General features: G+C 36.4%; 2 protein-coding genes across 5 annotated transcripts in view; both read right to left on the reverse strand.

The window, feature by feature from the left end:
• Nucleotides 1-23,146: 23,146 nt before the first annotated feature.
• Nucleotides 23,147-149,122, reverse strand: LOC149803245 (substance-P receptor-like). Its single transcript, XM_089952893.1, has 3 exons — nucleotides 148,187-149,122; nucleotides 29,890-30,090; nucleotides 23,147-23,687 (listed from the first exon to the last, which is right to left on the reverse strand). The coding sequence occupies exons 1-3, from the start codon at nucleotides 148,919-148,921 to the stop codon at nucleotides 23,415-23,417; spliced, it is 1,209 nt and encodes a 402-aa protein (XP_089809019.1). The 5' UTR covers nucleotides 148,922-149,122; the 3' UTR covers nucleotides 23,147-23,414.
• A 134,254-nt stretch (nucleotides 149,123-283,376) lies between these two features.
• Nucleotides 283,377-288,358, reverse strand: part of LOC149803246 (extracellular serine/threonine protein CG31145-like) — a 244,312-nt gene continuing 239,330 nt past the window's right edge. For all 4 annotated transcript variants that reach the window (XM_089952896.1, XM_089952895.1, XM_089952894.1 and 1 more), the window contains exons 7-9: nucleotides 286,333-286,623; nucleotides 284,914-284,995; nucleotides 283,377-284,201 (exon numbers count right to left, since the gene is read on the reverse strand). In XM_089952896.1, coding sequence (XP_089809022.1) covers nucleotides 283,919-284,201; nucleotides 284,914-284,995; nucleotides 286,333-286,623 — 656 coding nt within the window. In that variant the 3' untranslated portion in view covers nucleotides 283,377-283,918. The remainder of the gene's footprint in view (nucleotides 284,202-284,913; nucleotides 284,996-286,332; nucleotides 286,624-288,358) is intronic.

Consider the following 288,358-nt stretch of genomic DNA (forward strand, 5'->3'; position numbering starts at 1 on the left):
AATTTTGAGGTCGCCAATGATCGTCATGTTCATAATTTTGGTTACTTCGAGATTCACCTAGTGCAACGCATTGAGGAAGACAAGTTAAAGGATTACAAACATATTTTACGTGGAATCTACTTAGCGGAAGAGGAAACTCCTAAACGAAGTTTGAAGTTTAGGTTACAGTTTGGAGCATTTAAATTTCCTACTGGAGAAAGAAGATGTCTGGCTTGAAAGTACGTGTATTGCATCCGAAAAAAAGAGAATATAAAAACAGGCTGTCATGCCGAGGTTTTTATCATATGTGATTGAACAGATTCCGTGGAAGGAACTCAATGACCATATTCAAACCGTGTATCATTACCATCGATTATTACAAGAACTGTATCCATTCAATTTGGGACGACGCATAGTGTGTGTCTTAGTGACTTGTTTTCTGGGATTTCGTTTACCAGCCGATTCCTTGTAGACTCTTTACGAACAGTACTTACCACCCTAATGGCCTTAAATGGTCACGAAAGACTCCTTTTGCTCAAAGCCTTGCGTTTTCATCTGGATACTTCTCGACCTCTACGGGAAAAAAAGATCGTCAACTTTTAGCTACCCAAGACGTGTATGACGATGTGTGTGTAGCTTGTGACTTAACCACTATTGGACAGATGTCCGTGCCTGGAAAAAAGGGGATTTTGAGGCTTGGATCCAAGAAGTGGCCCAGTATGCACGAGAGTTGTTCAAGGAAAAAAGTCACTTTTCAACCAGTGTTAGTGACGGTGCCAGAAGAACCCGTCACCCAGGACAGAACTGTCGTGGACATGCCTGAAAGACCCTTTCGGGAGGACACTTGTGTGACCGTACCCCCTATAGAACTGGTCAGAACATTACCCAAAACATGTTGTACAGACACTTGTGTTTATTCCACGTTGATGGTTATCATGTGCCTTTTATCGTTGTACTTAAGCCTTTGGCTTTTATGTATTTTTGTATTTCGTGTTCATGTTTAAAACATTCAATAAACGTGTCCTGAAAAAAGTATATAAACTCTTGTCTTGTCTGTTTTCGTGTCACAAGTGACATTCCTAACACTATGGCTACCTCTGCTGTCTCTGCTCCCTCTTCCTCTACTGTCAAAGTCATCGACGAACACTTAGATCGTGCCAGTTGAGAGGCTTTGTATCTTCGCCATCCCTTTAACATGCTCATTGCTGGACCTAGCGGTTCAGGCAAAACCGAATTCGTCAAACGCTTGATCGAACATAAACATCATTTGATCGATCGACCACCTCAGCGCATCGTGTGGTGTTACAAAGAGTGGCAATCGGTGTACAGCCTCTTGCGAGAAAGTCAAGGCGATTGCATCGTGTTTGTGGAAGGCATTCCTAAAGAAGACGACGGCATCATCTCTGACTCCCGTCAAACCCATTTGGTCATTTTCGACGACATGTTAGGAGAAGACGAAGAAGAAATTAAACTGTAGTTCACGCGCAAAGGGCATCATCGTAATGCCAGTGTCGTTAACATCACTCAAAATTTGTTTCAACAAAGTAAAGCCCATCGCACCATCAGTCTCAATGCACATTACGTGGTCTTGTTTAAAAGCCCTCGAGATAAATCGCAAGTGCAAGTCTTAGCCAAACAGTTAGGAACGCCTTGGCTGACTCAGGCGTACGACGATGCCACTCAAACTCCACATGCCTATTTACTCGTCGATTTGAAACCTACGACCCCCGATGATTTGCGATTTCGTACCCACTTGTTTCACCACTGGTGCCAGGACGGAGGGCCTGTCCTGTACACGTCTCCGTCCTCGACTTAACTTCACTCCACAAAAAAATCTATAAAAACCTCAGACCCTTTTCGTCTGTCTCACACAGTTTGAACATGACGTCATTTCAGTCGCATCTTCCCGTCAAATTGATTCGTGCCTTGTATGGCATCAGTCGAAAAAAAAATCCACAAATACGGGCTCGTGTCTTAGAAGCTAGTCTCAAAGAAGTCTTACGATGGTTCACGATGACAGCACGTCGGTTACTACAAGGGATCATTCAGATTCCTCATTAAACCAAACGCGTTTTTGATCGAAACAAAGTCGCTTTGACCCAACTGGCCGATCCCCGCATCGACACTCAAGCCAAAAAACAAATCATTTTGAAACCTGGAGGGAGCGGTACTCTAGGAGGGGTCATCATTCGCTCTCTCATAAGATGGGATCCTAATGCCCCCAAAGTTCTCCCCAAGAAAAAAGTCAAACGAAGCTCCAAAAAGAAGAAAAAGACCAGGTCCCCAAGGAGAACTTCTCCAGTGGTGGGACCCTCCTCTTACCAGACACCACCCCGGAAAAAGAAAAGAAGCCCCCAGAAAAAAACAGAGAAAAAGTCCCCAGAAAAAGAAAAGCCCACAGAAGAAAACTAGTCGCAAGAGAGACACTTCGGCCAGGACGCAACCTTACACTCGCAAACCACGACCTGCCACGGCGGTGACCGCGTCTCCGGCAGCCTCACGTTCATCCACTTCCCCGTTGATGACACGAAGAACTGAAGAGTACTTGGAGACGTTGATCACACCAAGAACTTCTCCGTTGATGACCCCAAGAACTTCCCCAGTGGCAGGACCCTCCAATTTAGTGGCAGTGACTGCTGCTCACAAAGTACCTGCTCCCAAAATCAAAGTTCAAGAAAGATCGGGCATGTTACAAAGTTTACTGGATTTGTCCAAGCAAGAACTGGCTCGATTTAGTCCGTTGCGTACCCCTGCACGACGTGTCATGCCTGTCCTGAAGTTGATACGACGTAAAGACAATCAGTGGCGACGCGTTCCAGTATAAAAAAGGCCTGTGACCAAGTCGGGGTATCAGTGTTTTTGGTGCTGAAGACTCAAAGATGTTACCCTCCAGAAAACATCCCTCTTCTAAACACCCCCAAGGAAAGAAGAGGAAAGGACTGCCTCCTCGTTTAGTCAAACATGGGGACATGTTATCTGTCCTGTCCAAAGCTTCTCCACCTCTACGAAAAAAATTCATTCAATCAGCCTCCAAAGAGGTCATCGATACCGTGTGCGAATGTTGTTTGAACGTCTTGAAAGGCACGATCCCTTTGTCGAAACACCAGAAACAATGCTTAGGCAAACATCGTCACGTTCTTCGCCAAATGGTTCAAAAGAAAATTCCCATTCGTCAAAAGAAGAAGATGTTGGTCCAACGTGGAGGCATTTTACCCCTCTTGTTAGGCCCCTTACTGAAAGGAGTCTTGGGAACCATGTTGGGAGGACTGGTGGGAGCAAGATAAAAAGGCCCTCGGAAGTCCCAAGATCTCAGAATCGACCCCTGACAACCCCATGGAAGGACGAAAACTAGCTTTAGTGCCTTACAAACGATGGATGGAATACCATCGTTGGCAAGAACAACGCACCCCGCATTTACCTCCCAATCCCAATTTGAGCGAGATGTCCCAGTTACAACACGAATTGCAGTCCTTGATGGACCGCCAAGATTTGTCCGAAACAGAAAAATCGCAAAAGTACGGTCAACTCTTGCATCGACTACAACTCTTTCACCAGAAAGCTTTAGACGAAACAGCTCTACCCACTCTGAAAGATTTTAAGACCTTGACGAAAAGTTCAGCACCATCATCACTACCACCACCACCACTACTACCATCCCCAGGAGTCACCAGAGATGCTACCCCACGAAGACCTGAGGAAGAAGAGATGCGAGAAGTGTTTCAAACACCGTCAGCAGCTCCCATTTCTAAAAAGATTGCAGCGTCCTTGTTGACCCCGTCCCCCACACCCCAACGAGAAGAAATGAAAGCTTGGGTTAAAAAGATGATGTCCACTCCTCCTTCGACAGAAGTGAAAAAGAAAGAAGGGAAACCAAAAGTGAAAAAAGAAAAGAAGACCAAAGCCATTCCATTGTCACCTACACCACAAGCTTCGACTTCTACTCCCGTAGCCCATCGGACACGTAAATCAGTTTCTAAACCACCCTTTCGTCCCACCCAAAGTAGCATCACGGAAGAGTGGGTGACTTATTAACACACTAAAAAATGGAGAAGGTGTTAGCCAGCATTTACTACGATCCCTCCCATCCTGCAGGTTACGCAGGAGTTCAAAAATTGTATCGTGCTGCCAAAACTCAACTGAAAAGTCTCCGTTTACCTCAAGTGCAACGATGGTTACAAGAACAAGCTACCTACACTTTACACAAACCCATTCGACGCAAGTTTGCCAGAAGTCGCACCCAAGTGGAAGGCATCGATCATCAATGGCAAGCCGATTTAGCCGATGTCTCTCATTTGGCCAGCTACAATCGTGGCTACAAATATTTGTTTTGTGTCATCGACGACTTTTCCAAATTTGCCTGGGTCGTGCCCTTGACTTCCAAATCGAGCAGCGAGTTAGTGCGAGCCCTGCAACGGGTGTTGAAACAAAGCGGTCGTCACCCTCTTCGATGGCAAACGGACAAAGGCACCGAATTTCTGAACCAAGCTTTCCAAAAAGAATTAAAGAAACGTGACATTCATTTTTTACCACCGAGAATCCCGAAACCAAAGCCAGCATCGTGGAACGTTTTCAACGCACTTTGAAAGAACGCATGTGGAAATATTTTACGCATCACCACACTCTGAAGTACATCGACATCTTACCGCACCTGGTGCAAGCGTACAACCAATCTTACCATCGAAGCATTGGACGTGCCCCGCAAGAAGTGACTCCCGACAACGAAGTGCTGATGTTTGAGCGCCTGTTTGGTACGTCCCCGACGAGGGCTGTCCCCAAGAAAAGTGGAGAGTTGACCGTAGGAGATTGGGTGCGCATTGGCAAAACCAAACGCACTTTCGACAAAGGTTACTTACCTAACTGGACGACCGAATTGTTTCGTGTCACTGGACGAGTGCATGGCCGTCATCCTACCGTCTATAAATTGGAAGACATGAACGGAGAAGTGCTCAAAGGAACGTTTTATTTGCCCGAGTTACAACGTGTCACCAAAAAAGAAGACGACGTGTACGACATCGAAAGCATTCTCGAACGCACAACCCGTAAAGTGGGCAAACGACGTGTGAAAGAAGTCAAAGTACGTTGGAAAGGATATCCACCCAGTTTTGATTCTTGGATCGACGCTTCGCAAGTCATCGACTATAAAAAGAAGTGACCATCATGCCCTTTCACACAGACACAGCTACGTCGACCACTCCTTCACCCAGTTCTTCTCTGCAAGATTTACAAAAACAGCCCTTGTGGGTGTGGTGTGGAGAACGTGTGCCTAAAACGCAAATGGTCTTTTTCTGCCAAATCTTCGTAGTGTATTGTGTCATCGGGGCAGCCATTGCCAATTTGAGGTTGCAACAAGGAGACAAACAACTGTGGACCATTTTATTGAGCAGTTGCATCAGTTACCTGCTTCCCAATCCCTCCCTGAAATTCTCCTCGAACGGGAACCACGGGAACCTTTTGTCCAGTGCCAGTGTCAGTCACCACTCCAACCACAACAACAACCCCATTTTGGGCGGAGACACGCCTCTGACGTCCAGTAAGCCCTCGGACAGCCACAGAACTCTGGAATTATGAGTCACCAAAACCAATTTTACTTAACCTTACCCAGTGACAGTTCCATGGAGGTGTTTCCCAAGAACACGTTGTACTGTTACACGGCCAAATTACCTCAGGCCATCCCATTAGATCGCGAAGCCCATTGGGAAGTGGCTTTGGTGGAAATGATTCACCCTACACAAATCCAAAACATCACTGAAAAGCAAAACACTTTTGAGGTCGAAATCCTGAACCAACAATTGCAAGAAACCATAAATGAAATGGGGTTTTCAGGCGACGTAAAACCAGCCAACAATCCACTCTTCAGTATCTACACCTTGAAAATTCCGGCAGGGTTTTATTTTAGTGGCCAACATTTGGTGGATACCATTGCTTCCAGGTTCGAGTTAGCCTTTGGCAAAGCCCTGAACAGAATCAAAAAAAGTGTCACCCTGGAGTACCATAAAGTGGCTCGTCGCTTACTGATGAAATTTCAGGATACCCAAACGTTGTCCATCATTTTTAATCGTGACTTGTTTGATATTTTAGGTGGAGACACAAAAATGGCTCCAAATTTTAAACCTAAGATCAACAGCAATATGGAATTTTACAAGTTTTTTCGATTCCCGGTAGAACTGAACCAAGGAATGAATTTGATCTTTGTGTATTCTGATGTGGTGGAGTATAACGTGGTGGGACACACCTCCGTACCGTTACTGCGTGTCATTCCTTTCAAAGTGGATAGTACCACGACCAGTGACCAGGAAGGTGGAAACACCTATCACGTCCACCGCGAATTTGTACATCCTCACTATTTGCCCGTCAGTAAGTCGTATTTGGACACGGTCAACATTGCTATAAAAGGAGATCTGGGACAAAATATTTCATTCACCAAAGGAAAAGTCACGGTGAAACTCCATTTTCGAAAACGGTTCTCTCACGACTCGTAAGTTATGTATCCAGTGTACCGAGGGGTTGCTTGACAGCGAGGACACGGTTTAGGAGATATGCTAAAATCGGCCTTTCGTTCGGTGGCCCCAGTCTTGAAACCGATAGTGACACGCGGATTGCATGCCTTGAAAGATGCCGCACTGACGCAAGGCAAAGAATTTCTCCAAAATGTCATCATTGACAAACAAAACCCCAAGGAAGCCTTCATGACGGCAGGCAAAAATGTCTTGCTGCAAACGGGCAAAGACCTTTTGGGCCGACGAGAAACACCTATAAATGCCCTGCACGCTACCGAGTCAGGCATTCCTACTTCCCTGACGCCACAGCGAGGACAAGGCAGAAAGAGACGACGAAGAAAACACCCTTTTACCAGACTTCACACGTCTAAAACTAGAAAGACAAAGAAAAGAAGAACCGTTCGAGACTTAGACGTTTTCGATTATTGAGAAACAGCAAGAACAAAAAAATGATGCACCGAGAGTCTTGCGTTTGTTCCAAGTCGGAACTGGATCTGCTTGCCATGCCACCCACCATGATGACGATGCAAGAATCCCAGTGGGTGGAATTTCATCCCGTCTCCTCATTGACCGATTCCGCTCCGATCGAGTTTGAAATCAAAGGACAGCCCGAAGATTACATCGATCTGAATAGCAGTTACTTGTACCTGAAAGTCAAAGTTCTAGATAAGACAGGAGGTGATATAGACACTGAAGCAGTAGCTCCCGTCAACAATTTCATGCATTTCTTGTTCAGTGGAGTGGACTTGTACTTGAATAACAAACTAGTCAGTAGCAGCATGGATACTTACCCTTATCGTGCCTACCTGGAAAATCTCTTGACGTACGGAATAGACGCCAAGAACACTCATCTCAATGCCTGTGTGGTATGGGAAGCTGACGAAGCAGGCCAGTTTGAATTATTGGAAACTGATACAACTGATAAAAAGAAAGAATACAATGAGGGATTTGTAGAACGAAGAAACAAAATCATGGGACTTAACAAAAGTTTAGAACTGATGGATCGTTTGCATTTGGACATGTGGTTGCAAGAGAAATATTTGCTAAACGGTGTGGATGTCCGCCTGAGACTGAATCGTAGCAGTACCGCTTTCCATTTATTGGCTGATACTGACGATTACAAAACCAAAATCCAAGAAGCCAGACTCTACGTACAACACGTGGAAGTGTTACCCAAAGTGGGAAACGACATTAGTCAGACATTGAGCAGAACGACCGCCAAGTATCCGATCCGACGTGTGGAAGTGAAAACTTTCACTATTCCTGCTGGACTGCGATCCATGATCGAAGATCATCTGTTCCAAGGACAGCTACCCAAACGTTTAATCGTTGGTATGGTCGAGAATGAAGCCTTCAACGGAGCTATCGCTAAAAATCCTTTCTACTTTCGACACTTTGGCGTGTCCAAGATCGAAGTCAGTCGCGATGGCAAGACCTTGTGTACCCGACCTTTTGAACCTGACTTTGAGAAGAAGAATTACTTGAGATCGTACTTGTCCCTGTACGAAGCCACCGGACAGTTAGGAACCAACACCAGTCACGGCATTACGTACGAGGATTATGCAGGAGGTTATGCTTTGTGGGCTTTTGATTTCACTCCAGACCAAGGCAGCGACGAGGGACATTTCCACCCTATAAAATCCGGCCAGGTTCGTGTATAAATTCAGTTTGCAAAACGAGAGCCTGATGTAACGTTGAACGTCATCCTGTATGCAGAATTCGATAATACGATAGAAATCAACAGTGTGAGAGAAATCATTCTAGACTATTAGAAGCCATGGAAGACTGTTATCCCTCTTTACCTAGTGGAGAAACTTTGGAGATGGAATGTGAGGAGACCGTGGAAAAAGAAGAAGTTATCATGATGAAGTCAAGATGGCCAGAACAAGAAGCCCATTTAGTCTCCTGTTTTGACAAACACTTGGTCGAAAAAATGACGGAATTGATCAAGAAAGATTGCTATGGATGTCAAAACGATCATCCCAGTCAAATTCAACACGATAAATGCCTGATGTTGAGTCAAGAAGAAAAATTGGACGAGTATCTGGTCGAAGCTCGGAGTCTCATCTCGGACGAAGTCGTGTTGCATCAGTGGTATAAAGACTTGCGTGAACATTCTTGTCCACCATTAACCACTCAAGAGATCCATCGTATCGAAGCTCTCCTGAATCAGAGTGAGGAGACGAAGCGAAGAAACGGTTATTTGTCAGACATTTTCAAGCAAAAAGTCAGGATCGAATTGATGACTTATTATTACCTGTGAAGAAGAAAAAAACAAAACATGGATACCTGGGAACTTTATTACCTTTTGAACCACAGCTCGTATACGGCTTCTTGGAATCCTGTCGTCTGTGCTAAAGATGAACTCCCTCATCGCAAACCTCAAGACCATCTAGCTTATGTGATCAACACGGACGACAGTCATCTCCCAGGAACCCACTGGGTAGCCGTTTACTTTCCTCAAGAAGGATGTGTGGAATATTTCGATTCGTACGGATTGCCCCCTTTGGAAGACGATATCATCGACTTTATGAGAAGAAATGCTCAGACCACCCGATTCAATAATGTGAAATTACAAGGCACATATTCCTTGGTGTGGACAATATTGTGTGTATTTTCTGCATCATCGCAGCCTGGGCTATTCCTTAGAACATTTAGTGACTCATTTTGATCCTCGTTCTTCTTCTAGAAATGATGTGAAAGTAGATCGATGGTTTTGTGACCATTATGCTTATCTTTTGCCTCAAGCTAGGAAACGTAGTGTCCATCAATGGCCTAACGACTTCCAACAATGGAAATCACAATTTCATTCACAACGTTGTCAGCCCTGTTTAAAGTAGAGTGTTAACTGAAAAAATGTTTGTCATTTGAAAAAAAAAATGTTTGATGTTATATTGTTGGATTATTGTTAAAAATGTTAGAGTTGTTGGTTAGTGTTAAGTGATTTTGAATTTTAAAAAATGTTGTGTTTTGAAAAAAAATGCCTTTGTCTTTTGTTTGGCTATAGGAATGTTGATTCATGCTCTTTGACTTCTTACTATCCCTCTCATGACACTCATTGAACGTTGCGGCTCGAAAACCGTAGAGGGATGTTTTCCTTCACGTCCGCGCTTTGACTTTAAAGCCGGGGTAGTTTACAGTCTAACCATCCATTGTCGACTCATCCTCCTACGAAGATGTGCTCCAAACTAGCTAAGCTAAACGAAGCCTACGTGAATTTGCATAGGGTCAGCACAGTCCGATACCGAAGCCAGAAGAGATAGAGAATGTGAGAATGTTAAAAGTCACTGAAGACCTGATAGAAGAGCCCTTCAGAGAAGAAGTGAACAGGGAGAAAGAAGAATGGACAGAGAAGTACAGACTTCAGTAACAGCAGAGAGAGCAGCAACAGCAGCAGCAACCTGAACCTGACAGAGGCTTTGTCGATTGTCGTATCGACACCAAAGAGTTCTTCTTCTCTTTCCGAAGAAGCAGACCTATCGTCAGAGGACATCGCATTCTTAGAAACTAAAAGATTGCCATAGCAAACAAAAAAAACCCCAGCCCTTTTCAGGGCTACCCAATACTCTAGAAAAGAAATAGTAATCCATTTGCCAATGTGTATGTAGAGTAGTGTGAATATAAACACTGACTCTTTTTTATAGTGTGAGTGTATGTGTTTGTGTATATGATTGTGTGTTTGTAAGTGCTCACGTACGCTTGTGTGGATAGTAGATTATGATGATTTTTTTTTTTTTGCTGTTTGACGTGTGGGGAGAGTAGATTCGGGGTTTGATTGGATTGCTTTGCGTATGTGGATAGTATATTGTTTGTTTAATAAAATGTTTTAGAATAGTGATGGGTAGTATAAAAAGTGAGTGAGTGTTTCTTTTAGGTCCGCGCGTTGCTTGGTTATGATCTAGGTAAGATCAATTTTGTTTTAGGGGGATGTTTTCCATCACGTCCGCGCTTTCAGTATAAATTAAAAATCGTTTGGCAGTCTAGCTACCCTTGTTGATTGATCAACACCACCAGAATGAACACCAGACTAGCTAAACTGCTTGAACGTCATGTACACCTGGAATATGCCAGGCGTATTGTGAATGAGCTGGCTGCAGAGGCCATCGTAGAAGAGGGAAGGATGAAAGAGGAGGAGAGAAGAAACAAAGAAGAGGAAGAGGAGAGAAGAAACAAAGAAGAGGAGAGAGGAAATTTCAGAATCCCAGAGACAGAAAATTGGGATTCTGAAGCCACTTATCCCGCCTCTGCTCTCCCCCCAAAAAGAGTGAAAAGAGACTGGGGAAGAAGATGTGTGCGTGGTGCCAGGCCTGGAAGGTGCCATCATTAACCAGGTGTCATGGAGTTCAAAAAAACAAACAGCCCTTTTCAGGGCTACCCAGATCTCTAGAAAAGATATAGTAATCTATTTGCCAATGTGTGTATGTAGAGTAGTGTGAATATAAACACTGACTCTTTTTTCTAATTGCGAGTGTATGTATTAGTGTTTGTAAGTGATCAAGTAGGTTTGTGTGAATGGTTGATTATGGGGTTTTGTAAGCGCTCACGTACGTTTGTGTGGATAGTAGATTATGGATTTCGTTTTTAATGATTTGCGTGTGTAAATAGTAGATTTGGGGTTTGTTTATTGCTGGTTCACGTATGTGGATAGTAGATAATATGAAATGAGAAAAGTAGGGGATTTTTCCTTCACGTCCGCGCGTTTTAAGTGATAATCTAGGTAAGATCAATTTTGTTTTAGGGGGATGTTTTCCATCACGTCCGCGCTTTCACTATAAGAACCCACAGTATTCGTCGTTCAAACCATTCTACAGAGAATAAAAAGAAGATGGCTTCAAACCAACTTGATAAAATGAAAACATTGCAAGACGTCATGGACAATTTGGGTATGATGGAGCAAATGTTAGTGAGGCTAAACGAGGATCACTATTCTTATAGTCCCCATCGTGTGAAGATGGAGATCAACAATTTAAGAAAAGTAAAGGACATGATCAGTGCTCTGATGAAAGAAATAAAGGAGGAGAAGGAGGATGAAGAGGAAAGGATAAGGATGAGAGTATGGAACGAGAAAATTGAAAAGGAAGAAGAAAATGAGAAGAGGAAGAAAGAAGAGGAGGAGAAGCAGAAAGAAGAGAAAAAGAAGGAAGAAAAGAAGAGAAAGAGTGTAGGACAGAAAATAAGAAGCTGGTGGAGAAATAGAAGAAATTAAAAGAAGAAGACGAAACCCAAAGGCCCTTTTCAGGGCCACCCACATCTCTCGAAAAGAGATCGACTTTCAATTGCCTACCCCTTTTTTATTTTTTTTATTTTTAAAAAAAAACAAACAAAAAAATAGAGACCCATCAGGTCGGGACCGTATTAAAATAGGGTCCCGACCCTGTTCCATTTCCCCTAGTCCCTAGACAGGCCCAAACTCTATTCCCATGTTCAATTCCCCTTGTCCCTAGAATTGCTTTTTTCTCCCATGTTAAATTTCCCTTGTCCCTAGACAGTCCCACGATTTATTCCCCATGTTAATTCCCCTTGTCCCTATATCGTCCCACGATTTTTCCCCATGTTAAATTTACATAGTCCCTATATCGTCCCAGGGGTGTTTTAATGATAAGTCCCATTGTCTCTGAATCGTCCCCCTTCACTACTCCCATCGAAGCGTAGGAATTATTAATTTGTCAAATGTCCTGTCTAATATTTGAGGTATTGTGAACTTTTACCTCAGCTCAAAATCTTTTCACTGAAGATCAGCTTTAATCTCAGTTCACATATAATGAAGTATCTTGTGGTTAAAATATTGTGAAAATTAACAACATTTCACAAACTGCGTCATAAAGAAGTTTTACACGTATCAGAAACTTCTTATATCCGTTATGTTTATTTTGTCAAGGCTCCTTTATATAAATCCTTTTTCAAGATCCATCACTATAACAATTATGGATTTCCTATCTAAATAACAGAAATATGAATTGATCTCAATATTACACGTTGAACTTGACAAAATCTAGCTCTATTACGTTTTTTAACGGACTTCAGTGTGTCACGACTCTCTGGTCTTAAACTAAGTAATATAAAATGGTGAAAATCATGTTTTTATAACTCAAAAAATAATTTATTTCACTAAAATACAAAGTGAAAATTTACAATGAAGTTACAGTATTGTGAATTAAATCCAAAATATTCCTAATTATTCTATCACAGGTCCAAAAGCATAGAGTATTCCTAATGAATTCCAGCGGTGTTCTGAATTCATGCCAATATTGAATGTGCTGATGTGCCAGTTGTCTCGAATAAGCTAAAGCGCCAACAGTCTTGATGTATCACAATTCTATATTCCAAAATGTTCTTGACTGAACTTACAATAAGTCCAAATTAGTTATTTAGTCCGAAAGTCGAAGAGCACCTTGTAAATCCAGTGAACATTTTATATAAACAAATCCTCTTAAATTAAAACTGAACCTAACAAGTGTGACTGATTCTACTCTGGATGTTAAGATAGGAATGAATAATTTTTAATTAAACAACATTCATATAAAAAGTAAAGATACAATAACACAGCCAGGATGAAGTACATTTTCCCATCAAACAACTTTGTTCGAGAACATTTCTGTAAACATGTTTACCTACAAGTAATAATGATCTTAATATGTATTTTCGAAAATCATAGAAAATTTTTAGCTATAACATGTTGCTCACAAAATAACAAGACATTAGTCACTTAGGTCATAAACTCAAATGCTGACCAAGGTGTGTGTGTGTGTGATTTGGATTTTTAATGTAGCTTGAACAATTTTTCAATCATACCGCCACGAGGTCTTCAGTGTGGCAGTTTATAGTGATGTCTAGCACTGGGGCATCATGCCGCAGACATGTAGCATCATGTGCCACCCATTCACATTATCCTGCCACCAGGCCGACCAGTCCTAACACTGACCTCTGAATGCTGTGCTCAAGCGATGCAGTTGCTAGTACCATTTTTTTAAGTCTTTGATATGACTCAGCCTGGGGTTCGAACACGCGATCTCCCGCATCTGAAGCGGACGCTCTAACGACTAGACCACCGGAGCTGTCCTGACCAAGGTCAGCCACAGAATATGGATATACATAACATATACTCATGGACAACGGATAACATACAATACAACATAAATATCCATAATATATTTCAGGAATAAAATTGTAGTTGTTATCCTAGCGTCATTATGTTGCTGCTGCTGCTGATGATGATGACTTGATCGTAATCATATTGGTTTTCCTTCATAAGTAGAAAGATAAATAGTTAGTATTGTATGTTTCTTGTACAATGTTTCTTCTTTGTATCATTCCTTACTTTGAAATACAATTATGTTTGCCTGTTCAGTTTTTTATCCATCTAGTTAATTTTTTAGTCCGTGTATATGTCGTTCATAACTACTTCCTTCCTTTATTATTCACTGATCTTTTTGTCTTTGTCTGTCTAAATGGCAAATGCATTATTCTGTATATATTTCTAACGTATATTAATTGACTTTTGCTAAAAATTTTAACATGACTGTATCATCCGAAATGTTTGTCCTTCCGGGGTTGACGGATTTCAAGAGTACACATTCAGTCAATGATGTGTAGACTCTTGGTATGTGGATTATTACCCATTTGTCAAAAAAATGTAGAAGTGCATCGCGCCACGTTGTTACATATTCCAAGGATCGCTCTCTGGGAAGGTTCGCTATCTTTCCATTGTCTTTTTAACGAATTAAATATTTCTGACTGTACAATTATCTATATACTATATTATTCACAACATGTTTCTGCTGTCAGGGTTGTACGCACAAGGCTCTAGAAAATAAGACACAGGTTCATTGTGTTGTGACGGGTTATTATGGCGCCACTGTGGTAGGTGCGTTCTAGTTGGGGTGGGGCGCTCCCAATATTATATTCAAATTATTATAGAAGTCCCACCCAGGCTCGATTTTGGTTGGAAGTTAAATTAGTGAAAGATAGAAGTAAACCTCAGAGCCCCCAGTCAGTAATGCCGACGGTTACATTATAGAATATACAAAAAAGTGAAATTCAACGAATAACAATTTAATAACATTTCAATAGTCAAGTACTTCAAATGTCCCAAGTACTCTCCTCCTGCTCAACCCTGTGATAGCCTATTGCATCATTTGATCAGTAGTGTGAGAGAGCTTTCCACTTTCCTTGAATTCTACTCGTGTGTGTATTCTTCTCTCCTATTCCTCAAATTCCGTCTCCTCTTCCTCCCGACTTTCTCCAAATTCCTTCTCCTCCTCGACTTCTCTATACTCCTCCTCCTCCACTTCTCCTCCTCGACTCATATTCCTCCTCCTCGACTCTCTCCACCGACTAGACTTGTCGATTCCGATTGCTCTGCCAGTCTCACTTCCGTCTCCCCTCTTAGAGACTAGGGACTCAACTGAACCGGAAGTTCTGTCCCCCTAAAAGCTTCCTATGAAAACACAAGGACGGTACAATATTTTCCTTAGCCCCTTCATCTCACACTACATCCAGGTTATCATCAGATAACGGCTATTAAATTTCTTCGATCACGCATTCATTCACATCGAAATACTCATACGTTCTTGTAAAGTAAAACAACATCGTAATAAAATCACGGTATCAATTACTTTTCGTACATACATACATTAATAAATTGCGACACATCATTACATATTCCTAATCCAATCATACAAAACAATCTCACAACAACCATACGCATTTCTTTACAATACAACTCATACAAAGTACATAAATATTCAAATATCCATGCTCTGATATATCCATACATCCATATTAACTAATCTTACACACTTCAACCATTTTCTAAATTCATAACATATCACATGAATAAATGCACTAGTTTACTACGAAGTAATCTAATAGCAAACTGCAAAATTAATTTTGACCACAAGCTAACAATCTACATAATTCTGTACATAAACTCAAGCTCATTTCTCAAATACGCATGTAAATTAAACACTACAAAGGTAATTATACGTACTAAACAATCATATTAATTAAGTATACATACTACACGTAATTACAATTACAATGCCGTAATATTCTGCACAAATCGAGCAAATAACTTACTGACCTTTACGAAGCTATGTCTATCCTTAGAATCTCTTTTCTAAGTTTCACCGCCAAATTACGAGTGACTTCCTCGGAGTAACCCTATATTGCTCAGCAATCTTTCGAGGCGAAACTTAATTTTCGCTTCTAGTTAGAAGGTATAATTCGGATCGAAATTGTTATCACACCCTTTATCTCAGTTCCGATTGGGTGTCGCTTTGACCCTATCCAATCAAGTTAGCGGACAATGTCCTTCTCGCTGTCTGTCCACGTGGTGACTGATTTAGAACACGCCCCGGTCCCTCGCGAGTTCCTCTGATCTTAAGACTAAGCTGCAACACACAGGTGGGAAGTCGATCCAACGCCTATGCCAATTCAAGATGATGGGTCTTCTCTCTGGTCACGGTAACCTTGCGTTAGAGATTAACTCTAGCGTGCGGCAATGTTTAGACATCAAACCATGGCTTGTAATTATACCTTAGTTTATATACACGACTTACTAACTGGTGATGAGCAAACGCGACAACATTTTAGTGTGATTGTAACATATAATGTCTGTTAATACTCCATCAATCAGGGTCGCAAAATAATTTTATAACTTTATACTAACCCCGAAGACGGAGATCGAAATGGCTGATGTTGATTCGCTAGAATCAGTAAGTATTGAATAAGTAGGAGCAGCAAATCTAATTGCTAGAATGAAAACATTAACTTTAGGTTCACCCGGTCAAATGACAATAGTGACAATTTTACTGAGTTACTGTAATGATAGGTGCTCAACTGAAATACGCAATCAGAGACTTTGGGGCTGAACAAATGTGACATTCATCAACAAAAGATGACTCTTCAAATAAACTTCCTTCTTTCCTAGATTCAAAAATGGACTCTTCAAACATACTTTCCTTCTTTTCACGAGAAAAATATTGATGTCTGTTTTGTCTGATTTTTTTTAAGTGTAACTGCCCGACGGATTCCGATCACAAAACGCGCTATCTCTGCAGGAAAGTTTGTTTTGAAAGCGTAACACAAGCAAGTTCCCTAATTTTCCTTTTGACTCATACTCCATGATAAACAGCCTTTCCGTCCTTCCGTTGTAGCTATTGTAACTGTTTTTCATGTGTAATGTGTCTCTCAAGGTGATGGCAAGTTTCAGCGGGTTTTCGAGGTACTATGTGATGGAATGAATTTCGGTTGGACTTGTGAATGTTTCCAAGCAGGGTAGGTACTTTGTACCTCATTATAGTTTACATAGAGGTAGTATACATCTGTATATTTGACATCGTTCTAATTTATTTTTTATCCCGAAATCTTTAGTAGGTTTCTATCCTATATGGTACTTTTTATGGGTCTTTTCTATCGTTAACCATTCTTTTGTAAATTCATGTCGAAAATGATCCCTTTATATTTTCAGCTCCATGATCCTTGTTTAAATCAAACGACTAGCATGCCGACATTTCTATCTTATTGAAAGATTAAAGATCATTTAACATGAAAGATTATTTAACATTAAAGATTATTTACAGATTTTGAAACTAAGAGCACCAAATTTAATCGTTTCAGTTTAGTAAAGACATTTTTGTTTCAGCAGTAAATGGACTGCATTGACGTTGATAAAATATTGCATTGTCATAGAAGAAGTTAAAATAACACCTAATTTGTTTTTCAAACAATTTAAGGGTTTTAACTATCGTTCGTGATAAATGAGTTATTTAGACATACGTTTGAAGAGAAACATGCTCAGTGATAATGGGAGAGCGTTTGTGAATAATATCAATAAAAAATATTCTTTCAAAAAAGAGACTGAATCACACAACTGGCCAGCTTGTATGTCAATTCAAATTGCCGAGTTAAATTCAGACAGATTCCATATATCTTTATTTGATCAATATCAATTATCTCTCTATGTGTGTGTGCGTGTGTGTGTGTGCGTGTGTGTGTGTGCGAGAGAGAGAGAGAGAGAGAGAGAGAGAATGACTGTAAGAGGAGGACCACTTTAATGCTTAAATTTTAAAAATAATTTGTTTTTAAAAATTGCAATTGAAACTGAACACAATGTATTGTTTGAAGAAATTTTGCTGGGGCACAATACGCTACATGAAAATGCGACTTGTATAAACGCGAGGCAAAACCTAACATTTCGGTACCTCTTTAATAGACGTCTCATAATGACCCAGCCAGATATTACTGTTCTTACATGGGGGGGATACTATTAGAATGTTAAGTCTCCTGACCCCTGCTGCCTCTCACGAAATATAAGTAAAATTACCAGAAACCGCTGTCAAGAGAAATGGGATTGGCTATATAATGTCCACAACATCAAATACAAAGAACCTGTAAAATGGAGAAATTAGGTTAAAAGACAAAAATAAAGATAGCTGTTATCATTGTTAAGAAAAAAGCCATTGGGCTTCATTGACAGACAGACAGACACACACACACACGGACACGGACACATATAGACACACACACAGACACACACATAATTGTGCAGGAGAACTTTAGCAATTTTGAGTCATATTTCTTCTTTTTTTTTGAGAAATACGGGTGACCCTTAGAAAGAAAGCTGGATTCGAATGAAATAACCATAGACTATTTTTCAACAACAATTTCTGTTACCTTAAATTACGTCCACATCCAAAACCATTAATGCTCTCTAGCGTTTGCTGCCACTGCTAGCGTTGCAGTGAAAGTCGATGTAGTCGATATCATGGAAGGTTCAGAGTTTTGTTTCTCTCGGATTTCATCAATTGTCTAAGCTCCGAAAGAATATCCAGTGACATATTGACGTACTGACAGTCTCTGAAGTTCTGTTTTCACTCATTCATTTTGTTCACAGCTCATCGTTTTCATGTCTTGTTGCTTTCGCTTTCCTCTTCTTGTTTCTTGTATTAAAAATCGAGTTTTTTGCGTGTACAAAGGTTTATGATTTTCCTTCCTTGACCGTTTTATATCGACATATTCTGGCAGGTATGGTAGTAATGCAGAAGAAGGAGTAGAAGATGGTATCGTAAAAAGTCCTGTTATGATTTTAAAAAGTCGCAGAAATCCAAATCACAGGTCATTCTTTGGAATAGACGATTCCACTGATGAAATAATAACCAGAGCAGCAGTAGTAGTACTGTAACAACGGTTATATAATCAACTGCAGTCGGACAACATCACAATGTCTTTGCGTTGAATTCAGATATGCGTACTGTACTTGCACTGTTTCGCAATTATGAATCGTATAACGCGCTAAAGAACTGCCTGTCAAACAATGCAAAATCTGACAGGTGTAACTGTTGATAGAACAACGACGTCTGTATATATACATAATACGGATCATGGAAAGTAGGTCACACAAAGCTAGTTTTGTTACAGAAAGATGTTATTTCTACACGTGTGTGCACCCGTTGTGTTCCTTGCCAATGCAGAATATCAAGAGTACGTGACAGTCATCTCCTTTTGGGACAAGCAAAATATTTTTTCACATAATGCATGCACATAGTATAAGTGAAAACAGTACATATTAAAGGCTGATAGGCACTGACATACACCTTATATAAACACTCAAAGAGAGAGAGAGAGAGAGAGAGAGAGAGATTTGCTACACCGAGGTAGCATTCCACAGGCTGCACGTGCGAACCATGAGATATGATCCAAAGCAAACTTCAGATCATCCCATAATTACTGGAGCATTTTATATGCATGAATGAACGCCATTTGTTAAGGCTAAACTTCTTTACTACTACTACCACTAACTTTAATAATAATAATAATAATAATAATAATAATAATAATAATAATAATAATGATTATTATTATTATTATTATTATTATTATTATCATTATTATTTGACAAATACATTTTCAGCACTCCAGCACATCATCATAATCGATACATTGTGAGAACTTTGATGGTAATGTTGTAATGACTACGACGACAAGTATGTCAGCTACACATTGTCTAACAATTGGTCAGATTTCCAAGTAGTTTTGTATTTTTAAAAATCTATTAAGCATTTAAGAAATATTAACTTCAAAAGAAGTATCTATTTCAATAGAGGAATACATTTTTCCACAGTCTCTGAACATTCACTCTTCCTAATAAAGGGAATTTGCAGGTACTCCGGAACTACCGAACAATCAGCCTCATCAGTCAGCCAAGCAAAGTTATACTTAAAATCATCCTCAACAGAATGAAGCCCCAATCAGAGCACATCATTACTGAAGAACAGTGAAGTTTCAGAGCAGGGCATAGCACTATAGAACAGATCGTCAATCTGAGAATCATATGAAAAGTATATGCAGCATGAACAGGACCTGTGTCATGTCTTCTTTGACTTTAAGAAGGCTTTCGACAGAATATGACAAGCAGGCGAGTGGGTCATCATGCATATATACAATATGAACGCAAAACTAATCAGCACCAATGAAAAGATGAAAATCTCATTTTTAGACCATGTCTCGAATAAGGAGGTACGCATTATAATCCAAGATGCAACTGGACCATAAAAGATCTGCTCACCACCGTAAAGAAACGCATGCTATGATAGCATGGTCATGCTTAAGGCTATCTCGCTTTTGTGTCAAAGACGATCCAAAAGGGCACACTGAAAGGAAAGAGAAAACAAGGCAGACCCAATAGATGGGAAGATTACATCAAATAGTGGATTTTGCAAAGTTCCAATAGTGCAGCGAAAAACAGGTCAAAATGGAGAGAAATTGTTGTAAAGTCATCAGTGGCGCCACTACGATGTGGCTGATGAATACATTTTCCCATGTCGCAATTTTTAAATAATTTCCAACTTACGATGTCGATCTCGGGGAATATCTAGCCTACGGCAACATTAACAACGTGCCCACATGTACTGACGTTCCAATGTTTTGTCATACTTCGTATTCCTGTCACTCACACAAACACAAAAGGTATCTAGTGTGGTGATAACTGCATCGCACTTCCTGTGGTCGTAAGACCGCAGAGATATATTTACTGACATCTTTAAACAAGATAACGTTAGCTCCTATATTTTGTTTTATCCATTATTCATCGCTGCCAACAATAACTAGTTGAAAGTGACGATCGATGTTTAGGAAAGGTACGTATGTAAAAGTCCCTTGAAAATGTCGAAGTTATCCATACAATAATTATCGTCACCACGCTCTCTTTAGAAACACATTCTATTTTTCTTCTCTTTATGAGACAAAGTCGTATCACACAGAACATCTTAATGCATTAATTTATTTGATGAGGAGGTCAATTGATGAGGCGTCACTCAGTTTAGACTCATATGTTTATTAAATCAAGTATGAACATTGTTTTATTTTTCCAATTTATACGTTAAATTCTTATTTCTGTACAATATATAAGTGAAGTTAATATGATAAATATATGATAAAACATTATAATATGGTTTAAATGTAGGCAATGTGGAGGATGGATTATCCACTTGGCAAGCTTTTCTGATATTAAGTGCTTCATAAACTTATTTCCCTTTAAATGCATACCTTTTTCAAAGAATGCGAATACATCTAAACACACAAAGGTTTCTCCAATACTGATTTTAAATTTTATATATATATATATATATATATATATATATATATATATATATATATATATATATATATATATATATATATATATATATATATATGATTTCCTATTCTGTAAAATGTAAATCATCTTCATTATCAGTATGTTTAGAATCTTTACGTTATTTTTACCCTTAACTTTCTCACTAAATGTCTACCAGATATAATTTGAAATTGATGTGACGATGCTCTTTAACTTATGGATAATGTTTACCAATGCATAAAAACAAAGTTATGGTCAAAAATACATTTGCTATAAAGTGTGCTTGAAAAATGAACATTTGCATACAATTCAGTTTTATAATTTCTTAAGAATTATTTTAGAAAAGTGGGAATAATTTTTGAAAAGTAAATGAAACATCTAACTCAATAAGGAATAGCGTAGGAATTCTTTTTTTCTTCTTGTACTATCAGATGCTTTGATTTATCCCAGCTTTATGAAGCACAGTTTTTTTGATCAGCCTTATTTGCACTCCTATCAGCGCCGCAACACATATCTGACAGCAGTTCATTCATATTTGTTGACTAAAAAGTACTTTCTGAACCGTTCGCTTTAGTACTTGTACTTTATCAGATTCTCACCCCACAAATGGCTTGTTTTTTCATATGAATATTGTCTCTCATACAACAGTCCTAATATATGTTTATCTATTAAAACATAATATATTCACATCGTCTACGAAACAAACAGTTAATGCAGGCTTGTTTATTTTCTTGATAAATTGAGTGTTTACAATGATGGTTTCTAACTGAAATATGTCTCTAAGAAAGCAAGTGGCCATTTAAAGCACATGTATTAGACTTTTGGCTTTTCAGTTCATATTGGATTTATGATTTAGCCATAAAAATAGCATTCGATAATATATATCTATATCTACACCAATATATGTTCATTCATGCATTCATTCATCCATCAGTCTTCAGTCTATCTGTCTACCAATCCGTGTCTATTTCGAATCCCTCAATAATTGTACGTGTAGCCTGGTGTGTGTTCTAAGATGGACATATTAAACTGATAATTAGTATCCACTAATAAAGGTCAAATTCGATAACAAAAGTAATGTTTTCATTCTTACCAAAGTTACTACATAGTATATAGTCTCATGCCATGAATGTGGAAAGGACACATAACTTTACCCTTGTCTATCAATATGGTCTGTTACCTACGCTCTGCTGGCTGCAGAATCCTACAACGACAATGTGGCAGAGGATTGTTGTCTACGAACACAGTTGTGGTTTATATTGTTTTTATTTTTGTGTGCACATGGACATTAATTTTAGTTCCTCCTTCCTAGTTTTAATTAGGCGACCACCTGCTAAATTGCGAATCCAAAATGATAATGCAGTCAATCCCGTATTAAAACCCAGTTTAAAGCAACTGCTGCCTGACAAAGACTTTTGTTTTAGACCCCTTACCCAAAATTATTATAGAAACAAACTTCTGTCAGGTAGTCACCTCTTATAAGAGACCATTTTTTCATCCTTGAGATGGCTACTGAAATTAGGGTTGACAGTTATTACTCATTTGAAACATTATAGTGTTTCCTTACGTTATTATTTCTTTCTAATGAAAACGTTTGAAGTCTACGATTTATAACTCGTTAAAACTAAAACTGAGAGTCGCACAAGAAAGCTTCCGTGATAGCTTACTTGTTTGCGGCTGGAACTGATGTATGTTTTCGCGTTCTGACCAAACATATCTCTGTGCCGACCAAGCATCCGTCAACCTCGAACGTTTTCTTGTTAACGATAGGGACACATACGTCGTCTCCTGTCCACCATCTTAATATAGTTCATACGAAAATCCTAAATATTAGGAGTTCTGTGTCCATTATCTTTCTGTTATCCAACTGAGAGTAACCCAAAGCTAGGACGTTGCATGATCAAACCTATGGTCACCCATATGGCTGACCATTGACCAAAGTGAAACATGCTCCTTGTCACAGCACCAACAATTCACAGATATAAGAGGGAATGACATATTTGCAACTTTAGAAATGGAATTCTCAACAGAAATAATCAAAACAAACAGCCGAAAGCCTGCATTATTTTTTTTGTTTTGATACATTGTAGGTAAATCTCCTTTCTCGATAGTTTCTTCCTTCCAAATGAATCTACATAAGGCTTTACATCTCATAGTTCTGCATTCAGAGACAATAGGTGTTTTGTCAAATCTCACAGTTCTGCATTCAGAGACAATAGGTGTTTTGTCAAATAATAATATAACAAGAGCTTTGCCTAAATTAATAGAGACCAAAGAGACCAAGAGAGTCATGGATTTATCCCAGTTTCTCAGGGAAATCCTTATGTGTGCAGACAGAATGATACAAATGTATTAGATGGTACATTGCCGATACATTCTGATGTGTCCATGATATTGAGTGAGCCATTACTCCTTGATGTATTGTAGATTTTATTGGGTGACAGAAGTTCTTTTGTCATGAAATCCTCACGCCCGGGAAAAGGGCCATCCTTCTTGGGGTCCACGGTGCTCCTTTTCTTCAAGGCACCCTTCCGGCGTCGGTTGGTCTTTACAAACGATGGACAAAGTTTAAGCAGGATCGACTTTAAATCAGCCTGTCAAAATAGAACAATATAAAGGAGAAGTATTCATTCATTAACAAATGACTGACTTATTTATTCATTGCTGCGTTCTCTATTTGATGATGTGTGTGCATGTATGTGTGTCTGATGAATCTATTGACAATAACAATGACTTCAGTATCAGTCCTATACTACAGTACTACCCGTGGTATTCTACAAAACTTTGTTGTGGTTTGACAATGTGTTTCATTGATTCAATTCTTATCCATGTATATTCGGGGAAAGAAGGAAGTAGTAAATAATTGCTGAAGTTTCTTGTATAATTACGAGTAAAAATATTTTATGGATAGTGAAACAGCAAAATACATTCTAACATGATTTAGCCTTTATCTAAAATTTCGTCCCAAGGAGTATAAACTAACTGTTTACAGAGGAAAAGACTGTCCAAATATATTTTATGAATATTTAGGATCAATTTCCAAACTGTTTTTCGAGAACTATGACGAACTAACTCTGCTAAAATGACACTAAGTAATAAGAATAATAAGCATTATAATTTCACCACGGTATGACATTTCTGTGGAAAAAACTTTGACAAAGCCAACTAAAAAGTAAAAGATTACTGGAAATTATTGAGGTCAAGCACATCTACAATGCAAATCAAATTGACGTTGAAAATATCTACACTATATTCCACTATCTATATTAAAAACTCATTGGAATTAGCGCTTAGGATTACCCAAAAATGTATGTTATGAAACATTTGAGATTAAATTCTTTTAAATAAGTCGGGTAGAATTAGAATTTCATATGTATTTGTTATGTGTTAAGACTCTTACGAAACGTAACAAAAAAAAAGTGAGTGTGTGTGTGTGTGATTTGGATTTTTAATGTAGCTTGAACAATTTTTCAGTCATATCGCTACGATGTTTGCAGTGTGGCAGTTTATAGTAATGTCTAGCAGTGGGGCATCATGCCGCAGACACGTAGCATGATGTCCCACCCAGTCACATTATCCTGACACCAGGCCCACCAGTTCTAACACTAACCTCTTAATGCTGAGCGCCAAGCGAAGAAAAAAGTGAAGAAAACAAACTTTGTAAAATTTAACAAATGATTTATTTCCCAATTAAAAAAAGAAGGTAAAAATGAGAAAAAGAACTTACGGTTTAACGAATCAAATCCAAAAATAATCCAAGAATTAATAAAAATAGAAGTCCTAGAAACAAAAAGTTCTAATGAACCTGAGTTCGAGTCCCCATGATATCCAAAATGGAAGGCGATGACGTGTGTTGTGGTCAGCGTCGTACTGATGTGTCAACAGTTTTTTGTTGAATACCAGAAAATATTATTCCAGTTTTTGAATCGTGTATAAATTTCGATAAATGTTTTTGTCCAAGAATAAATTTAGCGCACGAGTATTTCCAGGGAAAATAATAATTTTTCTTTAAAATAAAATAAAATAATTAGCCTTAAAACTAGTCACAACATAAAACACCTGGAAGTCTCCAGTGTTAAGGCAAGTATGACTATTATTTCTCAAAACATCAACAATAAATCTAGCTGCAACGCAAAACATTTGTCCTGATGTGAGTCAGTCCTCTGGAAAAGCTTAATTGATATGTGTTATTTCACACGTATTCCAAGTATGGCCTCGATTCGATTCCAGTTAATGAATCTTACTCTGAGAACGAATTACAAAAATGTTTAAAAAATTGTTTACTACAAACTATCACTGGTTCTGAATCAAGGTCAGGAACTAGGTCAACATTAGATACAGGGTTTCTATAAAGTTTTGTGCTTCACAAATTATAAAAATAGCAGTCAGAACTGAACTCTGTTCCAGTAAAGTTACATGACAGTAGTATGTAATGGAATAAAAACATTTAAAACTAACTAACAAATATTTAAATTAAATATAAATTAAATCATATATACATAACATTTCCCCATTAAGAAAAGAAAGATTTATGTTAAAAAGGTTTCTTTTTATCATAGATTAATTATATATGAGATTTAAAAAAACATAAGAACTCTTATGATTTTTACAAAGTATGCATAAAATAATATATTTCTAAACGCGGGAAAGTGAATCTGCTATTAAACTATCTTTTTTTCTTGATGTGCCTGGTGTCAATATTATATTTCTAGAACAACAAACAAAAAGGGGATCATGCCGATGCAGCAAAATTAATTTATTTAAAGAATTAAAGCATTTAGAATAGACCAGAAGTCTCATGACAGAGAGCTTATATAAAAAAGATTGCAAAGAATAAGATCCGTATAAAAAAAATTGCAAGAACTTTGGAACACAGTGAAGAATACAAATAGTTGAACATGCATCACTTTAGACAGATTATTAACGAAATAAATATTAAAAGTATTATTGAAAAATTACGTTGAGATGGGTTAAAAGAAATATTCAAGGAAAAGATCTTGTAATTCCTATCGTTTTTATAGTTATTCTTACGTTAGTAACAAAACTTGGCTGAAAATTTGCAAATTTTGATTAAAGGATTAACTACAGTTAGTAGTGGTGCTGGCTGTAGAGGCGAATGTTGTGGCGACAGAGGTTATAGAGATAACCCTGATTTAATTCGGTGATAAATTGTTTAAAAACATTAAAAATATTGCAATGTATTTCTTTCACTGAGTTGAAAGAGCAGCAGCAGCATTTCATGGTGCAATTAGTAGTATAATAGTAAGTCAATTAGTAGTATAATAGTAAGTCAATTAGTAGTATAATAGTAAGTCAATTACTAGTATAATAGTAAGTCAATTACTAGTATAATAGTAAGTCAATTAGTAGTATAATAGTAAGTCAATTAGTAGTATAATAGTAAGTCAGTTAGTAGTATTATGGTATGTCAATTAGTAGTATAATACAAAGTCAATTAGTAGTATAATAGTAAGTAATTTCTTTCATAGCTGATAGAGTCATGTTATTCATATTTGCACTGTTCTCTGCAATTGTACTAAGAGGTTTTATGTAGTAACAGAAAAAAAAAACATATCGTTACTATATAACTAGCAAGACAATCTACATCAGAAACAAATGGCACAAGATCATGCTGGTTTATATAATAACAAATGATTGTTTACTTCTTTCCACATCAGTATGCTTTATATCAGACTAGGTAATACCTTCGTGGTCATGAGGTATATTAATTATATGCTTTATATTAGACTTGTTTATAGTTTTGTGATCATGAGGTATATTATATGTTTTAGATTATATTTGGTCATACCTTCGTGATCATGAGGTATATTAATTATATGCTTTATATTAGACTTGTTTATAGTTTTGTGATCATGAGGTATATTATATGTTTTAGATTATATTTGGTCATACCTTCGTGATCATGAGGTATATTAATTATATGCTTTATATTAGACTTGTTTATAGTTTTGTGATCATGAGGTATATTATATGTTTTGGATTATATTTGGTCATACCTTCGTGATCATGAGGTATATTATCTGCTTTATATCATATTTGGTCATACCTTCGTGATCATGAGGTATATTATATGCTTTATATCAGACTTGGTCTTAGCTTCGTGATCATGAGGTATATTATATGCTTTATATCAGACTTGGTCTTAGCTTCGTGATCATGAGGTATATTATATGCTTTATATCAGACTTGGTCTTAGCTTCGTGATCATGAGGTATATTATCTGCTTTATATCAGACTTGGTCTTAGCTTCGTGATCATGAGGTATATTATATGCTTTATATCAGACTTGGTCTTAGCTTCGTGATCATGAGGTATATTATATGCTTTATATTATACTTGGTCATACTTTCGTGATCATGATGTATATTATATGCTTTATATCAGACTTGGTCTTAGCTTCGTGATCATGAGGCATATTATATGCTTTATATTATACTTGGTCATACTTTCGTGATCATGAGGCATATTATATGCTTTATATCATACTTGGTCATACTTTCGTGATCATGATGTATATTATATGCTTTGTATCAGACTTGGTCTTAGCTTCGTGATCATGAGGCATATTATATGCTTTATATTATACTTGGTCATACCTTTGTGATTATGAGGCATATTATATGCTTTATATCATACTTGGTCATACCTTCGTGATCATGAGGCATATTATATGCTTTATATTATACTTGGTCATACCTTTGTGATTATGAGGCATATTATATGCTTTATATCATACTTGGTCATACCTTCGTGATCATGAGGTATATTATATGCTTTATATCATACTTGGTCATACCTTTGTGATTATGAGGCATATTATATGCTTTATATTATACTTGGTCATACCTTTGTATTTATTGAGGCATATTATATGCTTTATATTATACTTGGTCATACCTTTGTGATTATGAGGCATATTATATGCTTTATATCATACTTGGTCATACCTTCGTGATCATGAGGTATATTATATGCTTTATATCATACTTGGTCATACCTTCGTGATCATGAGGCATATTATATGCTTTATATTATACTTGGTCATACCTTTGTGATTATGAGGCATATTATATGCTTTATATTATACTTGGTCATACCTTTGTGATTATGAGGCATATTATATGCTTTATATTATACTTGGTCATACCTTCGTGATCATGAGGCATATTATATGCTTTATATCATACTTGGTCTTAGCTTCGTAATCGTGAGATATATTAGTTGTGGGTAGACAATGTAGGCTTATTTGACTAATTTCTATTAGCCGTGTCATTTTCATAGTCTACCTTTATGCGAATTGTTGAAACCTGTTTATCAGCTTCCTGTTTTATATCTTTTACCAGGTCAGTGTATACATAAGTATTCATTCCTAGTTTAAATGGAGCTGGTGGCTTTATAATTGGTTTTATTATAGCTTACTATACTACCCATGTTCATCACCATATCACTGGGCATTAAAGTACACCATCACCACAAACTACATTGTTTAGCCTAACATTTGGATCTGAAATATATTGTGGATATCTTAATGTAATGTTTTCATCTGAGTTATAACCGTTTTCACGTAAAATTCATTTTTGAAATAACGTTGTCATGGCGCCATGAACAGTTAATATTGTCTATGTTAGTGCTTCAACAACTAAATTATATCTATAATTAAATGCTCTGATTTGGACTCCCTTCAGCTGACATTTTTAAATGCTCTGATTTGGACGCCCTTCAGCTGACAGTTTTAAATGCTCTGATTTGGACGCCCTTCAGCTGACATTTTTATTCAGCTTTCAACTGTTACTGATATTTGGCTTTGTAAGAATTGTCGGTTCTCCAAAACGTTGGTGTACAGCCTTTATGTTCCTCAGATCAGTTAACAATAACGGTAAGAGATGTTTTCCACTTTTATACATCAAATTAGTACTTACAGTAATGGTAAAGTTATTACAAATTATGCAAATGTGTGATATATCTCTGTTGTTGTTTGCTGAATTAAATGCTTTAAACGTAATCGCAGTCGTATTGAACATTCGGACAGGAGTCTTATCATATAGTAGATATGAAATATTTATGTATTTGATTAAGTATAATTTTATCTATTAAATGCCAATACAATATTGTTCATTCTGATGACGCTATACCTACTGCCCAATTTGAATGATTTTGCAAACATTTCACAGCACACGTTGCAGGCTTTTATAGAGTAAAGAATGGATAAAAACACTGGACTGCAAACACTGAAAATGAAGTAGGATTTTGAGACTTATAGCTAGATAAGGGTGAAAATTGTTTATAATGGGTTTTTTTTATATAGTGAAATTGGTTTAAAAATATCAAAATTAGTTAATACGTCTGAAAAATTGGGTAAAAAATTAAGATTTTAATGTAAAAAGTAGAAGTTTATTTCAAATGTTTCAAAGTTTTTAATTAGGCAAAAATTCAAAAATCGATAGAAAAAAATGTTTTTTATTAACAAACTGGTATTGCATGAAGGATTAACTACAACCCACCAACAAATGTAATTATGTTATTCATAAATTGAATGCATTTATGTTTTAGTCATCTGATTTAAGTAATTATCATTAAAGCTTAATTGATATAAGTAAAGAATATTTTACAAAGGAACAAAGCAAATAGACAATCTTTAATAACCAGATTTATGCAATGCGTTACATTTTTTTTAATCTACGAGATTGAGTATAAATGATTCAATAGAAAGAAATTGACTAAATCTGAGAATTACCGTATAGAAGTGTAACCATATTTAGTGGCTTACATACATACCCTAAAATTATCATTAAGAGACCCATAGATAATTGGATTAACAAAGCAATTGGACATGGCTATCCAGTGCACGAAGATATAGGCGGTGTTGAGGTGGTCACTCTTCAATCCGGGGTTAAAGTGATACACCAGGAAGAATGTATGTAGCGGCAACCAGCACATGGCAAATAAAGCAACAACAGTAACCAGCATTTTGACAATCTGTAAGGAAAGTAAAAGTGATGCTAAATGTTTAAAAAAGAAAAGTAAGTCATCATAGTTTCTTAATTCTCTTCAGTTACTGCCGAGCAAATACACTGCAAATGTACTATCAGAAATTGCCCATTTAAGGGAATTTAAGCGATAGAGTAAGATAGAGCATTAGGAGCAATTTTAAAAATAATTACAGATGGTAAGCATCATTATCTAATCGACTGTTACATATTTCTGTTGTTTCTAATAATAGCGTGGGAATGTAAGGCTATTATCACTTCAAATTTTAAAATTTCTTTATTACATTACTAGTGTAGACTGAAAATTGAAAGTATTGGATGATAGGTATGCTTATAGATAGATATAATTAATTGCAAATAATGGTACAACGAAGAAAAGCATGACGGTCCATATGTAACTAAGTTAGATTTTCAATATTTATTCTCCGCATTTGGCTAACGATTTCATGGAGTTATTAACATAGTGGTTGTGATGAGATACTAACAAGACATTGAATTATGTTTTTTTAAAAATATTTTATTCCTTAGTTTTTTTAACTATTTCATCAAAGGTTTTTGTACCTGTATATTTATGAAATATTATGCCAAGTATAAAATTAATCTATATTTTAGAATTTCAAATCGAATGTTTGTTGAAACCACGAAATCAATTTAATGAAATTTTATTCTACTTTGATCAACATCGTGTTCATACGAATTGCAGTTCAGCAATAGACATGGTTAAAATAAAAACTTAAGCCGTGCGTCAAATGCGTATGGCTTTTTAATTGTTGTCGGGGATGCATCAGCAAATGTGCAATAATGTTTTATTCGACATCGCAATTCAGGTAAACAAATAAATAAAATTAGTTTAACAATGAATATTTGTTCATTCTTTTTGCCTGGAACCAAAACATCATCAGAGAATTATCTAGTCCATGCATATTTGTTCTCAAATCTGGCCTAGTCCATATCAATAATTTTAACATGGTTAGACAAGTTTTGAACTCTTCTATCCATATTAAAGTCATAAGGTGGATTAGCCATTATCAAAACCTTTATTAAAGTTGTAATCTGGTCTGTGCCAATTTAGATCAGTTAATATGGAAGTAACAAAATGAAAATCCATGATAATGTAAGAGAATGTGAGAAGTACACGTGTGAATTACTGAAATCTCACTAGATGTAGAGGGGTAATTATTTGAAGTACTGGGAAGTAAACATCACATACGTCAAGTAGATCTTCTGCTGATTCATAAGTACATAGACTAAACAAATGTCAAAAACAGTTTGTATGGTGTTGCTGAGTCTACACGCGCACTGTCAGAATAGAATTGTACTCAGCACTATGAAGTTTAAAAATGAACCCGATTTCAATCAGGCTTGTGATAAATATCGTTCTTGCAGAAACTGCTGGTAACGTACGTGACTAGTTTAACCTTTCTACGGTTTTAGGAAGTGTAATGAAATTATTTATTTGTAAATTCATGTGTAAAATAATAAAATTTACATATCAATATTTACATTTTGATTTGATTTTGAATAGCGTTTCATACAATAATCAACGTTAGGGTCATACATGCATTACTGCAATGAGGTAATTATTGATTCCACTTTTATCATATAGTGGAATTAATACAGATACCTAATAATATAGAATATTCCGTTTTGTGTCCCTTGAGCCGAACTTTGTAGCTCTCCTCCTTTATCTCGTGTATTACCCGTCAAATGCATCTTATGTGAAAAGACATGCTTTGTACCTACTACTTCAATCTATTACATTAATTCATTGATGAATCAGGCATGAATAATATGAAACATTTGAACTGTACATGTGCACCTGAAGAAAATGTCTTGGTTTCTTATTGTTTTCGTTTCCACAGATTTAAATAATTTTGAAGCGAGAAGCTTCAAATCGTATATATTTTGTTGATGATTATAGTCCCTCTGTAAGCAGTGGACATACATTCTTCTAATAATTTAAAACATCCGTGTTACTTCCGGCCAACATCTGTACTCGAGTTGTCATACCTTCGAGCAAACATTTTACCTTCATCCGGACAGTTCATTCACAGACAACAAGAGTAGATTTCATTCAGACACTGCAGTAGCAAAAATAGACCAGTTTTGTGATACCAGATAATCGATGTAATACAGTTAACATAATGATACTTAGAGTGAAATGTCAGGCACCAAAGATAGATTCAAAACAAGCTTTCATGTAAGTTGTTATTTTTTTAAAAAGATGTTTGCTAGTATATTACATTTGTGTTCCGTAGAGTTTTTATGAAAATGGGGGGGGGGGGGGAGGGTGAATAATGGCCAATCGTTTATATTGGATTCCATGAAGCTATAATTAGCGATATGATGAAGAAAGTACAACGCATATCTAAATTTAAACAATAATTTGATAGTATTTTGTGTGTCATACACAATGCAGAGAAACACAAGTTTAATCATTTATGATCATCTATGGTTAAATCACTTAAAAGGATTCTGAAATGACTCTTCCTTTTTAGTAACTAATATGCACTCATGAAACAACAGAAAGCATTCTGCATTATGTTTCTAAACATTTTTCTGACTAAGATATTTAAATTTTAAACTGAATTCGTTCATTAATCACATTAGCATAACTAGGCATTAAGAAAGTTAGATAAAATAACTCATTGAATAAGCTTTGAATGGAAAGCAGTTTTTTAATTTTTGTAAATCTGTCTTTAAACTGTATCATTAGCATCGAAGAAAATTGGTTGGCTTCAGATACCCAATACTTATCTTTGTACGATCAAGTCATGCCACAAAACTAATTTATTATTTCGGTTGTATCTAGAGGATTTTTGTTATCAGTAGGACATAAAATTGATGCCAAGCGATTTGGGTGGATATTGATTCAACTTACAAGTGATGTGAATCACAGGTGTACATCAATACTTTGAGGGAAAATTCACATCACTGACGCTTGACTTATAACCATAACTCCAGATTGGGTTATTGCCAAGTGCCAAGTGCGTAATTGACTCGTTCGAAACAAGATCCCTGGTCAATTTTATGCAAGTTCTGTCCCCGAAACGGGTTAGGTGGACAAAATCATCAAAGTTTTTCGTCCCCATGGAGAGACAAAACAGGAGATCAGATTTTCATTTGCAAACATTTGAAATAAAGGTCAAAGGTCATAAAATATCCGAAATTATGAAATAAAATTGAACAAACGGGATAAATCCATAAAATAAATTTAAAATAAATTTAATGCATTCACCAAAAATAGCGAGATGGTAAAGTAATCTTACTAAGGGGTTGTTCTGGCCCAAGACCCTAAACAACTACAAAAACAACTGTGTTGAGGCAATAACGTCTATTTCATAATCGTTTACTCGCCGAGGACATGCCGTTAAATCGTTGATGTTTGATCCAGAAACACCCCTTTATAAGAATACTGATATATTGCATTCTAATATTTCACACAAAATTACTATACCTAACATTCAAACACAATTCCAGTCCGATATTAAGAACTGGCTGTGACATGCAGGTCAAACTTCTGATCAATAAAATGAATGCGCTATTAATATCTCGCTGAGATTTTAAAAAAATAAATAAATAAAAAAAAATAAAAAAAAATAAAAAAAAAGGTTTGCTTACACGCTCCAAGGAAATTAGTTTCTGCATATCTATAAGAGCTCTGTAGCCGTGAGGGTATGGCGTACGGACAAAAGTTAGATGACTAGTGGAAACTATTTCATGTGCTCTAGTCCAGAAAAATGCGATAGTAATAATGTCTTGCGTTCAGCGACGGAAGCTAATATAATTCGGGGAGCCCCTGCGATGCACTGCAAAGACGTGAGCTACTTGTACGTGTAATTTTAAAATTGTTAAAAATCTAATTCCAGGTGCAACTTGCCTGGCACCTCCGAGCCTCAAAGCGCCCGGGGTTCGCTTAGGGGGTGTAATTTATTGCAAATTCTCGCGCTCAGCGATCCAACAAATGCACAATTGAACATCTCGTTTTCCACTTTGCGATTCACCAGGGTGTGTTTACGCACAATGGAAAAACAAATACACCAATTACCCAAGATAAGAGATATCCAACGTCATCCAACCTGGCCGTCAGGTACTACCTTTTGCCATTTTTTTAATAATATGGTAGCTCGTACTGTGATTTATATTTCACATAAAATGTACTGAGTATCGTTTTTCGTATTTCACAACTCTGTTCGGCATCATATCTACGAGCAAATCGTCTCTGACTCGCAGTTCCTGTATCATATCAAACATTATAAACTTTTCACCCCTCTGATAAGTTCGAAGTTGAATTTTATTGTAAGTCGCTATTGCTATTTTACATGAAGTATTTTTGTTGTCGTATTTTATTGTTGATAAAAATACCTATCCCCGACATAATTAACAATAATGAGTTTGTGGTTTTGCAGGCTGTAGCAATTCCAACTGTTATTAGTAATATTGGAATATAATTCAGCGCGCTTACTATTCTGCTGTAATAGTTTCTGGTTCGTTGACAAAGTAAAGTTTTTTATGGTAACATTTATAGCATTTGATCAGCTCGTCTTTATCGTTGTCTTGAAGACCAGATGAAATCTAATTAAGTCTAATGAAACTGTTTCTGTAATTATTTCAATATCCGTAGTAAAAGCATTTTCAGCTGAAACCTTATCAATCAGAGCACTACATTTTTTATTGACAGGATCGGCAAGAAACCCTCTGTACTCATCATACACTTCCGATGAGATATCATCATATCTTATATCTGGTAAAAAGGGGGCTGTAAATGGAAGGTTAAAATGTGTTGGCATTTCAGTAATATCATTGACTCTATCACGATAAATATCTTCTATTGCGTCGATATAACTAACAACATATGATAACCGATTCAGTTTAAAATTTTTAAGTACTAAATGTTGCCTGAGGATTGCATAAACTGTTTCAAAACTTTAAAGACCGCGAATATCAGCTTGGTGGGTAGATTTAGGTATCCAGCATTCAGCTCTTTAATATTTGTGTATTTTGCTTTTGTCAGTAACTTTACAGCTTCTTTTGTAAAGTTTTTCAACGCAATTTTTTTTTATATAGAACTATTGTGTATTTCATAATCTTCGCCAATTCCAGATTTCACAGTTATAATATCGTCAAGCTCTTGATAAAATATATCTCGTTCGACATCATCATATAACTCAATTCTAGACTAAATTTCTGATACTGCATTTAGTGTAGCATTACTGTGATTAACGTTATAGTATTCGTTACCGCTTGTGAAAGAGTCTATCAAAATTTGATATACTGTTGTTAGTATGTTAGTGTCTGTGCTGTTATCTACTCTTTCTAACAGCTTCTTTTTATCATAAAAGTCTATACCAAGTACACGAAATACTATACGTCCTTGAGCTTACGTGTTTTTTTAGAAACTTGTGTTTCCTTGTTTCAGGTAGTTTTGTCAAGCTCGTCGTGAATCTTCTTTAGTCGCACTAACTCTGGTTTCTTACCACCATGACATTTTATTTTTACAAGGTTACATTAATCATAGTCAAAACATTTTCTCTATTTAGCTCGCGTAGTGTATTTATCAAATAGTTTTTCAACCTTTTATCGCTACTTCTCGCAGTCACTTACAGGACAGTATTACTAATTATATCAAAGTCTCTGATCGCGTACCTCAGTTGAGGGCCTTTCATTCATGAAACCCTAGCAAAATTGTCGCTGTTCTTAGTTAAACCTGGTAACGTAAAAATTATTTTTTTCATTGGAGCAATTCTATCTATTGCTTTTGCATCTTCCATATTCTCTAGGTCTAGCTGATCAAAATCAACTATTTTGACCTCCGTTTTCGGGTTTAGTGTAAAATTATAAAACTCTTCTGCAACCCTGATCGATGGAGGATTAATAAACATTATATACTATGTTACAAGACTATGCTCTTAAAATAAGTAACATTAAAGAGTGAAGACAACAAGCTTTGTAAAATGTAACTAATAATTTTTTTCCCAAGATTGCAAATTAAAAAACATATGAAAAGAGAACTTGCGGCATTGCGAATTAAATCCAAATTTTTAATCCAAGAATAAAAAACACAAGCCATATCAACGAAAAGTTATAAGTAAATCACAGTTCAAATCCCGATGAAAATCCAAAATGGAAGGCGATGTTCTTATTGTTGTAGGTTTTAACGCCATTTTTCAGCAGACGATAGGCTATACATGGCGGCCAGTATTAATGGCGGAGGAAGAACCCGGGAAATCCCTGGAAAGAACCACCGACTCTCGAGAAGCTACTGGCAAGCTTTCTCACATACCCACATTGGCTGAATCCGAGACTCGAACCCACGCAGACAGAGGTGAGATGGCAGTGATCCGTAACGGAAAGCGCTTTAGACCACTCGGCCACAGAAATTCGTATTCCTTTGTTTAATTCTATATAAATTCCGGTAAATATCTTTGTCCAAGAATTATCAGAACACTTTAGTATTTCCAAGAAAAACAATCACTTGAAATTCAATAATTTGAAGAAAATAAAATTTCAGTCCCAATCTGGACACGACATAAAACAGCTTGACTTCTCAAGTGTTAAGGCACGACTCATAGAATTCTTATCATAATATAAGTTAAATGACAAACTAAAAGGTAAAACAGATTCACGGATGGGGGTCAAGAGTTCATCCTTCTGGAAAAAATAGATGTTTGTGTACGAATTAACACGTGCCTCACGTCAAGCAGTCCAGGTATGACCTTGACTCAACTAAATGATTCTTACTCTGAGAAAGAATTAAAAAACGTTGTTTACCAAAACTGTCACTTATTTTAAGGCCACCAACTATACAGAATATTCTATTACTATGTATTTACATTAATGAAATAAAAAAATCAATCAAGTCAAACAGAACTGAACTTAATTCTGAAGAAAAAAACATCTAGTCCAGTAAGCAATATTACATTACAATAACATGTAGTGGAATAAAAATATTTAAAAACTAACAGACAAACAATTAATTTAGATACATAACAATTATAATTATCTTAAAATCACAGCGTAGGATCAAGTGTAAATTGCGGAGAAGCAGTAGTAGCATTATCCTGAGAAATATCATCAAAACAATAACCCAATCATATGTACAGCTATCCCGTGTATTATTGTTAGATCCTTCTAATTTCCAATTATAAATGTATCAGGTATTAGCATTTACTGAAATTTCCATATTGCTACGGCAGCTGGACAATATATTTTAATCCAAAGGTTTTATATTTCTCCGTCTGTGATCCACTCAAACCCGCTAGATATTGGGCTGTTAAAAGCAAACAGATATTACCTATGTTATAACGTTAGGATTAGCTGCAGCGTCAGGTGCAGTATCAGAAGCCGCTATAAAATCCAAATTGTATGTGATCAATAATTATATTGCCGACAACACGAGCACGAAAATCTCCTATGACATAAAAAGAAGAACCACAAGAACGAACCGCAATGTTGTTAGGGGTGGGTTCATAGGCCCGCTGCTAGCAGGGATATCTAGAATTTTTTGAACCAAATCTGTGAGGGATAGGACGCAGAGTGCAGGTATACACAATGCGAAGACGGACTCGTTGAAGTCTCAGCGGATGACTGATGCTACCGGGTACACGAAGATGAAATCGTCCGCGTTAAATAATTTTCAAATTTGAAATTGCTGATAAACCTAAAGATGTCAGCGAATTTATCGGAGTATTTTCCAAGGACGAACTAGCAAATAATTCACCAACTGCTGATCAAAGCTGTGTTTTTTAAATACAAGATTTCAAGGACGGTTCTGGAACTCACTGTGTAGCTCTTTACAACAACACTATCGATTCGTTTGGCCTTCTTTCAAGTGATGTTATCAAACAGTACATCTTAAAAAAAATAAAAAAAAATAAATGAACTATAACTAACTCTAATCAGCTTCAACCGGTTGGAACTACGGCTTGTGGTTATTATTGCGTTATGTTTCTCAACAAATATCTGGATCCGATAACGGATCTAAACACAACAATTTGTTAAAGCTTATTGTGCAATTTGATCCGTTTCCTAGTACAGCAATAACTGTAAATCGGTATTTGGATCGTAATTTTCTCTGACATCAAGTATAAAAATGACAATATAGTGTCTCAAATGCAGAACCAAAACCAATAACCTCAAGGAAACAACAGAAAGAACCGCTAATAACCGAAAATGCTGAAAAGCATTTGTGATATATATGGTAAGAGAAAGAGCACGTTCCTTAAACAAGATAAATCTGGTGATACAATCACTGGTGGTTGTGCGATGCAAACCCAGAATGCTAGTATTCCGACAATAAGGTCCGATGAAAAAGTTATCGACTGAAAGTTAACAACTAAAAACTATATGAAATTTGATTGCGATGATTTGAACAAAGACGTGTGTCTGGAAAAAAATAAGATAGGTGCTTATTACTAGCGTTGTAATCACATAGTTGTCATCGGACCAGGATTAGATACACATAATATTATTGATAAATTACTAAAACCATAGGGAGGTTGGACATTGCCAGGACATACATATACCGGTCTGTGTTATCCAATTGATCAGCAACTCGCCGAAAATGACGATTCGTTACCAGGACAAGAACCTTTCAATCAAGTTGATACGATTGTGATGCGTCATAATATTTGTTATCGACGACAAACTAGGTTGCGATCGGGTTATGCTTGACGAATTACGAGAGATGAAACCAGATGATATGCGAGAACGAGTTGATTCAAAGTTTGTTCAAGGTATCACTGGAGCAAAATATGAACTTGGCGTTGGTGTACCGGATAAACTTGCGTCAAATATCAGTGGAACTCAGAGCGTTCTTGTCATGAGCTTCACAACCCTAAAAAAATATTCTCTTCGACGGAAGGTGGTCGCAAACGCAGTCGAAAACATCCAAACGGTAGATCTCGCAGATATGCAGAGCATTTCCCAGTACAATGATAACAAAAGTTATTTGTTTAACGTCATTGATATCTTTAGCGAATACGCGTTTAGTGTTCATGTTGCTGATAAAACTGGATCGACGATAACAGATGCGTTGAGTGACATTATTGTTTAGACGGAGCGAAAACCATATAAGATTTGGACCGGCCATGGATCAGAGATTTTTAGCAAAAAGTTCGAGCAGTTTCTGAAACAAAACAATAGAAAAAGTATGTTACCGGTAACTTAGGAAAGAGTGTCGTTGTCGAACGAGTTAATCGTACGATAAAAGAAAAGCAGCTTACAGCAAAAAACACTAACAGATACATTGATGATCTACCAGCGATGGTATCATGTTATAATAAGACTAAACCCAGTACAAGAGGCTATAACAAAATCAGGTTCTTTCAAATGAGAACATTTTGTCGCAGACAAAAGTTTAAGGTTTGTGATCGTGTTCGAGTTTTATCAACGAAAAAGATATTTGAAAAAGGTTTTACCCGGAACTGGTCTGAAGAAGATTTTGTCATCGACAAGATTTTAACTTCAATACCGGTAACGGACAAGCTCAAAGATCTTGCAAACGAAGATGTCATAGGAAGTTTATATGAGTAAGAACTTCAAATAACAACACAAGATACATTTATTACACTGGACAACAAATTTTTACAAAAGTCATGTTACTGAAATAAAATTAGTCAATTCTTATCAATTTTTATGTGCTGAACACGAATATGACAGTCAAATTGCAAAATTGGCTCTAGTTTTTTTGTAATCTGCAAGAAATTAATGTTTACATAACGAAATGCATTCCAATAGTAAAAGGTCAACTGTAATAGCCTACCTATAAAAAATCAAGTCATTGACTACATCTTAGATTTCTTCGCCTGTCTCTTGTACAGCTGTTCGGGAGCATCTCTGAGGAGTGTCCAGCAGTAGTCAGCCAGCATTGTAGTGGACCATTTTCCCTGGTATCTTTGTTCCATTGTTGCGATATCTTGATGAAAACGTTCGCCGTGTTCATCACTAACAATACCACAGTTGCTAGGAAAGAAATCCAAATGGGAATGAAGGAAGTGAATCTTTAGAGACATATTGCAGCCAAGTTTCTTATACTTCATCAACATGTCTTCTACTAGTTCCTTATAGTTTTCTGCCCTAACATTTCCGAGGAAGTTTGTAGAAACTAGGCGAAAAGCATTCCATGCTTGTTTCGCGTCACCTTCCAGCAAGTTGTTGAACCGGTCATCTTTGAAAAGCTCTCGAATCTGAGGACCCACAAAAACTCTCTCTTTAATCTTTGCTTCGCTGAGTCGAGGGAATTTTTCATGCAGGTATCGGAATGCTGGCAAAGTCCGGTCAATGGCTTTCACGAAGTTCTTCATCAAACCTAGCTTGATGTGAAGGGGTGGTAGCAAGATTTTCTGAGCCTCAACCAGAGCTGGGTGTTGGATATTCTTCTCTCCAATGGCTACATTCTGCCTGTGAGTCCATTCCTTCCTCATGTAGTGCATTTCCCTTGCTCGGCTATCCCACTCGCATAAGAAACACATGTATTTTGTATATCCTTGCTGCAGTCCCATTAAAAGGGCAACTACCTTCAAATCACCACAGAGGTGCCAGCTGTACTTGTTATACTCAATGGAATTCAGTAGCTGCCTTAAGTTATCGTATGTCTCTTTCATGTGGACAGCATACGCTACTGGAATAGATGGAAGAATGTTTCCATTGTGCAAAAGCACAGCCTTGAGACTCAGTTTCGAAGAGTCCACAAATAGTCTCCATTCTTGTGGGTCATGAGTGATTTTTAAAGCATTCATGAGGCCCTCAATATCGGAACAGAATATCAGATTACTTTCCTTTCTGAAGAAAGGCTCCAATTGCTGGTGGCGCTTTCGATATGCAGTAATTGTGACATCTTCTTCTAGAAGATTCCATTGTTGGAGTCTTGATCCTAGCAATTCTGCCTTGTTCTTTGATAAGTCCAAATCACGAATCAGGTCATTTAGTTCTTCCTGTGTTATTCTGTGTGGGGTTGATGATGCACCACAGTGAAAATCTGGATCACTGCATGCTGATGGACCAGGAGAAGAACAGGTCGACTCACCTTTGTCTTCGTCAGATGAATCAAGAGAATATTCTGCTGGAGGTTCTGGAATAGGAAGTCCCTCACCATGTGGAACTGGTCTCAATGCAGACGGAATGTTTGGGTAGACTATTCTCGACTTCTTTCGCTTCGTTATTCCGCCGGAAAGAGGAGGAACCAAGCAGAAGTAACAGTCATTTAGGTGGTTGCTTGGCTCTCTCCACACCACTGGGACTGCAAACGGCATTGATGACCTTTTGCAATTCAACCACTGTGAAAGCTGTGTTGTACATGTAGCACAGCATATATGCGGAGCCCAAGGCTTGTCTTGGTCACCAACCTTGCATCCGAAGTAAAGATGATATGCCTTCTTCACTTGAGAATTGATACTTTTCTTCTGGTTGGCAAATGTCACTTCCCCACAAATATAGCAAAAATTGTCCGCGGTATTAACACACTTTCGAGGCATTACTGTTCTTTATTGTACGTAAATGGATAAAATAATAAGTTTTATGTAACAGTAGCTTGAACTGTCTCGCACAACGTCTAAAATATTTTAAATGCTGAACCTATCTGATTGGGCTTTATATAGTACACTGCTTACGTCAGCTTCAGCAGCCGCCTGGCATTAGTATAATAGGCCTACACATGTATAGTACACTGCTGACGTCAACTTACTTCAGCAGCCGCATGGCATTAGTATTGCATTGCATCAGAAAATGATGCAATCAACTGTGGATGATGTGAGCATGATGGTATTATGCAATGTTACATCATTATTCCGGATGTTGCTGCAGTCCTACTGGAGAAATTTACACAGTGAAACATAGAAAATGAGGTATATGAATATCTTCAAAACGAGAGCCAATACAAATTTTTCACGGTTATATTCGTGTTCGGCACACCAAAATACTACAGATTAGGGCCTTTTCAAGTCAGTAATGATTTCACTGTTGACCAGTGTTATCGAACGAGTGATAAAAAGACGTGGTAATCGAAGTCGGGTCAAATGGCGCGGTTACGGTGATAGTTTTAACGGACAGTTGGATACCATCCAGTGAAGTAAAATATCTTTGACTAGATCGCTAGCGATCCAATTAGATCACCGTAGATCTTTTCATATTTTAACATTACAGACTTACACTTAACGGGTCTGCAAAACGATATCATATATCGTCTTCGATATTCTATTAAATCTTTCAAAAGGTTCAAGCTCTTTACAAAGATAAAATCAAATTTTATGTTTTTGACGACCATATACTTCGAGTTGTCCAATAAGTATAGACGACTTAAGCATTTCCCAAAATATCTGTTGGTCTGTGACAGTAAAATCAATGTGTGTCTTTTTAGCAAGATATAGCTGACATTATATCGTGATTGTGCTGGAACATAAACTTGTTCTTGTTGAGGTATAATTCTAGGTTCATCGGTAAGTTTATCAAATGGTACAGGAAACAAAATTTGCTTCCAGATCGAACTCAGAGTTTTTGCAACACGGTATGAATCACCATTATTAATCAGTGGACAACTAGCGGTCTGAGGTATACTTTGTGTCATATGATCAAGATCATCTCGAAGATCAGACAGTCGTTGAAACATATCATATTTAATCAGCGACATTATTAATGAAACTGTTATCTAATAGAAGTAATAAAAATGCCAGACGAATAAGGAGTATTGTCAGAGCTAAATTATTGAACATGAAACTGCTGTTTGACGCGGTTAAAGTTGTCATGAGCAACACAAAAACAGATCTCAAACATATTAATCTTACCAATGGATTTGATCCTTACTCTGCGTTTGATGTACTGTTAACAGATTCTGAGGTACTGGAACTTGAAACAGAAAATATTTGTCAGATATGACAGGCAAACTGTCATGAAATGAAATGAGCTCAAGTTGCTTGACCTGATACAATCTTAGGGATATTCTAAAGATTGATTTGTGATCAGCAGTTTTATTTTAAAGAGTCAAATAGCATGGAACGGTTTATTACTCGAGCTAACGTTGTAATCATACATCAAAATGAAGAGGCTATAAGAAACATGTTTCGCGGCGATGTTTACGCGATGACCTACTTCGAAGTAAAACGATAAAAATTATCTTATTTTGCTCAGCAGTACTCAACAAGATCGCATGTTGAAATTTGGTAAGATTTGGAGTACGTCAGAGAAGCTCTAAACAAATATGTCAACTGCTGTTTGACCAACAGCGATATTGACGCTATGTTAAATGGTAAGTGAATATCGAAAGAAGATTCTATCACCGCTCGTTTTTGAGAAGGCAGATTTTGTGGTTCCACAAGCGACATCTTTGACTGAAGTTTGGTGAATATTAAAATGTTTTGCGGCCACGTATATTGCTGAAAATGATTTTCCTCACCTGTGATATATTATGCTAAATAACAGATTTTTTTATAGGATTTTTGAAATTAATACCACCTACTCGTCCACGTCTAGTATTTTCCTCTGGTTTAGCAATGTAAAAATTTTCGAGACGATGATCCGTTTTGATACCGTTGATATGATCAATGACAAAACCAACAGGGATAGCCCCATGAAATACCTCATAACCAAATTTGTGTGATTTATATAAAATTTGATTAGTATCAGCTCTTTATACTGAAACTTGAAAATATCCCATGTGACCAACACTAGCACCAGTGGTAAACCTGTTGTTCAAAAACTAGTACCAAATCTTCTTGACAAATGAAGATATATTTTACATTATAAAATCTCAAACAGGCGCTTTATCATTGTCTAATACTTCAACGTGTGTTTAAGTTTAATCATTCGCGTTCGATGAAAGATTATACCGACTCTAATTCTGGACTAATATCAGCTGCAGCAACAGAATTTGAAGAAAAACAACTTTCTTTAAGCTCGTGAACAACAGCGTCTTCGGAAAGACCGTAGAAAATATCAGAAATTGAGTCAATATTGAAATAGTCAATAACAGTGCACGTCGTAATAAACTTGTAGCATCTGATAATTTTGCTAGTATAAAAGGTTTTAATGAAAATCTTGTCGCTATACATAAGAGAATGACAAACGTAAAGTTGAATAAACCAGTTTATACTGGTATGGCAGTGCTTGAGATATCAAAGACATGAATATACGACTTTCATTAAAATTTGTTAAGGTTGTGAGCGGCCTGATGCAGAGTTGATATATACAGATGCTCACTCGTTGATGTATAAGATAGAGTTTTTTGAACACCGGAATCTGTTTGATCTGTCGGATTATGCAACAAATAGTGGATTTCACTGCGATGACATTAAAAACGTAATAGGAAAGTTTAAAGATGAAGTTTCTATGAAAATTATAAAATGTATTGTTTAAATTATCTGATAATAAAGTTTGAAAACGAGTAAGGTAATAAAAAGAAATGTGGTCGGTAAGGTAATAGGATTTGATAATCAGAATTCGGCGTTAGACGGTTTTCGTGGCCATGTTGCAGTGACTTCAATAAAGTCAAATTGTAATAAAACTGAGACAGATGTTATTTTAAAATCTGGTCTTTGCAATTTCGATGATAAAAAATAATGCTCTGATGGAATTAGTACATTTGTGTTGGGATATAAAATGTCTGATTGTGTTGAGAGTAGCAAGGTGGACTTTTTAGATTGGTTATTGCAGTAAATTGCCAGCGATTTTATTTAAAAAATAAGGATAGCAAATATTTTGTGTGAAATATGAAATGTAAAGGAAGATATTACGGTGGAAGATACCACGTTAAAGATGTAGAGAATTCTCTTCCAGGGTAAACATATGACGATTATATGACGTTTATACTTAACAACGAGAAGTATAGCACGTACTTCACAAATAGAAACAAGATAAAGTTGTCTCTTGTTTTTAACGATTATTCAGAAAATTTGATAAACTTTCTCTGATCACAAAAGAGCTCATTAAAACTATTGACAATCTTTATAATCCAGTATCGCAAAACAAATACACAAAATTACAGTAGATGATGAGCGAAAAAAATGTTATGTTAATAAGACAATAGTTTCGCATGGAAACTTTATCAAAATGTTAAAACCTGATTGTCTTATCAGCGGTAAAATTAATATGTACTTGTTCTGCCATCATCATGAGAGTTATATTAGTGCAGAAGCTGAAACGTTAGACATATCTAAAGAAATCTCTAGCAATTTTGTGTGAAACATCAGATAAAAAAATTTGCTAGCAATTTTGTGTAAAATATATAAGTAGTCTTATGTTAAGGGATGTTCCTGGATCAAACCCTATTTTGTTTGACGACGGCGACGATTCAATGACATGTCCTCGGCGAGTAGACGAGTATGGAATGGTCGCTGCTTTTTCAACAAAGTTGTTTTAGTAGTTGTTTAGACTAACTTGAGGGGGCTTTGGGCGTGGGGAGAATTATGTTGTCGTTAAGTTCACAATAGGGTTTTCGGCCTGAACACCCCCTTTTTACGACTACTGGTAATAATGTAATTACAGGACACTTATATAAAACTAGAACTTTAGCATTTATAATATTGTACATAATTCTGAAGTCCCAGTTCTCCAATAGATTGTTTCAAAGGTATAGATTGCAATTTCTTTCTTCTGAAGTTTAACTTATTAGTGGCAATAAAAAAATAAAGTTTCATATACCCTTTTGATCTGGTTTTTTTCGTGTTAGATTCAAGCTCTATTTTGTCGTGCCGTTGTATAGAGATCAGGCAAAAGTTAAAAGGAATTGAAGCTGTAACATAAAGGTATGTGAAACGTATCTAGAAAACTAATTGTGTCAGTTAAAAAATTAATAACTAAGCTGTATCTAATACATTTTGTGTTTCTTCCCTGAGTAGAATAAAATTTCTACTGATTTCAAGATCAATATGACTGAAAGTTATCTTCATATCTCATGTGTTTCAAAAATTAAAGAGTTAGGTTTTTCTTTTAAATTCTAGAGATGTGAAAGTTACCTCTGTTAAGACAGAAAAATATAATGCACGGAATCGAAAGAATGCTTAATAAACCAACTACAGTCCACATTACACAACCATATGTAAATTGGGTACCGTACAATAGATTGTTGATATGCAGTCACTCAAGGACAATAATGTATATAAAGACGTTTTAACTGTGACGGATGTTTACTTCAAATATGCACTGGCTAAGATCTATATATAAAAGCATTCCAAAAAGCATACGCCTCGATGAAGAAAAGACATTTTACAACCCCATGTTATTGGATAAAGAGAACGTGTAGCAGTTTTCACTTACTCTAATAAGGAAATATCTGTAAAGGAATGATTAACAGGATGTCGGAAACAAGAGTGAGAAAATATTTCACTCAAAACTACCCCACCCCCACCCAAAAAACCAAAAAACCCCCAAACAAACCGCAACAACATGGACAGATGTACCAACTAAGTTAATTGATAGACTTAATAATTCTTGACACAAATCAAAAGATATTATTCCAATTCAAGCATGCAATCCAAGAATAGATTCACCATATCCGTCAACTTATTTCGATATTTGATAGCTGAATACTTCATGACAGACTTAGGACTTAAAATAAAAATATGCATTTGCAAATGGCTTCTCTGCTTAATTTTACTCAAGAAATTTAAAATTTGTTTAGACATGTAATTTTAGATAACCCTGCTCTGTATAAACTGGAAAACATAAATGGAGATAATTTTGAGTGATATTTTTTTTTACAAGGAGGAATATCTGTGTATGAGAAACGAAATGTACTAGTTATCAAAATGTTTTTAAAGACACGATAAATGAAGGATACGAATATGTACTAGCAAAATGGAAATTAAATGATGATCTTTTTATTAGTTGAGAGGACACTGAAAAGATTGTATCACTAATATAAATGACGATCATGTTATTGGTCATCCTAAAATGAAAAGATTTACCAAATAATATAAAATTAAGAACATACTTTGTGGTACATTGAATAATGAATCTTGATTGGTCTCACATCAATGAAAAGAGATATATATATATATATATATATATATATATATATATATATATATATATATATATATATATATATATATATATATATATATATATATATCGAACTATATTTGAAGAAAATAATAAAAGAAACTTAAAGAGGTTGTTCTACATAACTCATGCTAGATTTGACAATTATAATCGTAATTAGAACAGAAGACAGATACAGACATCCAAAAGTATATACCATTCCTTATCTACAATTTTCAGGCTATTATTTTGTGTCTATTTATCATGATGTTGTTGACTAAAAGATAAGATGATAACACGCAATTATAAAGATGCATGTTGTTTGGTATGGATTCTAAAGTGGACTTGAAGTTGTTATTACAGATCCACACCACCTGAGGCAGTTGCCACGATAAGGTGCATCCAGCTTGATTGATTGATTGATTTCTTAAATTATAGAGGCGTTAGCACAAAGTGCATGTGCCTCTGGTTTATTCCTGCACTGCAGGATGCTAATTGTTCCTAGGGGCAGGAATCAGAGCCACATCCCCCAGGAGTTTATACACTCAAAGAGTGCTGTTAATTTAGCCGTCAGATAGCTTGACATAATGTTTCATGCTATCTGAGTGATATGCTGTCGTGAGTGGGAAAGGACCCAGTACGCATGTATTAGTCTGTCTGCACCAATTGTGTGGATGAGGAGGAATAGAACCAGCACTCATAAATAAATTCTTAATTTTTGTTGGTGGGGAATTTATCGCGCAAAGCACGCTGATAATTGTTGTCCGGCCAAGGCATGGGAGGAAGTGGCGGGAAGGCAGGCGCCTATCCACGGTGTGTGTGTGTGTGTGCTGACAAAAAGTAAGATCATTTAACTTGCAATTGCAGAGCACGACTTTGTCATTTTGAATACATGTAATTGATCTTCATTTCCGAAAGGTTCTAATAATTTGCTGAATTTGGAAGAGACTTTGTGCTATTTTGTATTGTTAGTGTGGAGTAAGCATGGAAGTTAGATTGAGAGTGTTAGGAATAGGATAGATAAGAGCGATTTGTTTGTTGGGGGTGGGGTATAGTTATTGTTTAGTTTGAATAGACCGATTCCCATTGCTGAGATTTCAGATCCTGACGGAATTATCAAAGGCGCCCGTCTTCTAGGGACCTAGTTTATGAGGGGGTGTTAGTTTGGTAGTATAATTTTTTATTTATGATCTACTTGCTATGTAATGTTTTCATTTTTGGCATATTTAGTATTTAGGAGATTTAGGTGGTGGGGGTCATTTTTTTGGTGGCGGTGGTATAGTTATTGTTTAATTTGAGAAGACGGGATCCTTTGCTGAGATTTCAGATTCTGATGGACTTATTAAAGGTGCCCGTCTTCTAGGTTGAGACCTAAGTTAAGGGGGTGTGTGTGTGTTAGGTTTAGTAGTGTAATAGATATTAGTTAGAATTGCTTAATGCCTGACAGGGATGGATGGGGAGGTTTATATTTTATCATTGAGCATTGTTGTTTCTAGATAGGTTAGGATGTTACGGAATGTTAAATTTATATTGAAATTGTTATTGCCTAGTATTTCCGGGTAGGTGCGAGTGGATCCAATTGCTTTGTGGGCTTTTTGGAATTTAGCTCTTGCTAGTTGATATTTAGTGCAATTATTTAATAAGTGTTGTAGGTCTTCAATGGTATGACAATGTTAACAGTTTATGTTGGCAGGTTTCGGTCCTCGGTGTTGACCAAAACTGGCTGCTAATTTGTTTTTTCTGTCATTATACGTTTAATGATTTTTTGGTCCACACAGTTAACTTTGGGTGGTTTAATAGACCTGTTGACTGTCAAAGCCAAACAATAATACCCCTAGCAATCAATCTGTATCACCAAAACCAAACAGCAATACAACTCTCAAGACAATAACAAATATGTCGATATATAATGTAAAATATAAATAACGAATATCTAGATATTGGAATGAAAATTCACAACTGAATTTTAAAAGCGGAATGGTTAATGCTATGGATACAACAACAACAAAAAAATGAAAGTTTTTTTTTTACAAAATCGGCGAGAAGATAAAAGAGAACACACAAATGAATTCATGACTTTAATATTTTATACAATAATATGAAAGTGATAAACGATTCAGGTTTTATCATTTATCAAAAAATTAGAAATTTACTTGCAAGAAATGAAAACCTCAAATCAGATACCATGTTGAAAATACTCGATGTTCCATATATTGATTTACAACGAGAATGGTCAATTTGGCAAAGCCTTAAGGTGTAGATCAAACCACTAAGGTGTGGATCAAAGTCTTAAAGTGTGGATCATAGCGATCTCTATATAAATCAGGCTATTTTGTGTGCTTCTTTTGATTGGTCTGACTCAGCGCAGCATAACAATTGTTTCATTGGTCAAAACACTAGAGAAATGAAAGTAATAAAAAGAGGTCTAAACGTGATAAAATGTTATACAAAAGAAAGATCATAGAATACAAGAGAAAATACACAACACACCATTGACTTATGGATGCTGATAGTGAACGTATTCCTTGTTAAATCTCTTCAGTAACTCTAGTTTATGAACGCACAGAGGCGTAGCTATGATAGTTTGCGCCCGGGGACGAACTATAAAGTTGGCGCCCCAGGCCCCTCCCCGTTTAATCACATTTTTGAATATTACTCTTGTTTACTTATTATAATGTAACGTTGTAAGCCTCATTTTGGCGCCCCTGTACCTTGGCGCCCGGGGACATATGTACCCCCCTGCCCCCCCCCCCCCCCCGGCTACGCCTCTGTGAACGACATATATTCTGTATTGCTCATCATTTGTAGTATGTATATAATCGCAACGGATAAACATTCCGGTACCTTTATACGAACGAAGCAATAACATAATTTAAAAATGAAATTTTGTAACAAGTACATTGTGTTTACATCGAAAGCTACTTTGCAACCGTGACAGTTGTGTTCACGTAAAAGTTAATCCCACTGTTACAATGTCTAGGGATAAATAAATGTTGAAATCGAGCTATAACCTGAATATATACGTAGTTATTTTTCTTTAGTTCTCATGGCGACCGCTCCGGTAACCTAAGTGGTTAGAGCGTACGCCTATGATGCTGAGTTATACCAAAGACTTGTATAAATGTTATTAGCAGTTGCGTCACTTGGCGCCCAGCATTAAGAGGGTAGTGTTAGGACTGGCCAGCCTGGGGTTAGGAGAATGTGACTGGCTGAGACATAGTGCTTGATGTCTGCGGCATAAAGGTATAACGGTACCAATTGCGCAAGTCCAGGTGGTCGGAGCTTAAGGTGAAGGGAACATTGGATTCAGACTTAAAGAACAACACTAGCTGTGATTGGTGCATTATGTGAGAGTTGTACCGTCTGTTAGGCTTAAAAAAAAGCTGAGCCTCTTGGCAACAAGTGAGTTTATGTTAATTTCTATCTAGATCATATTTTGTATTTTTTATGATTTTTTAAATATATGGTACACATGGCTGAAAATGTGCTTGTTGTGACTAGATAACTCTTACACCTGTCTAGTTCCAGTAGAGTTATCTCTCTTAAATGCAATGGAGTACCTGGTTATACCATTGTCAAATTGACAATCTAGCATTGTTCTCTACAGCTAGCGTTACCCTTTACGCACATTTGTGCGTCAGGGACGCACGCTGGAGAAATTGACGCACACATTTTGTTGCCGTGCCTTTTTTTGACGCAAGGGATTCGCATAATGCAATCAGGATTTATTTAATATCCATTGCGTTGGTCGAAGGGTTACATCGTGTATACTTCGAGCATAGGCATTGACTGGTTCCCCGCTTTGTTTACTCGCTATGTTGGGCTCCTCTATTCGTATAGCGGAGTGGACTGCAGGGAACATACTAAATAAGGAACCATACTAGCATAGGCAATGTTATGACGGAGTAGCTTCCCCTAATCTCGCGAGCTCTCACGCAATTTCCATTGAGCTCAGCAAGATGTCATCTTGATGTTTAACCACAATACTTGTTGCACTAGAAAGTGATCTCCAGATTAAAACGTCGTGCACTAAAAATCATTAGCGAAGAAAGTGAAAGAAGCAGAACACAAAAGGGTAACTGTGGATCTAACTTTAATGAAAAATGGAGAACATAATTCCCTTGACTGGAATACGGCACATCCATTAGGATTACCGGTATGACTTATGATAGCGTGATGGCAAAGACTGCAGAAGTGAAAAATCCTTTCGTGACAGGGTTTAAGAATTTTAACAAATCTGCCCTCGTTCGCCACAAGATATATGTAGAACACATTATAACCCAAGACATTCTTTCACAACAAAGAAATCAGTAAACTTGCCGAGACAAATGCGTTTATTTGGATTACACAGTCAGGGGATCATTGCAGATTTTGTTGGTTTTTAACTTTGCTGCAATAAAGGAAAGACCGTAAAGTTCAAGTGTAACTTATTAGAAACAAGATGAATCATTAGTCTCCTTGATTTTTGGATGAATTTGTTCTAGGACGAAGTACAATGAAACCGATGATAGTACACATTTTATGACAGGCAGTAAATTGACTGTCATTCGGTTAAAAAGATTTATTAGGCTTTTTGTATTGGCTTGTATGTAATATGTTGGTCTGTAATATTGCTTCAAAATGATTATAAGGAGACTGTTAAAAGTACGATTTTAAAAGAAAAATGAACTAATAAAATTATTCTTTGAATGGACAATGCATTTGTTTGTTAATTGTGCATGTTGTTTTATTGGTATGTTTAGAGAGAGAGAGAGAGAGAGAGAGAGAGAGAGTATGTTGTGCAAGTTGCAATATCCTATTTCAAGCTGAAAAAGTACGAGTTGGATGAAAATTTGTCAGCATATTTTTGACCCCCACATTTTTTTATTTGACTCCCAGTTCTGACACCAAGGTTTTTTTTACCCTCAGTTTTACACCCCTGGGGGATACACTGACTACGACAGTGTGTGACATGCATGCTGAGGTAGGATATAAAGTATATTTATTTCACAAAACATTAGCATTGAGGTTTATGGAAAAACAATTGGTACCGTGATACCTAATACTCTAGTGCTAGACATCACTATAAACTGCCACACTGCAAACATCGTGGCGATATGACTGAAAAATTGTTAAAGCTGCATTAAAAATCCCAGTCACACACACAGACACACACACAGCGAGTTTTCATGGTGAATATTCACCTTTAGTTTACATTTATTTATTCATGATCATTTGTAAATTATATTATTTCTCACCTTTAGTTAAATGTACTTTATATTTTTTGCTGTCATTATATATACCATTGATTGTACTCTTCCGTAGTATACATAATCAATCAATCAATCAATCAATCCATCCATCCATCTATCCATCCATCAACCTAGGCAATTTTACATATTCCATGCGTTTCAATGAAACAAAACTCCGAATATTTCTTCATAATAATTCAAATTTATTATATCCCAAGTAGATTTGTATTTCAAACCTCATCAGATATGCGAATTCAGTTCGTACAAACAGTAAATGCGTTGTATCCGTATTCATAATAATTGTTTACTGTATGCAAATGCTATTGCAGTAATTCGTACAACAATACAATTCAATGTATAACAAACAATATTTTATAAAACGGTAGAAGGGACGAAAATATTGACCAATAAATACACTGAAAAGCGGCCAAGCATTGAAAAATATATATATGAAGGAATGTTTGTAATACGTAGTGTGGCAACGATCATTTCGTCGTACAAGTTTGGGAGCTGCGGGTTAATGAAATGATTAACTCGGGGTTATTATGTTCAGGGAAACAATTGTTTTAGACTCTATAATTTCTCTGACTATTAAGAAAATTATCATTTGGCTCGTTTGTATCCAGTTGCAATGCCGAGCGCGATGTACATAAATCATGTGTAGAGAAAAATTAAACTGGCAGGCGTTTATCATGGCACGTGTTTTCAAGGGCTTGATTCCATTTAAGAAAGAAAAGTGGTAAATAAGTGGTTTGTCTGATGATCCCTCGTCACTTCAAGACAGACACCGTTCCAATACAAAGTGAATCTGTTGCCAAAAGACCACCTTTAATCAGCTACCCAAGCTGCTTTTTTGTTTTCATTTTTAATGGCACGCAGTCTATCCCAGATATCTAAAACCGAAATTCGGCAGCTTACGTTGCGGTCGCCCATTATATACACTGGAATTTTTTTCGGGTTCGGTGAGCCATAAGGGGAGATCTATAATAATAATAATAATATAGTGGATTTAGTATAGTACCTAAGTTTTAGAAGCTCTGAGTGCTTTATAATATTAGATAACGCATGAAAACATATATACAACGAAAATATTACAGTAAAATCCAGCATGAAATTACAGAACAAAAACATGCTGACACCAACAAAGGAAGTACACAGTATTAAGTCCCTACGTCTGCTCTTGCAGTCGAAAAAAGTGAGTTTTAAGAGCACTCTTGTATGAGATCACAGTATCCTTGTGTCTAGGATCTATTGGCAATACGTTCCACTTAGTATGGTTCTTTGGTATGTAAAAGAACGTTGTTCGTTTGAACAGTGGGAACAATGAGAATGCGAGTGTCAGAAGAGAACGTACGTTTCTAAATGGGGTGCACACATGGGTGAAATCTGAAGACTGGAGCCAGTCAACGAAATACAGCATAATGAACAGAATTTGTACTAGATTTCGGATCTAACGGGTTGCCATTGAAGAAATGGTTTCCATTTGCAACATAATTTGTGTCATGTTGGCTAAGTATGACTTGAACGATAGTAATGCGGTATTTTGAATAACAAATTCATGCTGGAGACGATGAAGTAATATATCATGGTATATTATGCCAAATACCAGAGACAACTCAAGGAGGCTGAGGACTAGAATCATTCCACTATATAAAGCAGAGAGAAAGTCTTTAACTACTCTTAGAAGGGCAGTTTAAGTATTATGGTGAGAACGGTATGCAGGCTGTACATTGCTAAAAAGACTATTTGAATTCACATAAAATACAAGGTGGGATAGAACAACTGTTTCTAAGAATTTTGGAAATTACTGAGAGGTTAGAAACAGGGAGATAGCTCCTTAAATCGTTAGAGTCAATTGTCGGTTTCTTCATTAGAATCTTTACAATGGTAGTTTTGAAAACTGATGGCAATCCCTCGAATGAGAGAGAAGTATTGATTACGTCGGTTAAAGAATCCAAGATTGAATCTAAGCACCGAAGCAGCAGTGAAGTCGGAATCGGATCCAGTTCATAAGACTTTATGAAACAGTGATATCGGAATCAGATCACGTGCACCTGACTCTATCACGGGGATAAATCTATATACTGAACAGGGAAAGTGCATACATGCACATATATAGCACTGGTATAACTGCTTTTTTCGTCACATTGATCTTAACTATGCTGGGCGCATACTTCAAACTAATATATTCCCTCTTTTAAGGTACAGAAAAGGAAAAAAGGAATTCGTGAATAATGTGAAAACACAGTCGAATTAGCATGACATCGATTTATAAACGGATATTACAGTTTCCAAAACATGGTTATAAATTTCATCGATATCGTCATACCTTATCCATTTTGTAGCATTCATCCATCAAAAGAAGCCGACTAGCTACAGTTTACATTTACATACTCTGCATCAAGTGGTAACGTCGATGTTCATTCACAATAAAATATATTTCATAAATGTGTTTTGTGTGCTGGTTTCATAATTTGTCATTTTCCTTTTTATTACCATACTATTTCAAATACCGACTTTGAAGAAATTAATGAATTCAATAAAGAATTACAACCGAACACTGTACAATTTATATCAGACTTGTGCGATAAAGAACACTTAAATATTATAACATGCATGTCATAATTCTTTTCAAAGTTTATTCTAATATAACAACATAACATCATACCTTAAAATAAAAGAGATACACGAACTGAACTATGTAAAGGCTTTTCTACACTTTTAATCTTACTCTTCGAAAATAGCATTGGTTATGGAGAGTAAGGCATTTTATTAAAGGTACATTATGATGAACTCTGTATTGGCTAAAAACGTACAGACACACAAATGCACAGTCACTTGTCACTTGAAATTTGACCATTGTTTTATTCTTGCGCACGTTTATTTACGCTATGAGTAAATAATAGACACACCGACTTTTGCTTTGGCGCCCTTTCGAGGAAAGTTTCGGCCCTTTTGAAGTTTTATTTCTACCCCAACACTTGACCAGATCTGACCCTGAATATAATGATTGTTTATTTTCCCAGTTAGAGACTAACCATTTAACTTTAATTAGAAAGAGGGTCTAACGGCCTTGATAAACACATAAACTTGCACAATAGAGATACCTTTATCAGTCGACATAGAAAATGGCTGATTATTTGAGAGTATGATACATTTTTAATGCGTCTAATTCGTCAACGAAGTGATTTTCATGAAAAAGGTAAGTGTCTTCGTAACTTTTTCATGAATATACCAACAAGCACAAGCCGAGAAGCGACATTTTTACTTTGACGTCTGCCGCTCAGCTCGTTAACAATGGCCGGTCTTGAAATTGTTGAGCCTTTCTGTGCAAAAAACAAATTTTGAACTTATAATGTGGACTGAGAAACGTAGGGTGGTTCAGATGTAACATTTTCACGTATTATTGTCCTTTTCTTATTATCTATTGTCAAATCTGCTCGCAATTAACATGTACGAACTTGAATCTCCAGTCATGTAATAGACTGAAAGACGAATGAATAATCATTACTACCCTAATCAAAGCGAATATATTGATGATATTAGCGACTACCTTAGAATTCATATGAACTTATTCGAGGTAAACAGGAAATGATAGAGATTTACAACCTTTGACGCCTAAACCTCCAGTTCGTAGTACACGTAGTTAACGGAATTCTACCTGGGATATCTGTTTAAAGCCGCGAAAAATAAGAAGCCACATTTTAAAGCAATCAGTGCAATTAGATCTAGGTGGTATTACTTATAGATAAAATGTGCTCAACTTATGTCTAATACTGGTACGAACAAGTTTTTAAAAAACGGTGGAGAGAAAATGGGGCCAAAAAGCATGACGAAAAAAGATATTCCAATTAGATAAACAAAATCGACGTACACAATTGGGGGTTGTTTTATACATCAAATGCAATCGTATTTACCGCAGTCACCTATTTCAAAACTAAATTTGCATAATAGTGGGCATTTCTGCTGAACTGCAAAAGATGATAGATATATGGAGAAATGAACTGCTGCTACAGCATGGGGGAAGAGTTCCTTTTTATCGCACATAATCACATACTAACTATCCTCAACCTTTTTCACGTTTATTACTGCTTTTAGTTTTACTAGTCCAAACTGTGTTCGCGCAATATTGTTCAGTTGTGATATTTTCGCGAATTAGTGTTCTTTTCTATGTTTCATATTATCTATTATCGAATCGGTCATAAGTATTATGTACGAAGATAATGCTTCTGGACTTTAACAGACGGAAAGTCGGATGAGTGAGTATTAGTGTAAAAACATTCGCGGCGATCTTAGAGTTAACATAACACTTCAAGATAAACCGGAAAAAAAATCGGGATTTACAGCCTCTGAAGCCCAACCTTTTCTACCTCCAGTATAGAGTGAACGACGTTTTACAATGGACACTTGTTTAAAGCCATGAAGAATAAGAAGGCACATTAATAGCAATAAGTGCAATTAGTTATAGATTTAATATCCTTGGCAAACATGTGGTTTAAATATTTCGGGTGATTTACAAAACATTATTGATATATTGTATTTAGACCACAAGTTAAGCAAGGTTGAAAAAGATGTTTGAACAGGAAGAAATTCAAGTTAGAGAAAGCTTAAAAAACAGACGACCAAACTGGAGGATACTTTTTGTTCTGTAAATAGTATCTACCATTTTTACCCATGTCACAACTGAGTTTGTATAATATTAGGCATTTGCGTTGATGATGATATGATGTACATGTATGTACTGAAGAAACTAACTGTTACTGGAGTAATTGTCATGCAGTTTGAAAGAATGTAACGTACTAAATTTTCATCTGCACTAACTGAAAATAAGACATACAAGTTTATCTCGTAATGAAAATACTTAAGTCATTTCACCTTTTCATCACTTTCACTATTCCAGTTTGTTGTTGTTGTTGTTGTTTTAGAGTTTAACGCCATTTTCAGCAAAATATAGGCTATACATGGCGGTCAGTATAAATGGTGGAGGAAGAACCCGGGAAAAACCACGAAAGAACAACAGACCCACGAGAAGTTACTGGCGAGCTTTCTCACATACCGCATTGGCCGAGCCGGATACTCGAACCCACGCAGACAGAGGTGAGCGTTTTAGATCACTAGGCCACTCGCCCCCGGTCCAGTTTGTAATATTATATGTAAACACATCAGATGACCCAACCATCAGTTCCAAGTATATGTATTAAGCAGTTGGCTATATAATGCGGCATCACGTGGCTCGTAGAATCTAAGTAGCAACAGTAGATATTATTTTTGCCAGATACTATCTGTGATTTTCCATTTACGCTACTGATTATTTTATCCTCGATTGCTCTCGAGTACAATTTATTATTTGTATTGAGGCTGCACTAAGCAGCTGCAAGAAATTCGGAATAGACGCGTATTCGTGAATGTAGTCGCATCGTAATTAATTTGCTCGCACCACCAGAGACACAAGTTAGTATCGATATAGCACCAACATCAATACCGATTGGTGCACCTACAATGGTTGATTTCAGTACCACCAAGACCAACACTTATTGCCGCAGTAAGACCAAAAATAGCATCTAAGACCAAACACAGACATTTGTATTTCAATATCAACGCAGTTCTCTTGGTGATTTCATTCCGCACCTTTGTTCCGCTTAGATTATTATTTTACGTCGGTAAGACTGAGGGACTGTCATAGTTCTTCTATTAATAATACAATCGCTTATTTTAAGTGCACGAAATCCAGACATTATTAGGTCTCATCATCACGTGCAAGCGCAAGAGGTATACACACTTATAACCACTTTTTCTTTTTATACTGGCAAACTGTCATGCAGTTATTAACAAATTAATTTGCCCCTGGAATACTTAAATATCTAGCGAGTTTAATATTACGATCGTTTAAAAACACACCATTTACGCCTGCACCTTTAGCACCTACCTACCGTTTTTGCCCAATAACTGTTACCGAACAAGCGCGTTCTTGTTGAATAACATCAAGATCGTTTTCGTCTTAGCTGAGTAAATGTTGGTGTAAACTATTCGTTTGCAAACGTAACTGGATGAATGCCACTTCGCCATTGTAGAAATAATTCTGGAGAGGTCTTAAATCTGTTGCTGTATTAAACTTTAGGGCGTTTGTCTGGCAATGATTCCAATGTTGTCTCGAGTTGGAAGTGGTACATCAGGGTGATCAAATGACAATTTCTATTTGACGCTTAATAAGATTATATGACAGTTCATTTGAAGGTGTGTTAATATCCTTTGAAGCAGATCTTTATAGACAAGTGGAACAAATTGTTATCAATGTTAGCATGCGCTAAAAGCTGATTCAACAACCCCGTCGGTAAATTCCGCATTCACATCACCGCAGTCAGAATCCATTACTTATACATAATGATAAAGTTTAACATTAAATACAAACAAAAAGAACGGTTAAGTTCCCGTCCGGATAAATATTGATTGCTTTGAACTGAAATTCGCCTCGTGCAACTAGATAGACTGATATTGCAACTGTATTAAATTCGCCATCGTTTTGTTTTGTGATACGTGGTAATGGTGGTACAAGACTAAAACTGAGATGCCACATCGTTTATCAGCATTGCCATTAGACACCATGAAGTTTTAGTTCGAGATATGATAAAAAAGTATGACCCAGACTAGTCAACATTTATACTGTGACTTTTATGTTTATCAACGCCAACATCTGCAAAATCTAAAATAAGTCGATTATTTGTTATGACAGAGATGTCTGCTTTTTCCTCTCCTTCTTGGGTTAATATTCCTACAATTAATGTCCATGAAGTTATTACATGCCGCGGTGCGGACACGTGAGCGATTTCTTCTTGCACGTATTGTCTCTGATTCTACAGGTTTCAGTGAGCTCAACCAGATTCTTTACCACAAAGTCGTCCTTGATCTTGACAGTAATATCTTGAATGTCTACGTTTGACGTTTTTAGTTTGCCAGTTTGGTCTTCAAAAATCACAAGCTGACACGGATAGACACTAACAACAACACTAGTAAACTCAGACAAATTCGCTATTGTGGCAAATCGACTCATATCCACATCAGCACCGCGTCGTTGAGGTGAGTAACGTCATTAAATGTTAATAGACATAATTGTATAATAATACACATACTTTAATGTGAAATCAATAAGTGCTTGCGGTGTTGACGAACTCTCCAGTGCACTGAGCGCTTCAGTGATAAGATGACCGCGCATGGGACCATTCAACCGTGTATGTACTGGTAAATTTGAGTAAAATGGTTCTAGCGCAGCAGTGCTACGTGATAAACAATGAACAACTTCAAGTGGTTGTGCAATTCCATACGAGTCAAAATACAAACCATGTTGAGATGTTACTACATGTGCGACCCAGTGAGTACCAAGGCCTGTTGATGAATCCAGATTGACGAAACACCGCAGATATATTTGATTTATTTTGACGTCGGTAGTAAATCAATATTGGTAAATGGATGCTCGAGAAGCCTCGCTTCCATCAATGGCACAATCTTCTGCGACCAGGTAATCGAAGACTTCCGCCCAAGGGTGTTTGTCAACTCGTGCCAGGCAATCGAAGGTTTCTTCCTTTTTCATATAAACACGATAGCCTCTGCAACCAACCGCATTTTCAAAGCCATTATCTATGCATTTTGGACAGCCCCATAACTCTCCACTTTTGCAACCGCTGGAGCCACTGATGCCAACAAAGCTGGAATGGCTGCAAGGAATGGAAATATTTCACCAGTCATTTGCATTTGTTTCACTTCTGACTTGATAATTTTAATATTAGGGAGGTGTTTTTGTGTTTAGCCGCATTAAACCGAGCGAGCTGTGTTTTGGTCAACCACACGAGGACATTTTCCAAGTTAATTTTGCTGGAGAAAGTTTTAATGTAGCTACATAATTGTTTTTGACGGTGTGGTTTAGTTTTGCAAGTTGATTTTAAGTAATGTCGAACCTCACTTCGTGACAGGACATAATTATTAAACTATTAAACTATTTAACACGTTCAATTATGAATCTTACGAACTTCTTTTACAGGTGCATCGATGACCCTTATTCGACCACAGCACCCACCAACAACAGTGTCATGTCAGAAAGTATTACAGCATAGCATAGATAGCCACCACTAGCGTCACCCACACACGCATGAAAATACATGTCGAAAACGGATTGGATAAACAACTTTAGGTGTTCCAGTGAAAAGTAATAAATTGGGTACATTGTAATGACGTAATGTTGGGTAATCTGCAAGCCAGTGTCAATGTTTTGATGCCGGTCAATATATTACCACAGATTGTTATTTGCATGTGCAATATATTATAGGTTCCAAAGTTAAGCAGAGTTTCTTCAGAAGGTTCTTGATGGCTGATTACTTTTAAGTCATCAACTATCATTTTGCTTTTGAGTTTGGAATTTGCCTCGATTTGTAGGTTGAAACGCCAAAACACATATTTTGGTACAGCAGGTTTCACGAAGCTGTCCTTACCACAGAGCAAATCCACTATTGAAAGTGCCGTTAATACCCACAACTACAGCTTGTACGTCTGCATCATTAGCAGGGTTGGGGTGTGATTTAGCTCACATAATTGAACATTGTTAAAAATCCGCATAATCAGATGTATCCTTGTTAAATATCATTGTTGGACCGACTATTCTCGTGTAACCATCACTGTATCTGACATGCCAAATGATCGTCCTGGCCACGTCAATGTTGTCCACAATTGATTCGATTTCCTTTCCTCAACGGAATAACGTGCACTTTTAAACAACGGTATGTTGCCGTTGCCATCCCACTGTGGTACTGGCGGGATCATCGGTACCGTCATTATATACCAGTTTTCCTTTAATTTCCAAAAATGCTTACATGCAATTCTATTTTTGGCTGATTGGATCATCACGAAGATCAATCACCTGTCCAACTTGATCATCGAGGGAAAAACGAATATCAATATTAGGGCATAGAAGATAAACATGCACTGCGTGCGTAATCGATAACAAATCACTTGGTTCTGCGGTTGGCGAAAGCTAAAACTGTATATAACCCTGAACGACTGCTCCTTTTGTTTTAGGCTAGCTTTCATAAAAACCACTGATGGCGCCATAAGTTGCAATGAAATGCGTGGTTGAAATAATTCTCACAATATCAGGCCCGGATGTTATATCTCACACGTAAAAATCATTAACATCTGAAATTTGCCAGGCCAACATAAAACTCATCTTATTGATGACTGTGCAGTACGAACCGCATACATTTGAGATAATATTGCCATGACAAACTGAATGTGGCTCATGGACACGTATGGACATTTAAGAGTCATTGTTAGTCAACACCGAACATTTCCGTCGAATTTCTTCATTGATCGATTCTGTATAGTATGCCCCAGAGAGAAGTTTAATAGTATGCCAGTTTGCGATAGTGTCTGCTGAAAACACAAATGAATTGTTCGCTGGAAGACCTCCGAATGGTAATGATCGGATATTAGGACAACTGTAATACTCTCGTCGCGCTGCTAACACGATCTCAAGAGTGTGCCTCACCAGCGGTCGCAGATGCAGATTTTTTTTTAAACGATGAGATGGTGATCATCCAGGTCATGTTTTGGACTGTATTTACAATCATCTGTTACATTGAAGCATAGATTTCACACCAAACATGAAGTGTTTTACCTCGAAGAGTCTCCCTACACTCCGTCTCATCTGTGTTTTATGTATCATGAATAGCTTCAATAAGTTCATGCATTAGCGCACAATATGTCTCTGTCCATGAGATATTCAGTTAACAATCGCTGACAAATTAATGTAGCTTCATTAATGACTTCATTAACTGATCCCACGAGTATTTTTTATTCGATTAGCAATTCCGTAAGGGCTACACAGTCCACCAACGCCTTTTCCTTCTTTTACTTCTTTAATAAATATTGCTTGTGCCGCTCTTTTGCATCTTCGTCTGCCCATTAAGTTTGCTCTTTTGGTGTGGGTAAAGGTGTCTCTTTGTGGTTGGCTCCAAAGCAGATACATTTACTACTTTAGGCTTCTGAACATATATTTGGTTCAATGCTGCTATACAATTGTGACGAAAAGTATTTCTGTATGGTCTAGCCTTTTCTGCCCCTATGAGTTTACAGATGTTAACAAATTGATTCTGCTAGATCTTAAGCACGAATGAATACCACTCTTTCCAGTAATGAATACCACTCTTTCCAGTAATGAATACCACTCTTTCCAGTAATGAATACCACTCTTTCCAGTAATGAATACTACTCTTTCCAGTAATGAGATTATATAGTCTTCCACCTAACCTCAGATCGCAAATAACAATTTCTAAAAACAGCCATTACGTAATGGAAAACAAGTTTCTTGAAGATTCATAATGTTTACAAAACAAAATATTGGTTAAAAATATAAGTCTATTACTAAATTACAATATCAGATATGTAGTAAACAACATGCTAACCCGTCAGTTCATAAGGAATTTCCAAAGTATAAGACAAAGATTTAGATAAATATGTTTACTAAAAACCAAAATTAATACTTTAGGCCAGGTAGAAAATGAACTTAATTTTGTACAAGGTCAAATCCAACACACAATGTCACATTATTTTATCATATAATGACATAAAAAATAAATTAATAATACTAACAAACAATACTTATTAAATATACATAACAACTCAGTTAGTTACCTTTCACTGATTACGAAACTTTCAAATCGTATAGCACTGTGATAGATTTCCATCCGTACAGAATCGTTAAATTTGTTATCTTTTGGATCTTTTAACACTGATTTATATTTGGTGTTTTTTCTTGTTGAAGATAATATGAGCCTCTTCATCATTGACTTTAGCCATCATCACCGGCAAGCGTGACATAGACTCTGCAGTTGCTCTTTCAACATCTTTGTTGTGTTTAGCTATTCTGCTAACTGGCCTAGGTTCTTCTTCTATTCCAGTTAGTGATGCCACCTCTTTCACGGTTGCTTTTTAGCTTTTGTTATAGCCATGGTACGTTTGGCTGTCTTACAAACTGGACCGGGTGCTTGTCCTGTCCCCAAAAGCGCTGCCACTGGTTCCACTGTGGCTTTTGTGGCCTTTGTAATATCCTCAGCACGTTCATATCAATTTCCTTCGTGGGTTAGTCAATGACGCAAATATTTGTTCAAACCCTGCTGTGAAATATTATCATGTCGCGGCTGTAGCATATCTTTGACTTTATGCGGCCTTTCACCATAGTTTGAAACAATTCTTGATATAGCTTTCGCTTCTAATACTCTTCTATGGTATCAATTTTTTTTATATATGAGTTAATATATCAATATAGACACATGTACTTTGAGCCTGGTCGATGTGAAGAGCTGATCTAATGTGTTTGAAAACTTAAGTCACAGTAAAGCAAATATATCAAGTCAACGGGTAAAGAAAGTTCAACGTGCACAAGGCACCTCCTGCCTCCTCAAAGTATTTTTTTAAAAAAAATAATTAAATTTTCTGCAGGTCAGAAGGATGTTATTTATTATAACCTTTGGTAAAGAAAAATTCATATAGCCTACAAAGTGCAAGACTAAGTTTTGTAACAATTTTTTATTTCAGGTAGTGTTCAACTACATGTATAGAAAAATCTTTTCGCGGTTTGTGAATTGCAAAAGTAATGGAGGTGACAATAATTTCATGAGAGAAAGAGCCAATATAAATTGTCGAATATTACTGCTGTAGGGTGAAGTTATACGTTTCGTTATGCTATGTATATCTGATTTAATTCATATTTATTTTAATTTAATTGTTTGTCAGTTTTAAAATTTTTATTCTATTATATGCTATTATAATGTAAATTTATTTACTGGAGATGATATTTGTCCAGAAAATTGGTTTACCTGAATCATTCTTTTCATATACACCAGGTGTTGGCCTGCATGCTGACCTTGATTGAAAATTAGTAAACAAAGTTCTTTTTTTATTTTAAAATGATTGGTTGTTGTCAAGGTCATGCTGGTTGGGGTTTAAGATGTAAACAATTTTTGTTTAATTTTTTTTATTTCTTAGGGAAAATTATTGGTCTAATCAAGGCCAGATTATGTATACGTGATATAAACATGATCACGTGACCTCCCTTATGATTTCGCAACTTGGGGGAATTTCGAAACTGTGTCTTATAATACAATATAACCTTTGTTTTAGAGAGAGAGAGAGAGAGAGAGAGAGAGAGAGAGAGAGAGAGAGAGAGATCAGTCTGGGGCTTTTTTACATTGATGTCAAGTTAGTTTGTTGTAGCAAGATTTTGAGCTATAATTTCCTTCAGATCAGTTGGATTTCAAAAAGATTAATTCTTTTCTCTCTGGAAATATTTTGAGGAGTTCTCACACAGAGATGTTGGAAAGACATTGCTTACAAATTTAATTTGGATTTCCAACACCGGAGTGCCATTATTTGTATTTCTACAAGGAACTGTAGATAAGCACAGTGCTGACTACAGCATACGTCATCGTCATCCATCTTGGATTTTCTATCAGGATTCGAACTTGAAATTATTAGAACATTTGTTACTAGGACTTTTGCAAAATAATTCGTGGATTATTCTAAGATTATTTTTGTATTTGATTCTTGAAACCGTAAGTTCTTCTCCTTTTTTCATTTTTACAGAATTTTTCCAGCAAAATAAATTATTTGTTAAATTTTAAAAAGCTCGTAGTTGTCACTCTTTCTGTGTTACTGTTTATTCGAGCTTAAACACGTAACAGTTATTATCGATGCACTGAAACCCCTTGCCCATATTTATCGGTCAGTGTCTGGATTACTGTGATGAAAGTAGATTATAAGCATCTCTCAGAGATAAACTGGAACTTCATTGCTAAATACATTATGCCAAGAATAAAGATAAACTTTCTTTTGAATATGTTTCTACATATTTTCACTCTAAGTATATACTATGCCATTTCATATTTTCAGCAGTGTTCTATCCCGTAACGGTGAGCAAGATGGCTTGTCTTCCCTGATTACATTCTCGTAAACAAGGTACTTGTTTAACTTGGTTGCATGGTAGATGTTTATTTGGTTGCTGCCATCGAAATTAGCCTGAACATTTCCATTGAACTAGGCAGTTTTGGAAATTATCAATTGGTAGTTACAAGTAACTTAAACGGTTGTTTGAAATATATGAATGAGAATTAGCTAACCCTGTCTTTTGGCTAATGTATAACCCTTAATTGTAAGACTTATCCCCAAAATGCCAAACATTTATTCTTTATGAAACCTGACAATAAAGTGAAATGAATGATAACTGCTTCACCGTGTTTTTAAAGACTTATCTAATATTTCACTCAAATATTATGACCTATATTATTAGGTATTTTTATATGGAAGTTTGACACACCACCCAATTCCTATTTATTAAATTGCCAAAGCGTTGCTGAAATTGATTTTCACTCTGTGCCTAATGTTTGACAAACGTTTTCTTCTCCCTCTTAGATAACGCATTGTACCCGACATCCTACCTACAAATACAAATACACGAGCATATTTTGTATAACGATATAATGATATAAGGAATGTCTGTGCAATTCGTACTATTTCCATACCACCTGAGAGAAAATAAAACTAAATGATCCACCAATGCGCCAAGCGCCAATATAACGTGTTCATGCATATAGTCTATGTGAGAAACAAAGTCAGTTTCAGCCGTGCAGCAGAGTAGTTAAGAACAAGAGTGTTGCATTGTGTGAGAAAATTTGCTAGCAATTCATGCTTCATGTTATACATATCTTCTGATATAATTCGTAATTTAAAGTACTTTGGGTTATGTCAATGCGTGTTTTATAATATTACGAATTTTGATCAATTCTGAAACACTGAAACTACCAGTCCGTGAATTAGCCATTGCGTTACGGTCGAATTCGCGTATACTTCAAAGAGAACCTTGCCACGGTGGTGAGAAACTCTAATTGTTTTGCAATCAGCAGTGATGTCACCGGTCGGCGTAGGGTTAGATGCCGGACCCCTGATATTATAACTCATCAGTTATACTACCCAGACAGTTTTCAAAGAGACCACCGGTATCCAATCAGAACTAAGATAGTCAAATTTTAGGGCGGGTTTCTCATGCAGCTTGACATTATTGTATTACATTCATTGTGAACGGATCAATGCATGTATGGACATTGGCGAGATCAGATCACAGGGAAGTTCGAGACGCTAGACTGTACTCTGAGTGTCGAAGTTGTGTGCTCGTTAAAAGGTCCTAAAGAAGTTCTATGAACTTCAGACGAGATCTGGAACTAAAGCTTCTGAGGAAGCTTTCCGGGTGGGATATATGACGCCACCCGAAGATTAGAGGGAAGGAGATGAGGAGAGCAAGTGGAATTAGGCAGTTGTACCAAGGCGCAGGAGGCCGGGAGACGGAAACAAGGATACCCGAAGTACCGACAAGAAGCCGGGAGAACGGAAACAAAGGTACCGGAAATACCGACAAGGAGAGATGAGAGAACGGAAACATTGGTTAAGGAAGTACCGAAAGACATACAAGCGGAAGTTACAGATGAGTAACATAGAAAAGACATGGGAAGGAAACAGTCTTACCTTTAATTTCGCGTGATGAAATAATTGGTAATTTGGATAGGTCTTGTAATGATTGGACGCAATAACATTGAAAAATTGTCATGTAATTGTCCAATACGTGATATAGTTTATTAAATTGTTATACCTTTCACCTTTTTATTTTTATATTTTATACACCTAGACCGTCCTTCTCCGGGGTTAGTAACAAATGGCAATCATTTTAGAGCAACTCACTCATGTAGGGATATACTCAAAAGGAAAATAACAAAATTCTGGCCATCACAAAAAAGACTTTAATTTTTATTCATTAAATAACCGTGCCGGACGGCACTGATGTCCGTGTGTTCTGCACAGTTTAGCACAAGTCCTCTCCGAGTTGAAGACAATAACTTAACTTTTTGCGTAAGTATATAGACTGCTGTAAACTGTATAATACAAAACAGGTACTTGGTGTGAAGCGAGTACATCATACGTTTGCTTTTAGTCTTTTGTTCTCGGACCACTTGTACATAGATAAGGTTCTTGCGGGTAACTTAACGATCTTTCCAAATGTTAATTGTATCGTTAGCTAACTACTGTAAAGCGCTTTGCATTAGAGTGCCACATACAGAACAAATGAATCATTATATGTTTTGTTGTACAAATAAAATGACACAACTCCAATTTTAAAATCAGTGGTCTTTCCTTTCTAATGCGATGGATGAGCCTGTCTTTTAAGCAATGTTCAGATTCTTGATTGTTCCTGATCCTATTTGAAACCACACGAATGCAACTCGCGGATGACCGGAGGTTGGCTTGAGAGCCTTCATTATAGACACATTAATCTGTTCATTCGGCAGTCAAATTACAAAGGACTTTTGAGGATTTCACATTAAAATTAGTGAAAAAGGTACAGCAACATCTGCGTTTTTTTAAAAAAAACAAAATAATTTTGCTTTAACAAACGTAAAAGTTCTGACTCGCATATACTCGTTGAAGACGTTGTCGGCCTGAAGCAGACTGTGTCCAGTAGAGAAAGACGCCCAAGATTATAACTTCTTTGTCTATGACCTTTGTTTCATTGTACCTTCTTTCGGTTAAGGCAATATTTATAATCTGTCTCGCTTTTATAATGAGAATGAAAATAGATGAAAAGTGATTTGTCCACAAAGGCACTGTTGAAAAACACAAACAAAAAACTGTCAATAGAAATTTTAATATTTACGATGAGGAGGAAAGATCTGATTGGACATTGACGCAGTCACACATAAAAACCTGTCTACTTGAAATGTATATTTAGCAAAATCGGCCTGGGGTGGAACTGGCGGAGGAAACTTTGTTCAACATTTTTCTTGGCAATTAAGAGGGTTTTTTTATGCACATCCACGGACGCATAGGGGCAAACCCCACCCTTCCGATTTCAACTCTACACATGTCGTGGCATACATCGATAAAACGTATCAGCTGACAACTACAACGTTTGCTGCCGCCCTTGAAAATAGTTTTGCGGGCGCCCCTGCGCACATCAAGCCTGTATCACATAGGGGAAACATGTTTGTCATGTTTGCTTGACAATGATGAACCAGGGGTGATTTTTCAGATATTCGTCCATCATAATATTTCAGAGTCGAAGTTATTCAACTCTCATCAGAGAGAGAGAGAGAGAGAGAGAGAGAGAGAGAGGATGATGTTCCAATTTTCTCACAGGCCCCGATTTGGCTTTCCATTGCAATTTAATAGCAGGCCGGGAGGCTGATGTTAAGACTCATCAAATCTTGTTTGCCAGCTTTCGACTTAAAGCGGTTGACCCACTGATGTTGCCGGTGAACATCGGATTCATTCGTACAAATGTGGAAAGTGGCAGGGTATCTAAACGCTCGAAGGATGTTTAGGACCAATATTAAGATTCGGTATGATTCAGATGATCTGTTATATACGACTTTTTGCAATGTGGTTTTAAATATTTCAGGTTATTTCGTTATTGATAATATTTACAAAAATAACGTGGTTTTGATTTTGGTCTTGAAATGTCAACTTGCCATGCATAAAGGTAATGTATAGCATAAAGGTAATGGTTGGGAGTTCGAAGTTATTCTGACATTTGCGATAAGGTGTTGAAAATATACATTTTCTAGACGTGGTGTGTGGTGGAATGATGTAGAGTCTTATGTATGACCATATACTTACTACTAGCAAGCAATATAGCGCCGTTGCGCTGATGTCTTACATTAACACTGGTTCACCAAATTCATAGGAACTATACTCCTTTTTAGATATTATATATTTCTTATTCATTTGTTCCTTTCCTTTTCTTTGACCTTTCATTATCCTGGATAGTTTTCGTTGTGCCAAAATGTGAATGTTTATTGTTCTATGCACGTCATTCTTTCTGTCTTTGTGCATTTTATGTATGGTCCACCGTGGATGACGCTTATTTAAGTGGAAGCAAAGGAAAATGTTTTTTCCCCAGAGTTTGTGTCATTTTATCCTTAAAAACAGGCGCATTTATTGAAGAAAGAGAGCTTTTCTAATGGGCCTGTGCTATAACTGTTGTGATATTGAAAGTTTGTTTATATTGTTCAGCCTAATAATTTAAATAATCTGGCTGGATGTCCTATTGGTGCCATTTTCCCGTAAATATACGAATACCAAGCAATGCGAAGTTACCTCCCTTCTGACATTATAAATGAGGCATAGTTACTTTGGTGGCAGGATCCAGTTTCATAAATTGGCCCCTGACAAATTTCTTAACCCAAGGCTATGGTGTGACTTTTCAGCTTTATTCTTTACTATTTAAATATATGGATATATTTGTGAACTAGGTGTTTCGGGCTTGTGTTTTTCTTGAAATTGATGTCAGGCATGTACACCTTCTGTAGTTACTCTGCAGTATGTTGATAGTGAAATACCAATAGTCGGCTAGGAAGAAGAGCTAGCCTCCCATAGCAGTAAACACATGGGTTTGGGGCAAGTAGAATATCTCAAAACCGGTTTGGATGACAATATTTTCAATCGCATCAGCCTGTTTAGTACACACTGGTTTGCAGAACTGCCATCTAGGAAATGGGCATGTGTTTGCACTTTGAGCATCACACGGTGTCAAAAATGACCTTCGGACATGAAAATTGCAGGTAGAAATTTGGGGGTTGGGTTGCATAAACTTCTTCTCCTATGAACTGTCATTGACTTATTTGGTTAAGTGGATAATATTCTTAGGCACTGTTTTATTGTAGGTATCCAAAAAATGACCTTTTTGAGTCCTCACTTTAGTATTTGATTTTATATAATTTTTATACTAGGTCGCTGATTGCGGCATTAAGTTTGTTCATAAAAACTGGTCTCTGCCCTCTTTGCAGTTTCATCCGTTGTAGCACACCGGGATCAGGCAAGTGCGTTTGGCTGCATCACTTTTACTGTAATTTTAATCTGTCGGTTTTAAATGAACGAATTCTAATTCGTGCATTTCTTTACAGTTTGGTTTGAAATTGGTACTGCTGACGTTTTTCTCTTTTGCTTGCAGGGTAGTGCCTGTGCATTATAATATCAAGACTGGATGAACCGTTCTTGGTAAGCAAGTTGATCTTTTAAGGGACCGTTGCTGACCATATATAGTCGATGTATTAACTCTAGCAGGGCCACGGGACAAGTCTGTGTTCCTGCAAGGGCAACTCCGATGATTAAATCTGGTTACGAGAATGTCGTTTTGCGTGACATCAAGTGAAATGAAAAACATTTTCTTATCAACTGACTGTTGTTCTACGGTATCAAATATATGATTTTGACATATTGTTGATTTTGTCTGACTGCTGCATGTAATGTTGATGCTGATATACTTTTGATGTCTGGGTATGTGACATGAAGTCTGGAAAAGATGACCATGCCATCACTGATTTTATTTCTGTAACCACGTGAATGGATGGTAAGGCAAAGTGTGTGAATTGCATGGATATGATGGAAATGCAGCTTGGGGTTTCTGGATCAGCCGAGGACGTGCTTAAGTTCCGAGATTTACTCTGAACGAGCTTCCACAGTTCATAACCTGTAGTTCAAAAATAGATCAGACTACGCCAGGTGGAACGATCTTGTAAGAAATCTTCTCAAGACTTGGGTCAGTGGTGAAGTGATTCAAGCATGACTTGATCGAGTCTTTCAATCGTTTATTGTGACCATCCTTAGATAACCTTTAGCTCTCTCTAGAATACAATCTTTGATAATCGATATTCTGACATCCTGGTAACTTTTCGTGCCATCTCAGAACTGTTTCTATCAGCAGAGAGCATAGGCTTTTCATTTTTGCAACCCTAAGAACCTCAGTGCCTGGGGCCTTGTCCTGTTATCCTGTCCCCATCAATTTCCTCGGTTAGTCAATATACGATTTTTATAGCGTCTTCGCTTGGTGTATGTATACCGTCTAAGCTTTGAATGCAAACTGCAACACAATGGCTTTGTAGATATTTAATTTTTTCACACTGGTGCCTCTGCCATCCCACACATTTGCTCGTAGTCTACTACAATTATTGCATTGGTTTCGTCCGTAATGTGAACTGCACGTGAGAATATACTGCCTGAGTCATTCCACAACATAATCCGTTTGGACATTCACTTTGATGGTAGGCTCTACAAGACGCTTTCCTAGTACAAGCTAGTGTATTAACCGTGTCATTTTCGTACTGACTGTTAGACCAAACCTGTCATAAGCAGAAGAAAATGGTCCATGCAGTCAGAATCAGACTGAGCATTCAGGAAATACCTGTCAGCAAAAAAGATGAGGAACAATCCCTTCAGTTTACTACGTCTTTGTCCTTATTCCCCTCAGATTGAAGAGCTTTCCATGTCATGTAATGTTGATGCTGACTGAACAAATTGATGAGGAAACAAAATGGCCGCTATCGCTTAACCGGCTTGAAGCAGCTGTTCGTTTTTTAGTGCCGTTTTCATGATATTTGTGCTTGTTGCCTGTCTTCATCTACATTATTGTGTATTGGCTGTTCAATTCGTATGTGTTTCTTCATCTCTTAAATTTTGGAAATGAGAACAAAGACTTTTTCTCAGCTGTTTTGCTCCACTGTTTTTGAACAAACCGCCATTGTGTGATACTCGCCAGTCAACCCGTTTATGCTATGATGGATCCTCATTATTTGATTTAAATAATCACTCCTTGGCTCTCCACACTACATTGTACTCTAGACTAAACGAAGTGGAACTACATTCATCATTACCTAAATGTAAACAGAAGCGAAAAAGAAACGTTGTATCAAAGCTGGCCGGCGTAGAACAGGAAGAAGAATTCCAGTTATCTCCCTTATTTCGGCTCAACAATTTAAAAACATTCGACCGTTAATTTAGATAACCTAATTCAACTCCCTATTAATTCCTCAACCTTTGTGTCAACTATCCAAGATATACCTCTGCGAATTGCATTATTCAATGCCCAGTCAGTAGGACCACCGGAAAAGCGCACAGCAATAGTTTATTTTATCTACGACCAGAATATTGACGTCTTTTTCCTGACAGAAACATGGCTTAAAACATCGGGTGATGAGCTCAAGTGTGCGGATCTAACAACTACTGGTTACTGCATCAGGTCGTTACCCCGTAACTCTCGTGGAGGTGGAATTGCTGTCATCACAAAGAACTCCGTGATCAAACGTCGTAACCAAACCACAACATTCAATTTCGACCACACATCATTTGAACTAGTCCAAACCACACTCCCACTGGAGCAAAGGTCAGTCCATTTTTTCTGCCTATACCGCCCTCCTCCTAGTAGAAAAAACAAGGTGGCTGAATCTCTCTTTTTGAAGCAGTTTCCAAATCTCCTGGAGTATGGAACATCGATAGGTGGCAACCTGATTATTCTTGGAGATTTAAACTTTCACTTTGACTGTCTCTGAAACCCAAACACATCAAAACTCATAGATTCCATTAATGTTTTCAACCTTAAACAGTCAGCTAACCAACCCACCCATACACATGGTGACATTTTAGACTGGATTCTTCAGAGACCTGATGATAACATTCTACTGTCCTCCCTGGTATCCCATGACCTTGCATCAGATCACCTCTGCATTATATGCCATCTTGACGTATCAGTCCCTAACCCTCCACATTTATCTGCTACTAAGAGAAACATCCGTATGATAAATAGAACAAAACTAATGCACGACATTCAAGCAAACCTAACAACTTGCCTACCTCCTACAGCAGAACAACTCGATAACTGCCTGCGTTCATTGCTCGACAAACATGCCCCAGCTACCAAGTGCAGAGTATCAATTCATAAGTGTTCTCCATGGTATAGCAGTGTTAGGGACCAGCTTCGCACTGCTAAAAGAGACCGCTGTAACGCTGAGAGGCTTTGGCTTTCCACCAGACTCACTATTCATAAGCAAATCTATGAAGCCGCTAAGAAGAATGTCACAAATATAGTCCATGCAGCGAAATCAGCCCACTACACTACTATGATCATGGAAAGTTCCAGCTGCAAAGAGCTCTTCGAGATTATTAATAAGCTAATGTCAAGGAACAAATCTACACCACTTCCAATTACCTTCTCTCTAGTTGACCTTCTGGACATGTTTGCAAATTTCTTCCGTGACAAAGTACAAACCATTAGAGATAAGCTTGACACCACAATTTCAATTGACTCGTCGTCACCACACAGTTGGGATACAGAATTTGAGCGGCAACCATTAGCAGCATTTGAACCTGTCTCTATGGATTTCGTACATACAATCGTGATGAAGAGTGCACCAAAGTCATGTGAACGTGATCCAATTCCATCATCACTGCTTCTTGAGTGCTTAGATCCAGTATTGCCTTCACTAATTGATGTTATTAATACCTCTCTCTCATCCGGGGAATTCCCATCATTTTTCAAAACTGCCATTGTAAAGCCTTTGCTAAAGAAACCAACACCAGACCATAACGATTTAAAGAACTACCGCCCAGTTTATAATCTCCCATTCATATAAAAAATCTTAGAAAAGTTGTTCTATCTCAGCTTGTATATCATCTGAATTCAAACAGTCTTTTTAGCAATGTACAATCTGCATATCGCCTTTGCCACAGTACTGAAACTAGTCTTCCAAAAGTAGTTAAAGACATTCTCTCTGCGTTGGATAGCGGAAAGATTACAGTCCTCAACCTTCAAGATTTGTCTGCAGCATTTGACACAATAGACCATGATATATTACTTCACTGTCTCCAGTATGTATTTGGCATTCATGATACAGCCTTACTGTGATTCAAGTCCTACTTGGTCAACATGACACAAATTGTATCTGCAAATGGAATACACTCCTGCCCAGTTGATCTATGTTGTGGTGTTCCACAGGGGTCTGTTCTTGGACCTGTTCTCTTCATTCTATACACTCAGTCGCTCTCAAGTGTCATAGATCATCATCCAGTGCCTCACCAATTGTACGCTGATGACACCCAAATACACAAATCTAGCCACCCAACTTATGTTGATGCTACCATCCAAGGTGTAGAGAGGTGCATTTCTGATGTGAAATCATGGATGACATGTAGCAAGTTGCAGATGAACGATGATAAAACTGAGGCCATTCTGATCACAACACAAAGACTTTCTCATTCACATCCTTTACCTCAGACAATAAATAAAAGCAACGCCAACATTAAATTCACACAATCAGTACGAAACTTAGGTGTTACTCTGGACAGTACTCTCACATTGCACCAACATGTCGTGAACATATGCAAGGCTGCATATCTTGAGCTGAGACGCATCAGATCAATTCGCAAATATCTTTCAGTTGGTTGATGCCACTAAAACACTTGTGTGTTCATTAGTACTTTCAAGACTGGACTGTTGTAACTCAATTCTGTCTGGTTCATCTCAATATCTGCTCCAGAAACTTCAAAAAGTTCAAAACACAGCTGCTCGGATCATACTTAGAGTACCAAGATCAGAGCACACCTCCCCGCTGCTCTGTACTCTACACTGGCTATCAATTCGGTCCAGAATCAAACACAAAATTTGTTCTCTGTGCTACGTTTCACTGTCGGACTCTAGTCCAACATACCTATCCAACCTCAGCCATGTGTACACACCAGCAATATTCTTACGCTCCTCTTCTGACAATCGTATACTCATTATTCACACTATGAAAACAAAGTCATATTTACAGCGTTCTTTTGCATACCAGTGCCCAGCAACATGGAATTAATTGCCCACTGAACTTAGACACAAAGACACAATGATCCCATTGAAGAGTTCTCTCTAAACTCACTTATTTCGACTGCAAGAACAAACTTAAAGACCTAATATTGTTTCCTACCTTAAATATTCTCAGCATGTTTTTTTTATGTTTTCTAATTTCATGGTGTTTGTTTTTGTAATCATATCATTATATGTTTTTTTTTTATGTTATAGGTGTTGTCTAATGTTGTAAAGCGCTTAGAGCTTCTAAAGATTAGGCGCTATACGAAGTACTCATTATTATTATTATTATTATGTATCTTATGTTGATTCAAGTGTCACAGTCGAGGAAGGCATTTGTAAGCATGGCTGAGAACATCATACTAATGAAGACCTCGGACAACACTCAGTTTTGCTTCAGTTTTTTGATGACTGGTAATGATTTAGGTTACTCAAAGGATTCCACGACAAGAGTGAACATATTCACTGTGATGAATTTCTTGGCCAACCAGATTTAACCTTGATTATCCAAAGGCCTCACGACTGACTATATCAGACGCTTTTGTGAGGTCAATGAAAGTTGTGTACAAGTTGGTGTTATGTTTCTCACATTTCTGCTAGATGTTTCGAGCTGCAAACATCATGCCTATGGTTATTTGTCCCTCCCTGAAGCCACACTAATTCGCATGCATGCGATCTTCATCCGTGAGATGCACACGGCAAATTAGCAGAATTCTGGAGGGGATTTTGCAGGTCATTGATAGAAAGGAGCTGTCCCGGTGGTTGTCTGTGGGCAATGAATGCACCCTTGTACTACTGGGGTATATAGTTCCTTGATTCCACATTGATTGGAAGAGTTTTGTCAGTTTCTGAGCAATGTGAAAGCCTTCGGAAATGTAGACGCTACTGGTATCGATCTACTCCAGGTCCATTGCCATTTAACAGCCAGTCAGTTGCTTTCTCAGTCGGAGTCAGTGCTACAGTATCAGAAACTGATGTGTTTATTTCCACCTGTGGCTGATGATTAAGGGTGTTGTTGATGTGTTCCGTTCATATTTGTAGTATCCTGTTTTTTGTCTGGGAAACGTGTGATGCCGTCAGTACTCAGACTTATAGATGTTCCTGATGAATTTAGCCTGTGTCTTCAAATCATCATATATGTTTTTCATGTCATTTCTGTCTACGTGGGACAGAATTTAGTGTCAAGTGCATATTTCTTAGTTTGAATTATTGAAGTCGTCTTGATTTTGTTGAAGGCTGGTTTCATAGATGATGAAGTGCTGTCTCCTAAACATTCCATTTGTATATGATGTTTCTCGCTCAGTAGACTCCGTATGCCAGCATCGCTCTCCTCAAACCATTGTTGATGTTTATTTGCGGTGAGACCGAGGGTTTGCTATTCTAGTAAGTTGTGCTTGTAATCCTTGGAACAAATTTATTTACAAAATACATAATTTAAATATACAAACTGACTCGATAATCTATATGAATAACAATTTTAAGATTAATTCATGCAATATACGAAAATAAGCTGCTCTATATTACCTTAACCATTGCGACACACTGGTGCCTGGCAGTGTGATTTTGCATCTTTAGTCACGGTATGGAACCACCGTCAGCAAGGGAAGCAACTCTTGCATAGGATCGTGACAGGCGTATTTACTACTATACATATATATTACTATATGAAAATGCGTCTGATTTTCATCTATTGGTTAATGCATATCTGCCAGAGGTGTTCGTCGGTCCTTGAAACGTATCACATGTTGTGAGGGGGAAATATAGTTTTAGTTTATTTGGTTTACTCGCTCAGATAAATTGAATCTGCGAGGTTAATTGTTATGTGTTATGCATAGGTATTGTCTTTTAAGTAACTTTTTTCTTTCACTTTAATATTTTAGTACTCATTTCATCCTGTACGTTTGGATTGATACCCAATGTATGTGTCCTGTCGATAACAATATTGTCATTTTAGTACTCATTTCATCCTGTACGTTTGGATTGATACCCAATGTATGTGTCCTGTCGATAACGATATTGTCAGTTTAGTACTCATTTCATCCTGTACGTTTTGATTGACACTCAATGTATGTGTCCTGTCGATAACGATATTGTCATTTTAGTACTCATTTCATCCTGTACGTTTTGATTGATACCCAATGTATGTGTCCTGTCGATAACGATATTGTCATTTTAGTACTCATTTCATCCTGTACGTTTTGATTGACACCCAATGTATGTGTCCTGTCGATAACGATATTGTCATTTTAGTACTCATTTCATCCTGTACGTTTTGATTGACACCCAATGTAAGTGTCCTGTCGATAACGATATTGTCATTTTAGTACTCATTTCATCCTGTACGTTTTGATTGATACCCAATGTATGTGTCCTGTCGATAACGATAGTCATTTTAGTACTCATTTCATCCTGTACGTTTTGATTGACACCCAATGTATGTGTCCTGTCGATAACGATATTGTCATTTAATATTTTTAAAATGATTATGATTTTGCAGATTCTCACTGTTGATAAATCTTGAATCCTGATAATGTGTAAAAACTCGAACTTTGAAAGTTGTATGACGCTGTTTTGTTTTCATACACATAAGAATTGTTTTATTGTCTTGCAGACAACACATTCATACAACCAAACTATCACTACAGTTACATCTGTACAGTTTCTATATCCAAAAAGAGAAAAATTAGCAATATAACTAAGTCTACGTCGAAACTGAAAACTTTATCTATTTCGTTGCATTTTGATGACTGCTAGGAGGAATCTCTCAGTAGAAATGAATGTGATAGTTTCATACGACGTACAGTATTATCTTTTGAAAAAGTAGAAATGAATTTGATAGTTTCATACGACGTACAGTATTATCTTTTGAAAAAGTAGAAATGAATTTGATAGTTTCATACGACGTACAGTATTATCTTTTAAAAAAGTAGAAATGAATTTGGTAGTTTCGTATCACGTACAGTATTATCTTTTGAAACTGAGTATAATTTAAGATTTGCATAATTTTGTAACTAAAACCCGAACCATACAACTGATTTTCTATTGCTTTTAATAGAAATATCTGTTCTCAACAAGAACGCATTGCTATTGCAGACTTTAATGGCCGGACCTTGCCTCTTTATTACATGCGTTTGTTCATCGTTATGAAACTCGAAATTACAAGAGCCTTTTCGCAGGTCTGAACAGAGTAGTGGAATGGATCTAATCTTTGGATTAAATTTACATTAATTCCCTTTTTAACCATCATTAAAGCTTCAGATGCAAACAAATCTAAGCCCAGTACGTATCGGAAGAATTTATAATAATAGTGAATTGCCATGTACGTCTTAATAATTAAAAGTTCTATACTTGCACTAAATCTAGACCCATCAAAAAGATGATTTGTAAAGGAGGGTAGGTAGGCCGAACCATACAATCTATCTGTGGCAATATGACAAGCGAGAATTTACACTAGTTTTCTCTGATAGCAGTTTGGATCAGAGAGTACTGTTGAAAGAAGTGAAGTGTGCGTGCTAAGTGATCCCTGGCATCGACTTATTTAACATGATGTGATTATTTTTCCAAGCTAGACGTGGGGATGATGATGACGGTGTTAATTGTGATGATGATGATGATGATGATATTGTTGCTCAAGCATTGGTGCACATGCTTCAAGTCTATTTGCCTAATTTTTCTAATTTGTATGGCTGCAACTTTATATATATATATATATATATATATATATATATATATATATATATATATATATATATATATATATATATATATATATATATATATATACCTGGACTCGACCATTAATAGAACGTTACAGTTAATTTAGTCAGCCAGCTGTAGGACCATGACATTCAGAGCTGCGTGATAAAATTCAAACCCAATTTTTTTGACGTGATAAAAACTTACCAAGAAGGTCTCAACATGACAGGTATTTGGACGTTTCTTGCGGGAGATCTGGGTTAGCACATGTTATATACAAGAAAGATACAGCTACAACTTTATTATTTATATCTTGGCAGGAAGAACTATAGACGATTTGCTGTCTTGTACAATCAATCCACTATTTGAGTTGTAGCAAACAATAAAGATCATACAAGCTCATCAGATTATAACCCTCTGACTAATGTTATTTGCAATAACAAAACAAAAAACAAAAAACAAAAGAATGAAAAATTTGGGAACATATGACATAAGACGACATACAGGAGACCCTATTAACGTGTATTTTCTGTGGATCTTTATCGATGCATATAATTCGTATGTTCATATATTTTTCTATTGCATCCGTTCTAAAATAATGCTTGCTTGTACACTGCATTCTCAGCAAGTGTTATTCCGTTTTCAGTCAATCCATTGATTATGTTTCTCAAAGTTGCAGCATCCATTATGGCAGTACAGACAAAGTATTCGCTCAGCGGATTGTTATAAAAATCCGTTATGGCAGTACAAACAAGGTATTCCCTCAATGGACTATTATAAAAATCCTTTATGGCAGTACAGAAAAGTATTCCCTCAATGGACTGTTATAAAAATCCTTTATGGTAATACAGAAAAGTATTCCCTCAATGGACTGTTATAAAAATCCTTTATGGTAATACAGAAAAGTATTCCCTCAATGGACTGTTATAAAAATCCGTTATGGCAGTACAGACAAAGTATTCCCTCAATGGACTATTATAAAAATCCTTTATGGTAATACAGAAAAGTATTCCCTCAATGGACTGTTATAAAAATCCTTTATGGTAATACAGAAAAGTATTCCCTCAATGGACTGTTATAAAAATCCGTTATGGCAGTACAGAAAAGTATTCCCTCAATGGACTGTTATAAAAATCCTTTATGGTAATACAGAAAAGTATTCCCTCAATGGACTGTTATAAAAATCCTTTATGGTAATACAGAAAAGTATTCCCTCAATGGACTGTTATAAATATCCGTTATGGCAGTACAAAGTATTCCCTCAATGGACTGTTATAAATATCCGTTATGGCAGTACAGAAAAGTATTCCCTCAATGGACTGTTATAAAAATCCTTTATGGTAATACAGAAAAGTATTCCCTCAATGGACTGTTATAAAAATCCTTTATGGTAATACAGAAAAGTATTCCCTCAATGGACTGTTATAAAAATCCGTTATGGCAGTACAGACAAAGTATTCCCTCAATGGACTATTATAAAAATCCGTTATGGCAGTACAGAAAAGTATTCCCTCAATGGACTGTTATAAAAATCCTTTATGGTAATACAGAAAAGTATTCCCTCAATGGACTGTTATAAAAATCCGTTATGGCAGTACAGAAAAGTATTCCCTCAATGGACTGTTAAAAATATGTTATGGCAGTACAGAAAAGTATTCCCTCAATGGACTGTTATAAAAATCCGTTATGACAATACAGAAAAGTATTCCCTCAATGGACTGTTATAAAAATCCGTTATGACAATACAGAAAAGTATTCCCTCAATGGACTGTTATAAAAATCCGTTATGGCAGTACAGAAAAGTATTCCCTCAATGGACTGTTATAAAAATCCGTTATGGCAGTACAGAAAAGTATTCCCTCAATGGACTGTTATAAATATCCGTTATGGCAGTACAGAAAAGTATTCCCTCAATGGACTGTTATAAATATCCGTTATGGCAGTACAGAAAAGTATTCCCTCAATGGACTGTTATAAAAATCCGTTATGGCAGTACAGAAAAGTATTCCCTCAATGGACTGTTATAAAAATCCGTTATGGTAATACAGAAAAGTATTCCCTCAATGGACTGTTATAAAAATCCATTATGGTAATACAGAAAAGTATTCCCTCAATGGACTGTTTTAAAAATCCGTTATGGTAATACAGAAAAGTATTCCCTCAATGGACTGTTATAAAAATCCGTTATGGTAATACAGAAAAGTATTCCCTCAATGGACTGTTTTAAACATCTGTTATGGCAGTACAGACAAAGTATTCCCTCAATGGACTGTTATAAAAAAATCCTTTATGTCAGTACAAAGTATTCCCTCAATGGACTGTTATAAAAATCCGTAATGGCAGTTACGGACAAAGTATTCCCTCAATGCTCTGTTATAATATCCGTTATGGCAGTACAGAAAAGTATTCCCTCAATGGACTGTTATAAAAATCCGTTATGGCAGTACAGAAAAAGCATTTCCCCAAAGGACTGTTATAAAAATCCGTTTAGGCAGTACAGAAAAGTATTCCCTCAGTGGACTGTTACAACAATCCGTTATGGCAGTACAGAAAAGTATTCCCTCAATGGACTGTTATAAACATCTGTTATGGCAGTACATACAAAGTATTCCCTCAATGGTTTGTTATAACATCGGTTATGGCAGTACAGAAAAAGCATTTTCCCCAAAGGACTGTTAAAAAATCCGTTATGTCAGTACATAAAAAGTATTCCCTCAATGGACTGTTAAAAATATGTTATGGCAGTACATACAAAGTATTCCCTCAATGGACTGTTATAAAAATCCGTTATGGCAGTACAGAAAAGTATTCCCTCAATGGACTATTATAAAAATCCGTTATGGCAGTACAGAAAAATATTCCATCAATGGACTGTTATAAACATCTGTTATGGCAGTACATACAAAGTATTCCCTCAATGGACTGTTAATAAATATGTTATGGCAGTACAGACAAAGTATTCCCTCAATGGACTGTTATAATATCCGTTATGGCAGTACAGAAAAAGCATTTCCCCAAAGGACTGATATAAATATCCGTTATGTCAATACAGAAAAAGTATTCCCTCAATGGACTGTTAAAAATATGTTATGGCAGTACAAAGTATTCCCTCAATGGACTGTTATAAAAATCCGTTATGGCAGTACAGAAAAATATTCCCTCAATGGACTGTTATAAAAATCCGTTATGGTAATACAGAAAAGCATTCCCTCAATGGACTGTTATAAAAATCCGTTATGGCAGTACAGAAAAGTATTCCCTCAATGGACTGTTATAAAAATCCGTTATGGTAATACAGAAAAGTATTCCCTCAATGGACTGTTATAAAAATCCATTATGACAATACAGAAAAAGTATTCCCCCAAGGACTGTTATAAAAATTCGTTATTGGAGGTACAGACACAGTATTCCCTCAACGGACTGTTATAAAATCCTTTATGTCAGTACAGAAAAAAGTATTCCCTCAATGGACTGTTATAAAATTCCGTTATGGCAGTACAGACAAAGTATTCCGTCAATAGACGTTTATGTTCATGTTTAGGGGGATACATAATCCGCTATGACAAAAAAAAAAAAAATAGTGTCTTGTGGAATTCATCATACACGCCTCCCCTTTATCCTGGCATTTATTAGAAAAGAATGCTTACAAATCCACTTCATTATTTGCAAATTCTCTTTATATAACTTCCTCTGTAGTTTACTCAATTTTTATCTTGAGGTCAGAAAAATGCCAATACATTAAAAGTTAATTACACATTTAAATAACTGATGTGCACTCCTTGGTATGTTTTCAAATATTTATTTTGTCGGTCATCAAAGAGTTATGTCATCCACACACTAGGTACTGTATCCCTGCATTTAAGTGTGTTCCATGAATGAAATGACTGCATTAGAAACCATTCAGTTTCGAATTTATTCTATAGCCCGTCATACATATTCCTTCAGGGAATCAACTGTCTGTTCAGATAGAATTATTAAAATGCACGTTTATTTGTGGCCATTTATCTCTATCACAATTTAAGTTCGCAATGTTTTTCTATTGCAGATTAAGTCAAGGCTTCAAAAAATATACCTCAAAACTTAAACCTTGAATTATTTAGCTGACATGCTCTTCATCATAGATTTAATGTTTCAAATTAATTCTTAATATGCACTCACCTTCAACACCATAACTACCTTAATCAATGTATGCGTAAAGTATTACCTTCACGTGGCTTTACCTTCAACACCATAACAACCTTCATCAATGTATGCGTAAAGTATTACCTTCACGTGGCTTTAAATTGTCTTCACTTCGATTATGAATGTCCATATCAATATTTACAAGCAGTGTTTATCTAAATGTTGAATTACAAAAGGTAATTTATGGGATTTTAACACGTAACAGCGATAACAGAGAGATGCACGGGAGAAAAGTCACGAAGAACACGTTCTTACCCGAGAATGAATGTATATAGAGCCATACACAGTCTAGATCATATTTTAAAATATCCTGGCTTAGGATATATGAGTTTCAGATACAGACTTTTCAAAGAAATGTTCATGTGAATCCACCCTTGGCTAATGTGGATTTGTAGATGTGGATGGTCAAGGAAATATGTCGGAATTTCGATTTCATCCCTGAATGTATTTTCTTCTTGTTTATGCTGGATATCTTAAATATAATAGGTTGCCAAAACGTTTCCGGTGTATTCACATATTCTAATTTCAGAGTAATAATGGCTAAGATCATTTATGTGCAAATGTCACGTTTAATGGAAGCGAGGTAAGATCTGCCATTTAGAATGATCCACGTCTAAGTACCGACTGGAGAGGAATGTATCTAAATGCACAAATCGGAATCTCAAGCTTGCCCCCCCCCCCCAGCCCACTCATGATACCAAAACGTTACACAAGTTGCCTACTTTAATGGGGTCTTCCTGACTCAGCCCGACTTATCATCGCCAATATTGTTTACAATGTTTTGGCAACTGTATGTAGTTTTCCTCAAGATTGGTAGCTTAATGCATAACTAGCTTAATCAGATTTCGTTTCTTTAAGATATTTCAATTTGTGTGTAATTATAAAATTATGGAATTGACACGGATCAAAACGATTTTGTATATCTATACAATATCGTGTTCGAAAATCACTTGAGAGAATTTATAGAATTTTAAAAAAAGATAAAAATGTAATTGATCTTGTAGAAAAAATTGCTTACTCATCTAAACGAGAAAAGTACCCAATTTAAATAGATAGAATGTGTTTACGTTGTTTTGAGTACTGTATATACTCTTTTACATGTCTAGTAAAACAGCAGGAAACAAGGATACTGATCTGCGTAAGCATAACACAGATCAGGGTCTTTGTCGTTTGTTTTACTGATTATTCCTAACAAACTGTACAAACTCAGATCTGCCGTCGCGTAATGCGAAGGCAAATCTGGATCTGTGCAGTGTGCAGTTAGACCAGGTTTATAAATAATTAAATACGGTAGATATCGGGAAATAACTCAGGAGTGAAATGTTAAACACTGTGGCGAACCACGCCTGACAATACAAAATACTTCCACCTCACGAGTAAAATATGTCCTTCTATCTATTCAAAAACGTATATCGTCTTGCACATTATATATTTTATGGCAACAACAGTCATTTAATTGTATGGATATTTTTTCTATTCTGTTTCGATACGATTAACCAATTGCATGAATAAAAGGAAGTTCAAAAAATGTTAAAATAATTTGGGACTGTGACATTTTACAAACTTAGCTTTTGCATATAATGTTTTCTTCATTTAACTGAAAAAATATTTTTAATTTTCGTTTTATTAAAATATCTATTAAGCGGATTGATACAGCGGCCATTTTTGAGGTAGAGATTCTGTAGAATCATCACAGAATCGACTCATCCGACATTTCTGAGCGTAACGTCTTTAAAAAGACATTTTAATTATTGCAAGTTTAATTGTCCTACGTTAGAAAAATGTAGTTCCAAAAGTGATATCGACTCAGTGGCGATAAAAGAGGTATCAGCACTGTTGCGATATAATTGTTTTGTCCCATTAATATATCAATATATCACTACACAATAATGAATCATCTGATATAAACATTTATTATCTGTTCTCATTTGTTTAAGAAATTATACGTGGAATCTTTTGTTTGTGTTATATCTGTTAGCAGTGCTCTTAGTCAAACTAACATTGGTTCACTTTCGTATCCATGAAGAAAACAATACTCAGTAGAAAGGATATTGTTTCTTTTTCGTATATTGCATGCATAAAAGCGAATGGTATAAGAAAAGTGTGTGAAGAATGGTAATAACATGTGGTGATGAATAACATTGCTGAAAGATTCGATACTGTGTGGATGACAGTGAATTACCCTTATAGACTAAAGTTACAGCATAATTAGTGTAGTTATGATAGATGTTGAACTCTCTCTTTTTCTATTTGGCATGCAAATATCTGTTTACACGAACTTCAATTCGTTCCTTGGCAAAGACTTTGAAGGTTGGATCCGTGTTTGAAAGCAACTGCTACAGATGAGTGCCTGTATGCATTTTTTCCAGATATACAAGCGATTTTGACAACTATGTACTTTATTGCTGTCAGATAGTAAATTACTTTTATCTTCATAAAAAGAATTGATCTTACTTCCTTACTTTCTGGATTTACAATGATGTGAATTTGTAGGATAATAAACTGAGTTGTTAAGTTCATATTGTCCGCCAAACATCCGAATAAAGTCTCAGCCCTGTATAAATGACGAGTTTTACAATCGCCTATAATATACACAAAACGGAAAAGCAACTCCATATATAATTAAATTACATATAAGAATTTATATTTGCAAATGTCAGGAGGTTCTGTGACTCGCAGAAGGATAAAGCAAGGTGTCAGAAAGTTTTGTGACTTACATAAGACTAAGCCAAATGTTAGGAGCCTTAACAGAGGACTAAGTTAAAACATTTATAATAATAACAAACTGCAATTTTATATAAAGGAAGATTTCAGTTATAAAAGAGAAAGATAAAACTATTATGAATACAAACCATACATTTTCAAGAAGTCTTTATTTTGCGAAGCTTACAAACTTTAATTAGTAATCCATAATTTTGAAAGAATTTTTATGATATAAAATGAGAAACTATTCCATATTTGGCCATGAACAATAGTCTTTAGTTGAACGCTTTATTCTCAAATTCATATAAAGATTAATATTCAAGCAAAACATGATATTCGTTCTTAATTGATGTCATAATACCCCATAATGCATATAGTTCTCACACAATTCTCAATCGTGACGCACAATCGAGAAAATTTTAGAATTTCCAGATATTGATTAAAACACACATCGCGTTTTTGATCGAATTTTTAAATATAATAATTTAAAGAAGGCATTAAATTTTGTTCAAATTTAATTTAAACACAATTCTTTATCTTCTATTTGAGCAAATGGAATCATAATATAGGATAAAATCTCAAATCTTATCTTTCAAGAAAGTTTAATCATAAAAGCTCGATAAATTTCCATGAAATGTATTGCCGCGGGCTGATTTTAAATGGTCCGCCAGAGCTCAAGCAGCTATATAGTCGCTGCTTTCAGTTTTCTGCTGCGGCCCTCGGCTTCAAGAAAAACATTTTTCAGTGTCCCATGGCGTCAAAAAACTTGGACAGCACTGTTCTAAGTAGTTTTAGATTTTATTCGAAGTTTCAAATTTATTCGGGGTGATCACAAGAACTTGATAAAATTCTGACAGAAAAATCAACCATTTGAAAAATCCCGAACTTCGCTATTAAAGTATTCAATTATTTTTCTTTTACAATTAAGTGCACTTAAAATTTATTTCGTAAACTATGTTATGCGATGCGTCTAACTATAACATTATAGACATTCCATAACAAGAGCCTAAAATTCAAGTAGCTAGTTGCCTATCATTATTTGCATTTGCAATATTCTTTATGCATGTATTTTACCGTCAGTGTAAGGCTGTTACCTGTTTCAAGACATATTCATGGATAAAGATGCCTCGGTTGAGTCTTATAGATAGCAATTTTTTTCTTCTTCAAAATTCCACAAATTATGAACCGAGACTCAATAAAACATCCACAAAGTCATCCTGGATAAATAGAAAATTATCAACAACTGTGTTTTTTGCCCAAAATGTAGATGTGTCAGCTGGATAATTAGTGTGTGCGTCTATAAGACATGTTACTGACCGAATTCTTTCTCGTCAAAGCTATAACTGACAGACACAGTGACGTCCATTGTTACACACGCAGATCTCTTTACATAGTGCAGATTACATTTGATGTATATATGTTCCAGTCTGTGTTTCCGGTGGACAGGTTAGTCAGTTATCTGCGTTCTTAATGCTCTAATGTGCTGATGACGGCCTTTTTGGTTGCCTGTTTCTGTCGTTATTGTAGGCAGTACCTCATTGCTTTTCTTATACCCACCTTTTAGTGGGCGATATTGTAGCATTGTTCGTTCGTCCGTTCATCTCTCTGTTACCACATAAACCGCTGGATGGATTCATGAAACATTGCGGTAATGGTCTCGTTGAGGGAACCATCTGCACGACTTTGATCATCCATGGCGAATGCCGCTGGGGTTGCCATATAGGGAGTAAAGAACAGATATATAAAACATGTAATTGTAATAACATTTTTAAATACTTTCCGATCAGACTTTATACATGCAGCCACATCATGAATATGCATCAAACATTTGACGAAATTTTCGTTATGACTCCTTGGACAGTGTCTGGGGTGGAGATATGTATGGGGCGTAGATTTGCAGTTGCTCTGTTGTATGAATTGTGATCTAAGTTACAAAAATGTCCATACCTGTTTGTGTGTAATTGCTGATGTATGTGCATTGTATCGCACTGAGAGAATTGTGGGTAGAGGATCATATCAAGTCATTTGCGGTCCATACTTAGGGAAGTGTTTTTGGTCAGCGATCTCATCTTGACATGCATTAGAGAACAACAGCAGATGTTGCCACAAAAAGAAAAATAACAACAACATAAAAACAACCATAAAACCCACAGAAACAAAAAGTACGTCTTCATAAACTCGTTGATGTCAACCTTGCAAAAGGGATGAGATCAAAAGTTATCTGCAACGAGTTGAATGTAGATAAGGACTGGAGGAGAAACATTGGCCAAAGGCAAGGCCGTTGCACGATATATGGCTATAAATCTTACGGAGGCTATAAATCTATTTGTGGTGACTGAGAACCCACATAATATTTATATGGAAATGTATGATGAAAGAATGTACATTGACTGTTTTACACAAGATGGGCAAGGGAGGGATATTTCAACGCTTTGCGTATTTAGAAGAGCGTCTCAACGAAAACTTTTTTCCGTACGCGACGACATAGCTCGATAACAGGATACGTGAGAGTATTTAATGCACAGAAACAGTGTCAGGTACACTTAAAAGATAATGACCGTCCGCGCAGACTCCCCCCCCCCCCCCGACTTAAACATAAGTGTCAGGAATTCCTCGGATACGTCGGAATTAAACTAGATTACACTTTTAGGAGCTGTCTTTACATTATCCCAAGTGACACGGAACATTTATGAGATATAAGAACAACATTACTATGGAGGACAACAGCATGGTGCCAGGCACCAACTTTAATGTTCACTCGAAAAGAATTTCACACTGCACTATGATAGTCGGCTGTGGCAAGAGAGTTTTCAACAAACTTACTGCTCCAATCTGTATTTTAGGGTCACTTTGATATCGTCATCATCTGTTTACTATACTTGGCGAAAAAGGCATACAACAAGTCATGGGCCGCACCAAAATATATGACGCAGATTTCTATTCAACCCCTAGGGCAATCATGTAGATATCCTGCTCTATGCACTCGCTAAAATGACGAGGAAACCACAGTGCTTCTAATATTCGACGCGTGCGCCTTTCTTTCTGGCGTTAAAGGAAACGGTTTTTACTAAGCTTGCCTACGTGAGCCACAATGCCGTAGGCTTTGTGAATTGACCATTTCCGCCGCACAGGCTAAGACTTTAAGGTACACACTAAGACAAAACAATATCTTTGAAGCCGATCGTACATCAGAGGCCAATGAGTTTCTCAGAAAGAAGAATTTTTATAAGCAGCCGCTGCATACAGACTCACCAGTGTCCTACCAGTTTATGGTCTCCTTTCGACAGTTGTGATAGCTCGTGGAAACACATGTAATATGGCGGCTTCACATTTTATTCGCCACCAGCCAGCCTACAGCATTTGGGACCTAAACACTTATTATATTATATATGCTTAAGAGTTAGGCTATAAGCGACCATATTCAGAACTTTATAAGAACCATGTTGATTGCGATACGTGAAACGGATGTTGACGAAATATATTTACAGTTCAAGGGCTATAAACGGACAAGCCGACAGTAGCGACAAGCGCAACGTCGGCCACTCACGCAATACAAGCACAGCAATGTGATCCCTGTGAAAACTGGTGGTTTCTAGAGAAGTGAAAGAACACATAGCCCGACCTTTGCGGGTTTCATGACAAAGAGCTGCAAAGAGGTAATAAAAACCTATGCAATATGGAGGGTAAAATAGAGGCCACGATGAATGATTCGTTCGGGTTGTCTCTGCTCGTTTTGTACACTGTAGTTGTTACCCACCTTCTGCCTTTAGATAACCGCAAACGTCTGGCGAGTGATTTAGAAAATGATCCAGCCATCCATATCTTTTTGCTGAACATCTGGAGACACATTTACTTTACGTATGGTGCGTTGCTAGTTCCCATTACAACTGATATAACTAAATATAGACATATCAGTTTCGAAAAGAAACAATGACAAGAAATTACAAGCACAAATGACGATGGATATGTCAGTAGAACAAACAAAAGATACTTCAACAGAACCAAACACGCATGCGTCCACAGAACAATCCCATTAACTTACACTGGTCATCTAGGTTAAACATCCATGTTGAGTTGCTGCTGCTAAAAAGGCTTGCCGAGGTGATGAAACAACGCCTGGCTGAAAATAAAAACGCGAGACGCCGCTCCAGCCGAAGGATTAAAGCTCATTAGAGAATTGAACACAAAAATATTAACTCCTTTTGTTACACTTATTTTTTATATGTAAGAACGCTTATTCCTATGTTGTCGTCTGGCCGAGCTTTCCATATTTACTTAAGGCTCAATGCATGATGTATAGATAAGAATTATAACGTCGAAATTTTAAACATTTTTGTATGCATCCTACTTTACATGTGGTATATGGGTGCATAAGGTGCGTACTGGGTCTACACAACTGTAGGAATATATAAATAAAAATGAATAGGCAGGATCTAACAGTTAATATGACGGTAATGTAATATGGATCACGAGTTGGCAACTCTCTAGCGAGAGAAATTAAGAACAAATGAGTTCTGCAAAATCCAGATTCGCAAAGCTTGTTATTGTAGTCGAGTTATTCAGACGAGGGTCTAATGAAGAATGTAAAATTCCTCGCTAGTCTGTATCAATGTATTATTTCTTATTTCTAGGTGGGATATCTTTTCCCATATCTAGAATATAAAGATGAGCATGTTTAGTTCAAGCTTATCAAAAAGTAAAGTAAGCTATCGTAGCAAGAAAAATATTCCTTTTAGAAAACGATTCACTTAAATCAGCAGTAAAACATTCACTAGACCAATTAAAAGAAGTAAAAATTCCTTCAAATCCAAACCATAAAGCATGTGTGTGTGTGTGTGTGTGTGTGTGTGTGTTTCTTGTTCTTTGATGTCAAGATCATGAAACATATGCTTGGGCCAACGGAAATTACTGTAATTACGTGACAGCAATCTGTCCTTTACAAAAATGAGCTATAATCTTTGACTCTTTGAAAACTGACATTTTTCCAATGCAGAAAGTTTCCTGTTAGACGCATTCCATATAATCGGGGTTAAGTTAAATTTCAATAAATATCGACGCTAACAAATAGAGTGGGCAAAACGAGAGGGCACTAGTTTTGAGTTGCAAATGTACTGCATTCAGTCATTTTAAATCAAATCATACATAATTATGTATGGGACACTTTTTGTTTTGAGTTCACCTCAAAGGAGGTGGTAAGCATGGCACAAAGTATAGGAATTTATTAATGACAAAATACAAATGTTAGATAACAAATAAAACTACAACAAACTTATTCCTGTAACATTTGCTTTTGTCAAATGGTATTGTAGGAAGCCGTTCAATTGAAAAAAGAATACAAGATAATCGACGTCTTAATATAGAAGATATTGTAACACAACAAAAAGCAAAATCATAGGACGTTTTATATTAAATAGCTTAAAATGTAAATTACGATATGAATTGATTATAGATTTCCAACATGTTTCAATAATTGAAGATAAAAACCCACAACGATAACAAAAGCACTCGAAAGTAAAGGCATTGGGAGAAACACTAAACAGACCGTTTAATTCAAACTGTAGAAGATTTCACTCATGTATCGCTATAGTGTGTCTTTTGTAAAGAAACATTGGTTGTTAACCTTTGTACAAGGAAGGAAGATGCTGAGACGACGCATACTTTATTTGAATATTAATACCTAGTACCTAACTAATGTGACCTTCTACCACAAATTTCCATTCCCATCACTACTAGACATAATTTTCTCAGAAGTCCTTGCTCCGATTTCATGTTTGTTTTTAGGACACTCTTTCTGAACATATCAGAAAGCTCTTAACGTTTATATCTTTCAAAATCATCTAATTCAGCAAATGGGACACCGCCGTATCATGGTGCTGTGTAAAGTCATCTTAACATACTACATACTAAAGTTAGACACACACGTAGTCTACTCAAGTCGGGTCTTTACAGAGTTAATTTAGAAACATTCTCATGTGTTCATGCGGCTATGACCATGAAGATGCTGAGCACTGTTTGTTCTATTGCCCCTTCTTGAATACACAAAGATATTTCTCTCTATCTTTTACCACACACTTTGAAGTTAGTCTTGAAAGGTGAAGTTGAATTAAGAAAAGAAAAGAAACATATTGTCATACTCCGAAATGCTGAGAAATATATGAAGGAAAGTAACTAGACGTTTCTAATGCTTACAATTATATTCTAAGTAATACATTTGTAAATAAACGAAACTGACAAAAGTTACTTTAACCAGTGCAATATATATATATATATATATATATATATATATATATATATATATATATATATATATATATATATATATATATATATATATATATATATATATATAATATGTACGCTCTGTCAATAATATACCACGAGATGTATACATTTTTCATTAAAAGGAAACGAGGCTTATATTTTATTTACATCACACATAAATAAACATATTTGCACTTTGAATGGAGTTAGGATATGTTTCTGGCAACTGTGTATTGAACGAGTGAATGAACTCCTCACATTCCTGCGAGTGTGCCAGCTACAAAATGTAGTTCTACGATTTTTCTTCTTGTTCACATTGACATATGCAAATTGATAAGTCGATTGTTTTCTTTTTCAGTTTCTATTTTTATTCACATTTATCAAATCAATATAAGACAAACTCATGACTTAAAAATGAATATGGGTTTTATGAAGAAAGTAGTGGACTGCAAACACGGCTACCTTCTTGTACTCTGAACCGATACTGTCAGGCATTCACGTACTGGCGTATGGAAATTAGCGTGGGATAGAAACTAAGTAACCAACAAGAGGTATTTAAAATATGTTAATATATTGACAGTTCATCTAAGTCATTATTCTGCTTTCATTAACATTTCTACCATCATTCATAAGACCAGAGACATCATAGTATGACACAAGCTAAAGTCCCCAACGCTCGTATTGTCATGGATTTTCGCCCGTATCTGGCTACGATAATCCGGGGGGGGGGGGGGAGGGGGCGCGTGGCGACCATTTGAACATTTTTATATTTAATAATGGATAATCGATATTTAGAACATAATAACAGGTTCTATAAACAACAAAAAGGATTAAAACACAATACAGTCTGTGTGCCTCGTAACCGACAAATTTAACATATAAGCCTAGTGTCGACTGACTATTGCAACTTTGTCTCATTGATATCATGAATACTGTCGATAGATCCCAAGGAAAGCGTAAACATACCGTTACGACAAACAATATTTTTGCAGGTTACTTGGTACAAGTTCAGTTTTAATGTTTTCGTCCAGCGCAATGTGTTTTTCTCTCTCACTCCAGATTTGTGCTTATTTTGTCATTTACACACGAGAGGGGAATGAAAAAAGAATGGATTCCGATGAAATGTTGTGCCATTTTAATATCATTTAGAAAACAGGGACTTTTGATACTTTGTATCGTTATTTTCGAATGTCATTTATGATTAATGAATGAGCAGAAATTCATCATTGATCTATAGGCCTGCGGTTAAAAGAATGTTTATATATTCGTATTATTGCGCCATGGGCGGTTCACAATTTGATACACCAACAGTATTGGTAAATCAATTTGCTTTATACCAACACTTTAAATACCATGCTATCTTTAATGCATGTGGTTTAAATATATATAGGCAGGTGATAATATGTATTATGTATATATGTATACGTCTCCTTCGATACTATTTCTAACATCGGAGATGGTGGACAATTATAATTTAAATAGTTCCGAGCCCCCAGTCAGCAATGCCGACGGGGTCTAGATACATAAGAAACTCAAATATATCAAACTTATTCAACTATTTCATCGACAAATATCTCAATCATAATTTCAACAAAACACAATGACCTTTTTACAGTTACCAATTACTATCATCAAATGAAATTTGAATATGAATATTAAATGAATATAAAGTCTTAAGTGAGAGTGTTTCCCTTCAGTGTTGACACTGTTACTCATCTGTCTACCTCTTGTTTCTCTGTTGCTACTTCCGGTAGCCTTGACTACGTGCTCTCCTGACACTTCCGGATCCGTCCTTTCGACACTTCTGGTACTTTTTCCACGTGTTCCTTCCAGCACAGCGCCTCCCCTTACATCACAATAGACCTCACACGTGCTCTCAACGTGTCTTCATCTCTTTGATCCTCGGTTGTCGTCTCTCACACTTACCCGAAAAGCTTCTACAAGAAGTCTTCTTTCGGAATCCAAACTTAGAATTTCACTAGAATTTATTTCCCGCCTTTTAACGAGCGCACAACTTTGGCATTCTGAGTAATGTCTCTCGACTTCTCTATGATCTACCTTTAGCGATTGTCAAACATGTACCAACGGAAAAATGGACTTTTTCCGAACCAGTTGTTTACTGATAGTCTGCCCTACATTTGAATCTTTCGGTTTCGATTGGATATGGTCTGGGCTCTTTGAAAACTTCCCTGGGGTAATTTAGCACTTACCTCTTTGTCTCTGATTTCCGGTTCCGAAAAGCTCGAACTTATTCCAAGCCGGTCGTGACATCACTGACTTAGTGCAAAAGAAACAAAGGCGTCTCTACATGGTCGTAGAATTCCCTTTGAATTTAACTATATGCGTAATGGTTAAACAACAGACAGGCAGTTTATTTGTCCAGAACCGAGTCTATAGTCGTAATCTTGCATACATAATACGTATTGACATTATTCCAGTTCTGAAATACGAATTAATTATACGAACATATGTGTATACATGAAGCATGAAGCATCTGCAATATATATATATATATATATATATATATATATATATATATATATATATATATATATATATATATATATATATATATATATATATATATATATATATATATATATATATATATATATATATATATATATATATATATATATAGTAAATCAACAAAGGACTTCATATTAATTTTGTGAGTGATTGGGTAAAATGTGCACATCGATCAATATCCAACCATAATCATTAAATCCTTATAATTATATTTTCTTCCTTTCTGTCATCATATGAGCAGATTTCATCAACAAAAAACAATCACTTTTTGGGAGCCTGACGTTTTCTTTCATTAGACTGTTCACTGCAACGGAATCAATAACTCGATATTCGCTAGCCAAGAGTCGTCGATTCTTTATATAGTGATATAGGGTAGAGTATCAGAGCGGGTCATGCCAGTATTATAAGGAGCTTTTTATGAATGATGTTTCAATGTTTTAACTTTTAATGGGCGATTTTAATCAGAGGGTTGCACATTTTTGTCCGAAATCACCAGGATGGATAGGTGAGGCTTTTTTATTGTGGTGGAAGATGTTGGTATAGATAAAGCTTGGCATCAAAATCACCTGTTAACTGGGATGTAGAATAAATTCTTGATCAGTATCAGGTGACCGCACATGTCCAATCAGATTGCAGAAACTTTGGTCAATTTATAACAATTGGAATAATATGCCTATAACTATAATGAATATTAGCTGTGATGTCCATGTTACATTCATTTTTTATATTAAAAACACAATAAAAACATATTTTAGACACCATTTAGACGAGCCAACTGCTTAATATTTTTTTATGCTTAACAATTTCAGATGTTTATAATCCCTTTTCTTTTTCGTCTGAACTTTATTGTTTTCTGAATTCCATATATAAATAAATATATTTGTCTTCATCTACAGTAGAAATATAAGTTTCACAACTGTTAGATCTAAAGTAATTGAAGACGAAAAAATCATTTTGTCTCTTGAAATAATGTGATATATTGTGATAAATAGCAATGTTTAATTAGTAAGCCATGTGTTGAAATACAAACATGTTTCCTTTAAGTGTTTTAAACGTAAATTCATTTAGATATATTAAATAGTACTTAGAATCAAACAAAACAATCAGATATCGATTTTGATGAAGTTAAGAAATAAAAAAATATATATGTTTGCCAAAGTTTGTATAAAATGTAATAGTCATTATAAAATATTAAAACAAACATTGTTCCAATGACAATTTCAGAAAGTTCTTTTGCAACAAGAGAACACCTGTTAAATTTCAATATTTATATTATAAGACAAAACTTAGCAACATGTATTAATTTTAATTAGTTTCAAGTCATGCTTACATTTTCTCGTTCATTTTATTAACTATTTTTCCAAGCTCTGAATATACGTTATAATGCGTGGACATTTGAATTTTCGCAAAATCCGGAGATGGGTTAAAATACAAAACGTCGTAAAAATAACTCAAAATACACTTATCAGTGACACATGGTTTCAATGTTGAAATAAAATTCGAAACAAGTTCCAGGAATATTACACAATAATGTATTTTCTTGCAATGCCTCGTGTCTTCGGGCTGTAGTAAATGTACTAATGTAGTGCAAAACCAGACTAGAGTTTGAACATTTATCAACAATTTATATAACTTCATTTTTGTAATGAAATGTATAAAAGGATTCTTTTTCTAAATACGACAAACTTTTTGTTGTCTAAACATTTTTTTAAAAATTCCACTTATCACAATGATTCGAGACGGCATTCAACTTTTCTCGTAAATTCTCACCTCTATCTGAAAATATAATCGTGTCATGAGCATACATTATAAAAATTTTTTTACTATAAATAATTCGAAATGGAGCCTATCGCTGGTGAAACTATTTTCTATTCATGATGCATAATAGATTAACATGTCAAATTGTATTTCAAGTGTGAAATGTGTATGAAGTTAGAAATGAATAAGGAAAACATGGTTTCTATCCATTTAGGACTTGTTGAAGATTATAAAACAGTTGAAAAGTTGAAAAGAGAGAAATATAGCTTTCTCTAGGTCGTCCCCCAGCCATACATCTAGCAATTAGGATTTGAACATGACCTTGATCAAGAGTGTTTGTATTCCAAAAGATATACGGTTGGTCAGTATTTCAACTTTTTGCTCACATGGTCATCGTATTCCCTGGAGACTCAAAGAGTTTCATTAGTTAGTTCCACATTATTCAGCAGAGATCACAAATTTTCGAAAGGATTTATTTTAAACGGTTACATTAATCAATTTAAAGAGACAGAATTTTTTACAAAATTTAACCATTATGGGGATTTACCTGAAATGTTTATTCAGTTTTCAAACTCCTAAGGAATTGTGCAGTGGTGGAGAAGAAAACTGATCTCATACAAGGACATGCAGGAGATCAATAGAGTTATCGATTTATCAGAGGCAGATTAAGGCGGTACTCCATACCGTTTCCAACTAAGATCAAAGACCGTACACGTCTGTCCTAAAATGAAGTATTGTTTACCCAAAGATCGTTTATTTGTATGATAACTGTTATTAAAAATCTAGTTTATTCGCATTTCACCTCAATGCACGCCGATGACTTAGAAAATTTAGTTGTCACAGAATTTACTAAAATCATGAACAGCAGGTTGTCAAATCTCACATTCGGGTGTTTTGGAAGCATCACAGGCATAGGAATTCCAATTCTTCAAACCTTTTGATGGATCTAAAATGAAGGTAAGGAAGACACAAAAATTACAACTTTATTTTGAAATTTATGCACAAAAATTACAACTTTATTTTGAAATTTATGCAAACGACATGTTGAAAGTTAAATACATAAGACTTGACTAAATGTACAAGGACAGTAAATATCTTCAATTCATCACATAATCCTATTGAATGGCCAAGTGCATAAAGCAATACATATTTCTAAATTATTATCCACATAATAAATTTAATATTGTTCGAATGACATCTTAAATTATACTGGGAGAGTTAATTCATTAATTTATACCTGGACCGGATCGGGAGGGTGGGATGGGTTCCAAGGTGTTCGGACACCCACGACTAAGAGAGGAAAAAAAGAAGTACACACACAGTCACTTTGCAACTTGAAATCTGACCATAGTTTTATTCTTGCGCATGTTTATTGGGTAGTATGCACATCCTGAGTAGATAGAGACACAGACTTTTGCTTTGGTGCCCTTACGAGGAAGGTTAGGGCCCTATAGAACGTTTGAAGGAAAAAAAACAACACTTGATCTGATTCGGCCCTACAAACTTCATTCTAGGCAAGACGTGTATGGCCTTTTATCTTAGGTTACCCAAATTTTATAATCCAAAGATGCAGTTTTCACGTATATGTTTTCAAACCATGATTTCTTTTTGTAACGTCCGTTTAGTTTACGATTCCTAAAATCAATCATCATTTTGAACAAATCACCGAATATATCATTCGGAAATATCATTGTAAATTATTGTAAAACGCGTGAAAACTCGAACTATGAATTTCATTGTACGCAAAGAAATACGACAAATACAAACCCGGTGTCAGGCGTTTGTCATCAAGGGAATGTTTTGCTCGGTCTTGTTAAAGCGGCATGTTTTTTATTTTCTGGCACAAAGAAACAAATATTTTTTGAACTGGATCATGTATTCATTAATCAAAAGTTGTCAATTTTTTATGCCTTAAAAAAAATAGTTAACGTTTCAGAAGAAAATCTTTTTTATTTTTGCAAAAACTGGTCATAAAATGGTTTTTGTTGACTCAAATCCTTTTTCTGAAGACACGAATCAGCGCCCGCGCAATAAGAATCGCCGTTTCGGAAACGTGACACATGGAGTGAGAGATTAGTAGACACAGCTGAGAGAGAGAGAGAGAGAGAGAGAGAGAGAGAGAGAGAGAAAGTTTAATAAGAATTTGGCAGATAAAAAGAATGAAAAGAGTACATTTAAGGGATGAAATGCATTCTGTAAACGCGCTACATTCACGACAACAATACCAATAAAGTGATCACAATGTTTTTTCTGTGTGTAAGTATTCGCTAGTTTATATAACCACGTTTTTTATTTTAGCTATTAGTTTTGACAACCTAAACTTATTTAATAGAAATGAAGATTATCATGCATTGCTGTGTTGAAATGCAGTTTTTCCTTAAAAAGGACTATGACAACAATGTCCTTCAATTATTTCACACGTCAGATTAAGTGAATGTACTTATCAATATCAACGGAGAGATTCAAAATGTTGATGATGCAATGCTTGTATGATGAATAGGCACAAAACATATGTCTCACGTTCATCAAAGAAAAGCGTCCATACAACGCTTTTTTTTGGAGGTGACTGTTGTTGGAATGTACATATTGTAAACACAATACACCTTTCAGAACTAATCTACACTATTAGTTGAAGGAAATTCTGGAGTTTGGAAAATTACCCAGAATCAGAAATGCACTACAACTAGGATATCATTAATTATTTATATTCCCAGCGTAGTTAAATGGAATGTATTATTCAGGATAACTATATTGTTAGTAACAAGAATAAAACTTATAGCAAAACATGAAAAACAAACATACAGATCCGATACACTTCTGAACAACTATGACAGTTGAGACAAAAGAAGTTTTAAAAAATAACATATTTAGTTTGGTCTTTTGCATAGCTACAACCACACAGTGTCAAAGCAAGTTTACAAATCATGACGTATTTATCACAGGTAATGTCATTATTGAGGTAATGTAGACCACTGGCCCAAATTACATAATAATGTAACGTTAACAAATTATCACGCGTGTGAAACAGAAAAGATATACAAGAACAATATAATGAACTATAACAGTATTATTCATCAGGGTTTACATTACAAGATTCTTCATGTTTCCTTCCTATGTTTATGATTGCTGGATAACATTGACATCTGCGTCTACTTTTTATTGCTCTTGTAATTCTAACATTGTTACTATCCCAGACGTATATTGTGTACACCATGGTCTGTCTGTTTGATCTTTGGATTCGAATCGTTTGTAAGGCTTGGCTCATACAGTAAATAGGTTTGGATGTGTGCATACATTGTTCATAGCACGCGTTTTCAGTAACTGATGCATACAGTTCGATACCTTAATATGAAATAGAGTAGACCACTCATTCCACTAAAAAACAGGTCATTACATTTTGATAACCTCCAGCTTTCTTTGCTGCTTGCATTTAATTAACACAAACAAAAATGAACACGAAAATCGCCTGTTTTTACAGGTTGGAATGTCTTACATATCAGGCAGGTGCCCAATCATATTGTCAATAAAAGACGATTTTAAACATGACTGGTTTAAAACTGACAAAAACATCTAAAGATTGAGGTAAGCTTGTTTATTTATCTCTCGTTATTTTTCTTTTACTAATTCTTTTCATACACAACTTCATTTCAATAAAGTCTAATTTGAAATCTCCCCCTTAAACTGCAGTGATTGATTATTAGTTTCATATAGACCCTTGATAGTTGTCTGCGGTCTCACGAGTACCAGAAATGTGACACAGTTGTTAGCGAATATAATAGATTTGACATATTTGAAATTTGTGACATTTATTAAGATTAATAATTTAAAAAATTTGAAAATTTGGAAACGTAAAATTTTCAAACTAAAACAAAAATTATTTCAAATATCTAACTTATAAAATTTGGAAATTAGGATTTCTGAATAAATCGACACGCACGCACGCACGCACACACACACACACACACTTACATAATACATACATAAACACACACACACACACACACACACACACACACACACATATATATATATATATATATATATATATATATATATATATATATATATATATATATATATATATATATATATATATATATATATATATATATATATATATATATATATATATATATATATATATATATATATATATATATATATATATATATGTATGTTAACGGCCGAGCTGCTTCTTACCAGCTGACCAAGGAGGGGAAAATGGACTAAACTCGAACTCTTGATTTCTTTTCATCCATAGCAGAAGATGATTCATTTATTAAGAAACATTGAATAAAGTTGCGGTTCATAACCACGACAGTCTTGTTGATTTGTATACAAAGACAGAATACTATCACTGTCTTGCGGTTCAGTTTGGTATATTATAATTTCACACAAGGTCAGGGTATACATTAGCACTATACTAATCATTCATTATATTATTACTTCTTTCTATGAATGAAAATTATATAAGATTTATCATATTTGGATTTAATAAAGTTTACAACAAAAGAGAAACTATGACTTGACTGTAGTATCCGAAATGTAAAATCTGCAAGGCTTGACTTTACACTACAACTATAGCATACTACTTATTTGAATTAAACTGATATGAATAATGCAAATAAATTAGCAGTCAAGACGGTGAAGAAAACACTCAATGACCTTGACAGCTAGTAAATTATAAAACAGAAACATAAATAAATAATGTTTTTATAGATGGCTAGATTAACTGAGTGATGTTGAACTGTATTTAGAATGACAAGTCAAAGAGGAAAACAATCACAATGATAAAGACATTCTATTTCCTTAAGAAAAATTTTAGACCTATAAATTAAGAAAAGGAATAATACATTTGTAGTGTAAAGAAACTTCTCTGTATGCCTTTAGCCTCATAAAACAAACTCAGTAACGAAAATAAATAAATAAATAAATAAATAAATAAATAAATAAATAAATAAATAAAAGTATTGGTCTGTGAGGACAACACTCACTTGACCATATAACTGAGTTTCAAATAACAAATGATATAATAATATCTAGTTTGCTTCTGAAAATAAATTAGAAAAGAGCACGAATGCGTACGATTTAGAAGAGCGAAAGGAATTAAAAATAAAAATAAATTTCTTAAATAAATATTGCTTTGTGTTTAAATAAACTTTAAACAAAATGTACTGTCCAAAATATGGACTAAAGTTAAATAACTATATAATAAACTAAACAAAACAAAAGAAAAAGAAAAAGAAAATACTAAAACTCAAAATAACTGTGATATACCTAGCTTGATTGCTGCTAGCTGACTAAACCCCCACAAGCAACCCACAAAGCCTTATATACTCCTGACAAAACCCACAACCAACAGAGCCCACAAAATCCACAGATCCAACAAAACCCCAAAAATCCACAACGCCCACCGAAAAGCTGTTTTGTGTATACACATTCTTCTCCCTCCCGAACCTCTGAAAATTAGTCTAGATTAAAACGTTTAGCAGATCTAAATATGTTTTGTATGAAAGTGCAGAACGGAATTTGTAATAGTAAAACAAATGGTAAAATCAGGGGCGTCATTTAAACTTTTTTGGGGATGGGGGGGGGGAACTTGATGGCGGGGGCAAATTTAACGGGCTTGTTAATTTTCGTATATAGGCTACAGCAATTTTACAGCACATGCAAATTCAAAGGGGGGGGGGGGCCTCCCCCCAATGATGTCCCTGGGTAAAATACGCATCAATGTGTGTGGAATAATATGAGGCTTCTTGTGAGTCTATTAATCATAGGTTTCAGTTGATATTAATTTGCTTTTTTCCCCTCCTTAAATATGATGAACAAGGGAGATCACCACATTTCAGTTTGGAAATATCCTTGTCTATTTCACTCATTAGTGAATCTACTTTAACACTGTCACTTCAGTCTACTAAGAGGTAGCCCAAACCAAGACGAATCGCCTATTTGGTGCAATGTTAGTAAATTCCATCGCATACTGACAGCCAACCTGTCTGCAGAATCACATAGGTTTTGCAGGAATGCTGTTACACTCTTTTATGGGGAAGTATGGATGAAGACGAGCGCGAGATTCGATCCGCAGTATAAACGTAAAAGAAACTGGTGTGAAGAAATTTAGATAAAAAGAAGAGAAAGTCAAATAAAGCAAAGGCAAGATATAATCCGATAGAGTATGTGAAACTATTAATGAAACATACATTTAGACTGTCAAAATTGTTATTCATTGAAAGGTCACAGGAGAGACATGAATGTGAAAATAGTTTCTACGCTTTTATAATGATCTGGATTTTCTGATGCTGACAAATCAACGTGATCTCATCAAGATCGCCTTAATGTAATAATAATATAGATGTATACAATGCTGTCGGGTATTTCTGCCTACTTAAGATTTCCGTCTCTAATACTGAAGAAAACGCATACCGAATTCGACCGATTGACGAAAATAAAATACAACAATGTTTACCATTTGAAAAGAGGCAATTGTCACCATAATATTCTGTTGAAAAGATGTATTATATTTTTCAATCGGGTAACAGAAATGAATTGCATTACTTTGGGCTGTTTCTGTCAGCATTTCAGTCGAGTAGTTAGGTCAGGTTTATAGCTAGTTTTACAAAATTCAACGTAATAATGCCAATAAATGGCAAGATATCTAGTAAGCAAACAAAACTGATCTTGTAAAAATGTTAATAAAGTTCAACATTTTATAAAAATAAAAAAGCTTTTATGTGGAAGAGAAACAACAAGGATTATGATGGAATGTGTTTACAATGTCTTGCTGGTGGGGGACAAATTACTAAAGAATTTAGAAACAGACTATACGCCGGTGAATTTCTTGAGAATTTATATAGCGGCAAGTTGACACGTTGGATAGCAGACGATTTTGTACGTGTGGGACAACTTCTTGTAAAAATGGAAACTTGGATTAAAATGCAGTATTGTTTAAAGGTATACATTTCCATCTTTTGTATAATGTGATGATTTATATGTTACTAAAAGATACATAGTAAATCGGATTTTCTGGGTTACCGGTGCAAGACGGTCGTGGAGTGGTCTTCATGTTGACATTTAGAATCACATTTTCATATGCATTTCAAGTCGAAATGCAGGATATTTGTGTACCCTTTATGAATATCACTTTTCTTAATTAAATTGCGATCGTTCTTTCTTGATACAAAATGGATTTTTGACCCAAAATAACACTTGATCCAATGTTATCAGAAATAAGTGTCGTTGCGCAGAATTACCTGACGCGCAGAATTGGCCGACGTGGTGGTACTTTTGGTTTTATATTTACTATATGCTAATTTATGCGGATCAACATCACGGAGAGGATGCGTGCAGATCGAATTAAGCACAAAGTCCGATAAGAACCGATTTTGGTCCCCACATTAGCGATATATTAAAGGGTTTAAAATTACTGGGCATGTTTATGCCACATACACTGTTTGTCTGCTGCAACGTAGGTACACTATGTTTTTTAATATTGTGAAATGAACATTTCATTTTATTGCTAAGGCGTCTGTTCCATGAAAAACTCCAAGTTTTCTTGATTTCTGTATCTTAAATCCTATTTCTGTATCTTAAGGCCTAAGGTGGCTGAGTTAAAATAGTTCCGAGTGTTAGGGGATACTCGTATATTTTCTAATGCGTGAACGGTTGGCGGTACGGAAACATTATGAAGATAAACCATGCAGATGTGCGGTTGATATATATTTGGCAGGTTGTTTTATCTGTGGTCTTGCATTAATTAGAGTAAAATTTAGGTATAGAATGGACACGTCGGGCTTTCTAATTTGGAAGTCTTTGGAAAGTTGGGGTAAACTTATGACTTACAGCGAGAATCGCGCCAGGATATGACAACCGCTCATATATATATATATACATATGTATGTGTGTGTGTGTATGTGTGTGCCAGCGATGTAAATATGTAGTCACCAGTCACCATTTAGAAACAACTAACAGAAAGAGCATCGATTCGAGCTCTCTCAGAATTTACATTTTATAATTTGTTTCATTGTTATTGTTCTTCTTTCTTTTCCCATGTAATAATATAACCTTTCAACATTGTAGTTTCATAATTATGGCTTTTATCGTTATGGCCATATGATTTGGTGAACTGCTGGAGATCTTGGTTTAACGTCATGAAATAACAGTCCTATAACCTCCTGAAAATATTCAAATTCAATTAAACACAGTCAAGGATGAAGCCTGCTTTTTGTGTGTGAAGCACATATGCCCGTCTACTGTCATATAGATCCAAATCTACATGTAAACATAACTTAGCAAACTATTGTGCCCTCAATCTACACATAACGGTTCTAAAATAAATAAGTTTTTTGTTTTTAATTAAGTGTTATTATAGACTGTACCAAGAGAAACGCATAACAGTGTTTCTACTACGCTTAATAGGTCTGCCTCAAATGGTCTGTTCGTATAGCTGTACTGAACAAAATATTCTTCTGTTGGTGTCTTTTCCAGAAAATTCGATCCTAAAACATCTACGTATAGTGTCCTCTATTCAAATTTTTGTAACAATTATGTTACAGATTCAAGATTATTCTTGTTACTGTGCCCATCTTTCACTGAATCAATTTTTGGGCTTTTCAAAGAGTTAAAAATCCGGAAGGAATGTAAACTGTTCCTGAATGATGATGTCGTGTCCTAACAAACATTTATAGACTTTAGTATGAATATCTCATACGATATGAGGTTATACCAGACAAATATATCTTAGACAGGTATGCCAACAGGAACATTTATTTGTATTTCAGTAACGTTGCGATAACGGCAGCAGTAATTTTTCTCGTTAACATACCGATCTATGATATTTTGTTTAGTACTGTCTTGAATCATATCAGACGTAACAAAATGAGATATATTCGGGTAGATTTCAGCATGTGAAACCTATATTTTCTTCATGTCTGTCACTTTTAGCAATATTTATTTTCCGTCTGCTTTCCGTTGGTGACTTTTGATACCACTCTACCATTTTGTGTGTGTGTGTGTGTGTGTGTGATGGGGGACTTGCACTAAATTTAAGAAACTCTTATTTAACGTATGAAATTTGAACAAGAAAATAATAACTGTACTTAAAATATATAGGCAAATAGGCAACTAAAACAGTACAATGAAAAGGTTATTCATTTTAGAAAAGTATATGAGACAATAAATCGCACAAGCATGACAATGCTCCATTAGCGACCATCTTCGGGAGAGGGGGTGGGTGGATCAAGGATAGCGGAGGTGGATGCTCTGGAGGTTTTTTCTTCCAGATAGACAAACCACTAAGGTGTATATCTTGATATTCATAATGGATTAACTTATTTCTTAGTCATTACATATAGAATTAACTAAACTAATAAAAATTAAGAAAATCATAGAAATAAATATAAAATGTTTAAATAATTTCTCCAGAGCGAAAATCTAGCACTTTACATTGACCAATGACTATAGAGGAGGTTTATGGACTACAATAAAATTGTTTTAAGACTGATAACATGATAATTAAGTACAGTAATGACTTAGTGAACGAAGGAGAAGAAGAACTCACTCGATGAAATAAATTTTAATCAATATATCAACTGTTTTAGTTCTTTTCTGCTTCTCTTCATTCTGGAGGTCCATTTTATACAAACTATGAAAGAATCCGCCAAAACATATGCTAAAAGGTGGATGACAGGAAGGGAATTTCCGTTTGGTAGGGTCTAATCTACCAGAATATATCACATTTCGTTGTGGGGCAACTGGTACGACTTGAGAATACACTTGAAAATTATCTTAGATCGGTATGCCAACAGCAACATTTTGGGGTATTTTAGTGACGTTGGCAAAATAGCAGGGGCATTTTCCCCGTTTGCATACCGATCTAAGATATATTTCCTAGTGTGTTTGCATAACGATCTAAGATAATTGTTCTATTGTGTTCTCAAATCGCATCAGATAGTTTGCTTAGTACATTCTTGAATCATATCAGATGTAACAAAATGGGATGCATTGAGGTAGACTAAAATCTGCCAAACCTTCATTTTATTTCTGTCCGTCACTTTTAGCAATATGTATTTTCCTTCTGGTTCCCTTTGGATACTTGGAATACTTCTCTACCATAGTGTGTGTGTGTGTGTGTGTGTGTGTGAGAGAGAGAGAGAGAGAGAGAGAGAGAGAGAGAGATAGGTGGGGGACCTTGCACTAAATATAAAAGAGCTATTTTACGTTTGATAATATAAACAATAAAATATGAATGTTACTCTTACAAAGATACAACTAAAACAGTACAATAAAACAGTTTAGTTTTTTATATTAAAACGTGTGTGTGTGTGTGTGTACGTGTGTGTGTGTATGTGTGTATGAGAGAGAGAGAGAGAGAGAGAGAGAGATTTGGATTTTTAATGTAGCTTTAACAATTTTTTCGTCATATCGCTATGATGTATGCAGTGTGGCAGTTTGTCGTGATGTCGAACACTGAGGTATCATGACGCAAACATGTAGCATCATGTCTCACCCAGTAACATTATCCTGACAACAGGCTGACCAGTCCCAACACTAACCTGTTAATGCTGAGCGAGGTAGCTGCTAGTACCATTTTTTATAAGTGTTTGGTAAGACTCGGCCGGGGTTCGAACCCGCGTCTTCCTGCATCCAAGGTGGACGCTCTAACCACTTACGTTACCGGAACGGGGCTAAAACAAAATAATAAGCATATCGCACAAGAGAGCCACTGGGGAGGGATTCAGTAATTTTGTACATGAGAAATATTTTGGAGCATTTATTGCCGTTTGCAGCAGATGGACTTTAAATTCCAAGACATTAAATATAAAATTTAAAACAAAAATTATATAGGGTTTTCAAACAAATTCGTGCAAATGATTTCTAGCAACCTATATTGAATCAGTAACTAAATACAAAATAATGTAAGTTCCACCCCCACCCCTACCCCCAGACACACAACTGTCATTTGGTTTTCATTCTTAAATATACGATGTAGCAAAATCCGGCTGTTACAAATGTAAAAAATGTTTGCATGGCTCTCGTGTGATTATGTATGATTAAGAAATACATCAATTGTTATTTTATGGAGAATCTGCAGAATTTTGGCCCGAAGGTTAATTCTAAATATAAAAGTCATTCAAACTTTGAAATGATGACAAAATTCGCGTCAGAGGTAATTAACCACATTTCTCTTTTTGTAATGAAGAAAAAATTATAAATATACTTACATATAATTTCAGTTATATAGAGTGTTGTGAAAAGATACAAATAGCTTATACTTCATATGCAACTAAAATATATCATTTCCACCCAAACCCCACCGTTTGTAAACATGGGTTAAAACATGATATGATACGGGTAAGAAGTGCGTAGAAAAAAAATGTTAACATTTGGACTATATCCTGCTTGTGTTGGACCCTTTAAACAAATCAAACAAGATGAAGACTTTGCATCGACAAGTCCATATTGCAAAACTAGCCTTGTGCTAACAGCAGTTATCTTTGGAGGAGGGAGGCATTTAAATTAACGAGGGGACTAAAAGTTGCAATAGTGCATCAATAAAACCTTGACACTGTATAGTCCAGCTCATCACATATAGGATATAACAGTCAGCCATGTAAACGATTTAAGAAATACAGCTCCAGTGAGAAGAAGAAAAAGCTATTTTCGCGCATTAATATTATCTTCATGAAACAGCAAATGTGTGTTTATCTGTGAATGGATTTGTGCAAGTGCTCTACACACACACACACACACATACACACAGAGTATCAAGGAGAAAAACAAAAATAATATTATTGCATTGTCGTGTAACGCGAACAGATTTCTTTCCTATAATTTGCTTCCATGAAATAAATACCTGTTCTAATAACCATACCGTACCATACCCTACTCTTGCAGTCTCCGTAAGAGGCAGGAAAATCTCAAAACAGCATTTGGGAAATCATTTTTTAATTATGTAAAGGAAACTTTCTAACATTCATGCCTCCGCCACCCCTACCCCCATTCACACACTACTACTAGTCCTATTTGTAGATAATTGTAGATGCATATAGACAATTGACAATAACAAAAATTAACTAAGATAAATAAAATTGTTTGCTGCAAGGTGAATAAACAATTCTGAGGTATTCTTTGTTTTCCTTGTCTCCTTCTTTCGTTTTACAATAGTAGCTTCCATATCTTTAACTAATCTAAGAAATAACAAAACCAACCGCACTACATTACTAAAATAAGTCTTTGTGTAAGCTGAATAATTTCAACAAGAAAACAATTCAAAGCAATGAAGATGAGTATCGTCTGTCGCTTATACAACAAGCCTTATGAAAATGAAAAAAAATGAAGAATTTTTAGAATGACTAATGGGAAATATATCAGTTTTGATAAAAAATAAAAGGAAAAGAAAATATGAACTCCCTTCTCTTACAGATATACGTATAGACTGTAGTACTCATTTAGAACATGTCATGCGTAACATACATGCAAGACTATAGATTGTAGTACTCGTTTAGAACATGTCTTGCGTAACATACATGCAAGACATTTTATGTTTTCTGATTTTTTTAACGTCATCTTGCATTATGGACACACTAAAGGCCATAGTATTCACATACCCTTCTGTTTGTTTGTACCTTCTATCAATTTTAAAAACGAAAAACATCAAGGATATAAACAATGCAGAAAACTAAATCATTTCATTCGTCGATATTTAATTTCTAATTTGATTGTCGCCACCGGTGTAAAAATACTCGAATACCCATGTCGAAAAGAAAACTGTTCTATGAAGTACCGTATAGTACATACATTTGGAGAAGGAAAAAAAATCTGACTTAGTGCTGCTTTTAGTCGAAGGTGATCGTAGTCCTTTTCTGGATTTGTATACATGTAACTATGAACCTAAAAATAGATGTGCTGTAACTAAAAAAAAAAACAGTAGATTTAGACTGTTGACGGCCCGAGTAAATGATGGTACAACATGATCGGAATCAAATAGTATATCACAAAGGCAGAATTGTAAGATACAGACAAGGTAGAACACTTACAGAAAGCAAAGGCAGAAGAATAAGAAATGGCAACGACAGATCAGTAGCAGATAGCAAAGAAAGATCAGTAACATATTGCAATGGCATAACAGTAAGATACAGCAAAAGTAGAATTGTAAGATATAGTAAATACAGAACAGTAACAGATAATGAAGGTAAAACGATAACATCTAGCAACAGTGGAACAGTAAGATATAGTAAAAGCGGAACCGCAAGATATAGTAAAGACAGAACAGTAAGATATAGTAAAGACAGAACAGTAAGATATATTAAAGACAGATCAGTAAGATATCGTGAAGACAGAACAATAAGATATAGTAAAGATAGAACAGTAAGATATAGTAAAGACAGAACAGTAAGATATAGTAAAGGCAGAACACTAACATATAGTAAATACAGAACAGTAAGATATAGTAAATACTGAACAGCAAGATATAGTAAATACAAAACAGCAAGATATAGTAAAGGCAGAACAGTAAGATACAGTAAATACAGAACAGTAAGATACAGTAAATACAGAACAGAAAGATATAGTAAAGACAGAACCGTAAGATATAGTAAAAGCAGAACAGTAAGATATAGTAAATACAGAACAGTAAGATATAGTAAAGGCAGAACAGTAAGATATAGTAAAGGCAGAACAGTAAGATATAGTAAAGGCGGAACAGTAAGATATATTAAAGACAGATCAGTAAGATATAGTAAAGACAGAACAATAAGATATAGTAAAGATAGAACAGTAAGATATAGTAAAGACTGAACAATAAGATATAGTAAAGATAGAACAGTAAGATATAGTAAAGACAGAACAGTAAGATATAGTAAAGGCAGAACACTAACATATAGTAAATACAGAACAGTAAGATATAGTAAATACAGAACAGTAAGATATAGTAAATACAAAACAGTAATATATAGTAAAGGCAGAACAGTAAGATACAGTAAATACTGAACAGTAAGATATAGTAAAGGCAGAACAGTAAGATATAGTAAATACAGAACAGTAAGATATAGTAAAGGCAGAACAGTAAGATATAGTAAAGGCAGAACAGTAAGATATAGTAAAGGCAGAACAGTAAGATATAGTAAAGGCAGAACAGTAAGATATAGTAAAGGCAGAACAGTAAGATATAGTAAAGGCAGAACAGTAAGATATAGTAAAGACAGAACAGGTAATATATAGTAAAGACAGAACAGTAAGATATAGTAAAGACAGAATAGTAAGATATAGTAAAGGCAGAACTTTAAGATATAGTAAAGACAGAACAGTAAGATACAGTAAAGACAGAACAGTAACATATAGTAAATACAGAACAGTAAGATATAGTAAATACAGAACAGTAAGATATAGTAAATACTGAACAGTAAGATATAGTAAAGACAGAACAGTAAAATATAGTAAATACAAAACAGTAAGATATAGTAAAGGCAGAACAGTAAGATATAGTAAAGGCGGAACAGTAAGATATAGTAAAGGCGGAACAGTAAGATATATTAAAGACAGACCAGTAAGATATAGTAAAGACTGAACAATATGATATAGTAAAGACAGAACAGTAAGATATAGTAAAGACAGAACACTAACATATAGTAAATACAGAACAGTAAGATATAGTAAAGGCAGAACAGTAAGATATAGTAAATACGAAACAGTAAGATATAGTAAATACAGAACAGCAAGATATAGTAAATACAAAACAGTAATATATAGTAAATGCAGAACAGAAAGATACAGTAAATACTGAACAGTAAGAGATAGTAAAGGCAGAACAGTAAGATATAGTAAATACAAAACAGTAAGATATAGTAAAGGCAGAACAGTAAGATATAGTAAAGGCAGAACAGTAAGATATAGTAAATACGAAAGAGTAAGATATAGTAAAGGCGGAACATTAAGATACAGTAAATACTGAACAGTAAGATATAGTAAAGGCAGAACAGTAAGATATAGTAAATACAGAACAGTAAGATATAGTAAATGCAGAACAGTAAGATATAGTAAAGGCAGAACAGTAAGACATAGTAAAGGCAGAACAGTAAGATATAGTAAAGACAGAACAGGTAATATATAGTAAAGACAGAACAGTAAGATATAGTAAAGACAGAATAGTAAGATATAGTAGAAACAGAACTTTAAGATATAGTAAAGGCAGAACTTTAAGATATAGTAAAGACAGAACAGTAAGATATAGTAAATACGGAACAGTAAGATATAGTAAATATAGAACAGTAAGATATAGTAAATACTGAACAGTAAGATATAGTAAATACAGAACAGTAAGATATAGTAAATACAAAACAGTAAGATATAGTAAATACAGAACAGCAAGATATAGTAAATACAGAACAGTAAGATACAGTAAAGACAGAACAGTAAGATATAGTAAAGACAGAACAGTAAGATACAGTAAAGACAGAACAATAAGATATAGTAAATGCAAAACAGTAAGATATAGTAAAGACAGAACAGTAAGATATAGTAAATACTGAACAGTAAGATATAGTAAATACAGAACAGTAGGATACAGTAAAGACAGAACAGTAAGATATAGTAAAGACAGAATAGTAAGATATGGTAAGGCAGAACAGTAAGATATAGTAAAGACAGAACAGGTAATATATAGTAAAGACAGAACAGTAAGATATAGTAAAGGCAGAACAGTAAGATATAGTAAAGGCAGAATAGTAAGATATAGTAAAGGCAGAACGGTAAGATATAGTAAAGACAGAATAGTAAGATATAGTAAAGACATAACAGTAAGATATAGTAAATACAGAACAGTAAGATATAGCAAAGACAGAACTTTAAGATATAGTAAAGACAGAACAGTAAGATATAGCAAAGACAGAACAGGTAATATATAGCAAAGACAGAATAGTAAGATATAGTAAAGACATAACAGTAAGATATAGTAAAGACAGAACAGTAAGATATAGTAAAGGCAGAACAGTAAGATATAGTAAAGACAGAACAGTAAGATATAGTAAAGACAGAACAGTAAGATATAGTAAAGAGAGAACAGTAAGATATAGTAAAGACAGAACAGGTAATATATAGTAAAGGCAGAACAGGTAATATATAGTAAAGGCAGAATAGTAAGATATAGTAAAAGCAATGGTAGAACAGTAAAATACATAGTAAAAGAAAAACAGTAAGATATAGTAAAGGTAGAATAGTAATATATAGCACAGGCAGAATTTTAGGACACACTAAATATATTTTATATTACTCAGAAAATATAAATGATAAGCGATCTGGAAGAGTAAAGAAGACGTGAAGATTAGGCAGTTGTTAAACAGGAAAATTAATATTTTAATATCAAAGGAAATGAACACAATCACAGATTTGTGGATAAATCGGACGCTGTGCGAATTATTCTGTTACCTATGTCGACAGTGAAAATAATTCCGAGTCATGTTTGTATTGTCTAAATGGTGAGTTTTGATTCAATCGAAAATTTTATGTCCGTTATCACATGGACGAGGTCTAGACCTATATCACATGGACGAGGTCTAGACCAATATCACATGGACGAGGTCTAGACCTATATCACATGGACGAGGTCTAGACCTATATCACATGGACGAGGTCTAGACCTATATCACATGGACGAGGTCTAGACCAATATCACATGGACGAGGTCTAGACCTATATCACATGGACGAGGTCTAGACCTATATCACATGGACGAGGTCTAGACCTATATCATATTGACGAGGTCTAGACCAATATCATATGGACGAGGTCTAGACCAATATCATATGGACGAGGTCTAGACCTATATCATATGGACGAGGTCTAGACCAATATCACATGGACGAGGTCTAGACCTATATCACATGGACGAGGTCTAGACCTATATCATATGGACGAGGTCTAGACCTATATCATATGGACGAGGTCTAGACCTATATCACATGGACGAGGTCTAGACCTATATCATATGGACGAGGTCTAGACCTATATCATATGGACGAGGTCTAGACCTATATCACACGGACGAGGTCTAGACCTATATCATATGGACGAGGTCTAGACCTATATCACATGGACGAGGTCTAGACCTATATCATATGGACGAGGTCTAGACCTATATCACATGGACGAGGTCTAGACCTATATCATATGGACGAGGTCTAGACCTATATCATATGGACGAGGTCTAGACCTATATCACATGGACGAGGTCTAGACCTATATCATATGGACGAGGTCTAGACCAATATCACATGGACGAGGTCTAGACCTATATCACATGGACGAGGTCTAGACCAATATCACATGGACGAGGTCTAGACCTATATCATATTGACGAGGTCTAGACCTATATCATATGGACGAGGTCTAGACCAATATCACATGGACGAGGTCTAGACCTATATCATATGGACGAGGTCTAGACCTATATCATATGGACGAGGTCTAGACCTATATCATATGGACGAGGTCTAGACCTATATCATATGGACGAGGTCTAGACCAATATCACATGGACGAGGTCTAGACCTATATCATATGGACGAGGTCTAGACCAATATCATATGGACGAGGTCTAGACCAATATCACATGGACGAGGTCTAGACGTATATCATATGGACGAGGTCTAGACCTATATCATATGGACGAGGTCTAGACCTATATCATATGGACGAGGTCTAGACCAATATCACATGGACGAGGTCTAGACCTATATCATATGGACGAGGTCTAGACCTATATCATATTGACGAGGTGTAGACCTATATCATATGGACGAGGTCTAGACCAATATCACATGGACGAGGTCTAGACCTATATCATATGGACGAGGTCTAGACCTATATCACATGGACGAGGTCTAGACCTATATCATATGGACGAGGTCTAGACCTATATCATATGGACGAGGTCTAGACCTATATCACATGGACGAGGTCTAGACCTATATCATATGGACGAGGTCTAGACCTATATCATATGGACGAGGTCTAGACCTATATCACACGGACGAGGTCTAGACCTATATCATATGGACGAGGTCTAGACCTATATCACATGGACGAGGTCTAGACCTATATCATATGGACGAGGTCTAGACCTATATCACATGGACGAGGTCTAGACCTATATCATATGGACGAGGTCTAGACCTATATCATATGGACGAGGTCTAGACCTATATCACATGGACGAGGTCTAGACCTATATCATATGGACGAGGTCTAGACCAATATCACATGGACGAGGTCTAGACCTATATCACATGGACGAGGTCTAGACCAATATCACATGGACGAGGTCTAGACCTATATCATATTGACGAGGTCTAGACCTATATCATATGGACGAGGTCTAGACCAATATCACATGGACGAGGTCTAGACCTATATCATATGGACGAGGTCTAGACCTATATCATATGGACGAGGTCTAGACCTATATCATATGGACGAGGTCTAGACCTATATCATATGGACGAGGTCTAGACCTATATCATATGGACGAGGTCTAGACCAATATCATATGGACGAGGTCTAGACCAATATCACATGGACGAGGTCTAGACGTATATCATATGGACGAGGTCTAGACCTATATCATATGGACGAGGTCTAGACCTATATCATATGGACGAGGTCTAGACCAATATCACATGGACGAGGTCTAGACCTATATCATATGGACGAGGTCTAGACCTATATCATATTGACGAGGTGTAGACCTATATCATATGGACGAGGTCTAGACCAATATCACATGGACGAGGTCTAGACCTATATCATATGGACGAGGTCTAGACCTATATCACATGGACGAGGTCTAGACCTATATCACATGGACGAGGTCTAGACCAATATCACATGGACGAGGTCTAGACCTATATCATATGGACGAGGTCTAGACCTATATCATATGGACGAGGTCTAGACCAATATCACATGGACGAGGTCTAGACCTATATCACATGGACGAGGTCTAGACCTATATCACATGGACGAGGTCTAGACCTATATCACATGAACGAGGTCTAGACCTATATCACATGGACGAGGTCTAGACCAATATCACATGGACGAGGTCTAGACCAATATCACATGGACGAGGTCTTGACCAATATCACATGGACGAGGTCTAGACCTGTATCATATGGAGGAAATCCGGACTTTTGACGCATGGATATAGCATAAAGCAATCTTGGACTGATATCACATAGATGGAATCTGGGTTGAGTCCGTGCGAATAAAGTATAACAATATGGGTGGTAGGCATTTGTAATACATTATTATAGTATATAATGCCTTGGAAATGCAAAATCCAAAGGACAAACCCATGCAACTGATATAGGGCAGGTCGGGCATCAATCCCGCAACATTGATTATAATTTTACTTCGTGACTTTATATCTAGGAGGGGCCGAGTGGTCTAAGCGCTCAACGTTACGGATGATTGCTATCTCATCTCTGTCTGCGTGGGTTCGAGTCTCGGGTTCGGCACAATGTGGGTATGTGAGAAAGCTTGCCAGTAGCTTCACGTGGGTCGGTGGTTCTTTCCGGCGTTTTCCCGGGTTCTTCCTTTACCATTATACTGGCCGCCATGTATAGTCTATCTTGTGCTAAAAAAATAGCCTTAAGCCCTACAACAACAACGTTAGATCTAGAAGACGCTGCACTAATATCAATTTACTACTTATTCTATTACATAAAAACTGAAATAGACGGTTCCTTAATTGACTACTTACTATTATGTAAAAACGGAAATGGATACTTCATTAATTTACTATTGATACTAGTACATACAAACTGAAATGGACGTTCCTTGACCCACATTTTATACTGGTATATAAAAAAAATGGACGGTTTCTATCGGATAAATATTACTGGCTAACAACGTAAGATAATACTTAAACATGCGTACTATTCGGCATAGGAAGGGAAAATATTTCAAGGTGTCTGGGAACGTAGAGTCAAGTAGTTATGTCCCATAATTTGCATCTCGAATAAAATACGATATAACTCACTATGATACGATCTAACTCACTATCTTACGATCTAACTCACTATGATACGATCTAACTCACTATGATACGATATAACTCACTATGATACGATCTAACTTGCTAAGATACGATCTAACTCACAATCCAAGGAAATATACATTTTGTGAAGAGGACAAAATAAGAATGCAAATAAGTACTTGCATATAGTGGACATTAACTGCGGACATCATATGATGATTGGGCTTTGTCTTATTCATCCAATGTGAGACTTTTGTAGAAAAAATAGCTTACCTTCAAATATTAGACATTACGGACAGTACGACAGTGTGACAGAATCAACGGTACTTCTTCGGTATATAAATCTATATACTTTTTAAGAATAATTACAAACAGTAGGACAGATATTACGGCATATCTTTGGTATACAAATCTATATACTTTTAAGAATGATTACTGAGAACGACTTGCTACGGCTCTGATTTTTAAATCAAAGTAGTCAAAATGAGAGTCGCGTTATACTGGGTGGAGGCACTCAAATAAATCAATCGTTCTGAAAGGTACTCAGATCAGTCAACAGTAACAAGTTTAATAGATATTAATATGTCGACGTAGACTGGTGAGAACTTCTCTGAAAAGTTAACCGGGCAAAAACTAAAGGATAATGGATAAACGTCTTCGACTTCGATAATTATCTGCTTATCATGTACTGGTTACAACGGTCAATGCTATTGTAGTCTTCTTTTAATTACCATAATTAATTGACGAATTCCAATGGCAGTTGTCACAATTATACTAACTAGATATGTTGTCGGTGGCTGTATCTGTCCATGAATAAGCTCGTTTATTCTTCAAACTCCTTTCAAACTGTACATACTTTTACATATTCTTCAAACTCCTTTCAAACTGTACATACTTTTACATATTCTTCAAACTCCTTTCAAACTGTACATACTTTTACATATTCTTCAAACTCCTTTCAAACTGTACATACTTTTACATATTCTTCAAACTCCTTTCAAACTGTACATACTTTTACATATTCTTAAAACTTCTTTCAAACTGTACATACTCTTACATATTCTTCAAACTCCTTTCAAACTGTACATACTTTTACATAATCTTCAAACTCCTTTCAAACTGTACATACTTTTACATATTCTTCAAACTCCTTTCAAACTGTACATACTTTTACATAATCTTCAAACTCCTTTCAAACTGTACATACTTTTACATATTCTTCAAACTCCTTTCAAACTTTACATACTTTTACATATTTTTCAAACTCCTTTCAAACTTTACATACTTTTACATATTCTTCAAACTCCTTTCAAACTTTACATACTTTTACATATTTTTCAAACTCCTTTCAAACTTTACATACTTTTACATATTCTTCAAACTTCTTTCAAACTGTATATACTTTTACATATTCTTCAAACTCCTTTCAAACTGTATATACTTTTACATATTTTTCAAACTCCTTTCAAACTTTACATACTTTTACATATTCTTCAAACTTCTTTCAAACTGTATATACTTTTACATATTCTTCAAACTCCTTTGAAACTGTACATACTTTTACACATTTCTGATTTAAATTTAAAAAAAGACTAACAATTTATTTGCGCGTAAAACCGTTAAAGATAACTGAGTAAATTGATCAAGATCAGGTTAAAGTACGACACTAAGCTGGTACCTACGAGAACTTCATTAACCGGCGTAAATGTTATTTAGGCATAACAGTGATTTTTGGATAGAGCTAAGCAGATGCTTATTTAATTGTAATATTCCCCATGATATTTTGCTCTGATCTAAGTTTTATTAAAATTACCATTACATTCGAAAAGTTAATATTTCGATTAAGATAACGTTACTTTACTCACAACATGGTCGAGTAATAGCCCTGCTTAGCACGACTAACGATGAAATAATGCGATTGGTTTGAATTGCTTCAGATACAGATTTTTCTGTGTCAGGAGCAAGCTGCAGACATGTCATATTTTGATGGCTATATTTCGATAAGGCAAAATTACCCAGGACGGGAGACTACTTGCAAGAATAAATATATTTGAACCAATTAACCCTGCATATGTACTGAACACGGCGTTATTCATTTTTAAAACTTTTCTGTTTTGCATGACCTGAATGGTATTTGGTCATTTGTTGTCAAGTCTTGTCCTTTAGAATATCTAAGTCAGGCTTATCTTTTCTCCTTCAGTCTGAGAAAAAAAAATCGATGGAGTAGAATGAGCACTAAAGTATGTTTCTGTTGACTAGTATGACTACAGTGTATTTAATAACTATATTTAACGACTATATTTAAAAACTAAAGTTAATGACTATACGTAATAGCTATATTCAATGACTATATTTAATTACTACATTTAATTACTATATTTAATTACTTTATTTAATGACTATATTTAATGACTATATTTAATTACTATATTTAATAACTATATTTAATTGCTATATTTAAGAACTATATTCAATATATATAGTAAGCACCTATATTCAATGACTATGTTTAGTACCTATATTCAATGATTAAATTTATAAACTATATCCAATGACTATACCCTGATATATAACGGGATCATTTACAAGCGTTCACTCATAGAACGTGATAGTTCAAAGAGAAAATAAAGTCATGATACTTGTGAGCTTGGGTGACAAGATTAAACAAGAATTATATGAATGAAATAGTGCTATGCATATTTAATTTGCACCATTTATTAGTTTCTTTTTAAATTCATTATTTGCTATTGGTAATTGTATTTTGTACTTGACCTTGTCCAAAATCAAGTTCGCCGTGTTCCTGACTAGAGACACTGGTGATGCTTTTGTTTCGGTAAACAAATTGTACATAGCTAATAAGTTATCCATGAGTGTAGGTTTAATATTAGGATCATTATCAATAGAAGTCGACATCTTTGTTATTGGAATTACTTTATAAAAATACACCTCCTGCATGATGTTTACCATATTCTATAATATAAAAATCTTCTAGAATGGAAGTTTGCATAAAGTAATAGTCTTTTTCTTAGTTAGAGAATATGCTAATTGTGACAAGTTCACGTTGAGGGCTTTATAACCTTGTTTATCTAGAAATTACCCCTTCGTGCTGTACGATCTTGAAGCAGAATCAGTCTTACTGTTGTGTTCAACATTTCATTTTAGCTGGAATTATTTATTCAAATTATTATTCTCGGGAATTACAAAGTGCTCATTAATATTCTTGGACAGAAACATTAATTTGGAATTATAGTGAATTCAAACAAAGATGTCTTGGAACACATTAGAGTAATTCATCAAAAGACCCACACTTCATGTCAGTGTTACATTTATACATTCAAGACTACAGACACATCCAACTCTTCAGCGTTGGATCTTATTTGGAATAATAATAATAATAATAATAATAATAATAATAATGATAATGAGGACTTTGTATAGCGCCTAATCTTTAGAAGCTCTAAGTGCTTTACAACATTAGACAACACCTATAAGATAAAAAATATATAATAATATTATCACAAAAACAAACACCATGAAATTAGAAAAACGTTAAAAAATAAAAAAACATGCTGAGAATATTTCAGGTAGAAAACATTATTAGGTCTTTAAGTTTGTTCTTGCAGTCGAAATAAGTGAGTTTTGAGAGCCCTCTTGAATGGGATCACTGTGTCTTTGTGTCTAATTTCAGTGGCAATTCATTCCACGTTGCTGGGCCCTGGTATGCAAAAGAACGCTGTAAATATGACTTTGTTTTCATAGTGGGAATACTGAGTATACGATTGTCAGAAGAGGAGCATAAGTATCTTGCTGGTGTGTACACATAGGTGAGGTCGGATAGGTATGTTGGACTAGAGCCCGACTGTGAAACGTAGCACAGAGAACAAATTTTGTGTTTGATTCTGGATCGACTGGATAGCCAGTGTAGGGTACAGAGCAGCGGGGAGGTGTGCTCTGATCGTGGTACTCTAAGTATGATCCGAGCAGCTGTGTTTTGAACTTTTTGAAGTTTCTGGAGTAGATATTGAGACGAACCAGACAGAACTGAGTTACAATAGTCCAGTCTTGAAAGTACTAATGAACACACAAGTGTTTTAGTGGCATCAACTGAAAGATATTTGCGAACTGAGCTGATGCGTCTCAGCTCAAGATATGCAGCCTTGCATATGTTCATAACATGTTGGTGCAATGTGAGAGTACTGTCCAGAGTAACACCTAGGTTTCGTACTGATTGTGTGAATTTAATATTGGCGTTGCTGATATTTATTGTTTGAGGTAAAGGATGTGAATGAGAAAGTCTTTATGTTGTGATCAGAATGGCCTCAGTTTTATCATCGTTCATTTGCAGCTTTTTACATGTCATCCATGATTTCACATCAGAAATGCACCTCTCTATACCTTGGATGGTAGCATCAACTTCAGTTGGGTGGCTAGATTTGTATATTTGGGTGTCATCAGCGTACAATTGGTGAGACACTGGATGATGATCTATGACACTTGAGAGCGACTGAGTGTACAGAATGAAGAGAACAGGTCCAAGAACAGACCCCTGTAGAACACCATAACATATATCAACTGGGCAGGAGTGTATTCCATTTGCAGATACAATTTGTGTCATGTTGACCAAGTAGGACTTGAATCACAGTAAGGCTGTATCATGAATGCCAAATACATACTGGAGACAGTGAAGTAATATATCATGGTCTATTGTGTCAAATGCTGCAGACAAATCAAAGAGGGTGAGGACTGTAATCTTTCCGCTATCCAGCGCAGAGAGAATGTCATTAACTACTTTTAGTAGTTTCAGTACTGTGGCAAGGGCGATATGCAGATTGTACATTGCTAAAAAGACTGTTTGAATTTAGATGAGATACAAGCTGAGATAGAACAACTTTTCTAAGATTTTTTTATATGAATGGGAGATTAGAAACTGGGTGGTAGTTCTTTAAATCGTTATGGTCTGGTGTTGGTTTCTTCAGCAGAGGCTTTACAATGGCAGTTTTGAAAAATGATGGGAATTCCCCAGATGAGAGAGAGGTATTAATAACATCAGTTAGTGAAGGCAATACTGGATCTAAGCACTCAAGCAGCAGTTATGTTGGAATTGGATCAAGTTCACATGACTTTGGTGCACTCTTGATCAGGATTGTACGTACGAAACCCATATAGACAGGTTCAAATGCTGCTAATGGTTGCCGCTCAAATTCTGTATCCCAACTGTATGTGACGACGAGTCAATTGAAATTGTGGTGTCAAGCTTATCTCTAATGGTTTGTACTTTGCCATGGAAGAAATTTGCAAACATGTCCAGAAGGTCGGCTGGAGAGAAGGTAGTTGGAAGTGGTGTTGATTTGTTCCTTGACATTAGCTTGTTAGTAATCTCGAAGAGCTCTTTGCAGCTGGAACTTTCCATGATCTTAGTAGTGTAGTGGGCTGATTTCGCTGCATGGACTATATTTGTGACATTCTTCTTAGCCACTTCATAGATTTGCTTATGAATAGTAAGTCTGGTGGAAAGCCAGAGCCTCTCAGCTTTACGGCGGTCTCTTTTAGCAGTGCGAAGCTGGTCCCTAACACTGCTATACCATGGAGAACACCTTTGAATTGATACTCTGCACTTGGTAGCTGGGGCATGTTTGTCAAGTAATGAACGCAGACAGTTATCGAGTTCTTCTGCGGTAGGAGGTAAGCAAGTTGTTAGGTTAGCTTGGATGTCGTGCATTAGTTTGGTTCTATTTATCATATGGAGGTTTCTCTTAGTAGCAGATAAAGGTGGAGGGTTAGGGACTGATACGTCAAGATGGCATATAATGCAGAGGTGATCTGATGCAAGGTCATGGGATACCAGGGAGGTCCGTAGAATGTTATCATCAGGTCTATGAAGAATCCAGTCTAAAATAAAATAAAAGTTTCTAAAGGGGAACACCACTGGACTTTAATTATAACTTTATTCTTTAGGACTGATGATATAAATCTGTTTGGACTATTTGGGATTTAATTCGCAATAAAGAAAGTGCTGTTTAAATTTTTGCTTTGTAATCTAGGGAAATAAATTATTTGTTGAATTTGTCAAAACTTCTTTGTTTTCGCTGTTTTCTATTACTTTGTTTAAGACAATAAATCGTAATGATAGGCAAAGAATTATATTTACTTAAGATTTCTTATAAAAACCCAGAATAAAAATTAAATAGCTAGAAGGACAATATGTACAAAATATACGTTTATGGACGATGATTTTGTAAGGAAGTTAGAACGGTTGAGATTAAATACAACTTCTCGTATCTAAAGAAAGATTGAATAATAACAGTAAAAAATGGAATTCCATGTTTACTTAGAAACACAAACAGCTGACCTTTACCTATCACCTCTGACTTTATCCTTTCATATTTTTAAATAATTGACTTGCGTAATTTGAGTGAGGTACCTCCCAGAATTCAACAATGTTGTTTATTTTGAAAAGCCGTCTGCTGCATTGAACATTTTTGTAGTTCAGATTTGAGAACTGAAAAAAAATTCAACACCAACACTATTTAAGAGCTCTTGTAACCTTCACAGAATAATGTAACTGTAACACACTAAAATGGAATCGGGAGATTAATGAGACTTGTTAAGCTGCGCCAAACCAAATACGAAAACCAAGCGAGTAAAAGGTCATGATTGATACTCAATCCCTTGATTTTTTTAACTGCCTTGTTTATCATACTATCGCTACAATGAAATGCTGCCCTCAGAATTTGAAATCTCGATAAGTCTTTATGGCTTATGAATGTAGCATAAAACATCAAAAGATACCAATAACACTGCAGTATATCATATTGCCGCTCCTAAACACTAAGTAGCCTGCAGAAGCCAAATTACTGCCTGCCTGCAAACGATATCAATTGCCCTTTGAATTAACTGTGACTTGGTAAACGCTAGCAACATCTGAATCTGATTTTTCTTGATCATAATATATCTACAGTATTATAGTGATGGCGTCTTGCGAGACATTTAGAGTAAATTTGTCCTTAATGTCTTTTAGAGAAGAGTATTTTTGGAAAATTTCCTGAATTTCATTTGACCTTGGAATGTGTGTGTGTGTGTGTGTGCGCGCGCGCGTCTGTGTGTGTTTATTTGTGTCTGCGTATATTCACACAGGGTTATTCAAACTCGCTTAATATGAACTTGGCTAAAACGAAATCCCGCTGGTATCCACTTTATAATTTTCTCCTGGAATCTTCCTTCATTTTCTTGGTACGTTTTGTCTTCCTAGTGCAAGTTTTTAAAGGGGAAAATCCACCAAAAACGTAGATAGTTTCATGTTCACTAGCCACTTATTTTATTTTAAAATCCCTGAATAACACAATAAGTGCGTCATTTTGTCTGTGGAAAATCTAAATCTTCTCTGAAATGAAATTGAATTTTATCCATTTAAGCTATTGACACTATTTGTTTACGTTACCGTGGGTTGCAGCTACTGGTATGGAATGAAAAATTGCCTTTGCTTATTTTTTGTGGTTTTGTTCTATAGCGTACAAGTTCCTAACTATCCTACTTATCTAAAATTCTTAAAGTTAAAATTAAACTCAACAGTTTTAGAACTTGTATTGAAAACGTTTACATTGCACAGTACAGTCTGTCTGTATGCGACAATGATTTACATAACAATTCACGTTCTTATTTTCCTTTACAAAAATACTTGACGGTGTTGTTATCTTTTTGTTATAACAAATATCAATGTTTCAGTAATATGCAGTTTCAAGGTCCCTTAAATTGTGTTCCAAGTTCATACAATTAAATCAAATATCAAGTTCATACAATTAAATCAAATATCATGTTCATACAATTAAATCAAAAATCAAGTTCATACAGTTAAATCAAATATCAATAACATCTGCTCAGAATTTTTTGTCGGAAAACTACTAAGCATATTCCCGTGTAGAAATTAAGTCATAGTTGATTTAATGGACGTTACGTTTATCATTTCGAAGTGATATTACATGTGTGATTTCAAAATAATAAATTTATTACTTATTATTTCATAGATGATATTTTCCTGGCAAGCATTACCTGTTTTGGAGCTTGTTATAGTTTTATCCTTTTCATCGTCTTAAGTGACTTTATTTACTCTTGATGTAGAAATAATGGGCAAATACTGCTAATACTCTCTAGGTATTCCTCCATCTTATCATGTTCATATTTGTAAAACATTTCCCATCATCATGATGCACTATGTTGCAACAAAAATACGACGGATCCACTTGAAATCTATTCAATAATTTAACACTACCATTGTGAGCAGACCTGAAAGTATATTACATAAGTTTTTCTTTCTCATTCAACTAGATGCTCATGGTCTGTATTTAACGACATCAATCTAAATTCAAAGTGCTTATGGTCAGTATTTCATGAAGTCAAAATCAATGCAAGGTTTTCATGGTCAGTATTTCATGAGGTCAATATAAATGAAAAGTGTTCACTGTCAGCATTACATAAGGTAATATAAATTCAAGGTGCGCATGGTCAGTATTTCATGAGGTCAATATCAATGCAAGGTTCTCATGGTCAGTATTTCATTAGGTCAGTATGAATGCAAAATGTTCATAGTCATTATTTCATGAGGTCAATATCAATGCAAGGTTCTCATGGTCAGTATTTCATTAGGTCAGTATGAATGCAAAGTGTTCATAGTCATTATTTCACGAGGTCAATATTAACTCAGAGTGCTTATGGTCAGTATTTCATGAGGTCAATATGAATGCAAAATACTGATGATCAGTATTTCATGAGGCCAATGTCAATGCAAGGTTCTCATGGTCAATATGACATGAGATCAATATCAATGCATGGTTTTCATGGTCATATTTCATGAGATCAATATGAATGCAAGTTGTTCATGGTCAGAATTTCTTGAGATCAATGCAAAGTGTGCGTGGTCGGTATTTCATGAGGTCATTATGATTGCAAAAGGAACCGATTTATATTCTAGGACTAGCAGTTATTTCTGTACAGTTATACCGGGTGCCTTTTCCTCAGTCAAACGGACATAATTCAGTGAAACTTACTCGTTATGGTTCAAAATCTCACCCTCATCATGTGGGCAAAATGAAGAGGCATGCCCTAGTATTTTATCCTTGTTCCTATGCGTAATCTGTATAGAAGTAATAGTGTTTGATTTCATACTCTGTAATCTGTATAGAAGTAATAGTGTTTGTATGCGTAATCTGTATAGAAGTAATAGTGTTTGTATGCATACTCTGTAATCTCTATAGAATTAATAGTGTTTGTATGCATAATCTGTAATCTCTATAGAAGTAATAGTGTTTGTATGCATAATCTGTAATCTCTATAGAAGTAATAGTGTTTGTATGCATAATCTGTAATCTCTATAGAAGTAATAGTGTTTGCATGCATAATCTGTAATCTCTATAGAAGTAATAGTGTTTGCATGCATAATCTGTAATCTCTATAGAAGTAATAGTGTTTGCATGCATAATCTGTAATCTCTATAGAAGTAATAGTGTTTGTATGCATAATCTGTAATCTCTATAGAAGTAATAGTGTTTGTATGCATAATCTGTAATCTCTATAGAAGTAATAGTGTTTGCATGCATAATCTGTAATCTCTATAGAAGTAATAGTGTTTGTATGCATAATCTGTAATCTCTATAGAAGTAAAAGTGTTTGTATGCATAATCTGTAATCTCTATAGAATTAATAGTGTTTGTATGCATAATCTGTAATCTCTATAGAATTAATAGTGTTTGTATGCATAATCTGTAATCTCAATAGAAGTAATAGTGTTTGTATGCATAATCTGTAATCTGTATAGAAGTAATAGTGTTTGCATGCATAATCTGTATAGAAGTAATAGTGTTTGTATGCATAATCTGTAATCTCTATAGAATTAATAGTGTTTGTATGCATAATCTGTAATCTCTATAGAAGTAATAGTGTTTGTATGCATAATATGTAATCTGTATAGAATTAATAGTGTTTGTATGCAAAATCTGTAATCTGTATAGAAGTAATAGTGTTTGTATGCATAATCTGTAATCTCTATAGAAGTAATGATGTTTGTATGCATAATCTGTATAGAAGTAATAGTGTTTGTATGCATAATATGTAATCTGTATAGAAGTAATAGTGTTTGTATGCATAATATGTAATCTGTATAGAAGTAATAGTGTTTGTATGCATAATATGTAATCTGTATAAAAGTAATAGTGTTTGTATCCATAATCTGTAATCTGTATAGAAGTAATAGTGTTTGTAGGCATAATCTGTAATCTGTATAGAAGTAATAGTGTTTGCATGCATAATCTGTAATCTCTATAGAAGTAATAGTGTTTGTAGGCATAATATGTATAGAAGTAATAGTGTTTGTATGCATAATATGTAATCTGTATAGAAGTAATAGTGTTTGTATGCATAATATGTAATCTGTATAGAAGTAATAGTGTTTGTATGCATAATCTGTAATCTGTATAGAAGTAATAGTGTTTGTGTGCATACTCTGTAATCTCTATAGAAGTAATAGTGTTTGCATGCATAATCTGTAATCTCTATAGAAGTAATAGTGTTTGTAGGCATAATATGTATAGAAGTAATAGTGTTTGTATGCATAATATGTAATCTGTATAGAAGTAATAGTGTTTGTATGCATACTCTGTAATCTCTATAGAAGTAATAGTGTTTGTATGCATAATCTGTAATCTGTATAGTAGTAATAGTGTTTGTATGCATAATCTGTAATCTCTATAGAAGTAATAGTGTTTGTAGGCATAATATGTAATCTGTATAGAAGTAATAGTGTTTGTATGCATACTCTGTAACCTGTATATACGTAATAGTGTTTGTATGCAAAATCTGTATAGAAGTAATAGTGTTTGTATGCATAATCTGTAATCTCTATAGAAGTAATAGTGTTTGTATGCATAATCTGTAATCTGTATAGAAGTAATAGTGTTTGTATGCATAATGTGTAATCTCTATAGAAGTAATAGTGTTTGCATGCATAATCTGTATAGAAGTAATAGTGTTTGTAGGCATAATCTGTAATCTGTATAGAAGTAATAGTGTTTGTATGCAAAATCTGTAATCTGTATAGTAGTAATATTGTTTGTATTCATACTCTGTAATCTGTATATAAATAATAGTATTCCTAGGTGTATGTATAATCTGTAATCTGTATAGAAGTAATAGTGTTTGTATGCATAATATGTATCGTAGTAATAGTGTTTGTATGCATAATCTGTAATCTGTATAGAATTAATACTGTTTGTATGCATAATCTGTTATCTGCATAGTAGTAATAGTGTTTGTATGCATAATATGCAATCTGTATAGTAGTAATAGTGATTGTATGCATACTCTGTAATCTGTATAGAAGTAATAGTGTTCCTAGGCGTATTTATTATCTTTAATCTGTATAGAAGTAATAGTGTTTGTATGCATAATATGTAATCTGTACAGAGGTAATAGTGTTCCTAGGCGTATGCATAATCTGTAATCTGTATCGAAATATTTTTGTTTGTATGCATAATCTGTAATCTGTACAGTCGTAATAGTGTTTGTATGCATAATATGTTATCTGTATAGTAGTAATAGTGCTTGTATGCATAATCTGTAATTTGTATAGAAGTAATAGTGTTCGTATGCATAATATGTAATCTGCATGGTAGTAATAGTTTTTGTATCCATAATATGTTATCTGGATAGTAGTGACAGTATTTGTATGCATAATCTGTAATCTGGATAGTAGTGATAGTGTTTGTATGCATAATCTGTAATCTGCATAGAAGTAATGATGTTTGTATGCATAATCTGTTATCTGTATAGAAGTAATAGTGTTTGTATGCATAATCTGTAATCTGCATAGAAGTAATAGTGTTTGTATGCATAATCTGTAATCCGCATAGTAGTAATAGTGTTTGCATGTGAAATCTGTAATCTGTATAGAAGTAATAGTGTTTGTATGCATAATCTGTAATCTGTTTATTAGTAATACTGTTTTGCAGCAGCGTCTCAGAGCAAACGTCGCTATATGGTTTCAACTGAAGGTTATGTTCGAAATAAGTAAAATGATTTGCACAACATTTATGAAGATAAACCCATCCAAATAAATGTAAAAATAACAACGACAAGATAAAACGTAACGTTATTAAAATTATGTAAAACGTACATAAAGTAGTATAAACGTTTAAGACATGAAAAATCTGTAAAATATGATAAAGACCAAGATTTTGGTGGGTTTGCATATATTAGATTGTGCTAATAAGGAAATTCTAATAAAAGGTAGTTGCAGTTATTTGGGGTAACAGACTTAAAACCAAACTCATTTTGATAGTAGTAACATTCCTGAAGTCATTCTAGATATGTCAGACAACATACTATATGCCCTTTCGATCAAATTTTTCCATGAAATATTCATTTGTAACGAAAGTCATTTAACGAAATGTATAAAAAGATAAATCAAAATTAAGGGCTAATTCTACTTACTATGTCCTTAAATGCATTCCACATGGGCTTCGTTTTCCTTTAATAGTGCTCTTTTTCAAGAAAAGAAAATGATGTTTCTGTCAGATGCTCCATGGATTTTCCATATTTCTAATGGATTTTCCATTTCCTAAGTATCCGATGTCAAGTGCGTTTAACACTTTAGTCGTAAAACTTTGAATAAAGTCACCATTGGGAATCCATGAATCTTTCTCTTGAAACGAGATATATGTATTTGTAGTTTTCCTTGTCAAAACGTAATGCGGATTCCCAACTTTTCAAAACTCCCATAGCAATACTCAGGTCTGATGTCAATGTTGCAACTTAAGATGTGTGTGTGTGTGTATGAATTACAGATGAATCTTCTGAAATAACTGCTGAGTTTATTATTTAACTTATGAAATATCGTATATTGAATGAGGAAAATGGATGACTATATATTCAAGGTTCTCAAACAGCTAACCTTTCTACAATTTTAAGCAGTACCATTTGTGAAAATAAGGTTTTCTGCAAATTAGAGAGGCTGTCGGTGGATATATCAAACATGCAACGTTGACCAAAGTTAGTACTTGCACAACTACTATTAGGGAAATTAGAAAACTAAAATGGAAATTAAGACTGAAAAATCACGAAAGATGAGTATAAAAATTATAATATGTCAAACATAGCCCTCAATCTGTATTTGGGAGAGTTTATTTCTGTTCAGACTATGATGCTGGTTTTGTACAAGCAAACAATATTTTCTTCCCAGGGAATGATTCTGACAATGATGCTGTTTTGGCACAAGCAAACAATATTTTCTTCCCAGGGAATGAGAGTCGTGTAGTACTTGCTAATGCATATGAAATCATTACACAACAGACTTGCAGGAGATGCACATACATCATCAGGTAGAAGGAGAAGCTGAAAACCATTATCATAAAACATGGCCTACTTTATATACCCCAAAACTTAGAGGTTCCTAAATTCAAATAGGTGGGAAGAACAGTTTAATAGCATTTGAACAGTACTCTTCAATGATATAGTTTTCTAATAGCTTGCTACAGCTTCCTTAGCAAAGTATAACAATGGTATCGTGAAATAAATTATATAGTGCGAAAATATCAGTTTCTTCTTATCCCATGGATATATATCTGTGTTTATGTGTGAGTGAGTGTGTGTGTGTGTGTGTGTGTGTGTGATTTGGATTTTTTACCGTAGCTTTAACAATTTTTCAGTCATATCGCTACGATGTCTGCAGTGTGGCAGTTTATAGTGATGTCTAGCACTGGGACATCATGCTACAGACATATATCATGATGTCCCCCCCAGTCGCATTATCCTAACACCGGGACGACCAGTCCTAACACTAACCTCTTAATGCTGAGAACTTTCTGAGGATAATACATTTGGTCCAGATGACGTGCCAAGGCTTAGGTAATAGAGAAAACAAGGGATTATTTAAACCTTCTTTAGAAAAAAATCAATAAACATTATACACTATACTCATTTTGTAGTTTCGGTCATTAAAATGCACATATGGCTTTTCTGTCTTTCAGTCAACCTATAATCAAATACCTATTGAATACTGAAAATTCATTCCAAGTTTTTGAATTTTAGATTTGCTCCCTTTAGAGGATTCTCTTAAATTCCAATTATCTGAGTACGCATATATATGTTTTGCCTATGAAGAACTGTGATAGTGTATCTTCTCTTGGTTTCCAAACAGTTCAGTGCACATACACAAGCCGGTTATCGAGAAATTATAATTTTACCTAAGGTTATTAAGCAAAGTTCAGTTCTTGTTTGAAGCAGTATAATACGAATTATAAAGATATTTACTGAATTCAGAGTCTTACCTTATTTGTCCTTCTTAAGGACATCAAGCATTGGATTTTCTCTCAAATAACACTCAATTTCAAGGGACAATGGAATTGGAATGCTTTAGAAATATATATAGCTGAATATCGCATACCTTTTTTAAAACATTTGTCAGATGCTAAATGAATTTAGAAACTGCTTAATGCCAAATTTCAAGGAATTTCAAAGTGTACGGATATTACCTTACAACATATTTTTACCGTTATCACTTCTAAGATTAGCGAAGTGGATTTATTGGAACTTCAAAAGTTAGTTGCGCTTGTTCTTTATCCTAAAAGCATGTGAATGAATTTTTAAAAACAAAACATTTGTAGCACCAGATTGTCGTTAATCATAGTTTCCAAAAATATATAATTGAGCTATAAAATATTAATCGTATCATAAAAAGAGATAAAATTGAAACCCTCATAATATGGCTTGTTGAAGCTCGTAAAGGAGCATTACTTCTAAATAACTCAGGCTGTGACATATAATGTTAGTAACTGAGTCATTTGCTACGAATTGTTACCTTGGACGACTTTTATTTAAGAACTGGATGATCAGCGTTAACCGTAATCATCATGCTAACTTAGGGTCCCTACAGCAACTACTGAGATCACTTCAAGACCGAACGTACAAAAATATTTCCAATACACCAATGGGTTTGGATTGAGGTCGTCGTTTCCCTTATTTCCAAAGTCCTCAAGGCAACAGTCGTTGTCAGTTGAAGAGTTCTTACAAATACTAACAGCGCAAATATTTTTTCTCTAATCAATCTAAAAAAATATTTAAGACCTTGAAAGTAAAAAGAGCTAGTCCAAAAATAATGCAAACCTTAAGTGGCATCTACATGGATTAAGAGTGTTGGAAAGATGTGATGTAGATATAAAATATATTTGATATCTAAAGTCAGACTGACTGCCCCTCGTACATTTCTGATGATCCCTTGCCCCTTTAAAGTTTGGATTGGAGAAAACGATCAGAGACCACAAATGAATCAACGTAGTCGGACTGTCAAGCAAGTTTAGACGCATTATTTTTCGATGCAAAAAGGACGGTCGTCCAGGTATGTATGCCTGATTTTGCTAGTGCCAATGAATATTTTGATGCCTCCAAAGTGTTGCCAACGGTACAGAACGCATGAAAACTCATCTGAGCATAAATCGGCTGTCGTGACAGACTTCTTGAAGGATCACAGCATCCAAATTATGCCGCATCATTTCTATATTACTAATTTAGCTGCAAGTAATTTTTTTTTTAGCTGAATCACGTTATCAAAGATTTGCTGAGGGGCAAACGATTTTAAATTCGCCGTGTGGTTGGAAGTGCAGTTTTCACGTGTGAACAACTTACCAAATAGTGAATGCAAAAGGGCATTTCATAATTAGACTGAGAACATGCGTAGCGGTGCAGTGGAATACTTTGAGGGGGTGCACTGTCGTATTCTTTATTACTAAAGAACTTTGCTGCACAGAGCATCAATATTCTGAATATTTTATATACACCCGATTGTATTTCTGAGTATCCCTTTCCACTGTTTTAACCGATCTAAAAATAGTGTCCGTTTCATTTAACATTCGTTACTTAGAAACCCTTCTCGTATTAGAGGTTTTGAAATTTTTTAGACGTAACTCAACGCGTACCGCACCTTACAGCGGTCAGTAAGTTTCTATCCGCCATACGTACAATTATTAGATCAGAGTTTGTTTTGCCAGAACTGAGATAAAAAGCATAGTTAGAAGTGAGTTCCAATTCATAATTTCACGTTTAATATATTTATAAGTTCATAACGTCATTGTATGTCGTATATATTTCGCAGGTTTCGTTTCGATATACATGCAACTAAACGTATATAGAAAGTTATAACACATTCTATAGAACGCATACTGCTCACGGTGGGTTGGGAAAGATAATACCACTGTTACAATAATGTAAATTTGCTCAGACGATGCGACCTGGAAAAAAAACGTACACTGATAATTGCATCACTCTCAATACACACTGCATTTAATGCGATCTTTTTGCAACGATGGTTTAATTGCGGAATGTAAAGAGTTTACGTAATGTAAAAATAGAAGTCAGGAATTCATTACTTGAAGATGTAGTGTACATGACTGAGAACTTCAGAAGGAAGAATGCGGCTTATGTCACCATAAACCAGGTTTTCGACAATGTGAAGCACATTGTAACCGCCTTATATAATGTGGTTGTTTATACCTCCATTCTATTTAATTTCCATATGTAATTATAAATACAAAGTAGGAACCAGTCAAAGAGCTCATGTGAAGACGATAAAGATGACCCAGGTGTCAAAAGATCCTTCCAGCATCGATCTGATCTGAAAGAGTATCACCTGCGAGGTGTTTGTGTAGAATGTTGACAGGCTGTATCAGTGAGAAATTATTCCTTAAGTAATGGAAGTTAATGAGAAAACTATTTTGTTGAGAAAACTAGGCATTTTATCGAGGAAAAAGATTTGTCATTTAATAAGAAATAAAACAATGACAAAAATAGTTTTACAAAAAATATGCAGATAATATATATTTAACAGTATATTTTCAAGTCATTAAACAAATTGTAACGGAATTTAAAACATGCATTTGAGATTAGCATTTTCTTCCCATTTGTGATTTTGTGGTTCAGAGAAAGTATAGTCAGTCTACAAACTGATTAGGCAGTTTAATTTTTCTATGGCTCGTTATTTGCATAATTCTCAAAACTAATATATACTTAAAAAAGTAAAGAAGTGAATAGTGTGATAACTTTGGATTATGTTTAAATTTCACTTCTTAATTTGTCATGCAGTTCTCATTAATTTAATAATATTCTTTGTGAACGCTTAAATCTGATTCCATTCTTTGCCAGAAATAGGCAATATGAAGGATTGAAATTGTTATTCAAAGCGATAATCAAGTATTTATCCTTGTACCTAACTATTTATGACACGTTATGCTATTAATATAAACAGTCATATGATATTTTGATACAGTGGCTATTCTGGACGGATCTGTTTTATCGCCCAGAGCTAAGAGAAATTAAGGAAAAAAAAGAGAGATATGAGTTTGTATTTTTTTTCGTGTTTTATATTAAAATCCATTACTGTGGTTACATTGCTATACAATGTATGATGATTACATGAGTAATGTTCATGAATCTGTGCACTTTGAGACAATAGATGATAGACCGAGATATCTTTAAAATGAATAATCACACCCGAAAACGATACATTCATCAAAATCCAAGTGCAAGTTTCAGTGTTTTTCGTATAAATATTTAATTTAAACTAATGTTATATTACTATGGCAAAGGTATGTATATTTATTAAGGAATACTTGCTTTGTGCATAATTACTTTTCAGGTCACAGATAACAGATGTTTGATTCCATTCACCTCTGCTAAGGAGGTTAAGCACCTGCAACTTCCAAAACCCACAGACTATCGAAAGCGTAAAGATGGCGCAAGAGATTATACACATATGTTCCCTATTGTTTGTGAAGAAATAAAGAAAGGTTCCAATTTCTGCTCATCTTTATTTTCACATTTTCTGAACATAGGTATTTAATTTTTTCACGGAATTACATTAATTTTGGTCATTATACAATCTCTTTAATTATCTGTCACATTTCTGGTGGAAGCCATATTGATAGTATGCTGAGAAAAAACATCATAATGCCATATTTACATTATACTAAAGTGCACATTGCAGACTTCATGTCAATATCTATATTTGTAATGTGAGTGCTTACTTTGCCTACGCAGAGTGTTCACACATCCCGTATTACCAAACTCTCAAACTGAATAGCGAAATAACTATGCCATAGCCTCACTTGACACACAAATGGAAACGAGTATCATACTCCTTAACAAATCTGCGTTATCAAGTTCCAACAATTTGCCAGGTCCTGTATATGATGCTGTCATTTCCTTGCCAAATCCCCATGGCAGCCTGTAACAGTGTAAATGTTCTCAGCCGAACTTCGGATAACAACCTTTTCCCATTCTTTCAGTTGGTAAAACCTTTTTTTGATAGAAAATTTGACAAATGCACACTAGCTGTAAATCACACACACACACACACACACACACCTCATTCAAAAACTGATAATCGTTTGTATGTCAGTTGTTCAAAAAAAAATGAAATTCAGCTTATAAGTTAAGATTGTGTTGAAATCTTAGGCAAATTCTTTTTTTTGTCAGTTATATGTTGGGGCTTTATTAATTTATCTGAAAATTGAAAGGTATATAACAAAATTGTTATCATAGTAATTCGATCTTGATTGCTAGGTAACGTCTTGTTGTCAGCATTAGAAAATCCGAATCAATACTCGACGCTTAGCGTGTCGTAATGATCTAGATTTTCTAATGCTGACAACTCGACCTGATCGATATTACTATACTGCATTGATAATACTAATTTAATCAGAAAATGATTAAAAGGTCGAAAGACGAAGATCGTCTTATAATTTTAGACGTAAAGGAAATGATATATTTATTCTAAGCAAAGAAAAGAAGCGTAACAATAACAATGCTGAAATGTGAATGGTCTAAACACGAATTGTTTCTATAGGCAAACAGTGATAGGATGCCAGTTTGAAACCATTGGCCTGTGTTACTGATCTGCAGAATGACATATGATAAAACACTGACTATTTATGGAAAATGTAAATAGGCGTTTCTGATTTTCATCGAACCAGTCGGAAAAAAATCATAATAGAATCTAACATTTGTTATCACTTTTATATTACCTACGTTTACCATGCAATCGTTAAAGTGCCTTTATAATAAGTGGTAGTTCTCTTTAATGCTCACTCATCATTAAAGATTACAAATGTGAGAACTTCCAGTATAAACTGTAGATATGAATCATGTTGGTGTCGATACGTACTATATATACATCGGTAATGAATATAAAAAAATAAGATTTTCATTGCCTCACCTTAAAGAGTTTGGACTTCATTTAGCAGATTATGTTTCTAACGTAGCATTAATTAAAAAAATAATTCCTCCTACTAAAACCAACCAACTAAACAGAACAAACCTCTTTTTATGGTGTTATTTATATATATTTATTGAGCCAAAGTAACAAAGCACCATTTCAATGTGTTGTTGCATTATTTTAGAGAAGGCTTCATTTTGTTTCTTTATGTGTTTTTTCATAGTGATACTGATCGTAAACCAAACTAGCTAATGTGATAGCTTTTCTTCCGCCTTCTGTTGTTACAATTTTGTTATTACTATTCCTTCTAAGCTACTACGAGGATTCCACTAAAATTTGCAAATACATTTTTTCGCAAGGTCCAGATGGTTCTAAATAAAAACGGTGATCTTCGGCGATCCGCTATCAATGACGCCATTGTAGTCATCTTGAAAATCTTGTTATCGTTACTCCTCTTAAACCGATGGTCTTACTGATTGCGAGTTCACAAAACTTCTTCTAACAATGTCTAGTTAGGCCTGGATGATGACGGTGCCGAGCTGACTTCCAATATAGTCGTAACAGCTGCCTGGTTGAAAATCTTCTGATCGCTACTTCTTTAATGAAAACTAGTATCGACATGGGTTATTTATGATGTCTATTTAGTTCTAAATAAAATGGATGCCAATCAGACGTCCAACATAATGGCCATCTCAAAAATCGTGTTATTGTTATTCCTCCTGAATTAACTGTCGTGGGGTTTTCACCAAAAGACTCGTGTCTAGTTGGATATAAGTCAAATGATGCTAATCTTGCATCCAATATAACCACCAGATGGTTTCAACACTCAGCAGTTAAAAAGATGAAATCGTGTTATTTTGAATGCATGAAAAGTCTTTAATATGGTGCCAGTCTCTTCAAGGGACTCTTCCTTTTACTGGCCTACGTCTGTCTACCGAGTTACAACCAGGTATTGCCAAATCATGGATATGAACATCCGGTTAAGGACTGTTGTGCAGATACCACTTCCTAACATGGTTACAAAGGAACAAACGAACTGATTCATATTAGTAGAGCATTCATGGTAAAATAGTATTGTAGGACAGAGTAAGGAAATGGATATTTTACAATGATGCACACGGTACAATGCATAACAGACGGTGCATTAAATAGGGAGGCGAGAAAGGTCAAACTCTACCTGATAATGGGCACATTAACTTATAAGAGGTAATAAATCATTTAACAGTATTACAATATGTGTTTACATTTAAATTGAATACTGAGTATTTTGTGTCATTATATACCATATGTGTTGTTTGTTCAGATTATTATATTGCTTCTTTCGAACTTCTTAGGAAACCGGCACCCATCAATACCAAATTCCTTGAATATTTACGAACACACACACACATTAATTAGTTTGGCATGAGTTTCTTAACGGTTACACCGACAGCAGCCAAGCACAATTGTACGCATACTTGAAACCCAACTAATAAACAGAATTTAAAATATAGATCTATCAAGAGGTTTTTTTCTTTCAGGGCATTCCGTATGAACAATAATTACACAACAAACAAAAAATTAAAATTGGCTGCTTTGAACATATGGCAAAAAATATCATTCTCACCTTGCGGTATTGTCCATATCATATATTTCATCCTGTCACGTTATATATATATTATATAAAGTTTACGAATCATATGGCGAATAAAAGTCCTTTCAAATGCACTGGATGCAGCAAGGGATCACGTGTGTCAGGGATTGATTAAGATAAATACAATAAACCGACAATGAACAGTGCTAAACTAGTATCTAATTACATGAGAGCTTTCGACTCTTAATGAGTCTTTTTCAAAGGCAAATACAAAAACATAGACAAGACAAATAAAACAAAAAAAAAAAAAACGTTGTGTTTGAAAAACTTTACATGGCTGTTTCTACAGGAATTAAAGCTTTTAATTTATTATGTTTCAACTAGTTTATTTCAACTTGTTGTCGATGCTGGAAAATATTTGTATTCACATAGAAATGGATCAGCCATAACGACATCTGTTGTTTTATGTACATTTATTTAAGCGCAAATTATATCCCGGATATTTCATTGTCATAGTAGTAATTATAGGCTATTAAGCAAATTTAGAGAATTATTTAAAAGAAAATGTGTCGGCTGCAAAATATAATTTTATTTGAGCATGGCTGTCTTTTTCTAGTCTTCTTGGTTTAGACTGGATATGCCGCCTTGGAACATTGAAACCTAGCGGTCAAGATAATGTTTTTGTTATAATGCTTTTCTGAATGTACCTATACCGAAACTCCTACCGTATCGGATTTTATATCTGAGTGGAAAGACAACTCTGCTCATGCTCTGCGTGCATTGCACAAAGTAGACTACCCATATTTCGACCTCACACTGAACGAAGCTATTACGGCTCATACAATGTATTCATAAGGAATTCTAATAAATTTGACGTTTCGTACCCTAAAGTATTCCATTTGCTCGTAACGTTGAAAAGAAAGCAGGACAGCAGAGCATGGAAACATAGGAACATAATGGGCGTACTGGGTCTGTGTACAGACTGCTAAGTGAAAGTAGGGCAAGCCTAATAGTAAAGAAATAGACGTTAACACCAGACGTGTTGGAGAAGTATATATATATGGACATTAATTATTCTAGGGAAAATAATTTATGATTGGTGTTCGATTCATTTGAAGAAACTTATTTCCCCTTTTTATTGATCCAAAGAATTCATGATGGCCATACGATGACTCCATTATTGATAAGTTTATCCAGCCTTACAACTGAAAAGAAAGCTGCTGTTTTGCGTAGCCTCCCTAGCATTTACCTTTGCTTGTACTTATGACTTGTTTTGACCACCGAATGTTTCGGTACATTAGTAAGACCTTCGAGTGATCGATATGGTTGTTTTATTCTTGAAATGAAGCCAACGTCTGAATTTGATTGAATATTGGCTGTATTGTAGCATGGCTACAGTAAGACCATCTACAAAATTGGCGTCAGATGTTATATATTCCTAGGTCTATATTGATGGAGACCAAACTGGAGAATCTGGAACCACCAGACGTCTGGATCTGTTTCAAATTGATTGCCGTGAATGCCTTTATGGGCATTCAAGTAATCGTTTTCAACCATTACTTTACTTCCTAGTTGACCCTTCCATGTACCACCACTCCAATGATCAGCACAGTAACTAGCCGGTGCAAAGAAGGCCACCTATTATCATTCCTATAACTCCGTTCTCATATGCAGATGGGTATAAGCGTTCTCATATGCAGATGGGTATAAAACAAAGTTATTGATGGAAATAATAACACTTGGAACAATACATAGACAAGTTTTGATATTGAGTACATCACAGCAAACCCTAAACATGGTACACAGGTATCACAATCTCAATGTAAACAATACAAAGTAGGTCCTAGTTTGTAATTAATACTTTTCTTATGTATACATTCTCTTTCTTCTTAGTCATTTTAATATAAGTACAACTTAGGATAACTATAAAGTATATTTTATGTTGTACATGGCTAATGACTGAGTCGGTTTCAGAATGTGTCTGGTCATTTTACAGAGGACCTGCTGAAAAAGTCCTGATAACATTGATGACAGCTGTATATTGTTATTGTTCTGATAGATATGCTAACTTTACAACCAAGCAGAACAATCTTCTGTTCACATCATGACTATAAAAGATGCACTTTAATATAAAGAACATTTATTAATCAGAATCATGACCGTGATTATGTTGTTGAAATGAAGTCATATCTCCAGGCTGTATTATATGATATAATATCTGTTAAATATGTGCATGCACAATTTATTAACAGGCACAATCTCACAGTAAAGAAGAATATAAAATAGAATGAAATAACACAGATGAGTTCGTTCCTCAACACCAAATAAGATCTACAGAATAAATAACGTGAATTTCTTCCTTTATGTTAAAATAATGTGAAAATAATTAGCGAAATTGAATTACACGACATATTGCAATAAAAGAGGTAAATGGAGGGATTATTGCTGAGACATAAAGAAAACATCCAACAATCATACAGTATTTGTGGGTTTGTATTGCAAGAAACAATAAACAAGATCAAAGAATCATGTCTGCTCCATGTTAATCAGGCACCTGCTTTCTACATCTGTCTCAGAACGGACATTTCTGTAATGTTCAAGTCAGGCACACATGATTTTTGTATGCCATTTAATAAGCTTATTGGTTGTCGGTTTCGACTCATTTATTATATCACTCACTAGCAGCATAAAGATTTCAAAATATTTCCAATCAACGGCCCGTGACTTTTCCAGATCATATCAATTTTATTCTTAAAGTTATTTTGGGTAGACAGTGATGATTATTTTGAAAGCGCAAGAAAAACGTTCACTCAGCAGATAACGATGGCTGTCATTGCCATTTTGTTTAGAAGTGTAGAATATCGTGTATACATGGAGGTTTAATCTGTCAGCTCACATAACAAATAAATAGAAAACGTTTATGTAAAAACATTTTTAACAACATTTTAGTCAATATATTTAATTGTTTCAAAGTTTTAAAGCGTTTGTAATAAACTATTTTAAGATTCACATTCGCCCAAACTATTTCATAAACATAATTTTCAATCAAAACTTGTGTGTGTTTCACAATTACGTTTATTCAATGCAAATTAATATTTTTCACTTTTCTAAACAGTACTGAAGATGCACCTTCATGATATTTCCTCGTCTTTCTTATTATAATAGTATCGATACAGCACTGGACGATAAAACCAACTGTGAGGAGGTACTAACGTTCCGTGCATGAACTTGTTCCAGCCAGCCCAGTCTGTATTGGTATAGAATTTGAAGATATTCGTTGGTTTGGTATTCCCTATTCATAGTGACGAAAGAGTCCTGCGTAACATGGGATATATTATGCAAAATCAATGCATTGAGTTACATGTCATGAAGGAGTTATATTTTCCATTTTGAATAATCGGGGAAGGAAAGGTAGGTATACTTATATTCAGGTTTTGGCACTTATTATAAGGTTTGGCACTGAATGTCAGGGAATACAATCAGTCCGAAATACTTGCTGCAACAGCCACAACATCTACTAGCCAAATATTCCGGCATCATGGTGTTATACAGTGGTTCTTAATTAGTTTTCATTATTATTCAAATAAAGCAAATATTAGAAAGCACTGCAGATTGATTATGATGGTCATGCATTTACCCCGTGGGTCACTAATGCTTCACAAACGTGACCACAAATTTCCTTGACTGTATGATTTCAACATAGGGGATAAATGTACTTCTGGTACTGTGCAGCCGACCAACTTATTAAAACCATGTTGCTATTCGCCCATTTTCCTTCATCATTCATTTGGATACTTTCAAGTTAGTCCGCGTATACAGCACAGTACTAAGAAACTATAATTACACTAGCATATATTCCAGTATAAGCATTAATGAATGGTCATTCTCTATCTCAGGCCACATGTACTCGCTCATACATAATGGCACAGTCGACGGAAAATGGAGTGGGAATATGTACAAGTTTATAGGGAATGTGACCTTTTATACAGCTGAACACAAAAGTCCGCAATCCAAGCATAAAGTACTTAGTTTCTTTTAAGGATTTATCCTCTATTATTTCGTTAGCATGCAGAGTTTGATGATAAAGAATGAGAGTATGTTTCTTTTTTAACGGCTAAGATAATTCCCTGCACGGTCCCTGTAAAGTAATTTCACTTATAACGCAAAAGTCGGTGTATATTTGTTTCAAAAATCGTACAGGTTACAAATATAGATTCTTTGATCGATGAGTATTAGTTATGAAAGCATTAAGACTAAAGGCAGGGACATCGTTCCAACTTTTTTCAGGGGGGTGGGGTGCAAAACTTGATTGGGGGAGGGGGCAAAACTTGACGGGCTTGTTAATTTTTGAATATAAGCTACAGCAATTTTACAGCACATGCAAATTCAACGGGAGCAAATGGCCCCCCACCCCACCCCACCCCCCAATGACGTCCCTGACTAAAAGTGAAGCTCACCATCCTTTTTCACCTTTAGCAAACGGAATTTTGGATGATAAATGTGACACTTGCCTGGTATAGAAACGGATATTTTTTCATTCCATTTTACTAATTTTTGCCTGCGGAAAAAACAAACAATATAAGCGTGTCTTCAGAATACCACGATTTTGTATCGTGTGCGGACGACTTGCTATCATACACTGTTAAATTCGTGTTAAATATATTTATTTACAGTTAACCTCTTGTTAAATATGTCCATTTCCAGTAAGCCCCGTGTGAAATGTTTTTTCATAGTTAATCTTGTGTCGAATACGTTTACTTACAGTGTATTCAACCCTGTGCCAATTATTGAAATCCCTGACATATGTTATTCGCTGTATTTACATCAAGTCTTCTTCATTACTCCAAGAAGACACTTTGTATGGAAAAATAAAATCAATTTGTGTAAATGTCCAATTATATTTTCATGTTTATACCTTTCATTTATAAGTATAAATCCTGTAGGATTGTGCATTTATGTGAGATAATTTATACTTATCAGGAGAGCTAGTTTCCGTGCATTTAAGTGAGTGTGATTTCTACTTACCTAGAGAACTAGTTTCCATGCCTGCAGGTGAGTGTTAATTTCTACTTTCCTGGAGAGCTAGTTTCCAGGCACATGGAGATATTTTATTCAAATATGTCCCATCCTGTTTTTGGGAATGAGCCAATGACGGTGTCGTCACTAGAACGGTGACGAAAGAGAGCTAGGCAATGACTGCCTTCGGTTGTGGTACCGATTCGTCAACGAATGCAAATTCAAGCTTCTAACTTGTTTGATTATATTTATGTGCGCGCGCGTGTGTGTGTGCTTGTGTGTGTCCAGGAAGGAACATCAAAATAATTTTTTTTTTATAGTTACTGTAAATGCTGGGGTGGAGCCGCAAACGGTAATTCTAAATAGACACAACAAAGTGCAGAATAAAGAAATAGACTATCATCAAAAAAATAAAATCATCATCCCAAATCAAATCTGATATATTGATTTAAGGTGTAAGTTATCATATATCTTCCATTTTGTTACTCACTTGACCAAATTAAGAATCGACAAGCTCTAGTTTCAGACGAGGAAAGTCCTACCCACCTCTAAGTTTAACTGTCTTTAAACGCTATTTTCGGACACAAACGCTTCATTTCAACATTTTTATACATTTGGAACCCAACATATATCTGTAAAATGAATGGCTATCTCTCCTAACATAATTTTGAGAGATCGGGTGGAAAAAGTATAATTCATTCAAAATGATTCAATAATAACGTTTAAGTATTCTAAGTATGTCATATTGGCTATGCCGTCTATTTCCGGCCTATCAGACGAAACATTATCACCTGTTTCCAGCCTATCAAACGAAACGGTGCCGTCTCTTACCAGTCTTCATTAGACGATTTGAATAAAGTTTCGTCTTTTTCCGGTGTATGTCGAACTGATACTGTATGGTCTCTTTCAAGCTTATCTCAAGCGATACAGTGTCGACTGTTTCTGGTCTATCGCGAACGATATAGTGTCGTATATTTGTACAGTTATGTGCAATCTAAGGTTTCCTATTTAATTTAACCCTCAATTATTCTTAGTGATATGGTAACAAAAACGATGCCCCCCTGATCACCATTTGTTCGATTTAGAGTGGTTGGATATCGTGTTCTGTCTTTGTAGACTATGTCAGAGATAGCGTTTAAGAAAAAGCAATTGCTAAACAGAGACTTTATTTATATTACTTGGAAGTTGACTCCTTTGAATTAGGTTAAATATTCCAAACGGACACATACTGAATGCTTCTGTTAGCATAAAATATTTACATTCAAATTAATATAGATTCATATACACTAGATTCTTGGTTGTATAACAATCCAATGCTGTTAGCGTAGAGATGAACTCTGCACCAGCTTCACTAAAGGTGTCGAGATTTCAGACCATTTATCAGGGTACTAGATTCATCGAAATCCGCGTAATTAGCAGTATGCGAATCAATTAGCATGATACACGAGTGATATTCATGTAAGATTTATCATATTTAGAAATAGTTCAATATTACTGGGTTTAAAGAGCTCCGTGAAATAAAGTATTCGACTGCTAACATAATACAAGGAGCGAAAAGGTTAGATTTAAAAAAGATCCTTGTATACTGGAGTTCGTACATAATTACCAAAACTTTAAGGAGCGTTCTATTACCTACTTATTTGTATTTGTTACACGGACGTCACTGCAATAAAAATATAGAAGGAAACAAACCCCTCTAAAGCCTTTGGTCACTTTCAGTCTCGTTAAGTAAGATAAAAACTTAGTACAGTCTCAGAGTTAGGCTAGTGAAAATTTACTGATTGTATGGCTGACACGACATACGCTGTGCTACGTATATTAAACGGATCATTAATATTTTATTGTCTAATGGTTTAGTTAAGTATTCTGAAAGTTAATCATGGAAATTTGTATGGATACGGCTTGAAAATGTTTTAATTGTTTCATTTATTACAGTATGGATTAATGTATTTATTGAAAGTTATTTATTTATTTCAAACTTCTTTTTTATTTATTTTATCAGTTAATTCAGAAATAGAGGAACCCGTGCTGAAAATAGTCATATTTAAACCGAATTGATTAAAATGTAAAGAATTAATTTGTTCAGCTTTTTAAATGTAGAATACATGGATTGTTTAATCAAGACTATTTATTTAGATGCATTATCCTTCTTCGTACTATCAAATATATTACAGTCACAAATAAGCTTATTAAAATGTAATATTCCCATGATTAGCCAACTTCCTGCTGTACTTCAAACTGCGATTACTTATACTAATTATATGTCACGATATTATAATTAGACCTAATCTCATTCCTGACGCATTTTCAACAGAAACTGCAAATCCAGGTTAGTAACAGCTTTTGACCGTTTGGTTCAATTCGTCTAAGTCAGTATATCTACAGATTATCGTCTTAGTCCAGGGCCTTCTGATACGGTCAAAGACGTGGGGAACAGGTGTACAACATATTGTAGATTTGAAAATCCTAAAACAATACATCATTTCACATCATTATTATAGTCAAATATTTAACAGAACATTTAATTTTAAAATCTACCTCGAAATTGATATGAAAGGTGTAAATATCGCCTTAGACAAAAAAAAAGAATATCAACCTGGATGATGGAAATTTGGCTAAGAACTCGACTAACACGATGTTTAATGATGTGTTAAGTTTTAGACAGTAAGTCGACAAAATGCTCACCACCAGTCCATCAAGTCTTTAAAACACATGATAGATGTTGGCCTTATCAGATCAACGTTGACTGAAATGATTGTCTACCTATACTCGGTGTGAACTGTAACAGTTTAGTATCATTTCCTTCTTAAAAATTAAATACTAGACTTAAAACTAAAGTAGGGCTCTTTCCAATCACCAAAGACTTTTTATAAATTTTTATAACTGAAATATTATTTTTTCAACTAAGAATGAACAATTTATGCTATCCCGAGCTATGAAGATATCTACGAAGACAATTGCAGGCAGTTTTCATGAAACAGAAAGGTCAGCAAACATAAAGTAAAAAATCATCATCCCCAAACCCACCTAAAACAGAAAACAAAAACAAAACAAAACAAAAACAAAAACAAAAAAGCAACAGAACGCACGATATATTCAAATAACACAAGATCATGTTAAATAAAGTTATCTAATGTAAAGTGCCATTCCTATCAGTATAATGGGAATGTTAATATACATGCAATTGCCATGACTAAAAATGTAATACATCGTCATGAATTTATCAATTGAAGCCATTTTGGTTTCGAGTATTTGAATGTAGGGCTCGGTGCTTTTGTGGATGTGCAAGATTTGTGTACCGTGGATTTTGCTGTTTACTTTGTATTAAATCTTTCATGGTTATTGTTAGTCAGTTTAAATTTGTACGTGTAAAAGTCTAATTCTTTTCACCACAAAAAATGTTTTTGGCATCTGCTAGACATTGATACAGATTAATGTAAAGTTGAAATGAAATGGCAGCCTAGAGTGCACATACCGAATGTTTGAAACTCGAAGACTTATAAGACTTAAAAGTAAATCTGATGAGAAGAGAAAACGTAAAACAGAAAGTCACGTTACGTTTAGACCCAAAGAGGAAGACAAGACACAACGCAATTGCCTCACAGATCACCATGGAAACTTCATACTCAGATATTAAAAAGGCTAATGTTTTGTAATCTCGCTTGTAGGCTAACTTTTGAACAGCCAAAATGTTTATCATTTCGGTTAATTACCATTTAAGCATTATATCCGGATCTTTAATAATATTAATGGACTTCTCTTTAACGTCTCCGACTTAATGGAATGAGATCGTGCCTCGTAATCATGTAACCTTGAGTTGAAAGTAAAGTCATTTGTGATTGACTGATTACAAATCTCAAGCTCATTGTTTACGATACTCAGGCCAGGACCATAATTTCGAAACCATTTGAGCTCGAAACATGAACTCCAGCTCAAGGTTAGAAATAGTGGAGATTTTCTAATTTTAATCAGACTATGGCAAGGATCCTAAAATTGCAGGGACATTATTTTACTTTGTTTCTTTCCTTTTATCTCTAAGTTGCAAAAACACAGGTACGCTGAAGGTGTCAAAGCCGTACATAGGGTTGTGTAGTGAAATTAAAGTTTTACGTTGTAAAAATTTAGATAATTCATGATTCTGAACGCACAATTTTATATCTTATTAACAATTTCTTCACAGTCAGAGTTACAATGTGCTTTGTAAATTCATTTCAGACTATATTTAAGAACCCATTCTCTAAAATTAAGAGAAAAACACTAATGTTTGCGTTTTGTTCTAGTCCTTTGGAAGAAATACGACTTAAAGTGACAGGGAATAGTTTCGTAAATAGGCCTCTGTCAAATATCTTAACTTAAGGCTATAGTGTGACATTTTTAGCTATTATTGTTTACTAATTAAGGATATGGATATATTTTTGAACTAGGTATTTTGGACTTATGTTGTTCTTGAAATTGATGACAGGCATGCATACCTTCCATAGTTACTCTGCAGACAGTAGAAAGTGAAATACCAATAGTCGGCTAGGAAGAAGAGCTAGCCTCTCATAGGAATAAACACGTGGGTTCGGGGCAATTAAATTATCTAAAAAACGACTTGGATGACAACTATTTTGAATTGCATCAGCCTGTTTAGTGCACACTGTTTTGCAGAATTATCATCTAGGAAAGGGGTTTGTGTTTGCACTGTGAGCATCACATGGTGTTAAAAATGACATTCGGACATGAAAAATGCAGGTATAAATTTAAGGGTGAGGTGCATAAACTTCTGCTATGAACTATAATTGACTTCTCTAGTCAAGCGGATAATGTTTAATAAAGCTATCAAAAAATATAGACCTTTCGACCTTACTTGTGTATTTCATGGTTTTATATTTTTGTTTATACTAGGTCAGTGAATGCGGTATTAAAATTGTATATAAAAACTGTCCCCTGCCCCCTTAACCATTCTTCTTTGTATTTGTGTGGCATGAATCCGCGCGATACTCTCTGACACTAAGGATACTGTTATACGTGAATACTGCAGATGAAATCAGTATGTCTACCTATATGGTCTTTACATCTCTCTCGTACACTTCTTGTGTGCCAAGCACACAGCCAAAAAACTATGAAAAAAGATTGTTTACCATTACGAAATAACGTGAATATTATTGACACGTCATGCGTAAAATGGGTGATGAGTAGTGTCAGATTGGTTTAAAAATGAAAAACTAATGACCACAACAACCTTTATCAAATTAACATTTGTATTAACAATTTATTCAACATTTTATGGAAAGCAATTCAGCGCATTAAATGAAATTCACTGCAATCCGAGTCAAAGTCTTTGTTATGTTGTATCGAACACTACTGGTTTCAAATTAGTATGAGGGAGACCTACACTGAGCAAACATTTTTCACTCTCACTTCAAGAACTGTGAGAATTAATGTAAAGCTTGAGAAATGAACTTCAACGCTAAAGTCTTACATACAGGTATTGTTTTCTCGACAAGTGCCGCATACCCTAACGATACTATCAGGCACTTAAGAAAGAAATCCATTTGTTGTATTTTTTCTTCATATAATTTGCTCGTTTAATGTCAACAAATCTACATGTTGCCTGTTTTGTACTTGTGATGTAAACAAATCTTCAGACTATATGTTTTGTACGTATAATTTAAATAAAAGTTAAATATTATGAATACATAGCAATGAATACAAAGCGACCATCAGACATTTAGCCTCCATTATTCCAACGTAATATGAGATGCATATCTGACAACTAATTTAAAGATAATACACATGATGTATCTCGTTATCGAGAGAAAAAGCATCGCTGTTACGACACATCAACAGAAGATGATGCGTACATTTATAGGCGATAATTGCTACAAACTGTATGGACCCAAATTTTACCTCATTTTCGATGTCTTTGTACCGATATAATATCTGAATTTTTCCTTCGATAGGATCACACAATTATTTATAGACTGAATAAACATCGTCGAAATAAGCAGTTGCTATATTCAGATACTTTCGTATCTTTTTAGTTTTTTTTATATATCTAATACAGAATGTGTCTTTATTTTATGAAGGCTATTAAGGAAATATAGAGGATATGACATTTTAACACCTGTATTCCGACTATGAAAATTGTTAACAAAGGAGCATTAACTCCTGACGGAAACATAAAATGTGAAACTACTTACCTTGCGTTTGGACCTGAGCTGGGCATGGTCTCTGACTGCGTCTGCATTTCCAGGAACTGTCCGTCGCCAGAGAATGCATCCGATAATACTGTAGGTTACAGTCAAAATGATCAACGGAATCGCGTAAAACACAGTCGTTAGAAATATCGTGTACCGCTGGTTCCAATCATTACTCGGCCATTGTTCCTCGCACTCGGTTCTATTTGATATGAGATTAAATTTTGTCCTGGCCACAAAAAGCTGAACTGCTGAGATAGCTATTGCTATTAGCCAAATTATAAAGACCATAATTCGGTATTTGGTACCTGTTAATTTTAGCCTGAAAGGATACATAACTACTATAAGCCTGTCCAGACCGATTGCCATATTGGTGGACACACTTCCTGTAACGGAAACCGTCTGCAAAAATATCACTATAGGACACATAGGTGCGGAAAAGATCCAGTCATTTAAAACCTCATATGTAAATGTAAATGGGATGCAAAATATAGCCATAATTAAATCAGCAATTGCTAGATTGATTAGAAATGGACGTAAATCCGTTTTTGATCTCTTGCCTTTTGTGAATATAAGAATGGCCAAGGAATTTCCAGCTATTGCAAGTGTAGTTGTAACAACGTATAATATAATTAAAATTGTGATTATTTCACTGGAAGGTACATACATATCCGTCGAATTTCCTTTTGAATCCAAATCGCTTTCCTGATTAACGGAAACATTATTCCGGAAAGACATCAGTGACTGCAAGTATGCTAATCCTTTGATCTGCCCACGTCCTGCGCTCGCTGGATACTTCCAAACGTCCGATGCCACCAAGGAAGACGCTATATCTATTGAAGTAGCTCTAAGTATCCTGTTTAAGGATAGGTTATGCGGCTTTGTCTGCCTGCCAGGAATGCCATGCGAAGCAGCATTGAAGGTTCTGTTGTGATATGCTGTACAGTAGGAAAGCTAGCCTCACTGATTAGCGTCATGGTTAAAATGGGATCGGTAGCGTTACACTAACATAAAGCTTTTGACAGGAAGAAAATGACAAGTTTTCAGTTGTGTTTCTGATACGTATCAGTAATGATTATTTGGATTTAAGAGACACTAGTGATAGATTACCACAGAGCAGGCATGTTTTACCTCAATGTAGATGTATGATTCTGTCACATAGGTGTCTACCACTGTCCGAGAAAATATCTTAATTTCTATCCAGGTGTAAAAAAACGATATTGCTGTAATAATTACAATATCTTATTAGTTATTCTGATTCATAATTATGCTAGAAAAGCAACCAAAATTAGCTGCTTGTATCTACATACAAATAAAGAGAAAAATTATTTTCCTATTTCATAATCAAAACCTGATTTTTGCTGCAATATTAAATTGGTAATTTTGTTCTTATTCTACTGATAAACTGGTGCATGATGTTTTGTTTACTGAGACACATTGATCAGAAATCCTTCTCTACGTGTGAATATCTGCAATGAGGTTGTCATTGAATTATCGGATTATAAATAGTTCCAAATTCATTTGAGCATAGGTTCGGTTGAGATTTTACTTCTATCAATTGATGTTTTTCAAGCTTTGCCGATAATTGATTCAATTTAACTTTCAAGCCAGGATCGGAGCTGGACATCCTTTCATAGCTAATAAAAAATGAAGTTACAAAAGTGAAGTCTTTGTTGATAAATTAAGAACACATTCCGCGCAGAAACTCAAGTTCAAAAGTTGTATGTTGTCTAAGCCTGTGATTCACACTACTAAAGATACTGTGCTTAAACCTAGAACATGCAGTTAATGAATCAATGCCACGCTACCCACGGCGCAAGTTCACCGATATTTTATATTGCCAGGAATGCAACATTTCACGACAGAATATCAAGAAGGTGGTCGCATTCTTCAGTTGAACATGTAGCTATAAACTTTGCAGAGTACGTTAATGTTTGTCACACCAGATTTTACGCCTCAGAAGTGCTGATAATGAAGGAGATGGTCAGCAGTAGGTGGGAATAACTAAAGTAGAGAAAATTTTGTCCACTTAGCACTTTTATATCCACTTCTGCTATGAATCAGTTTTTATGCATTACGGTGTTATGCTATGGCAAGGATACAGATAATCTACTCCTTTTCAGAAGTTAATTTAAAACGAATTATCAACCCAAACGTGTATTCTATGTAGCCTGCATCTTTACCCTACGATGTGAAAGTTGGCAAATCGAAATGGTTACATGCATTATTTTCTCCAGAGTTTTCAACATGTTCAAAGGTAAATTACTTTAAATTGTATTGCTCTTAAAAGGTGGTCATAAAAATGTATAGTTTTTTTTTTGGTACTGGACATAATAAATTTGCAATCGATGAGTCATGCCAATACAATGACAAAATGGTTTATACACAGAGTCAGCAGTGGTGTATCCTTCGACGAGACACTTTATTCCAGTTGCTTCGGCACTAAATAACCTACTTGTGCTGTTGTGCCGTAAAATATCAAACCAAATCGAACCAATAAAGAGCGTATGTACCATTTGCAACATTTCGTTTCATGAATTTCTCTAGCTGAAATCGCTGAGAGTAGCGTTACGCGGAATTTGAAGACTTCCCAGCGCACCGTACCGCTACTGACGGTGAAAAAGAGTGCAGTACTAGTAATCAAATATATATAATAAAAAAAGTTTTTAATACCGTCGGAAAATCTATGTGAGGACAAACTGTGGAAGCCTTGTGCTCTCATTTTGATAAATATACAATAAAGATATCCACATACAGACATTCATATGTAAAAATACATACGTATATATATATATATATATATATATATATATATATATATATATATATATATATATATATATATATATATATATATATATGGGTGACTTGTATTGATCTAAAGAATTTACGGTTTTCCTCGCAAACGCTCCAAAAGATACTGGTAGTATAGGACTGTCAGAATCGGCAGGTAATGCTATAGCAGATTGCCTCTTAAATAGTTGTTTATGAAACAAAATTGGAAACTCACCTAGTTCAGGGGCTATAAAGGATTACCTTTTATTATCTTTTCCATCAATTATGCTAATACGTATTGTTATGCCGAGGACAACACACAGTTTGATGAGTATGAAATACACAATTGTCAATTGTGAAATTTAACAAACCCCTTTATGTTCCAAGCTTTTGTAATGATAAAGACAACTGATGAACGTTTTGATACGTCTTCACAAACGCCATGAATAAATTGGAAAACTCAATCAAACAGCTCTCAAAAAGTATGTTTAATAAATTCATGAAGTCTTACCCTGAATTATTGGATTTGGTAAATGTGTGAACATTCCGCATCCAAAAGTTACTTGGAAGCTTCGAATATTTGAACAAGCAATTACCAACTTGCTTAAATCATTTAGTTTTTGTATTTCTTTTAATAAATAAATTAAAAAATAAACAACACCAAAACGTAGAATGTGCGACCGGTTTCGCTGTATTGCTTCATCAGACTGAATTCAAACTGAATTCAATATCACTGATTACGTCATTAAATATATTCCGTTTCTAAGTGATTATGATATAAACAATGACATAAACAAGATGACGTCCTAGCTTATATTATTAACCTAATTGTCTTATTTTTGAACGAATAATTAACATGGAGATATGCATATACAGCACAGATTAATGATATTTTAATGCATACAAATACATAAAACTGGATCTTAAAGATACATATATCTCTGTTGATAAATATCTTAAAATTTACGAACAGATAGAGATAAACCGTTCTATTAATATTTGTATTGTGTATAATGCACATTTAAAAATTATAAAAAAGATAAATAAGAAAATTTTAAATAAATTTAAAAAAGATAATAATAATATATTATGTATTGATATATTATTGACGAATGTTCATTATCTCATTAGAACTCAGATTATATCATAAGATATCATGGTGTGCATGATACTTATAATCAAGTATTTCATAAATACTTAATCATAATATATTGAGAATTAATTTAAAAGTGCCCCTTCATTTTTAAAGAATTAATAAATTTATTTTATAATATTAGTTTATACTTTTACTAATTAAGTTATTCTGTAAATTAGAATAATATAAAAATATTCTTAACTAATTGTAAACAGGGGACATAATTGAAAACAAAAAAAAATTATGAATGAATGTCGTATATCAGTGCTGTCCAACCTTTTTGACACCATGGGCCACTGAAAAATGTTTTTCTTGAAGCCGAGGGCCGTAGCAGAAAACTGAAAAGCAACAACTATATAGCTGTTCGAGCTCTGGCGGTCCATTTAAAACCAGACCGAGGGACGCGCGTTGTACAGCACTGTCGTATAGCGTTTTTGAATTTAGACCTTTTGGATATACTGTATTAAGACGGTGAATCCAATAGGTTTCCTTTAGCAGACGTTCCATCTCAGAATCAGCTAGAACAATAGGTTGAAAGGAGAAATCTTGCAAAGTATGGGAACTCTTGTTAAAATGTGCAGCAACATGAGATGAAAATGATTGTTCGATATACATTTCTTTTATGTCTGATCTATGTTGGTTCATACATTTAGATATTTGTTGACTGTTTTGTCCCATATATTGGATGCCATATTTTTTGCATGTGATCAAATAAATAACATTTGATTTTGCACAATAAGTATCACAAGACTTATGAAAAGTTCATTTCGTATCATTACTATTGAAAGAAGTATTTTCATTAATAAAAGAACAGGGCTAACGTCTATGTCTATTAAATTTAGTTGATGATCCTTTTTACATTTTTTTTTCTAATTTAGAATTAATTAGTAAATTTTTAAGATTTGTATTCCTTGTATAATCAAGTGTGGGTTTGCTTTCGTGTAGCGATTTAACACTTACTTTACATGATTATTATAATAAATACAAATATTTATTGATAATCTTACCTATATTAGGCAATCTTGGATTATATTCAATAACAAAAGGAATAATATCTTCATGTCTATTTTTGATTTTACATTGCAAAGATTCAAGTTGTATAAGAGAATATACCTTTTGGAAAGCAGTATTAATTATGTCAGTAGGGTAATTTCTATTTAAAAATGCTTACCTAACTCTGTTAAAGATGATTTAAAAATAGAGTCATCCGAAATAATTCTTCTATATCTTTTTGCTTGACTATATGGTATCCCGTTTTTACATGATTTAGGATGACATGAAGAATATTCAACATATTGATGAATATTCGTGTTTTTAACACGAACAGTAGTAATGTCATATTTTCATTTTTCACAGTCTCTACGTCCAATTATGATACTTTAGTTTTAGACACATCGAATGTAAATTTTATTGTTGGATGTAATTTGTTTAAACTGTCTTTAAAATAATAAAGGTGTTCTAATGAATAACTCCAAATCATAAAGATATCGTCTAAAATTCTTAGCCAGATATCGGGTTTTAAGAGGCATTTATTTAGAAAAATCGTTTTTTAATTTCCACATAAATAAAGATGCATAAGAAGGTGCCAAAGGACTATGGCACCTTTTATTTATTTTAATACATAAATATTCTTGATGTAGTTGGTAGGTATGGACTACAATATTTTAGGTATACATTGGAAGTCTCTCCTTAATAATTTCAGAACGACATCAAATTTAAAGTTTTGAATCCTCTTGAAGACTTGATCTTGAAGAACAATATTTGATCCCTTTGTTGACGCAAGTAAAAAAAGTTGCAGCAACATTTTTATCCGATGCTTGTTTAGTAGTATTAGTTTTTAGTTCTGTATATTTATCTGCGGCTTATGTTGCTTGCAAATGGTTATATATATATATAGCTCTGTTGCAAATATACAGTATTTTTAAGTAGCTTGTAGTTTTGTTTCGTTAGCTAACTTCACTGTGCCAGAATACCTATCCCTATCTTTCGCTAGCCAGTACTCGGGGTTAAGTAAAGTTTTTTATATTTATTATGGTGTGAGCATTTTGTACATTCCACGTGCTATTCCATTATTTGATTCTCATAAAAGAAAAATCAGTAATAGAAAGAAGAACTTCTGAACTAATTAAAACAGTTCCACATTTATATGTTCATTGTCTTCCATTCCTTGCGTCAGTCATATCACCTAAGTAAGATTTGTTAATGAGGTGAAACAGAGATCTCGAAGTCAGATGGCTTTGTGTGATAGAAATGCACAAGCTGAAATTGTCTTTTGATGCTAGTATTTTATGACAGTGTTGACAATGGTCACTACCTTGATTACGGCACAACGTCTGCTCAAGTCAAGGTTTTATTAGAGGTGAGACCATTTAATTTTCTAAAGGGGGATGCTTGTTCTGATTTGTAGTATAAAAATTGACACTATGCCTCTCCTTGTTTTACTTGGAACAAATTTATCTTGTTATCTTGTGATGCATGAGAGAATAAAAATATCACAGTCATAACGAACAATAATACATCCCCATTTATTAAATTGACGTTTTTCTTTCGTTATCGTTCTTTTCACTGCAGGGTGCATACTATCACTGACTTTCATATTATAATTAACAAAGTATAGTTCGCAAACTGCACCAGAAATAAGGAAGTGAACGAGTCTGTACATTCAGATAACATAGGATTGAGAAAAACGTAATAAGATTTTATGCACAAAATGTACTCGAAATAGATGTACAAGCAGTTTTCTTTTTGTTTTCGTTTTAAGTAGAGGATTCCACGGGATGCAAGGAAAACCACTAAACTAATTATATATATATATATATATATATATATATATATATATATATATATATATATATATATATATATATATACAGTGGATCCTCGTTAATCCGGACACATTCGTTCCCAGTGAATATGTCCGGATTAACGAGCTTTCCGGATAATTGAATCATGCACATTTTTATTTTACGATGTCATCACACCGTATATATGTACATGTATATACTAGCTGTAATTGTACTGTATATTCAATAATGGTTGAAATAAATTAATGAATACTTCTATTGACGTGCATTTATTTCATATTAATATAACATGCGATTGTACATACATGTACAGTAAATATAAGTTTAGACAATGAACACTTTGTTCATGTCGACACTCTCTGCTTCTCCCTCATACAGTTTGCCTTTGATGCCCCGCCGATTCTTGGAATTTTGTAGCCAACCACGAGAATAGGCAAAGTCAGTGATGCCGAGTTGGTCTCCGAGTATCTTTGCCTTGGTAATGAGCATTTCATCGGTGACGGCGGCGTGGTGGGTCCACATGTCTGCGAACCACAAGAAGACGGGCATCATCGACTTGTTGATATTTGGCGTGGCGAGCGCGAGTTAGGTCTTCTGAATCGGCAGGTACGGAAAACCATTTGCCCGTGGGTTTTTTTATGATGTCCGCAACTGTCGACATCCCAATGACTGAGGATGAGTAAGCTATAATATGCTGGTGTATATCTTGAATGGTAGCTTTTGGGTGATCTTTGTGCTGGCAAATCTTTTTTATGCTGGCCGGTATCTCTACTCGTTTATACTTGCTTGATGGTGTCGCCATAATATATGTAAAATGTACAACGAATACAAACTGATATCTCACAGTTAAATGCGTTACGGTAAACTAATAAAATGCAGTCATTTTTATAAGTCGTATTTTACAGTTGTTATTGTTGCTAATGAGCTGATAATTAACGTCCACATTTTATTCTGATATGAAGCCCTACACTGTCCACAGCTTAAATCAATTAACTGTACTTGTACAGCCATCAGTAAACTGTGATTATTACATACAGTTGATAAACAACAAGGAGGCTTAATGACACACTTTATTTACGATATATTGTGTCAAAAAGCGTGGACGATTTGATCCCAGTGTGTTTATTTAATTATTAACACCCCCGTCGGCAACTAGCTAAAACAGACATTGTTTATACAATCGCTGGTTACAACATGGTCACGCTACCTAGTTTTTCCACACACATGATCACGTGATTAATGGATAACTTTAACATACCCCTATAATTTTAACAATCAGAGATTGATACATTGGCACTCCTCCAAATTTGCTTAGGCGAATCTGTATTATCCGACTGACTGTATTTTCATATACGATTTTTCTATTTTTCTTATTTTTGGACAGATTATTTCCGGATTATCGATACAAGTTTTAAAGTAATTTTACACTTTGGTCCCCGATTTTGATTTCCGGATCAGGAACGCGGATTTCTTGATTAACGGAGCAAATTAACGTTTAGGAATTCCGTTCCCGTTGAATTATGTCCGGATAGCGAGGTTTCCGGATAAACGGAGTCCGGATTAACGAGGCTCCACTGTATATATATATATATATATATATATATATATATATATATATATATATATATATATATATATATATATATATAATGCAGAGACCAGTCTTCCTTTTAGCAGCAGATTAACACAAAATGTGATAAATGATATCCATAAAATTGATAAATGATATCCATAAAATTGTTATCGCTCTCTCTCTCTCTCTCTCTCTCTCTCTTTCTCTCTCTCTCTCTCAGGAATTTTAAGATTAAAGAATTTCGACTAAGGTAGTCACTTTAAATTCACATTACTTCTAAAGTGTACGCCTTAAGTTACTCTGGCCAATCGTAAGCAGTGGTTCCTAAATTATCCCAAGATAATTATTTATTTCGTCAGATTTATATAGCGTAGAATCTTTGAACTACGGCGCATCTCAATTTACTTTTGAAAATGAAAATTTGATATGGGTTTCTGTCAAGAGGTTATGGTTGGTAGCTCAAATGTTTACTTTCTCAGGACAGCGTTCCAATGTCCTTGTCAAATTTCAATGAGTCATAAATTCTAGTCTTTCAAGTATTACGACTGACACGGGGGTAAAAAGAATTTTCTGGCTTAAATGTGATAAAATTTTAATGCTCAATGCATTCAATTTTGAGGATCGATACAATTCAAAATTCGACACTTTACATAGGCCTCCTTTTAAGAGTAAAATGTGGGAATTTGCTCGCCGAATTTTGAAGTTGTTGTTCAAGTTATTGCTTTCACGTCCTGAAGTGACCCCTTCACCTCAGAATAAATTAGTCTACTCAGACATTCTGTTCCTACATTGGCGCTTCCCTTAATGTAACGCAGCTGAACTTGATATTGCTTAAGAAATAACGACCATCTCATTAAACGTCCATTTGTCAATTTAGCTTGGGCCAAATAAGCAAGTGGTTGGTGATAGGTTTCCAGAATAAACTTTCGCCCATACAGACAGCGCTGTACTTTATAGATCACAAAGATAATCACTAGGCATTCTCTTTCGGAAACAGAATAATTACCCTCTGCTAGCGACAACTGCTTGCTACCATAAGCAACCGGAAATAAGTTCCCGTCGTGTTCCTGCAGTAAAACTGCACAAAGAACCCTGTCAGAAGCGTCGGTACGTAAGACAAAGTCCTTTGTCACGTTCGGTAGTCTCACTACGACGTCTGACGTCAACCTATCCCTTTATCATCTGAAATCTCTCTCACAAGCGTCTCTCCAAATAACCTTCGTCGGAGCCTTCTTTCTTGTCAAGTCATTCAACGTACTAGCAATAGTGCTGAGGTTTGCGACATACTTACGATAATAACCTGCAATTTCTCAAAAAGATCGCACTTCTGTCTTCTTAGTTGGACGTACGGAGTTCCGAATTTGGTCGGCTTTAGCACTGTCTGGGGTTAATGTATTTTCCCTGAGTGTCTGTCCTAGATAAGTTAGTCTCCGAAATCCTATGTGACATTCAGATGGTCGGGTAGTGAGCCCTGTCTGTCTAAGTCGTTCCCGAACTTTTCTCAGGAAAACCACGTGTTCTGCCCAAGTAGGTGTCGCCAATAACAAATCGCCCATGAAATTTGAAACCCAGGTACCTCTTAAAGGTTCTAGCAGTTTCCTCACCATTCGGGTGAAAATGTAGGGTGTATTTTGGACCCTGAACGGTATGACTACCCATTGGTATGTCACATCTGGTGTTGCAAAGGCAAGTTTTGGGCGGTCTTCCCTACGAACTAGAATTTGCCAATATCTCTTAGACAAATCTATTTTAGAAAAATATTTGGCGTTGATTACTGCGGCAAATATGGACTCAGGTAACATTTCGACCTGAAATTATGTGATCCTGTTTAATTGCTGATAGTCGACACAAAAGCGGTGGTCACCATCCATCTTCTGGATCAAAACAACCGGTGAACTATATGCAGATTCGGCTGGTTCATGGACTCCTAAGTCAAGCATATTTCTAATTTCGTCCCGTACAGTTTTTAACTTCGCACGAGGTAGTGGATAGGGTTTCAGTTTCACAGCCGTTTCATTCAGCCACTTCAAACTGAACTATTTAAAATCCGTCATGCCTGGTCTTTCTGTCAAGACACTTTAGTAGTCGTGGAGTATCTCCTCCATCTCTTCATTATGTTCCGACTTTAACAACGTCAACGTAGGTTTCATCCCTCGTCAAAGGACAACTAGTAAGTACTTCCGCCACTCCTCGTTTTGTCGTCGGGTTCTTCAGTTACAACTGTAGCAACCACAAACTCTGGTGACGTCTTAGGTGCCACCCACTGACACTTGTCACACAACAGACAAAACCTCCTTACATACCCATACACACCTGGCCAGTAGAGTTACCTCACTAACCTATCTCTCGTCTTTGCCACGCCCATGTGACTACCAAGTAGAATCTCAAGTGCTAGCCAAAGCACTTATTCTCTCTTAGATCAAGGTACAATCACTTGCTTATACTTCTCAGATCCTTTCCGGGCGTGTCGATACAAGATACCCCGTTTCGGCACAAACTCTACCTCAACGTCTGGCAAGTTCCGCACGGACTCCTCCTTATCATACCCGCGTATCATGTTAAGGGTAGAAACTTCCTCTTGAAGTCTCCTTAATTCACCAGGTAGCAAATTGTCTATGGCCGAAGTCGAGGGTTCAGCGGCTTCGACCCTGACCTTTGCTTCATAGCTCACGTCTCTATGGACCCCACGTGCATAGGTGTACACGTCATATGATTAGGCTGTGGCAACACATACCTATATCCTAAAATTACGTCGTGCGACAATCCTGACAAGTACAATGATTGAATTCGTCCTTTCAAATACGGCGAAGCAAGGTCGATATAGACAAATGGGAGAGAATATTTAGTCCTATTAGCATATTGGACTTCCACTGTCTCACCTGTATAATCAGCAGATTTGACAAATTTGCTATCCACCAAGGTTGGATAACCACATTCGGAGTAATACAGCACTGTAGTCTACTCTCCATTTACCATAGCTGTAGCTGTATTCGACTATTCTACTGGTTTACTCCTTCTGCCAGAGTCTGGTGTCACTGCATTTATCGTGGGACGATATTTCCTGCAGTCTTTGAGAATATAGCCAGGTTAGTTGCAGCCGTAGGATACAACTTCAGCTTTCTTAGCAGGGGTACCCTTAACTACCCCTTGGGTCTTTCATGGGCTACGTCACTGATCACGGTTGAGATTATCAGCCCTTAGCGTCCCACCATTTTGACCATTCTGCCTATGAGATGCCAAACCGTTAGCTCTTCTAAAGTCAGTGACGCTGGGTAGATCCCTGCAACTCCAGGTGTTTGGAAGAGAATGTGCACTCTCATATACCTCAGCCAACACACTGATATCTTCTAAGGTTGCGAAATCACGCTCCGCTAAAAATACGATCAGGTTTTTCCGATACGTACTGAGGACATGTTCTTTCAAGATATCTTCCTGTATGCCTTCATAAGTGAGTGCGGTGCCTGTTATTTTAATCCAGTTATCGAAAAGCAGGCCTACGCGAGTATGAAATTGTGCGTGTTTCTCCGTTGTTCGCTTAGACGACTCCCTGAAACGTTAGTGCCTTAACAGCGCTTTCTTGAGGGCGTCCAAATCGTCTACTTCAGTCAGTGCCATAGTATGATAGACATCCTTGCAAAAATGCAGAGATATTAATGACTCACTGATGTTTGGGTATATGATGGATTAAAGCTAACTTTTAAAACTGAGTTAAAAAAGTTATCGGTGATTTCGTTTCTGTCGTTAAACATCGGCGTTGTTATCTGGACGATAGTCTAATCCTCTAATCTTTTGCTTGTGGGTCCTGAATGTTCATTCAGTTCTTCACCCCTACTAGATTCTGCTTCGATCCTTAGTCTCTCCATATGCTAACGTATGTTCTCTCTCCCTGGTTCTTTCTTCTGCCTGTAATCTAACTCGATTTCTCTTTATCTTTCTCTTTGGCTAATCTTTCTTACTCTGCCACCTGTTGTTCTCTGTATTCACTGAGACTCCGCTCTACAAATTCCGCTAATCGGGTCCCTTCTTACCTAATTCGTCTTTACCAATAGACTTAAACTCATTGACCAACTGCCGATTAGTTTACATTTTAGTCTACACGACTGTTTCACCATCCAATTTAATTAGCTTAAGTTTTTACTAACTCTTACTGCCTTACAGGTCACAACTTCCTTAAGAATACTTATCCATATTATATTCAAATAAAGTCTTAACCTAAGGACTTACTTAAATCACTCTAAAGCAACTTAACAACGATTGATTGTTCAAAATTCTGATTTTCTCTTCAAATTCAGCTTGCTTGCACTAACATCATCCAATTACTCCCTCAGGACTTCCTTTATTATTTCTTCTTGTACGAGTAACTAAAGGCAATATTTCTTTCTGAAGTACTTTAATTCAGACAACGAACACGCTATCAAAGCAGTTCAGGCATGGAATCTTAATTTCTTACAATGTCGTAGCATACATTAAAGAAATATCAACCAGTGACATGCACTAACAACAGAACGCATAGATATTGACTCGATTCACTCGCAATTCCTTGCTTAAACAATAACGACATTTATCAATTTTATATTATTCTGCTTTCTATTCAATGCTCTACTCCGCCTCTGTCACTCATACCGTTCAAAATATCCTGGACAATAGACCCCACTTTGTAGCGTCGCCCTCTTAGTAAGAGTGGTGTTTAATTGGATTTGGCTGGCATTATCTAGGGAATGATCTTACTCGATTTTATAGCCCGGTGGTAGTGAATAGACACAATATCAACAGAGACCTGAGCAATACTGTTGGGAAGAAAAAATCCAATACCAACCCCCTTAGACAAGAAAAATAAAATTTAATCCTGTCAAGCGGTTACGGATGGTAGCTCAAATGTTTACTTTCTCAGGATAGCGTTGCAATGCTCAGGTCAAATCGATAACAAATAATAGAAGCAACTCCAATTCAATATAAGTTATGTCAACATAATTTGATAGCAGTGTCTAATTTAGATTTATTTAATCGTCAAAAAGAGTGGTGAAAAGAGCGCAATGTCCACGGCTGATTGCATCGCCTTCCTCCCTTGACCATGTATCAACGACTTCCTATTTCCTCGAGCCTTCCTGTTCCCTACGCTTCATCCCTTCCTGGACATCTTAATCCTTTATTCTGAAATCGTCGCTCCTTTTTTCAGACTTCCATCTTAGGGCTGTCCCATCTCTCTTCAGAAAGCTGTTCCTTAAAGGACAAAATTACCCCCTAAATCTCTATAAGTACCACTTTCTACCCGTACATAAAATCCCTAACTTACATTACTCAGAAGCAAACTAACTATCCACGCTGCAAAAATTCTAACTTAATCCGATAGAACATTACCCTCGCTTCACAGCAACAGGATATAAATTAACACATATCCAACATTACCGTATCTCTTTATCTACGCTACCACATGCTCGATTACTATTGCATACAATTCACAAAATTCTAGCTCACAGCAATCCTTAACGTACAAGATTATTTAAACATTACAAAATCAGATATAAATATGCGAGTATCCTTAACTCACAATAACAGATATCGTCCTAACATACAAAGAAAATTATTACATATAACCATATGAAATCCTACACATATGAAAACTTGGATAACACGCAATCGTCAATTCTATCAATGAACTAGTAACTGTAAAATTAAAGAGATCAAGTGCATAACAACTCTAGCATCAACAGAGATCCATGAAATTGAATAAACGATACATAATATGGATCCTAGTTATATCAAACACATTTGCATAAACCAAATAATCAAAAATAGAAAATTACTTGAAAAATAAAAAAATTCGTACCTTAATGCTGTTCTATTTCAGAAATTGTGCGTCATAGCACTAAAACAATCTGTCTTTTCTTACAAGACAGCCACCTGGTACCCTTTTCTTATTTATTGAGGAAAGCACTATTCTTTTTAGGCTTCCTCGGAGTGAAAATTCTCTCTCTTTCAGGAATTTTAAGTGAACGTCTTCATTTACCCGGGTCAATCGTAAGCAGCGGTTCCTAAATTATCCCAAGATAATCATTTTCTTCGTAAGATTTAGACAGCTTAGAATCTCTGAACTACGTTGCATCTCACGTTCCCTTTGAAAATGAAAATTTGACATGGGTTCCTATCAAGCGGTTATGGTTGGTAGCTCAAATGTTTACTTTCTCAGGACAGCGTTGCAATGCCCTGGTCAAATCTCAATGAGTCATGAATTCTAATCTTTCAAGTTTTAAGACTGACACGGGGGAGAAAAGAAGAAAGGTCGAAGTGACCCTTCACAAAGACTTTTCTGGCTTAAATATGATAAAATTTGAATGCTCAATGCATTCAACTTTAAGGTTCAATACAAACTTTATTAATAAAAATCTACATTGACATCCAGGAAAACTGAAAATTAGGAATGTTTGCAAGTGGTAAAAATATGACTACTGTAAAAGACACCATAGCAACGTGGAGGAAAGGAAAGAATGAATATTCACGCCAGTTGTCACAAATTCACGACCTTGTGTTCCAAAGTTGCGCGTGTGTGTGTGTGTGTGTGTGTGTGTGAGAGAGAGAGAGAGAGAGAGAGAGAGAGAGAGAGAGAGAGAGAGAGTGTATGTGTGCCACACTTTGTCCAATCGGCTACAAGAATCAGCTGCAAAGCAGAATACCATGTACAGAAACACACCAAATACAATTCAAAGAAATTAGTTTGCATGATGTTTTTGCCTCAATGGCTAAACGCTCAAACAGCCACAAAAGGAAACTGTATCCTTTAATATCTGCATCAAAGTAATCATAAGAATTTGATCAGTTTTACGATTCGATTATTGTCACATCATTTACATATGACTGATATTTTTTTCTATGATGATAACAATTTTATTTGTATACTTTTCCCTTACAAGAACGAGAAAATAATAAGGGTATATATTGAGAAATCCGCGCAGAATACTCGAATTGTATTGAAAATTAAAATCTCTGAACATCTAAGATTTAAAATTGTCCACGTTATTAGTCCTTTCAACAATAACTTGAGGTCTACGGAGCCCCAGAGAGGATATGAAGTAAAAAAAAATTATTCCTTCAAATTAATTGTTCGGTCCCTCAAAATAAGAATTGGTTCCCTCAAATTAATATTTCTTTCTCTCAAAATAATTATTCGTTCCCACAAATTAATAATGCGTTCTCTCAAGTTGTTAACTTGTTCCCTCCAATTAAAATTCTATAAATTGAAAGATTGATCTCGTCTGCAGCGTAAGGACGTCAGCGAAATTTGATCATGTGTTGATATCAGGTTACCTTTTTTGTTCATATGACGAATGCCAGTTTTTTTGCGAGATACAGTGTGATATTTTGTGGTAATGTTCTTCGATTTCCTTCACTTTAACATGTCAGATATTTGGCAATGTGTTACGTCTTTGGGCTCAAATAAACAGTAACACAGGAAAGAGTGAAAACAACAAGCTTTGAAAAAATATAATAATTGATTTCCCTGGAAAAATTCTGTAAAAATGAAAAAATATGAACTTACGGTTTTAAGAATCAAATCCAAAAATAATCCAAGAATTATTCACGAATAAATTGTTTGAAGATTTAATGATAAAATGGTCTAATGATTTCAAGTTCGAGTCTCGACGAAGAATCCATGATGGAAGACGATGACGCATGCTGTAACCTGAAGTGTTGAAGTCTACAGTTCCTTGTAGAAACAATAAATATCACTCCGGTTTTGGAAAAATTAATTATTTTTTTATATTTTTATAAGAGCTGTCTTTGTTTATGAGCACACGGAAAAATAGAATTAATCATTTTGAATCCAAGTAATTTGAAATAACTCCAAACGACTCATTCCAGTATAAAGAAACGTCCAACTGAGAATATCTCTCCAAAACAAAGGTTATATCGTATTCTAAAACGCAAAAGGGGGGTCACATGATCATGTTCTAGAACCTCGTCGAAATTATTTACTTGTGAAATCACGTACATCCAGTGTGACCCTGACGAAAACCAATCATTTTACTCTAAGAAACAAAATTTTAAAAATTGTTTATCTCTTATTCACGTAGTCCCATCATGACCTCGACAGCAATCAATCATTTTAAAATAAAAATAGAACTTATTTACGTGGTTGCTACTGATTTTGAATCAAGGTCGGGATCTAGGTCAACACCTGGTGTATACTAAAACGAACATTCAAGGTCAAACTACTTTCTGAAGAAAAAATGTAAGTTCTTAACAAACAGAACTACATTTTTTTTTACATATAATGAAAAATAAAAAGATTTTAAAACTTACAAACAATTAAATCAGATATAATTAAATCAAATATACGTAACACCATGTAATGATGTAAGATGAAATCGAGAAGCCATTGCCTATGTGGACTGCACGTTTTTTGTGTGTTCATTTTGTTGTTATTGTTTTCTAATTGAAGTGGGGTTTTTCTTCCATAAAATGCATGAATAATCGATAGATTTTGTATTGTAGGTTGAATATGAATTTAAGTTAAATTGCAAATACATATGCTAAATACGAAACAGACTTTCGCCTGAAAAATATACAAAATCCGGTGACGCTGTATTATCGTGGTACTTAATATTCTTATTAGTACATATTAAAACTGTTTTTGCTTTTGCTGCTTACTTAATAATTTGTAAAGTTTCAGTAACTTTCCCTCTTTCTATCCTTTATTTTTTAAAAATCATTGTCAATCGAAGCGAGTAAATGTAAATAAAACATCATATGGTGGCTGACAAAGATTAATGTACCATGGGGGAACAACTCTATTATCACGGTATTTGCTTAACTTAGGTATGGTAGGACGCACCTATTATAATAAACATCAACTGCTCCTTACTTATGAGAAGGAATGTCCACTCTTGTACTGGCAGAATATTTCCACAATAAATGAAAGGATCCAATGTCAAATCGTTCACATAAATGTAATTAAAGTGGAAATTTGTCAATAGGAACATTAGAAATTTAAAACAATTATTATTCAACTTTATATGAATTTTAAAGGCAATGTGAGATAAGAAATATATATATATATATATATATATATATATATATATATATATATATATATATATATATATATATATATATATATATATATATATATATATATATATATATATATATATATAATTGAAATATTACTGATTTCAAGAAAGTTGAACTGTTATTGTATTCTCATTTACGCACAAAAAGTATGATCATAAGCAACATTTAGTCAGTTTTGGTCCATATTGGCTACCATGGAATGAAATTGCAACCTTAACATTGTACCGATGTTTGTGTGTGTGTGTGTGTGTGTGTGTGTGTGTGTGTGTGTGTGATTAGGATTAGGATTTTTAACATAGCCTTTAAAAAAAATCAGTCATATCGCTACTATGTCTGCAGTGTGACAGTTTATAGTGATGGCTAGCAGTGGGACATCATGCAGCAGACATGTAGCATGATGTCCCCACCCAGTCACATTATCCTGACACCAGACCGACCAGTCCTAACACCGACCTCTTAATGCTGATCACCTAGTGAGGCAGCTGTTAGTAGCCTTTTACAAGTCTTTGGTATGACTCGGTTGGGGGTCTAACCTGCGACCTACTGCATCCGAGACGTTATGTTCATTCTTTTTCAATTAAAAAAAGTAATGACATTTTAGAGGAATGGAAATTATTCAATAAGATTCTTACTACAGTTTTACATTTGTAAACAACTGCTAGACAGCACGTGTCCAAAATTTTTCGGAAAATCCTGTTTGCTGCAATAATATAGAGCCAGTGATATTACAGCAATGGAGTATAAAAAGACATAAAGAATACAAATGTGATGTCTTTTGTTAAAATGCCCATGGAGTCATAGTCTAAACTTGATGATACGTACAGAAGACAAAGTATAGATATAGGTAGATTCGCAGACATTGAAATTCCTACAAAATATAAAATTTGAAACCAACTGAAAATTCAACTTTTGCATTATAGAAGAGATTAAGTGCACTGAAGAGAACCATACAAATGTGATTCTTTTGCCACAATTACCTATGTATTTACCCACACCCAAATGCAAACAGTTATGCCTGATATGACTGTGCTTTAGTGAAGTTCAGAGGTCATAGATTCTCAACAACTTACATATATTCAAATTTCTTTAAAGGCAATGATACAAAAGCAATAGGGACTTTAAAGTGATAAAACTATACCAAGTCTTTCATTTTCTCTCTTTATTTCTCATCTCTGTTCTATCTCCCTCAGACTAAATTTAAGGCAAAAACAAAAAAAATCTCAAGAAATTATAATCGTCATCATCACCACAGGTTCACATCATCAACAGCAACAACATTTATTGCTTGTATTTTTATGAGGTTAAAAGTCTTTCAACATTTGCATACGTACGCACAGCAAATTGGTATGTATCAAAAAGCACAATACTCCGCACACAGTACATACAAAATAAAATGAACATAAATATACCAATACGTCTTAAATATCCATGTAATATAAGGTCAGCATTTACTAAGAGCCTAGTCTTGGAACAATAACAATGCAGCTATTACCAATCTATCTGGTTTCAATAAACAGACATAAATAATATCTTTAGCACTCTGGTATACTCTCATTAACCTGCAAACCGTTCAGGTGGTTTAGTGGTTAGAGAGGCCGCCTCGAATGTGGGAGGTCGTGGGTTATATCTCCGGCCGAGTCATGCCAAAGACTTATAAAAATGGTACTAATATCTGCCTCGCTTGGCGCTCAGCACTAAGAGGTTAGTGTTAGGACTGGTCGACCTGGTGTCAGGATAATGTGACTGGGTGGGACATCATGCTACATGTCTGCGGCATGATGCCCCAGTGCTAGACATCACTATAAACTGCCATACTGCAGACATTATAGTAATATGACTGAAAAATTGTTAAAGCTACGTTAAAAAAAACAAAACCACACACACACACACACTCATTAACCTGCATGTGGATTTCGCGTTACTTTGGTACAAAAGACCGCATTATAAAATCCAAATGTATTGTTACGATAAAAAAAAAAATTCGTCCAATTGTAAAAATTCTGCTTACTTTCTTAGCAAATAAATCCCAAATTTACAAAGCACTTACATGATAATCGCCCTAAACTAAGGACATTTTGAACACTGGCAAGACCACTGGCAAAACTAGTCATGTGATTCTGTAAAACTGAGTTAGTCACTATGACAATGTTAAGATAATGCGTGTTTTCGTGCCATCATCTGAAAACTGACAGTATTTACTTGCAAAATAATTTATGCTGTTTCAGTCTGTTATTTAGTTGCTTAAAGTATGCACAACTTTGAAAATTGAAACATTATGTGAGAATAAAATTTCTCATTCAACAATATCTTTGGATTTTTATGCAGATTTTCGTACCAACGTTGAAATTAGTTGCAATGTTAACCGTATCAAAGACAACTTTTCTCGAATACCCGCTTTAAAACGTGCAATGAGAACTGTGAGGGTACACCGTGTTAAATGCAATAAATAACTAGCCCTATCTGAAATATCCGAAGGGATTAAGTGCCGACAGCATAGGAGTTGGCATTTCACTTCACTTCTGATAATGCATGATCATGTTCAATCATCTATACCCCAGTTTCTTTCACAAAAGGTATTTGATTATACCTGAATCATTCCCATGAAGCAAAACCAGATGTTTTGTTCAAAATATCTCCAACAAAGTGACCATCATTTCGAATAAGTTGAAAGAGATCAATCCAGAATTCTGCACATTGTTTTCGAAAATGTCCTCACCAGCACTCGATTCTCTGGTTATATGTACTAGAACCTTCTAAAAATGCATTTTCATGAACGTGTTCGTTTTGCCTGTTTCTCCTCAGAAAACGCAGGAAACTCTTGGCGTAACATTTTTCAGTTCCATGGTCACCTCTTACGAGAGTGGTTACTCAACCTGATTTCACAACAGTACTTTTGAAAATGACCACCGCTGATTCTTGGATCGCTGAAATTATGATACACATAAAGCCATACAATATTTCGTGAACATCCGTCGATATATACATTAATAAAGAATCCGTATGGCTTCAGCTTATCATACGAATCAATGTGCCAGAAATAATTTGGTCCTTTGGAAAAAATAATCCCGTCTGCTGAGAGGTCGTGCTGTTCTAGCCTGACACCCGTTAGGATCTAACGCGGATAGAATGAGTAGCACGTCTTCTTTTCTCACTTTTAAAGCATTAGCCACACATTTTGCGTGCATACATCGATATCCGTGATTTGGTTGGATATAAAAAATACATTTGCTACATCGCTGTACTCTTTGTGCATAGAAAGACCTCTAAATTTTAGTATGCGTCTTAGATGACGTTCACTGATGGTAATTCATTTTTAACGGAAAGAACAGTGATACTGTCTCTGTAAAGAAGTCATAGTTTGAAGTATAACTTAATAAGCTCAATTCTAACACCAGCATCCGCAGTTTTAATGCAATAATCAAGTACAATTATGAGGGAACGAAATATTATTTTAAGTAACGAAATACTAATTTGAGGGAACGAAATAATATTTTTTAATCGTGTGCCCTCTCCTTTGCTCCATAGAGGTCAGATTAATTGGGGACAATTACTAAACTTTCGTTTTTAATGACGGGACCATAATTGGAGCTGTTAAGTACAACGCGCTAGATGATATAGCTTCGTCACTACTTTGATTACTTGATTACTGCAGAGTGTCCGCTAAGTCCAGTCTTTAACTGGGGGGAGACTAGTTCAGTTTCTAAAGGGTGTGGGGGTTATTGCTTGAAAACAATCGTCTTGTTCTGTTTTGTAGTAAAAGATGGACACTATGCCATTCCTTTTTATACTTGAAACAAATTTATCTTGTGATGATTGAAAGAACAAGGAATGTCCCAGTTTAAAAAAAAACAACATAGTCCGATAAATTAAATGTCCAAACAATTAAGTTTACATGTAATCAGAACTGAACTAATTCATAGTTGTGTACGTTGTTATTCGGACTCGTGACTGGGCCATTACTACTTACAAAATAAACGCGTGGTTCGCATTTAAGTAAAAATGTTGTGCTTTCTGTTTAATTGTTTATTTTAAACAGAAGCGGTTGTCATCTGGAATTTAATTCTCGACACCTCAGATAATTGCTTTTAAATAGCAGGATAAATTTACACTGTTCATCAACAAGGTGTGCCTCTCATCAATTCGGTGCGTAAGTTTGTTCCGATGTCTTTGAAAAAAGTAAAAGAGAAAACATATAAACAATAATATTAATAAAGTTAGGGAGGCATTTCGGTTATGTAAATATAATCTGAAGTTTGATTTGGCATTATGTCTATTACATTATCTACATTACACCTAGGAAATGTTTATAATCAGCTGATACAATGTAGATAATTGGTCTATCTGTTTCTCTTCGTGAACCACCAAAGAGCATGCAAACCACATCCATTTTAGAGAGTCCACGTCCACTCCGCAGTGGAGTTCCGCGACGGCTCCACCAGAAAGAGTGATGTGCATAGATATTCTCCGCGAACGAAAGAAATAAGCTCAGAGGAAACAAACAACCTGGATATACAAAACAAACACTTAACACAAAATCTTCGAAAAATTCTGGACTCTTACATGAAGGACAATTTTACAATAAGAGATATAAGAATACAAAGTAGTGCGCCTATCACAGAGCAAGAAAGTATGTTTTGACCTAATACTAAGTTGTGAACAAAGGACGGAACACAGCGTGGCGACAGATCAAGCCATCTACAGGATTTGGTAAGAAATTATATCTTGGTAGAGTTATACAAGGAGATTCTGAAGGAAAGATGTTAGGATAATTGTGTATCGGGATAATAATAATAATAATAACACTACTACTACTACTACTAATAATAATAATAAAAATAATATTGAAGACAATAAAAGCAAAGAGAATTTAATTACATGGGTATAGATTAGCGCAAAATTTGCATCGGTTGCAAAACTGATGACTGTGTAATTTTGATAAAGCTTCAATAGGAAGGTTAGTTTTGTTCATTTAGGCCAAACTCCCCATGCGTTTTCAAACTCCTCATAAGTTTTCAATTGTATCTAGTATCGTTCCTTATGTGTGCGTTCTGTCTGTCCACCACAGGTTAGATTCAATCGGTAACATCTCGAGGCACTTGACTGAATGCCCATTCGAGTTGTATTGGTTGGCGACTTTCTGTTGATTTTGTTGCGAAATTGGCTTTTATAATTATTCATTCACTTAATGAAATCAATGGTTTCACCAACAGATTTTCCATGTAGACGATATACTGTATTATTATTCGACATGCTACCTTCTGATCGATTGGTAAGTTAATTCTTGTTGTCGAACTTCCGAAAGATATGATTTCAGGTATATATTTGCAAATTAGGCAACGCTTGTCTTTCAAACGGTATGTGGCTGAATTTTTTTTCTTGTTGGAAGCTATCCTGGCATGTACCAGATGGTCCTTGAGATTTTTTTTTTCTGGAGTAATCAACCATAGGAACTTCTTGGAAGATACCCTTGAGACGTTCGGACAATTCAGTATGGTACCAATTCTTGCGCATGATCTTTTGAATGTTTGGTGGATCGGGGCGAAAGTTAGCACGAAGGGACACGCTTGTCGGTTTTCTAAGTTATATTTGAAGAGCGATGCTCGGTCGAGGAATCTAGTTTTGTTAATATGTCGATCTGATATGAAACAACTACAGCAGTTTTATACAAATTAGACGGGAAGCATTCTAACATTAGGGCTTATTTGTATTTATCTCTCATCAGAGAACATTAGCAAACCTTTTTACAACTTTCCCTATATTTGCTTATGATAAGCATACCTACCTTCGAATTTTGTTTAAGTGCAGCAGAGTTGTGTGCTACTTATACACTCAGTTAATTTCATCAATGTCGCCGGTGACGTGTGGTCTATATCAGAATGTGTCGAAAATGCAATTACAGTTTGTGCAGCATTTGTGTAGCTAACGACTCGTCAACTGTCTGTTTAGATCTTTAAATCTAAACACGTCTTTCTCATTTGTAAATGAATAAACTCGTCCTAGTTAGTTGTAAAAGAAAAGAAAAATCGCTGCAACAACACAAAGGTTTTGCCATAAGCTATTTGTTTTCTACATCTGAATTTATATGTGTAGTTATTTCACTATGTGATCGCAAAAGGACAAATATTATACAGGATTCTGAATCGAACTAATTAATAACTCAGACCTTCTCATCTCATGCTTCGTGATCATTAGGGACGACGTGGGAGGATAACGGAGTTGATTTGGTTTCAACGTTTTTCCGAATTCATACAAGGATATATATATATATATAAATTGTAAATGTACTGGTTTTAGTTATCTTCTTTTCGAGTTGTTTTGCTATTTTCTCATTTATACAAGTTTCATATTTCCAAATAGCCGTTTTCATACAGTGAGGTCAAAATGATACCAGCTACGAATAATACATATAATGAAGAATAACTTATTTTGTTATCCGTTTCCTGACTCATAGTATTCAATTGACATGCTTTCCTTTTCGAAAATGTGCTTCAATTCTGTTTCGGTCTATGCTATTGTGTTTGACTTAATTCAGTACTAAAATTAAGCTCAATTTGGACGGGAAGAACAAGGTTTTGAAATTCTTCCCTGGACCCGACTATTGCTTTGTTTCTCTTCTCATTTACCTATCACTCTAATTTAAAATAATAGGTCAGATGTGACACTCATTCCAAATTTTATATATATATATATATATATATATATATATATATATATATATATATATATATATATATATATATATATATATATATATATATATATATATATATATATATATATATATATATATAAATATATATATATATATATAAATATATATATATATATATATATATATATATATATATATATATATATATATATATATATATATATATATATATATATATATATATATATATATATATATATATATTCCAAAAAGAATTGAGAAATAATTCTCTGTTAATACGTACCAAACAACTTTGTTAACGCAATTTCTTTTTAAGAGCACCGAATGTCTAGCAATTTGTGCGTAGATTTTGTGAATGCATGCAAGTCGTGGTAGGTTAAGCATTGCTTATTACAGTCTGTCGAAAGCGGAATCAAGCAAACACCTACTGCAATTGATGCAACCAGGTGTGCAATAGTTTTAATATAAGTGAGGACGAAAATTCAGATACTCTTCAAAGGCGTTCCTTAGAGAAGTGATGGAAGAAGTGGTGAAGATTAAGATCGCCTGAGCGGAGGTGAAGATGGTAAAGGAGCCACATAAAACTGAGAAGGACTTTGATCGCTTCAATGCCAGCTGAATGGGGGTTCAGGGGAGTATGCATAAAAAAAGAGAAAATGGAAGTACATAATCTCATGGGTCGAATAGAAGGGATCCCTGACCAGAAGAAGGGGGCTGACATAATCATTTTTCATCAATTTACCTGCTTGGAGATTTAATAAAATGAGCTTATGAACATGTGATGGACATTATCATCTGCATGCTGAGTTCTAAAAGTTAAACCTTAACAAATAAAAACCTGGACTCCGCCAAAGAACTGCAAAACAAAAGATTACTGGACACGGAAACTGTCATAGTAACAGCCGTCGGACATCAGCACAAAATTATAATTATAATGATAAATATCCGATGCCAGAAAGGTTCAAGGACACAGAGAAAAACGATAAAGACAATACGGAAGATGAAGAGTGCCAAACTTTGTCATTTCACTGCGCTTTTGTAATTATTAACGATACAAACAGAACACAAATGTGAGAGAGATGGCTCTGTGTTCAAGCATTTTTTGGGAGGTGTGTGAAAGTGAATAAGAAACTGTAACTGTGTGACCATTAATCGATGCTTAAAATTTTTACTTACACCATGATTCGATTAGAAGCAATTACATCTTGCTTGAATAGGGAATCTTGGCAAATCTGCAGTCAGCATATTGATTGACTCGTCTTTTGATAACAATCGGAGACAGTTCTTTTTTCTATTAAATAAGGTAAAGTATGTGCTCATATCAATATTATAAAGCAATGAAATGTTTATCTATTCAATGAAGTGAAACAATATAACAATACGTTAACAGAGGGACGTTTACGTCGAACTTGCCTAGTTGTAATTTAGTTTTGGTGATTTTAGTAAACAAACTCAATACATAACGGACTGCGCTAAAATGAAGCATATTGAGGTTCAAAATTCATTGTCATTAATGAAGCTCTGTTTGCTTAGCACAAGTGCGAAGGTTTGTAAACTATGTCATAAAACGAGAAGAGCGGAAACACTTTGGACACAGATATCCATTAGATATCTAAAGTGAGCAAATATACAATTAGTGTTTGAAGTGTATGACTGGGTAATAGATTTAGAGTATATGACATATCAACCTGTAGTGTTGGACATTAATAAATGTCTTTCTATACAAGGAACTTTAATGTGACACGAACGGTATGAACTCAGTTATAAAAAGTACCCAAGCGTAACCGATATTCAAAACATATTTTAAAGCTTGTAACTATTATAAGTTTGTCACTCAAGTGTATATGACCACGCTGGTCCGCATATTAATCAATACAGCCTAACATAGGGGAGTATTTAGATTTATGTGGCTGCAGCACCGATGATGTAATTTTGCTATTGCTTCAGTAACCCTCTATGCTTCAAATTGGTACTTAAATTGGTCCCAAACTCTTCTCTGTGTATGTAGAGAAATAACGAACAAATGATTGATAAAATAAACAACTTAAAACGAGCCTTCTTGGCAGTAAAATAACCTTTATAGATGTTTCTTATAGGTTTGTATTGTAATAATACAGCACCAAGCAAAGTGGGAATTTTATTAAATTTCCATTTATGTCGTATTATGCTTCAGCATGCTGGATCTAATAATCGATTAAAATGAAAGTTTGCTTGACTGTCTCTAGATTAATATCGATTCACATACACTGTGCTCTAGTAGTGAAACACACAGAATTATCTTTGAAGCCAAACGCTCAGCCACACATATTTCTCCATCACTGCTACTGCCGGATATTGGACATTACAGGTGTACTGTTTATGGCGAATTACTCGTGAAGACAGTCTACGCATTCACAAAACCTAGAGCTTTGGGGAAAATATTAGAAGATAAATCTTTTCTAAAAATCAAAGAGATTGAGACAAATTAACTAAGGAATGGCAAAATATTTATTTTTTAATTGCAAAGCCGTTCCACGTACCTTAAACATATCAGCGAAAAAGTCAGACAAAAAATTGAAAATCAGTATGCATTATCTTAATACAATCTACTTCGGGTTTTAATGACTCTATTAATTCTAACCGCGTTTATATCTTTGTAAACCAAATATAAGATTCACGTAAAATATAAAATATACGAATCCTTATTTTTTTGTCTCAAGATCCTCGAATACGCAGGAACTCACAGAGTAAGGACATGTCAGCAATCAACATAACCGAAATTTCTGTACTTCTGAGCTCTGTGTTTCTTCCTATATGTCACTGATATAGTCTGTGAATTTGGTCAAATGATATTACGGCTCGACAGAATTTTTTTAAAAACATTTCCTTACTCTTTTTAAATTTAACTAAATCAGGATTCCAAGCTAAGAGACAGCTCACAAAAAAAAATCAGCAAATAATAACTGCTTTTTTATTGAGACCAAGATTCAATCCTAATTCTTGTTATATGATCGCTAGCACGATAGGGAATAATTTGTCCCAAGAAGCACGCGCTGTATTCCCTCGTCGAAAACATGCACTGCATGGGTAGTTCCGTCTGGAGAAAAATACTCGTGGATCTACCTACATTCATTGTTTGCATCCGACAATACTATGTGACGTACTACTGGCCGCGTTCCAAGTGATCTGCGTGTTTTACCATATTTCTCGAATGTAATCCAGCTATCAATATTGATTAAAAAATATTTTTCCTGTGATACCAAAATGGTCCTAGTTGATTACAGTTTGGTTAATCAATACCTGCCTACATAACAAGAAGAATCGTATTACCTTGGAAGGAAATGGACTATTAGTTTTTAGCTGACTTGCCAAGTTGTAATGAGGTTCTTATACATTGCATAAACTGACGATGTTGATGGGCTAAAATACGGAGAATGGGTACAAAACTGTTGCTTCATTTATTAAAATTATGACAATGGAATAGCAAAACTATCAAACATTATTGAAAATAGTCCCACAAGGATGTTGTGTCTCAAGCTAGACTGCAATTTTGCAATCCATGTTTAATTTCCATGCATTGTGAATTAGGATTTAAAATTGTATGCATTTTTCTAACATTGATATTAATGCTATTGTTTCCTTTTCGTTAAAAAGTATATTAATATGAGAGCGAAAACTTGAAAGTCTTTCGAATTGTTTGCTTTTTAGTTCTTAGGGATTTGTCAATATACTATCCTACGAAAGTTTTTTTCCCCTTTCAATTGGTGATATTTCTACGGACGTTGAAGAAAACGGGGACTTTAAATATCAAATCCCTTTTCAGTTCACGAAAATTATTTTTGTCCCATAAAATTAATTTAATTTCAAATCTACTTTCAAACGGCAAAATAAGTCTTATCCAAAGATTGTCACCCATTAATGTAAGATTTTGTCTAAAGTGTACAACCACGGTTTTCACCCAAATCCAACATTTGATTACTTTAATTGTATTGCCATTCCATCCGTCCATCTACGGAGTAATACAATGATATACAACTCTGAAGAATATTTCAATTATCATTCAAATACGGATGTTATATACATGTATCACGTCCTAAGACAAAGTAAATCGGAAACTCGTGCTTGTATTGGAGAAAAATTGAATCAAAATTTGTCGATGCTATCAGAAATACGAATATCTTAATGTGTTATTATTATCATTATTATTATTATTATTATTAGTAGTAGTAGTAGTAGTAGTAGTAGCAGTAGTAGTAGTAGTAGTAGTAGTATTAACGGTATTACGAGTGGTAGAGGTATTGTATCTTTAATAATTGAAAAGACAAAAATGATATTGTTGCGCTTTTTGTGATTGATATAATAATAATAATGATAATAATAATAATAATAGTTCCGTGATTGACGTAGTTTTCCAGTACTAACTCTTTAAATGTCATCTTTAACACACACACACACACACACACACAAACACACACACACACATACATACATACATACATACATACAGAGAGAGAATGTGTATCATTTTATAATTAGTCAGTCAATGGGGATGTGGATTTAATCTTAAAAGTCACTCCCATTTATTATTTCTAAAATGACGATTAAACAACGCTGTCACTTTAAGGTAGGTTTTAGATTGGGAACTATACCGGAAGTTTTCATAATAGGAAATAATTCATAAATCAACAGTATCCAATGAAACGTTACGACATTTTGTTGATTTACATGCCTGTTTGAATTGGATTGTTAAGATATAATATTAAACTTTATCCTCAGAACAAAAATTAAGACATTTATGAAAAGGCTTGATCATTGAATTCATGCCTAAGAAAAAAATTACACAATGTATAGGACAAAAATGGAAATATTATGTATACAGTACTTATGGCTAGTAATATGCAAACAAATATAAAGTTATTAAATCATGGTTTGTAATAGCACTTTAACAGTAGTTTGAACTTCCATAGCGTGGCCTTCAAATATTGTGTGAATTTGCTTGTTTATTTCTCTCCGATGTCAACTTTAGACATGCCAAAATATAGCAAAAATTATCTCCAATAGATCCATAACAGCTAAAATTATATACCCCTGAAGTTCCTTTCCCTCCCATCTTTCTGTTTTAATTCATGATCAAATATAAGATATTTTAATATTGGAAATCCTAATTTCAACGGTATATTTATATGATAATGTTAAATCTTAACTTAATAGTTTTTTTTTTAAGATAAACATCAACTATTCCTTTAGAAGTATTTTAAAGTTAATAAGCCAAGCTCGTATAAATTTACACTTCTCTTGAACTATGTTTTTCTTAATACGATATGCATGGTACTCTACAAGAACCTCAACGATGATTTTTGAGAGGGTACAGCAGCGATGTAATGAGGGTAGATATACACTAACGGCAGAATATAGATTTCTCAAATTACTCCTGCGCGAAATGGAACTGTCATTGGCGGATTTACACGAACAACATGAGATAGCTCAATTTGTTCCACTGGCAACGCCATTGAGAAAACACGATCGGAGCTGTCTCGACAATATGAAACTCGAGCGCCTGTAAGTGCGAGGGCGAGACAGCTAAAAATCTTTTGTTGATTTCTTTCATGGTGAGCTGTTTATGGTCTGTCACCCACATACAGACTTGCAGCTAATTCTTGCCTACGCGTATCCAATAAATTACTTTTTTGGTCGGTTAGACGAAAACGTATTCGTGAGAGCGACGGATTATGACATCTCAAATAAACAAGATTAACGGCACCGAATCAAACAAATGACCCTGCTGGACATATGGAGAAAAGCTGTAAAGAACATATCCCTGCTGGACCTGCCCTTGGGATGCTATCGCAGACACTGGTATAACTACCGTCGACATCGTCACAGACTAGATTTACAGAAATCGTCGACTTGATATTGACAATACCTCGTGATACATGAAAACCACCACCAGTTAGATCGTTGTTATGTCCTAGAATATCTGTTGGGCCTCTTATCTTACCTCATGACGCATAAATCTTCGTCAGTTATGTTTTTGAGATCCAGCTACATTTTATGTATATCCAACCTCTGTAACTTGTACATACTCAGTTGGTCTCCGGTGATCGTAAAATAACCAAGAAGTAATCTTTTGTATTCTACTGCGCCTCTTATTAGCCTAAAATCACCCCTGTGGATCACTGTTTCTATGACAAATTTTTGAAATAACTCTGTATCAGATTGCAGCAGGTTAAGATAATCCACTGTTTCCAAGATTCTGAATTTAAGATCACCATTCGGATATTCAAGTATCTATTGCTCAAGCAGTTTTCTCAGATCATCTTGTGTATTTTTATGCTTTGAACTATTTTATCGATCAGAATCTTTTTAGAAACCCCCGTATGTGCGTTTCCCTTAATTCTTCTTCCGTCATTTGTGCATCATCATATAACCATAACGGGTAGTTTTTGTCATCAGTTGTAAATTCTTCAACGATATTACCGAATGTATCACGGTTTTCCTTAGTTATCCATTGCTGGTGTCCTGTACACGGTGGAATTCTCATGGCTCTAGGGTTTTCCCTATGTATCCATTGTCGGTGTCCTGTACACGGTGAAATTCTTATGGATCATTGTCTGTCAAATAAACATTCAGATCGCGCCGGTTGTGGTGGTCCAATAGCAGCTGGTGCTACCATGTGCCATCCCAACACAGTTTTGTCAATATATCTCAACAGCGAATTCGGTGTCGATATTTCAGTGGCGAAACTCAAAGTTTTCTCGTGTATTTTAATAGTGATCTTTGATTCTTTTCCCGTTACTGATTTATTCTACGATAGAGTTTATCATTTATTTGTTCGATTTCATATGATCCTGTTGGAATGCCAACGACGTTCCACTCAGGACCCGAGGATCACTCAATATTCATATGCAGGAATATCAGCAAATTATTAGCGTCTAATCAACTAAATGATTTTTTTCTGATATATTCAGCCAACTATAATAAAGTCGTAATTATGCCAGTGTCATCTCAAGTGACCGACTGGACCCTCCAGGTCCTATGGGCGCTTTTATCGGAGGTGGAAAACAAATATTGAATTCCGGCCATGTTGACGTCGCTGATGTCACTGTTGTAGTCGGCGGCGTTGTGTTAGCGATGAATCTGTTCCAGTCGTGTCATTATCTCTGCGGTCATTATTATTTATACGGTGGATTCTAAACGTGGCGTTGGCAACATGGGCATGGTGTATGTTTGATTTCTTGTGATACAGAAATAAAATATCTATAATTGCAGCAAAATCATTGTCTGATATTGCTCCGTCTTTTAACTCCACTGACAGTATCGATGATATATTTATACACGCATGCGTCTAAGCGTACGTTATTTTTGTGTGCTTGTGTAATTTTGTTATCAGCAGATGAAGATTTTTTCGCGATGGTATTGAGGATAACAGCAACACGGGCAACAACACCGACACCGGTTTGCAACTACGGGCGATATCACGTGAGTCTAATAACGTAAAAATTAACGTCATTTTTTCAGCGACCAGCGAGAAGACCGTGTATACAATATTGTCCACTACGATGATTGGTCTGCGATATTTTTTTATCATGTGCTCGTCGATGATTTCTTCCAGCGATTCCTTCCACTCACATGCTTGATTATACCGAAAGGACTGTGTGGGATTCATTATCGTATATACTAAATTACTAATTGAGGTGCTTGCGCGACGAATTCCAGACATCACCGATTCATCGCTGCGGTTAGGCTTTTGTCTACGGTGGAGCAAATATACATACATACATACAGAAATAGCAGCCCAACGTGGATCATTGAGTAACTGGACCATAATGACCATCAAGATTAATGATACCAGCTTCTACACGGTTTGGTTTTTCCTGTAATCGATCGAGCTAGGAAACACCTTTGAATATTTTTGTGATTAATCGCCGGCAGCATCAATAAAACAAAATTGGACATGGGGAGCTTTAACGAAGTGTCCCTGGTGTTCTCAGACCTTGACCGTACTACGTTCCTGGTAATAGACCTCGGCCCTTTTTTGAGGTCTTTAGACCTGTCCGGTTGTTTTTATCAGCGCCATACCGGCATTTGTTTCAACGTCACCGAGTTCAGCTGCTTTTGCAACAGCTGGAGCTGCAAGGGGCAATCAGCGCTGGTAGCCGCTAAAAGTGGAAATATACCACCGGCCTTTGCTATGTCGCTGATGGCATTCGCGGAAAGATCAAGTCGCAGGCCAGTTTTAGATTAGTTGGCGTCATTATAGTGTTTGAGTTGATGTTCAGTCACCGATAATTTGTTTGGGCCTTACAACGTCCATTTCGGAGTTATTTTTGCCTCATAATTCTTCTTAGATGCCGATTTCAGCTTTCTAATATGTCCAGGTTAATATGACCGGGTGTCATATCATCACATTCACGTGATGATATGACATTATAACATCATGAATGATCTGATTGCACGTTTGGAACACACTTAAATGTTTGGAAAACATTTACATGTTTTCTACGAGCGCATCAATGACTCTCATCCGTCCGCCAACACCTTCAAGCAACATTGTTTTGTTGACAGTATGACAGCGAACGATCTGTAACCACCAGTAGACGCAGGACCAACAGCAACTCGCACTTGTACGTCAAGCGACAGATTGTCTGAACAAATCATGATGTTCTAACGAAAGGTAATAGATTGGACACATGCAAACGAGAGTAGAAATTCTGATAAAGCCCCGTGAATTCCATAAGACTATGATACTTCCACGCAACATTGTTTTGGTCAAAAATTCAGAATTATGTCTTCGGAAGGTTCTTAATGTCCATTTATCCTCAGCGAAATCGAAGTCATTGCTAATCTATCAAACACCATGGAGTTCGCTGTCTGATCATTATACTTGGTGGCACACTGAAATGCTACGAATATATGTCGTGGTGCTGAAATTCCCTGCTATGATGCGATCTGCCATGAAAATGTCCCTGCACTGCCTAAAGCTGTGCCTATGGCCATTGTCATCCATTCAGCGTTGATTTACCATCACTATCCATGAACGATAACAACCGTGCTACCTCTGTCACTGATGTAGTCATCGTTAGTATCCATAATGCTAGTTCTTTTAGAATGACTTTACCAGCACTACCTCCACCAATTTCAGTGTGTCAGATTGCTTCGTTGTCTGTAGCACTTCGAAATAGTGCAACTGTATGTGTTGCTCCGAAGATAATTCCTCTAGCATGCCTGCAGAATTCGAAGATATATAACAGTTGTATCACACATGAAAATCCACATCAGCCTTAACCTGAGATCGCCGTGCTGAAAATCCCAGGTTGAATTCTGGAATGGCACTCTTTAGTGTCGCAAAAGCAGCGGCAGGTCGTGCTATCGTTCCAGCTGCTGAAACATCAGAACTAGCCTGTGCTAATTGTACCATGAGGTACTGCCTATCGTCAGAGTGGTCAGTAATGTCCTTCGCGAACATCATGGACGGACTGGTGGACCGTGAATAGTTATTGGAGTATCTTGCAAGACCGATAGTTGTCGATTTCTCTACCATCCATTATATATCTGGCATTGTTAAACAAGGTCATAATAATGTTGTTAACGAATCCACATCGTTCATTTGCAGTGTATGCGGTATCATCATTTATTCACAAGTTAACAATGACCTTCAATAGATGACTCACCGGGCAAGAAATACTTTGACATATTTTGGACTTGTAGTTCGATTCGTCCACGTTTTCTAGATTTTCTTTCTTCATATGAATTAAATTGATATTCGAAGCACAGACATGTCACTGAGAACTGGTGCGTCCATATCAAATGCGGGATCAGATACACACTCGAACATTTTTGCCACAGAATTGTATAAATTTATCGTTTATTTATTATTTGGATTAAACACATGTACTCAGAATTCATTTCTGTGTACAGCGTTACCCAAGGGTGGTTTATGTTTATTGTTTATTATTTCGAAATGGTGAGTTCGGTTCATCCCATGCTGCACGAGCAAAGGGCTTACGATGGGAAAACCGATATACCTAAAGCGCACAGGCAGTGTATGGCTGCATGGCCTATGCATAAATTACCCTAACGTAGAGTAAAACATCGCATTACCAGAAGTCTTGTCAGTGAGCAGTCCTCTTTATGACGCGTGATCTCCAGCTGTATAGCTGAGTTAAATATTATTTTTCTGTTTGTATTATATGATATAATTGTTTTACTGTCACATTTATCTTGTATTTTAGATAATTAATACTTGTGTCGTATAATGCAAAGATATAGTCTGCTTCGAAGTTTACCTGTATGTAACGTAACAGAAGGATTATCTTAACAATAATGCAGCATTTATTAAGGTAGAAAAGGTGCAAAATTAAGTACTATAAGATTTTTGTCATATACAGGTTAATTTCTGAAGCTGATTATCACCTTGTACAGTAGTCCCGATAATATAATTTGTATGAAATCAACTGAAATTTACAGTACACGACGTCATTACGTGCTGTTATACATGACCGTGTCATATGTAGTACACAGATTCGAATATTATATTTATAGCTGACTGTTTGGTGACTGATTGCCGACTGATTATTTTCTGATGACTGATTGGTGATTGATTGAATGGTGACTGGTGAATGATGAGTGTAGTGCTGAAGGAGTGAAGGAGTTACGGAGTGATAGTTATGCCGTATCTCCGTATATGCACCGTATTGTAAGTGCTGTTTAGCCGTGGTGCTGATTTGGGTTGTGTTATATCCAGGGTGCTGCTGTTGGGGTGACATTTGGCCCATAAGAAGATAAAGTAAACCACGTGGTGAAGAACCAAGGCTTCAGGACCAACGGGTCGGCTGAGAACAAGAGATTCTACGCATCTTTAGGCAGATTAGGAAGGGCAGACCGTTCGTGATGGCTTCTCAACCATTAGACATAGCGTTGGGGCTGAAAAGACTTTTCGGATTTGTGATCAACTCCCAATGTTTCATATCATATTTCACTATTTGAGTGAAAACTAATCATATTTCACTATTTGAGTGAAAACGTATGATCTTTCATTATTTGAGTGAAACTATATATTTTTCATGTGGAAATTGTCAATGTTTATGTATTATCATTTTTTCCATTGTTTGTGTGCAATCACTTAGATCATTAATCATTGTATATTTTTACTATTTAAGCGTTTTCTTGCATATCAGTACCCATACCATTTTAATCGCATAGGTTATCAGGTTCGTGCAAATTTTGTTAAAAATCCAATTTTCCTATTTTGTGGGCGCATGAATCAGTCTTTTTCATTGAATCATTCATCCATAAACATTGTATTGTTGGCCCCATCAAAGTGTTCCCTGGTATAATCCGACCCCAAACCGATTATCTTGTTACAATGATGTCAGAAGTGGGATCGGATTAAACAGAGCACTAAAGAAATCTTTATCATTAGTCTTGTATATACTCATGCGTGTTTCACACTGTTACGTTCCTGACAAGACTTTGTCAGGTTGAATATAATCTAACATTACTTTATTAAGTATAGTTTTCGGTAGTACACATTTCATATATTATTGTTGCCTTCTGAGAAGGAAGATACGGTTGTTTTTTGTTTGGAAATTTAGTAATTGCACATATTTGCATATTAGTATACTCTAGGTTGGTCATTATATCAGATTTGTAGAAATGACATAATTGAAAGATTTGGTGGAATTGGGGAAACAATTTGGTTACGTGGGAAGTTCCTTAGAATATTCGTTCAAGAAGAACAGGCTCGGGAAAGGGATCAGAGGTCAAAGGAGAGAGAAATAGAGAGAAATTAGAGATAGACCGACATGTAGAGCGGTAAAGGATGGAGGCCGAACAAGAGAAGATAGAGTTAGAAAAACAGGCCGAAAAAGAAAAAATAGGATGGGAAAGGGAAGCAGAGAGGTAGAAGATAGAATTAGAGAAGGGAAGATAGTTAGAAAAGCAAGCGGAGATGGAGAAGATATAACTGCTAAAAAAAAGTAGAGGATAGGAAATTAGAAAGGGGAAAACAAGGATTGAAGCTTTGGAACTAGAAGATAGAAATGGAGAGAAGGAGCATATAATAAATTCTGAGCTATTGCAAGTTAAAAAGGAGGGGTATCATGATTTTAAACTAAGAGGTCTAAAATTGCCTCATTTGAGGACGACATCGATAACATGGATAGCTATCTAAACAGTTTTGAAAGATACGCCACTGTCCAGAAGTGGAAAAAGACGATTGGTCCCAAAATCTTAGCGCGTTACTAAAGGGTAAAGCATTATTTGTATATTCCCGTTTGTCCGCAGTCGAGTATTTAAACTACCTTGCGTTGAAGAGCTAAGAGGTAACCGAGCAAGAGTTTCGCAAGAAGTTTAATTATAGCAAATCTTAGCGAGGCAAGACATTCACCCAGATCATCAGTAGACGAGCAATTATTTGCAGTGGAATATTTTAATAACCCACATTTCATTTTAAGTACCAATTTCAAGACAAGCTGCTCGTATTCCGATAACGTTTTTTTTTAGAATCAAGGCCTGCCCAGCAGGAATGAATTTGAGTAAGAGAAGAATGGAGAGTTTTGTAGATCAGGGAGATTTTTTGCGTTGATGCAGGGTTTAACGCCATTTTTTAGCAAACGATTGACTATATATGGCGGCCAGTATAAATGGTGGAGGAAGAACCCGGAAAAACCTCGAAAAGAAAGACCAACCCACTAGACATACCCACGTAGGCCTAGCCCGAGACTCGAATCTACGAAGACAGAGGTGAGACGGCAGTGATCCGTTCGTAACGGTGAGCGCTTTAGACCACTCATCCATTCGGGGTCCCTTACATCGGGGGAAAGGCATTAAAAACTTCGTACTGTTAGAAAAGAAATGTTTTAGAAGGACATTCAAACGATGTAAAAGAAAAGGTAATGAAAATTCCTTTATCTACTTACGTTCTCTTATCGACTACTAAGTTGTTTGATGATAGGGAACTAAGCGATCTTATGCTAAAATTTACATAATAATAGCGAACAATGAAAATGAAACGAAAATGTTAAAACTTAAAACGTAGAAACTTCAAATTTACAAATAAATGCGAAAAATAAAATTTGACAAAGTAAATCTGGAATTTGACATTTAAAAAGTGAAGAGCTGAAAATGAAATTAAAAATTTTGTGAAAATATGAAAATTGAAAACCAGATTTACACGTTAAACTGAAAATGAAAAATTGCACAAGAAATGTTAAGAAATTAAATTTGAAAAACAAATTTCAAAAAATGAAAATTTTTAAAGAAACATTTAGAAAAGAAAACATTTTAAATGCAAACTAACATTATGAAAACATGTCATACCCCTATCTCTACTTCTATTTGTGACAATTACCTGCTATTCTTAACATTTTCAAAACTTGAAGTGTCTACAAGCAATAAAAAGTTATGTGACTTTAGTTTTGAACATTTCACAGTCTGTCCACTTTACCCCAATCGCGAGAAAGAATGCTATCCGATGTTTTCAATTTTCCAAAACACGCACTCTTGCAACTTCACCAGAAATCTTAACTTCAAATTGTTGTCAGTTTCAAAACGCGAACCAATAATGTTACAGTTCAGTGTTAAATGTCGCAAAAAATGGTAAGAGCTCTAAATACGATTGCAAACTTATATGTCTGCACTGCAATGGTAAAATGCAAGAGAATATCATTATTTCGCCACACTGCCTGCCTTGAATTTAGAACCAAACAATGCTTCATTCATTGTTACTGATTTCATTGGCTAACCAATATTTTCTACCGCCTTAGCTTCGAATGGGCTTCACTATCACTCAGTGCCAAGATTACACGTGTTTTTTTCTGCGCCCAGCCACCAGTCGCTTTACAAAAAATAAAAATAAAGAATGAAAAATAAGTTACCGAATGTTTTAATGTAATATTTTGTGAGAACACAACATCTACGGTTTTGAAAGAAGGATTTTAGGATCACTATATATCCAGTACATTTTTGTGATATTTTGCACAAAATGGGGCTTATCCTACCTGTAACAGGATTTGACCTGAATGGATGCTTGGATTAAATGACAACACAACAAAGTTTATGAAATGAATTAATAAAAATATATAGATATAGGTATGTGATTCTTTCACGCTCTAAACATACGACTCATTCAGTTACTTTACACAAACATTCACAAATGGGAAAACCAAAATGTGATTCATATATTTAAAAATGAAGGTAAATTCATACAATCTCATATAAAGAAAGTAAGATTAAAATCATGTCATGTAATGAAAGTAACAACATTATCAATTGAAACTAATATGTTCAATTGTAATCAACGTAACAATTGTACCAAACATATGACCAGTGACCCGTGACCCGTGACTCAGTCATTTGTACAGCCAGTATGATTCACAGCCACATATGACTAATAAAACATGTAAAAACTTGCAAACGAAACACTTTGTCCTGGTTCACATGTCAATTGTCAGACCATACAGTTCTTCAGAATTACTGGGTTGGCCCACTCATGTATTGGCCACACACTACCTTCATGGATCCACTGTGCGTACAAGTTTACAAATCATCAGTTCTGTTCTTCTATGGCCTGATGGTCACACCTGCTTCTATCCCCATACCGACATACAGACGGCCAGACCGACAGCCTGATATACCCAAACTCACATACGCACAACGAAAATAAAACCAAACTGGTCATAATAACAGGTACAGAATTAATATATATAGACACATGCTACTAAATTAAACTCATAATAACAGCATGTAGCAATTCAAAAGTTCACAACGTTTCAGATATGCGTAGTGGTAATGGCAACATTTCCCGCTAGGATGGGACATTAAAAATTGAATATGCCTCACATATCAAATAAAATAAAAATATAACACGTACCTCTATGAATGTAGAACAAAAATGGAGAACGTACACTCCTTGACAGGATCCATAATACCAGTGTGTCAGTTAGAGAAGAATCTTGACTTAAATCTACAGGAGAATGAGTTTTAGTAAGGGTAAAATAACCGAGCATACGGTGCTTTTTGTGTCTCTCGTCGCAAGCGATCTACGGCGAGATACATGCTAATTCAGTTGCTCAACTAGAAAAACAATTATCCACCCTAGGTAACGTTGTACAAATAGACGACGAAACTGATCAAATGGTTCTAAGGCGAAATCAAGTTATGTATTGCCTTATTCAGTGACACTATGGATGTGACTTTTAAAAGGGGATGCGTGCATTTGAAATTAGTAGTAAAAATATACCATACAGATATAAGTGCCTTGATATTTTTGAAAATGAAACAAAGTTGCTCTCTCTCTCTCTCTCTCAATATGTCAGTAGTCACTAAAAATTTACTTTAGTTTTGTAATTTTCAAAACTTACTTGTACGTTTCAAAATTTTTAGAACGACTGTTCTTCAACGAATCTTGGGTTTTGTTGTTTTTGTTGAGTTTAGTTGTGTTTGTGCATGTCAGATACCTTAGATTTGTGTATAGGTAGTCGTCTTGGTTTGACCCTTTGATTATATAAAATCTTGAATTTAGTTGTATTTTTCAATATTTATTATTTATCGTGTGCAGTGCATGTCTAGCCAATGAACAGTGTTATCATCAGCAAGGTGTAGGACCTGCAGTCCAACGGGGACATTGTCAGTGGACAGTTGTTCACAATGTGTGACATGGTCTAGAGCACCGTCGCTATAGAAAGAGTCAGTAACCTGACTCCATCGGAAAAGGTTGACTGCAAAACGATCCAGTCCTGTCCGAAAACGGTTCATCTTGGTCCACAGATGTCGAGCAAGGTTGAAGCCAGGAAAGGGGGGGGGGGGGCAGATGGCTCAGCTACAAGGGAGTGGTTTGCAACATCTGTTGAAGACCTCAGATCGCTTCATGCCGAAATAGCTGTCAGATCCTCCGGACCTAACCAGAATGGAAGTCTCGAAGCCATGCGGACTGCTGGTCCAGGATGTGAGATGATGTCCGCGTACGTTGGAAGTTTCTCACTGGCATAAACCTTAGCCAGCAATTTTGTGGTTGCTTCCTGACGATGGAGATATACCGGATGAATGTTAAAGAGTACCGACAGCCATGGTAAAGGAGTAGAACGTAGTGTTCCAGAGATTATGCACATAGTTGTGTTGAGCTGGACGTAAATTAGCTTAGTATGGGACGATCGAGCCCAGATAGGAGTGCAATAATCTGTTGTTGAAAAAAAGAGCACCACTGCTGATGTCTTGAGTGTCTGAGCACTAGCGCCCCAGGTTGAGCCAGCCAATTTGCGGAGTATGATATTTCAAGAGCACAGTTTTGCTGCAGTTTTCTTCAGGTGGTTCTGGAATGTCAGTGATCTGTCCAGATTAAGCATAATGCAAAGCTCACGGTTCACATTTGCATTGTTAAGGTGGAAGATGCTAGCGACTGTCTTCTCGTGTTTTGGCTGCTTTTCAATGACATATATTTTTCATTTGTGTATGAGTAGTTCTATTTTGACGCTTTAACGTGTCACGAGAAAAAATTCTAGATTAGATTTGCCGTTTTTGAAAGACAATAACACACTAAACACAGGCTCTCTGTTTTATAGTGTACAAATAGCTTTAGTAGAATCCGCCCTACTCTACGCTTTCAGTTTAGAGCCAAAACATGCGTTTATCGGAACAAATGTAACAATGTTTATCCCATTTTCTCTTAGCTGATTTAAGAGTACGGAGTACGATAGAACAAAACGTTTTCATTGGTGTTGTTGTCCCGTTCTTGGTTTAGGGATCTTTGCAACATTGTAGCCAGAAGACATGTGCTGCAAAGCATGACTTCTCTAAAATTTGGATGGAGGTATACAGCAAATGTTACTGCAGTCAGACGACAATAAATATTAATATATTCACACTTCAAATCTAAATTTAAGTTTTGATCTTGCAAAGAATATTAGATTATTGCCCCTTTCAAAAAAAAAGACGTAGACAAATAATTTTCTTATTTTGAAAGACTTGCTGAAAATTTGAAATGGCCAGTGGAGTATTGGTCTCAATTATTACAATGTGTACTCACTGGTAAAGCTAGTGATATTTACCGTTCACTTCAGTTCAACAAAGTGGTGACTATGATACGGTCAAAGAATGTATCTTAAGGGGTTATGAGTTAGTCCCTGGAACTTATCGGCAAAAATTCAGAAACTATAGAAAAGCAGCTGGACAAACTCATGTCGACTTTGCTAGAGAAAAAGAGCAGTTATTTGATAGGTGGTGCTTAGCCAAGGAAGCTGAACAAGATTAGCAAAGTCTCAAACAACTTATATTGCTTGAAAACAATTCCCTGATTTATTCCAAGCTTGTGCAGTTACCAGCGCTATGGCAAAGAAAGCTTTTGAGAATGATGTTGATAAGGTAAGTATTCCTTTAACTGACACATGTATTGGTCAGGCTTTTGATGAGGTAATTTCCAGTTCTTGTTTGGATCAATCAGAAGGTATTGATCACAGTGATCCTCTTTTAACGAATCATACTTATTTTTTCTAATTAGGGTGAAAACGACAATCACTTGTCGTCGAACAGGAAATAGATCCTGAGATCTCGTGTTTGTTTCAAAGAGCCATTATTGAAACTGCAGCTACTGAAGTTCCTGTCTGTTATTTCATTAAAAATGGAATTCATATGAGAAAATGGAGACCTCCCGATGTACCTGCTGATAACGAATGGTCAGTGAACTATCATATTGTAGTTCCAAAACCATACCGACAGGAAATACTTATTCTGAACCATGAAACTCATTTGGCTGGTCATTTAAGGATCAAAAAAACGTATCACAAGATCCTAACTCACTTTTATTGTCCAAAAATCCAAAGTGATGTTAGTAAATACTCTTGATCTTGTCATACTTGTCAAATGGTAGGAAAACCCAGTCAGAAAATACCTAAGGCTCGTCTACAACCTATTACTGCCTTTGACGAACCATTTAGCAGAGTTATGGTTGATTGTGTTGGTCCCTTACCTAAGACCAATTCAGATAACCAATACATGTTGATCTGAGTCAACAAGGTTTCCAGAGGCACTTCCCTTGACGAATATAAAATCTAAAATAACAGTAAAAGCTTTGATAAAGTCTTTTACTCAGTCGGACCTTCCTAAATCTATCCAATCGTCTCACGGGTCAAAATGTCTGTCTGGAAACTTCCAGCGTATTATACTTGAATTTGGCATTTAGCAATTCAAGTCAAAAGTGGAATTATGGTTTGACAGAACTTTAATGGAGAGACTATTTGAGTTTGGTAATAATGGGGTTCTGTCTCTCTTGCTCATTCTTCAAATTTTTCTTCAGATTAGATATAACGGTCCCTAAAAGGTTAAGAAGAAAATAAATGAGTTAAATTATAATATTAGTGCTCCTGGGATCTAAATAAATTATAGGAGTACCAGTATATTGAAAGAGATAGCCAGGCTGAACATGCAATTAATTAGTTGTACCTGTCCCACTCAGTGAAGATTTATGTGAAGGAATATCATCGGATTCTACTGATATTGGAGTGACAAATCTTCGGAATTCAGACATTATGAAAGATCTGGACGAGAAACATTCACACTTGCAAGAGCAAGAACGAACTGAACTTAAACAGTTATTATTTGAATATGAGCACTTTATTGCTTGTTGGATGTCCACTGAGATTCAATATTTTCTGTGAAAGCTGTCAAAAATCAGGTAAGGTTTTCATTCCATACGATCTAAAATGAAATGTTCTCAGTGCAGCTGGTGATTTGTATGGTATTTTTAGGACACGTTTATTTTCCATTGGTTTAAATCTAGCTTGTAAATCCTACCATCGGACTAGCTTATATTAGCTACCGTGGCGTGGCCTTGTGCAAGTTACTGTACTCCTATTGCCCATGCACTAAATAACCTACTTTTGTTAACTAAAACTGCAAAATACTCGCTGCATCGTTGAATACTTAAATAAAAGCGAATCATGCCACCATAAGCCTTATCAGATTTTTCATTCTATAACATGTTGTCCCACAGGCCAAATGTCGAGAGTAACTTTTTCTTTGAACATATGACACTTATATATAAATAGGTATGAAAGACTTATAAAAATAGTATATGAATATTTACAAACATTTTTGTAAAATTATCTACACACATTAGACCAAATTTTGTGTTATTTATCCTTTGCACAAATTAGTGGATTTTGAGTGAAAGTGTAAAGGACTGTGTTATAATATAAATGAAACTGACTGTAATATAATTTTTTCTTCAGCACGAAAACCTAAAATCGTGTGATACAGTTACTGCTAATAGATAGCTATACGCTTGTCATTAATCAATTTTAATACATGTTAACAAGTACAAAATAAAGATGCTCATATTAAAAACAGGTGTGCCAATAGTATCAATGAATGTTTCATACAAATGTTGGATTTTTTATTTGATTTTTCAGTTTTATTTTTACAAACTATATGCCTAAAAGAAAGAAATAGTTAACTTCACATATTTGGAAGAGTTTATAAGTTCATTTTGTTATTCACTTTAATTTTGTTAAAAGCATTTTGAAAAAGATTGCTTATTATGTAATAAAATGTGGGTATATAATACATAATTAATAATGTACATACCGTTAGATGTAATCTGAACCTTTGACAGGCCCTACACTACTCTCTATTTTTTCATATCAGTACATAATGTTGACAGTGGAAAATGATGATCCATTCGGAAAGAAAAATATATTTTACTGACAAAACTCAAAATATAATATTAAAAAATGACTGCATTTCAAAATTAATTTCAAGTTTGACAAACAGCAAATCAATAGCCAATGTGACCTTCTGGTATTGAAAGTATTAGTTATAGATCTCACACAGAGCTAAACATTTTCTCAACCTTACAAAGTCTAGTGAGAAAAACTAAAGTGAAATTTTTCTATAGTCTCCTTGAAGAGACAAAAATTAGCGGCAAAAAATGGGGCCAGTCTTCTCCCGAGAATGTCTCACAATTTTAGTGAGAGAATATGCAACTGCAGGATTTGGGATAAGTTGGCAGAATATTTTGGACAGAATTTAAAAGGTTTTGGAGCCAAGTGACAATGAAATCCCGCTTTCACATAACGTTTCAACAATGAATACAATCTCAGCACATGGATAATTTCATTAAAGTTATGTCTTACAGTAAGACAGTTATCTAAGACTTAACATTATGATAACTGGCCTTTAGACAGACAATATAATTTTTGTGTAGGAACAAAATTTGGGGTTAAGTACATATCATAGATAAGAAATGTTATGAAAACATGGCAGTCAATCTTTTTCTCTCGAAAGAATGACGCACATTGTACACGCAAATAAATTGAAAATTTAGGAAACTAATTGGGAAATTATTAGGAATTCGCTCACGTAAATATACTACGCCTCCCACTCATTTTAAAGGAGGGAGACGAGTCTATAGTCAAAATACGCACTCCTCTGAAAACTGTGCGAGTAAAATGACTTGTCAACCTGCATCTATTCTGATGATGAGTTTGATATGTACTACGTTTCAGTGCAATAAAACCTGTAGAGTATCTACATTCGCAAACTTGTGTTATATAGCAATATATGACAGTAAACAAGTGAAGTGATTCTTCAAAAACAATTTGAAGCGCACACTAATTTGTCAATTTCAAACGATCCACAAAATGTGTTCAATGTTTCATAGATATCTATTAAAAACTTGAAGACATATACGTTTACACACCACCAGTCACCATGTAAAAAAGAACACTAATTCCAGTAACAATTACGGAAGCTAAGTAACTTGTCAATGTGTACATCTTCAAGTGATGTCCTTAATATGAGCAAATTCTCGTGGCAGCTCATCAACACGTGTCATTTCAATGGACTGACGCTTTACTTTCCGAAAAGATTCGCCATTTGGACAGGTTAAACGTAATTTTTAGCACATGGTAGGCAATACATGGCGCAAGTATATTTCGTGGAGAGCAGGAAGAATCACCAGCCAACGAGAAGCTACGGATAAGCTTTCTTACATCCATATTCATCGACACAATTTTCGAACTGACATATACAGAGTTGAGATGTGTCAAGATGAAAGTGATCCGTAAAGGCGAGCTCATTGGACCGCGCGGCCCTGTCCTTAAAGAATTTCCAGGACTTCAAGACAAGAGCATTTCGTTTTTAATTGCTGAGCGATCCACAGATCTTCTTCAGCGATAAGATTTTTAAAGTTGCCACTGTGACATCCATTTTTACAATAAGATCGGTAACACGATCATTTTGGACAAATAATACACCATTAGAAAACATCGGTGAAAACTCCATGCTTCTGGAGAATTCGTGAATTAATAGTAGTTAATGGGGATCTTATAGGGTCTATGGGATTTATCATTACAGACCCCCTTGGGAACATATAGGGTCTATGTAAATTTAACATGGAGAAAAATCGTGGGAACATATAGGGTCTATGGGAATTAACATGGCCAAAAACCCTGGGACAATATAGGGTCTATGTAAATTTAACATGGACATTAACCCTTGGGACTGTATAGGGTCTATGTAAATTTGAAACAGGGAGGGTCTCTATTTTTTTTTAAAAAAAATAAAAAAAATAAAATAAAAAAAGGGGTAGGCAATTCAAAGACTATCTCTTTTCGAGAAATATGGCTGGCCCTGAAAAGGGCCTTTGGTTTATGTTAATATGCCCTTAACATAAAGGGCATTTGCGACATCTTCTTGTCCTCAAACTTCGTCTTACAGCAGGGCCATACATCAGAGTCCTCTTGAGGCAACCTTGTCTCTCTATATAGACTCTTCTTATCCACAGGCTGCTGCTGGTCCTGTGGACAACGGTCCACTTGGATCGGACATACATGAGCATGTCCGTCCTGAACATCATTGTTGACACAAGGGTTGAAGATTCAACGTCGGTCCACATGTTGAGGCTCCTACAATAGGTGAATCAATGCACTGAACTGCGCTTATTTATAGGGACAGGTAGGATTGAAACGGATTGAGTTCATTCACCAATCCGAACACGCGTTACAGAATTCAGTCAGCCCGCATCCAATCCGAAGAGAGCAGTCTGTGACGTCACGTAGTCAATATAGATCTGCTAGCGCTTGTGTGCAGTCAATCTATGCGACAGTGATTCAACATGACGGAAACTCAGAAAACGATCCAATGGGGTGCACCAGCAGCGGAGACCGCCCAAGGGAACCCGGACTTACTTTCAGAAGAGGTGAATTGGGATTTTGTCGATTTTCTCTCCTCGCAAGAATTTGTTCCGGAACCTTCGTTACCTTCTTCATTACCGCAAGTGGAGAATTTTAGACAGAGACAGAAAGAAGAATTGGAGAAATTTATGCAACGACAAAAGGAAGCGGAACAGGCTTTTCTCTTACAGCAACAGCAACAAGAAGAAGAGGTAAGAAAAAAACAACAGCAAGAAGAAGTAGCAGCAAAGAAACAAGAGGGTGAAAATCAAACGGTCACGGTACTGTTGGATATTTTAGCGGAGTTAAGAAGTCTGAAACAAATGTATCAGACTTCTTTATCACGACCGAAGAGAATACGACCTTCCCGAGCTAAACACGTCAACCCTGTGACTAAGCCTACCGTACCACCCTTAGTGATTTCAACCCAATCATTATCATCATCATCAACATTACGCAGTCCAGAAGTAGGCCTTGGCCGTGGCAAAGGCATAAGGCAGTTAAAGTTGATTGCTTAAACTCACCCCTACATCGTAAAAAAAGGCCCTTTTCAGGGCCACCCACATATCTCGAAAAGAAATACAATTTCAATTTGCCAATAACTCAAAAAAAAATAACCCACCCATTTTACCCTTATAGTACGTGTCTGTGTATGAGTGCGTGAGTGTAGCTTCTTATTTTAAAATCATAACTCAAAGACTCTTACCTTATATCATTCATTTATTCTTTTCTCCATTTTTTACAATCCAATTCACAATTCACAACACAACACTTTAATAAAAAGTTCATTGACTTCTTCTTTCTCCTTGTTTAGTCTCTCTGTTTTTTGAATTTCTTCACCGTCACACTCTTTTCCTCTTCTTCCTCCTCGCTTTCTTCCCTTCTTCTTTTCGTCTCCTGTTTCTTTTTCTTCACCTGTCTGCTTTCTTCCTCTGAAGAATCCCTCTCTTCTTCTGAAGAATCCTTCTTTTCTTCTGACTCCTCTTGTTTCTTTTTTGGGCAATCTGGAGACCAATGTCCTTTTTCTTTACAATAATAACAGGTATCTTTACTTTTGTCTTTTTTAGCTCCTGTTTTTTGACGGTCTGGACACTCTGAAGACCAATGCCCTTTCTTCTGACAGATATAGCAAGTATCTTGACTTTTATCTCGAAAGGAAGGAGAGTAGTCCGTAGGCTGGTCTGAAGAGAATTTTCTAATGACCCCTCGCAAAGCTCTGACGAAACGTTCCATCTGGTTAGTCTCTTCCATCGTTGTGCTCGGCTTGAGAGTGAAATGAATAGTGAAAGGACAAGACACACACCCTTTTATATACGCTGGTCTGCTATGACTATAAAGTAGTTCATGGTGTTTGAACTTGAGTCATTTGACTTTTTGCTTTCAAGATGAAACGATCCCATTCATTCGAGAAGAAAGAAGAAAGTAAGAGGCAGAAACGTGATCTATCGCCTCGAACCAGGGCTGAAATCTTGGCACAAATTCATGCCAGTGATTTTGAAGAGGACATGAGTGAACCAGAATTTGAAACCTCTAAACCAAGTCCACCACCCTTTGTCAACCCTGAAAAGTACTATTCCATTCGAGAGACGGAAAAGCGCTCCTCTAGAAAATTTAGAACCACGGCTTACAAATACACGGTGAAGTTTAAAGATTTCAAGTCCGAAGTACCGTTAGAGAAAGCAGAAGGGTTCATCACCGGAGTGTGGGATTCTCTGCTCACTGCACTCAAGCGACAATGTCAACCCAAAGAAGACGATCGCTTGAGACTTTCCATACAACACGACGGTTTGAAATCCCCTGTTTGGATCGAGTTTAGCACCCCTGCAGAATTGACCGCTTCCAAAGTCATGGACAAGATTCAACACGTGCAACAATCTAATGACCAGTTTGACATCACCGATGGAAAAGCCACATTGGACATGACCCACGTCTCTCCTCCTCAAGGGACCGGACGCAAAAAGATGCTATTGGTGAACGACCTTCGCAGCATTAAGCGTAGCCTTGTCCAAATTCACAATCCTCATGACCAGATGTGTTTAGCCCGTGCCATCGTGGTGGGACGAACCTATGCCAACAAGAACGACACGGTAGAATGGAAAAGAGACTGGGAGAACATTCGACAATCGGACCGAGCCAAACAACGAAGTGAAGCAGAACTCCTGTTACGAAAAGCTGGCATGTCCAAAGACACACCCTGTGGCATTCCTGAGATGCAAAAATTGCAAGATGCCCTAGCTCCACGATACACTTTGAAAGTGCACCCTCAAGAAGTGCGCGGGTCTCTGTTGTTTCGAGGGCAAGATTTTAAGGACGGAAAATACATTCACGTTTATCATCACGATGACCATTTCGATACCATTACCAGTATCACTGGATTCCTGGGATACGGTTATTACTGTGAGAAATGTGATTATGGTTATAATAATCGAGAGCAACACAAGCATTGTGGATGGAAATGCTCAGGATGTTTGGCCTCTTCACCCTGTCTGAGCGAAGAACCAGTACCTTGTTCCACTTGTCTGCGCACGTTTGTCAGCCCTACCTGTTACCAACAACATCTGAAAACGCAAGGTTCACAGAAGAAATGTGCTTGTCAACTCCTGAGATTGTGCCCTACGTGTGGACAAGGCATACGTACCAATAGTACCAAGGCACACGTATGTTCAGGAAAAAAGAAATGTCACATTTGTCACCACATCGTGGACTTGGAACACCAATGTTACGTGCAAAAATACCAGCCCCCACCAGAGAAAGAGGACGGTCACAAGAAGAAAGGCAATTTCATCTTTTTCGATTTCGAATGCATGCAAGAGACTGGCATTCACATTCCTAATTTCTGCGTGGCTCATCGAGCGTGCGAGAAGTGCATTCAAGAACCTATCTTCAGTCATTGCCCTCACTGCAGCAAGATTCCTGGAGGGCGTGAAAAAATCTTTCGGGGGCCAAACACGTTAGCCGATTTTGCCCAATGGGTCTTAGACCCCATCGACAAGACGTGGAGCCAAGAGGACATCGGACTTTACGGAGATTGTCATCGTCATGCCACGGTGATGGCTCACAATTTCTCCGGATACGATGGACAGTTTCTTCTCAGATACTATACGGAACATGGCACCGAACGTCCTAAAGTGACTTTGAACGGAGCCAAAATCATTTTCATGCAAGTGGGACAAGTACAGTTTAAAGATTCGATGAGCTATTTGGCCATGCCTTTGAGTCGAATGCCTAAAACGTTTGGAATGACAGAAATGGCTAAAGGGTACTTTCCACACTTTTTCAATACGGAAGCCAATCAACGTGCCGTTCTACCCCATTTGCCTGAGGCTCACTATTACGACCCCGACAACATGCGTACCGAACAACGAGAAGCTTTCTACGCTTGGTACCAGGCTCACGCCTCGGACCCTTTCGACTTTCAGGAAGAAATGCTAAAGTATTGTCGTTCCGACGTGGACATTTTACGGCGTTGCTGTGGAAAATTTCGAGAACTGTTCATGGAACACGGAGGGGTCGATCCTTTGAAAGAAGCTTGCACCATTGCCAAAGCGTGTTCCTTAGTGTATCGACAACGATTCATGCCTGAAAACACCGTGGCTGTCATCAGTCCTCAAACGACCCACTATGTCAAGCGTCAATACTCGGTCAAAGCCCTACGTTGGTTACATTACTTGTGCGACAAGGAAGACAAGTGGATTCAGCATGCCCGCAACGGAGGGGGCGAAAAGACCATCGGAACGTATTCGGTCGATGGCTGGGACTTAGAAAACCCCAAGATCGTGTACGAGTTTAACGGTTGCTTATTTCACGGATGTCCCGTTTGTTATCCTGACCGTGGCACTAAAAATCAGTTTTTGCAACGAACCATGGAAGACTTGTACCAGGACACTTGTCAGCGACGCCTAAAGTTAGAACAGCAAGGATACCAAGTGGTGGAAATGTGGGAACACGAGTACGATCACCGTATGAAAACCGATCCCGAGTTTAAACGCCTCGTGGAAAGTTACCAGTTCATGGACCCGCTGAACCCGAGGGATAGTTTGTACGGAGGAAGGACCAATGCCACCTGTTTGCTGTACCAAGCCGACGAAGAGAACGGAGAAGAAATCAAATACTTGGACGTGTGTTCGCTGTATCCCTACGTGTGCAAATATTGTCGCTTTCCTGTAGGGCACCCGCAATTGTTCACGGAACACATCGACCTGGTCAACATTCGACAATACGAAGGCTTGATCAAGTGTAAAGTTTTGCCTCCCACGAACCTATACCATCCCGTCTTACCTCACCATTGTCAAGGCAAACTGATGTTTCCTTTGTGCCGTACTTGTGCCGAAACGTGCAACCAAGACCAGCCTTGTCATCACAGCCAGGAAGAACAGGCCTTGACGGGAACCTGGGTCAGCGTAGAATTGTTCAAAGCTATGGACATGGGATACCAACTGTTAGAAGTGTACGAAATTTGCCACTTTCCCAAGACACAACAATACCACAAGGGTGACCCTACTCAGAAAAGCATTTTCGCAGACTACGTGGATGCCTTTTTGAAACTGAAGCAAGAAGCCAGCGGCTATCCTTCCTGGTGTCACACTCCCGAAGACCAAATACAATTCAAAGAGAAATACTACGAACAAGAAGGCATCACTTTAGACCACATCGAGAAAAACGAAGGCAGGCGATCGTTTGCCAAAGTGATGTTAAATTGCTTGTGGGGTAAAATGGCACAACGCCCGTGTTTACCCAAGACGGAATATTTGACAGAACCTTCCCGCTACTTTCAGATGATTCACGACAAAACCAAATTCATGAAACACGTGGACGTCGTTCGCGAGGATTTGATCTTAGTCAATTACGAAGAAGATCTGGACTTTGTACAAGACGACCCCTTTGGAAATGTCATCATTGCGGCTTACGTGACAGCCCATGCTCGCTTAAAATTGTACGAAGCTTTAGAACTGCTAGAAGAACGCGTCCTGTACTTTGACACGGACAGTTGCATTTACATCCATCACCCGATTCAACATCACCCTGACATCGAAGGAGACCGTTTAGGAGCCTGGACAGACGAGCATCCCGACGACAAGATTCTAAGTTTCGTCAGTGGCGGTCCCAAAAATTACGGCTACGAATACCGGGACAAACAAGGAGAAGTGCACACGACGTGCAAAGTGAAAGGACTGACTCTGAATCATCGTACCAGTCGTGTGGTCAACTTTGGGGTATTGAAAGAAGCCTTGCAATCGGAAGAGGATGGAAACTTTAAAGTGACCACTTACCAACCGAACAAGATTGTACGTTTACCCACTCACCACATCGTCAGTCGACCTTTGGAAAAACTTTATCAAATCGTGTACCAGAAGCGAGTTCGACTTCCCAATCATTTCACCTTACCGTACGGTCACGTCGGTATTGGTCTGTATATAAAAAGGAACCCTAGGCAAGATCGATAGTTCATTGGGACTACCAAGACCGAGCGAACAAGATGAATACTTTGAAAGAGACATCGTTCCAGTTTGGGGATTGTAAAAAAGTTGTATCTTCCTCTAGTGTGACTAATACTGGATGGATAAGACCCAGGCATTGCGACGGAAAATGTCCGGAAGGAAACTGCGATTGTCCATGTGGTTACCATTGTAATTGCGTAACGGAGTTTGCAGACGAGTGCGATTGTGAGCCTTGCGATGGATACGATGCTGTACGTTGTGACCTGAGCGATGCCGTAAAGCATCATGGGAACTTTAGTGCCCCTACCCCTATCATGGAAAGTGATGCTGTGCGTGTCAAACCTGTCGGATGCGAAAGTGATGCCGCTCGTCCTCTTGGACATTTTACTGGGTTTCGTTTTAAAGGGGAATGTTCACCTTCACGTCTACCCCCCTACGGATGTCATCCAGCCTTGAGCAAACTCCTACCCATGTCACTCAACCCTCATCGAAACGAACCTGTGAAAAACGAATATTCGTTTCCTGTGCGTTTGTCGGAATACTGCGACTTTGAAAATCGTCTTCAATCGTTCAAAGGAAAATGGCCAAAGTATCTGGGAGGACCGACCCCCGAAGAATTAGCCAGAGCCGGATTTTTCTACTTGGGCGAAGGAGATAAAGTCAGGTGCTTCAGTTGCGATGTGACACTTCACCACTGGGAACCGCAAGATTCGGCCTACGTAGAACATGCTCGATGGTCACCGAATTGTCATTACTTACCCTTAGTGGGACCGAGACATTGAAGTAACTTCTTACCATAATAATCTGTTCATGGATACTTTACAAGAGAACATTCGTGCTTTGCCTGTGGAGTTGAGAGAACGCATTTACCGAGAGCTGGTCAAAATACAAGTGAAACGTAAAGAACAATTGCATCCGTTACGTCACCGGTGTTTGAACCACTGGTACCTGAAGGCTATACAAGGATTGATTCAATTGAAAGTGTTCCATCGGACAGACATTGATCAACGATCCTCTAGTTTTAAAAAGGATTGGTTTGGTATGGACGATTCTACCTACATCATTGTAAACGTACTGCATCGAATTCCAGAGGAAGAGTTAACGAATTACCAACATCTTGAACACAATGTCAACTTAGTGAAAGAGGAAACTTCTGAACGAATTGTCATGTGTAGATTAGTGACTCAACGATTTAAATTTGACACTGAAGTGAAACCATGTTTGTGCAAAGAGTACATTTCTTGTGTCAGACGAAAGAGGATTTAGTATGACCTATTCATGGATACTTTGCTAGAGAACATTCGTGCTTTGCCTGTGGAGTTGAGAGAACGCATTTACCGAGAGCTGGTGAAAATACAAGTCAAACGTAAAGAACAATTGCATCCGTTACGTCACCAGATCTTTAACCACTGGTACCTGAATGGTATAAGAGAACTGATTCGTCAGAAATTGTTTCAGTGGTCAGACCTTGTTCAACACTTTGAGTTAGTGAATGATCGAAATGTTCATTATTTTGGTTACTTCGAGATTCACCTACAGCAATACATTGAGGAAGACAAGTTAAAGGATTATCAACATATTTTACGTGGAATCTACTTAGAGGAAGAGGAAACTTCTAAACGAACTCTGAAGTTTCAGTTACAGTATGCAAGATTTAGATTCCCTACTGGAGAACGAAGATCTCTGGCTAGAAAGTACGTGTATTGTTTCCGAAACAAAGAGACTATAAAAACAGGCTGCCATGCCACGACTTATGTCACATGTCATCCAACAGATTCCGTGGAAGGAACTCAATGACCATATTCAAACCGTGGATCATTACCATCGATTATTACAAGAACTGTATCCATTCAATTTGGGACGACAAGTGGTGTGTGTCTTAGTGACTTGTTTTTTGGGATTTCGTTTACCAGCCGATTCTTTGTGGACTCTTTACGATCAGTACTTACCACCTCCATGGCCTTAAATGGTCACGAAAAACTCCTTTTGCTCAAAGCCTTGCGTTTTCATCTGGATACTTCTCGACCTCTACGGGAAAAAAAGATTCGTCAACTTTTAGCTACCCAAGACGTGTATGACGATGTGTGTGTAGCTTGTGACTTACATCCCCATTGGACAGATGTCCGTGCCTGGAAAGAATGGGATTTTGAGGCTTGGACCCAAGAAGTGGCCCAGTATGCACGAGAGTTGTTCAAGGAAAAAAGTTACTTTTCAACCCGTGTTAGTGACGGTGCCAGAAGAACCCGTCTCCCAGGACAGGACTGTCGTGGACAGACCTGAAAGACCCTTTCGGGAGGACACTTGTGTGACCTTACCCCCTGTTGAACTGGTTAGAACATTACCCAAAAGATGTGATTGTTGTACAGACACTTGTGTTTATTCCACGTTCATCGTTATCATGTGCCTTTTATCCTTGTACTTAAGCCTTTGGCTTTTATGTATTTTTGTCTTTCGTATTCATGTTTGAAAAAAAACATTCAATAAACGTGTTCTGAAAAAGTATATAAACTCTTGTCTTGTTTGTTTTCGTGTCACAAGTGACATTTCTCACACCATGGCTACCTCTGCTGTCTCTGCTCCCTCTTCCTCTACTGTCAAAGTCATCGACGAACACTTAGATCGTGCCAGTTGGGAGGCTTTGTATCTTCGCCATCCCTTTAACATGCTCATTGCTGGACCTAGCGGTTCAGGCAAAACCGAATTCGTCAAACGTTTGATCGAACATAAACATCATTTGATCGATCGGCCACCTCAACGGATCGTGTGGTGTTACAAAGAGTGGCAATCGGCGTACAGCCTCTTGCGAGAAAGTCAAGGCGATTCCATCGTGTTTGTGGAAGGCATTCCTAAAGAAGACGACGGCATCGTCTCTGACTCCCGTCAAACCCATTTGGTCATTTTCGACGACATGTTAGGAGAAGACGAAGAAGAAATTAAATTGTGGTTCACGCGCAAAGGGCATCACCGTAATGCCAGTGTCGTTTACATCACCCAAAATTTGTTTCAACAAAGTAAAGCCCATCGCACCATCAGTCTCAATGCGCATTACGTGGTCTTGTTTAAAAGCCCTCGAGATAAATCGCAAGTGTAAGTCTTAGCCAAACAGTTAGGAACGCCTTGGCTGACTCAGGCGTACGACGATGCCACTCAAACTCCACATGCCTATTTACTCGTCGATTTGAAACCTACGACCCCCGAGGATTTGCGATTTCGTACCCACTTGTTTCACCACTGGTGCCAAGACGGAGGGCCTGTCCTGTACACGTCTCCGTCCTCGACTACATTTCACTCCCCATCAAAAAATCTATAAAAACCTCAGACCCTTTTTCGTCTGTCTCACACAGTGTGAACATGACGTCCCTTCAGTCGCATCTTCCCGTCAAATTGATTCGTGCCTTGTATGGCATCAGTCGAGAAAAAGATCCACAAACACGAGCCCGTGTCTTAGAAGCTAGTCTCAAAGAAGTCTTACGATGGTTCACGGTGACGGCACGTCAATTACTCCAAGGAATCATTCAGATTCCTCATCAAACCAAACGCTTTTTTGATCGAAACAAAGTCGCTTTGGTCCAACTGGCCGATCCCCGCATCGACACTCAAACCAAAAAACAAATCATTTTGAAACCTGGAGGGAGCGGTACTCTAGGAGGGGTCATCATTCGCTCACTCTTAAGATGGGATCCTAATGCCCCCAAAGTTATCCCCAAGACAAAAGTCCAACGAAGCCCCAAGAAGAAAAAGAAAAAGACCAGGTCCCCAAGAAGAATAACTTCTCCAGTGGCAGGACCCTCCTCTTACCAGACACCACCACCCCGGAAAAAGAAAAGAAGCCCCCAGAAAAAGAAACAGAGAAAAAGTCCCCAGAAAAAGAAAAGTCCACAGAAGAAAACTAGTCGCAAGAGAGGCACTTCGGCCAGGACGCAACCTTACACTCGCAAACCACGACCTGCCACGACAGTGACTGCGTCTCCGGCATCCTCACGTTCATCCACTTCTCCGTTGATGACACCCAGAACTGAAGAGTACTTGGAGACGTTGATCACACCAAGAACATCTCCGTTGATGACCCCCAAAAGAACTTCCCCAGTGGCAGGACCCTCCAATTTAGTGGCAGTGGCTGCTGCTCACAAAGTACCTTCTCCCAAAATCAAAGTCCAAGAAAGATCGGGCATGTTACAAAGTTTACTGGATTTGTCCAAGCAAGAACTGGCTCGATTTAGTCCGTTGCGTACCCCTGCACGACGTGTCATGCCTGTCCTCAAACTGATAAAACGTAAAGACAATCAGTGGCGACGCGTTCCAGTATAAAAAGAGCCTGTGACCAAGTCGGGGTATCAGTGAACTTGTAAAAAAGATGTCACCTCCAAGAAGCCACAAAAGAAAGAGACAAAGGCAGACGCGTCATCCGACAAAGCGCTTAGCCAAGCATCGACATTACCCTAAGAAAAGACACAGTCGTTCCAAGAAAAAGAGGCGTCAACAAAGGGGAGGATTCCTTGGCGATTTTGGGAAAAACATTGTCACCTTTATGACAAAGCGATAGTCCCAAAAAAAAAGATAAAAGGGTGTGCGTTAAGTCATCGACGTTAGTGTCTGTTCGGTGAATGTCCCGGAACCCACAAGCAAAAATGTCACCCTCCAGAAAACCCCAAGGAAAGAAAAGGAAAGGACTGCCACCACGTTTAGCTAAACATGGGGACATGTTATCTGTCCTGTCCAAAGCTTCTTCACCCCTACGAAAAAAACTCATTCAAACGGCCTCCAAAGAGGTCATCGATACCGTGTGCGAATGTTGTTTGAACGTTTTGAAAGGCACGATCCCTTTGTCCAAACACCAGAAACAATGCTTAGGAAAACATCGTCACGTTCTTCGCCAAATGGTTCGAAAGAAAATTCCCATTCGTCAAAAAAAGAAGATGTTGGTCCAACGTGGAGGCATTTTACCTCTCTTGTTAGGCCCCATACTGAAAGGAGTCTTGGGAACCATGTTGGGAGGACTGGTGGGAGCAAGATAAAAAGGCCCTCGGAAGTCCCAAGATCTCAGAATCGACCCCTGACAACCCCATGGAAGGACGAAAACTAGCTTTAGTGCCTTACAAACGATGGATGGAATACCATCGGTGGCAAGAACAACGCACCCCTCATTTACCTCCCAATCCCCATTTGAGCGAGATGTCCCAGTTACAACACGAATTGCAATCCTTGATGGATCGCCAAGATTTGTCCGAAACAGAAAAATCGCAAAAGTACGGTCAACTCTTGCAACGACTACAACTCTTTCACCAGAAAGCTTTAGACGAAACAGCTCTACCCACTTTGAAAGATTTTAAGGCCTTGATGAAAAGTCCAGCACCATCACCAGTACCAGTACCAGTTCCACCACTACCCGTGACCAAGACAGAAAAAGGAAAAGAAGAAGAAGAAGAAGGGTTTCAAACTCCACCAGAAAAAGTACGCAAGTTAACAACACCACCTACCTCCAGAATTGGATGGATTAAAAAGATGATGGCCACCCCTTCTTCCTCACAAGAGAAAAAGAAAGTGAAGACAGAAGTGAAACAAGAACCGATATCCCCTGCTCAGACATCCTCCTCTTCAACACCTATTGCCGGTCGCACACGCAAAGCCTTGCAATCCAAGAAAATACCCCAAGAGAAAAAGAGTAGCCTCTTCCAAGAGTGGGTGCCTTATTAAGACACCAATCAACACAAAAAAATGGAAAAAGTCTTAGCTAGCATTTACTACGATCCCTCGCATCCTGCAGGTTACGCAGGAGTTCAAAAATTGTATCGTGCTGCCAAAACGCGACTGAAAAGTCTCCGTTTACCTCAAGTGCAACGATGGTTACAAGAACAAGCTACCTACACTTTGCACAAACCCATTCGACGCAAGTTTGCCAGAAGTCGCACCCGAGTGGAAGGCATCGATCATCAATGGCAAGCCGATTTAGCCGATGTCTCTCATTTGGCCAGCTACAATCGTGGCTACAAATATCTGTTTTGTGTCATCGACGTCTTTTCCAAATTTGCCTGGGTCGTGCCCTTGACTTCCAAATCCAGCAGCGAGTTAGTGCGAGCCCTGCAACGAGTGTTGAAACAAAGTGGCCGTCACCCTCTTCGATGGCAAACGGACAAAGGCACCGAATTTCTGAACCAAGCTTTCCAAAAAGAATTAAAGAAACGTGACATTCATTTTTTTACCACCGAGAATCCCGAAACCAAAGCCAGCATCGTGGAGCGTTTTCAACGCACTTTGAAAGAACGCATGTGGAAATATTTTACGCATCACCACACTCTGAAGTACATCGACATCTTACCGCACCTGGTGCAAGCGTACAACCAATCTTACCATCGAAGCATCGGACGTGCCCCGCAAGACGTGACTCCCGACAATGAAGTGTTGGTGTTTGAGCGTCTGTTCGGTACGTCCCCGACGAGGGCTGTCCCCAAGAAAAGTGGAGAGTTGGCCGTAGGAGATTGGGTGCGCATTGGCAAAAGCAAACGCACTTTCGACAAAGGTTACTTACCTAACTGGACGACCGAATTGTTTCGCGTCACTGGACGAGTGCATGGCCGTCATCCTGTCGTCTATAAATTGGAAGACATGAACGGAGAAGTACTCAAAGGAACATTTTATTTGCCCGAGTTACAACGTGTCACCAAAAAAGAAGACGACGTGTACGACATCGAAAGCATTCTCGAACGCAGAACCCGTAAAGTGGGCAAACGACGTGTCAAAGAAGTCAAAGTACGTTGGAAAGGATATCCACCCAGTTTCGATTCTTGGATCGACGCTTCGCAAGTCATCGACTATAAAAAGAAGAAGTGACCATCATGCCCTTTCACACAGCAGACGCAGCTACGTCGACCACTCCTCCTTCCCCTAGTTCTTCTGTGCAAGATTTACAAAAACAACCCTTGTGGGTGTGGTGTGGAGAACGTGTGCCTAAAACGCAAATCGTCTTTTTCTGCCAAATCTTCGTGGTGTATTGTGTCATCGGGGCAGCCATCGCCAATTTGAGTTTGCAACAAGGAGACAAACAATTGTGGACCATTTTATTGAGCAGTTGCATCGGTTACCTGCTTCCCAATCCCTCCCTGAAATTCACCTCGAACGGGAACCCCGGGAACCTTGTGTCCAGTGCCAGTGCCAGTCATCACTTCAACCACAACCAGAACCCCATTTTAGACGGAGACACGCCTCTGACGTCCAGTAATATCCCCTCGGACAGCCACAGAACTCTGGAATTATGAGTCACCAAAACCAATTTTACTTAACCTTACCCAGTGACAGTTCCATGGATGTGTTTCCCAAGAACACGTTGTGCTGTTACACGGCCAAATTACCTCAGGCCATCCAGTTAGATCACGAAGCCCATTGGGAAGTGGCTTTAGTAGAAATGATTCACCCGACCCAAGTCCTCAATGTCCTTCCCAATCAAAATTTTTTTGATGTGGAAGTTCATGACGAGCAAATGCAACAGTGGATGGATAGCAATGTCAAATATGACAAGAAAACCCGTACACAAAAGTACACCACCTATCACTTGTTCATTCCCCCAGGCTATTATTTTAGTGGTCAACATTTGGTCAGCACCATAACCTCCAGGTTTAATGTCGTGTTTCTGAAAGCTTTGGATCATGTCAACAAAAATGTCACCATGGAGTACCACAAAACAGCTCGTCGCTTCTTGATGAAATTTGAACGGAGTAAAATCCTGTCCATTTTATTTTGTCCTGAATTGTATGACATGTTGGGCGGAGACATGGACATGAGAATGGCTATGATGAAGAAAAACGAATTACCCATCGTTTACGACAACGAGTCTTTTAGCAAGTTATTTCGTGCCCCGGTAGAACTGAACCAAGGACTGAATTTGATGTTTGTGTACTCCGATGTGGTGGAGTATAACGTGGTGGGACACACCTCTGTACCGTTACTGCGTGTCATTCCTTTCAAAGTGGATTCTGCCACGAACGCTGACGAGGAAGGTGGAAACACTTATCACGTCCACCGCGAATTTGTCCATCCTCACTATTTGCCTGTCAGCAAGTCGTATTTGGACACGGTCAACATTGCTATAAAAGGAGATCTGGGACAAAATATTCCATTCACCAAAGGAAAAGTCACGGTGAAACTCCATTTTCGAAAACGGTTCTCTCACGATTCGTAAGTAAGTCATGTATCCCATCGAGTTTGAAATCAAAGGACAGCCCGAAGATTACATCGATCTGAATAGCAGTTACTTGTACCTGAAAGTCAAAATTCTAGATAAGACTGGAGGTGCTATAGACGATGAAGCAGTAGCTCCCGTCAACAATTTCATGCATTCCTTGTTCAGTGGAGTGGACTTGTACTTGAATAACAAACTGGTCAGTAGCAGCATGGATACTTACCCTTATCGTGCCTACCTGGAAAATCTCTTGACGTACGGAATAGATGCCAAGAACACTCATCTCAATGCCTGTGTGGTATGGGAAGCTGACGAACCTACCAAGTTTGAAATATTGGAAACTGATGAAAAGAAAGACAACAATGATGGATTTCTAGAACGAAGAAAGAGAATCACGGGAGCCGACACAAGTTTAGAACTGATGGATCGTTTGCATTTGGACATGTGGTTGCAAGAAAAGTATTTGCTGAACGGGGTGGATGTCCGCCTGAGACTGAATCGTAGCAGTGCCGCTTTCCATTTGATGGCTGATAGTGACGGTTACAAAACCAAAATCCTAGAAGCCAGACTCTACGTACGCCGTGTGGAAGTGTTACCTAAAGTGGGAAACGACATCAGTCAGACGTTGAGTAGAACGACCGCCAAGTATCCCATACGACGCGTGGAAGTGAAAACCTTCACCATTCCCAAGGGACAGCGATCCATGATTGAAGATCATCTGTTCCAAGGACAGTTACCCAAACGTTTGATCGTTGGTATCGTCGAGAATACAGCCTTCAACGGAGCTGCCGAAAAAAATCCTTTCTACTTTCAACACTTTGGCGTGTCCAAAATCGAAGTCAGTCGCGATGGCAAGACCTTGTGTACCCGACCTTTCGAACCTGACTTTACCAAGAAGAATTACTTGAGATCGTACTTGTCCCTGTACGAAGCCACCGGACAGTTAGGAACCAATACCAGTCACGGTATTACGTACGAGGATTATGCAGGAGGCTACGCTTTGTGGGCTTTCGATTTCACTCCAGACCAAGGCAGCGACGAGGGACATTTCCACCCTATAAAATCCGGCCAGATTCGTGTGGAAATTCAGTTTAAAGACCGAGACCCTGATGAAACGGTGAACGTCATCCTGTATGCAGAATTCGATAATACCATAGAAATCAACAGTTTGAGAGAAGTCATCCTAGATTACTAGAAGCCATGGACGACTGTTATCCCTCTTTACCTAGTGGAGAAACTTTGGACATGGAATGTAAGGAGACCGTGGAAAAAGAAGAAGAAGTGATCATGATGAAGTCCCGATGGCCAGAACAAGAAGCGCATTTAGTCTCCTGTTTTGCCAAACACTTGGTGGATAAAATGACGGAATTGATCAAGAAAAATTGTTATGGATGTCAAAACGATCATCCCAGTCAAATTCAACACGATAAATGCCTGATGTTGAGTCAAGAAGAAAAATTGGACGAATATCTGGACGAAGCTTGGAGTCTCATCTCGAACAAAGACGTGTTGCACCAGTGGTATAAAGACTTGCGTGAACATTCTTGTCCACCATTAACCACTCAAGAGATCCATCGTATCGAAGCTCTCCTGAATCAGAGTGAGGAAACAGAACGAATAACCGTTTATTCGTCAGACATTTTCAAGCAAAAAGTCAGGATCGAATTGACGACTTATTATTACCTGTGAAGAAAAAAAACACACAAATCAATGGATACCTGGGAACTTTATTACCTTTTGAACCACAGTTCGTATACGGCTTCTTGGAATCCTGTCGTCTGTGCTAAAGATGAACTCCCTCATCGCAAACCTAAAGACCATCAAGCTTACGTGATCAACACGGACGACAGTCATCTCCCAGGAACCCACTGGGTAGCCGTTTACTTTCCTCAAGAAGGATGTGTGGAATATTTCGATTCGTACGGATTGCCCCCTTTGGAAGACGATATCATCGACTTTATGAGAAGAAATGCTCAGACTACCCGATTCAATAACGTGAAATTACAAGGCACAGATTCCTTGGTGTGTGGACAGTACTGTGTGTATTTTCTGCATCATCGCAGCCTGGGCTATTCCTTAGAACATTTAGTGACTCATTTTGATCCTCGTTCTTCTGCTAGAAACGATGTGAAAGTAGATCGATGGTTTTGTGACCATTATGCTTATCTTTTGTCTCAAGCTAGGAAACGTAGTGTCCATCAATGGCCTAATGATTTCCAACAGTGGAAATCACAATTTCATTCACAACGTTGTCAGCCCTGTTTAAAGTAGATTGTCCATTGAGAAAAAATGTTGGTGATTTGAAAAAAAATGGTTTGATGTTATAGTGTTGGATTATTGTTAAAAATGTTAGAGTTGTTGTTTAGTGTTAAGTGATTTTTTGAATAAAAAATGTTGTGTTTTGAAAAAATGCTTTTGTCTTTTGTTTAGCTATAAGAATGTTGAATTGATGCTCTTTCATTTCTTACTATCCCTCTCATGACAATCACTGAACGTTGCGAATCAAAAACCGTGTGGGGGATGTTTTCCTTCACGTCCGCGCTTTCACTTTAAGAACCGGGGTTGTTTCCAGTCTAACCATCCATTGTCGACTCATCCTCCTACGAAGATGTGCTCCAAACTAGCTAAGCTCAACGAAGCCTACGTGAATTTGCATAGGGTCAGACACAGTCTGATACCGAAGCCAGAAGAAATAGAGAATGTGAGAATGTTACAAATCACTGAAGACCTGATAGAAGAGCTCTTCAGAGAAGAAGTGAACAGGGAAAAAGAAGAATGGACGGAGAAGTACAGACTTCAGAGACAGCAGCAACAGCAGCAACAACAGCAACAGCAGCAACAACCTGAAGCTGACAGAGGCTTTGTCGATTGTCGTATCGACACCAAAGAGTTCTTCTTCTCTTTCCGAAGAAGCAGACCTATCGCCAGAAAGTCTATCCTCAGAGGACATCGCATTCTTAGAAACTAAAAAAGAATGCCATAGCAAACAAAAAAAAACAGCCCTTTTCAGGGCTACCCCAATACTCTAGAAAAGAAGTAACGATCGATTTGCCAATGTGTGTAGGTAGAGTAGTGTGAAAATAAACACTAACTCTTTTTAAAAATGTGAGGGTATGTGTTGGTGTGTTTGTGTTTGTAAGAGCTCAAGTAAGTTGGTGTGGATAGTAGATTAAAATGATATCTTTTCTTAGTGTTTGAGGTGTATATTTGGAGTTAGATTGAATTGCTTTGCGTATGTGGATAGTCTATTGAAGTGATTTATAAAAAAATTTTAAAATAGTGATGGGTAGCATAAAAAAGTGAGTGAGTGTTTCTTTTAGGTCCGCGCGTTGTTGTTTTTTTTGGTCATGATCTAGGTAAGATGAATTTTATGTTATTAGGGGGATGTTTTCCTTCACGTCCGCGCTTTCAGTATAAATTGAAACTCGTTCGGCAGTCCAGCTACCCTTGTTGATTGATCAACACCAAAAAATGAACACGAGACTTGAGAAACTGTTGGAGCTTCATGTGCATCTGGAATATGCCAGGCGCATATTAAATGAACTGGCCGCGGAAGCCATTGTCGAGGAGGGAAGGATAAGAGAGGAGGAAAGAAGAAACAAAGAAGAGGAGGAGAGAAGATATAAAGAAGAAGAAGAAGAAAGAAGATATAAAGAGGAAAGAAGAAACAAAGAAGAGGAGGAGGAAAAGGAGAGAAGAAAAAATTTCAAAATCCCAGAGAGCGAAAATTGGGATTCTGAAGCGACATATCCTGTCTCTGCTCTCTCCCCCCAAAAGGTAAAAAGTAACTGGGGGATAAGATGCGTATGTGGCGCCAGGCCTGGAAGGTGCCACCATTAACCAGGTGTCCATGAAGTTCCAAACAAAACAGCCCTTTTCAGGGCTACCCAATACTCTAGAAAAGAAATAACGATCGATTTGCCAATGTGTGTAGGTAGAGTAGTGTGAAAATAAACACTAACTCTTTATTAATAGTGGGAGTGTATGTGATTGTGTGTTTGTGTTAGTAACTAATAAAGTAAGTTTGTGTGAATAGTAGATTATGGGTTTCTTTATTGTTTCTTAGCGTATGTGGAGAGTATAGTTTGGGTTATATTATATGAAATGAGAAAAGTGGGGATGTTTTCCTTCACGTCCGCGCGTTGTTGGGTCATGATCTAGGTAAGATCAATTTTATGTTTTTAGGGGGATGTTTTCCTTCACGTCCACACTTTCAGTATAAAACTAACAGTGTTGGCCATTGGAGCTCATTCTACGGAATAAGCAAACAAGAAGATGCCAGCAGCTTCAGCTTTATACAACGATCTTATGGGAAGTTGGTATTGGATGGTAGATGGATTGAGTGTAGCAGAAAGGGTTGAACAGGAATGGAGGTATGAAGTGACAAAAGACTTCGTCTCAAGACAAGTAAACAGCCTGCACTTAGCCGTAAACATCGTGAAAGAAATGATAGAGGATGAGGAGAAGAGAATCAGAGGTTTAATTAACCCACTGTATGTCAAAGTGGGTAAGTTAAAAGAAGCAATAGATCATGTGACAAGTGCAAGGTGCTTTTTAGAAGACGTTGTAGAATGGACAGATTGGTGTTTCGCAAAGTGGGGGTTAGAAAAACTTAAGAAAGCTGAAGAACTAATGAGGAATGTGCTGACCAAAGAGGTCAAGAAGATCAAAGAAAAGTGGTCCAATGAAAGAAAAGACGAAGAAAATAGAAGAAAAAAGGATGAATTCGAAAAACTGAACACAAACTGGATGAAAATCCAAGAGAAGTTCCGGGCCATGGGCCACCCGGACTGGCTGCCGGAAACAGAAAAGAAGAAGAAAGGAATGATGGACAAATTAAGAAGATGTTGGAAAAAGTTAAGAAGATAAAAGAAGAAGAAGAAAAACCCAAAGGCCCTTTTCAGGGCCAGCCATATTTCTCGAAAAGAGATAGTCTTTGAATTGCCTACCCCTTTTTTTATTTTATTTTTTTTATTTTTTTTAAAAAAAAATAGAGACCCTCCCTGTTTCAAATTTACATAGACCCTATACAGTCCCAAGGGTTAATGTCCATGTTAAATTTACATAGACCCTATATTGTCCCAGGGTTTTTGGCCATGTTAATTCCCATAGACCCTATATGTTCCCACGATTTTTCTCCATGTTAAATTTACATAGACCCTATATGTTCCCAAGGGGGTCTGTAATGATAAATCCCATAGACCCTATAAGATCCCCATTAACTACTATTAATTTTTAATATGTTCTCATCGTGACAGCAATATTTTAAGACATATCGTCATCATTTTCATGTAAAAATAACTAGTATGATAATTAGTTCTCTAGTGAAAACTTCAAGTCGATCAAAAAAGCGTGGCGATATTTTTTAAGATGGCGGCTTTAATGGATGTCAGATACCTACAGTCTTAAATTAAGATCAGTTCGATACCATAAGAAGTCTTTTATTCAAAACAATGTTTGCGTGACTTTCACTTCAGGAGGAGTAGCAATAACAATATTTTCAAGATGGCTACTATGGTGGCTATATTGATGTCACGTCGTCGCCATTTGACTCCAGGACCAACTAAACATAACAAGACGTCTTTAAGTGAAAACCCTATGTTGATATGACCATTGATTCAGTCAGAATAACAATAACAAGATTTTAACCATGAAGGCCAAACTGGATGTCCAAGTGGCAATATTTGTATTCAGGACCTTCTCCTGCATTGGCAAGATCACCTTTAATTTACGAAGGGAACTGCGTGCTTAAAAACATAGCTCTGCAAACATAACAAAATGACTGACCTTGATCTTTGATGTATAATTAGTATCGGCAAAACCTGGAATGTTGAGTACAATAAAACTTATGATCTGGAAACAACCAAAAAATTACATTTTAATCTGCAGTATACTTGAGCCTTCAACTCTTGGAATAATAACTAAAAGGTTGGCACAGACAGCCACAAGAGTTCATCTATACAATAAGTTTTACAGAACAGGGTGCAGAAACCTTTATATAAAATGTAGAAAGCGAACCTTGTAATTTCAAGTCTAGTATAACAAAAACAAGTCCGTGAACAATGGTTCAGTAAACTCGACTTCTTACAACAAGAGTTATATTAATAAGGTTAGTTTCTGGGACCTCTAACCTCTGACCTATCAACCCGGAGCTAGCTGTGTCTATGTGTGTCGCCTATCTATTGAGTTTGATGAAAAAAGGACCTGGAAGTATGTCACATGAAAATAAAAATAAAAATTTTAGCTCCATTTACTTTTAATTCTGATCACTAACCTAGATAATTAACTGGGAGCTGCCACTGTCAAAGTGTATTTTGCGATGTTCAAGAATAAATGAAAGTAGGATATCCCAATGACCTTGAAATTTTATCTTGGATCTCTCTAATGAATGGACTTCAACCTCTATCCAAGGGTAACCCACCAAATAGGCTTGAGAAAATGACTGCGGTGGTATTAACCACGCAATGTCTGGACGAATAGCTGGGCAAACAAAATGATGTAAAAAGCTACTATTATATATTTTACCTTTTTGTTGGAGTTAATAACTCTCTCCATACCGTGCCTGGGGCGAAAATACCATACACAGTTACCTAATATCAAAATTCAATAACTGGTGTGAAGTTTTATATAGCATCAACGTTTCAGCCCATATATATTTAGTAGTAGCTAGTGTATATTAGACTGGATAACAAGTTTTCTTATGAACTATTGACCATAGCTTACAAATGAACAAGTAGAGAAATGCAATAAATAATATCAAAGTCTAGATTGGAAGAAGGTCGGTATTGTGTGAATTTGACTTTTTAGAGGGTCTAAGCAGTAGGATTCTAGATCTGAAACTAATGTGTTATTTACCGATCTTTTGTGACAATAATTAAAAATTAACCCAATAAATTTGTTTATTATAGGAGTTTAGTTTACAAAGATACTGAAATACATACTCAGACATGACATGTACAATAAATGGACAGAATTGTTGATATAATTAAAATGAACATGATGCCTTTATTGATGTAGTAAGCAAGTGGTACTTTTACGCAGAGTAAATTTGATATTAAATTATATTTCTTCATGAACTTACTTGATCACATTAAAATTAGGAATATGCTCTACCTATCTAATCCAGCCCACTTCGAAGAATGAAATGTCAATATATCATGTTGAGCAAACACTTGTTTACCAGTTTAAGCTGATGAAATACATAAACAAGGACGTTCACATCCACAGGGAGGGGTGGGAGGGTTTAGGCCAAATAAAAATTATTGGACTGGTATTAAAAATAGGGTAGGCATGTATGTTTATTTTTTATACCATCACCATTGTGATTTGTCAAAAGAGTTTTCTCACCAGATCAATATTTTTGGCATGTATTGAAAAATTTGCATTTCACCAGACCCTTTCCTGTGATGAAACAAAGTTCAAGTCCAACTGCCGAACATCCTTAATACAACTTGTGCCTTGCCTATAAATCAAGGCAATCATATATATATATATATATATATATATATATATATATATATATATATATATATATATATATATATATATATATATATATATATATATATATATATGTGTATACATGTTGCTCCTTGATAATGGCTGAATTAAATATTAACGTTTATAAACTTAAATTCAAAGCCTTCCTTGTCAATGCCATCATCGCAGCACCATATGATTCATCGATAAGGCTAATGACGTTATTATGAAAGCACGATCTTTAAGGGCAAGTATGGATTTAATTGTTACTAAATGTATATATGACACAAATTCCAACGCTCTCCTGTATTGTTTAGCAATAGCGTTCAGTTTCCTTAAGGGTACGAATGGTCTCATTTATCAAGTATGATTGCATCCATCAGGCAGTATTCATCTATTTAGGACCCAGAAAGTAGATATGTACTTAAAAATTAAAACTGTGAAGTAAGTATCTCTTTAGTTTCAAAGTTATCACCTTGGAGCAAGTACCCTCCCTTTTGAGCAAAAGTTCTTGTGTACAAATAATAAAATTATTTTGAATATAGAACTTAGAAAATTTCATATAATTGCAATGAATCATACTTTGGTTTATAATGACAATGTATACATGTAGTAACATTTTAAGAAAATTTCATATAATTGCAATAAATCATACTTTGGTTTATAACGGCAATATATACATGTAGCAACATTTTAAGAAACGTCCTCACAAAAATGGCGAGGTAGTGCCAACTAAAGAAAAAGGTTAAAAAATCCCAAAATGAACAGCACACAAATTTAGGAAGACAAAACATTCCAAATAAATGTAAACATTAGGAACAACAAAATAAAAATTAAAATATACATATGTTTAAGTTCTATAGCCTATATATATATAATAAAAGATAAAAGTAACACATAAAAGTCCTGAAAACATTAATAAAATTTTGTTGTATAAACTGCATTTCCTCAAAACGTCAAAGATTTTCTTGGGTGGTGAATCACTCGTACAGTTTCTTCAAACCCCGGCCGAGTCATACCAAAAGACATAAAAGTGGCACTTGCAGCTGCCTCGCTAGTCAATTAAGAGATTAGTGTTAGGACTGATCGGCCTTGTGTCAGGATAATGTGACTGGGTGGGACATGATGCCTCATGTACGAAGCCTGATGCTCCAGTGCTCGACATCAATATGCCGACTTAGTAGCGATGTGATTGAATTTTTTTTTAAAGCTACGTTAAAAATCCAAATCTCTCTCTCTCTCTCTCTCTCTCTCTCTCACACACACACACACACACATTAGATATCTGATTGACTTGTTTAATCACCTTTTACCTCATAATCGATTACCTGACTTCAGTTTTATCAACCTTTCCATCATTATAATTTAAGGCGGGTGGGTTTTTTGGACATGTAAACCATTTATATGTTTTATCTGCACGATACAAGAATCTTTTTTGGAGAAGAGTTTGAAAGTTTCACTTATAATATAGGATTAAATGATCATGGTTGGGCATTTAACGATGCTTAAATTTTACCTAATCACTGATATAGGAAATAAAAGGTCCGTGCACTTATAATGTTTTAACTTCTAATGGGAGAATTTAATCTGAGGTTTGTAAATTGTGAACGGAAATCACAGGGGTGGATCGGTGCGGGCTTGCTATTATTATTTCGGTATAAGCCGATGACCGAGATAAAACTTCGCATAAAGTGATCTGGAAACAGGGAACCAAAACTAGTCCGCAGAGTTATAGATTTGTAAAAATAATTTCAAATAATTTCTAAATTGTAGAAAAACGCGGTCAATTCATAAAAATTGGAGTTACTTACAAATGTTTCTAATGGTTGTCAATATTAACAGATTAATCATATTATTCTTCACCCCTACTGATCGGATATCGGGTTACATCAGACACTTGTAATTATTTCAAGTCAATATAATACATTTTGCTCTAGAATGGTATTAAATTCAATTAATCGGCAAATGACATCAAACTTGCTTCAATTATGGCGCGTGGTCAAATAGGTTTTGAAATTTCACGATTTGTGCATACTATTAGGGTTTGCAGTTAAATTAATTAAGGACACAATGGAGAACAAACTAATAAACAAACGGTCCAGATTTAAGTTAAGATGGTGTCTGGGGGTAAACGCAAGCGATACCAGAGTCAACAGATGAAGTGCCTGGGACAATGAAATGAACTGTGAAAGTCCGGTGCTGAGAATTATATAAATAAAAGTATTTAAAAAAGTATTTAAAAAATAAAATACTATTTTTTATCTTTGCTATTGTACAGTATCCGTACATACATTTAAATAATGAATTATAAGTTCATCTAATGAAAATCACTTACTGTGTTCATTGTTTTTGTAGATAAGGTTTATTTAGTATAAAGAAATATTATAATTAAATCTATTTTTTAAAAGGCATTAATATACTGTTTAGATCGATTTACATTGTTTAATTGTTTGTTGTTTTAATTCATATTTCATTACATGCTATTGTAAAATAACCTATGTATGTTGGACTTGACCGTGTCCAAAATTGAGTTCATTTCTTCTTCACTTGATTGCCTTTTTATTTTATTCTGTATAAATAACTAAGTCATAGCTAAATTATTCTTTCTGTGAATGGTCCTTATATCAAGATCATTATTAATAGAAGAAGTAAAATCCTTGGATAGAGACATTCACTGGAATTTAAAGTGAATTCAAACCTGGAGCAATATTACCGTGATTCAGCAAAAGACTGTTGACATATAAACACTTTATAACCATTCACAGACATATCGTCGTCTTCAGTTTTTAGATTTATTTTGGACTTTTACTGAGTTTTATTCAGGACATTATATTATATTACTAAGACTTGTGTCTGTAATGCTTGGATTATTTTGGGATTTAATTCGCAGTACTATAAGTTCGCTTTTCTCATTTCCACTTTGTATTTATGTCAAGATGGCCGCTATCCCTTAACCGGCTTGAAGCAGCTGTTCCGTTTTTTGTGCCGTTTTTCATGATATATGTGCTTGTTGTCTGTCTTCGTCTACGTTATTGTGTTCACCATGCATTGTATGTGTTTCTTCATCTCCTTGTTTTGGAAACGAGAACAATTTGACTTTTTCTCAGCTGTATTGCCCCACTGCTACAACGTCCTTTGTTGTTGAACAAACCATCATCACGTGATACTCGAGAGTCAACCCGTTTATGCTATGATGGACCCTCATTAATTGCTTTAAATGATCACTCCTTGGCTCTCCACACTACACTGTGCTCAAGACTAAACGAATTGGGGCTATATTCATCATTACTTAAATGTAAACAGAAGCGAAAAAGAAACGTTGTTTCAAAGCTGGCCGGCGTAGAACAGGAAGAAGAATTCCAGTTATCTCCCTTATGCCCTTTTCGGCTCAACAATTTAAAAATTCGGCCGTTAATTTAGATAACCTAATTCAAATCCCTATTAAATCGTCAACGTTTGAGTCAACTATCCAAGAGATACCTCTTCGTATTGCATTATTCAACGCCCAGTCAGTAGGACCACCGGAAAAGGGCACATAAATAGTTAATTTTATCAACGATCAGAATATCGACGTCTTTTTCCTGACAGAAACATGGCTAAAAACATCAGGCGATGAGCTCATGTGCGCTGATTTAACACCCACCGGTTACTCCATCAAGTCGTTCTCCCGCCACTCTCGCGGAGGTGGAATTGAGGTCATCACAAAGAATTCCATGATGAAACGTCTTAACCACACCACAACTTTCAGTTTCTACCACACATCTTTTGAACTAGTCCAAACCACACTCACACTGAAACAAAGGTCAGTCCATTTTTTCTGCCTCTACCGCCCTCCTTCTAGTAGAAAAAAACAAGCTGACTGAAGCAGTTTTTGGAGCAGTTTCCGAATCTCCTGGAGTATGGAAACTCGTTAGGTGGCAACCTGATTATTCTTGGAGATTTTAACTTTCACTTTGGCTGTCCCGAAAATCCAAACACATCAAAACTCCTAGATTCCATTCATGTTTTCAACCTCAAACAGTCAGTTAACCAACCCACCATAAACATGGTCACATTTTAGACTGGATTCTTCATAGTCCTGATGATAACATTCTACGGTCCTCCTTGGTATCTCACGAACTTACATCAGTTCACCTCTGCATTGTATGCCATCTTGATGTATAAGTCCCTAACCATCCGCCTTTATTTGCTAATAAGAGAAACCTACGTATGATAAATAGAACCAAACTAATGCATGGCAACCAAACAAACGTAACAACTTGCTTACCTCCTACAGCAGAACAACTCGATAACTGCCTGCGTTCACTGCTCAACAAACATGCCCCAGCCACCAAGCGCAGAGTATCAATTCAAAAGTGTTCTTCATGATATAGCAGTGTTAGCGACCAACTTCGCACTGCTAAAAGAGACCGCCGTAAAGCGGAGATGCTTCGGCTTTCCACCAGACTCACTGTTCATAAGCAAATATATGAAACCGCTAAGAAGAACGTCACAAACATAGTCCATGCGGCGAAATCAGCCCACTACAGTGCTAAGATCATGGAAAATTTCAGCTGTGAAGAGCTCTGCGAGATTACTAACAAGCTAATGTCAAGGAACAAATGTACACCACTTCCAACTACTTTCTCTCCAGTTGACCTTCCGGACCTGTTTGCAAATTTCGTCCGTGACAAAATACAAACCATTAGAGATTAGCTTGACAACACAATTGACTCGTCGTCACCATACTGTCGGGATACAGAATTTCAGCGGCAACTATTAGCAGCATTTGAACCTGTCTCTATGGATTTCGTACGTACAATCGTGATGAAGAGTGCACCAAAGTCATGTGAACTTGATCCAATTCCAACATAACTGCTGCTTGAGTGATTAGATCCAGTATTGCCTTCACTTACTGATGTTATTAATACCCCCCCCCCCATCCGGTGAATTCCCATCATTTTTCGAAACTGCCATTGTAAAGCCTTTGCTGAAGAAACCAACACTAGACCATAACGATTTAAAGAACATCCGCCCAGTTTCTAATCTCCCATTCATATAAAAAATCTTAGAAAAAGTCGTTCTATCACAACTTGTATCTTATCTGAATTCAAACAGTCTTTTTTAGCAATGTACAATCTGCATATCGCCCTTGCCACAGTACTGAAACTACTCTTCTAAGATTAGTTAATGACATTCTCTCTGCTTTGGGTAGCGGAAAGATTACAGTCCTCACCTCCTTGATTTGTCTGCAGCATTTGACAAGTAGTCCATGCTATACTACTTCACCGTCTCCAGCATGTATTTGGCATTCATAATAAAGCCTTACTGTTCTTCAAGTCCTATTTGGTCAACAGGACACAGATTGTGTCTGTAAATGGAATGCAATCCAGCCAAGTTAATCTATGTTGTGGTTTTCCACAAGGGTCTGTTCTTGGACCTGTTCTCTTCATTCTGTACACTCAGCCGCTCTCAAGTGTCATAGATCATCATCCAGTGCCTCACCAATTGTACGCTGACGACACCCAAATATACAAATATAGCCACCCAACTAAATTTGATGCTATCATCCAAGGTGTAGAGAGGTGCATTTCTGATGTGAAATCATGGATGACACGTAACAGGCTGCAGATGAATGATGATACAACTGAGGCCATTCTGATTACAACACAAAGACTTTCTCATTCACATCCTTTACCTCAAACAATAAATATCAGTAACACCAACATTAAATTCACGCAGTCAGTACGAAACCTAGATGTTACTCTGGACAGTACTCTCACATTGCACCAACATGTCATGAACATATCAATATCTACTCCAGAAACTTCAAAAGGTTCAAAACACAGCTGCTCAGATCATCCTTAGAGTGCCACGATCAGAGCACACCTCCCTGCAGCTCTGTACCCTAAACTGGCTATCCATTCGATCCAGAATCGAACACAACATTTCTTCTCTGTGCTACGTTTCACTGACGGACTACAGTCCAACATACCTATCCGAACTCACCCATGTGTATACACCAGCAAGATACTTACGCTCCACTTCTGATAATCGCATACTCAGTATTCCCACTATGAAAACCATATGGACAACGTTCTTTTGCATACCAGGGCCTAGCAACGTGGAACGAATTGCCAACTGAACTTAGACACAAAGACACAGTGATCCCATTCAAGAGTGCTCTTAAAATTCACCAATTTCGACTGCAAGAACAAACTTAAAGACCTAATAATAGCCCATTTCAGACTTCGGTAAACTTCGCAATTTGCTCGGACTGTTGATCACGTGGCGGGTTGTCAGCTGACCGTAATAGCCACTCGATAGGTGGTGGGCAAAATGTGGCTAACACTTCAGCATCAGCATCAACTTCTGTAACTACTTCAACATCGTTTATCGAGTTGAAAAATGCATATTCAACAGCGATGCTGCCGCAGATATTGACGAAATTTAATATTGGAACCATCCTGTCTTATTTTCTGGAAACCAGGGCGGATTTCAAACCCATACGAGAGAGTAGCTTTGAGCTGTTTACATCTGGACATGTACATGTAAGTAAGGAAACGGTGTCGAAGTAAACAAATTAAATCCTGACAATCAAAGAGTACGTTGTTCAAACTATTTCTGTGCATCCGAAACGTCACTATAATAAAATACGTTTCATATGAGTTTATCATATTTGTTTTTGAAAGTCTGTGGATAATTTACTTATAAATTTAAATCATTTAATTAATTTTATTTCTGAAATATTTCTAAACAACAATGGAAGCCATTTTGTTATGTACATGTACCCACCAGCGTTTAATTGGCTGGAGTATAAAGTAACTCGGGAGGTTATTCGGATAATTACGGAGCAACTCGGTTAAATTCGGTATGAAATGGGCTATGTTTCCAACCGTAAATATTTTCAGCATCTTTTTATGTTTTCTAATTTCGTGGTGTTTGTTTTTTGTAATCTTATCATTATGTTTTTTTTTTATATTATAGGTGTTATCTAATGTTGTAAAGCGCTAAGAGCTTCTTAAGATTACGCGCTATACAAAGTCCTCTTTATTGTTATTATTATTATTATTATTATTATTATTATTATTTTTCGTGGGAAATAAATGTTTTGTTAAATTGAACAAAGCTCATTGCCTTTCACTCTTTTCTGTTACTTATTTTAAGAGCATAGATTCGTAACAGTAAAATGTATGTATATATGTACGTGCGTACGTATGTATATATGTTTGAGCGCGCACACACACACACACACACACACACACACACACACACACATATATATATATATATATATATATATATATATATATATATATATATATATATATATATATATATATATATATATATATATATATATATATATATATATATATATACATACATACATACAAAATAAGATAAACAACACCAACACATTTAATGTGTGACTGGTTATTGGTTAATCAGACTGAAATCATTGCTTATGTCATTAAATATATTCTGTTTCTAATTGATCAAGGATATACCCAATATTACATATACAAGATGACGTCAAAGTTTACATTTTTAACCTAATTGTCTTGTTCTTTAACGAATAATTGACATGGAGAGATGCATATAGAGCACAGATTAATGGTATTTTAAGACATAAAAATACATAAAACTGGATCTTAAAGATACATAAATCTCTGATGATAATTATCTCTAAAATTTATGAATAAATAGAGATAAACAGTTTTGTTAATATTTTGATTTTGTATAATGCACATTTAAAAAAGATATAAGAAATAAATACAAGAAAATAAATAAATATGACAAAAAAATCAAAATCCAAAATAATATATTATATTTTGATATACTATTGACAAATGCTCAATATTTCATCAGAACTCAATTTATGTAGTAAAAATTATATAGTGCATAATCAAGTATTTTATATATAATTAATCATGATGTATTGAGAATTAATTTAGAAATGCACTTTCATTTTTAAAGAATTATTTAACTAATTTTTTACATTAGTTTATACTTTCACTAGTAAGTCATTCTGTAAATTAGAATAATATAAACATATTCTTAACTAACTGTAAAAGGTTGACATAATTCAAACAAAAAGATGATTAATGAATGTTGTATAGTGTTTTGGATTTTAGACCGTTTTGGATATACCGTATCAGACGTTCCATCTCAGAATCAGCTATTATGTTTAGTTTAAAGTTTAAAGTATATGAAGTATTACAAGAGAGCTAGTAGACCCGTGCCGGAGACACTAAGGGAACAAATGACAGAAAATTCATCTAACCGATTAGAATTACTGAAAATAAGACAATAACTTACAGAGTCAAGTATTGTTTTGTCAAAGTTGCAAAAGATTTCGGTAACATTTTTACAAGGGTTCATGAGCCACAAAATAATACCAACATTATTGTTTTGAAAACAAAAGAAAAATGTAATTTCCTATGAAAATATAAATGTGTAGATGGAATTTGGTTAAACACCGAAAGAGATACCGTTAGTCTGACAAAATTTGAGAAAAGATTTTGCGAAAGATTTTGGCCAAAGTCACGAATAAAATAGTGTTTAGTAAACAGATGAAATATCACAGAAGAAAGAAAACAGTCAACAGATGTACAAATTAAAATAAATTCTTCAAATGTCAGAAAAATCTATCAGTCCTGAGGGGAACATTTATTGACGAAGATTGCGAGTACAAATGGTTGATATTAAATACGAACCCCGTTACAACATGTTGAATAGCAAATATACTGATAAAATAAGACAAATCAGTACTGATTCCAATTCGGGATGCTTCTATATTGATGTAAACGACATAAGTAAAGATATAAAGGATAATATTAAACAAGCGATGACCAGAAGGACAATATATATGGGTTACCACAAATGAATAAGAAAGTTTCGGGACATTTTAAGGATGCTGTGAGTTAAGATCTTAACTTTATTCATTCACTATAGGCAAAGACGACAATAAGCTCTGAAAGGGAATTTAAAAAATGTGTGATCAAAATGAATTAAAATTTGAAATGTATCGAAATTGTCTCTTTGAACAGAATGGAGATTAACAGGAAATGAATCTACCAAGGTCATGCAATCAAAGGAATCTCAGCATTCAAATCAATAAAGCTGCTTTATGTAGATATAATTGCAATTGTTTCGTAGATGATAACAAGAACGGATTACCTTAAGAAATATACACTATACACTTCAATTGTGTACCTTGGGTGATGTTCATTTGAAACATTTAGATTTTGTCGCTTTCTCTGCAGAGAGCCTTACCAAAGGAATTCAGAAGTCGGATAAAAAGGTGTTTTGTTTCGTTTCAATTTATCAATTATCTGATCTGTCATAATTACGGATACGGCATCGTTCTATTCTGATTCAATATAGATCGATATTTTATCTTAAGTTCGAGATAAATAACATTCCCAGGCACTTTATAACCGAATTGTATCTTTATTACAATCACCAATACAAATATTTCAAAGCGACCACCATTTAAAGATAGTTTGGTTGGTTAACTTGATTCTCTTTTTACACTACAAAGTATTTGATGCTTCGTAAACACCAATCAGTAACTCGAAGCACTTATCTATTTTATCTCCGGTCTTTAAAAATCTTAGAGCAAATACTTTCTATATAAGGTGTTGTTGTGCAGACAAGATGGAGAGATGATACCGATATCTATAACATTTTCACGAAGACATTGTTTCTTTACAATTAAATCACTCTAGGATATCAGACATTGTTTCTTTACAATTAAATCACTCCAGGGTATCGTGTTACCTTGTCACTTTAGGCACACTCAACCGTAGGAAAAAACAGTAATATGTAATCATTGTGAAACAAGGTTGCTAACAATGATTGTGAGTGTCAAAAATTGTTAACACGTATATTACTCAGTTTTATGTGTTTTTGTATTTATCCAAGAAAAAGTGTGGTTTCTGTAAACTATTACCGCAATTAGAAATAAGAACAATATACCTTATTTAGCATAACTTATATCATAACTGAGACTTGTTATCTTGATTAATAATTTAACAATAATAGTTGTACCGGATCAAAATGCCCATGAAGCTCATTCGCGGAAAATATTGTGTACAATTCGTTTATATGTTATTGGCTGCTATTTCGATAATTCTCTCTCTCTCTCTCTCTCTCTCTCTCTCTCTCTCTCTCTCTCTCTCTCTCTCTCTCAGAGAGCAATTTCATTTTATATTGATCATTTACAAATTGAGCAAATGATTACGAAGTTATATATCATGCTCCCTGGAAATGTTTTTCTGTACATTATCGAACTTGCCACTTATCACCTTCGAGGATTTTGCAAGTGTTATGCTGAATCGAAAAGTCACGTGGAAAATCACACTCAGGCAATGCACAATGAACTGCTAAAATATGGAAGTCAAGACCGTTTTTGACACTTTAACACACACACACACACACACACACACACACACACATATATATATATATATATATATATATATATATATATATATATATATATATATATATATATATATATATATATATATATATGTATGTATGTATGTATGTATGTATGTATGTATGTATATATATATATATATATATATATATATATATATATATATATATATATATATATATATATATATATATATATATATATATATATATATATATATATATATATATATATATATATGAATCAAGTCTAGAAGACCACGCACATGCAAATATTCTCAAACACTGTTAGAATTAATATATCGTGTAGAATGGATAAAAAGAAAATTAGAAAACATTATTTATTATTGCAGTGAACTCGTCTGTGACGTGTATTTACTAACCAGGTTGGACCGAAATATGCGATACATTAAGTCTTGATTCTAAAGAAGCAAATCACCAATCAATTGTAACATCCAGGTTTTTCTTTGCATATTTTTGTTAGGGATGGCGTGCAATGTTTTATCGTTTCTTTCTAAAGGTAGTACTGTATAAGCGCTGTGCTGAGCTCAGCTGAATATTGATTAAGTTTTCTAGATATCGTGTTCTGTTTCCGCTCTTTTGTATCGTCAATTAATTAAAATTAGATATAGAAATTTAGTCTTCCTTTCTCTGGTTAAACGTTATCACTATGGAAGATAGAGTAGGTTCCTCATGCGGCGCGCAGCAATGCATGGCGAGAAAAAAAGAAACTTTTAAACCAAACTCTCAACTGATCAATATTTTCCGTCTGTGAAACAGCTAATTGTTTGACACGATATCGTGTTCATTGTTAAGCATAGCACCGTGAAAATACAGTTGGCTCGTTCTTTCTACTTCAGTCAGTACCGATTTTACCGTATTATAGAATCAACAAGTTTTCTTTACCAGACTTTTGTGGACAGATATATTTTTTTCTTTTAACTTGATTATGATTGGTCAGTTTAAAGTTAACGGTCACTAGAAGCCACATTTACAACATCAGTTCGATACTTATACTGTAATAAAACAAGGAAAGGAAAAGTAAAGGAATCAACAGAAAAAAAATGCAAGTGAAAGAAAGACCGAGGATACCATTCTATGTTTCTAAATGTATCACACTAATAAAAACAATGGATAATTATTAGGGATGCAAAATGCTCAGTTCAGTTTTATTTCAAATTACTGGAGTATATTAAAAGTTTCTTGCGTATATTACATGAATTGAAATGAACCGTGATTAGGGGCAAATAGATTGTCAATAACTGATAAGCAGAAAATAATTTTCAATCTAAAGAAGCTTCGATTCCATATTAGTGAATTCCATTTAGGTAAATGTACACTTCAATGTGTATCATTCATTTCAGAAGCGATTATAGCTTTGTAAAAACACAATCATGCTTATTTCAACCTGTATAGATTTTCACTATACATTTTATATGCAGTATATATATTCTACTGTTCTGTTTGACAACCGATTTGCATTTTCGTCTTACGTTGCACCAGGGCCGGATTAAGGTTTTGAGAGTCAAGTGAAATTTAGACAGAGGGCGACTTTATAGATCTACAAATACACCCTTAAAAGCAGTCCATAGACTGTCTTTTATATACATAATTGTTATACCTGTATTAACCTAAATACTAGACATATATATGGTTTATTAAAACATCATGTAATTGTATCCAAGACACAGTTCTGGATTAAACCCTGTGGAGGCCCTTAGGCAGTCGAAATCTTGGAGCCCCCTTCGCATATTATCTCCTAATTTTACCAACCAATAATTTTAATAAACTAATTTTATTGCACAAACCAAATATAACAAATTATTAATGTTATTATACGAATTAGAGTTATGTTATTAAACAAAAATTATTAAATATTATTAAACAATATTACACAATATTATTAAACTAAAATTTTAAAAAAATTAATTTTAATAAGCCAACAAAACTTTAAGTTGTTAATGGGTATATTACACTAATACAGTATTTTCTCTAAGGAGTTTTTAACGTAAAGTTTTCGTTTTTTTTGAGTCATGTTTTTTCTATCTTTTGGAAACAATTTGAGAAATCTTGGTTGCAATTTGCTTTCAAGAAGAGGGGCCCCGAGTGGCCGAGTGGTCTAAAGCGCTCGCAGTTCCAGATCACTGCCATCTCACCTCTGTCTGCGTGGGTTCGAGTCCAAGGCTTGGCTAGCGTGGGTACGTGGGTAAGCCTGTCAGTAGCTTCTCGTGGGTCGGTGATTCTTCCCTGGGTTTTCCAGGGTTCTTCCTCCACCAGTTATACTGGCCGCCATGTATAGCCTATCTTGTGCTGAAAAATGGCGTTAAACCCTGGAACAACAGCAACAACAGCAACTTTCAAGAAGAAATCAATATTATTTTGATCCGTTGTCGTGGGGCCCGTTAAAGGCGTGGGGCCCATAGGCCCGTGCCTACTATGCCTATTTGGTAATCTGGCACTGCCAAGACAACCAGGGGTCCCCATGGCTAGGGTAGCCGAGGGCACGTGCCAACTGAACCCTCTTTAATCTGACCGTGTGCTGCTCGAAGCACTGTAATATTTGTCATTATACTTCTCTTGTACTTATACTTTTTACATCTCTTGCAATACATACAATAAAGTAATCAGTTAAAGGAACATAAGCTGTTTAATACATATTATTCATTAAGTGAAATTTAATTCTTAACCAATAATGCAGAATATCGAATGCATCTAGCAGAGAGAGCGCCTATTCTGTGCTAGCTAATACACTATGTATTTTGTTTTCTTCTGAGCACGAAAGGAGCGACGTTTAATCCGAGTTTCTCTTGTTTTCCGTCTCATTCTTCTCTCATAAGATGTTGATTAAAATTTATATTTGTGTGCAAGGCACAAGGACACACAACTCAAGCCCCATTTCCACAGGAAGATCAAAAAGATAAATATTGTATTCCAACTCCATAAGTTATTGTCGTAGTTGACATGGCAATTTTTGATAGTCTGGTCTGAAAAGAAAACATCGTACATTGGAGCCAGATTTCACTTCTAGACCAGCAACAACGCCTCACGTACTCACTGTGCACTATCGTCAAAATACACACAGACAACCACTGGTATGCTAATGTTCTAGAGAATAAACAATTGCCTTTACATCATTACCAAGACTGCTCAAACCAAGAGAGGAAAAATGCTCTAAACACAGACCCGGGACCCGGCCTATATTAATGGCTAGTTACCCTGAAGATGTAATTGTGTAAGTCTTTATGTCAACTTGCCGATTGTAAAGTCATTTTGCTGAAAAGCAGTCTCGCTAAATACTAGTTTAGAACATGAGTAAAGCCTACTTTTACACAAGGTTCGTCGAGTTTGCTTGTACAAAGAAGTTATACGTACACCAAATATGCAAGTGGGACAAATTTCTTACGTTGCACGCAATCGTTTAGCAGTTACCCACTTCATCCAACAATGTCTACACGTTAATTTTGCTACTGTATTTTGTTTACTTTCTGACATTTACTTATCGACAGCCCTATTAAAAATTTGTATAGTGTCGTAATTTCAGGACGAAATTATTCCAACATTTCATTAAAGAGCATACCGAAGAAGTGGATAACCAAACAAAAAATGACTTTGAATATTATGGCCATATTTTATACGGAAAGTAGTATGTGCGAATTCTTTTGACTTCGTACTGTTTTATTTGCTAGTTGGTTAAGACAATTTTTTATACATGTTTTATACATAATTGACCTCCGCGTCAAATCGGCGATTTTGTCGTTCGGCGAAATATCGTATCATAAGTTTGTCATGGGCGAGATGTCGTAGACCCGTTGTTTGCTACAATCCGTAAACCAAATTATTTATCTACATGATTCTATGATATACAATCACATAAATTCATTTAGTCATGTTATTTACAATTATAACTACTACATCCTAATGTAAATATTAAAAAACACGAATATAGCATCATAGGAACTGAATGAAAGGTACCTTTGCTTGTGAAAGAGCACGTGGTACGTTTTGGGACTCAATGCGCTGTTTAGACAGTCAGTGTTGTAGTTATGGTTCAAAAGCAGTAAATACAAATGACTACTGCTACAACTGGTATCACTGCATCAGGCTCAACACTATCGTGCATCAGTGACTAGTGATTGTTATGTCAGCATGATAAGGAGGGGAGGCAATTTTTCTTGAAGAGATGTAATAATATAAAGAAATACATTCTAAGATTCCCCGCATCTGTTTAATAAAATATGGTGATATCAGTATATGATCGGTATTGACAGGATGTCCGTCACGCCCCCGGGATGTTATTACCACATCTCTTACTAACAAGTTGCAATTGTAGAATAAATATAAAAAAACCAATGGAAGAACATGGTAACCTTTGAATAAACTCTGCTTGATTTATAAATACTGGATTCTCTGCGAAGGAAATGAGCTGCCATATTTTATTGGAAACATGACAAGTCGCTGATATATCTATATAACATTCATGGATAGCTGACATTTTGGATGTAAATGATGTTGAATGGTCGAACAGAAAGCAATAACGTCGATTTGCTTGAAAAGATGTACCGCTTTCTAGTACCTACTGCTTTATAATGAACTCAGCTACTGATTGTAATGATAACAATATGAGTTGTGGTGGTGGGTATAGTAGTAGTAGCAGTAGAAACGATAGCATCATCAGCAACTGCAACAATACCAATAGAATAGTCACAGTACTTGAACAACTTTGATGACTCGGTAACGACGCTTTGCGTTATTTTACATCCCTCGAGTGATTCAAGGGTCAACCAGAAATCCAATGGAAATAATAAAGGTCTTCTTTCTGTCATCAGTAATATTGCTGCTAAATCCCGTTCTTTTTCTTATACTAATTGAACGGCTCTATTGCGTACGCACTCCTAAATATAAATCTTTTCTAATGGAAAAAACATATCAGGATTTTAGCACCTACTGGATTACTTGAATCATAGTCACTGAACCATTGTTCGACAAATGGAGAAAATAAAGAGACAACTAAAGTCTATTCAGCATACTTCCTCTTTCAGTTGTACATGCTAAAGGATATACTGCAGTTTGCATTGTTTGTTGGTTTTAAAAAAAATAATTTCATTGTATGCCGTTGGTGGCGTGGCATTCTTTGTTGGACTTTACCTTGTCCAAAATCAAGTTCATTTTCTACCTGACCTGAATCATTTTATTTTGGTTTCGTAAGCAATATATTTATCTCAACATGAGTTTTGAACATTTCAAATTCCCCATGAAATGCCGGGTCTACATGTTGTTTACTACATTTTATATTATAATTGTAGTAATAGACTTCAAATTATAACAAGATTTATTACGTAAACATTAGGAGCCTTCTCTAGGAGGTTATTTTCCATTATGTAATGTTGTTTAATGGAAAATGCTAATTGTGACCTGAGGTCAAATAGAAGACCACATAGTCTAGTTTTTTTCTAGAAATTATTAATTTGTGTTGTAAGATCTTGAGGCAAAATCAGTTGTATTTTCGTTCTGTTAAGCAGTTAATTTGTGCTAGTATTTTATTTATTCGAACTATTTATGCACTGGAAATACAATGTGCGCTTTAAAAAAATTCTTAGAAAAAGAGACCTTAATTTATGTTGAAATTTCCAATAAGGATTTATTCTTGGATTAAATTATTGTGGTCCAACAAAGGACTGTTGTCACCTCAGCACCACCACAGGCACATCAGCACTTCCAGCAATGGATTATTTGAATTTCCACTAAAGTTTATTCAGAACTTTAATCAACAGATCTTGTGTCTGTAATTCTAGGATTATTTGGGATTTAATTGGCAATACCATAATTTCTTCTTTTACATTTTCACTTTAGATACTAGGAAAATAAATTATTTATTGAATTTTTTTAAAAGTTTGTTGCTTTTCTCTCTTTTCTAATACTTATTAGGACCACAGAGTTTTAATAATATTTATTAGTGTTCGGTAGATCGCTTACGCTATTATTGGGATGAAAAATTTGCTCCGACTCTACGGTCTTAAATTTAATAGCAAAAAGGAGCGAAAACAACCAAGTTTAGTCAAATTCAACAAATATTTTTTTCTCTAGAATACAAAGTGAAAATTTAAAAACAAAAGGGTACGGTATAGTAAAATAAGAATTGAATAATCTAAAAAGTTTGATCGCAAGTCCAAAATTATCGAGTATAGCGAATGAATTCCAGAGGTGTTCCGCATTAATTCCAATCTTGAATGTGCTGATCTATCAATAACCTGGAATGTGACGATTTGCTGACAGTCTTGACGTGCAACAATTATATAATCCGGAACGTACATGAATGAATTCACAATAATTCCAAAAATGTTTTAGTCCAAAAGTCAATGATCACTTTGTTATTCCCATTAATAGTTGAAATAAATAAATCTCTCAAATAATACCTATACCCAACTAAAATGCTGATTCCACTACAGATGTTAAGATAGAAATTAGTAATTCTGATGTAAATAACTTTATATACATTCCCTCTTGACCTATGTAGAAATTACCATTTTCTTAAAATAATCTTAATGGAAATTTCCATCAAACTGTAAACAAAAATCGTTTCTAGAATCTTCGAAGCTCATAATCAATGTTGTACATAGAACTCAAACCCAAGCAAACACGTTATAAAAAAATGGCATTAATCATGTAGACCCCAAACACCCGTCATCAACTACTGGCAAAGGTCAATCACACAAATCAAATGAAATACAAATAACGAAGGTTAGTATTTTCCCGCAATGCATGTGACAGTTAAAGAAATGGTTATTTTTCTGTTATGCATGGTAAAGTGTAACTGCATTGTAATTTTTATGACAAGTGGTCTATTGTTAGAAAATTAGCAGCTGCTTTTGTTATTCACTCATTTAATATTGTTGATTTAATATAATGAACGAATCTTTGAAAACGTATGTATCTACGAACGATTAACATAATTAAATACATACGCTTCACATACAAACAAATTATTTGAGTTTATGTCATTAGTATGTTTTTGATGTTAAAATAAACTAATGGCTCAGGTAATATTTTTGGAATTTATATTTTTTTTATTTGGTATAGTGTACTTTTAGGAACTTCATTGCTTTCGGAGAATGTCATTTCGACATCGACCCAAATACTTTAGCAATCTTGGTTCGAGTTTTGATGTAGCTGTTAAAAACTTCTTTATTTACTGGGTACTCCTACTCGGTCATGTCGATTAATCATTATTATGAATATGTTACTGGGCTGGTTGTTAGCAATTCTACTCTCGATCCAGACTAGCTAGTTTTTAATATTTATACTAAGATAGGAAAAATTGGAATATCGACCTATGCAAATGATACCACTCTATCAGATTTCAAACAGCTAAAATTAAACCTAGACATGTCCGCTTAGATAATTAGAATAGATTATTTAAGGAAACTCGCATGAACACATACACAGAGTGAGTGTCATTTGGATTTTAATCATAGCTAGGGCATCATGCCGCAGACATGAAACACTCAATCATAGTATCCTGACACCAGGCCGACCAGTCCTAACTCTAACCTCTTATTGCTGAGCGCCAAGCGAGGCAGCTGCTAGTACCGTTTTTTTAAATAAATCTTTGACTCTTTGGTATGACTCGGCCAAACCCACGACCTCCCGCATCCGAGTATTTTTTTCCTTATCTTATGGACTAAAATCTCTGCTCACAGGATATAAATAAACTGAACGGTGGATACGCCTGTCTATATCCTCTTTCAATACCAAGGCAATCGGTAACAATTTCAAGCATAATATGTTGGAGAGAACTCGTGAGAAGACAAGCTCATAAATTATCATTTAAGTTCGAAAATGTATTTTATCGATGTAGCAATCAACATATTTTGCTTACAAAATGTTCTAAGTTGTTGAATGTTTTTTTCCAGTAAAGGAAAAATGCAGGGTTTATATCTTTCAACTCCGTTTGTAATAAATTGAAAATGACAGTTTGGGGCATGTAATTAACATTTAAAACAACCCAGGTATATTTAAAAGAATCAAATCATCATTTTGGGGTACGAAAATAAAAATTCCTAAATTCACCTGATTGCCTTTCTTGTTTATTTACTAGAATCAAAAACACCTTAGGATGCTTTTTCGAGAAAATCATTTTAAAGACTGAACCAGAGAACTTTACACAGTACTCACAAAGGATAGTCCTCAATAGAAAGGCAACAAAATAAGCAACGAGTAAAACATTTTAACAACATTAGCATTTGTTTAAAACAAATCTCAGTCGTTTGTGGACAAGTAGGAAAAGTAAAATATTGAAGGAACAATCATGACTGTCAGAAATAATATATTAAAGGTAGATTTAAGGTGAAAACAATTTCAAAAATAAAATGGTATGTTTCCAAAAATGATCCAATTCAGTCTACTCAGAAAAACAACACTAGCGTAATTCATTGAATACAATGGCCAGTTAACAATCGCAACAAATGTCCGGTATACAGAAGGAAACAAAACTATATGTTTGACACATTTGTTTGATATAAGAGCAAAACCGTTCAGTTCATGCTAGATGATTTTATAAAATGCCGCAAAACAGCACACTATAATGAAAGTGAAAAATTTGATGGATGACAAAATAACATTATTTGGCACACGAAACAATGGTAGCCAATTTTATCAGGTTCGGGTAATTTTATCTATTCCTTGACATCCATCAATTAACCGTACGTTTGTTTATTACCTCTTATGGTCAAAAAGTTGCACTTCATAATTTGTGCTTCAGATAAATTTATTTTCAAACAAGCTTCATGTTTCACTTCATTAATACCACTAATACAAGCAAAATCATCAATGATATCTCTCAATGCATGTGTTAAAACATTTACAGTTTTATAACTTCTGCACAAATTATATTACTGCCACACCTGCAAACAAATCTGTAGTATTTGAGTTATTAATTCCCCATATTTTCCAGTGATGCCATTTTTAAGATACTCACATTTGCAATCTGATGTCGGTTGTGTCTGTTGAAAGATACTCATAAGCGTTTTTAAATATATATGTTTAAGTGTGTTGTATTAAATTCAGTTACTGTTTTCAAAATATTGTCATATGTATTCTTCAGGTCTGTATGTTTCAACGATGCTTAAATAATGTAATTTGCTGGCACCACCATTCAGCTTTTAAGATATAACTGTTCAGATGGTACTGGCGAAATCTTTGTTTTAAAAGTCCTTTGTTGAACTAATTTTTACCAAAACATTTCTTTAATAAAATCACCAGCAAAATGTTTACCGACTTTACAAATTACAATGTAATACAAGAGCTATTTCGCCGAGTTTTCTTATTTCTTTATTATTTAAAATTACCTTTTTCTGTGAACCCTATACAATGTTATTTACTACTCCCCTGTACCGCATCTTTGATATTTTTGACATTTATTTTCTTCAATCAGTTTTGATAACTTTACAAAATGGCCATGGAATGTTACATTGTTGATTAATAAGCCTGTTCAGCTTGTGACATACGTCTGAACCTCTCTATAAATAAATTTTGGGTATTAGGTATTTGTTTCATGTTGTCACTGATTGTTTTTTTTTGTTACTCATCAATATGTGTACCTCTTTTCTTACTCAAGTCTTCAGCAAAATGTACCAGGACTATCCTCACTAAAATGTGTTTTCCTGTTGTTATTGAGGTTGATATCAATTGTTATTTCACCATGATGTATGATACCACAAGCAGGAAACTTTGTTCCACAAACTATTTGTTTGCCACACACGAATCCTCTTACTAAGATCATTTACTGCATGACATGTGCTAATGAAATGTGTTTCCATTTTATTGTCATTTTTCATAGAATATGTTGGCTTTTTAGTCGTAAACATTTGTTTTTTAAAAGACTTTTTTGATTAGCTTTTAACAGGTTCAGAAACAAATTTGTCGTAAGCAGTTGTTATTGGGAAAGGAAGAAAACAGGTTTCAAAACTTCATTTCATCATGTCTTGGCTGTTTTCTATCAAATAAAAACATGCAGCTGTAATTGGTCTTGTTGTCATTCGACTATTGAAAACGTTTAGTGCAGTAGCTGCGTCATTTTGGGAAGATATACACTATCAAACTAAATAAATCTTAATACGTAGTGTCACTATTTGTCCTGGAGCGTGTACATATGCTTCTAGCATTATTTTCTGAAGCTTTAAATAGATACGAAATGTGTAGCTTGTTTCAAGTAATCCATGCATGTCTTTGTTTCTTTCATCAATGTTTCTTTCTTTCTTGTCATATTGCTTGTGCCATAAAGCGTCGCAGAGAGACTTTTCAGTCTAGAGCTAATTATGAGGCTTGAACTATTGTCATAATACATTTGTACAGTGTCTCCCTTACTCTATCTATTCATCTTTGCATTGGTCTGCTTTTGCTCTAATACCTGATTTGTGTTGTTTGTAAGCTTGAGATGCGGGTTGATGGGGGTTTATTCTAATGTGGTGTCCAGACAATTGAATTCTTTGTGTTTCTATGACAGGTGTTGTTAAAACCATTTCTTTGATTGTCTCGTTCCTAGTCGGATCGTTTTTGGTCTTGTTTACCGCTTTTCTCAAACATCTGAATTCACACGAGGTGATGTGCTTACGTGTTTCTTGTTTATTGCCCACGTCTGGCATTGAGGACACAGAGTTGGGATGAATATACTATACTATTTCTTAGCTGTCTTTTGGTTTCCATGGGGATATTTATGTGTTTTAAAGTTGGGTTAATTAATAATTTACAGTATTGGCTTCCTGAGTTCGTGTTTCGATTTATCTGTCTATCCTTCCATCCTCTGTGAATAGAGTTCCGTAGTATTTGGATTTCTTTACTTGCTTAAACCTTGTGTTGTTAACGTTAATGAGAATTTCTTTATATGTTATGCACGTCACCATTGTCTCTCTATTGTCTGTTACCTTGATTTTCATATCATACTTTTGACTGGTTTTGTTAAGGCGAGAAACAATATGTTTGATGGTCTTTTCCTGTATAGTGAAGTAAACCTTGGTCGTTGGCAAACATCAGTTTATTTAGATCTCCCAGCTATTGATTTGTTTCTTTTATTTTATTATCTATATAGATAACAAGCAAAAGGGAGATATAACACATCGTTTTCGTATTTCAGATTTTACTGCAAAACAGTTTGACACCCATGTGATGGTTTTTATTGCATTTTGATGTCTTCATATATTGCTCCTCTATTATCTAATAACTGTCCACATATTTCATAGTCCTCGGGCACTTTTCACAACATGCTTATGTTTGCTCTGTCGAAGCCCCTTTCTTGATCAATAAATACTATACTGAGTTCTTGTTACTATTCTATGGTTTTCTCAGTGAATTGTTTTAGCACAAATATTGCATCAGTTCAAATTCTATTCCTTTAAAACTAAATTGTGATTCACTAAGTAGTGGTTCTGTTATTACTCTTGTTCTCGTTTCTAATATTTTAGTAAATATTTTACCTACACGATTCAGTAGGGATATGCCTCTGTATGTGCTGCAGTCTTACTTGGATCCTTTCTTATTCTAGACTGGCTCAACAATAACACTTAGCCAGTCTTTTGGTACTTTCCTTTCCTTTCTTGCGATGATAATTGCATATGCATGTAAGCCATTTGACCCCTGTTTCCTTACATGCTTTTACTGCTTCTGCTGTTATTTCATTCAATTCCTGCAGCTTTGTTGCTCGGACTCTTGATTGCTTCTCTTACTTCTTCCTCAAGATATATAGGTTCATAATGAACAACAATGGTCAATGTCTCGGTATAAAGGTTATTTGAGTATCTCGTTGTGTATTCATTATTCTTCACACATTGCTTTGATTTTCGTACCATCATATAATGGCTGGACTTGTTTGTCATTTATTTTTTCTGTTGGGTTAAAGGTTTCGTGTCTTAAAAGTTCATAGTTTTTATACTTTTATCTTTTTAAAATTCGTGGGGACTCTTTGCAGAGTTTGCTCAGGTTTTCACTATACTTTTTTTCGTGATTCGTTTTTCACTATCTTCAATGCTCACTAGGTTTCTCTTCGAGGAATTTTTTATTGAATGTAATCATCTTCAAGTTTGGTTTTGAACCATACTTTATGAAACAATTTATTTTATTTTAATTTTATTGTTTCTTTTATCTGTCGATTCGACCATCGTATCTCCTTCTATTTGGTCCACATATTTTTCTTATAACACACTTGCATTTTGTTCATCAGTACTTTCTTTTTAAAGTGTAGCCATAGTTCTTATACATTGTATATTTTTATCACTTAGTTCTTCCAGAGCTTGTGTCATGTTTTGTTTCACGTCCTGTTTAATATTATCTTCCGGTGGGGATTAACTTTGAGTCAGTGACAAACTTCCTTTTTGAAAGTCTCGTTAAGATAAAAGTTAATTTGTGAGGTATGCTCAGTATTATTCCATTTGTACCATGTTGTTTTTTTTTACTTAGACTTTGCCGATGGAACGTGTTGGTTATGTGCAACCCACGTTCTGCACACAGGTCGAGAATGCGATGCCTATTTACGTTGCGCTCCGTGGTGCTGTCACTATGTGGGCCAATGTATGCTTCCCTGGGGGAATCGTCTTTTTCCAACTCTACCATTGAAATCTTCCATGATAATAAGACAGCCTTATCATTAACTCTGTTAATCGTATTTCAGAGTTTGACAAACAATTCAGTTTCTTCCTCTTTTTATCTATCATTGCATGGTGCATATATCTGTATCAGTGTTGTGTTTGTTTCTAACTCTTTCAGTCTTACCATTATGATACGTTCTGATATGTTATCTGTCCCAGAAATCTTCTTGGCCATGAGTGGGTGGATGCAAAATCATACTCAGTGTGATGCCGTTTAGAACTTTTCTACTCCACTGGAGGTCAGAATATAGCTTTTGTGCATTTGGCTCGTGTTGTTTCAATTTCCCCTACAATAGGAAAATCTCATGATAAATTCCACAGTTTCTGTCACTTGATCTTGTAGTCCGCAAACGTTACAAGTTGAAATCCTTTCCGTTGTCTAGCAAGTAATCCTTGTACATTGCCTGTTTGTTAATCCATTAGGTCTGTCCGGTTATTTCTCCTTTCATTTCTTTGGGCCGTTTAGAATCCAATACAGGCTAGCTAGGTCTGTCATTGCTTCACCATAACCCTATTAGCCAGAGCGTTTTGAAGTGACCGGGTTGACCTTCATGGTTACCGTAACGGCGCAGTGGGATAAAGTCACAATAAACCTCACTCAAATACCCTAATTTGTCCTGTTTCCATCTCCCATGACTTCGGGTTGGACTTTACCCTAATTTGTCCTGTTTCCATCTCCCATGACTTCGGGTTGGACTTTACCTTAATTTGTCCTGTTTCCATCTCCCATGACTTCAGGTTGGACTTTACTCTAATTTGTCCTGTTTCCATCTCCCATGACTTCGGGTTGGACTTCACCCTAATTTGTCCTGTTTCCATCTCCGATGACTTCGGGTTGGACTTTACCCTAATTTGTCCTGTTTCCATCTCTCATGACTTCGGGTTGGACTTTACCCTAATTTGTCCTGTTTCCATTTCCGATGACTTCGGGTTGGACTTTACCCTAATTTGTCCTGTTTCCATCTCCGATGACTTCTTGTTGGACTTTACCCTAATTTGTCCTGTTTCCATCTCCCATGACTTCGGGTTGGACTTTGTGAGGTATCAATGTGCCACAATGAAATACCACGTTCTCCAGTTCCTACAAATGAGGACAAGTTAAGGTCATTCATATAACATGTTTGTTTTTATTTATGACATGAACATATCACTCTTAAAATACTGAGTGTAAACATTACTAAGAGTGTAAACATTTATAATACAATATTTGTTTTTGCATAATAAATTTTCATCGTAGACATTTGGTTTATTTTTGGCATCATCGTTTTTCATTATAGCTAATAAGCATTGAACCTGGTTGATGGTATAAACAGTGAATATCAAAAATTATCATTATCATTCTGATGAAATATCTCGTCAAGTCATTTGTTTTTATCGTATGAAGTGTTATACTTTGTGAGCACAGTGTAAATTTATATGGCCGAATGCGACTAAATTATTTCATGGAAGAAACCTACCACGGTGGGTTTTCCAGGAAACGAAAGACATTTCTGAGCTTATGAATGTTCACCTTTTTCTTGGATGTGTTTAAGTACTAACATACCCTGAGAGTGTGCATCTGTTGTTACGAGTCTACGCTCTTAAAATAAGGACCAGAAAAGAGAGAAAGACATCATGTTTGATCAAATTTAACAAATATATTTATTTCCCTATAATACAAAATGAAAATGAGAGAGAAGAACTTACGGTTTAACGAATTAAATCCCCAAATAATCCAATAATTACAGACAAAAGCCCGAGTAATTTAAAATCCTGAATAAACTTCAGTAAAAGTCCAGAAACTTTCCCAAAAGTGAAGTCGATGACGAGTCTATGGTAGGTATTGAAGTGTTGGTTTGTCAATAGTTTTTGGTTGAATCACATAAATATAATTTCAGCTTTGAATTCAGTATAAATTCCAGTGAATGTCCTTATCCAAGAATTTTATCAGAGCACTTTTGTATTTCTGGAGAAAATAATCACTTGAATTCAATAATTTGAACACAAAATATTCGAGCCCAAGATAAATAAAAATACTGGTCACAACATATAATACAACTTGAATGTGCTAGATGTTAAATCACGAATGACCAAGTCTTCACAATTACAAGATTATGTAGTTCTCTACTTGATCTTAAGTCACAAATTTGATTTTGTCCAGTTTTTTTTATAGTTACTGAATTTTTGTCGATACGCCTCAGAGACTATCTTGTAACTCTTTAAGATACATTCCTTAGCCATATTATAGTCAGCACTTTGCTGTACTGACAGGGTAGCATTAATATGTCGGGCTTTGCCAAAAAGTGCACTCTGTAATAAGAGAGTCCAATGCGCTCTTGGCCATTCCGAAATTTCTGAAAATTTTTCAAAATGAGGAAAATATTTATCTACTTCTTTTTTTAAATAGAAATGGACACAAACCTGATATCCTTAACAACATCAAAGCTTGGATTTTTATGTAAAGTGGGGATGTGCATTTCACTTGCAATCTCTAATTCTAATGAGCTAAATTGATATTCCATTTCTTCATTCTCTTTCCTTTCTCCGATTCTCTGTCTTCCTTTTTTTTTTGCATTTGCATTTACATTTGTGTCTCTCTCTCCTCTTTGTCCAATTGTATTTGTTTTTCTTCTTTCGTAACTGCATTTATCTCTCTCTCTTATTTATCTAAATGCCTCTGTCTTTCTTGAAGCTCAAGCTTTCTTAACTCTAATTCCATCTTATATGTTAATTTAAATTCCTTCACTTTTATGTTAGAGTCTGATACAAACGTACAAATCAAATCCAAAGTGTTTTTATCCAAAACATTCTTTTCGAACAAATATTGGACCAAACTATTTTATATTTCTTGCACGTTAGAGAAGCTTTTGCCTCCGAAAGATCATGTTTTCTGATACGCTGAAGAAATGCATCTTTTTTTCAAGGAATCTAACTCTTCCCGGGTAGGATTTAAATTATACATATCCACGTTATATCACATTGTAAAAAGCTTGTTGATTTCACCAACGATTTCTAAAATGTGAAATAACACTTGGGATTTTAAAAATTCCGAAACTAGGGGAATTTAAATTTCAAAAACAAAGTTTTCGGACATATTTTAGAGAAATTCGTACTGTTCTAGTCGTCTCTAAACGACATAAGTATCTCTCATTACAATTATAAATACGATAAGGACGTCAGGATACATCTGGCGGATCTGCATGACTACTGCATCAAGAATGATAGCTTAATGTTTGACTTCAAAACTATAAATAGTCCACGCTGATTATTGCAGTGCACCAGGACTAGATATGATGCTCATTTGGAAACCGGCAAAGTATAATTGTAATTAGTTACAGATTATGATATAGTGTTGATGGTAGGGTGGGTAATTAGAGAATTACATGATAGCAGAGAGAAATGCCTGATCCAATCCTAGGTATTACGTGTATGATCAAATTGAAACTCGAGATGATGACGAATACAAAAGGTCAAGGTTGAGCTTAACCTGCACACACAGAACCTTCACAGTGGGGTGCCTCAATAAATATCAGTTGGAAACCTTCTAAGGAGGGCGACAAAAATAAACTAATACTATCAAATGCAGTGTAATTTGTTATGGGGAGAAGATGAAAGAATGTGCAATGGTTTTAAAATCAATTCAGATGTAATGCTACTTTTGAACTTATTATAGAGATTACCCATTAGTTTTAGAATAAAAATACATTTCCCTAAGAATGCGATTAAGCATCATTAAAAAGAAAATTAATGGAGGAAAACAAGAAAACAAAACCTTTAATAATTAAGTTAGTGTGCACATTATAAAACCAGCATACGTATCGGTTATCGTAACCAGAAACTGTACCCTAAATTGGGTACAACACTGTAAAAATCAAACAGCAATATTATTTGACCAACAATTATGGATTATATCATACATTGAATTAAATACGAAATTAAGACAAAAATGAAACTCGTCATTTTGAATAATCCTGTAATTTGCAAAATGTTGGGAAATATCCATTAAAGAACTAGGGTAAACGTACGTACTGATGTGTTTCACCTCTTGGCAAGTTTTGCAAATCCTTGTGAGATATATCATTTGCAAGGAGAATAATCATAAATAATGTTTGTAAGTTTGAAGAAGAAGAAAATCAAGCTGATTAAGTCTGATAATAAAAGATTTACAGGGATATTATTATACAAGTGGCTATTGAACAAATGATAGTCCAGCAACGTATAAACCCAATACGGTAATAACATGAGGTTGTTAATGACAGATACTGGTGGCAAAACAAGTATTGTGTATTCATGTTGAAACTGGTGAGTTTTACCATCACATAAAAATAACATTCAATTTGGTGACAAGTGATTACAATAAAAATAATGTATTTGATGTTCCTCAGATAAATAAGAAAGTCCATGCACCTTTTTAATATGAATTAAGTAGTGTGCACATACAATATGGGTCTGGACTGATAGGCAAAAAAATTTGAAAAGTCAAAGAAAGTCAATTCTTTTCGAGGCCTATGAGTGACCCTTACATTCACTTCACTTATTATATACTATCCACACACGGAAAGGTGCCATAACTAACCCATTATACTATCCACACGCCAAGAAGCAAAACCATCCTCAAAATATACCATCCACACACGGGGAGAAGCCATAACAAACCACATAATCTACTATTCACACACGCAGAGATGCCAAATCAAACCCAAATCTACCATCCACACATGCTAAGCAGCAAACTTAAACACATACTCTACTATCCACACACGGGAAGCAGCAAAAACATAACTACAATCTACCATTCACACAGAAGGGTAGGTTAAATAAAAACACACTCTACTATCCACACACGGAAAGCAGCACAAAAAAAAAAAAAAAAAAAAAAAACAAAACAACAACAACAAAACATAACCATACTCTACTATAAACACACGGGAAGCAGCCAAAACATAACCACAATCTACCATCCACACAGAAGGGAAGGTTAAAAAACTACACACTCTACTATCTACACAAACGTACGTGAGCGCTTACAAACCCCCCAAAAATCTACTATCCACACAAATGTAAGTCATCGCTTACAAACACGCACACACACACATACACACACACACACGCGCACACACACACACACACACACACACACACACACACACACAATTACATCAGGAATGGAGTAAGTGTTTATAATTACACTGCTCCACACTCACACCCATTGGCAAATGGAATTGTATCTCTTTTCTAGAGCTTTGATTAGCCCTCAAAAGGGCTGGGTTTTATTTTTGAACTTCAGAGTCACCTGGCTAATGCTAGCATCTCCCAGGTCTGGCACCGCACACGCATCGTCTGCTCCAATCCCCTTCCCAATTTACCCTTGTGGATGGGAGCGCAGAGGCTTGATTAATAGCCTCACTATCCAAATCTTCAGTTTCTGGGATAATGAAAACGTCCCTCTGTCTTCTTCTTCTTCTTCTTCTTCTTCTTCTTCTTCTTCTTCTATCCCGTAGTCTAGGATGCTGTCCTTGTCTAGGTCTCATCCTAAGGTGAAACCTGATCCCTCTCTTCTTTTCCTCATCTTCTTTCTTTCTTCTCTGCTCCTTCTCCTCTTTCATTCTTCCTTCTTCTACAATGGCCTCCGCTGCCAGCTCATTCAGGAGACACCTGACGTATTCCAGGTGTATCTGGAGTTCCAACAGTTTGCTTATTCTGTTACTCATTCTTCACTGATGTCTCGTCAACAATGAATGGTGAGACTGGAGACTACCCCTGTTTTATGGTCAAAGCGCGGACGCGAAGGAAAACATCCCTACACGGTTTTCGAGTCGGAACGTTCAAATAGTATCATGTGAGGGATAGAGAGAAGTCAAAGAGCATGCATCATGATACCAATAGGAAAACAAACTACAAAGGCATTTTTTCAAAACACAACATTTTTTATTCAAAATCACTTAGCACTAACAAATAAGAAAATTGTTAACAATAACCATATAATTTAACTCACAATTTTTTAACACTAGCCATTTAATTTAACTCACTAACATTTTTTCAACTAACACTATTCTGGACAGGGTTAACAACATGGTGAATGAAATTGAGATTTCCACTGTTGCAAGTCATTGAGTCATTGATGTATGCTACGTTTCCTAGCTAAAAGACAAAAGATAAGTATAATGGTCACAAAACAATCGATCTACTTTGTCATCGTTTCTAGAAGAATGACGATGAAAATGAGTCTCTAAATGTTCTTTTGGTGATAATAAGTGATCAATTCGATCCGTACTTTCTCTTTGAATTTGTCTAACAAGTAACCGTTTCTTTGTTTTGTCTTCCCACTCTTATCCAAGAGGGCTTCCATGTAATGGATCTCTTGAGTCGTTAATGGAGGACAGGAATGTTCACGCAAGTCTTTATACCACCGATGAAACACGTCTTTTTCATGCATGAGACTCCAAGTTTCGTCCAGATATTCGTCGAATTTTTCTTCTTGACTGATGTTTTGACATCCATAGTAATCGTTCTTCATCCAAATCGTATTTGTTTCTGCCAGGTATGTAGCACAGCAGGAGACCAATTGCTGTTCTTCCTCTGGCCATCTCGACTTGATCACGATGTCCTTTTCGTCTTTGTCTTGGGATTCTCCTTCTACGGTCTCCTCACATTCCATGTCCAAAGTTTCTCCACTAGGTAAAGAGGGAGAACAGTCTTCCATGGCCTCTAATAGTCTATAATGACTTCTCTCAAATTGTTCATTTCTATCGTATTGTCAAATTCGGCATACAGGATGACGTTCACCATGTTATCTGGGGACATTAGATTTGCAAACTGAAGTTCCACACGAATCTGGCCGGGTGGAAATGTCCCTCGTCGCTGCCTTGGTCGGGAGTGAAATCAAAAGCCCACAAAGCATAGCCTCCTGCATAATCGTCTTACGATATGCCGTGACTGGTGTTGGTCCCTACCTGTCCGGTAGCTTCGTACAGGGACAAGTACGATCTCAAATAATTCCTGTCACCAAACTTAGGCTCGAAGGGTCTGGTACACAATGTCTTGCCATCGCGACTGACTTCGATTTGGGCTACGTTGTAATGTTGAAACTGGAAAGGGTTTTCGTTGTGAAGTCCATTGAAGGCTGATTTCTTGACAATGCCAACGATCAAACGTTTGGGTAATTGTCCTTGGAAGAGATGATCTTCGATCACGGATCGCTGTCTAGCAGGAATAGTGAACGTTTTCACTTTCACTCTTCGTATCGGATACTTGGCGGTCGTTCTGCTCAAAGTGTGACTAATGTCGTTTCCCACTTTAGGTAACACTTCCACACGACGCACATAGAGCTTGGCTTCTTGATAGTTTTGTATTCGTTGGCATGGGCCATCAAATGGAAAGCGGCACTGCTACGATTCAGTCTCAGGCGGAGATCCACCCCGTTCAGCAAATACTTTTCTTGCAACCACATGTCCAAATGCAAACGATCCATCAATTCTAAACTACGTCCTTGCAGAATTTTATTTCTACGTGTGTTAAACCCCACATTGTGAACACTGTCATCTTCTGTCAGGGCTGTGTCTTTAAACGTGTTCTCACCCGCCGTGTCAGGTTTCCATACCACGCAAGCATCCAGATGAGTGTTCTTGGCATCTTTTCCGTACGTCAAGAGATTTTCCAGGTACGCTCGATAAGGGTAAGTATCCATGCTGCTGCTGACCAGTTTGTTATTCAAGTACAAGTCCACTTCGCTGAACAAGGAATGCATGAAATTGTTGACAGGAGCTACAATAGCATCGGCTTCAGGATTAGTGTTGTCCGTTTTGATCACTTTGACTTTCAAGTACAGGTAACTGCTATTCAGATCGATGTAATCTTCGGGCTGACCTTTGATATCAAACTCGATGGGAGCGGAATCCGTCAAAGAGGAGACGGGATGAAATTCGACCCACTGTGATTCTTGCACCGTCATCATGGTGGGGGGCATGGCAAAGAGATCTAGTTCCGATTGGAACAGGCACAAGACTCTCGGTGCACCATTTTTCTGTTTCTCAATAAGTTAATAATCAGAAATGTCTAAGTCTCGGACCGTTCTTCTTTTCTTTTTCTTTCTAGCTTTAGAAGTGTGAAGTCTGGTGAAGGGGTGTTTTCTTCGTCGTCTTTTTCTGCCGTGTCCTTGCTGTGGAGTCAGGGAAGCGGAAATGCCTGACTCGGTAACGTTCAGGGTATTTGTAGGTGTTTCTCGTCGACCCAAAATGTCTTTACCCGTTTGCAGCAAGACATTTTTGCCTACCCTCAAGAAGGCTTCTTTTGGGTTTTCTTTGTCGATGATGACATTTTGGAGAAATTCTTTGCCTTGCGTCAGTGCGGCATCTTTCAAGGCGTGCAATCCGCGTGTCACCATCGGTTTCAACACCGGAGCCACCGAACGAAAGGCCGATTTTAACATATCTCCTAAACCGTTTCCTCGCTGTCGAGCAACCCCTCTGTACACTGGATACATGACTTACAATTCGTTAGAGAACCGTTTTCGAAAATGAAGTTTCACCGTGACTTTTCCTTTGGTGAATGCAATATTTTGTCCCAGATCTCCTTTTATAGCAATGTTGACAGTGTCAAAATACGACTTACTGACGTGCAAATAATGAGGATGTACAAATTCGCTATGAACGTGATAAGTATTTCCACCTTCCTCGTCAGTGACCGTGGCAGAATCCACTTTGAAAGGAATGACACGCAGTAACGATACGGAAGTGTGTCCCGCCACATTGTACTCCACCACATCGGAGTACACAAAGATCAAATTCAGTCATTGGTTCCTTTCTACCGGGGAACGAAATAACTTGCTAAAAGAATCGTTGTCGGAAATGACTGCTAATTCACCTTTTTGCTCTACTTTCTTTCTCATCTCCACGTCCCCGTCCAAGATGCCAAACAATTCAGGACAAAATAAAATAGACATCGTTTTACCTCCCTCAAATTTCATCAGGAAGCGACGAGCTACTTTGTGGTACTCCAGAGTGACACTTTTTCTGACACTTTAGAAAGCTTTAAGAAACACGACATTAAACCTGGATGCTATGGTGTTCACTAAATGTTGACCACTAAAATAATAGCCTGGGGGAATGACCAAGTGGTAGGTCCACTTTTGAGTTTGTTCATGATAGGTTTTATTGTCATATTTTAAAGTATTCAAGTACTTTTACAATTGTTCGTCATGAACTTCCACCGTAAAATAATTTTGATTGGGAAGGACATTGAGGACTTGGGTCGGGTGAATGATTTCCACTAAAGCCACTTCCCAATGGGCTTTGTGATCTAATTGGATGGCCTGAAGTAATTTGACCGTGTAACAGCACAAAGTGTTATTGGGAAACACCTCCATGGAACTGTCACTGGGTAGGGTTAAGTAAAATTGGTTGTTATTGTTCATAATTCCAGAGTTCTGTGATTGTCCGAGGGGTTACTGGAAGTCAGAGGAGTGTCTCCGCCCAAAATGGGGTTGTTGTTGGAGTGGTGACTGGCACTGGCACTGGACACAAGGTTCCCGTTGTTCCCGCTCGAGGAGAATTTCAGGGAGGGATTGGGCAGCAGGTAACAGATGCAACTGCTCAATAAAATGGTCCACAATTGTTTGTCTCCTTGTTGCAAACTCAAATTGGCAATGGCTGCCCCGATGACACAATACACCACAAAGATTTGGCAGAAAAAGACGATTTGCGTTTTAGGCACACGTTCTCCACACCACACCCACAAGGGTTGCTTCTGTAAATCTTGAAGAGAAGAGCTGGGTGAAGGATTGATAGCTGTAGCTGCGTCTGTTTGAAAGGACATGATGGTCACTTCTTTTTATAGTCGATGACTTGCGTAGCGTCGATCCAAGAATCAAAACTGGGAGGATATCCTTTCCAACGTACTTTGACTTCTTTGACACGTCATTGGCCCACTTTACGGGTTCTGCGTTCAAGAATGCTTTCGATGTCGTACACGTCGTCTTCTTTTTGGGTGACACGTTGTAACTCGGGCAAGTAAAACGTTCCTTTGAGCACTTCTGCGTTCATGTCTTCCAATTTATAGACGGTAAGATGACGGCCATGCACTCGTCCAGTGACACGAAACAATTCGGTGGCCAGTTAGGTAAGTAATCTTTGTCGAAAGTGCGTTTGGTTTTGTCAATGCGCACCCAATCTCCTACGGCCAACACTTCACCTTTCTTTGGGACAGCTACTGTCGGGGACGCACAAAACAGGCGATCAGAAACCAGCACTTCATTGTCGGGAGTCACCTCTTGCGGGGCAAGTCCAATGCTTCGATGGTAAGATTGGTTGTACGCTTGCACCAGGTGCGGTAAGACGTCGATGTACTTCAGAGTGTGGTGATGCGTAAAATATTTCACATGCGTTCTTTCAAAGTGCGTTGAAAACGTTCCACGATGTTGACCTTGGTTTCGGGATTCTCGGTGGTAAAGAAATGAATGTCACGTTTCTTTAATTCTTTTTGGAAAGCTTGGTTCAGAAATTCGGTGCCTTTGTCCGTTTGCCATCGAAGAGGGTGACGACCACTTTGTTTCAACACCCGTTGCAGGGCTCGCACTAACTCGCTGCTCTATTTGGAAGTCAATGGCACGACCCAGGCAAATTTGGAAAAGACGTCGATGACACAAAACAAATATTTGTAGCCGCGATTGTAGGTGGCCAAATGAGAGACATCGGCTAAATCGGCTTGTCATTGATGATCGATACCTTCCACTCGGGTGCGACTTATGGAAAATTTGCGTCGAATGGGTTTTGTGTAAAGTGTAGGTAGCTTGTTCTTGTAACCATCGTTGCACTTGAGGTAAACGGAGACTTTTCAGTCGAGTTTTGTCAGCACGATACCATTTTTGAACTCCTCCGTAACCTGCAGGATGGGATGGATTGTTGTAAATGCTGGCTAACACCTTCTCCGTTTTTTTGTTTCTTAATAAGGCACCCACTCTTCGATGATACTACTTGGAATGGGACGAAAGGGTGGTTTGGAAACGGATTTACGTGTCCGATGGGCTACGGGAGTAGAAGTCGAAGCTTGTGGTGTAGGTGGCAATGGAATGGCTTTGGTCTTCTTTTCTTTTTCCACTTCTGGTTTCCCTTCTTTCTTTTTCACTTCTGTCGACGGAGGAGTGGACATCATCTTTTTAACCCAAGCTTTCATTTCTTCTCGTTGGGGTGTGGGGGACGGGGTCAACAAGGACGCTGCAATCTTATTAGAAATGGGAGCTGCTGAAGGTGTTTGAAAAACTTCTCGTATCTCTTCTTCCTCAGGCTTTCGTGGGGTAGCGTCTCTCGTGACCTCTGGGGATGGTGGTGGTGGTAGCGGTGTGGGGGAAGGACTTTTCGTCAAGGTCTTAAAATCTTTCAGAGTGGGAAGAGCTGTTTCGTCTCAAGCTTTCTGGTGAAAGAGTTGCAGTCGTTGCAAGAGTTAACCGTACTTTTGTGATTTTTCTGTTTCGGACAAATCGTGGCGATCCATCAAGGACTGCAATTCGTGTTGTAACTGGGACATCTCTGTCAAATTGGGATTGGGAGGTAAATGCGGGGTCCTTTGTTCTTGCCAACGATGGTATTCCATCCATCGTTTGTAAGGCACTAAAGCTAGTTTTCGTCCTTCCATTGAATGTCAAGGGTTACGTCTGAGATCTTGGGACTTCAGAGGTCCTTTTTATCTTGCTCCCACCAGTCCTTCCAACATGGTTCCCAAGACTTCTTTCAGCAAAGGTCCTAACAAGAGGGGTAAAATTCCTCCACGTTGGACCAACAGTTTCTTCTTTTGACGAATGGGGATTTTCTTTTGAACTATTTGGCGAAGAACATGACGATGTTTGCCTAAGCATTGTTTCTGGTGCTTGGACAAAGGGATCGTGCTTTTCAAAACGTTCAAACAACATTCGCACACAGTATCGATGACCTCTTTGGAGGCCGTTTGAATGAGTTTTTTTTCGCAGGGGTGGATAAGCTTTGGACAGGACAGATAACATGTCCCCATGTTTGACTAAACGAGGAGGCAGTCCTTTCCTTTTCTTTCCTTGGGGTTTAGAAGAGGGATGTTTTCTGGAGGGTGACATCTTTGCTTGTTGGTTCCGTGACATTCACCAAAAATACACTAACGTCGATGTCTAAGCAAACGCCCTTTTATCTGTTTTTGGGACTATCGCTTTGTCATAAAGGTGACAATGTGTTTTCCAAAATCGCCAAGGAATCCTCTCCTTTGGCGACTCCTCTTTTTCTTTTAACGACTGTATCTTTTCTTACGGTAACGTCGATGCTGGCTAAGCGCTTTGTCGGATGACGAGCCTGTCTTTGTCTCATTCTTTTTTGACGATAGTGACGGTGTGCACTTCTTTGAGGTGACATCTTTTGGGAGTTCACTGATACCCCTACTTTTATCGCAGCCTTTTCTATACTGGAACGCGTCGCCACTGATTGTCTTTACGGCTATCAACATGAGGACAGGCAACACACGTCGTGCAGGGGTTCGCAACGGACTAAATCGAGCCAGTTCTTGCTTGGACAAATCCAGTAAACTCTGTAACATGCCTGGTCTCTCTTGAACTTTGATTTTGGGAGCAGGTGCTTTGTGAGTAGCTGCCACTGCCACTAAAGAGGAGGGTCCCGCCACTGGAGAAGTTCTTGGTGTCATCATCGGAGAAGTTCTTGGTGTCATCAACGTCTTCAAGAACTTCTCAGTTCTTTGTGTCATCAACGGAGAAGTGGATGAACCTGAGGCTACCGGAGACGCGGTCACCGCCGTTGCAGGTCGTGGTTTGCGAGTGTAGGGTTGCGTCCTGGCCGAAGTGCCTCTCTTGCGACTAGTTTTCTGTGGGCTTTTCTTTTTCGGAGTACTTGTCTGTTTCTTTTTCTGGGGGCTTTTCCTTTTTCGGGGTGGTGACCTGGTCTTGCCACCGTTGCTCTTTTTCTTCTTGGGGCTTCGTTTGACTTTTTTCTTGGGGAGAACTTTGGGAGCATTAGGATCCCATCTTAAGAGGAAGCGAATGATGAGTTCCGCTCCCTCCAGGTTTCAAAATGATTTGTTTTTTGGTCTGAGTGCCGATGCGGGGATCGGCCAGTTGGGTCAAAGCGACTTTGTTTCGATCAAAAATCGTTTGGTTTGATGAGGAATCTGAATGATGCCTTGCAGTAATTGACGTGCTGTCACCGTGAACCATCGTAAGACTTCTTTGAGACTGGCTTCTAAGACACGAGCATGTATTTGTGGATTTTTTCGCGACTGATGCCATACAAGGCACGAATCAGTTTGACGGAAAGATGAGACTGAAGGGACGTCATGTTCAAACTGTGTGAGACAGACGAAAAGTGTCCGAGGTTTTTATAGATTTTTTGTGGGGTTAAGTCGAGGACGGAGACGTGTACAGGACAGGCCGTCCGTCTTGACACCAGTGGTGAAACAATTGGGTACGAAATCGCAAATAATCAGGGGTAGTGGGTTTCAAATCGACGAGGAAATAGGCGTGTGGAGTTTGAGTGGCATCGTCGTACGCCTGAGTGAGCCAAGGCGTTCCTAACTGTTTGGCTAAGACTTGCACTTGCGATTTATCTCGAGGGCTTTTAAACAAGACCACGTAATGAGCATTGAGACTGATGGTGCGATGGGCTTTACTTTGTTGAAACAAACTTTGAGTGATGTAACACTGGCATTACGATGATGCCCTTTCCGCGTAAACCACAGTTTAATTTCTTCTTCGTCTTCTCCTAACATGTCGTCGAAAATGACCAAAATGGGTTTGACAGGAGTCAGACACGATTCCGTCGTCTTCGTTAGGAATGCCTTCCACAAACACAATGGAATCGCCTTGACTTTCTCGCAAGAGGCTGTACGCCGATTGCCACTCTTTGTAACACCACACGATGCGTTGAGGTGGACGATCGATCAAATGATGTTTATGTTCGATCAAACGTTTCACAAATTCGGTTTTGCCTGAACCGCTAGGTCCAGCAATGAGCATGTTAAAGGGATGGCGAAGATACAAAGCCTCCCAACTGGCACGATCTAAGTGTTCGTCGATGACTTTAACAGTGGAGGAAGAGGGAGAAGAGACAGCAGAGGTAGCCATAGTGTCAGGAATGTGACTTGTTACACGAAATCAGACAAGACAAGAGTTTATATACTTTTTCAGAAATGGTACAATACACAACACAGGGATTGCAAGTTCACACTCCAGTCAGTCTGCATTGCATTGGTAACAACGCAAGAGCGTAGGCATTATTTTGCCACACTAACTTCGAACAAAACAATGCATCACTCATCATAAACGATTTCATTGGCTAGACTTATTTTCTGACCGCGTTCACTACGAATTGACTTCAGTAGCTCTTCACACAGTGTCGAGATAGGTCGTGTCTCACTGCTAGGTGATTTATAAAATAATTTTAAAAAAAGTAAAACTGACGCAAGAACAATCGTACCCTGGGCGATCCCACAGAAATTGTGTCAGTTTTATAGTCAAATACATCACAGCATATTTATTGAACTATTCTGTGAGAACTTTACATACGCGTTATCAAAAAAGGAGGAATTTTTTAGTTTCCATAATCTTCAGTTCACTCTGGTGATATTTAATAATGGTGAATTTTTCTATGGTTGTGATTATCTGAGTGGAATGAGTGTTTCTTTGAATCTTTCTTCAGGAAAATATATTGTAAAAAACAAACGTAAGTGTCTTGATATGTTCTACAGTAGGAATCTCTCTCTCTCTCTCTCTCTCTCTCTCTCTCTCTCTCTCATAGTAGTTTTGATTGAAATCTTAATGGTATCTGTTCCCGTGTGAAGATACCTCTCCAAAATTGTGATCAGTAGTCACCCTATTTCTGTGAACTGTTCCGTTTGTCATGTAAATTTTTTTTGAAACACTTACATCATTACAAATTGTAAATCAGTAAATCGCTGAATGAAATAAAATCTTGAGTGAACGATCTTGTACAATTCAGGTATCTTAGCTTTCTCTTTATTTTGGCACTGCAATGTGTCAAGGAAAAATTCTAACATTAGATCTACCGTTTTTCTTTTTTTTTGGGCACCAGACAGATGCCCCCCCCCCCCCATTTCCAAAAAATAAAAGTATTTTATGTTTGTGTGTTTCCCCCTCAGATGTGTTGTATGTTTTATTTAAAACAAAATTTTATATCAAAAATGTAGTTTTTACAATTTTTGATGGGGTATTTATGTTTCCTTAGTGTTATCTAAAGGGTTGTTCGTCCGAGCCTGGTTTCCCTTACCTTGCTTGAAGTTCCATCCCTTGAAATTTTGTGACCTTTGCTATAGGTCGCCTAGGTCTCAGTGTTTGCTATATGTAGTGGTGCTATATTGTGTGTATGCTATATTTTCTGTATGTTTGAGACAGCAAGTATAAATCAAATGTCTTTCCCAGTTGTATTTCTTCCTAATTTGGATTCAAGATCCGTTATGATATATTATATTTTATCTTTTAATTTGTTTTATGGTTTTCGAATTTTGACGATGGAACGGTGTACTATTTAGATTTGTTGTTAAAGAAATTCCTATTGTATTATTCGAGTGATAATATGTGTCGTTCCTCGTAATAGTTTTTAGAGATGTTGATAGGTAGGTTACGCTCGATCCAAGGTCCACACTTCTTTTATTTTCTATGTGTTTCTCCTGGGTCGAGTTAGGCCTCCTTTATTTAGTTTATCTGCTTATTCTTTATTGAAAGATCCAAAATTGTTTAATGAGACCACATTTTTGTATAGTGGTCAACCATACAGTGCGGGAGCTGTATGGCTTTTAAGATATAGAAGAAGTTAGTAGGGTTTTAAACTAAGTGTTGTACAGTATGTATTTGTGTCTCTCTTGCCTGTTTATCTTCTACATGGGGTGTTTTCAAAGACTCTTTCATGCGCCTGTCCACTTTGCGGAGCGCCGTGTGACTTACCCCCATGATGTCATCGCCTTTTACTTCCCCCATATAGTTTCCCTGTATCCATTATTATATGTCTTTAGAATTTTCTTTCAGCAAAGAAAAAAAAAAAAAAATTATCTTTTCTTAAATAACAATATTTGATATATAATTTGACATTTTCTTTGAAATATGGCTGTTGTGGGGTGAGAGGATGGGGTATGGGTATGGCATCGGCTCGCATTTGCGCTACTCGACCCTTCGGTCTGTAATACCGATTCCTCCCTCCACCTCTCTCCCCCAGTTCCAACATAAATTGCGTTATATCAGCCTGACGGTGAGTATCTGTTCGTCGTAAGACATATTGAGTTCTTACTGTGGTTAATATTCTTATTTGTACCACGTATCTTATTTAAAAATCTTTATCACCTGTCCACAGGATATCATCGTAGTTACTATATAGTCTATAATTTTTAGAACGATTTTGTTTTCGTAGTCTACATCTATGAATAAAATGTTATTTTTGTTATACTTATATATTTTACATATTTCCATTATTAACTTTGACCTATTATGTTTAGTTTTATCACATTGGGCAATCGTATGTAGTTTGGTGAAGTTCGCTGTTTTACATAAAGGGCATTTCGGCACTATCCTGATCATACGACGTTTGATTGCTTCTTCGCCTGTTAGCCAGGCGTTGTGCAGGTATTTAAAAATTATACTTTGTGTTTTGACAGATCTTATTTTTCCCCCATTTTTCCAAGCTTTTGTCCAATTTACCCCTCAGTTGTCCTGCTCTACTCTACATTTTATATTTTTGTTTACCTCCTCCCTAATCCAAGCGTGACCTTTACTTATTTATATTTTCCATAAATCTGTTTTGTCCCTATATTTTAAAATTAGTTCTCTTATTTGTTTAAGTTTGCGTGGTACTTCGAATTTTTTGTATTAATTTGTTATTTTTGTATATCTCTGGTCGGTTTCTCAAGGTGAAACCGAACCAGTAGATGTACAGTGCTTCCCACGCTGTAGCTGGGTCTGATTGTAATTTTTTTAATCTATTGATCATGTTAGTTAATTTTAGTAGTAGGGGCTCGGCAACCCCAAGCCCCCTCTACTTTTGGCCCTATATAATGTCTCTTTTTTTACATAATGCATTTTATGATTCAATATATAATCTATTATTTCATTGTCTATTTTGTTTAAAAGTTTATTATCCATATCTATGGATTTAAATATATAGTTAATATTTGAGTATAAATAAGTCTTGGCCACTTGGGCCCGCTCGATGATACATAATGGCGCCTGGCCCAGATTTTCACATTTTCTCTTACTTTGTTGATAATATGTTTATAGTTTTCTACAGCTTCTTTTTTACCAAAGTAAACCCCTAGAGCCTTTACCGTGTCTCTCAGTAGGTGTAGGGGTAATACAGGGTGGTTGCCCCTCAAGTTACCTAATTTTATGATTTCGGTCTTGTCGTGGTTTATTTTGGAACCCGAGGCTTTACCAAATTTTTCAAATTCTTCTACTAGATGCTTATAGCATTTCCCCTCTCTTATAAAGTTGGTGCAATCATCTGCATGTTGAAGCATTTTTAATTCTTCTTTTAGGTTTGGTATTTGTATGCCTTGTATTTCTGGGTTGTTTCTTACCTTGTGACTTAGAATTTCTATTGCCATTACGTATAATAGCATTGATAGTGGACATCCTTGTCTCACTGATCGTTGTATTTCAAATTCTTTCGTGCATTTCCCGTTTACCTGTACACATGAAGTTATCCCAGTGTATAGGATTTCGGTCCATTTCCGGAAGTTGGGTCCGAAACCAAATTTTTTAAAAACATTCTGTATATAGTTTTGTTCTAATCGGTCAAAAGCTTTCTCCTGGTCGAAGAGTACCATAGCACCCTTCGTATCAGTTTCATTTATGTAGTCAATTATAGTTTTAATGTTTAAAATATTGTTTTATATATCCCCCCCTTTTCCCCCACAAGTTTGATTTACATTAATTATTTTGTTTATCCCACCCTTTACTCTATTTGTTAAAATCCTACTTAAAATCTTATAGTCCGTGTTTAAAAGTGATATGGGCCTCCAGTTTTTAATCTCGTCTCTATCCCCTTTCCCTTTGTATATAATTGTGATAACCCCCTCCGTCATAGATTTAGTCATTTTATTTTTACTTAAAAATATATTATTATACAAAGCGTTTAAGATCAGCGTTAGTTCACCGTGGAACTTTTGGTAGAATTCCACGGTAAGTCCATCTTTCCCTGGCGATTTCTTTTTAGTGAGTGTAGCTATACTCTTTGTGATTTCTTCATCTGAGATGACTCCATCACATTGGTCTCTATGTACTGTTGATGTCATCTCACAGTCGACATTTTTTAGGTAGTTGTCGATTGTGCTGAATTCTATGTTCTGTGTGGTGTATAATTCTTTATAATATTGGGAAATACTATTTAGGATTTCTTCTTTTACAGTATAGGTTACATTGTTTATTTTGATTTTGTTTAAATTTGTATCACCCCCTTTTCTAAATTCTTCTCGTTTATATAAGTTTTTTTGCCTTGTTGTAGATCTCTGTAATTTTTCCCGCCCTTATTATTCTCCCCTGATTTTCGTCTTCTTCAATGATTTTAATTTTGTCTGTCAATCGTTTTTATTCATCGTCGTTTGTTGTTTTGCTTAGTTCTAATTTGAGTTCGTGTTTGTCTTTTTCTGTTTTTCCGCCCTTCTATTTGAGTACTGAATAGATATTCTTTTTATTATGTTTTTTTAAAACATCCCAATCATTTATTATATTAATATTTTCTTTAATTTTGAAGGTTTCAATTTCTTTTGTTATTATTTCTACATATTCTTTGTCATTTAAAATCTTATTATTTAGTTTCCATAGTCCTGGCCCCATTTTTCTCTTCTTTTCATTTTTAGGTCCATAGTGACCGTGAAATGGTCTGATAGTATTTGGTTGGTTATTACAGTATTAATATATATTAATGGATCATAAAAATTCCCGTAAAATTTATCAATCCTGCTAGACTGGTTTTGTTTATAGTTAAAGGTAAATTCTCTTCTTAATATGTTCAGTTTTCTATAAATGTCATGTAAACTGTGTTTATTTAATAAATTTATCATTTCAGTTCGGTATATTTTGTCACTTGTTGTTAGGTCAGTCGTTCTATCAATTTCGTCCCCTACCCAATTGATTAGATTTTCCATCGAATATTGTTGTAGGTAGTTAGATAAATTTTCTATAAAAATTTAGTTTCTTTTTTCTATTAGCTGGCATGTACACATTTATTATATGCCAAATTAACATTTTAACATGTAGCAACCGTCCCTTAAAAAATTCCCCCTCCTCAAACCTTTCCCAGCTTACTCCCTGTTTATTTTTTTATTATTGTTGCTACCCCTCCTCTAATATCATTATTTGTAAAATTGTTGCATATCACTATTGCGTTAAGTTTGTCTTCTAATAAAAATTTGAATTCTGGCGTAATTCCATTGTGTGTTTTTTGTATCATTATTACATCAAAGTTTGTTTCTTTGGCTATTTTGTCTGCTTTCGCTTTGTCTATCCCATTGCTGTTGACAGTACGATCCGGAAGTTTGTTTCTTCCATTTTTGCTTCACTCCCAGGTGCCGCATCACTTTTATATAGAATTTAATTGTATGTATTTCAATTAAAGTTGTTATATTCAAAACAATATTATATTTTATTTATATTATGTATACATTCCTGTGGGACTCTGGATTGGTCACAGAGCCTCGTTTGATTGGTTGCTGTTTTCTGTAAGCTGTGAGTCGTTTATGGTTTCCATGTCTGATTCGTATTCGCTTTCGTTTTCCGTGTCAGTTCGATTTTCGTTTTTTGTTTGTTCTGTCGTGGTTTCAAGGTCCCTGTCTTTGTCTTTGGCTTTCCTTCTTTTCATGATTTTAGCCCTTACGGGCGGGATTACTGTTCCTTGGGTTTTGTTTAGTATTTGGTACACATAGCTCAACTCCCCTTCAGGGGAGGAGTCATGCGACGACGTGGCGTGTTTGCGCTTCTGCCCCGGTGTTTCAAGAAAGGAAACAAACAGAAGGCTTTTTCAAGAATGACGCAAGTGACATTGCACTGTATAACCCTGCCTATGGTTAACTTTGAATTCTAAAACCAAAACACACGTTCGGAAAAAAAAATGTAACAATGTTCAAGAATGACGCGAGTGGCATTGCACTGTATAACCCTGCCTATGGTTAACTCTGAATTTTAAAGACAAAACACACGTTCAGAAAATATGTAACAATATTAGACCTATTTTCTCCCAGTTTAGACTGTGGATAGAACAAGGAGCGTTATGGTGCTGTTGTTATTTTTCTTCTCCGCCTTAGATTTATGAAAACTTTGCAACATTGTTGGTAACGTGTGCTGCGAAACACAGGACATATCTTAAATCTGAGATATGTTAAGCAGTCAGTCGACAATAAATATCACATTACCTTTTTATGAAATTGATGAATGAATGAAAACAAAGAACATATTTCACATAGAATGTATGGTTGACTCAGTAATTATTTGTCCTATAATACCGCAAGAATAACAGAGCCAAAAATGGTGTCCTACGTTTTTTTTTCTTTACCATTCTTTCTTTCTCTCTCCACTGTAATGTTAAGTCTATCTGTCCATCTCCCAAAACACTCCAGACTAAAGTACTGCCCGTTCTACTGTCACTCAATGCAGTAACACGTGTATGCGTGTGCGTGCGTGTGTTAGCTTTCGCTTACACACATATCGTTTGTACGAATATTTAATAACAAATAAATAGCAACTATTGACGTAAACCATTTAATGTAACCGTGTAGGTTTCTACAAGTCACTTTTGGGTCAGCTAGATTGTAAAAAGTAATCTTCATGAGGTATCAAACAAATTTATTTCTTCACTGGTCGTGTTGGTTCTGTCATCCTACTGGATTTACCACTGTTGTTCTCTCAATCTCTCGATCTCATTGAATGATGCATTGTTTTTTTTTCTTTCTAAGGTAGTATGGCAAAATAATGCCAAGGCAAGAGCGTTGTTACCAATGCAGTGCAGACAGATTGGAGTGTGAACTTACAATCCCTGTGTTGCGTATTGTATCATTTCTTCTTGCCACATAAAAAAATATTAAACGGATGGTAAATGTGTGTTTAGTTGTTTGCTTGTTCGCGAGTGTGGATAGTAGATTATGGTTATAATTTTGCTCTTCATGTGTGTGGATAGTAAATTATTGGGTTTTGTAAGCGCTCGCGTATGTTTGTGTAGATAGTAGATTTTTGGGGGATTTGTAAGCGCTCACGTACGTTTGTGTAGATAGTAGAGTGTGCGGTTTTTTAACCTTCCCTTCTGTGTGGATGGTAGAGTTTGGGTTTAAGTTTGCTGCTTAGTGTGTTTGGATGGTAGATTTTGGGATTTGATTTGTCATCTGTGCGTGTGGATAGTAGATTATGGGGTTTGTTATGGCTTCTCCCCGTGTGTGGATAGTATATTTTGAGTTTTGTTTTGCTTCTCGGCGTGTGGATAGTATAATGGGTTAGTTATGGCACCTTTCCGTGTGTGGATAGTATATAATAAGTGAAGTGAATGTAAGGGTCACTCATAGGCCTCGAAAAGAATAGAATTTCTTGCCTCCCCAAATTTTGTTTTCTTAATGTGTTGTATTAGTGTTTGTCTATTGTCTGTGTTATCTCCATCTCCCATGTTCATTTTACCTTGACGCTATACAGTCCCACCCCTGTTCATTTACCCTTGACGCTATACAATCCCATCCATGTTCATTTACCCTTGACGCTATACAGTCCCACGATATATTCCCATGTTAAATTCCCATTGACACTATACAGTCCCAGGGTGTACTTCAAAGTCTTGACGTGATATCGTCCCAAAGGGGTCTTGTAATGCTAATTCCCACTGAGGCTATAAATCTTGAGGCTATATCGTCCCAGGGTGTTTTGTAATGTATTTTCCCTTGAGGCTATATCGTCCCCATTCACTACTAACAAAACAGACTCGGATTGAAATCGCCAAACAACTAATCGCCACTTATCAAACGAGTGAATTAAATTGACATAAATGATGAAACGTGGATTTTTATTTTTGTTTAAAACGACCCCAAGGTAAAAATATTAAGATTGAATCATGCAAAACGAACAGAGACCACATATCATTGGACGTAATCAGAAGTTAGAAGTAGTTTTAATAAACCAATTTTCGACACAAAAGACCTGGTCGTCCAGGTATCCTGTGTTTCGGACTCTGCTAGTGTCACTGGAGATTTTTAGGGCTCCAAATATTGCCAAAAATGGTGAAACATTCCTGAACCACCCATTCACGCACTGGTACACGAAAGTATCCATCTATCCATGACAGTGCAGTGCTGAGACAAGCCGCAAGGGAGGTGCTCATTTACAGTGTGTGAAAATCATGCCAAAGCGTTAATACAAAATGGCATTTAATATTTGAATACTCAAAGAAAGTGTGTCGAGGTATATGGGCAGAATTTTGAGGTGTTGCACTAATGTACTATTCACCAATAAAGAACGTTTTGGTGCAGTGTGCTAGTACGGAGAAAGAAAAAAATTGTGAGTACACCTCGTGTATCATTTATATGTCAGATAAAAGTGTTGTGTACTAATAGAAACAGTATTGGCGTCTCTGGCTGTTGTAAAAAATATTCGTGTTATAAACTTCAACGAAATCCAGAATTTCCTCCCATATTAATTGATTTTGGTTTATTTTACGGTAAGTTGTGAGTGGGAGGGGGCGAAAGAGCGGGCATTGTATAAATGGAAATAATATGTGGAACAAATCTAGTCTGGACAGAAAGACAGGGACTGGCACAAAAGTTGGAAAATAACTTATTTAGTTACACTAGCAGATCAACATTCTTTTGTTTTCGTTGAACTTCCACTCGCTTATTACATCAGGCACTAACATATAGTCTGTTTTTTTACAGATTTTTGGTGGTTTTATATATATATATATATATATATATATATATATATATATATATATATATATATATATATATATATATAATCGAAGTTATTATTTTTTTTTTACTTTCTGGCTCAAATATACGTCTTATCTTACACTCACTAAATGTACCACAATACAAAATCTCAAAATTTCATTCATCGTATATTTTTTGAATGGGAACCCTTAAACCCTTGCCTGAGATCTGCATAAAACCAACAAAAAAGACAGTTTGCGAGTTTCTACATCTTCTTTATTTGCTCATGTGCAGGCAAATACATTGCTGAACGCTGCATTAGTAATCAAGCCCTAATTCTTTTGACTTGTATTACTGAGTTGCGTGTTTATTTGTTACTTGTCAAAGAAAGAATGTGTTGCTTCCAAAAATTATTATCTTAATTTGCAGTTTTGAGAACATTAATACAAAGTGTTTGGTAATCCTTCCACAGTAATCATTTTATTTTGTATGTCGCTACACTGACAAATCTGTCTAAAACTCATTATCTCTTTTTATTACACATTTTGCACATTATTTAAAATCCATTCGCGTTGAATCAATCATGACATCTGTTAACGTTGCACGAGTTCCAACACCAAAAAGTCTCTTTCTAGTGATGTATGTGTTGAAGAAATGACTTCCATTCCTGCTCAAATAATGTATCGATTCAGCCACATAATGTTGAGAAGAGACAAATATTTTTAGTTGGCTTTCTTGCTTAACATCATCTATAACTTCTGACAAAGGCAATTTAATGGCAAATCATCTCAAATTCTGAGGAAGAACGACATAAACTGAAAGGCCAATGATCTGTTACAATCTGGAAGTCAGGTGGTATTTTATACATACTGTGAACTACATAGTTTTCGTGCATGTTGTACATTGCCTGCTGGTTGTTGTTGTTCTAGGGTTTAACGCCAATTTTCAGCACAAGATAGGCTATACATAGCGCCCAGAATAACTGGTGGAGGAAGAACCCTGGAAAACCCAGGGAAGAACCACCGACCCACGAAAAGCTACTGGCAGGTTTTCCCACGTACCTCGCTAGCCGAGCATTGGACTCGAACCCACGCAGACAGAGGTGAGATGGCAGTGATCCGGAACGGTGAGCGCTTTAGACCACTCGGCCACTCGGGGCCCCCATTGCCTGCTGGTGATCTTATCTCTCTCTCAGCATTATCATTCATGGCAATTGCCTTACTCTGCATGTTTTTATAGACGCTATAACCATACATTTTGATTTGTCATTAAGATGTTATAGTCATTCAATTTCAAACGATCATCGCCATCGTAAGAAATGTTTTCTTTTAAACCAGCATTCTTTACAAAGCAGTAACTACTGAGTTGTTAGCATATCCTTTCAGTTTTATATCAAACAATCAAATACATTTTCTAAGTACAATCATAAAATTAGGCCCCGACTTAGGTATGTCCATTTGCAGATGGCGGACAAATTGATTGAAGAGGAGAGGAAAAAAGGTAGGCCCGCTTTTTAAGCGGATGTGAGAAGTCTGAAGTTAAATCCGTTTGTACATATATCATAAAAAGTAGGCTTTACCTTTTTCCTTCATTTCTTATTCTCTTTAGTCATATTTGGAAATAAGTAATCTAGAATAATATCACCTCATGTGGTGTTAGCTTTTGTTTATAACAGTGACGTTTTTGAATCCCGTGTTACGGCTTCCGACTGAAATTCTTTGACCCACGGATGTCACCAATCAACATCGGATTAATAAATAAGCATGCAAAAAATGGACACGTTTTTTTTTCTTTCAGTTCCAGGGAGAAATTACATGGCTCATAATGTGACGAATCTTCGCCATCACCTAGTGTTCAGGACACCCAACCAGGAACAGGACTAATATATTTCAAGTTTCAATATTCTTCAGGTGATTTGGCATATACAGGTCGTAACACGTAACGACGGCACTGGGGCTTTAATATTCATCTAGGCTGCGCATGCCTACAAATGCTACATAGACGTAAAAGTGGTCACTATGTGAAGTTAACGCCAAGGCGGTATCGCCAAAATCCAGCAAAGTTTTAAATAAACATTAACCAACATAAACATGTACATCCATTACAAAGACGATAATTACATATTCCAAATAGGCCTGCTTGTCAGAGGTTCAAATGACCAGTTTTAAGTTGTATAGATGTCTCTAAAGTAACATAAGGATGAATCGGCGCTCACAGATTAAAAACTTCATCTAAATTATTTTCAAGTAGTGAGGAAACACACTGTGGTCTCAATTTTTATTCATGTAGTCAGCCATTCTAAATGCACTGTCCAGAGAAGCTTAAGGAGACAAGAGTGATATAAGTCCATATCGCGGTTAATATATGATCCCAATAATTGTAAATCTATATTAATTTTACCTACCATTTAATTCTTTTAGAAAGATTTTTCCAAAATAATTCATGAGTATTTGAGTATATATTTTGCAGGCATGAAGATTACGGTCAAACTCAGAGCCAGCGAAAATATTGACATCTGATTTTGTCAGTGGTTTTACCTTAGCCAATGAGACGTCATAATTTAGAGCTGTGTTTGAACGAGATTTTTAAAAACAATGTTTGGGTGTCGTTTCAGAAATAATCACAAAATGACACGAAAAATATAGCTGGTTCAGTATTGTTTTCTTCTCCAGCGAATAGTAATCGTGCTATGACGTCCGTCTAACTGTACATTCGTTTTTCCACTTTTGGTTTCCGCAAAATATATAAAACCTGTACAGAACACGCCTCGACAAAACTATACGGATGGCTTGGACATGGGATTGCTAATAAACCTATATATTTATGGATCGAAATGATCAAGGTCAAAGTCAGTGTAACTCTGATAAAAATGGATTCCGCACGGTAACGTTAGTTGTACACTTAGAACCTTCACTAAACTTTAAAGATGGTGGAATGATAGAGAAAACAAGTGAATTTGAGGCTAAGATAGCAATGGTCCAGATCACACTGAGTCAAACAACTAAAATGGTTTCCACACACTAGATTCGGTTTTGGACTATGCACCTTTACAAAATGTTGAGGACGCTTGCACATAAGCACAATGTGTCAAAAAAGAAAAGGGTGGCTTTTGCATAGTTTTGACATCTTAAACGTACTTTGTGGATGGCTTCCGTACTTGGGTTAGGAATAAATCTTTTGATTTTTAGACCAAAAGGTCGAATGTCAAGGTCACCGTGATGACACACAAAAGAAAATACTCCTGTGAAATATCGTTTGAGGACGGTTTGCTGACATGCAAAGGAAATCAGTTAAATAGATTGGGTTAAACTGCGTAAACGCTTCAAGGTCAAGGTCCAAGTGACCAATAAAACAATTGGTTTCCTCTCCAACGCGTTCAGTGCACATTTATATTTAGCTGACCCAAAACAATGCAACGTACGTTTAAATTCCTCGATTTCAGCAGACAACTGAAAATGTTTGGTACAGCTGAATCAGGGGGATGATAGTGCAAACATATATGAATGATGTAATAAAAAAGAGAAGTCTGTCAAAAGCATCATATTATGAACTAAATCGACATGCTGAATTCTGTGAGAAGCATCCTATTATGAACTAAATCGACATGCTGAAGTCTGTCAAAAGCATCCTATTATGAACTAAATCGACATTCTGAAGTCTGTCAGAAGCATCCTATTATGAACTAAATCGACATGCTGAAGTCTGTGAGAAGCATCCTAAGATAAACTAAATCGACGTTCAGAGAGTTATGCGCTTGTTGATTTTATTTGTGCTGACATTTCTGGTTCTTTGCTAAGTTAAGCATATGAGATCAGCGATCAGTTCCACCATGAGTTATGCAAGCTTCTATCCTAACTGCATTCAAAAGCATAATCAGTATTTTTGTATTGTTATCACATCTTGTAACATCAATGAGTTATTGCTAATATGAATTTCACCTGACGCGAACACAGTATGCTATCTGGTGGTTATAACCTGACGAGATTGAAAATTATGCTGTCTAGAGTGTTTCAGCTTCATGTAGTGTTTCTAAAACACTGAGACCTTGGACAAAAGACTGAGCTAGTTACATAATACGGGTTAGGCAAGTATATATTAGTGATCCAGAAAGGTCATATAGCAGACTTCAGAGGCTGGCTATTCAGGTCACATGTATTGTGCCTCTTGGATTGAACTTGTTCAAATTCTTGTGGTATATAATCTGATTATCCAGTGTTTCTTATTTATAGGTTATTAAACGTTCTTCTAACAAAGTGACATCGTTTTGTCATTAAACTAGAAATGTTTTACAGTACTGTGAAAATAGGTAAAATTTAATAGCGAGTTCAGCTTGCTGGATTTCGTAGGGGGGGGGGGGTCTGACTGCTTTCGTTGGATTTTATGGACACGTGACCTAGTGTGTCTCGTGGGCATTCTTATCTGCGTAAGGAAACATCTTTGAGTTGAAATAATTGTTTTCATGGACATTGCTGTTCCATTGACAATATGAGTGAAACTCTTATAGATTATAGATATGTCATATGACGAAGAAAATGTTATTCACGTTATTAACTTACTCTTATTTCTTCCGTAATGTAGCGTACGCACAACACTAGCACATAATTACAAAAACAATGGACACTTCCTGTTCTACTGTGTTCAAACTTCTTGGAGTGTAGTTTCTACATGCCTTATTTACATATAAACGTTATCTAAAATGTATATTTTCTTCTTCAATTTATGAGACATTATTGGTCTCATTAAAATATACTTGAATTACCTTACGAACTACAATTTTGAAAAATAGTTGACATTACATTTTTAAGTAAATTTTTGTGTACCATGAATCCGCTATAAAAATGTACTGATGTATAACACAAGGAACCTGTAATTGTCATTTGTCATCCTAATTACATAAATTGTTTGTGTTTTGGTATCGTGTATTTCAAAGCTTGGAGAATGCAGGTCGCCAGCAGAATTGTACAACACCACAACAAGCCTTAGCAAAATTGGATGAATCAACACGAAGTTTAAGTAGTATATCATGTAACTGTTTGCTCTAATTAATGATGCTGTAGGGTTTATACACTATGCTTAATCAGATTAAGGCTTCACCTCGTGTTACATCCATAACATTAATGTTGAACGCCATAGGTAATCTGGTCTAATATAGAAAGCCTGCATGCAGTGGTTCTTAGCAGCGGTGTCAATCAATAATCATGATTCACAGCGATGTGGCCCTGTTGTTGTTGTTGTTGTTGTGGGGTTTAACGCCATTTTTCAGCACACGATAGGCTATGTATGGCGGCCAGTATTAATGGTGGAGGAAGAACCCGGGAAAGCCCCGGGAAGAACCACCGACCCACGAGATGCTACTGGCAAGCTTTCTCACATACCCCCATTGGCCGAATCTTAGACTCGAACCCACGCAGACAGACGTGAGATGGCAGTGATCCGTAACGGAAAGCGCTTTAAACCACTTGGCCACTCGGGGCCCCCGATATGGCCCAGTAAAGCCTTGGCATGCGTGTTTCGTCGGTGCTTCCTCGTCATAACATATTTATTATTATTATGATTATTATTATTATTATTATTATTATTATTCTGAAAGCTCACATTTGCATATCAACACTATAAGTATATATACATAATGTCATGATATTATTCAGACTTTGCAAAGCCGATATCCACTTACAAGTCAGTATAAAGAACATTCATCTAACAGCGATAGCATATTTTTTATTTTTATCAGGACGGCAACTCGTCCGAAACGCGTGTTGTGAAAGAGGTCCAGTGGCAACCCTAGCAATAGTGGATATTCCTGATCATTTCAGGAACGATAACACTTATACACGCTTTATGTATTTCTCTTTAGGAGTTACGTCCTCTTTTCATAAGATGTGAGCATTTCGTATCACTGAATACTTAAAATGTTTTGATCCTAAAAAGCGTTTATAATATCTTTCTCGCTACTTTGGAATTATTTCAATATTAATTTGTATTTTACCGTTAAAATTTAAAATAATTTATAAAGCTACTCTCCTAGCTATTTGATAAGGGTCTTGACAATGGAGTTGGTAAATAATCATGACCCTGAGTGGTATAACGTAATATTGCTCTTTGCATCCATCTTTCATCGGTGCTTGTGCGGACATAAACAGATAGTAATGTCCCTAGATTTGTCAAGGGCTTACATACAGCAAAAAGCACATATGGCGACATGACATTATTTCAGTTTTAATTCGTACGTTCCAAACCAAATTCCAGAATAACTTGACTCCGTTGTCCTTGTTTCATGGCTGTATTATTTAAAGTGTCTTGCAATGAATATTGTGAAAATCACGTGCAGAAAATAGTTTTTTTTTCATAACATGAGATTACAGATCAAGAGGTTCTTCCGAACACGTACCTTATCAGTGGTACAAATATTGCCGACAGTGTCAGTTACACCTGTACATCCACATAACAATGTCTTTGAGAAGTAGTAAGAACACATTTCGTTTGTTCACCTTTGCTGACTCAGCATTCTGATGTGATGAAGTTACATTTTTTAAGGCACTTGTGAATTGTCGTAAGTTTCCGAATATTAAGGACCAGTTCCCCAAAATTATGACTGGGTAGCTAAAATGAACGATTCAGCTTGGATTACACCTCACCCACCCACCCCGATCATTAGCTATATATATATATATATATATATATATATATATATATATATATATATATATATATATATATATATATATATATATATATATATTGCCGTCTTTATTTTTAAGGTCATTTGGACGTAAACTTTTAATCTTAGTTGCCTCGTCTTGCTAATCTATATGACCTATAGTTTCCCTTTTCTTTTACGGGGCAGAAGAGATATGGAATACAATTCATGGAACTCAGAGGATTACAAGTAAAATTCCGTCTCCTTTGCTTTCCACCACGTGACAGATAGGATTTTTTACAGTGTGCGAAATAAAAATTTGTCAGGCATCCCTTTTTTTTTTTTACCATACAAGGACAGATTGGTTTTTGTTTTAAACTTCCAACTATTTCATACCACAACTGAATATCGCATGGCTTTGTTCTAGTACATGTTATTATGGCATCGAGGAAGCAAAAGGTTGTTATTTTGCAAACCTTCCAAAACTGGACATGCATTTAATGTACGATGCAGCACATGATTCAGAAACCAATAAAATAGCTATAACAACGGACTGAGGTGGGATTTTTAGGATTTCTTTGTTGCAAAAGAACAGGATACATTCACTATTTCCTGATGTATGAGTCTTTCTTATGGGGACTTCGGAAAAAATATTTGGGCTGATGCTTTGACACCAAGTAGTATAGTGGGGCTGTTTAGCGACAATGGGAAAATACTTACAGGTCTATCCCCCTAGTCTGTTTGGCAACAACACTTTTTAGCACACCCTGGGGTTGTTTAGCGACATGGGGAATTGAACATGGGGAGTATTGGGGCTGTATAGCGACAAGGGAAAGTTGGGTTGTTGTATAGAAGGTTTTACGGTTGCAACGGAGTTACTGGTCGTAGTGCTTAAAATTACCTCCCTTAGCTCCAATGCGCATGCACACAAAACATTTCCAGTTCCGGATAGTTCAGAATTTTGCACCGTTTTACGCTTGGTTAGCTAAACATAACGTGAACAAAGGAAGGGCTCTTAGCTGTACTATTTATAGATCATTATAGTTAAACCAATGAGTAAATTATATGTCTAACATCTTTTGTTCATAACAGGAGAATAATTATTGTTGTTGTTGTTGTTGTTGTTGGGTTTAACGCCATTTTTCAGCACACGATAGGCTATACATGGCGGCCAGTATTAATGGTGGAGGAAGAACCCGGGAAAACCCCGGAAAGAACCACCGACCCACGAGAAGCTACTGGCAAGCTTTCTCACATACCCACATTGGCAGAATCCGAGACTCGAACCCACGCAGACAGAGGTGAGATGGCAGTGATCCGTAACGGAAAGCGCTTTAAACCACTTGGCCACTCGGGGCCCCCGATATGGCCCAGTAAAGCCTTGGCATGCATGTTTCGTCGGTGCTTCCTCGTCATAACATATTTATTATTATTATGATTATTATTATTATTATTATTATTATTATTCTGAAAGCTCACATTTGCATATCAACACTATAAGTATATATACATAATGTCATGATATTATTCAGACTTTGCAAAGCCGATATCCACTTACAAGTCAGTATAAAGAACATTCATCTAACAGCGATAGCATATTTTTTATTTTTATCAGGACGGCAACTCGTCCGAAACGCGTGTTGTGAAAGAGGTCCAGTGGCAACCCTAGCAATAGTGGATATTCCTGATCATTTCAGGAACGATAACACTTATACACGCTTTATGTATTTCTCTTTAGGAGTTACGTCCTCTTTTCATAAGATGTGAGCATTTCGTATCACTGAATACTTAAAATGTTTTGATCCTAAAAAGCGTTTATAATATCTTTCTCGCTACTTTGGAATTATTTCAATATTAATTTGTATTTTACCGTTAAAATTTAAAATAATTTATAAAGCTACTCTCCTAGCTATTTGATAAGGGTCTTGACAATGGAGTTGGTAAATAATCATGACCCTGAGTGGTATAACGTAATATTGCTCTTTGCATCCATCTTTCATCGGTGCTTGTGCAGACATAAACAGATAGTAATGTCCCTAGATTTGTCAAGGGCTTACATACAGCAAAAAGCACATATGGCGACATGACATTATTTCAGTTTTAATTCGTACGTTCCAAACCAAATTCCAGAATAACTTGACTCCGTTGTCCTTGTTTCATGGCTGTATTATTTAAAGTGTCTTGCAATGAATATTGTGAAAATCACGTGCAGAAAATAGTTTTTTTTTTTTTATAACATGAGATTACAGATCAAGAGGTTCTTCCGAACACGTACCTTATCAGTGGTACAAATATTGCCGACAGTGTCAGTTACACCTGTACATCCACATAACAATGTCTTTGAGAAGTAGTAAGAACACATTTCGTTTGTTCACCTTTGCTGACTCAGCATTCTGATGTGATGAAGTTACATTTTTTAAGGCACTTGTGAATTGTCGTAAGTTTCCGAATATTAAGGACCAGTTCCCCAAAATTATGACTGGGTAGCTAAAATGAACGATTCAGCTTGGATTACACCTCACCCACCCACCCCGATCATTAGCTATATATATATATATATATATATATATATATATATATATATATATATATATATATATATATATATATATATATATATATATATTGCCGTCTTTATTTTTAAGGTCATTTGGACGTAAACTTTTAATCTTAGTTGCCTCGTCTTGCTAATCTATATGACCTATAGTTTTCCTTTTCTTTTACGGGGCAGAAGAGATATGGAATACAATTCATGGAACTCAGAGGATTACAAGTAAAATTCCGTCTCCTTTGCTTTCCACCACGTGACAGATAGGATTTTTTACAGTGTGCGAAATAAAAATTTGTCAGGCATCCCTTTTTTTTTTTTTACCATACAAGGACAGATTGGTTTTTGTTTTAAACTTCCAACTATTTCATACCACAACTGAATATCGCATGGCTTTGTTCTAGTACATGTTATTATGGCATCGAGGAAGCAAAAGGTTGTTATTTTGCAAACCTTCCAAAATTGGACATGCATTTAATGTACGATGCAGCACATGATTCAGAAACCAATAAAATAGCTATAACAACGGACTGAGGTGGGATTTTTAGGATTTCTTTGTTGCAAAAGAACAGGATACATTCACTATTTCCTGATGTATGAGTCTTTCTTATGGGGACTTCGGAAAAAATATTTGGGCTGATGCTTTGACACCAAGTAGTATAGTGGGGCTGTTTAGCGACAATGGGAAAATACTTACAGGTCTATCCCCCTAGTCTGTTTGGCAACAACACTTTTTAGCACACCCTGGGGTTGTTTAGCGACATGGGGAATTGAACATGGGGAGTATTGGGGCTGTATAGCGACAAGGGAAAGTTGGGTTGTTGTATAGAAGGTTTTACGGTTGCAACGGAGTTACTGGTCGTAGTGCTTAAAATTACCTCCCTTAGCTCCAATGCGCATGCACACAAAACATTTCCAGTTCCGGATAGTTCAGAATTTTGCACCGTTTTACGCGTGGTTAGCTAAACATAACGTGAACAAAGGAAGGGATCTTAGCTGTACTATATATAGATCATTATAGTTAAACCAATGAGTAAATTATATATGTCTAACATCTTTTGTTCATAATAGGAGAATAATTATTGTTGCTGTTGTTGTTGTTGTTGGGTTTAACGCCATTTTTCAGCACACGATAGGCTATACATGGCGGCCAGTATTAATGGTGGAGGAAGAACCCGGGAAAACCCCGGAAAGAACCACCGACCCACGAGAAGCTACTGGCAAGCTTTCTCACATACCCACATTGGCAGAATCCGAGACTCGAACCCACGCAGACAGAGGTGAGATGGCAGTGATCCGTAACGGAGAGCGCTTTAGACCACTCCGCCACTCGGGGCCCCTGAGAATAATTATAGACATTACATCAAATAATTAGATTCGGCGTCTATTCTTACATGGTTTTGGATAATTATATAATATTTATTGAACATTCTTAAATGATATCAGATAATTAAATTAAATACACTGTCCATATTTATATTATACCAGATAATATAGGATCATTATCCATAATTTCAGATACATTTGTAGGAACATTTCACTTTGCTCTCCAATTTTAAACGTTTATTGCACGTTTATTGGCTGCATACCTTTAACGAAAACCATCTGAACAATTTGCTATTTTCAAACGTTGATATATCCTTCTTTCTTGTTTATTTTCTCAAGGCTAATAGTTCGTTTATAACACGAGTTAAGAATGTTAAAGCACGAGTTCGATAAGAAAATTATAACACGAGTTCGGTACGTCACCTGATCTGTAATGCTGAATATTTTAAACCAGAAAAGTTTTTAAAAAAATGGAACACAGTATATTAATGTATTCAGAGGAACTTAACAAAGCAATAATTACATTAGCTATCATAAAGATAAAGGAGTGTAATTAATGCATATGGAATATTTATTCATATTTGGATGTAAATATCGTACAATATTCGGATTAATTAACATAGCCAATGGCGTATTTTTATATTATTTTCTTTTTGGTGGGAGGGGATGGGGTCTTCCATCTTTAAACAAAAAAGTATTTCCTCATATACATATTGTTTTCTTGCTATGTCCAGTCATATATAACTATACATTCATTCAGTCTAATATTGAATTATTTACAGTACTCGCTGGTTTTCTCTAAACATGAAACATCAAGTGTCAGACGTTGCATGCAGTAACTTTCAGTATGATTTTTGTTTGCTTATGCTGACACGTTGTAATAACTCTCTAATTTGCTGGGGTGTTTAGAAAACATTTCTGATTGCCACCAGCAAATTCATCTGGATCAGCCTTCTTAAAATGAGTTTAATTCTATTTAACTTTCCTTGCATCAAATATGTAAGTTTGAAAGAGATAATTCTTTCACATATTCCGTTTTATTGCTTTGGTTCTCCTTTTGAATCAATATTGATCCACATGACCGTATGTAAATTGCAGACAGCATGATTTAAAAAGAGACTGTTTGTAAGAACACACTCTTTAAGTCAGTAATGAATGGATACTCACAAATATTCATATTTGTTGTCTTTATCTATCAGTCACTCTTTCTCTCTTAGCACCATTATCTGCTCGTTTTTAACCAGAATTATGGGTATGTAATATACGTATCCAAACATACATTCAATAGATCATTTATATACCCATGCGCCAGATGAAATGAGACAGACATACAGACAGACAGGCAGATAGGTGAGAGCCACAAATATCATATACATGCATAGTGTGTCTAACATCGATATTTCTCCAAACTGTATACTCTAAAAATTCCAACCGCTCAAGAAAATAAAAATAAAATGATCATCAAGGAGACTCGTACGTGCGCCTGTCTGTTCAAGCGTGGATGACATTTGTGCATTTTGGAAAAAAATATCCTTCCTACATATAACTCAAGTTATTTCATGAAAAATATAACGAACTTTAATAGAAATGCAACAGTCTAAATCAATAAAAAATGAAACATAAGTTCGAATATTTCTCGTTGTCGTTGAACCTCCAGTAACTGCAATGATTAAAGCTGTAAAAACTAAACATATTTTCATTATTCTTCAAGAGAGATAAATTGCAATAACAATCTTTTTCACGCAGTGATATACTTTCGCACAATCAAATAATACAAACTAGAGCATGAGGTAGTAATGGAAAGATAATAAAGTTTTGAAATGGGCAGAGAATATTTACTTGAAAGCTGGGAACAGCGCAAGTTTGTGAAAAAATAAAAGGTGTAAAAACAGTTGATCAAAAATTGACAGAATTTATTTTTAAGATAGTGAGATATCGATCGTGCTTGCGGAATGTGAGCGGTCTGTCACATTTTCTTGATCTACATCTGCCATCTTTATTGATTGAACTATCCGGAAGTGAGTTGTATCGAGGCGCCATCTGGTGTTTTCAATGGGAGATAATAACCATGAAATGGTCTATAGGGTAGCGGGTAGCGGGTAAGTTCAGCTAGTTCAACGAGTGGCGGGTAAATTCAGCTAGTTCATAAACTATACCAATTTTGAATATTCTTGACCTAACCTGACGGAGTATCTTTTGTCTCTAGTTGCCCATATTGACTGAATACATAAACCATATGTCTCGATTCGTATTCAGGAAAAGACAATCCCAAGGAAGGAAAATCACATTCAAACCCATTGTAATGCAAACAGGAAGGGTGAACTGTCCAGCGATGAAAGTCCCTACGGAACTCCGAAGATTCCCTGTCACTATAAATTTATCCGCCACCCGCCAACCGCCCTGTCTAGCGGTAAAAGTCTCTACGGGATTCGGAAGTTTTTTAGGCAAAGAGAATAAATCTCTTTTCGAGACCTATGAGTGGCCCTAAAAGGAGCCTTTGGTTTTCTTCTTCTTGTTCTTTAAAAAAATATCGAATATAATATTCACACAAATGTACGCGCATGCATGCAAACACACAAATACACAAACACACACCACAGAGGGAAGAAGAAAAAACAAACACCAAATATACTCTCAACCCAGAAGGGAGGGAAAACAAACCCCAAATATTATATCCACACAAACGTAGGCGCACGCATACAAACACAAATTCTACTATCCACACAAACACACACTCTACTATCCACAAACGTACTCGCACGCATATAATTCCCAACATCTAGTATCCACACAAACGTACGCGAACGCATAGAAACACACACTCTATTATCCAACAAACACACAATCTACTATCCACACAAACGTACTCGAACGCATACAAACACAATATCTACTATCCATACAAACACACACTCTACTATCCACACATAGAAACCCCAAAATCTACTATCCGCACAAATGTACTCGAACGCATACAAACACACACTCTACTGTCAACACAAACAGACACTCTACTATCCACACAAAGTCTACTATCAACACAAACATACTCTAACGCATAAAGAAACAATATCAAATATCCCCACAAACACACACCCTACTATCCCCACAAATGTACGTACATGCATACAAACCCATTATCTACTATCCACACAAGTGAACTAAAAAACCCACCAAAATATACTAATCAAAGAGAAAGGAAAGGGGAAATGTCCTGACAAAAAGTATAACAACTCGTGTCTTGTCTGTCTTCGTGTCAAAAGTAACATACCCTGCACTATGGCTACTTCTACTGTCTCTGCTCCCTCTTCCTCCACTTTCAAAGTCATCGGGGAGCACTTTGATCGTGCGAGTTGGGAGGCCTTGTATCTTCCCTTTAAAATGTTAATTGCTGGGCCTAGCGGTTCGGGCAAAACCAAATTTGTCAAACGTTTGATCGAACATAAACATCTTTGATTGATCGTCCACCTCAATAGATCGTGTGGTGTTACAAAGATTGGCAATCGGCAAACAGTCTCTTAGAGAAAGTCAAGGCGATTCAATCGTGTTTGTGGAAGGCATTCCTTGCCAAGACGACGTGATCGTGTCTGACCACAGTCAAACTCATCTGGTCGTCTTCAACGACATGTTAGGAGAAGATTAAAAAATTAAACTGTAGTGGAGTACAACCTGTTGGGACACACCTCCATACCGTTACTGCATGTTATTCTTTTCAAAGTGGACTCTGCCACGGTCACGGACGAAGAAGGTGGAAATGCCTATCACGTTCACCGCGAATTTGTACATCCTCATTATTTACTCGTAAGTAGTATTTTGACACTGTCAACATTGCTATAAAAGGAGATCTGGGACAAAATATTCCATTCACCAAAGGAAAATCACGGTTAAATTCCATTTTCGAAAACGATTTTCTAACGACCCGTAAGTCATGTATATTGTGTACCGAGGTGTCGCTCAGCAGCGAGGAAATGGTTTAGGAGATATGCTGAAATCGGCCTTTTGCTCGGTGGCTCCGGTTTTCAAACCGAAGGTGACATGAGGATTGTACGCTTTGAAGGATGTTGAATTGACGCAAGTCAAAGAATTTCTGCAAAATGTCATCATCAACAAACAAAACCCCAAAGAAGCTTTCTTGATAGCAGGCAAAAATGTCTTGCTTCAAACGGGCAAGACATTTTGGGCCGATGAGAAACTCCTATAAATGCCCTGAACACTGCTGAGTCAGGCATTCCTGCTTCCCTGACACCACAGCAAGGACAAGGAAGATAGAGACGACAAAGACACCCCTTCATAGGACCTCACACTTATAGAACTAGAAAGTCTACGCAAAGAAGAACCGTCCGAGACTTAGTAGATTTTAATTATCAAAATATCACAGAGAGAAAAAGAAAGAAAGAAAATGATGCACAAAGAGTCTTGCGCCTGTTCCAAGTCGGAGCTGGATATGTTTGCGATGCCACTTACTGTGATGACGTTGCAAGAATCCGAATGGGTCAAATTTCACCCCGTCTCCTCTTTGACGGATTCCGCTCCCACTGAGTTTGAAATCAAAGGACAGCCCGAAGATTACATCGATCTGAATAGCAGTTACTTGTACCTGAAAGTCAAAGTAACCGAAATGGACAACGACAATCCAGGATTCGATGCTAGAGTAGCTCTCGTCAACAATTTTATGCATTCCTTGTTCAGCGGAGTGGATTTGTACTTGAATAACAAACTGGTCAGCAGCAGCATGGATACTTACTCTTACCGAGCCTACCTGGAAAATCTCTTGATGTACGGAAAAGAAGCCAAGAACACCCATCTGGATGCTTGCGTGGTATAGAAACCTGACACAGCGGGTGATAACAACAAATTGAACGACACAGCTATGACAGCAGCTGACAATCCTCACAATGTGGGCTTTAACGACCGTCGAAAGAAAATCCTGCAAGGACGTAGTTTAGAACTGATGAAACGTTTGCATTTGAACATGCGTTTGCAAAACAAGTGTTTACTGAACGGTGTAGATGTTCGCCTGAGACTGAATCGCAGCAGTGTCGCTTTTGATTGCTGATGCTGCCAATTACAAAACCAAATCGAAGAAGCCAGACTCTACGTGCGACGTGTGGAAGTGTTACCTATAGTGGGAAACGACATCAGCCACACTTAGAGCAGAACGGTCGCCAAGTATCCGATACAACGCATTTCGGCTGGACAGCGATCCATGATCGATGATCATCTGTTCCAAGGACAGTTACCCAAACGTTTAATCATTGTCAAGAATTGAGTCTTCAACGGAGTCCACAATGAAAATCCTTTCGAGTTTAAGCATTACAACGCGTGCAAGATTGAAGTCAGTCGCGATGGCAAGACCTTGTGTACCAGACCCTTCGAACCTAAGTTTGATAACGAGAGAAATTATTGGAGATCGTGCTTGTCCCTGTACGAAGCCACCGGACAGTTAGGGACTAACACCAGCCATGGCATTTCGTACGAAGATTATGCAGGAGGTTATGCTTTGTGGGCATTTGATTTCCCTCCAGACCAAGGCAGTTACGAGGGGCACTTCCACCCCATAAAATCCGGCCAGATTCGTGTGGAACTTCAGTTTGCAGAACCTCTACCCGCAAATAACCCGGTGATCGTCATCCTGTATGACGAATTCGACAATACGATAGAAATCAACAGTTTGAGACACGTCATTCTAGACTATTAGAAACTATGGAAGACTGTTATCCTTCTCTGAATTTTTGGAGAATATATGACAATGGAATTGGAGGATACCGTGGAAACAGAACCCCAAGACATAGACGAAGATGATGTGGTGGTCAGGTCCAGATGGCCAGAACAAGAACAACATTTAGTCTCCTGTTTTGCGAAACACCTGACAGGAAAATTACGGAATTGATCAAGAAAGATTGCTATGGATGTCAAAACGATCATACGAGTCAAATTCAGCACGATAAATGTCTGATACTGAGTCAAGAAAAAATTTGACGAGTATCTGGACGAAGCTTGAAGTCTCATCTCGGAAGAAGCCGTGTTGCATTAGTGGTATAAAGACTTGCGTAATCATTCCTCTCCTCCACTGATGGCATTAGAGATCCATCACATCAAAGCTTTCTTGGCTCAGAGTGCGGAGACAAAGCGAAGAAACGGTAACTTGTCAGAGATTTTCAAGCAAAATGTTCGGATTGAATTGATGACATGTGAAGAATAAAACAAAGAAGAGAAAAAAACAGCACAAAAATGGATACCTGGGAACTTCATTACCTTTTGAACCGCAGTTCGTTCTTACACTGCTTCTTGGAATCCTGTCGTGTGTGCTAAAGATTAACTTCCTCATCGCAAACCCCCAAGACCATCAAGCAAATGTCATCAACACGGACGACAGTCATCTCCCAGGAACCCACTGGGTAACCGTCTACTTTCCTCAAGAAGGTTGTGTGTAGTATTTTGATTCGTATGGATTGACACCTTTGGAAGATGATATCATCTTCTTTATGAGACGAAATGCCCAGACGACACGATTCAATAATGTGAAATTACACGATACTGATTCCATGCTGTGTGTACAACATTGTGTGCATTTTCTTCATCAATGCAGTCTTGTATATTCTTTAGAACATTTAGTGACTTAATTTGATCGTCACTCTTCTAGAAACGATGACAAAGTAGATCGATGGTTTTGTGACCATTACGGCTATCTTTTGTCTTTAGCTAGGAAACGTAGTGTACATCAATGGCCCAATGACTTCAATCAGTGGAAGTCTAGCTTCACAACGTTGTCAGCCTTGTCAAAAATAGATTGTTATTTGAAAAATGTTTGTTTTTTTGTTTGAAAAAATGTTTTATGGTTAATTGTTGGTTGTTTGTTGTTTGAATAAAATGTTGTGTTTTGAAAAAATGTGTCCGCCGTTTGTTTTCAATTGTTATCATTATGCATGCTGTTTGATTTCTCTCTATCCCTCACCCTCAGATCAAATTATCATAGCGTTCTGACCCAACACAAATCATAGGGATGTTTTATATCTCGTTCGCGCATTAACTATGTAGCGCGAAGCAGTCTGCAGTCTGACCATCCATTGTTGACTCATCCTCCTATGAAGATGCCTTTTAATTTAAATAAACTAAATGAAGACTACGTGCATTTGCACTGAGACAGGCAAAGACTGATACCCAAGCCTGAAGAGATATAGAATGTCAGAATACTGAAAGTGGTTTAAGACCTGATAAGAGAGGTCTTCAGAGAGGAAATCAAGAAAGAACAAGAGTGGACGGAGAAGTACAGACTTCAGAAGCAGAGAGAGCATCAGCAGCAACAGCAGGAACCAGTCTTAGGATTTGTGGACTGTCTTGTAGACATGAAAGAGGCCTCCTTTTCATTCCGAAGAAGCAGATCTTATCATGTGGTCTGGGTCGGCGCCAGACCCGGCCAGACTATCTGGCGCCCTAGGCAAGGTTAGATTCTGGCGCCCCCCCCCCCCCGAAATATAAATTTCAAAATTTATAAACAATACATTTTTTTAAAAAATGCGCCCCATTGAAATCAGCGCCCTAGGCGGCTGCCTAGTTTGCCTATATGGTAGCGCCGGCCCTGCATGTGGTAAAGCCTGTCGCCAGATGGGGACGCAATCTTAGACGATAAAAGATTGCCATAACTCACCGTCCACAAAAAACCAGCCCTTTTCAGGGCAACCCCAAGTGAGTGGGTTTTTTTAGGTTCGCGCGTTCCATGTTTGTTATGGGTGATGATATGGGTCTTGTACGTTTTGGTACATCACCGGACTGCCTTCTTGGAGTTACTGGGTGGGAAATATGGGGCGGGGGTAGCATACGGTTTGTAGGGGTGTGTGCCGTGAAATGCGGGCTGATGCTGCACATGCACCTATCACCCACTTCAGCACCCTGAGTCGTCCAAATGTATAATCAATTAAGCAATGCAGTGGGTGATCGGTAATCAAATAACCATCAAAACTCACACTAACAACATCTATCTGCTCTATCCTACAACTTAAGGCATGATGAATCTTCTTAAAATACACGAATTAAAACTGGCCAATAAACCTAGATATATTATAAGGTGGCTTAAATATCAGCAATTAGGGCCCGCTGCACAATGCGGCAACGAACTGATTTATAAACTTGTTAGAAATTAAAATAAGAACCCAAAATTAGACCTATAAGGTGGCTAATAACCCAAAGCCATACAATGTGGCACCAAATTTGCATATTATGTCCTAAAAAAAATTGAACTATAAGGTGACTAAAACTCAGTCATCAGCCCGCCCCCCCCCCCCCCCGCACAAGGCGAAAAAAACTAGTTATTAGAATATAAACCTCAAATATTATTTGATTAAATAACTTCTTCCTTAAATAGACTAGAAGAGTCATCATGTCATCTCTATATTATCCTGCAAACAGCACAAATGATTTTCCACATTACAAATACGGTAAAACGACGCCATTTACTATTCGGAAACTGGGAAAGAAAGATTCCGGATGTAGGGCTCATCTCTTCCACTCGGTCAGACATACATTTGCCACTGCCAGACATGTACCATATAAATGTGTGCGTGTGGGCCATTCCCACTCACCATGAGTACCGTGAGACATCAAGGTCTCGAAATCTGACTCATCAAATAGCACTTCCTAAGTGCATTAATGCGTTGGGGGAAGTGGCACTATTCCTTCCCCCTTGAAAAAATCAGATAGCCCCAAATGGGGCACTAACTAGTCGTAAATGCCTATATGGGCGCAAAAGACTCTAATTAAAATGACTGACAGACTGACAGTCTGACTACCTATCGTTGATTAATCAACTGTGAACAGCTGAATCACATAACTCTTGGAACTCCAAATGCACCTGGACTATGCCAGGCGCCTCCTGGACGAACTGGCTATGGAGAAAATTGCAGAAAGTGCGAGAATAGAAGAAAAGGAGGAGGAGGAGAGGAAAAAGAAGAAAGAGAAGGAAGAAAGAATCCTGCCTCATCTCATGTTGAGACCTCAGTGTGAGTTCAAGCCTGAGGTGAGGACGCCTTCACCACTACAATCAGCACGACAAAACAGCACCAGAACCACAACAATGTCAGCTACAGCCACCAGTACCAGTGCCAGAGATAAAGAGACCTCAACATCCCCAACTGCAAAATAGAAGACAGACGGAAGTCTTCACTATCCCACAAAGTGAAGACTGGGATGATGAGGACACTCAACCAGCCTTTGCGCTCCCAAGAACAAATATAAATTGGGTGCAGGACTGAAGTAGACGTTGCGTGTGTGGGGCCAGGCCTGAGAGATGCCAGCATTATCCAGGTGTATATAAAGTTCCGAAAAAACAGCCCTTCTCAGGGATTTTTGTTGTTGTTATTGTTGTTGTTGTTGGGTTTAACGCCATTTTCAGCACACGATAGACTATGCATGGCGGCCAGTATTAATGGTGAAGGAAGAACCCGGGGAAACCCCAGGAAGAACCACCGACCCAAGAGAAGCTACTGGCAAGCTTTCTCACATACCCACATTGGCCGAATCCTAGACTCGAATCCACGCAGACAGTTGTTGTTGTTGTGGGGTTTAACGCCATTTTCAGCACACGATATGCTATACATGGCGGCCAGTATTAATGGTGGAGGAAGAACCCGGGGAAAAACCCCGGAAAGAACCACCGACCCACGAGAAGCTACTGGCAGGCATTCTCACATTGGCCGAATCTGCCACGCATACAGAGGTGAGATGGCAGTGATCCGTAACGGAAAGCGCTTTAGACCACTCGCCCCAACCCACCTCTTCTCAGGGCTAACCAAATCTCTAGAAAAGAGACTATTCAAGTTGCCAGTTTGAGTGAGTGTCGAGTCCTATTAGAAACACCCACTCCATTATTGATGAGATTGTGTGTGTGTGTGTGTGTGTGTGTGCGTGCGCGCGCACACTCGAGTACGTTTGTGTGGATTGTAGAGTATGTGTTTGTACGAGTGTGTGTACATTTGTGCGGATAGTAGATTTTGGGGTTTGTATGCGTTCGCGTACGTTTGGTGGATAGTAAATATTGGGGTTGGGTTTTATCTCCTCTTCCCGTGTGTGGATAGTATATTTGGGGTTTGTTTTTTAATTGCTCCTTCCCGTGTGTGGATAGTAGATTTGTGATTTGTTTTTACTTCTTTCCGTGTGCGGATAGTATATTTCGGTGTTTGTTTTTTCCTAGTCCAGTGTGTGGATAGTATATTAGTATATTTGGTTATTTTTGTGTTTTTATTTGCTCCTTCCCGTGTATGGATAGTATATTTGCGGTTGGTTTTTATGCTCCTTCCCGTGTATGGATAACAAATTTGGGTTTAGTTTTTTGTGTGCTCCTTCCCGTGTGTGGATAGTATATTTGTAGTGTGGTTTTTTTTTTGCTCCTTCATGTGTGTGGATAATATATTTTGGAGTTTGTTTTTTCCTCTTCCCGTGTGTCGATAGCATATTTGTGGTTTGTTTTTCTTGCTCCATCCCGTGTGTGGATAGTATATTTTTGTTTTTTTTGCCTTCTCTTTCCGCGTGTGGATAATATATTTGGGTTTGTTTTTGTGTTTTTTCTCCTCTTCACGTGTGTCGATACTATATTTGGTGTTTGTTAAGAAAGTAGAAGAAAGAATAAGAAGCTGGTGGAGAAAAGAAGAAATTAAAAGAACAAGAAGAAAACCAAAGGCCCCTTTCAGGGCCACTCATATGCCTCGAAAAGATATTTATTCTCTTTGCCTAAAAACATTCCGGATCCCGTAGAGACTTCCATTGCTGGACAGGGCGGTTGGCGGGTAAATTTATAGTGACATGGGAATCTTTCGGGTCCCATGGAGACTTTCATCGCTGGACAGTTCCGCTTTCCTGTTTGCATTACAATGGGTTAGAATGAGATTTTCCTTCCTTGGGATTGTCTTCTCCTAAATATGAGTCAAGGCATATGGTTTATTTATTCAGTCAATATGGACAAAAGGTACTCCGTCAGGTTTGGTCAAGAATATTCAAAATTGGTATAGTTTATAAACTAGCTGAACTTACCCGCCACCCGTTACCCGCCACTAGCTGAACTCAGCCGCTACCCGCTACCTTAAACAACAACCCAACTTTCCCATGTTGCTATACAGCGCCAATATTCCCCATTTTCAATTCCCCTTTTTGCTAAACAGCCACAGATCGTACTAAAAAGTGTTGTCGCCAAACAGCCCCCGGGGGGGGGGGGGGGGGCGGGGTCTGTAATGTATTTTCCCTTTGTCGCTAAACAGCCTCACTATACTACTCACGCACATTTTGCTGATAGGTGAGCAACTGATGAAAGAAATGTGTGGAGAATCCGCTGCCCGTTATTTTTTCAGAAAAGTTGCACATGATGGTATCGCTTTTGCATGTTCCTATTCATTGAAACCCAGCTATATTCACGTTAATGTCAAAAGATCGTATCCCATTGGTATGAAAGGAAGCAAATACACACGTGCAAACTTTCAATCACAGCCAAATAATATTTGGCCACAAAAATCTTCATTAATTCATTTGTAATTTATTTTCATTTATTGCAATATAATTATTCATTCACTTTTCACGATACATCATCCATATAAGATTTTATTTACACAGTATTGGTTGTAACCAAGACAGCATTCGAAGACCTAAAAATTCAATTGTTGTACTTGAGCAAGAAACTTTCAATAGAAAATGTGTTCCATACATCCTATTTTTAAACAATTCAAAATTCATATTAAATTGCAAAATTCACGATCTTTCATCCTAATCTTTGACTGGAAGAAAAACTACCAGTTAAAAAAAGAACATCTAAAATACACATTTCCTACACGCACACAGCAACCATCTATGTACATCAGTTTGGTATTTCTGGTTGTCAACAGCGATCTCTTCAGATTATTCCACATGTAGAGAAAACGTCGCTAAAATATAGTGGATAAACCTGATTACACTATGACATAATTTCTGACCAATCAGAAACTACGTCCATTAAGAATGGATTCAAATTCTGATTCTGAAAATACTATCAATGTTTTTTTTAATGAAATTATCAAACTGAGATCGATATCGCCTAAAAGAAATCGTCAACTATAACGTCCGTATAAGGTGACTGCTCTATACAGTCATGTATGACCCTAATAATCTTGGCAACCCGTCTATCTAGTGCGTTAAGATGAGAATCTGTAAGGACTGGATTTATTGTGTCGGTACTCATGGATTCTCTCATTAGATCACTCATTTTGTCTGGTCCCAGGTACAGTTTGGTCAGCTTAATAAAAGTTGAATAGCGAATGAGACAGCATTGATAGACTGGAGCTAGAATGGACATTTCATCGTGGTGGGCTTTCCCGAAGCTGTAATAATAATAATAATAATAATAATAAAATAATAATAATAAGTGATTATGGCGATGATGATAATGATAATGAGAAAAGTCACTCAGATAATTTGAAGGAGAGTAAGAAACATTTTATCCTTTATAAAAACGTCGGTAAAGTACAAAAGTCTCCGTAATCATTAAGAAAGACCTTTAATTTTTGTTCGCAAGTTATGGTCATGATATTTTCCTGTGGCTGCCTGCAACAAGATTTCTCATTAATATAGACGAATCCGGTTAACAAATCAACGCCAGCGCCAGTAACATGTTTTCGCGTTGTTCTTTTTAAACAAACTTCTTAGCGATCGATAAAAAGGACGCTTTTATTATTCGTACGAGGTTGTTATACTGTGCTGCAGATGATAGATTTTTGTTTATTCATATTCACAATAAGTGAGGAAATCATGTCACAGGCAGCCACAGAGGATAAGTGCATACCGGATTTTTCGACTGTGGCTTACGATCATTTGTGACGTCGTGTTGCCTTTGGAACGACTGTGGCAAAAATTGTACAAGTTGTTTGAAGACTCTTCAGGAAGATTGTTCGCTGTCTTTAACTCCATAATAGCAAAGAATACAATTTTCGATTTAAATAGTAACAATGTCTGTCCAAAATACTTGGACAGTATCAAACATTCTGCGTTCTATCGAGAGAGAGAGAGAGAGAGAGAGAGAGAGAGCACACGCACCCACGGCCGTTATCAAGGTGAAGAAGGAATGTGTTATTTCCGAAGTCATTGAATGTCTCATAATGATGTCTATCCATGTTTCCTAAAATAAATAAACATTAAATCAGTTCGTCATACAATCGATCAATTGATCTGTAACTTTTAAAAATAGTTTCGCGATAAACACTCAAAACATGGAATCATGATGAAATGTCAATATTGGGTATCGCCCTACAATATGATATACTATGTAAAATTCAAGCGAGGATGAGACGTTATCTTTTAGTTAGCGCAGAACGATGAAGGTATGCAACCTTGCAAGGAACTAAAGGAACTAATCACTACTGAGGAAATTTACAAGTGTTTACAGTTTGAATACTTTATCAATGAACCGTAATTAATCCTTTATACATTGTTCCGTATCATTCATATAGTTTCCCATGATTACTAAGGCAAACATACTGCGATGTCTTTAATTGTCTACAGTATATCATGTGTAAATCGAAATTACTTTTGTTCTGCAATGCTAAAAATCAGAAAAAGCTGACTTAAAGACAAATCCTATCAAACCTGTTGGAAATCAGCAATTAACCATATGAAGGATGATAGCCGTATACAACAAATCTAAGATACGAATAGTAGCATGTCAATAGATATTCCCTTCAAAGAGAAAACGAAAATCGTATTGAATAGAAATTGTATTTTACCTTTCATTTAAAAGAATAATATAGGCTGGATCAATAAATGGCCAAAAGCCTTCATAAAAGGAAAGCAATATAAAAAAAAGACACTGAACAAAGTTATGTCCGTCTGCAAGAATGTCGCTTTAAATACAAATGGTTCTTGAATAGCACTGATGATTGCAAATTCATGGTATAGTGGGTCTACAGAAAACTTTTAAAGAGTCTAAAATAAAGATCGATAAATCTGTCAGAAAGTTTCTTTTACAGTCATAGAGTTAACATATCAAATGCAACAAAGACACATCGCATTGATTGCATTGACATCCTAGTCACGAGACATCACACTGAGATTGGATGATCTAGAGCCTTGACCTTTTTACAAATAAAAATCACGTAACCCTTAATGGAACATTTACGTCTACCAGGCAGTTTACACATACAACCGGAGCGTAACATCTTAAATCATTTATGGGCTCTGCTGTTATATAAATGACTGAAATAGATTAATAAGATAATGAAGACTAGCGAAAAAGATAACTCACTAGTCAAATAACATTCTTGCACAAATTTTAATTACTAAGCTACGTTGCTAATAATGTGCGCACGGACATACGGACAGGCGGATAAATGGAATGTGTGGTTCCATATCTCGAGATATGGAACTCCTTTAAATTAGAATGACTTTAAAAAATAAAATAAAAATAAGAATATAAAGGAAGTACGCAAACAAAGCAAATTTTTCCTTGTAACAACTAACCTGTTAGGAAATCAAATATATGCGTATCAATGACGTCAAGGAGACGTCTTCCGGTGTTGTATGGTGGCTTTTCGATGACTTGGGAACATAGGTCATCGTAAACTTCCCAGTATGCTTTGCGGTGCTTGCTATATGATCGCTTCCAGGGATTCCGCCATGTTTTGCGTGGAGCGATCCTGTCAGGGGGAAGAAATGTGGCAAACGAACCTTCCATCATGACTGGATGACCACATACGGCGTGGCTTGTATCACAGTAATAAGAGCAGGACCCATGAAAGCACACATTGCCAGCTGAAGGATAAACAGTGGGCAATTTGAAAATAACATCAGTAATAAGATGTAAAACTGGTGTAACGCAATCAACGTAGGCAACCACCAGGACTATATAATTATTGATACGTGCACGTATCATGAATGATACATAGCAAATACAAGGACTGAGATCTAATACGTATGCACGTTGCGGCTGATGCAATATAATTTATTTGAAAAGTGACAACGGATCAGTTTCAATACATCGTACAATTAAAATCTCGATTTCTCTGAAAACATATAAGATATGTAAGGGATATGCATAATGATGAAAAGCTTGCCATTTTACTAGAAAGACCTTCAGTTAATATTGTTTTAATTATCGAAGGAAACAATTTATCACGGCTTGTTGTTATTCGCGGGTTAGTTTGGAATAAACGGGCTAATTAATGCAAAAACATCTAGAATTTAGTGTACTGTCTATACATGTATCAGAAACTGTTTAAGTATTCTATTTATCGCGCACAAATCAATAACTGAAGTTGAACCCTATAATAAGATACAATTTTTTAGGCATATAAGGAAACAACAATGACATCTTTAAAATAAGAACAGTCAAAGCCATTTTCATTTAGATGTCAAATGTTTCCAGTCTTAAACTCTTTTCTTCTTTGAACTTCATTCAAATCGCAATGATGCAATTTTAGTTACTATATCTCGTTTACACTGCTGCTTATCAGCCAAACTACACCATATTACACATATGTAACTCTTTTTATATTTGTAAGTCCTAGTCCCTTTACAAACATGAATGTTTATCGATCATAATTGCCAAAATAACAGGGGAAGACCGTGCCATCATGACATCGAATACTATCCGGAAAACAGACACTACGTTACTTGTCAATTAAAGCACTGTGCCCTGATCTGTATATCACAAGTGATGTTCAGATTGTTGTTACATGTTCCTGACAATCATACAACTAGCCAATAATGATGATGTGTGTGTGTGTGCATATATATATGAGGCATTTTTCGAAAAGACCGTAGCAGCAATTGACGGTGGTTATTTCAGCACCCTGGCGGTGCTGTTACGAAGAATTCTGAACTGATTATACCTCTAAATCAATCTGGCAAACGATTTTATTTTCAGATATAAGGTCATCAAAATGAAAAAGTCGTTATCGAGACAATTTATTCGACTTTCACTGGTGGGTTGTGGTATTAATTTCGAATATTGAAGCTGGATAATAATTGACACGCCCACCCACCCCCCATCAAAAAAGGCATATGGTGATGACAATGTTAATGTGCTATCTGAATACAGTAAAATGAGTGTTATTTGTAATACTTAACAATATTTCCTCCACAACATTCCGCCCTCTTAAAGCGATGCACACAACACTGACCTTGAAATTTTCACTCCAGTACTGTGAAGTTTCATATTGTCCTAGTCTTTCATTTGCAGGTACTAAAATAATAACATTTAAAGTTCCTGATTCAACATTATTTCCTCTGTCTCTCATGAAACAATTACGGGAATATTTGTCAAACTCCACATGCTGTGTTCAGACAGTTATGGGACAACCTATAATGCGTGTGGTAAACGGGGAAAGTAGAAAGGTTTAAGCGTTAGTTTACCGACCTTGTCAATTAAATGATTTTAAATTTGTAACCAAACTGGTCCCTTTACCTTTTATGTTTTATCTGTTCGACAACAGCAGTACACTGAAAACTAATCAGTCCTATTTGTATGCATGATAAATGGGTTCAA

Source organism: Sinohyriopsis cumingii, chromosome 3 (assembly GCF_028554795.1).
Source record: "Sinohyriopsis cumingii isolate HCF-2022 chromosome 3, ASM2855479v2, whole genome shotgun sequence".
NCBI lineage: Eukaryota > Metazoa > Mollusca > Bivalvia > Unionida > Unionidae > Sinohyriopsis > Sinohyriopsis cumingii.

Excerpts from the sequence above, each read along its gene's own strand:
- LOC149803245 (XM_089952893.1), bottom strand. The coding sequence starts at position 148,921 with ATGTCTTTCCGGAATAATGTTTCCGTTAATCAGGAAAGCGATTTGGAT. Across the intron at positions 30,091-148,186 it reads AGCTCAGGTCCAAACGCAAG|ATTGTCAAAATGCTGGTTAC; the intron begins GTAAGTAGTTTC and ends CTTTCCTTACAG. Across the intron at positions 23,688-29,889 it reads CTCTTAATGATAATTTTAGG|GCTGATTTAAAGTCGATCCT; the intron begins GTATGTATGTAA and ends CTATTTTGACAG.